Source organism: Schistocerca cancellata, chromosome 9 (genome assembly GCF_023864275.1).
Source record: "Schistocerca cancellata isolate TAMUIC-IGC-003103 chromosome 9, iqSchCanc2.1, whole genome shotgun sequence".
In the NCBI taxonomy this organism is placed as follows: domain Eukaryota; kingdom Metazoa; phylum Arthropoda; class Insecta; order Orthoptera; family Acrididae; genus Schistocerca; species Schistocerca cancellata.
Genome location: NC_064634.1, coordinates 227,303,197 through 227,559,111, shown reverse-complemented (window position 1 = coordinate 227,559,111; position 255,915 = coordinate 227,303,197). Strand labels below are relative to the sequence as shown.

General features: G+C 41.1%; 1 protein-coding gene and 1 long non-coding RNA gene across 2 annotated transcripts; one reads left to right on the top strand and one right to left on the bottom strand.

Moving 5' to 3' along the window:
• Positions 1-30,745: 30,745 nt before the first annotated feature.
• On the top strand, positions 30,746-35,474 carry LOC126100658 (uncharacterized). Its single transcript, XR_007522197.1, has 3 exons — positions 30,746-32,760; positions 33,934-34,189; positions 34,699-35,474. It is a non-coding gene; the product is annotated as an uncharacterized LOC126100658 (long non-coding RNA).
• A 118-nt stretch (positions 35,475-35,592) lies between these two features.
• Positions 35,593-223,871, bottom strand: LOC126101301 (xanthine dehydrogenase/oxidase-like). Its single transcript, XM_049911980.1, has 5 exons — positions 223,627-223,871; positions 83,976-84,022; positions 61,152-61,321; positions 60,238-60,398; positions 35,593-36,108 (listed from the first exon to the last, which is right to left on the bottom strand). Exons 1-5 carry the CDS (start codon positions 223,869-223,871, stop codon positions 35,943-35,945), a joined length of 789 nt encoding a protein of 262 aa, XP_049767937.1. The 3' UTR covers positions 35,593-35,942.
• Positions 223,872-255,915: the final 32,044 nt, after the last annotated feature.

Genomic DNA, 255,915 nt, shown 5'->3' with positions numbered 1-255,915 from the left:
TCCCCGCTATGTCCACTGCTGCCACTAGCACAGCTTCCTGGATGCTGCTGCTATGCACTGCACAATGATCAGCTATCACCGACATCATTAGCTGCCATCTCCTTGAATTGCTCAGGATCTTGATATATCTCAGCAATTCCTAATAGATCTTCTTTGCCTCAATAACCCAGTTCCTCTTTCTACTAACTAGTCTGAAAGGTTATTTTCCCGTTCGTGGGTTTTCCTTTCTCAACTTTTTTACACTTCTGCTTTTAAAGTTCTCATTTGCATGAACTCTTTTTCTTGATATATGCTTGATGCAACAACTGCAGTGGCTTCAGTTTTCGTCATACTATTATTACGTACACACAGTTCAATCCACCTGCCTTGATAGGCTTTCTGTCTGCTCATTGTCCCTTCACTCTGTTGCATTTGGTACTACCTAGGTGGTGTAAAGCAGTTTTAAAGAAATCACCACCTAATACCTACCAGATTTAGGCCACAAAATATTTTCATGTCTGCTTGTGTCTGTGAATGTGCAGATGGATATGTGTGTGTGTGTGTGTGTGTGTGTGTGTGTGCGCGAGTGTATACCTGTCCTTTTTTCCCCCTAAGGTAAGTCTTTCTGCTCCCGGGATTGGAATGACTCCTTACCCTCTCCCTTAAAACCCACATCCTTCCGTCATTCCCTTCCCTTCCATCTTTCCTGATGAAGCAACCATTGGTTGCGAAAGCTTGAATTTTGTGTCTATGTTTGTGTTTGTTTGTGTGTCTATCGACATGTCAGTGCTTTCGTTTTGTAAGTCACATCATCTTTGTTTTTTGAATAATTTAATTGGGTAGATAAGAACTCTACTCACCAAACAGTGGCAGATCACACACATAAAAGAAGGTTGTAATTAGGCATGCTTTTGGAGACAGTGGCTCCTTCTTCAAGCAGTAAGGTTGAAGTGTAAGGAAGAGGGATGAAGGAAAAGGACTGGAGAGGTCTACAAAAAACGGTAAATTTCAGGAAAGTCACGCAGAACTGTTGGTCAGGGGAGACTTCCTGAATGGGATGAAGAGGAAAGACTGATTCTTGAGGACTGCATTGGATGAGATTTGAAAACCTGTAATCTTAAAGGTGGGAGACAGGGCAATATGCAGGACAGAGATTACTGCTTAAACATCATGCATGAATTAATAAGAGTGAAAAGCTAAGTGAATTGTATGTAACAGAGGTGGGATGGAGCAGTGACAAACAGATGGTTATGACAATGAAAGATGTATAAAACTAAAACAGAGTGAAGAAAAGAGTAGTTGCTGTGAAAAAATGCTGAGAAATTAACATAAATTAAGGCCAAGTGGGTGGCAAGAGCCAAGGACATATTGTAGAGCTAGTTCCCATTAGCAGAGTTATGAGGAACTGATGTCCGACGGAAGAATTCAGATGATGCTTGTGGTGAAACAGGTACTAAGGTCACAATTGTCATGCTGTACAACATGCTCTGCAACAGGGTATTCCATCTTGCCAGTATACACCCTCTGCCTATGCCCATTCATCCTAAATGATAATTTGGTGGTTGTCATGCCAATGAAACAAGCCGAACAGTTTTTACATAACAGCTGGTGTATGACATACCATTTCACAGGTGGCTCTTCCTTTGATAGTATAGGTTTTTCCAGTTACAGCACTGGTATAGGTGGTGGATGGAGGGGGAATAGAGCAAAGTCTTACAGTGGCGATGGTCACAGGGGTGGGAGTCATAGGGTAAGAAGACAGGTGCAAAAGGAGCATAATGTCTGACAAGAATATTCAGAGATTTTGAGGGTGATGAAAAGCTATTCTAGGTGTTGTGAGGCGGCAGGTGGTATAATTGTAAATGTTCCTATTATTTATTTAATGTTGTTGTTTGCCGTTCTCAACACTGGCTCTCTAACTACAATATTGGCAACCAGAAAGTTATTAGCAAAACGTGAAGCCTGTAATTAGAATTCCTAGTGCCCACTTCATCTGAGAAATACATTTATAGCTACAGCTTATAGCTCTGAGGAATTAGGAGGTTGTCTGGGATTCATAATCAAAAACTATGCTCTCTAAAATGTTCACTATATTCTGAAAGTCACAGACCAAAAAGCATCCACACAATCCAACTACCAGAGCAGTTCAGAGTCTAATGCGCTGATGCCACTATAACTGTTCAAATTAAATGTTTAAGTGAATGCTTGCCATAATTTGATGATAATATTCATCAAATGCCACACTTATAATGGTAGAATGTCTGTCCTGCGGCAGCACGTGAAAATACGACATATGCAAACTAAAGATAGATAATTAACGTCATCCCAAAATTAACTCTTCACTCGAACATGATTTCATGGTTATGCGTACCCCGAGTAATTTATTACTGCATCCGAGGCTGTTTATATCAATGATACCGACGCGATGCGACTCCCGGCACAGGTGGTGCGCTAATCAGCATCTGGAGAGAACTTGGGCCTTCCTTCTCTCTCACATCATTGTTATATATAAAGCTGCGGTGCGGGCGGCTAAGGGAACGCCTGATCAAATCTGCTCTCCCGACTAGCCGCTGGGCTAGTAATGCACCACTTTAAGTTATCGAATAAATCATTGCTTCCTTTGCTGATGGCCGATGAAGCTCTCAATATAAATGTGCAATCAGCACACAGGTAAGTAATCATAAATAAAAGTCTAACATGGATAAGTCAAATATTTTGGGCGAGATAATTAATTTAATTACACTACACACAGTAGATGAGTTCTGAACTTGCTCTTTGGAGATACGCTATAACTATAGTTTTATAGTTATTCTGTTGAAACTTCTCACATTTTTATGATTATAGCGGATCTCCCTTCTACTTAAATTTAAACATCCTAGCTTTATTTATTCGCCTGCTTAATCTATCTTGCTTCCTTAATTTCTAAGACAAAAACCAGAAAATCATGAATTTCAACTAAAATTTTAATTTGTGAGACCCAGAATATTGTTTCTACTAAATTTTTATGCAAAAGGAATCTAAATATAAATTTTTAAGTTTCTAGCTCTTTTCTGTTGCGCCAATGATTTTTACAGAAAAACATCCAAATTTTGGAAATGGTTAAAGTTATTGAACTGATATCCAACACATACTGATTTTGTATTACTCCTGACATGCTAGAAACGTTTCAGTTTATTTACTTCATTTTAAAGTATTGTGCAATATTTATGACGTCAGAGCTAGTTACAGCGGACTACACTGCCACACAATGGAAAGACTGATGTGAATTTTATAAGGCATGAGTATGCTGCTCCCCTACAGTGTGATAGGCAAAATGGATCTAATTTCAGGGTATGATATTATGAAGCCATGGCCCTGTTGAAATAGCTGTTCGATACACTGCAGACCAGAATAATACTGAGTCACCAGTGGTATGCTCCAGAGCTGTTTTTTGAAGGGATCAGCACAAATGGATGTGGTGCCATGGGAAATTTGCTTTTGAACTAGGCTGATGGGGTAATTATGTGCAGTAAAGGCTGAGGTGAGAATGGTTGGAAATTGGTGTAGAGGGTTTTAATAAGAGATACACTTAATCAAACGGCCTTAGCCCCTTTAACACATATTAGTAAAATCTGAGTTACTCTGTGGACACCTGCCTTTGATGACACAATAATTCCAATTTTAATCTTGACTTAGACATCAGGCACTGCCCGTTCTTAAGAAGACACCTCATACTGTCAGATACATAATAGGTATACCAGAGAAAAATCAGATATACAATTCACCACAGGGCTGTAGTCCTTAAATAAATATCATATAATGTTTGATTATTCCACAGGACCTCTATCGTTCAAAATTCAACCTTGACTCAGATCTATGGCATTCTCCCTTCTTATGATAATTATCTGAGTATTTAAAACACACAAGAAACACAACGGAATACACTGAATTAATGGGCCTTACCTTTTATGTCATTAAAAAACCAATAATCAAAATTTCCAATACTATAAACCACTGTACAATAAGCAACTCAATGAACCCACCACATCCCTTTGCACTTTTGCACTGTGCCCATGGTTAATACCTACCAAATTTTAACAGTTTTCTCCAACAAAGGAAACTTACAGTTAAATGCCATATATCTTTAATGTTGTCCAAGACCACCACAACACATTCAAATTCAGCCACACAAAGAACTGCTTATAATCATTTTGCCATATTCATAAAAAATATACATTCTCTTAACCAAAAGTGTATTTGTTAGGATTTCTGCAGTATCTCGTCTAGACATACAGACTTTCAAAAGTTTGTTTCCATTCCATTTGTACCAAGAGAGGTGGCACAATGATTAGCAGAGTTACATGGTTGCCTATGTAAGTGTTATATGAACCTGACATGACATTATTGATGTATGACAGTATTATACAAATGTGTGATACTGATCTGCTATGAACAAATGGAACGGAAGGAAGGAAGGAAGGAAGGAAGGAAGGAAGGAAGGAAGATTGTGTTTAACAACCTGCCAACATTGAGTTCATTAGAGATGGAGTACAAGCTCAGATTGTGTCAAAGATGGGGAAGGAAATCAGCCATAGCCTTTAAAAGGAACCATTCTGGCATGTGAAGCAATTTACGGAATTCAAGGAGAATATAAATCTAGATGGGTGGACACAGGTTTGAATCACCATCCTTCCAAATGTGAGTCCAGTGTGCAGTCAGTGGGTTTTAAAAAGACACAAGCTAGAATAAGCAATCATGTAGTACCTCAAGGAAGGACAGTTGTTCATCTCCATTCCACAATAACTGCTCAAAATTCCACACTAAAAAGTCATAACCCATTTGAAGCAATGTGTGCATCTGGGAAAAAAATAAAAAAAAAAAACAACAACCTAAATGAATGGAACAACTAGGCTCACCAAATTCAGAATCGAAGTCCAGCACGTTAAGTCGACGGATGCAGCTTGTCACTTCACTTCCCAAGCAGACAGCACTACAGTGACCACTGATCCACAATAACACCCACAAACCATCAACATGTGCAAAAATCCTTCCCTGCAGCATCACAAGGCAGGCCCAGCAATCAAACACCTGGCCTCTCCACTAGTGGAGGTTTGTTGCAGAACTCAAACAAAACAACCGCTGTATACTCCCACTGACTCCTCACTTGTACACTCTCAGCACATTAAGAAATTACCATGTATGTGCACATGCATGCCTACTGGCAGGAGGCTAAAAGCTTTGCATCACTGATGCCTGCTAGTACATATCAATCATACATCCCCCTCCCCCATTAAGGTGACAGCTAGAGAGGGCAAGGCAACAACACCACGAGAATGAAACATGCTATCCACAATTTGCCCCTTCAGCACCTCCAAACTTAATATGGCTGAGGTAACACTGCTCCTTTTATGAGTTTTAAATTCTCTGTGATGATGCTTACCATGGAGAGGTCCCACAAAGCACAAAAACATCTTCCCAGCAACCCCTTCCATGGCTCCACTCTGATCCCAAACATTCTTGATATAAACCACCCCCTCATGGCCACAGCTGCTGCATCTCTTCACGTGTTGTAATTACAGGCTTGCTGTTTATGAGCAAGCAGAATATTCCTCCTAGCAGCCTCCCATCTTGTCCTCAGACTTCTGGGATTAACACACTCTGGCAGAAGATTGTTGAGAGTCCATGTCTTGCCTAGAAGAGGATTAACCCCCTATGAGTGCACCATCTTTGCTGGGGTAGTTTCATGGACATTGTGGCAGCTGGTATTGAAAGACAAACGTAACCAATTCAAAGAATAGTGCCATCTTTTCCGGTCCTCAGAAAGATAAACTGTAAGAATGGTACTATCTTTTCTGGTCCTCAGAGAGATAAATTGTAAGCACACAATTCAAATTTTGATCTATACACTCTGAAAATGTTGGTTGAGAATAGTAAGGCACTGTTGTAATGTGCTGGATCCCAAGGTAAAAAAAAAGCACCTGAAACATTCATGATGTGAACATAACACTTTTACTGGGTTTCTCCAACTTGCATTCCTGGTACATGGCTACTAATCCCTGGATCTCTGAGGCCAATTCCTGCCACATTAAGTGTTCCTTAATCTTCATTTTCATTTTATTTATGCCCTAGTGTCTCTCGCACAAGGACTGGTGGAAGTAGGTGAAGACCACAGGCACTTAACTCTGGGGAAGACAGATCTTTAATTTTGCATTGTACTTAGTACAATGGCACAGCACCTCACTACCAGACAACCTTCCACCAAATATTCATGATCTTGCTGAACTCCTCATCCCTATGCTGCTCACCCTCCAGAAGTGGGTCTCGGTTAGGATGGCAGTGGCCAAGTCAGTCCTTGTCATCTCTACCACAGCCGCAGATGTTGGTGCCATTGGTACAGCCTCACTTTTCTTCTGTACCATTTCCCCACCGACCACCCAACTAATGGCATTCGCCACCTGAAACTGAGATTCTTTAATATGTACAATATCAAACTGAAATGCTGGAATATGGAAAGCCAGGTGTGCCACCATTCTGGTCTTGCATGACCAGGACGGAACCAAATTTAACTCTTTGTTGTCAGTTTCTAAACTAAACTCCCTATGCTCTAAATAAAATTTAAACTGCTCCAATGCACACAGTACTGCCAGTGCCTGAAGTTCATATGTGGAGTAGTGGATTACAGATTCTGATAACACCCGAGATGCCTAAGCCTGTTCTTGTAGCAGGACTGCTGTGATGCCTGAGTTGGATGCATCTGTTTCAACTATAAATGATCAATTGAAATTGAGAATTCCTAATACCCTGGCATTACTGAGTTTCTGTTTCAGGGCCAAAAAAGTCCATTTCAGGGACTCCTCCCACTGCTATTTGGACAAGACTGGGCACAAGTTCCCTAAAAGATTTACGATATCCACAAATCAAACTATATCTCTTTAATTTCAGGGTCTCAGAAATTGGTAAACAGCCTGAATGCTGGATTGATTGATGCTCACCCTTTCCACTGACTCAATGTGCCTCAAAATGATATCTCTTCCAAGGGACAAGCTTTGGTGTTGGCTGTTTGAACAACTCTTGTGTGCTTTCCTACAATCTGTAACTAGATGCTGTGTACACGAGCATTGAGAACACGGAAGCTCCATGAACTCCTTCCCACCTCTCTCCGAGGCCCTTTTCCTACTTTACCTGGTGGTATGACCTGACTTCATTTCCCGTCCCCATGTCAGACATTCGCTATGTGGTCAGCATCTTGTCAACTTCAGAGAATGAGCATGGCTAACCCATGAACATAATGCAGGAATGACCCTGTGGACACATTCCCTCTAAAACATTACTACTGCTTCATGTTCCATATCCTTAGCTGCCTCGTGTTTCCTACTCTCTACACATAGCAAAATTCTTGCCACCTGCATATGCCCAGCATAATCTGCTACGGCTTCAATCAAATCTTATACTCTATAAAAGTATTCATCAATTATGTCCTCCTGTCTACACATGCATAGGCACGTTGACAAGATACTGTCATGAAGAAGACTGAACGGTCCTGCAGCCCACATACACCAGTTATTAACCTGCTCAACTGGCTTCTGTAAGAGGATAAATCACTTGAAATATTACTTTACACTGAGTTAATAGACTTTGACCTGATCTTGCAACTTAGCAGCTAACCGTAATACTTTGGTTATGTGGTTGATATTATTACTGTATGGACAATACCGGATACCTTGGAGGACAGGGAGAAGAGGGTTTGGTAACTTGCTAAACTGATTCCTACTGGCCTCCCTCACACCACTAGGTTGCTGATCTCACTCTCTTCACTTCCTTCAGGTAAGATAAGAAGGGTCATCTGCCATTGCACAGACAGAATTTTCTCCTGCAATTTAGATATGTCTGCCACGTACTTAATGGCCTTGTTAACTGAATGGATATTATTAAGTGGATGTGCAACATGATCCAGCAGAGAATGCAACCAAGTCATATGAGTGCACATGTGGGAGGCGCAATTAAAGCAGAACCTTCCTGAATTAAAGGGAGGCAAGGAAGACGCGCAGTGCATGTGGTACTCACCTGCCCAGCTGTCTGCAAGGCGCTGTTCGCTGAAATTTCCACCATGCCCCCCAGCTGCTGACATGAATTGGCTGCACTGACCTGCTCTGACTTAGCAAGCATTCTTAACTCACGCAGTAAACAGTCCCTCCGTGTATACTTCCTCCCCGGGGTACTTTGTGCATCCATAATTGGAGGACTCTGCAAACATGGAGAAAATACAGTGACAAATAGCACTAAATATACTCAACACACACTTTCGTCTTAGCCTACACATATTATGTGCACTGTACCAAGCTATGCCTTTGTACTGTAAATAACCATGCACTGTGCTAACAGCTCATAAGTCAAGGACAGAGATAGCGAATGGGAGGCAACCTTCGGAGCAGGTGAGCCTCGAGAACAGGTGTTCAGTGGACGGCCTCTGAGCACTTTGATATAAAATTTAGTTAACAAAAATATCTCCTTCACACAGGCATCCTTTGGTACAAATTTGGACAATTTTAATAAGAGATATACTTCATCAGACGGCCTTAGTCCATTTAGCAGGTATTATTAAAACTTGAGTTACTCTATGGATGCCTGCCTTAAACAACATACACAATAGGTACATCAGAGAAAAATCAGATTTACATTCAACCAATGGGCCTTAGGTCATTAACAAACATTATTTAATGGTGGATTACTCCATAAAACCACTATGGTTCCAAATTCAACACTGAGTTAGGCTTCAGGCATTGCCCCCTCTTGAGAAAATCATTTGTATACTTAAAATACACAAGTGGTATGCAAGACATAGATAAGGTTTGCACTTAATCATGGACTGAAACCCTTTTAGCAAAATACTATTAACCATGGAATTATTGTAGGGACACATGCTCCTTTCATCAACCAGTGATCAATCCCACCTCAGAAAAGGCTTTAATTCCAGCAAACAGTACATACCAGGCACTAGCAGTTACTTGGAAAACACTCTAATAATAGCTTCCAATAATTATGTGCCAAAGGAATACGCAGACTAACAGTTAACCAAATTAGTATGCTTTGCTCTTCAAAACACTGCAAATACTAACTTGGAAGATAGATAGTGCCCCTTCTTATGACAATAATCCGAAAAGTTTTTTTGTCAAAAAACAATCTAACAGTCAAAACTGCCAGAACTATAAATCATTGTATAATAAGTTACTCAGCAGTCATCACTATTCGAAGAACATACAGTCAGCATTGAGCTAGGCATTGCACACCACCCCCCTTAAGAAAATAATGAGAGGAATTAGAATAGAAAGGATATGCTAGGCTACCATCAATTAAATTCAGCAACTAATTCACAGGTGAATAGAGGGGGAAGCGGGGGAGGAGAAGGAGGAGGAGGAGGAGAAGATTAATGTTTAACGTCTCATAGACAGCAAGGTCAATAGGGATGGAGCACAAGCTCATATTAGGGAAGGATGGAGAGGGAGGCTATGCCCTTCCAAAGGAATGATCCCAGCATTTTGCTTAAGTAATTCAGAGGCATCAGGGGAAAACCTAAATGGGGATGGCTGCACACAGGTTTGAATCATTTTCCTCCCAAATGTGAGTACAGTGCGCTAATCACTGTTCTTCCATGCTCAGTCATAGGTGAATAGATAGAAAAAGAAATATTATGGGCATAGCCCTGCAGGAAACTTGCTTATTTCTAGACAAGGATACAGAAAACAGTCTAGCACTGAGTGAGTTAGGCAATGCAAGTGTACAGTGATGGACACTCAAGGTGAGCAAAGCATGTCACAGAATTTGCTTTGCCAATCAGTCACTGAGAACATGCACACATATATGTGATTCTGAGCTGTCCTGAAGCTGAACAATGATGCAAAGCAGCTTTAAAGTAAATGTCCATGACACCCAAGCAACTACTGGTGACCCACTGGGTACATAAGACCACAAGATTTGGACCCAGCTCATCCCATCACACCCTTGCACCACACCTACAATATATACCAACCAAATTTTCACAGCTTTCCACAACAGAGGCAACATATAGCTAAACAAAATACATCTTTAATGTTGGCCAAGAGCACCACAACATGGCCTCATTCAGCCACACAAACCACCCTCTTATAATCATTCCACCATAGGCATGAGGTGCTTGTGATTTTTTTAAAAACAACAAAAGCTAGAACAAGAAATTTTGTGGTACCACAAAGAAGGACAGGTGTTTGTCTCAGTTCCACAATAAATTCTTAGAACTGCAAGCAGAACTGTCGTAACCCTTCTGAAGCAGTGCATACATCAGCACAGGAAACTCCCTGTTGATCTGCAAGTAACCCTCCAACAAGCCATTGGGATATACAAGAACCCTTCTGTATAGCATCACAATGTGGGCCCAGTGATCAACCATCTGACATCCTCGACACCAGAGGCTTGCTGCAGGACTCACACTAAGCACCCTCTGTGTGCTCCTACTGACTCCTCATTATTTCACCCATGGCACATTGAGAACTTATTGCATGAACACAAATGCATACCTACTGGCAGAAGGCTAAAACTTTGTATCAGTGATGCACTGCCAATACTGCCAGAAAGTATCAAATCAATGCTATCAATCATGGAGTTATATCACTAAATATTTAACAGCAGGTTGGCTAAATTGTAACACAGATTTATGTAATATGACTGAAGTACTTTAATTTAGGTACTATGAATGTTACTACAAGTAATTTTAAAGGAATTTATTCTAGAAATATATTTCATGTTATTACCCAATGTATTTCACAATAATACAGGTGCAGATCTGAGAGAGGTCATGCCCCCCACCAGCTACAAGAAACATTTTTACCAGGAAATGACCCCAATTCAATGGCTGAGGGCAGGCCTGCCTGATGACATCAACAAATCTGACATATTTCATAAGTCTACTGGTAGAACCTGCTGACCACAGGAATCAGGCTAGGGTGGAAGGAGAAAGACACATTTCCAACAACAAAAGAAATAGGAAGATCACATGAAATATGTAATCATCAAATTTTTTATGAATGCTTTTCAATTGATTTACAATAAAACCAGATTTTTAAATTCCCACATTTTATCTTTTCTCACTTTTTATATTCCTTTTTGTTTTTGGTTCCAACAGAAGTCACATTCTATCAGTATAATGCTTTCCCATTATTAATGATCTCATGTTAGAAGATTTCCCTCATTTTAAGTTTTTTTCATGTTATCAGGACATTTAGCATTGATTTTCAAACAGATTTCTGCAGAAGGTGCATCATATCCCTTCTCAAAGTCGGCCTTGGAACAATGCAGAAAATATAAACTATTCACAAAGTTATTTATCATGTAATGTAGTACTAGTGCAGTGAGCAAGATTTTCATTGCTGCTGTATTGGGTCATGGCCACCTGTATTATAGGTTCATTGTGTTTTATAGGGTGGGAACGTATGCTGAGTCACTGCCATAATCATAATCACAATCTGATGATAGTGACTCTACCAGCAATCTTCCTGCTGCACATTTGCAAGTTTCTTGTTAGCACTCAGTCACTGCCCTGCAGGAAACTTGCTTATTTCTAGACAAGGATTCAGAAAACAGTCTAGCACTGAGTGAGTTAAGCAATGCAAGTGTACAGTGATAGACACTCAAGGTGAGCAAAGCATGTTACAGAATTTGCTTTGCCAATCAGTCACTGGGGACATACACACATATATGTCATTCTGAGCTGTCTTGAAGCTGAGCAATGATGCAAAGCAGCTTTAAAGTAAATGTCCATGACACCCAAGCAACTACTGGTTACCCACTGGGTACATAAGACCACAAGATTTGAACCCAGCTCATCCCTTCACACCCTTTCACCACACCAACAATAAATACCAATCTAATTTTCACAGCTTTCCACAACAGAGGCAACATATAGCTAAACACAATACATCTTTAATGTTGGCCAAGAGCACCACCACATGGCTTCATTCAGCCACACAAACCACTGCTTATAATCATTCCACCATATGCATGAGGCACTTGTGATTTTTTTTAAAACAACAAAAGCTAGAACAAGAAATTTTGTGGTACCACAAAGAAGGACAGATGTTTGTCTCAGTTCCACAATAAAATTCTTAGAACTGCACACAGAACCATTGTAACCCTTCTGAAGCAGAACATACATCAGCACAGGAAACTCCCAGAGAAAATAATCTAACAGCCTATATCATCAAGGCTTCATCCTAAACATACAGAACAACTAGGCTCATCAAAATCAGATTAGAATCCAGCACATAAGTCCATTGATGCATCTTGTCACTTCACTTCCCAAGTGGACAGCAACACAGTGACCTGCTGATCTGCAAGTAACCCTCCCACATGCCATTGGGATATACAAAAACCCGTCTGTATAGCATCACAATGTGGGCCCAGTGATCAACCACCCGACCTCCTCGACTCCAGAGACTGCACGTCTCAGACTAAGCACCCTCTGTGTGCTCCTACTGACCTCTCATTATTTCACCCATGGCATGTTTAGAACTTACTGCATGAACACACATGCATACCTATTGGCAGAAGGCTAAAACTTTGTATCAGTGATGCACTGCCAATACTGCCAGTGTCGATGCAATGCTATCAATCATGGAGTTATATCACTAAATATTTAACAGCAGATTGGCTAAACTGTAACACAGATTTATGTAATATGATTGAAGTACTTTGATTTAGGTACTATGAATGTTACTACAAGTCATTTTAAAGGAATTTATTCTAGAAGTACATTTTATGTTATTAGCCAATGTACTGCATGACCCCCCACCAGCTACAAGAAACATTTTTACCAGGTAATGACCCCAATTCAATGGCTGATGGTAGGCCTGCCTAATGACATCCACAAATCTGACATATTTCATAAGTCTACTGGTATAACCTGCTGACCACAGGAAGCAGGCTAGGGTGGAAAGAGAAAGACACTTTTCCAACAACAAAAGAAATAGGAAGATTACATGAAATATGCAATTATCAATTTTTTTATGAATGCTTTTCAAGTGATTTACAATAAAACCCCATTTTTAAATTCCCATATATTATCTTTTCTCACTTTTTACATTCTATCAGTAGAACAACAGAAATCAACAGAAATCACATTCTATCAGTACAATGCTTTCCCATTATTAAAGACCCCGTGTTAGAAGATTTCCCTCATTTTAAGTTTTCTTTGATGTTCTCAAGACATTTAGCATTGATTTTCAAACTGATTTCTGCAAAAGGTGCATCATATTCCTGCTCAAAGTCAGCTTTGGATCAAAGCAGAAAATATAAACTATTCACAAAGTTATTTATCATGTAATGTAGCATTCGTACAGTGAGCAAGTTTTTCATTGCTGCTGCATTGGGTCTTGGCCACCTGTATTGTAGTTTCACAGTGTTTGGTAGGGTGGGAACGTATGCTGAGTCACTGCCTTAATCACAATCACAATCTGATGATAGTGACTCTAGTAGCAATCTTCCTGCTGCACATTTGCAAGTTTCTTGTTAGCACTCAGTCACTGCCTTCACGATAATCAGAAAGGTAGTGGCTGAGTGCTGACACATCCAAACTGGGTGTAGGTTCCCTCATCACTTTGATTATTCCCAATAGTGTAAATAAAACACATAAGTATATGTCTTTCTAGAAACCACACTAAAAAGACATTCATGTTTTAATGTTTAATGTTCATTGATGACCATTATAAAACTATGATAAATAAAACTTGTAACACAGTATGGTTGAAACACTTATGTTGGCAGTCTTTGTAAACAGAGAACAGTAGGCAAAAAATGTACAGCTTGTTGTCAACAAGGAATTCACTTGGTTCAGGGATTTCCTGGGTGAGAAAGAGGGAAGAGACTGTCATCATATTACAGAGCACCTCGAGGAGGGAAGCTTACATCTGACATCAGGTCATACCAACCTTAAACTGCGCACCTGGTACAGTTTAGTGGATTCCGAGTAGAAGTAACAATGATTCACAAAAGTCTATTACCAAGATAGCTGTCTTCAAAAGTGGTGTTTATTTGCATAAATGACTATGAAATTAGATGAAAGTCATTGTAATACAGTTCAATGAGCAGAATGAAAGTTGCTACTAGAATCATTACCATCATATTGTTTAAGTTACCACAATTAAAAACAGAAGACAGCCGACAGGAGATTTTCTGAGTCATGAGAACTTTTTACAAAAAGAGCTAGGCGAGAAGTCTCGTTGTTCCCAAAAAATAAAAATGATTCCAGCATATTTAATAAATAATTCTGAAACAAAATGCACCATTAGATTAAACTTTCCAAACAGCAGTCTGTAAAATTTATATTCTCCTTTTCCCATACAGTAACTGCTTCTTTGAACGCAAGGATGCTGTAATTGTAACAATGATCTCCAAAAAAAATTGGTACTGTACCAGTAATAATAAGCAAACAAGTAAAAGTCACATTCTGTATTAACTCAAATCAGTGCATATTAGTGAAATGATTAGGAAAGACATGAAATGTATAACTGTGGAAGAACAATTATAATTCTACAACATACACATTTGCATGTTGGTTCGTAAGTTCAGTTAGTGAATTTCCTAAGACTTACTGCTTCCACCCTGAATACAATTGTGAGAAATTGGCCCAACATAAAAACCAACAGGAGACATTCTTATTCCATTGCAAAAAAGACATAAATACATTTGGTATCAGTGTATGATCATTTGGAGAAACTCATTGCAGAATGGTTTGTTACCTTGAGAGCATTGGGAATTACACTTGAATGCAACAAACTGAGAGAAAAGGTGATTCAGTTTGCTACAAAAAAATGGGGTTCACCAACTTCACAGCAATCAATCTAAAAATCATCTTTACGTAATTTTTACAACCACTGGTGTCATGAAGGTGTAAGTGTTCATAAGGGAACTGTGGACAAATGGAAAAAAGAACTGCAAAATATCTTTAAAGCTTATGATCCAAAAAACATGCTTAATCTTGACAAAACTGATCATTTTTTATAACATATTAGCAAGTAAGATATGTTTAAAGGTGTGAAATGCCTTGATGGGAAACTGAGTAAGTTGAAGATAACTGATACTTATGGACAATGATGATGGTCTGGAAAATTACCACCTTTGGTAATTGGTAAATTTGAAAAGCTAAGTTGTTTCAGAACTGTGAGAACTCTGCCTACTAGGTATGATTCCAACAGCACTGCATTGTTGACCAATTCCATCTTCACAGGCACCATGCAGGCACTGGATGCTAAAATGGAGGCAAAAAATAGGAAAATAATGCTGCTAAGTGACAGATGTCGAGCACAACCTGACAATATGCAGCTGAGAAATATCAAGCTAGTGTTCCTGCCTCCTAATTGTATGAGTAAGCTTTAACTGTTAGAGCTGCGAATAATCGATTCATTTACATGGAAACATAGAAAAATTCCTGTCCAGAAGGTGGTATTTGTGTATGATAATGGCATGGACTTAAAATCTATGATCATATCACTTTTGGATGCTATGCATTAGTCCTATGCATCCAAAGCACGGATGGATGTGACTCTTTGAACTATCTTGACCTGTTTCATGAAAGCAGGATTTCAGTTCACAGAAAACACACATGCACCACTGGAAGGAGATTTGTCTAAGCCTACAGTTTTTTCTGTGACTGGCATGTTATCTATGTTTCAAGAATATGTCAGTGTTAATACCTCTGTCATCACTTCAGGGGTGCCAACTGTAGACAGCATAATTACCAAACATTTGAAGAAGGGAAGAGAAATGCGATTGGTGAAGACGGTGATGGAGATGATGACCAAGAACTAATTGTGCCAAGCAGGTAAGAAACTATGGAATGTGTTAATATTTTTAGGCAGTGTACTGGTAGTGCATCGGGTGATGATTATGGGTTTGATGCTTTATATACTGTGGAGAGGCAAGTACAGCTGGTTGCTGTTACTAACAAACAAAAGAAATTAATTATTTCACATCTTTTTAAACAGGCAAAATTTAAATTGTTCTAATTTCATATTTTGAACAATGTAATGAGAATGTCAGTAAGATTAATTTATTCATTTTTGATTATTGTGTTTCCCTTGCTTCCCTATACTTTACACTTTCCTGTGTTTTACACTTTATTGGGTCAGTCCTCTGAAAAGTGAAAAAATATGTTTTACTATACATCTCATACATCTGTGAACAAATTTTTTTTATAATTTATGTCAAAGTAATGCACTAAGCACCGATGCAAAGAAATCTGATTAAAAATATATATCATGGTTAACCAACAAGTGGAAATATTTTCGTAAAATACATTTCAGAAATAAATCTAACAGTCTAAGAAAATAACATAAAATATAAATATGAAAAAATGGTTCAAATGGCTCTGAGCACTATGGGACTTAACTTCTGAGGTCATCAGTCAATAAATATGAACCACATGTTTTCATATAATGTAAACTGAATTATTTTTGAACCTGTTTTTAGTGAATCAGAACAGAAGAAATAACACACAGTTAACTTGCATTTCAGTTCATTTCTGATTGTTGCCTGGATGCCCATTTCTAACATGAGCCAGCAGGCCACAGGAAATAGAAATATTATGATTGACAAAAATGACTGTACATGGTATGTAAAATACATGAGATGTAGGCCATTCTGGGTGTATAGCAAGCATCACTGGTTACCAACCATGATGTCACACGATAGACTGCAGTGGCACTGAGTCCAAATCTCACACACTGCATAAGCAATCATCAAGTTATTTACAAACATACAGCTCAGCTATCAAAACACAAGTTATTTTTCCCATCATTCCTTAAGCACTGAAAGTACATAGCTTTAATTTACCTTTGTCTCATTAATTACAAATGTTGTCTGTTCAAAGAAAATATGTTTTCACAATTACAGTGTGCAGCTGCAAGCTATATTTCACTAAACTGATATTAGAAAACAAAATGTATTGATCATATATCTCTTAGCTTAAAACAGTCATGCTGCAAAATTGTTCTTCTGTGGTGAATTTTTTGGTGTTTTAGATTGCCTTTTCAAAGATTTGGATAAATGTTTCCTTGTGCTCACATACAGATGATATTTTTTTCCATATATTTTGGGAAACTAATGTTTCCATTACCCTGATGCATTTAGACACCCTTATCTTTGAAAACCTGTGAAAACATTATTGCATTCCACCACTGCCACCAGCCATTCAGGTGTTGCGTAAGCAAGGCCTCTTTTAGGTATTATATCAGGACTGGTCCTGATTCATGAATTTTTTTGGATAAAAAGGACAATTTTCTGTTGTCCCTAATGAAATAACAATGTCTTCATGTTAGCGGGCAACACAACCTTTGAAGTACAAGTACCTGAAAGCACTATGTTCAACTCCTCATCTGTAACACTCTCAGTCATCAAGGCCATTGTCCAGAGGCAGATATTCTTTGTTCTGCCACCAGAATCAATAAAATCAATATTTTTGATGTATTTGGCAAATGAACTTAAAAATGACTTGCTTTATCAGTCTCTCCTTCAGCTATGATTATAATGTTAGTAGATGTAAGCTGTCATCTTTTTTGTCAATGATGTTAGAACAACAGGAAAAGATATTTCATTGGCTTTTCTGTTTGTATAGAAGATGCATTCTGTGCTTTACTTCAAAAGCTGTAGACCTACTGTACTATCAGCCTGAAGTCTAGAAAAATAATTTTCTAAGTAGTCTTGTGTCAGCCTGGATGTCAATATGTAGGTTTCCCCAACACTTTATATGTAATTAAAGAAATCAGTTTCAATTTTAATTTGAATACCATATACACAAACAAAACTATACAAAATCAGTTCATTGATGTATGCACAGGAGAATTTTAAGACAGGATTTTATCCACTTGAGAGGAGCAAAGTTTTTTCAGTTTTCTTAAATGAAACCACCAGCAGTTTTCACAATGGAAAGTTTAATTTATCTGCCTCTTACCTTCATGAAGGAATGCACAGGGAATATTTTATTACATTCTGTAATGCTTACGAGAAGTTTCATTCTGAAGATGAAAATGAAGAGTGTCATCTAACTGGATTCACTCTTGCTCATATAGTTAAAGATATTTGCAAGAAATTTAATGTCAGTCTGAGGATATGTGTTGGAATTATCATTCACAGCTGTTCAGTTATGGTTTTTTAGTTAAAGGGTGCCATCCATGAGGTTACTGAAACAATCATTAATGCAAAACACATTGCACATGTAACAATAATTTATTGGGCAATAGTTTCACACATTCTTTCCAGGTCACTGTTTGTCACAATTCATCAGCAACAATGAAAAAAGTTGTAGCATCTGCTAATGCCTCTGCAAATAGACATAGTGTCTTTAAGGAAGTGTTCAGTGGAATAGCAATCAGAGAATCTACAAGATGTGTTGGGTGGAGGGACATGATGGTTGCCTGTAGTTTCAATGTCACTATTTGCTGAGTTATGTGGTGTTCTCTATAAGATTTCAATGTGGCACAAAAGTACAACCGTGTCTGAAGCCCAGTGCCTTTGATAAACTTTACAACAACTGAATTCATTCTCTCAGCTGAGAGATGCATTTGAAATATACTCAAATTTTTTACATTTCCCTTTTCTTACCTATTAGGTCATAAATTATTATATTTGTTATTTTCATCAGTTTGCCGAGCGCAGTGGCTGAGTGGTTCTAGGTGCTTCAGTCTGGAACCACGTGACTGTTATGGTTGCAGGTTTGAATCCTGCCTTGGGCAGTGTGTGATGTCCTTAGGTTAGTTAGGTTTAAGTATTTCTAAGTTCTAGGGGACTGATAACCTCAGATGTTAAGTCCCATAATGCTCATATCCATTTTTCATCAGTTTTGCATGTTTCTTTTTCTCATTCATACTGCATAGAACAACTATGCCCCTCAGCCACTTTATTCAGTCAACAGCTATAGACTTAAAGAGACCAATAGGTACTCAGAAGGACACCATATGCCATCCTAGACAGAAGATACATTATGTGGATTTGATTATTCTTTGAAGCTCAAGAAGTCACTGATCAAGTGAATGTGGAAAAGCAAGCACCACATATGGTTTCTTAACAGGTACACTGAGATAATTGCCTGTCTTGTACATCTCACTGTTAGAGAAGTGGAGTCAGCCATCATCCTTCATCGGTGAAGCACCAGGAGACTAGCAAGTAACATATTTAGCTTTTCTGTTTGTGTTCTCAGTTTAAGTCTTAAACTTTTTCTGTATTTTTGCATGTTTGCAAAGTCATTGCATATTTTTGTATTTGAGAGCTAGAGTAACATGTTTTAGTATGGTAATGTGTACTATGAGCAATCTGTAGCACAGTAGTACTTTGTTTTTGGATGGCCGTAACCTTTAACCACAGCTCAGTCAGCCACCAGCCACCAGTAGTGAAGCACCAGAAGAGTAGAGAATCACGTATTTAGTTTTTTTTGTTTTCATAGTTAAATTCACAATTTAGTAGTAGTAAAATAGATAGTGCGTGTGCAGGCTATGTGCAGACATAGTATGAGCTGGCCATAGTTTGTGTACAGCTGAAAATGTTTATGGCCATGGTCAGTTGCCTGCAGGCTGCTGCCTAAGGGTGTGGTGGCAGCTGAGAAACTGGTACATCATATGGGACACATGAGGTGTCACTTGTTTCACACATGGGCTCTGCTGTTGAGGCACCTTCCAATGTATCAGATGCGGGGATCCAAGCTCACTGCAGGGTGAGCGGCAGGTTGTTACATGCGCATGTCACTCGACGTGGAAAGTCAATGTGGGTGCTGGCCATCTGGCCTCGCTCATTCACTCTCTGACTGGACAGATGGCCACTCCTTCAGCAGGTCTGATCAAGCACATGGGAGGAGGTTTTTATTAGTAGTAGGGAGCTTCATTCGAACCCTTTCAAGAAAAAGTGTCCAGGGCTGCAAATAATCCCAGTGTGGCTCAGTATGTCTGGTTGGGAGGGGAAAGATGGTGGTCAGGGGGGGAGGGGGTGCTCTTCCAAGATGTGGAGCAGGCCCTGCCTTTGGCTATTGAGGGTAAAGGGTGCAGTAGTCTGAAAGTTGTTGCTTATGACAGCACCAACAATGCCTGTCTCTTGGGTTCTGTTGACATCCTCTGTTCCTACAGGTGACTGGTGGAAGTAGTGAAACTGCTAGCCTCACTTGTGGAGTTTAAGTAAATCTCACAACTAGCAGCACCATATTCAGAGTCAGTCAGGGTTCTTTGGTTTGGAGCTGAGTGGAGGGTCTCAAAGAGAGACTTTGTCGATTCTGTGATGGTCATGGCTGCAGATTTCTGGAGTTGTGTTAAAGGGTGCAAAGTTGTGGGACTCCCCTTGGTAGGTCATGGGTGTACTGTACAAGGAAGCAGTTACTTGTGTAGCAGAGAAGAGTGCACAAGGTTTTTTTTTTTAGGCTAGGTGGTAGTTTGGGATCATTTGATGAACACTTGCTAGTTGTTACGCAAAGTGAAATTGGATCATGTACAACGTAGACACACTTCAACTGTCAAAATTTTACTAGTAGACTGCCAAAGTATTCATACCAAAGTACCAATATTTATTGCCCTGCAGGAAATTTCTCAGACTCACATTATTCTTGGGATCAAAAGCTGGCAGTAACCCAAAGCAGAAAGCTGCAAAATATGTAGTGGGTTGTGGAAAGTATATTGGATAAACAGATCAGATGCAATAGAGGGGAGAGTGTTCATTGTAGGTGGTAAAAATATTGTCTCTCATATAGTCAAATCTGAGGGTGACAGTGAGGTTATCTGGATGAATATAACAATTGTAGGTGAAATCAGATTAATAGTGATGTTTTTACAGTCATTCAAGGAAACTCTATGGTCAGTAGCACAGAAATACTCAGATCATGCAATGTTAGTTGGAGGCATCTTTAAACTACCAAGTATAGACTGGGACATCTAAGGATTCACTGAAGATGGTATGGATAGACAGTCTTGTGAAGTATTCTGACCACATTTTCCAAAAACTGCCTTGAACAACTCGCTAGACAACCCAGACAAAATAGAAATATTTTACACCTTACAGCTACAGACAAGTCTGATATTATCCACAGCATCAGGACAGAGACAAGGATTAGTGATCATGACATCACTTTAGTGGTCATGGTTACTAATACGTGCATCAGGAAGGTCAAGAGAGTGTTTATGCTTGAAAAAGCAGCTAAACAGTTGTTAGCCTCTCACTTCAACAATGAATGTACACCATTTAGCTGCAGCATGATGGATATAGAGGGACTATGGGCAAAGTTTAAAGTGACTGTAAATCACACATCAGACTCAGAGTCCCAGGTAAGTGTGTTAAGGATGGAAAGGACTCTCCATGGTTTAATAATCAAATTTGGGAAATGCTGAGGAAACAGAGATTGTTGCAGACTCAATTAAAAAAAAAGAATGCAAAAACACTGACAGGCAAACGATAGTAGAGATTGATGCATCCATAGAAAGATCAATGTTCAAAGCATACAATAACTTCCACCGTCATACCTTAGCAAAAGATCTTGCCAAAAACCCAAGAAAATTCTGGTCATACATAAAATCACTAAGTGGGTTGAAGGCTTCTATCCAGTCACTCATTGACTGGACTTGGATGGCAATAGAATACAGCTAAAGGAAAGCTGAAGTTTTAAATTTCACATATAAAAAACCATTCATGGACGAGGATCATACAAAAAAATAATTGTTTGACTGTCTCTCAGACTTCCTAATGGACAACATAGTAACTGGAATCCATGGCATAGAGAAGCAATTGAAAGAATTGAAAAAGTAAGTCACCAGGTTCAGATAGAATCCCAGTTTGGTTTTACAGAGAGTATGCTGCACCCATCATTGCCCCTTCACTTAGCCCACACTTATTGTGAATCTCTCATCCAGCAAAAAGTCCCAAGTGACTGGAAAAAAAATGCAGGCAACTCCTGTATATAAGAAAGGTAAAAAAGTGACATTTACAGCTACCAACCAATATCTTCAGCATGGATTTAGAAAGCATCTCTTGTGCACAACTCAGCTTGCCCTTTTCTCACTTGACATCCTGCAGAAAATGAATAGAAGGCAACAGGCAGACTCCATGTCCTAGATTTCCGGAAAGCATTTGACTCAGTGCTCCACTGAAGGCTGCTGACAGAGGTCCAAGCATACGTTTTAGGTTTCAGATACATGAGTGGCTCATAGACTTTTGCAGTAACAGAACCCATTACTTTGTCCTCAATGGTGAGTGCTCATCAGAGAGAAAGACATCATCAGGAGCCTCCCAGGGAAGTGTGATAGGGCCATTTTAATTCTCTATATACTGTACATAAATGTCCTTATGGACGAGGTGGGCAGCAATTTACGGCTGTTTGCTGATGACTTTATGATGTGAGGCAAGGTGTCATAATTGAGTGACTATAAGAGGATACAATATGACTTAGACAAAATTTCTAGTTGATGTGATGAATGGCATCTTGCTCCAAATGTAGAAAAATGTAAGTTATGTGGACAAGTAAAGAAAACAATCCTGTAATGTTCAAACACACCATTTGTAGTGTGCTGCTTGACACAATCACAACAATTATATACCTAATTTAATTGGATAGATAAAAAATCTACTTACTAAGTGCAGGCAGAACATGCACATAAAAGAAAGTTATAATTAGATAAGCTTTTGGAGCATATGGCTCCCTCTTTAGGCAGAAGGGTTGAGGGGGAAAGAAGAGGGTTGAGGGAAAAGAACTGGAGAGGTCTAGGAAAAGGAATAGATTTTGGAAAAGTCACTCAGTAGTTCATTGGAGGCTTAGTGGACAGGATTTGAAGGAAAGACTGATTGTAGGGGACTGCATCAGATGAGATTTCAAACCTGAGAGCTTAACGGTGAAAGGCAGATTAATATGCAAAACAGAGACCTTTTTTAACATCGTTCAAGAGTTAAAAAGAGTGGAAAGCTAAGTGCATTGTATGTAACAGATGTGGAAGGTGACCAGTGAAAAATAGATGGCTAAGACAATGAAAGATGTAGAAAACTGAAACAGAGTGAAGAATAGAGTAGTTGCTGTGAAAAAATGCTGAGACAGAAGATGTCAACATCAATTAAAGTCAAGTCAGAGGTGAGAACCAAGAACATGTGGTAGCGCTAGGTCCCACAGACAGAGTTATGAGAAACTGGTGTCTGGGGGAAGAATCCATATGGTGTGTGAGGTGAAACAGGCATAGAGATCATGACTGTCATGCTGTACAGCATGCTCTGTAACAGCATATTGGGTGTTGTCAGTATACAGCCTCCGCTCATGCCCATTCATCCTAATTGATAATTTGATGGTAGTCATGCCAATGTAAGAGACCAAACTTTGTTTATATAATGGCTGGTATATGACATGTTTCACAGGTGGCTCTCCCTTTGATAGTATATGTTTTTACAGTTGCAGTCTTGGTATATGTGGTGGTAGGAGGGTGCACAGGAGAAAGTCTTGCATTGGGGACAGTCAGAGATGTAGGAACCAATGGGTAGGAAGATGGGTGCAGAAGGACCATAGGATCTGATAAGAATATTCTGGAGATTGGGAGGATGATGAAAAGCTATTTTAGGTGTGGTGGGTTAAATTGCTGACAGAATGGATCCCAGTTCATGGCATGATTTTAGGAAGTCATGGCCTTGTCAAAGTAGATGGTTAATACATTCCAGACAAGGATGATACTGAGTAAACAGTGGTGTGATAAAAAGTTGTTTTTTGGAGGGATCAGCAGTACCAGGATTGGATGTGATGGCCCAGGAAATTGGATTTTGAACTAGGCTGGTAGGGTAACTACATCCAGGGAATGCTGAGGTGAGAATGGTGATGTATTGCTATAAAGAGTCTGCATCTGAACAAATAGGTTTGCCTGGAATTCCAAGGCTGTATGGAAGAGAACATTTGACATGGAAAGGATGGCAACTGTCAAAATGTAAGTACTGTTGTTTTCCAGTAGGTTTAATGTGGACAGCAGTGTGTGCCTGGCCTTCGGAGAGGATGAGAATGAAGAAGTTGTTGGTAAGGCTAAGTTTGACTAAGACGAGTAGGAAGGATGTCATATGTTTGGAATCAGGTGGGCACTAACTGAGGAAACGTTCAGCAACAAACAGATCGTGTATGTGGGGGATGTTGGTATAGATGCCACCCCCCTCTATACCAACAGCTCTCATGTACATTCACACATCAAAAAAAGTTTTCCATCACCCCAGTTCCAAGAACTCTTGAAGATAGCTGTTGACTGTGGATATTGTATCACAGACACAGTTCCTTTGACTGTTCAAAGATGTCACTAAAGCCACACAAAGATGTAAACAACCATGCATGAGCAGACCTGTTGGATGGAGGGGGTCCAACAGCCGATCAGTTTCAGTCATTCCACCAGCAAGGAGATACAAAGCTCATGTTGTCTGTAGTTCAACCATGCCTATACAGTCAATACCAAAGTTTTATTGCATCTGAATTGTTATTTTGTGCCAGGAAGGGCTCTCCATGTTATGACTCAAACTGTGCGCAATAGGCAGCATGATGCGCAACTTCACTCCCAACATCCATGGCGAGTTCCATCTTCGCAACCATGACACCATGCAATGCGGTACAGAAGGGTGCGGCAACATACAGAATGGACCGCTTAGGATTGGCATCACGTTCTCTTCAGCAATGAGTGTCGCATATGCCTTCAACCAGACAATCACTGGAGATGTGTTTGGAGACAATGCGGTCAGGCTGAACGCCTTAGACACACTGTCCAGTGAGTGCAGCAAGGTGGAGGTTCTCTGCTGTTTTTGGGTGGCATTATGTGGGGCCGACATACATTGCTGGTGGTCATGGAAGGAGCTGTAATGGCTTTACGATACATGAATGCCATCCTCCGTCTGATAGTGCAATCATATTGGCAGCATATTGGTGAGGCATTCATCTACATGAACAACAATTCACAACTACATCATGCACATCTTGTGAATGACTTCCTTCAGGATAACAACATCATGTGATTAGAGTGGCCAGCATGTTCCCCAGACATGAACCCTATCGAACATGCCTGGGATAGATTGAAAAGAGTTTTTTATGGATGACTTGACCCACCAACCACTCTGAGGGATCTACGCCAAATTGCTGTTGAAGAGTGGGACAATCTGTACCAACAGAGCCTTGATGAACTTGTGGATGGTATGCCACCACGAATGCAGGCATGCATCAATGCAAGAGGATGTGCTAGTGGGTATTAGAGGTACCGGTGTGTACAGCAATCTGGACCACCACCTCTGAAGGTCTTGCTGTATGGTGGTACAACATGCAATGTGTGATTTTCATGAGTGTTAAAAAGGGCAAAAATGATGTTTATGTTGATCTCTATTCCAATTTTCTGTACAGGCTCCAGAACTCTCGGAACCACGGTGATGCAGAACTTTTTTTTTATGTGTGTAGTTTGTCTGCTGCTGAATATTTCCTCAGTCAAAGCCCACCTGATCCCAAACCTATGACATCTTTCCTACTGACTTTAATCAGTTTCATACCTTTCTATGATGTTTTGGGATTGCAGCCTTCCTGGCATAATATTTTGACTGGACAGTTGCCAGTCACAATATTGCAGTGAGTAGTCAAAATGATCTGGCTACAACCCCTAAGCCTCATAGAATATTCAGTACGCCAGAAAAATTTCAAGAATCACATCTTCATACTTACCAACTACTTAACCGTTGAGGGGAAGACATACAAACAGTTCGGGGGTACGGCCATGGGAACCAGGAAGGCTCCCTCCTATGCCAACATTTTCATGGGCCGCTCAGAGTAGGCTTTCCTGGGATCCATAAATCTTCAACCCCTGATTGATTTAGATACATTGATGACATCTTTACTACATGGACTCATGGTGAGGCTGACCTGTTAAAATTCCTGGAACCTCTTAATACATTCTCCCAATCAAATTTCACATGGACCTATTCTGAATCCTGTGCCACTTTCCTTGATGCTGACCTCGTCCATGCCAAAGGCAGCTACACACTTCTGTCCGCACAAATCTACTCACAAACAATAGTACTTACATTTTGGCAGTTGCTATCCTTTCCATTCCAAACATTCCCCGTACAGTCTTGGCATCTGAGGCAAACATATTTGTTCAAATGCAGACTCTTTACAGCAATACATCGCCATTCTCACCTCAGCCTTTCCTGGACGTAATTACCTCACCAGCCTAGTTCAAAAGCAAATTTCCTGGGCCATCACATCCAATCACGGTACTACTAATCCCTCCAAAAAATAACTTTCGAGCACACCACTGATCACTCAGTATTATCCTGGTCTGGAATGTATTAATCAGCTACTTCAAAAAGGTGATGGCTTCCTAAAATCCTGCCCTGAAATGAGATCCATTCTGTCGGCGATTTAACCGACCACACCTAGAATTGCTTTTTGTCACCTCCTCAATCTTCAGAATACTCTTGTCAGATCCTAAGCTCCTTCTACACCCATCTCCCTACCCTATGGTTCCTATACCTATGACTGTCCCCACAGCAAGACTTGCCTTATGCACCCTCCTACCACGATCTGTACCAGCCCTGTAACTGGCAAATTATATACAATCAAACAGAGAGCCACATGTGAAACTACACATCATATATACCAGCTTCTATGTAAACACTGTTCAACATTTTACTTTGGCATGACTACCACAGATTTTAAATTAGGATGAATGGGCATAGGTAGAAGGTGCATACTGGCAACATGCAGTATACTGTTGCAGAGCATGCTCTGCAACATGACAGTTGTGATCCACACCACATGGATTCTTCCCCCAGACACCTGTTTCTTAGAACTCGGCCTGTGGGACCTAGCGCTACCACATGTTCTTGGTTCTCACCTCCGACTTGACTTTAATTGATGTTGACATCTTCTGTCTCAGCATTTCTTCACAGCAACTACTCTATTCTTCACTCTGTTTTAGTTTTCTACACCTTCCATTGTCTTATCCATGTATTTTTCACCACACCCCTTCCCACCTCTGTTACATAAATGCACTTAGCTTTTCACTCTGATAACTCATGAATGATATTTGAGCAGTAATCTCTGTCTTGCATATTACTCTGTCTTCCACCTTTAAGCTCTCAGGTTTGCAAATCTCATCTGATGCAGTCCCCAACAATCAGTCTGTACTTCTCATTCCATCTGGTAAGTCTTCCCTGACCTGTGGTTCTGGGTGACTTTCCCAAAATCTGCCCCTTTTCCTAGACCTCTCCAGTTCCATTCCTTCACACCTCTTCCTTCCCTCAAAACCTTCTGTCTGAAGGAGGAGCCACATGTTCCAAAAGCTTGTCTAATTAGAACTTTCTTTTATGTGTGTGTTCTGCTAGTGATTGATGAGTAGATTTTTTATCAATCCAATTAAATTATTTCGTCGAAAATTGATTGCTTTCACAATTATGTATTTAGACATAATGTTGCAAGGTGATAGGAAATTGAATGAGCACTTCAAGATGGTAGTAGGGAAGACAATGGCTTTACTTTGCTTTAGCGGGAGAATTTTGTAAAAGTGTACCTCATCCAGCAAAGGAGATGTAATATAGAATGCTATTGTAACCAATTCTTCAGTACTGCTTGAGTGTTTGGGACCTCCATCAGGTCAGATTAAAGAAAGACATTGAAGCAATTCAGAGGCGTGCCGATAGATTTGTTACTGGTAGGTTCGATCAGCACCCTAGTATTACAGAGAAGCTTCATGAACTCAACTGAGAATCTATAGAGGGATGGTGACATTCTCTCTACATGGCACTACTCTGCGAATTAACAGAACTGGTATTTTAGGCTGACTGCAGAATGATTGTACTGCCTGCAACGTAAATATCACGTAAGGATCATAAAGAAAATATATCAAAATTAGGTCTCATATGCAGGCTTTTAGACAGTCTCTTTCCCTTGCTCTGTTTGTGAGTGGAACAGGAAAGGAAATGAGCAGGAGTGATACCAGGTACACTCTGCCATGCACATTATAGTAATTTGAGGGTACATGTATAGGTGTAGATGCAGGATGTCATTTCTGATTTAAAGTAGCGGATTTCTCCAGATGTGCTGAATCTTTTCAGTTTAAGTATTTTCCTGCCACAAACAACTCACAGCAAAGAAGGCACTGTAATCATGAAAGAAACAGTGGGGGTGTACAAGTAGCTTTTGGATGCTTCTATTTATTTCTAGTGTAAGAACTGAAGATATGTGTAGTGAGATGGAAGTGACATGTTGAGGTTGCTCTAAAAATTTTGGAGCATCTGCTTGATATCACTGGCATATTGTGACATAGCATGGTGGATTCTTCCCATGTGTTATGTTTTTCTGTTCCCATACATAAGATTCTGGACTAGTCCCCTAGTCAGACCACTTGGAGGGAAGTGCCAAGGGGGAGGTGACCATGAGAAAAAAATTGAACGACCAATGAAGGGCAATATTCTATGATTCATGGTGTGGAATATCAGTAGTGTGAACATGGTAGGGGAGATAGAAAATCTAAAAATGGAAATGCTGAGACTCACTCTAGATACAGTGGAGGTCAGTGAAGTGAAATGGAAAAAAGATAAGAATTTCTAGTCAGAAGAGTATAAAGTAATATGAATAGGAAAGTAGAGCAGAGAGTTTGTTACTGTGTAAAGTTCAGTGAGAGGGTTGTTCTCATCAGACTCAACAGCAAACCAACACTAACAATAATAGTTCAGGTGTACATGCTGATATTGCAAGCTGAAGATGAAGAGATAGAGAAAGTATATGAAGACAATATGTAATGGGAGACAAAACTGTAATAGTCATGGGAGATTAGAATGTGGTTATAGGGAGGGAGTAGAGGAAAGGGTTACAGGAGAATATGAACTTGTTAGTAGCAATGAGAGAGAAGAAAGACTAATTGAATCTTAGAATACTATCATTTAGTAATAGCAAACACCTTGTACAGGAATCAAGAAGAGGAGGTATACTTGGAAAAGGCCGTAAGATACAGGGAGATTTCAGTAACTACATTATGGTCAGACATATATTCTGAATTCAGATATTGGATTGTAAGGCATACCCAGAAGCAGATATAGATACAGATCACAATTTAGCAATTATGAAGAGTAGGTTGAAGTTAAAGAGACTAGCCAGGAAGAATAAGTGTACACAGAAGTGGAATATGGAAGTGCTAAGGAATGAAGAGTCATGCTTGAAGTTCTCTGAGAATATAGATACTGCAACAATAAATAGCTTAGTAGGGATTTCAGGTGAAGAGGAATGGACATTTCCAAAAAGGGCAATTACAGACGTTAGAAAGAAAATTGTGTGTACAGAGGAAGGTAATTATGAAGAAATCGTGGATAACAGATGAAATACTTCAGTTGATCAATGAAAGAAGGAAATACAAAAATATTCAGTGAACATCAGGAATACAGAAATATGAAAAGAATTATTCAATGCAGATGTGATGTACATAGACAGACGAACAAATGATTGCAATTTTAGAAAAATTGGATAATTTATTCAGGAGAAAGAGCTTCACAAATTGAGCAAGTCAATAATGTGTTAGCCCACCTCTGGCCCTTATGCAAGCAGTTATTTGACTTGGCATTGATTGATATGTCATCATGAGGAATTCATGCCAAATTCAATCTAAGTGATGTGTTATGTCATCAAAATCCCAAGTTGGCTGGAGGGCCCTCCCCTTAATTGTCCAAATGTTCTCAGTTTGGGAGAGATCTGATGAACTTGCTGGCCAAGGTAGGTTTTGGCAAGCAAGAACACAAGCAGTACATACTCTCATCATGTACATGTGGGCATTATCAAGCTGAAATGCAACCCCAGGATGGCTTGTCATGAGGGGCAACAAAACAGGACATAGAATATTGTAAACATACCACTTTGTTGTAAGAGTACCATGGATGACAACCAAAGGAGTTTCGCTATGACCTTCACTCTTGGCTGTCTGGCCTATAGTTGGCAACAATCAGGTTGGTATCCCACCACTGTCAAAGGCTCAGTTCAAAGGGTGACTCATCACTGAAAACAGTTCTACTACAGATAATGTGATTCCAGGCAAAGACATCTATGGAGATGCCTGGACTTGGGTGGGATTCTAACTGACTGTTACCCACAATAAAGTCTGAAAACCAGAAGTGATTGTCTGGGGTGCCATTTCATTTCATAGCAGGACCAATTTATTGTCAACCATAGCACATACTGAGTCTGCTGGTGCAAGATTTTGTTTTGTGTGCAATGAAATCTTATTTGGGAAAAATGTGTATAGAAGTAAATGATGATTTGGACTTTCCATTAAGATTCTTAGCCACTGAGAGTGACACAGAGGAATCTGAGGAAGCATATTATTAGAGACAGAAAAGGAAATTGAGGATATAATAGCTAGTCAAAAAATTATCTGGATGGAGTGTTGATTCTAAATAGTAAAGTGTTTTCAGGCATACCTGGTCTAGTGAATGATTTTGTGTGCAAGTTGAAATTTAAGGAACATAAACCATTCTCCAGGAAGCCTTATGTTATCCTGTTTTCTAAGAAGGAAGCAGTGAGAATGAAAAAAAAGAAAATTTTGGTGTGGAGAATTATTAAGTGATCAAACAGTAGGTACAATAAATTATTAATGATCATCAAACAAAAAAGCAGAAATGATGGATCTGTTCTAGATGCTGGAAAGTTTACTGAAAGAGTACTGAGAGAAACAGACTAGCTAATATAGATGAAATTTTACAAATATTCTATGGATCTTAATTTCTGACTTCTTTTTATATAACTTGAGGCTATTGGGATATTAGTTTGGCAAAAAAAATCTAGACCTTTTACAGGTTTTCTTCTTGAAGCTAAATGCTATCAGTGCTGTGTGGTGCATTCTGGTCTAAATTTACCTATTTGTGTTTAGAGCTCTCAATAAAGTTTTAGTGAGAACTTGACTAACAGAGTAACTGTTTATGTTGCTAGTTCTGATTGGTTTAAGCATTGCAAAATTTGGGATGTAGTGTTGAAAGCTGTTTGAAGAGGTGAAAGAAACTGAAATTGTGCAAGCGTAAATTTGTAAAAAGAGAAATTAAATTTTTGGACCATAAAATTAATGAAATAGGAGTACATCCAGGCCTAGAAAAATTATGTTATTTTGCAGATTTTCCAGCACCTAAAACCAGAAAAGATCTTCAAGCAATAGTCAAATGAAACTATATGGTTGCTGAGCCTTTTCACTTCTCAAACATCTACAATATACTTACATGCAGACTGAAGCCAAGTTTCAAATCTGGACATCAGTACAAATTTTCATAGGTCAGTTCAGTCTGAATATTTGCATCATAGACTTTAACCTATGTTTGGTCTACCCTGATTTTGAATTACACTTGTGTATGAGCACAAGCATAATTTTTTGTGGTTTGAAGGTCAAAGTTTTTCAGTACAAACTGATGCAGGGATTGAAAGCAGGAGCACCACATTTGCAAGGTGTGCCTTTGTAAATAATTTTTGTGTTTAAAAAATTTGAATGTTATTTAAGAAAATAGTCCACAGAGACCATAATGATTTAATTGTTTTACAGCATTGTGGGCTGAAACATCCTAGAGGGGGGAGTTGTATCTCAAACACTTTGAGCTTGACATTTGGTACAGTAAGGGAAAATGAAATATTATAGCTGATGATATATCTTGCACCCCATCAGGAAGAAGGAATGATAACAGTAATGAGGACAATGGGCATCAGTTTATTTTATTTACAGGCAACAAAAGATAAGAAATTAATCAAGTGATTTGTAATCAGATGAGGAAAGGACAAAATAAGGATCCATATTTGAGGCTAGTTAGGCAGTATTAAAACTGAAATTCAGAACCAAAGGTAGGACACTAATACACAGTACGTAAAGGACTTCTCTTAAGGAAAATAACTCTACATGAACTGCAGAGGAAATTGTTTTTTCTAGGACAAAATATTGACAAGTTAATTGTCTACCTTTGTGGAAGGTATGGGCACTGTTACAGTAGAAAAATTGTAGCCAAGATTCAAGAAACAGTAAAATTTAACAACTCATAGCAAAGGATTAAACAAAAATTGCATGTATGTGATAAATGTCAAAGGGTGAAAACTACTGGCAACCCATCAAAAGGTCTAATGCATTCAGTTCTTTGTAATGAGTCAAAGGAGTTAATTTCGGTGGATTTATGAGGCTTCCTCACAGTATCTACGGGATGTTGCAGATACATTTTGGACTTTTAGACCCTTTTCCAAACAAGTCAACTTTGCTGATATTTTGTTATGGACATAAGGCCATGATGTACGGCATAATTCTCTGCCTAACATTTCATCTTCCACTGCTGGAGACTTCATCAGAGTTTTTAAAGACTCAGAAAGCTGTTACAGACTCAAAACAAACTCAGTAAACTGAACTGTATATATGTATTCAGACATAAATAATGTGAGGCAACTTATTGACAAACTATTTAAAAGATGACACTACAGTCAGGAACAGTCTGATATTTTATAGGATAAATGATGGTACTAATGAAAGTCTGTGAGAAATTATTTAGTCAAGGTAACTAAAATATTAATTGATGCAATGACTTATTAAATCTAAACTTACACTGTTTGCATCTTATGTAGCGTGACTGTTTTTCTAACATAAATTAAAAACTGCTGAGATCTTCACTAACTACATTTGCATTATCAGGACAATTAATTTGTATATTTCAGAAGAGATCAATTGAGAATTGCTCTTGTACTAAAATACATAATTTGTTTGTCTTTTCATGTCTACAAGTACTAAGCATCACCTTGGCCAGAGACACAAGTGAAAATGTAAGGTATGACTCACATTAAGGACCTGTATAAAAAAGAAAGAATTGTGTTTGGAAAAAGTGATACTAGCAGTGAGTGAAAAATCATATACCGTAATTAACATTATTCAAGATACAAAATTACATGAAATAAAAAATTGCAGCAACCATGTTAAAAGAAAAACACTGAAATATTGTAAGCTCATATCAAGATATGCAACTGTATGTTTTGAAATTTTGTAAAATGATATGTAAAAAAAGACCAATAGAGTTCATTAGGTAAAAATTTCTTTTAAATACTTCTATCTGTAAAATGACTTAAATATTAATGGTGGTTTTATTTTTTTGTTTTGGGAGAAAGGTGGCAAGATCTTACTGGTCACTGACTTATCCAGTCAGTTATTTGTTAATAACTGCTGTTTCATTCTGTGAGGGGGGATGAAATACACTAAGTTGGAATTTAATCCATCTTTCTTGTATTCTGCTCCAAAGAATAACGATTTTTTGCTCTTTCATGTTACCATGTATCTACTACAGATGCACATGTATTGTGTAACATGTACAGGAATACATAACATTGTTATTTATACCAAGTCTCATTTAAACTTGTAGCTCAGCTATTTATATTTATCTTCCTGATTACAGATAAGTTAAAAGTTACAGCTAACTGCAGTAATATATCATATCATATAACAATGAACTATTTTGCTCTAATGAGTGGCAAAGAAGGTAGTGTTACCAATCATTCAGAAGCAGACATTCACAACTTCCTGAGAATATGTTTGGAATTATAATAAGTTAATTAATTTAGTAAGTAAATAACATTAAAAGTATGGATCCTCAGAATTTCAATTACTATTTTCATTTAATGGCTGCAAGACCTTGAGCTTTCGTGACAGATTTGTATTGTTGTGGTTTCTTTTGAATCGCACACCACCTCTCACTAACTAATTCTCTCAAAATTAAGATTTTGAAGAATTTTGGAATATAAAACATTTATTTCAAGATGGATTCCTTAACCGTAGCTGTGGGATTTTAAATGATGCTTAATAATAGATACTAACCTGTCACATTTTTCAAAAACCAAACAATAATAAAGTCTTATGGTCTATGCAGAACAGTAATATCTAATGTAGCCAAATTTCAAAGATTAAATAATTTTAGAAATTACATTATGTTCTTATGCCTGTCTCTACACAGCCAGCCTTTCCCAAATTTGGCAGCCTGCCTCCTGCCAGCACACAGGCTCAAAATGGTTCAAATGGCTCTGATCACTATGGGACTTAACATGTGAGGTCATCAGTCCCCTAGAGTTTGGAACTACTTAAAACTAACTAACCTAAGGACATCACACTCATCCATGCCTGAGGCAGGATGCGAACCTGCGACCATAGTGGTCATGTGGTTTCAAACTGAAGCACCTAGAACTACTTGGCAAGTGGCCAACAGTACACAGGTAAATCATGATAGTCTGATTGGAAATCTGCACCAGACTGCATGATACATGTCAGCGAAACTGAAATTCGTACCTGACATAATAAGCTCAATAACTATATTTGTAAATAATATGAAACTTAGTAATATTTTTATGTCTTAAAATCTCAGTCAACCTGAAATTGCTGATGATCTACAAACTCTAGTTACTAGACCATTAATGCTGTTCATTATACTGCAAATTCATTTCATGTGTACTGTTATTGTCTTATTTTGGTCACTGTACATCATGCCATTGTGAAACTTAACAAATACTGTAACTGTGAAGAACAATTAAGTAAGTTTTCTCCCACAAGTGTTTGCAAAGGAAGATCTGCATGCCACTTTACTTATATAAGCTGCATATTGTAAAGGTGATACTGGCTGTCAGTTACAGTATAGTGAAATTAACATGGGATGAACCACATTTAGAATTAATTTCTTGTTCTGTGTACATCATTTGATACAATCCTTCATATGGCCATTTTTTAGGATATCTTCTCAGTACAGCAAGATACGAGTCATCAAGATTTGTCAAAACTGAGTGCAACATCAAACAACAGGAAAGGAGTCCATCACAAGACCTCTGATTGAACTGACTCCAGGATGTGCTGCCTTCCTGGTGGACAAACACAGATGCTTACACCCTCCATTGACAGTGGCTAACTTCATCACAGGGATCACCAGTCTCCTCACCAGCTATGATTTCATCTCTGTAACTGTCATGAATAAAAGAGTCTCTTAATCACAGATATTTTATCAGTCGACTACAGCCAGCAGCACCACTGCAACCTTTGTCCAGTAGGGGGAATGGCACTCCATCCTGACTTGCCAGCAGCTCAATTAACCCACCACTATAGTAGTCATATGGCAACGGCCTTGTTGCAGTGGATACACCGGTACCCGTGAGACCACCGAAGTTAAGCGCTGTCGGGCGTGGACGGCACTTGTATGGGTGACCATCCAGGCTGCCATGCACTGTTGTCATTTTTCGGGATGCACTCAGCCTTGTGATGCCAATTGAGGAGCTACTCGACCGAATAGTAGCGGCTCCGGTCAAAGAAAACCATCATAACGGCCGGGAGAGCGGTGTGCTGACCACACACCCCTCCTATCCGCATCCTCATCTGACACGGCGGTTGGATGGTCCCAATGGGCCACTTGTGGTCTGAAGACGGAGCGCATAGTAGTCATATGCTAACCTCTACATTATGCAAATTTCATTAGAGAAGTAACAATTTTTCTCAGTATGTAGACCTATTTTTATGACTGACTGTAATATATGAGAACTAAGGAAAATACAACTATCATGATTTTCCACTGATTGCATAATTCATAATTCTAACAACTGTGTTTGCGTACCTTGCTAAGCTCAAAGTCAGAATCAGAATTTTTATTGTCCCATAATAGAGTTAAATCACAAGATTTAATGTAAAGAGGTCTCATCAATAATGCTACTGAATGTACGAGAGCAAAGTATACATTATGAGAGTTGGAGAACTTATTTTACCACATAAAATCCACTCATTTGAAAAGTCTCTTATACCAAGACAGTAAATCTTTCTTAAGACATTATTTAGTGTATGAGATTGATACTTCTTTAACGTCTAATAATACCCACAAAAATTACATTAAGCTGATATCTGGGAGCAATAATACTGTCCTTAAGAAAAGTAATAGTTATAACACAAACCTAAAATAGATTTTAGTATCATCTCAGCTTTAGAAATGTGTTACTATACCTCAATGTCTGGAAATTTGCATTTGAGGTCTGGTGGAGCATCAGATGAAAGAGACTTAAATGCATCAAGTATTGGGCGATATCCAGTGCATCGGCAGATATTTCCACCAAAAGAGTTTTCAACATCTTCCATAGTAATGTTCTTTCTTCTCTGTAACAGACTGTTCAAGTAAAACTATTAAAATATTTGAAGATGACTTTGTTAGTTAACTAGTTATTTGCATGTTGCATGGATCATAATTACAACTTCATCCTGTGATATGGAACAAGTCGGTTTTAAAATTATTGTAGGCCCACATCTTCTTGGGAGAAAAATACAAAGCTGCTAATCACCTACATGATTTCTAAATTATACACTGCCAGAAAAAGTTAGTACACCTGGAAAGGTGGTGTTGATTCTGATCCAATGATGGCATACACCACATTGGGTATAGTAGATATACTGATAATGGTTTCAACATCATCCACCAACAGATAGTGTAGTGACATAGCTACCAGAACACCATCTGTGTCTACTCTTTAATAGAGAATACTCATACTCAGAAGCCTCAGTGTGGTTCAAATGTGTCAAGCAAGCAGGCAACTTCATCACAGAGGCACACACACTTGTGATTTCTATGGCCAAATGAGTGAGTTTGAAAGGTGTCAAATTGTGGCGTTCTACTAGGCCACTAGTGGCATGTAGTACTGCTACCAAAGCATAGACAAGAGGGATGTGAGCCCAGATGTGTCAAGACGAACTGTTGTGGACCAATTATTAACAGTGGGACTATGAGCAAACACAGCTCTGCCCTGTCTTCCACTCATGCCACAGCATCAATACATATCGCTCAACTGGTGCCATCACAGGATGACTTGGAAAATGGAATGGTGCACTGAGTTCTTCAGCAATAACAGTAGATTCTTCCTGCATGCAAGTGATGGTCATTTGTGCATATGTCGTAGACCTGATAAACACTGTCTCGTACAGTGCATTCATCCGAGACATGCTGGTCCCATCCCAGACCTATGGTCTGGGGTGCAATGAGCTATGACCCTTGTTGTCCTTTGGTGCTTCTGGAGGGGACTTTAACTAGCACTTGTTATGTGCAGAATGTTGTTAGACCCATTCTTTTGCTGTTCTTGCAATAGGAAAGTGATGTGTTGTTCCAACAGAATAATGCTTGCCTACACACTGCCTGTGAAACTCAATGTTATCTGCAAGGCGTGTAGAAACTTCCTTGTCCAGCACAGTCTCTGCCTCCAAGTGAGCATGTGTGTAGTATGAGGGGATGGTAAGTGACTCATGCAACTCACCAGCCAACAACTCTTATAGAACTGCATGAACAGGTCACACAGGCTTGGAATGAAGTATCTCAGGACAGTATTCACCATGTGTACAACTGATTGGTTGCCAGATTCAGCACCTGATTTGTCACCCATGCAGGCTACTCCATGTACTAACATGACTGTTTCAGCATGGGTCGATACCCGGGGCCTCAAAACTGCTTGTACAATTGATCTGTAAATGTAATCATTTTATTTACTCCATATGTACTCTTGTATCAATAAATCTTGAGTGAACTGGAAACCTCTAAAAGGATGTACTAAATTTTTTCTGACAGTGTATTATATTTATTTTTCACTATGTTGCTATATTCACTGTCTCTCCCTCTTTCTCTCTCTCTCTCTCTCTCACACACACACACACACACACACACACACACACACACACACACACACACACACACACCATACTACTATACATTCAGAAATTCTTCTATTGGATAGAAGGAGCAATCAAATGGGTAGGGAATTCAGTTTGTGTTTGTTATTAATTTTATTATTCATTAAATTCTCTACGTTCCTGGTGGCTGTTCAAAGATTTTTACAGTTGAATACCTCACTCATTTCTGTGTCATACCAAGTCTAAGAGATGTACAGTGTAAATCATCTCTCCTTCTAGCATTATGTTTATGGATGTTAACTGTCGTTTTTAAACTGTGATTCAAGCTGACAAGAAAGCAAACGTACTGTGAGGATATTGTCACAGAGCACTCTACAAGAGGCTATAGACTTGACACCACATATTATTCTAGAGCAGTCAACAAGAGGCTTTGAAGTGTGTGTCGGTACATGATGAAAGACCACCAGGATATCATAAAGTTAATATTTATTAAAACAAAAAAAATAAAATAAAATAAAAATAAAAAAAATAAAACACCGATCGAACATAAGGATTGGCAAAGACATTAATTATAAATGCATGGTGAGGCTCAGACAGACTAAAAAACATTCATTGAATTTTTTGTACAGGATTTTGTTTTTTTTACACATACTCTCTTGTAAGAAGGACGATGAAGATGCGTGATTTTAAATATGAAGTATTATGAGTTCTATGTATCATATGTGTTCAAGAGTAATAGTATATTGAACAACAGTATCAAGTATTTTTTATTTATTGTTGTCAAGTGAAAACCATATAATGAGAATTTTCTGGATTATGACAAGCGCTGATGTTCTCGGAGTCTGCTGCCTGCAACTACAATTAAAATGTAAGCAAAGTCTGACAGCCAAGAAAAATTCAAATAAGCAGAGAACTATATATATATATATATATATTGTGTGTATGTTTGTGTTTGTTTGTGTGTCTATCGACCTGCCAGCGCTTTTGTTTGGTAAGTCTCATCATCTTTCTTTTTATATATATATATACACACAAACGAACACAAACATACACACAAAATTCAAGCTTTCGCAACAAACTGTTGCCTCATCAGGAAAGAGGAAAGGAGAGGGAAAGACGAAAGGATGTGGGTTTTAAGGGAGAGGGTAAGGAGTCATTCCAGTCCCGGGAGCGGAAAGACTTACCTTATGGGGAAAAAAGGACAGGTATACACTCGCACACACACACATATCCATCCACACATATACAGACACAAGCAGACATATTTAAACAAAGATGATGAGACTTACCAAACAAAAGTGCTGGCAGGTCGATAGACACACAAACAAACACAAACATACACACAAAATTCTAGCTTTTGCAACCAACGGTTGCCTCGTCAGGAAAGAGGGAAGGAGAGGGAAAGACGAAAGGATTTGGGTTTTAAGGGAGAGGGTAAGGAGTCATTCCAATCCCGGTAGTGGAAAGACTTACCTTAGGGGGAAAAAAGGACGGGTATACACTCGCACACACACACATATCCATCCACACATATACAGACACATCTCAGAAGAAATATGGGGTAATATCAACAGCAGCAGAAAATGGTATAATGGAGTAGGATTTGTTGTGAATGGAAAACTGGGCAGAGAGTGAGCTACTGTGAACAGTTCAGTGATAGGACTGTTCTCATCATATTCGACAGCAAACCTATGCTGACAATTGACAATTTAGGTATATACACCAATGTCACAAGCATCAGATGAAGAGATAGAGGAAGTGTATGAGGATATTGAATGAGTAATTCAATATGTAAGAGGACATGAAAATATTATAACCAAGGGGGACAGGAATGAGGTTACAGAGGAAAGAAAAGAAGAAAGGATTATGGGAGAATATGGGCTTGGCAGTAGGAATGAGAGGCGAAAAACTAATTGAGTTCTGCAATAAATTTCAGATAGTAATTTTGAGAATTCTGTTAAAAAATAACAAGAGAGAGAGGTATACTTGGAAAAGACTCAGAGACATAGGAAGATTCCAGCTTGATTACATCATTGTGAGATAGAGATTTTAAAATGAGACTGGAGTGTAAGGTGTACCCAGGTGCAGGTATAGACTCAGATCACAATTCAGACATTGAACACTATGGCACACGTATGAGGAATGTAACTCCAAAGAAACTCTGGGTAACTTCAATTGACCAACTAAAGGAGAAGATACAAAAATTAAATTATAATTTCTATCAAGACCCTAAGTTGTCTACAGATGTAGATAAACATCAATGGGGACAGTTGAAAATGTGTGCCCCGACCGGGACCCAAAAGAACAGATACCATCCTCATATAGTAAAGGCTAACTGGCCATTGACCTTCTTCTTCTGTACTGGATACACACGCATTGCCCGATCTCTTACGGAACGCAGTAAGATTGTCTGCCGCAAGTAATGAGTGTAACAGACAGGGGCATTACAAATGTAGTGTGTGGACATTAAGCTGGGAATGTGGGTCTCCTGGGGAGGGTGCAAGGGATAAATCCCTGCAGTTCCACTATCCTCTGTGCCCTTGGTAGCTCAGATGGACAGAGTGTCTGCCATGTAAGCAGGAAATCCTGGGTTCGGGTCCCAGTTGGGGCACACATTTTCAACTGTCCCCGTTGATGTATATCAACGCCTGTCACCAGCTTAGGGTATTGATTTAATTATCATTTCATTCTAAGAGAGCTGCATGTCCAAAAGAACAGATACCATCTTCAGATAAATACAAAAATGTTGAGGGAGAGACAGGAACACAGCAATACAAATCAAACAATGGAAAATCCAGGATGGAATGTAACAATATTATGAAAAAGAAAGTTGCTATTCACCATATAGCGGAGATGATGAGTGACAGGTATGCACAACAAAAAGACTGTCAGAAATAAATAAAGCTTTTGGCCATTCAGGCCTTCATCAACAATGGATGTAGACATACACAACACACACATGGGCATACACACAATCGCAAACACAACTCACACACATGACTGCAGTCTCAGGCAACTGAAACCACACTGGAAGCAGTAGTACCAGTGCATGATGTGAATGGTGCTTGGGTGGGGCTAAGGAGGAGGCTGGGGTGGGGAGCGGGATGGATAATATGGTGAGGGTGGCAGAGAGTGAAGTGCTGCAGGTTAGATGGAGTGCTGGAATGGGAACAGGGAAGGGGCTGGATGGGTGAGGACAATGACTAAGGAAGGTTGAGACCAAGAGGGTTACGGGAATGTAAGAGAGTTACCACCTGTGCAATTCTGAAAAGCTGGTGTTGGTGGGAGGGATCCATATAGCACAGACTGTGAAACAGTCATTGAAATGAAGGATGTCATGAAACTTCCTGGCAGATTAAAACTGTGTGCCGGACTGAGACTCAAACCGGGGACCTTTGCCTTTCGCGGGTAAGTGCTCTACCAACTGAGCTACCCAAGCACAACTCACGCCTCCTGCGAGCATATGTAAAGTTTGGAAGGTAGGAGATGAGGTACTGGCAGAAGTAAAGCTGTGAGGATGGGGCGTGAGTCATGCTTGGGTAGCTCAGTCGGTATAGCACTTGCCCGTGAAAGGCAAAGATCTTGAGTTCGAGTCTCATTCTGGCACACAATTTTAATCTGCCAGGAAGTTTCATATCAGTGCACACTTTGCTGCAGAGTGAAAATCTCATTCAAGAAGGATGTCATGTTTGGCAGCGTGTTCAGCAACAGGGTGGTTCACTTGTTTGTTGGCCACAGTTTGTCGGTGGCCATTCATGTGGACAGACAGCTTGTTGGGTGTCAAGCCCACATAAGATGCAGCACAGTGATTGCAGCTTAGCTTGTAGATCATATGACTGGTTTCACACATAACCCTGCCTTTGATGGGATAGGTGGTGGTGGGAGGATGTATGGGACAGGTCTTGCAGGTAGGTCTATTACAGGGGTATGGTCCAAGAGGTAAGGGGATGGGAGTAGAGATTGCATAAGGATGGACGGGTATATTGTGTATGCTCGGTGGATGGCAGAATACCACTGTGGGAGGAGTGGGAAGGATAGTGGACAGGACATTTCTCATTTCAGGGCATGACGAAAGGTAGTCGAAATCCGGGGGGAGAATGTAATTCAGTTGCCCCAGTCCTGGGTAATACTGAGTTACGAGGGACATGCTTCTTTGTAGTCGGATGGTGGGACTTTGGGAGGTTGTGGGAGACTGAAAAGATAAGGCACAGGAGCTTTGTTTTTGAACAAGGTTGGGAGGATAATTTGGTCTGTGAAGGTTTCGGTGAGATCTAAGGTATATGGTATATTTCAAGAGGGACCATTTGTCACTGCAGTGCAATGACCATGGGTGGCTAGGCTGTACGGAAGGGACTTCTTGCTATGGAATGGGTGGCAGCTTCGAAGTGGAGGTATTTTTGGTGGTTAGAGGTACTGATGTAGCCATCTTTGAGGTGGAGGTCAACACCAACGAAGATGGCTTGTTGGGTTGAATAGAACCAGGTGAAAAAAATGGGGGAAAAGTTGTTGAGGTTCTGGAGGAATGTGTATAAGGTGTCCTCACCATTCATCCAGATTGCAAAAATGTCATCAATGAATTTGAACCAGGTGACAAGGTTTAGGATCTAAGTTTTTAGGAAGGATTCCTCTAGATGGCCCTTGAATAGGTTGGCATAAGATGGTGCCATGAGGGTACCAATAGCCATACCACAGATTTGTTTGTAGGGATTGCCTTTAAAGGAGAAGTAAATGTCAGTGAGGATGTAGTTGGTCATGGTGACTAGGAAGGAGGTTGATGGTTTGCAATCCATTGGGTACTGGGAAAGGCAGTGTTCAATAGTGATAAGGCATGGGCATTTGGAATGTTAGTGTCAAGGGAGGTGACATCAATAGTGATGAGCAGGGTACCGTGTATTAAAGGGACAGGAAAAGTGGAGAGTCAGTGGAGGAAATGGTTTGTATCTTTTATACAAGAGGTTCCAAAAAAGAAATAATTATCAGAAGGACTGACACAGCATTAAAAAGTCAATAGAACTTCAGTGAAATTGCAAGCAAAGGTGATAACATGAATGCAATGAGAATTCAACTATTAAATGCAGGGGGAAGAGTAGATAGGTGGATAGCATACATTTAAGGATTCCATGGGAGAGGGATTGCTTGATGACTTGATAAAAGCAGAAATTTGAGTCAATACGGAAGAAACAGGGAATCCAGTACTAGAGTCAGGATTTAAAAGAGCTCTACAAGACTTCAGATTAAATACAGGAATGGCAATAGATAACATTCTACTGGAATTTCTAAAGTTTTTATGAGAAGTGAAAACCAAATTACTACTCAAATTCATGTGTAACATACAAAAGACTGGTGATGTGCTATCAGCCTTCCATAAAAATATCGTCCACACAGTTTCAAAGATGAAATTTCCTGGCAGAATAAAACTGTGTACCAGACCAAGACTCAAACTCAGAACCTTCACCTATCGCGGGCAAGTGCTCTACCATTTGAGCTACCCAAGCACAACTCACACCCTGTCCCCACAGCTTCAATTCTGCCAGTACCTCATCTCCTATCTTTCAAACTTTACAGCAGCTCTTCTGCGAACCTTGCAGAACTAGCACTCCTGGAAGAAAGGATAACTGGGAGACATGGCTTAGCTACAGCCTGGGGGATGTTTCCAAAATGAGATTTCCACTCTGCAGCAGAGTGTTTGCTAATGTGAAACTTCCTAACAGATTAAAACTGTGTGCCAGACCGAGACTTGATCTCAGAAACCTTTGACTTTCGTGGGTGAGCAGTCTACCATCTGAGCTACCCAAGGACGACTCACGCCCAGTCCTCAAAGCTTCACTTCTGCCAGTACTTCGTCTTGTATGAAAGTAGGAGATGAGGTACTGGCAGAAATGAAGCTGTGAGGATGGGCTGTGAGTTGTGCTTGGGTAGCTCAGATGGTAGAGCACTTGTCAGGAAAACACAAAGGTGCCAAATTCGAGTCTCGATCTGGCACACAGTTTTAATCTGCCACAAAGTTTCATATCAGCACACACTCCACTGCAGAGTGATAATCTCAGTTTCCATAATAGCAACAGCACATAGGTGCCAGAACTATTGCACAACTAACTTAACATTTCATGCAACTCAGCTACTGCCAAGAATAATATAAAGAAGAAAAGAAAAGAAACTGTAGGATCTGTTAGATAAAACTCAATTTGGCTGTAGGAAAGATAAAGGCATTAGAGAGGCTGTTCTGATGTGACACTTCATAATGCAAGCAAGACTGAAGAAAAATCAAGATACACTCATAAGGTCATTTGATCTACAAAAAGAATTTGACAATGCAAAATGCTGCAAGACATTCAAATTCTGGGAAAAATAGGACTAAGCTACAAGGAAAGACAGGTTAATACAATATGTAAAAGAGTCAAGATGGAACTGTAAGACTGGAGGACCAAGATCAAAGTGCTCAGGTTAAAAAGGGCATAAGACAGGGATATAATCTTTTGCCCCTATATGCAGAAGAAACAATGACAGAAATAAAAGAAAGATTTAAAAGTGAGATTAAAATTTAGGGTGAAAGGATATCAATGATAAAGTTCACTGATGACATTGCTGTCCACAGTGAAGATGGAGACGAATTACAGAATTTGCTGAATTAATGAACAGTCTAATAAATACAGAATATGGACTGAGAGTAAACCAGGAAAAGGGAAAATATTGCGAAATCGTAGAAATGAGAAAAATGAGAAATTTCACATCAAAATTGGTGGTCATGAAGTAGATGAAGTTAAGGAATTCTGCTTCTTTTAAAGCAAAGTAACTCTAGATGGATGGTGCTTGGAGGAAATGCCATGTGGCTAGGGCCTACCGGCGGGTAGACCATTCGCCTGGTGCAAGTCTTTTGAGTTGACGCCACTTTGATGATTTGCTTGTCAATGGGGATGAAAGGAGGATGATAAGGACAACACAACACCCAGTCCCTGAGTGGAGAAAATCTCCGACCCAGCCAGGGATTGAACCCGGGCCGTTTGGTATGACATTCCGTTGCACTGACCACTCAGCTACCAGGGGCGGACATGGAGGAAATAAAAAACAGACTAACAGAGGCAAAGAGGGCATTCATGGTCAAATGAAGCCTACTAATATCAACCATAGGTCTTAATTTGAGGAAGGAACTTTCAAGAATGTATATTTGGATCTCAATGTTGTGGGGTAGTAAATCTGGACCTTGGGAAAACCATAACTGATGTGAATCGAATCGGCAAAGAACAGAACATGTGGAAAACACTGACAAGATGAAGGGACAGGATGACAGATCAAGAAAGGAATACTCGATTCTGAAATGAAGAGGTTGGCCCAGGGAAGGAATTCATGGTGGGCTGCATCAAACCACCCAGAAGGCAGATGGCTAAAAAAAAGCAACAATTATTCATGTCCACACACACACAAACACACACACGCACACACACACACACACACACACACACACACACACACACACATGCAGCTTTTTCCAAGGTTCAATAGTGTCACCTAAAGTGTCAATGTCTGATCTAATAAATGTTACAGTTACTATATATGTTATTTTTGGTATATCAACTTGAGTATGACTTCACTTTGTGATATTGATTGATGTTAATTTTCTGGCCAATATTACAAACACTGTATATGTTTAAGGTACTAAGCAACCATAGATAATGTTTTTAGGAGCTTAATTGGAAAGATTCGAAAGGTGCAGAATGTTAGCATCATAACATCAAAGAGGAGAAGAACAGGTATCCTTGCATAGCAGTAGAATGATAAGCTAATATCAGGATGAAATCTACATTGGGACTTTATAGTACAGCAACATGATACATTTGCAATGAACCAAAGTAACCTTTGGTCATAATGAATGAAACACAGAGGAGTACACATAAAAGACAGCACAAGGGGAAGCTCAGTAATCAGATAAGGATACTAAATAATATAAGAGTGTGTTATCTCAAAGTACAGGAATAGAGAGAAGAGTGATGTATAACATTAAACAAGATACTGTACCCTTACTTGTAAATGATGTAATGAATAGGGTACATGTAACAAAGAACGAGGACCTGCCCCTAAAGGGAAGAGAATGGAGAGATGCAGGAACACTGCCTATGTAAAAATTTGATGCTGGCAAGGAAAAGGCCCTCTGAGGAAGGTCATGTATCAGATAATTTCTACTGAAGTAGAAACTGCAAAATTACAAAAGACAGGGACCTAACTGTCTTGTACTTGCCTAATTCATATATTGATTTAATGAAAGAATGACAGGGACATACGTATCTGATACCTCTGATAGAGGTCATTCATGAAAGGAGTTATGATGTTGATGACTTCCAAAGCCAATGTAGATTCACATAAATCACTTCTAAATTAGGACCAAAAAGATACATACAGTGAGCTAATGGGGTGCATATGGACTTATCATGATCGCCAATGTTTTCTGGATCAGGAAATTCTTCCTGTACTGAAGTGGGACAAATTTGGCACACAAACTCCTTACCTCGAGAGTAGCAACATAAGCGGGTTTATAAAGCTCTAGCTCTAATATCTATGGAAATAAAGACATGTGACATTTTTAAGCCCCTGCTGTATAGGGTGCCATGCATTTCAGGTGTGTAGTACCGACCTGCCCTGCCTTATGAACTTGCTTTGCAGGGCACCCTGCATGTCATGGGATAAAAGAGTTTCCAAGCCCTTGGCATACAGGCTGTGCTGTATGAGAGGTATGTTGTGGGTGAAGTACCAGCCTGCTTTATCAACCTCTTCTGCAACGCTAGGGAAGGGTTGAAATAGATAGGAAGAGATGGAGAGAGATGAGGACAGGAGGGAATGGATAAGGAGGGAGGGGCAGGAGGGGATCGGTAGTGAAAGAGTGAACAGAAGGGAATGTACAGAGAGGGGGCAGGGAGAGACGGACAGCAAGAGAGGAGGTGAAGGAAATGGACAGAGTGAGGGGAGGATGAGATGGGCAGCGGGATAAGAAGAGGAGAGATGGATAGAAAGAGGAAAGGAAAGAGGAGACAGGCTGAGAGATGGGGGGAGTAGATGGACAAATAGGGAGGCAGTGAAGTGATAGTCAGAAAGGGTGGAGGAGGAGATGGACCAAGAGGTGTGTGCATTATGTGACATACATGTACACAGGCAAATCTATAGCAAAAACATCTTGCCCCAAGAGGAGCATCTTTGTCCAAATAGACCCTCATGAATTTGAGTCCTTGAGTTGTATCCTGCACAGTCTTCTTAAAGAGACCTGCACAGGGGAGGTTGGGGCAGCAGGGGATGTACAAAGAAGGTGAGAGGAGTGGATGGGCAAGTGGACGAGAGGAGGAGTTGGGCAGAGAAGGTGAGACGTGGAGCATATGGATGTTCATTTGTTGCAGCAGATAGCCTCAGAGCACAACCTAAAATGCTCAAGCTCTAATGTTTATGAAGATACAGACATGAATGTTACTAAGACCCAGCTCTAAAGACCCTCTACAACAGGTGTGTTGTGTGGGAATAGTGTCGACCTGCCTTATAGACCTCCTCTGTTGGGCAGCCCACATGACAGGTTCCTTAAGGGCAATATGGGCAGTCAGATAGTAGATAGTTAGAATGCATACGTGTATGTATTGCCTCACCCAACGACACCTCCCCCCCCCCCCCCCCCCCCCCCTCCCGGCTTATGGCTTATGACCACTGCTCATCTCATCTATTCCCATCTTTCTGCAGACAACAACCAAGTCTGAGCAGTTGGGTGACTGTGTGCTCAACAACGCATTAATTTCAATTGAAGATATGTGTATAGGCATGTGCAATAAACAACTAGTAGACTTTGGCTTGCTGGCACCTCTGATAGAGGTCATTCATGAAATGAGTTATGATGTCGATGACTTCCAAAGCCAATGTAAATTCACATAAATCACTTCTAAATTACGACCAAAAAGAGATATACAGTGAGCTAATGGGGTGCATATGGACTTATCACGATGGCCAATGTTTTCTGGATGCACCTGATGGTAAAGGGGTAATATTTTTAGTAAGTCTACTACTGTCAGAAGTATGATCACAAGGATATACTGCACTTGCTATTGTTAGCTCTCATATTACTGAAAGACTACTGTATGGAGGAATGTCATCACATTCCACACTACGTATACCATTATATGTACCACATCACGACACACCACGCAATATAAATCAGTCCAGTAGGCGGGTTCATGTGTTAACTGATTGTGTGTTAACAGTCTGGGATGAATCCTCCATGGCACATAGAAACACAGCTGAAACACTCAGAACAATGCTGCAAGACATTCATAGTAACAATATTATCACAGGTCATGCACTAATACTAATGTGTGGGGACTTCCAACAGAAGTTGCCAGTGATCACTTGCTGATGTAATTGCCATCTACTTAAAATATTCACCATTGTGGACACATGTGCACACCCTATCATTGTGGACAAACGTGAGAGTAGGCCAATGAGACAACTCTGCATACACCTTTGCGCAACATCCGTTAGCATCGTAGGAATGTACTTGCAACCATGAGGGATGGGAGATAGCACCACATGAGCTATTAGGAAATACATTCTATAAAATTTATAGCTAATGCATATATAAAGCAGATTGTATGTAGGAATTTCCAGGATCTCCTCTCAGACTCCTGGATAAATATCAAGCATATTTGGCACCCAAACAGCAGACTTCTTGAGTATCAGCACTGAGCTAGCCTAGCTCCAATAGGAGTGAAGATACTGCAAAAATGTGTTTTACAACTCCTGCTGTATAGACCGCCCTACTTGATGGCATGTTGTGCGGGAAGCAAACAGCTCTGGCATAATGACATCTTTTGCAGGGCAGGCTACATGACAGAGGCAAGAAACATTCCTCCAGCAGATAGGCATGGATGGGGGAGGACAAGACTGATAATGGATGGGATGAACAGAGAGAGGGCAGCAAGTGGGGATGGATGGAGAGAGGGGCAGAAAGAAATGAACAAAGAGAGGGTGGGCAGGAAGGGATAAACAGAGAGAGGTGGGAGGAGCAGTTGGAAAAAGGGAGGGGAGCAGGAGGGGGCAAAAGGAGGCAGACAGAGGAGGACAAGATTACTAATAAGGAGAGAAGGAGGAGGGAGGAGTATGCATTGGACGGGGAGAAGATGGATAAGGTGATGTGGGAAGGAAGAGGTGCAGAGAGAGAGGGTAGGAGATGGATAAGGTGGATAGGAGGTGAGAGAGAGGGGAGAAGCAGATGAAAAAAGAGGTGTGTGGGAGGAGGAGTTCAGCAGGGAGAGTAGGAGGACATGATGGATTAACAGAGAATAGGGAGTAGGTGATGGACTGAGAGATGGGAGACAAGTTGTAGATGGACAGAAAGAGGAGAGAGAGGAGATGGACAGAGGAAGTAGGGGAAGGAGCTGCACAGAGGAGGTTGGGGCAGAAGGGGATGTACAAAGAAGGTGAGAGGAGTGGATGGGCAAGTGGGTGAGAGGAGGAGTTGGGCAGAGAAGGTGAGACGTGGAGCATATGGATGTCCATTTGTTGCAGCAGATAGCCTCAGAGCACAACCTAAAATTGTCTTTCAATAAAATTAAAGCAATGATATTTCAGACCATAAAAACATTAAGATGATAATTAATCTTGAATAAGGGATTCTTGGAACAAGTTAAACATTTTAGTTATCCTTGCTGTAACACAACACATATATACAACCATGGCATGAACATAAAAATTAAGAAAATTTACTTCCACATGAGGAATGATTCCAAAAAAAAATTTCACAATAAAGCAAGGCAGGTCCAGTTTAAGGACAAAGTGACACAAATGCTGTTTGTGGCACTGAGATGGGTAGGGTGCCACAATGGTAAGATTTCTATAAAAGATGTATCACAATGATTAGCAGCTGCTACGGTGCAAAGCTGTGAGGGGCACCAGGGGTATGGCAAGATTTGTGCACACTCTGTATCACAATTTGTAGTGAAAACTGACAAAGGTGGAAGGTCTGAGGAAGCAGTTGGGGAGGTGTGTGTACACATGTGTGTGCACCAGAGGGAATTCATTTGTGTTGAAAAGTAATCTCTACCAAACCTTACTTATGTAAGTGAAGCATGGGTAGCAACATCTCTGGGCAGCACTGATTATGTGGATGGAGATGCTTTGAATGAACATGAAGGTTACACTGGCTAATTATCATTTCATTCTAAGAGAGCTGCATGTCCAAAAGAACAGATACCATCTTCAGATAAATACAAAAATGTTGAGGGAGAGACAGGAACACAACATAGCTACTAGCAGCGTCTCCCATTCTGGACAGGTCTCAGTGAATGAACGAGATGAAGCATGATGTCCCATCTCTCCTACATCTACTACCACAGTCCCTCCTCAATTTGCCCTGTACCCAGCCCAAAGTGTAATCCATGCTCTGTGGTGCCTGGGACATGGACGGATGTGTCATGAATGGATCCTCATGCAGGTAACCTTCCTGAGTAATTAGCCATGCACCTCATCTGGGTCCTTGGTATAGGCCTGACATACCCCCAATCTTCATGGGAAAAAACAGAGAACATGAAAAACAAAACAAAAACCAAGAGTATTTATGAGACCAGAGCATCAGGGTTGGAAGCAATGGAAGCTGTTTCCTCAACTGAATCATGACAGCCAAGTCAAAGAAGTGGAAATCATCTGGAAAATTTGGGCCATGTCAAGATCAAATCCCTGTCTGGGCTCAGAGGAGAAAACTTCTCAGAAAACAAAAACAACTGAAAGGCAAGGAATGGCTTCCTAAAGACTGTCTCAGAGTGACAGTGATAGACAGAACTCTTCTGCCTTCAAGCTAGGCAACAAGAAAACAAGGGAGGAGTCTAACACTCACACTTCTCAAGATAATCAGTTACAGAAAAAGTTGAACCAAAAATAGTTAAACAGATTTATAGCATTGCAGTCTCAGTTTCTAGAATGGCTGTTATTCAACCATTATAAAAATCACCTCACAGAGCAAGAGCTAGTTCAGATGGGTCTCTTTAGGAAGACTGTGCAGGATACAAGTCAAGGACTCAAATTCATGAAGGTCTATTTGGACAAAGATGCTCTAATCTAGAGGCGAGAGGACTGGCTGAAGGAAATGATGCCCAATATATCTCCATAGGGGAGATGAAACTGCTGGTCAAGACAGCAGCTGAACTCTTCAGGACCACAAAGATATCAATTTGGATACCAAAAGTTCTTAAGGACACTTCTCCAAAGACACTATTCAAGAAAGTATGGGCATAGAACCAGAAGGCCTCGTCAGAGGACTGGAGGATAATCAATGGGAAAATCATATCTGAGAGCCAAATCCTTGTGAAAGTCAGTGAAGAATCCCTGAGGGCAATGTGAGAATTAGGCCTGAAACTTTATTTAGGGTTCTTGTCAGTTACATCAGGATAATTAAAATGTAGGAAGCGGCCATTGCAGCAAACTGGTGGCTGCAAGTGATGCAGATAAACCTCCAACACAGTAAGGGGGCAACTGCTGCCATGAGCCATCTCCTGGGAAAACATTGTGACACAGCAGATGGATGCCTCCCATCTGTTACATTTTTCTGTTCTCATAAACAACCAATTCTTTTCACTAATTTTTATCTTATTTTCAACACATTTATATGTTGACATATAACACTTACTTAAAAATCTCAAAATCCTATTTAGACACAATTTGACTTAAATTTATTATATGGATTCTCATTTCAAGCGTCTGATTCCATTAATGTAATTAGTTTTTATTAGTGCACTTTTAAGTAAAAGTTACCATTAATTTAAGTTAGCACTACAGTTCACTATTTGCAAAAAATATATAAGCTAAAACTTATATTTGAGAAGGGTGATCTACACCCTTTGAAACTTAAGCAACCTCAGTTACCTGTAAAGTTTTTAAATTATCTAAACCTAATTGTCTTGTGTGGTAATTAACATCAAAGTTTGTAGACAGTACCACTTTCCATTTCAGGTTTCGTTATAACCATTGTTCGATCCGGAACTATGCATATATTTGTTACTTTAATTTTTCTGTACAGTATGACAAATGGCATTAATTGAGTAACTCACTAATTAATAATTTCATATAACTGACTGTAATTTGAAATATGGTGCTCATTCATATATATATAATTTGTGCCTACAAATTTTTCTAAATTTGTAATCATCCAACATTTTCTGTAACCCAGAATTTTTTTATTTCTTTTAGTTAATCAAACACAGCATAAGCCAACCTAGCCATATTTCAAAGTATAATGCAACCTATTCTTAAACTAACAGTTTGTTATTATGTTCACCTGCACGTAGTTGGATGTCACCCAAAATTGCCAGTTTGTGATTTGAAAGCTTACAAGTAACTTTTATGTTGGAGATATTCTCTTTATTGATGCATGCCACCATTACATAGGTACAGTATTCAGAATCATGAATATTAACTCAAGGTTTAGCCAATTTAGCTTTAATACCTGTTATAGTCTTTTGTTTATTTAGAATTCATAAGTGAAGCTAGTTTGCCTGAAAACTGTGCTAATTACAAAACATCAGTAACTTCAGTTTTCATTGTCAGTGATCATTTGTAAACACCCTGATGAAGTAGATGAAAAAGGCAAGTAAATAACAATAGCATTTACACAGCAAATGACAAAATCATGGTAGCTGTTCTTACACCCATTTGGTTTCAGAGTAAACAGTTTACTTAGTAAAAAGATTGTTACTAAAATAGAATCCTTTAATTAGGACAACTAGGCAGCATAATTCAATAGAAATTGCTGCTGTATCTAAAAGTTGTCATTCAAATGAATCTTCTACCACTATTTAGTTACTCAGAAATACAAATCTTTGATTGTAATGTATGGAAATCTAATAAACAAATAACTAACATTAGTTCTAATTATTGTTAAATTTATATAAAGTGTGTTGGAAGCCATTTAAGTCAGTCTTTATGTAAATTACATGTCTAGGAGCTGTACTGTATCTCCTGGGGTGGTCATGAATTTGAAGTTTGTAAATGCCATGTATTGATAATTATTGTATAAATATGTATGCCAAAGAGTAAACAAATGCATTATGTTGCAATGTATGCATTGATGAATATTCCATGGACATTCGAGATTCTGTCTCTGAACTTTTCTGTTCTGGTTGACTTCTTCTGTTCTCGAACTCAAAGAGGAAAGAATGATTATCTGAGGTTCATCTTGCTGTAACGGTCTATGTAAGTCATAAGCAAAACCAAAAATATAGTTGTTCATGACTTCAAACTTGTGTTTGGTACATAATTATTTGTAAACCTAAACCTTGAGTAAACCTAAACTTTGAGTAGACATGGCTTCAACGGAACACTGACCATTGTTAGGCACCATACTAGAAAATAATTAATAAATTTCTTTCACCTAATCTTCAAGACATTCCACCGATTAGGACACTAAACTTTCTTTCACATTCCATGAGCAACATGGTGGTTACGAATAATTCAATATATTTCACTTTCAGATTTCCTCAAGGTTGCGAGATTGAGTACAGAGCTAGTTAGCTGATTGCTGATAAATAATGAGCTAATAGTAATGTTGGGTTATTAATCAGTGAGTGACAGTGTGCATAATTACCTATCATAACTGTAAGCATAGTATTATTAGAGGTATTTCTCTTTTGTTTTGACATCACTTTATTAAAGGCTATCAAAGCATATTCATAGTTTCAAGTCAAAGTGCTTAGGGAGTTAACTCTCATTCACTCTACAAAACTAATTTCAAAGACAATATATAATTAATTGATAATTTGTACACCCAGCCTCTGGCAGAGAAAGAATTACTACTATTAATATTCAAATAATAATTATTACTATATTCTTTTTTATTATTTTTATTAATGGCTATTATATTACACTGGCATCATTAGTAGTGTTCTGCAGTGTGTATAAATGACTTTTCAAAGATAATCCTTATCACTACAGAGTTTCTTTTTGTGGACACAAACATTGTTTATTTTTTCATTTAAATAGCTCAGTTAATATACACCAACAGCTGATTGCACTGAACACCAATTCATGCGGCCGACACCAAAATTAGAATCCTGAGACCTAATTTTATTATTGATTAAATGTATGTATAAAAACACATAATGAATAATGAATAAAATGTTTCCGTTACATGTATTATACACATTGGAATGACAATAAGCTGACTTAGAATCTGGATTAGTGATCACAGACCCACACTGTTCTTTACATCCAAGACAGACTGTGAGGTAAGAACTCGAATGCAAATGACCAGGTTTCTAATTGAAGCTAGTCAGTAGTACCTGGGCGCATACAATTAATAACAAATTTTACACATAGCTACCTTCTACCACTTTGATTGAAACTATTAGTGTAGAAAGTGTTATTTATTTATTGTCTGATTTTTGTGTGTGATGCTATTAACATCAGTTAGCACAATGGTTAGACCGAGTACAAGACATAACCATTTGGAACTCGAAAATTATGAAACTGATGACCAGGTGGAGAACATTCTGGGTTGTTGACAGGAGGAACTATAGTGAGCAAACTGAACAAACTACAATCCCACCTGACAGTGTACAATTGAAGACTGATATTTATCGACAGAGTTTACAATCGCTGAGGGAACAAGACTGTTGGACCCGCAGTTGAAATCAAAGGCAAGAGAGCAGCCAAAAGTGAGCAAACACAGGCAGAGCTAGCAAATTCAAACGATAAGCTCACATTGCTGTTCCAGAAATTGGAAATAATGGAACAACAATGAGAAAGAGAGCATGTGGATGATATCCAATGGCAAAATGAATTTTTTGAAAAGGTTGAGACTAACATAACTGCTAAAGTGGACAAGATGTTAGTCAAATGCAAACAAGCGTTAGTCCAAAAGTTTAATCCTGCTCTAGATGACAGGGATCACTGTATATTAGAACATGTTAATAACAAAGCAGAATAGGTAGAATCAGATGTATCTGAAGTTAAGAAAAGTTTGAAAGATTTACCAAACAAAGTAAATAATTTGGCCAGAGAAGTATCCGGGGTCAAAGAGTTACAGGACTCTTTCAATACCAAAGTCAAACAACTAACCATGGGCACTGAGGAGATTTCTTTAAACATAGAATGAAAGGTAGAAGGTGAAGTGAACTTAGTGATGCTTGACCATGTTGGACATAAGAGTCAAGAAGGTATAAGCATAAAACATGAACCTTTAAAATATGAGATTATCAGAAAACCGTTGGGTTAATCATAGAATCATGATCTGTACTGCACCTACTCCAAGCTGCAGTAGTTCATTTAATGTACAGAAGGATGGAAATAATGTGTCAAATCAGGACACATACAGAAATTCACCAGCAAATAATGTGACTGTTAGTCCATACGCAGTGAATGCATGTAGAAATAATCCGATAGATGTGCGCAATAATGTACCCACTCTTGCTAAAGGAAATACGAACAGTCATTGTTGAAACACAGACACATTCAGGTGTTTTCTGAAGAAAAGTAAGGTTTGTACTTGGAATGTAATGTAATGTAAGTAGTAAAATACCTTAGTGAGTAATGAAGTTTTATGTTATGTGATGAATATCATTGGTAGTTTGTAGTTTTATAACAGGGAATTGCATTAAAAAGACTTTCAGCCTTAAGGGTGACCTGACACAGAAACAAAGTAGAATTAGCAAGAAATAACTGCACTGAAAATATAACTAAGAGAAAGATTTCATTTTTATTTATATATAGTAGGAGAAAAATTTCTTTTTCATTTTTTGTGATTAACTAATTTTAGTAAGTATGGAGAATGGTGTGATTTAATAATACAACCAAGTACTTAGAGGAGTGCATATGATGTATCAAAGCGTAGTCCTGATGGTTGACTGATTTCTTGGAGTGTGATTGTAAACAGGCATGTTTTAATCACTTAAGAACACTGTTGAGATCTAAGTAACAGTTTTGTTCACTCCAGCAGTACCCTTCAGCCATGTAATTGCATGTGTCCAGGCACTATTGAGAATTAAAGGAATATATGTTCTTATATAGAGGAAGTAGCTGCATGGCATAAAATTTAGAGCCATGGTATATAAGGAATGATGCGAGCATAAGCATGAATTGTGCACATGCAATTGAGACCTGGTGTTTGGGCAAATGGTTCCTCACTTAAAATTTTAAATAGTTAAAAGTATGGATCTGTGATAAATGATGAATAACACATGTGTAACTGCCTGAGGATTGGTAGTCCACATGGCCAAAGGTCTACTTCCAGCACGAAAGGTTGAGGGAAGTCTATGACATAAAATGAGTGTTTGATGCCTCTTGTTGATAATTTCTTTAATTTTTCTGATGAGCAGTTTTTTCCCGATGTTGTTAATGTGCAATCCATGAAATGTGTGGAATCAGCTCCCATATTGTTAACATTTATGAGTTCTACATTTCTGAAATGTTTGCAAAGTAATTAAATTTGTTGGTTGGCATTGATTCAAAATGGCTCTGAGCACTATGGGACTTAACTTCTGAGGTCATCAGTCCCCTAGAACTTAGAACTACTGAAATCTAACTAACCTAACGACAACACACACATCCATGCACCCAGGCAGGATTCGAACCTGCGACTGAGCACTATGGGACTTAACTTCTGAGGTCATCAGTCCCCTAGAACTTAGAACTACTGAAATCTAACTAACCTAACGACAACACACACATCCATGCACCCAGGCAGGATTCGAACCTGCGACTGAGCACTATGGGACTTAACTTCTGAGGTCATCAGTCCCCTAGAACTTAGAACTACTGAAATCTAACTAACCTAACGACAACACACACATCCATGCACCCAGGCAGGATTCGAACCTGCGACTGAGCACTATGGGACTTAACTTCTGAGGTCATCAGTCCCCTAGAACTTAGAACTACTGAAATCTAACTAACCTAACGACAACACACACATCCATGCACCCAGGCAGGATTCGAACCTGCGACTGAGCACTATGGGACTTAACTTCTGAGGTCATCAGTCCCCTAGAACTTAGAACTACTGAAATCTAACTAACCTAACGACAACACACACATCCATGCACCCAGGCAGGATTTGAACCTGCAACTGAGCACTATGGGACTTAACTTCTGAGGTCATCAGTCCCCTAGAACTTAGAACTACTGAAACCTAACTAACCTAAGGACATCACACACATTCATGCATGAGGCAGGATTCGAACCTGCGACCATAGCAGTCACGCAGTTCCAGACTGTTGCGCCTAGAACCGCTCGGCCACCCCAGTCGGCATTGGCATTGATCATTTCTTTACTTACAGATGACCAAGATGGTAAGTCATGCCGATGTGGGATGTTCAGCACTACAACATTTTTGTGTGTCAACTGTCCTAAGCAGCTTTTTAGTTCTTGTTTTGCTTTGTGAGTTTCGTTTTTGTACACGTCATTTGACCCACCAAATAGCACAACAAAATCTTCAGAGGATAAGTCAACAACATTTGTGGATCATACATGCTTGCAAACTTCTGACACAGAAGCACCAGGCTTTATGTATGTGATTGTTTGTACACTGGACAGACCATTCAGAAGGCAAGAAAATCGATGATCATGACTGTCTGCCATCACTACTACTTTTCTTCATTTAGGTTTGTCTGCATGTTTAGAAGGGCATCTGGCATTATAGCCAAAAAATTTAGTATCAGTGCTGAACAAATATTTGATATTTAAGTCATGCACATGTTCAGTTCTTTCAGACTCATTTTCTTTCATAGCCATAATTGAGCTGTTAGGCACTCTTTAGGATGTATCACTCCGCGTATTTGTAGTTTCATATTCAGCTCGGAAGTTAGTTTTATCACATGCACAATGTTTCTTATCTTGCACAGTTGATTGCACAATCAATCTGCTTGTAAACATAATATTAGGTTCATATAATAAGCTTTGTTGAGAATGTGGCACTTTGTTTTCCACTTTGCCTGGAATTTCGATGTTATTGTGAGACAAGTTTGCTGTCGGTTCACACTTTCTGGATGTAAATTTTTTTGGTTCACTCATCAGAATATTAATGGTTAGCTGAAGATTACTTACACAATCATTTAACTTCCTGATTTCACCACTACAATTAGTGCACACGATGTCTTTATCAGTATAATTTTCACTTTTTTCTGCATGGACACTATGTATATCAACACTAGCTCCATCTTATGTCTTAATAATGAAAGAAAACAATTCAACATCAAGAAAAAGAGAAATGCAGGAGCATTAATATAGAAGGAGTTGTATCACTAGTGACAGGGATGACTGTGCCAGAATTCAATGAAAACATTTATCAAAGATCTTCAAAAAGTATTCATTCATTCATTCATTTATTAATTGGTCCATTTGATTCATTACATACTTAAACAGTACATTGAATATAGGACAAGTCAAAATTGCGAAAGGAGCAGAAACAGACACACACACACACACACACACACACACACACACACACACACACACACACAGAGAGAGAGAGAGAGAGAGAGAGAGAGAGAGAGAGAGAGAGAGAGCATGACAAAATTAATTACAGATAACAATCATAAATTACAAGTGACAAATATAGCAATTTGAATTTAACCATTATTACATAATCATTGTTCACGAGGCTATTTTTTGTAATTTAAAAATTCTTTCACAGAGTAAAAACATTTTTCCACTAGAAATGACTTAAGATTATGTTTAAAAATAATTTTAAGTTGCTGGGATTGTAAATCACTGGGTAGGCTGTTTTATAGCTGAACTGTTATCTGTGATACATTTTTCTGGTACAGTGCTGTTCTACACTGTGACATGTGGATATTATTTGTGCTTCTTGTGTTGTGACTGTGTATGTGCTTATTTTGTTGAAGATGTCCAGTTTGGTTTAAAAGATATTTGCGAACAGGATACACTCATATATTTAAAGGCTCAGTAGGCTCATTATTTTCATCTGTATGAAATGTGGTCTGCATGTTTCCACTTTTCTTAGGTTGCAGATAGCCCTGATTTCTCTTTTCTGCATTCTAAAGATCTTTATGCTGGTGGCTGAATTTCCCCAGAAGATTATCCTGTATCGAAGCAGTGCATGGAAGTGTGCATAATATACCTAAATAACTATTGACTTGCTCGCACTTTTATTTAACACACACAGAGCATAACAAGCTTTTGAAAGTTTTTTCTCAAGTTATTTTATATGACAGTCCCATTTTAAATTATCTTGTACCCATAGGCCGAGAACCTTAGTGTCAGTAACCGAGTTCAGTTACATATTTTCAAGGTATGGTACTGTAACAAAGTTTTACACATTTGGAGAAGAGTGGAAATTCATAAAAACAGTTTTTTCTTTATTTATTATTATTTTATTTTTTTGAAACCAACTAGTAATTTGGGACATTACAGTATCTATTGCTACTTCCAATGAGATTTTGTCAGCAGCTGTTATTAATATGCTGGTGTCATCAGCAAATAAGATTAGTTTTCCCAATCTAATAAAGTCATTTATATCATCAATATAAAGGAGGAACAGTAGAGATCCTAGGACAGAACCTTGTGGCACTCCGTACTTGATTGTTGATTTACTGGAGACATGTGTTGTTGTGATAATATTTCCTTGTACTGAAATGTCATCATGCCTTAAAACCACCACTTGCTGCTGGTTTTCTAGGTAAGATCTTATCCACTGATTTGGGATTCCTCGGACACCTTTTTGATCTAATTTGTCAATGAGGAAGTCATGGTCAACTATGTTGAAAGCTTTTAATAGGTCCAGAAAGATACCAATAGCATCTTTTCTGTCATCCAGTGCCTTAAGCACAGCTTCTATGTACTCATACATTGCTGTTGTTGTAGACTTTGATTTACTGAATCAATGTTGATTTGCTGAGAGTAATGAATTTTTTGTAATGTAGCTTAGCAGTCTACTGTAGAAAATTTTCTCAAATATTTTGGAGAAAACACTGAGTTGGGATACAGGACAATAATTATTTACATTTTCAGAGTCCCGTTTTTTGAACAGTGGAGTTACTTTAGCTGTTTTTAGGCTATTGGGAAAGATTCCTGTTGATAAGGAGTTGTTTAATATATATATTAGAGGTTTTAATACATTATCTGATGACTTTTTAAAGACATAGTCTGGCACACCATCCAGTCCCCATGAATATTTGTTTTTGAGTGACCTTATTATGTGTTTCACCTCTGTTTCTGTGACTGTTTGAAGGAACATAGACTTAACACTAGCATTTAAATAATTTGGTAGGCATGTAGGTCCATTGTCATATTGATTTTTGATTAACTGCTTTGCTATATTAGTAAAGTACATGTTAAACTTTTCAGCTACCTCTTATGGAAATTTTACTTTCAATTTCATGTTATGCACTGATACAACCATTTGTGTTTTGCTTCTGTGTTTATGTCTTATGTATGAGTGATCAGTTAGCCCTGAAATGATTTTCAACCACTCCTTTTTTTATCTATACCTCATAGATAGGGAACAAGAAACAGTGAACTGCTAAAATCATAATGAGTTTCCATGACAACATTTTGTATGATGAAAGGGGAGAACAAATCAAACAATTTGAAACCATAGTTCTGATGCCTCGGTACATAAAAAATACTTTTACAAACTTTTAAACGCAACTACACATACCTGTACATGTTCATAACCATTCCAGGAGAACAGTACCCACATTGTGTGCCATTGAAAGCAGCAAGTGTCTTCTGAACTGCATTATACCCAATTCTTCTATTACCAATTCCTTCAATTGTTGTTATCTTACAGTTGTGGCATGAAAATACTGGCATCAAACACTGTAAAACAACAATAAAATTAAAAATTTTGGTGACACAAAAGTAATATTTAATTTTTCAACAAAAATACCCAGAAACAAGCTAAAAGATTTCAGAGGGAGGCCCAAGTAAACAATTATTGCCATATAAAGTGTACTCAGGAAATCCATACACACTTGCTAATGGTTGTTACTGGGTATCAAGAAACATTAATCCCTACTACAAGCACTACATTAAGTACTATTACTTCAGTGATGATACTACAAATATCCTTTGTAGGCAAAAAATGAAAATGTATTAGCTGTTTGACATATGATGTGCCTGCTCACTCTTCTGAACGTACTGGAACTCATACAGACTTTTATTATTACAGTGCTGGGCTGGTAAATGTATCCCAGTTCTTTGACCATCAAATTTCCCCACCAATCATAAATGTCTGAAAATGTACCAGGAATGTGTACTGATGATGTGAAGATTGCATGCATGATCATGAGTGCTTGTTTGAACAATTACATGGCAAGAAAATGAAAATAATGTTACGTTAAATGCATTTTGCCTGTGTTTCCCTTTCCCTGTCAATTAAAAATGGTTTTTTTATTTGCAGACCCATGTCAGTGGCAACAGCTGTTGCATGTGGCCTCTTCATTACCTCTTTTATTCTGGCTATATACATTTGGAGCACCATAAACAAACTATAAGATTTTTTTTTTGTTCAGCTAGTGTATTAACATAAGCAGTTGTTAATAGTATGTTCTTTTTATATAGTAGACTTACAGAATTGACTGCAAATGATTCCACTTTCTGGCTGACAGGATGTGTTCTTGTCATCATAACAATACATGAGCCACAGCCTCCTTCATGGCACATTGACTTAGTTCCTTTGAGGTTGACATAATTTCTTATGTAAGCGTTCAGTGAAGTGTCCACAGGAACTGTGTTATCCACTGTAAGATGAAATTATGATTTCAGTTTCTGGTTTCTTCCATATGGATATAGTGTTTAAAAATCAGCAGTTCATACAAAAACATGTTTGGATAATAATAGCAATAATAAATGTTGCAGTAAATCATCTCCTACAGACATAAAAACCCTCGTTGAATTACAAATGGTGGAAGGAAGGCATTAAGGTTACAACCCACCACATAGTTGAGACACTGAGTAGTCATTACAAGATAAATTACACTGAAATTGTTGGTGTGGCCAAGAGTAAAGTTGGTAGAAAATGAAAACAAGCCACTGATCATAATGTGCCAAGTGTCAATGAATGTTACACAAATCATGACATCTTGACCCACTCCCTCTCCAATAACAGCTTATCTGAAGAAAACAAATGTCAGGAATGTAGTGACATGCATAGATCCTCACCTGAGGTATGGACACAGAGTTGTAAGGTGTGCCACAGAAGTAGGTAGATGCAGCTAGAAGTTAAACAACCATCAGATGCCACCATTCACAGATGCGGGTGCAGCCTCTGGTCATGCACTCTGCCAGCTGGTTGACAGCTACAGAAAGGCCTGGCCAGCTGTAACTCAGTTATGTGTTTATCCCTGCATATGTGTTGTTGGACTGTTATTGTGAGTTACTCTCTGGCTAGTGTACCCATTATAATAAATTGTTTTCTAGACTTAAAGTTTGTTGTGTCAGTCATCACATGTGATGTTCTCTTGTGGGATTAGAATGCATTGGCAAGAGGACAGGATAATGTGTAGGAAATAACTTACTATGATTGGTATACTAGCCACAGTGTCTCACAATATTAGGTTGATAACACATATGCAGAGGTAAACATGTAACTGAGTTAGAACTGGCAGAGCCAGATACAAAAAGCTATTGCCTAGTAGGCAGTATGAGTGGATGAGAGGCTGTGAGCACATCTACAAGTGGTGGCCTCTGACAGTTGTCGTACCTCTAGTTGCATTTGCTGACTTCTGTGGCATGCCTTATGATTGTGTGCCTGATTTTTGGGTATGGATCTATGTAAGTCACCACACCCTTCCCCACTTGGGTGGAGGGGTTGGAGGGGGGGGGGGGGGGCGAGAGTTGCTGATCCGTAGGGCGAGTTGGGGATGGCTGTAGTGTGAAGATGGTGTCTTCCTCCATGGAAGCCCCTGAGCAAACTGCAGTTACCAGAGACTGGGGATATGGGCAAAAGTGGTAAGTGCGAGGAGATCCCCACTGCCCCCACCTTCAGAAGATAAGATGACAAATCTGGTCACAGGCAGCATAAATCAGGATCCATGTTAATTTCCAGCTACTGTGTGGAAGGTGGAGGCAACATTGCTGCATGCTAGGGTTGCTCCTGTGATATCAAACTGGTGAGGATTATACACTCTGGTTGGAGCACCACCGGAGCTGCTGCCAGAGGCTGTGAGGTGTAGGTTCTTTGGACAAAGGCACTGTCATAGGTGGAAGAGGAGTCTGGAAACTTCACAGCTAGATGCTGTCCAGTGACTGGGATAGCTGGGAAGATGGTGGTGTGGCCGGGACAGGACGGGCATGCTTACCCATATGTGGAGCTGATTTTGATGGTTCTGGAGCTTGTAGCCCTCTGTCCTAAGGTTGTAGATGTGGTAGCTGTTGTGGGGCATGATGACTGACAGTATACGGTGGGGGGCGCTAACCAAAACCATGTGCCAAAACTGCCATCCCTGGCATAATACCTGGTGCACCAGAAGGCAATGGTTGGTGAGATCCAGGACAGAGGAGACAATGTCCTTGAATGGCACCCATGGGAAGCTCTACTGAGCTATGGGAACCACTAGTATCTGTCTTGTAGGCCATCATAAAAAAATTAATACATATTCGGTGGATAAGTCTTTCCGATATTTTTTTTGTCTGGGTCTAAATGGTGCGAACCATGTGCTCTACTTCCACGTTAGACTGTGAGCAAAAGGAAGGACAACACATATGGCAAATGCCTGGATGCACACAGCAATCACAAAATTCCTTAGGCAGGATTGGGGGTCCATTTCCAGAATTGAAGGAAAACGTAAGACCTTCCACAGAAGAAACTTTGCAGAGAGCTTGAATGCTGATGTTGATAGAGGCTGAGGGATATGGAGGATCCTGAACTGAAAACATGAAAGTGTGTGAATGACAGTCAGTCAGACAACATTCAGAAGTGGACTCACAAAATCAACACAGATGCTTTCCCAGAGCTGGGTTGCTGGAGGCCATAGAGAGAATAACAACCTACGAGCCACTTCTTGACTAACACACTAGGGCATGCAGCAACCAAGAATTCCAGCTCTCAGTCAGTGCCAGACCAGTAAACATTCTGTGAGCCAAGGCTTTGGTGCAGAAATCACCCCAGTGATCCTCACATAACAGCTGAAAAATCTCTCACCTTAAACTCTTGGGAACAAGCACTGAGGGCACTGCACCATCCATGGAGATGAGGTAGACATCATCTAAGAATGAGAGACAAAATAGTCACAAAGTGGATTGGAGGAGCCATCTGGAGGACAAGACCCTTTTGGATGAGGCAGACTATATGCCTGAAGAAGTGGTTGACCACTGTCAGCTTAGTGACTCAGGCACTAGTATCAAAACAACATTGACTGCTTGTTGGATGGAGACATTATAGTGAAAACACACAAGCTCCTCCCAATCAAACTCAGGGTCCAGAGGAAAGGCATTGACATTGGTGTGGTGTCCTGTGGAGTGAAAATGAAAGCCATAGTTATATTTGTAGAGGAACAAGTCCCACAGCTGCAATGTGTGGGCCACCTTATCAGGGACCAGGCAGACAGAGCAAATATGAAATTAAGGGCTGGTGTTCCATAATTAGTTGGAATTAGGTACCTTACAAGGAAATGTGAATTTGATGACCACATATGCAATGGTCAGAGCTTCTTTCTTCTCCTGAAAGTTCTGGACCTAAGTGAACTGAGAGTTTTAAATGGAAATGACAGCAACTGCCTGGAGCTGTCTGCTTTCTGATGGGGAAGGACCACCCTCATACCATACTGCAAGGCATCCACAGCCAAAACCAAATGTAGCTAGATGCAATGTCAACAAGAGACAGTGCTTCAGCACAGTGAAGGCCTCATCACACGTTGGAGACTAGACAAAAGGGACACCTTGTAGAACGAGCTGGTTTGGGTGCAAGATGATGGATGCCCCAGGAATGAAATGGTGGAAATAGATTATTTTACCTAAATAAGCCTGCAGTTGGCACAATGATGAGGTATGCAGCAGGTCCACAATGCCCCTAACAATACTCTCATGGGTTGGACATTCTACCGCAAGATTTTGTAGCCCAAATACTCGAGAGACGGTTGGAAAAATTTGTACTTCTGTAGATTGCAATGTAGAAGCATGGAACAGAGTTTTTCAAAGGGTGCCTGGAGATTGTGCAGGTGGTACCTCATAGTACATCCAGGTAGTTGAAGCTGTGCCAAATATTGGACATGACCTGTTCTCAACAGCGTTGAAAAACTGCAGGGGCTCTTGCAGGCACCAAATCAACCAGTGATATTGATAAAGGACAAATATTGTGTAATGAGCATGAAATGCTTGGACTCATCATACAGGAGTAACTGGCTATATGGTTCAGGAGTTAGGAGAAGAATTGACTTCTTGCTGAGTATGTAAACAGTTTGTTAGCATGAGGCAACGGGTATGTGTCAACCACAGACTGTGAATTCATGGTGGTCTTAAAATTGCCACATAGGAGCAATTTATCAGAGGCTTTCTTAAAGATGGCAAGGGGTGTGCCCCATTCACTGGAGGAAATTGGAACCACAACTCAGAGAGGTGAGCCAGTCCAGCTCCCCCTTGACTTGGGAGCAGAGGACCAGGGGAATCTGCCTAGCATGAAAAAAAAATGTAGAATGAAGTAACTGAAAGGCTGTGGTGCACCCTAGGCTTTCCACAAAGATATCCTGAAATTCCGAGCACAGAGATTTCAAAGACTGATAGGAGACCTCAGCACATACCAACTGTATAGAGTCCATGACTGAAATGTCAAAGGCATGAAAGGCATTGAACCCAAAAGGGTTTCTGAACTAGTGTCATGGAGGACAATGAAAGTAATAGGTGGAGTCACAGATTTATAGGTATCTCCCACTGAGAACTGACCAAGCAAGGGGATTTGCTGTTTACCATATCCCCTGAGGTGCCTGTTTACTGGTGACAACAGTGAATAGCCAAGGTCAGAATATGTTTGGGCATTAGGCAGGGAAACTGCATTGCCAGTGTCTACCCGCAGGCACAGCTGTTGCGAGAGAACCAAAACCTCAATAAAAAGCTTTTTGGAATCATGATCGGGAACTGGCCCTGACAAAAACATTTCTTGAGTATCCATATCCGTAGTCCCTTATGCTGTGTTCTGTGCAGTTGATTGGCAGATTACTGCAATGTGACCCTTTTCCCAGTACTTACGACAGATGGCCCAATGCTGGGGACTTTCTGAGCTGCCATCTTTGGTGTTACATAATGCACATGACGGCAACAGGGAGCAGTGGCAGGAACACTGTATACAAGATGCTATCCAAAATTTTCAGGACTGGTGCTGCCATCTGTTGAAAACGTTATCTTTGGATTAATGGTCACTATCACCCTCGAAGTAGTTCCCATCTGCATGAACACACCGGTCCCAGCACTCCTGCCACTGGTCAAAAGTTTTCTGGAAGTCCTGTCCTTTGAGGGTGTTTACCACTGCCAGCAATGCTTCTTGAATCCTCTCTAGAGTGTCTAACCGATGGCATTTCAACCTGAGATTCAGTTTTGGCAATAGCATGAAGTTGCAAGGTGCCAAACCTGGCGAGTATGGTGGGTGGGGTACAACTGCCATGTTGTTTTTTGCCAAAAAGGTCCTGGCGAGCAAGGACGTGTGAGAGGGCCTGTTGTCGTGATGCAGCAGCCAGTTCCCTTGATGCCAAAGTTCAGGCCGTCATTGCTGCACGTTTTCAAGGGGCCATCACAAAACATCATAGTAGTGCTCAGAATTCACTGTTTAGTTGGGTGAGATGAATTCTTTGTGCACAATTCCCTTGGTATCAAAGACAATGATGATCATGATCTTTACTTTGCCTGTCTCGCTGTTTTGGGTCTTGGAGAGCCTCGGCTCTTCCACTGGGATGATTGTTGCTTTGTCTCTGGGTCATAACCATAAATCCAGCTCTTGTTGCTGGTGTTAGCCCGTGACAAGAAAGTTGGATCATCAGATGCAGCCTGATAAAGGTCCATGTACACATCTATTTGTGGATCCATATGTAAAATCACCACACATCAAACACAGAGTATTACGGAAATCACTGTGAACACACAACACATCCTCACAGCTGAATGCCACTCCACACAATGACCCGTCAGATATGCAGCTCTCACCACCTAGCGGTGCAAAGATCACTCCTACTTTCCAGATGGCAGCACCAGTCCCAAAAATTTTGGATTCCACCTCATATGTACTGTGTGGGTTCTGCCAGATTGGCCAGCTTGCACCACAGTGATGTCCTCCCCAGATGCAATTTATGCATCCAGGTCACACTGTACCACCGCAGCACTGCAAGAAGCTTCCAGTTGCTGACCAGCAGCTTGCGAGACCTCATACAACTGGAAAAAGACAAAATCTCTTTCGGGGAAGGGTTCTATAATTGGAGAGCAAATTACCAGACTTCCTTATCCAAGACAGAGCAGATGATAACACTGTGAATTATAAGATCTGCTTACAATTCTTTTGACTTCTCTGTGGCAAAATGGCCTTTGTGACTAAGCCAGGGAGGGTTACAGCCCAGGCGCAATAAGACTGAAGGGACTGATGAAAAGAAAATTATTCGCAAATGACCATGACATGCACACAGTGATGATAATAGGAAGACAACAGTGAACATAAAGTGTCAAATTACAATGAGGAAGATTTATACAATGGGGCCAACTGTGGCAACACCTGATAGCAGGTTTGATAAATCGATGACAAAAATAGTGCATGACAAACATCTGCATCTGTAATGGGCAAGGCATGAAACTGCTGCGTTGGGCAGTGTTTGGACACCTCTCAATTTCTACCATCTCACTGAATGGTGGAAATTGAGGAGGAAACAGAGCTGGAGATGAATTTTTGGTGAGCAGTGCTGCAAAGCCGCTTACATGACCATGATGAAGCCCTTCTGTTACTGCATAAACATTTCAATCAGAGACTCCAAGCCACAACAAAATGTGAAAAGCAACTGCGCAATGAAAAATATGCAAAGATATGACACTATTCATCACCAATGTGTTCTAATCCCTCAGAAGAACACCACTCGCTGACTGACACAGCAAATTTTATTAAAGCTAGAAAACAGCTTATTATAATGGGTACTCTAGCCATGGAGTGGCTCACAATAACAGTCTGGTAAAACATATGCAGAAATAAACATGTAGCTGTGATAGAGCAAGCCAGGCCCATCTCTACGAGCTGTCGACCGGCTGACGGAGTGCATGGATGAGAGGTTGTGCACATCCATGAATGGTGACCTTTGATGGTTGTTGAACTTCTATCTGTATGTACCAGCTTCTGTTGCATGCCTTATGCTGTACACCTTATCTCGGGTGTGGATTTATGTGTGTCATTAGAATGAATTTTGGATTTCAGATTAAAGAGGTAAAATAACACTGTTATTTTAAATGTAGATTGTACCACAGTAGACTACATAATAAATGCAATATTTCTAGTGCAGAACATGGTTTTCCGTTGGTCATTTGATCACACAAAGATACTTACCAATAGAATGGCAGCAATATTTTTCCCCTTAGTCCTGTCATCATCACAATGTCTTTTAGTTACATTTACTCACATTTACTGTCATTCTTAGCTATGGAATTCCTTTATGCGGCATAAATGCAGAAAATATAATCTATGTTTCCAAATTACAGAAAAGGGCATTAGAATAATAACAAAAATTATTAAGCAGGCTCATTGTAAAGATCTTTTCAAAATTCTGGGGCTTTAACTATGCCATTGAGTACACTTACTGATAATGTTTTGCACATCCATAATAACCTTGATAATTACTTAACACACAATTCAGTTCATGACCATAGGATATGATCTATATTGAACTTACATTTGCAAGAAACAATAAACATAAATATCAAAACATCATTATTTGACAAGGAATAAAATTTTACAGTAGGTTACCAAAGGAGATAAAAAATCTACTCACCAAGATACGGCAGAGGAACATACACACACACAAAAGGATTTAACTTGAAAATCTGATACCTTCAAGGTGGAGGACAGGGTAACATACAAGACAGAGGTTATTACTAAAACAACATTCACGAATTAATAAGAGTGAAAAGCTAAGTGCATTGTTTGTAACAGAGGTGGGAGCCACCTGGCCTTAATTTATGTTAGTTCCTTCAGTCTCAGCATTTATTCACAGTAATTATTCCTTTCTTTGGTCTGTTTTAGTTTCTTCCATCTTTCATTTTCTGATTTGTCTATTTTTCACCATCCACCCTCTGACGTCTCTTACATACAGTGCACTTTCCTTTTCACACTTATTTACTCATGCAGGATGTTTTAGTAGCAATCTCTGTCTTGTATATTACCCTGTATTCCAGCTTTAAGCTCTCATGTTTTCAAATCTCATCCAGTCCAGTCCCAAACAATCAGTCTCTCCTTCTCATCCTGTCCAGCAAGTCTCCCCTGACACAGGATTCTGGGTGACTTTTCTGAAATGTATCCCTTTCCCTAAACCTCTCCAGTCCTTGTCTTTCTCCCCTCTTCCTTTCCCTTTAACTCTTCTGCCAGAAGAAGGAGCCACTGGCTCTGAAAGCTCGCAAAAGTTAAATCTTCTTTTGTGAGTGTGTTCCCCTGCTGCTGCTTGGTGAGTAGATTTTTTATCTATCTGATTATATTATATTATTAATAATTTATTATTTTTGTTGTCAATGTACTTAAAAAGGTCGTTAAAACATAGCTGTTAATCAGTACATTCTATACAACAAATGATTACTTTGACAGCATGGAGCAAAGGTTTTGTAGAAAATATAACATGAGCAAATAATAATAATTTAATATGGTCAATTCACAACAAAGTTTCACACTATAATTTTTATTTCCTTTTCTGGAAAATATCACTATTGAGCTCTACAACCTTATCGTCTTTCCTCAACATTTAACTCATTATGGAAGAATGTTGCCTCAGTTTTTCAGGTAAGTAAGTATGAAGTTGTGGTACACAATGGTTCTGGCGTCTGCTGATCATTTGTCTAAAATTACATTATGAAATAATGTCTGTGTTGTGTGCATGGTGGCAAGTATTGAGAATGGGATGAAGTCTGTAATCAACCAAGATGTAGGCCAATCAGCTAAAATGAATATTTTGGTATAACTTTTACTTACATGTTTGATGCCATTTCAGTCTCAAAACAAACAAGACTGATTTTTATAGAATTTAGTAACTCAGGGGAGTATAAATTAAGAACATTTTCACACATTACAACTTGTAAACATGAATCCCAAAAAGGTAGTCACCCTTTCAGTTTCACTTTTAAAACATAATTTTGAAAAGAAATAGTACCTTAAAATAATTTAGTTTATCATCATTTGAGTCCATCAAGTAATAACAAATACCATGTGTACTTACAAAATTTCCTGTGTTCATTTAAGATGTTTAAAGCAGCAAATTATTATTCATTTGGTAAATTATCACTCCTCTATTAGAAAACAGAGTTAACATCACTAGAAAAAAAATTCATTTCACACAAGAACACAATATCAGCAATCGCAAACAAACCTTTTCACATGTCATATTTTGGAAACATTTACTTTTAATCCACGCTTATTTTACTAATCTTTTAAAACTGTTTTGCCTGTTAGATTTCTTGTATTAATAAAAACATACAATTTTATCTCAGTTTCCACTGTTTGTAAAACAAGGTGTTATTACTATAGTCAATTAGACAATAGAAGTTTCCACAGTATACTGGCAGCAAACTTACATTACAAATATACTCATATGAGTGACAGATTTTCAGTTTGTTGTTTTTTTCTTACAAAGCAGTTTGTAATTTGTATCTGATTTGACACATCATAGGTCAAATGTCTCTGCAAGTGCAACTGCAGTTTACATGTTTTTTTCCTCTGAAGCTCTTTACAAATCAAAGTTCTTGTTCTTTGTTGTGGAATAATGCAGCTAAACACTAACAATATATTTGGAAAATAAACCAAAATATGAGTATATAGGAAGATATAGTGTGCTTAAGTGGTAGTAAAGACCCATAAAACCAACTAGCACAATGAGAGCCACCTTCGAACGAAGAAGACCTGCAGAAGATGAGTACATTGCTCTACTAATAATTAAGTTGACCCACTTCTCTTATCTAAGAACATTTTTAGATTAATGAATTGGCAGGTTATATACTAGAATAATTCCTCACAAATATAACTTTTTATGTGCACTACAGAATAAATAAATATCATTCATATAGGAAATGCATTAGCATTTAAATTATTAATTAACCTCTTTGCAAGACTGACAATGAATACAGCATTATACTTTAGAGATGAACTAAATAAAGATTCTACTGTTTTAAACAGATTAATCTAGTATTCAAATAATGGAAACTCCAGGATAGAATGTAACAATATTATGAAAATGATAGTTGCTACTCACCATATAGCAGAGATGCTGAGTCACAGATAGGTACAATGAAAAAACTGTCAGAAAGTGAGCTTTTGGCTAACAAGGCTTTCATTGAAAATAGACAACATATACACACAGTCTCATGCAAATGCAACACACACATTCATGACCACAGTCTCTGGCTGCTGAAGCCAGACTGAGCAGCAGTGCATGATGACTGATGCAACAAGGTGGTGTGGGTAAGGAGCAGGCTCAGGCAAGGAGGGGGGTGGGATAGCAGAGTGGGGTGGTGGATGGTAAAGTGCTGCTTGTGGGAGCATACAAGAATGAGGTGAAGAGAGGTTAGGGCAGCTAGGTGCAGTCGGGAGGTTAGATGGATTGTGTGTGTGGTGCGTGTGTGTGTGTGGGGGGGGGGGCGGGTTAGGAGGGGGGGGGATAGTGGAAAAGGAGGACGTAAAATGACTGAGGGTGTATGGGTTGAACGGAGGGCTGTGTAGTGCTGGAATGGGAATAGGGAAGGGACTAGATGGGTGAGGACAATGACTAATTAAGGTTGAGGCCATGAGGTTTATGGGAATGTAGGACATATTGCAGGGAGAGTTCCCACCTGAGCAATTCAGAAAAGTAAGTGTTGGTAGGAAGGCTCCAGATGGCACAGGCTGTGAAGCCGACATTGAAATGAAGAATGTCATTTTGGCATGGTCAGCAATGGGGTGGTCCAGCTGATTCCTGGCCACAGTTTGTCAGTGGCCATTCAAGTGGACAGACAGCTGTGTTGTTGGTTGTCACACCCATGTAGAATGCAGCACAGTGGTTGCATCTTAGCTTGTAGATGTCATGACTGGTTTCACAGGTAACCCTGTCTTCGATAAGATAGGTGGTGCTTGTGATGGCCTGGAGTATATGGTGGTGGGAGGATATATGGGACAGGTCTTGCATGTAAGTCTACATGAGCCATGAGGGTTTGGGAGCAGTGGTTGTGTAGGGATGGACAAGGATATTGTGTAGGTTTGGTGGGTGGCGGAATACCAGTGTAGGAGAGGTGGAAAGCAGAATGCATAGAACATTCCTCATTTTAGGGCATGACTAGAGGTAGTTGCAACCCTGGTAGAGAATTTGATACAATTGCTCCTGTCCTGGGTGGTACTGAGTCATGAGGGGAATGCTCCTCTATGGCCAGACAGTTGGACTTTTAAGAGCTGGTGAGTGACTGGACAGATAAAGCATGGGAGATCTAATTTTTTTACAAGGTCAGGAGCATAATTACTGTCTGAAAAGGTTTCAGTGAGAGAACAGGATGGCACAAGATGGTGCCATGTAGGTGCCCATAGCTGTAACATGGCTTTGTTCATAGGAAATGCCTTCAAAGGAGAAGTGATAGTGGGTGAGGGTACAGTTTGATCATTGCGGCTAGGAAGGAGGTTGTTGGTTCAAAATCCATAGGGTGTTCAGAAAAGTAATGTTCGATAGACAGGGGCATTAGGGATATAGTGTAAAGGGAGGTGGCATCAGTAGTGATGAGCAGGGCACGACCTAGTAAAGGAACAGGAACTGTGGAGAGTCAGCGGAGGAAATGGTTGGTATCTTTTATATAGGAGGGTGGGTTGCAACTAAGAGGCTGAAGGTGTTCGTCTATGAAAACAAAGATTCTGTCAGTGGAGCACACTAACCAAACACAATGGGGCATCCTAGTTGGTTGTGTTTATAAACTTTAGGAAGCATGTAGAAGATAGGAGCATGAGGAGTGGTAGGGGAGAGGAGAGAGATGGATGTCGGGAAGAGGTTCTGGGATGGGCCTATGGATTTGAGGAGAGACTTGAGATCCTGCTGAATTTCTGGAATGGTGCCTGTGGCAGGGTTTGTAGGTCAATGAATCTGACAGATGGTGTAGTCCTTCTGCCAGGCAATCCTTGCAGTTGAAAGCAATAGTGGTGGAGCCTTTGTTGGCAGGTAGGATTATGAGGGCAGGATCAGCTTTTAGGTGGTGGATTGAGGTTCTTTCCATGGATGGAAAGTTGATGTGCATGTTAAGGAATTTGGAGAATGATGGTGAAGCAAGGTCCAAGGTTAAGAAATTATGGAAAGGTAACAGGGGTTGACACAGCCTAGCCACCCATGGCCAATGTGCCTGTAGTGATGAGTATAACCTCTCAAAAAATACCGAGGGCCTTTCTGAGGCCTTCATAGATCATAATTACCCAAACTTGAAATTCTAATTAAGTTTTTAACTGGATAATGATGATGCTTACAGTGGGAACCATTCCAACATTTGCTGGGAGTATTTTAGAGTATTTTAGAGTATTTAGAGTATTTTAGAGTAACTTCAGAAAACCTTAATCAGAATGACCAGTTTGAGAATAGAGCCTCAATCCTCCTGAATACTAGATTCAAGACTGTATTTGGTTCATCCCTAAAGTATAATACTGTTTTCATTACATATTCTTGCAAAGAATTTGATTAATAATATAAATCCTAATGCTATACTTCAAACTGCCCTTTTGCCATTTCCTATATGAATGACATAAATTTTATGGTTATAATAGAAGGAAACATTCCATGAAGGAAAAATATATCTAAAAACAAAGATGATGTGACTTACCAAATGAAAGTGCTGGCAGGTCGACAGACACACAAACGAACACAAACATACATACATTGTGTGTATGTTTGTGTTTGTTTGTGTGTCTGTCGACCTACCAGCACTTTCATTTGGTAAGTCACATCATCTTTGTTTTTTGACATAAATTTTAGTTGTGCAAATCAAAAAATGTTTATATTTGTGATGGATTACTCTAGGATTGAACCTGCTAATTTATTACATCTAATATTATTACATAAGATACATGGATCAATTCATTTTCCTCTATTCCTTCTTCCCCTTTCTGTTCTCCTTTTACTTCTTAATAATTTCACTTAACACTTCATTCCAGTCATGCTGTAGTGTTCTGACAAGGTAACCAGTTGAGATACTGCAGCTGTGTCATTCCATTTCTCTTTTTCTTTTATTTAATTCTGAAGAAGATCATTGTCAGAACGTTCAGTGAGAAAATCTCTCTGGGTTAGATGCCTGTCAGCTGCTCATTGGTGAAAAATTACCTTCATTTCTTCCACTGTTAACAAATAATTACAATTAGATAGCTGTTACTCTTCCAATAGTTAGTTAACTTGTCAAATTTTTAATGCAGTAAGGTTATAATGAATTGTCCTCCTCTAACACTACCTTTTACTTTTGTAGAGATAACCAATAGCACATATACTATCAATTCCTGCATAGGTTAAAATTATCTTAGCTGTTTCACTAAAAGAATTCATCTGGTTTTGTATATGATGTATTATATTTCAGCTTAAAATGTGTAAATAAAGAAATTAATGTGTTACAATTGATATGTACTAACATTTAAAATTCTTCTTCTTTTCAAAATAATTGAAATTACAAAATTTCTGGCATACTTCAAATTCAATTTATTAATTATGCAATCAAATGCTAATTATTAATTTTTTTCTGGATTTATTTATGAAATAATGATATAATTTGATAAAGATTCTTCTCCTGTCAAGAAAGTTTGTAAACTGTTTTGGTTTGTAAACACTTTGGAAATTGGGAGTACCAATGAATGAACAGAGTAGTGGACATGCCTCAGATGGAAGTAGACGTTTTTACCAACAATGTAATTATTGGTTTTTTGAATGTGGAAATTATGAAGGCATGGAAACAGGCAAATTTTCAACAGTTATTTTGTCTGCAGGAACCTGTTAAATCAAAATTTTCAGCAGCAAGAATGTACCCCTAGACTTGAAGCCTACAACAACAATACCAAGACAATCAAGATAAGTATAAAGTTCTGCTTTTGTAATCTTACTCCTCTCCAAGTTTTCAAAATGCATGCAAAGAATGAGAACTTTAATGGTGATGTGTGAGAGGGTAGGATTACAAGTGGTGGCATCACCTGATTTACGTTGATTTATAATGAAGTTTTGTCTGTTGCAGAAGAAGAATCGATTTTGGATGTGTATATTTGCAGTTTTTATGTACATGAAGATTTGGAAGTTACAATTAATTGACAAAAGAAGACCAGAGAACTGCCCAACAAAGTCATCAACAGTGATGAGAATTTCATAAGATATCAACAATAACAGATTGTATGAACTGAAAGTGGACTTGACAACTATGATGAAGGACATCAGGAAAGATAAGTACAAACCATTTGTGAAATTTATTTTTCTTGGTGGACTCATGTGACTGCTAGCAAAATGAGTAGAGTTGAGGGTAGTGGTGATGAAGTGAAAGCTGTAGGACATAGCCTAGGCATGTTTGAACCAAATGAAAGTCTAGAAATCAAAGAACAATGAAAACCAATATTATGCTGTTGATTTTGGCAAAATTGAGTGTACTTAATGATCAGTTAATAGAAAAAAAAATAACAATAGCAAATTTAGTGCAGTCCATGGTCAGTTAATGGAAATATGATCTGAATACAATATTAAAATGGACAGGGTACAATACGAAATAGTCCAACTAAGTAATCAGGTTTTGGAGTTAAAAAATGGGTTTCAGGTTGATTAAAAAGTGTGAAAGGAAAAGTCAATGTATTAGAAATTAATTTTATTGTTTTGGGTTGGGTTGGTTGTGTGGGGAAGGAGACCAGACAGCGAGGTCATCGGTCTCATCGGATTAGGAAAGGATGGGGAAGGAAGTCAGCCGTGCCCTTTCAAAGGAACCATCCTGGCATTTGCCTGGAGTGATTTAGGGAAATCACGGAAAACCTAAATCAGGATGGCTGGACGCGGGATTGAACCGTCGTCCTCCCGAATTCGAGTCCAGTGTCTAACCACTGCGCCACCTCGCTCGGTTATTGTTTTGGAAAATCAGCTAGTTGCACAATCTTCACAACAGTAGAAGAATGTTAATGACATGAGACTTCAACAGAAGGTCGTAGAGGATAAATGGAACAGAACTTCATTACTTTAGATCAAAAGATTTTGAATGTAGAAAACTGTATTCTAATTAATGTAAATATTTTAGATCAAAAAATGTCAGTAGTTCAAGAAACTTGCATTGACAATATGTACAGAACCCCCAATTTACACTTACATTTAGCCAATAATAATAGTTTCCAGAATGAAATTTTCACTCTGCAGCAGAGTGTGTACTGAAATGAAACTTGCTGGCAGATTAAAACTGTGTGTTGGACGGTGACTCGAACTCAGGATCTTTGCCTTCCGTGGGCAAGTGCTCTACCACAAGAGCTTCTTTGAAGTTTGGAAGGCAGGAATGAGGTACTGATGCAGTTACAGCTGTGAGGACAGGTCATGTGTCATGCTTGGGTAGCTCAGTTGGTAGAGCACTTGCCCGCGAAAGACAAAGTTCCCGAGTTCGAATATTGGTCTGGCACAAAGTTGTAATCAGTCAGGAAGTTTCCATAATAATAGTATTAATAATGTAGCATAGGAATCCAAAGTTGAACAGAAGAAACATCAGATTTCTCATTTATGTTTTGATTAAAAGTTTTGGAATACTATGTTTAATTATAATGATGTAGATACTAATCACAAACCAGTATGTGAGAGTAATGAGAATTTTGATGTAGTGTGTACTAATGATTTTTCTTTTGGTCAGAAAACAGTGTTATTGATATACAGAAAACAATTGATGACTGAATTGGATCAGAATTAGGTGGTATTTTTTATGTAGGTGTGAATGAGAGCTGTGAATTGATTGAGGTTGATCAGTCTCAGACTGGTAGCTTACTGCAAAAGAATGTAAGTGAGGTGTGTAACTTTGAGAGTGATGAGAATTGTGATGTTAATGATGTTGTTGCAGTAATTTTCAAAGACTATGATGATGAAGCGATGATAATGATGAATATCAGGTTTTTGTGGAGTTTAAAAATAATGAAGTCTCTGAGCTATTTGCAAATACAGGTAACATAAGTGTTGTTTATGATGATGTAACTGAGATTCATGGAATACCAGTCCAGTCAAACCAGTTTTTTATTCATGTCATGCAGAGTAATGATCCAGACAGTAAATGTGGGTTCCTGTAAGCTTAGAGAACAAAGGTGAAAATTTTTGAAATTTCTTTAGGGCCATATTGATGATAACATAGATAAATTTGTATTCTGGAATAAGTTAGCAGTGGTTAGTCAAAATTTGTGTCCAAATTGGTGGAATGAAGTGAAAGAAGATACACGTAGCAAATGTAATTTTGACAGCAATATATTCTGTATTTGTTCTGTAGTAAGTAATGTTAGTTGTGCTATGGAACCCATGCAGTGTGTTCAATCTTTACCTGACAACATGTGTAACCAATGTAATTCCATGATACCAGTGAAGTTGATAAAACCTTGCAAAAACAATGTAGATGTAGCATGTCATGAAATTGAAAGTGATATTTTACATGAGGTGTCTAATAACAGATAAAAGAATTCACATTTTGGGTGCCCTTACATTAAGATTGATCAGTGGGAAGGGAACTGTTTCATTGATACAGGTAGTTCAATTTGTGACATGTCTGAACAATTTAGAGACAAGATCCAGTATAGAAAGAATTTTGTGGAAATGTCGATTGCACATGTAAACATAAGAGGTGTCACTGGTATGCAAAGCAAATATGTGAAAGCCAGGTACTGTTAATGTTTAGTATAGATGACAAGACATATGAATATGGATGCATAATGATACCTAGTCTAGAAGAAAATATTCACTATGTTTGTAGATTTATAATACTATGTGATTGTGTTTTGTTTGCCATGAATGTAGTATGTGCCAGCATATTCAGCAACAAGTGTACCAAGAGTAGAAGCAGTATCAAGTGTAGCGGGCAAATGGAAAACTGTACCTCCATTAAGTCTAAATGATTTTTTAGTAGAAGGCAGCAAGATAAATAGTGCCAGAGATTTAATAGCCTCTCAGCAAAATAGTGCATCTGTAAAGAAAGACAGGTTTGATTTTATAATCTGTTATCTTAACATTGAAGGAGTAAGGGATAAAGAATTTTTTGTCAATGACTTTGGATTAGAAAATAAGTTTGATATCTTTTGTTTAAGTGAACACTGGGCTAGTGAGAGTGAACTTACATTTATTAAATTTGATAATTATAATCTAGCCAGTAGCTACTGCAGAAAATTGGATTTAAGAGGTGCTGTGGCAATATATGTTAACAAGTCACTTAACGGTACAGTCAATAGATTAGATCTAGATTTTCTGTGTGATGAACAAAACTTTGAAGCTGCTGGTATAGTAATAGACAGTTTTAATTTAGTTGTAATTTCCCTGTACTGGACCTGCTGTTACATGTACTTTCAGATACTAGATGGATACATTATGATATTGTGATAGGTGGAGATGTGAATGCTGAATTCAATGTTACAACACAAAAACGTACTGTAACTGAACTCCAAAACCTACTAAGACAGTGCAACTTACATTCAGTCAATAACAAGCCTACGAGAGTACATGCATGTCTTGACAATATTTTTGTAAATTTTAAAACAACAGAAGAATCATGTTTTGTGACAATATTTCCATATTCTGATCATGTTTCAGTATCTTTAAATTATACAAGTAGGTTCCCTCTTGATAAGAGTAATGTAAATAAGCTTGTCCCAGAAGTTGTGGTCACTAGACCAGTCACAGATGAGAAAATTGACAGGTTTCATACGCCCCTTTCTAACAGAGATTGGTTTGGCCTGTGTTATGATGAGACACATTATACTCTAAGCAATTATCTGCCAGGAAAGGTACTATTTGATAGGTTTCTCAAAGCATTTTTGGGACACTTTAATGACTGCATTCCAATAAAGAAATGCAAAGTAACTGACAGAGTCCTAAAGGCAAAAGTTCCAAATAGACAAAATACATGGTATACAAAACTTCTGTCTACTATGCAAAATCAAATTATGTTGTTGTACAATATTTATAAAAATCTGAAAACCAACCGTGCTAAATTAGCCTATGTTAGATCTAGGAATGAGTACAAAAAAGCAACTGTGGAAGCCAAACAAGCACACAATCTCAGAAGTATTGAGAAATCCACCAATAAGTGCAAGCAGCATGGACACTAATAAATAGTGTCAGCAAATATAAAAGAAGTGACAAAATTAGTATCTCTCCCCAGGAATTTAATGACTTTTTAATTAAATCAGTTGAGGAAGTAGGAAGTGCTATAATTAAACCTGAAATCAGCTCATCACAGTTACTGTCAAAAAATATTGCTAGGTCATCAAAAAACACAAGCACCTTCAATTTTTCTGAGGTCTAACCTGGTTTTGTGTTAAGAATAGCGAAGCAGTTAAAATCATCAGACAGTGTAGACATATATGACTTGTAGCATGTGGAAGAAAGTAATAGACTGCATAGTGTACCCCCTAACATATTGTATAAACAAGTGTATACTGGAGGGATTTTTCCCTGATGAGCTTAAACTGTCTAGAGTAGTTCCAGTACATAAAAAAGGAGATAAAAATTCTGTCTCAAGTTACAGGTCAATATCCATAGTCCCAGTTTTTTCAAAAGTTCTAGAATGCATAATTACCAACAATTATCTGTTTACTTTGATAACATAGGATTAATAAGTGGATCACAGTATGGCTTTAGGAAAAACCTGTCAACCATTGATGCCATAGACAATGTTGTTAAATACATCCATCAAGTATTTGAAGATAAATGCTTTGCTCAAGTGACTTTTTGTGACCTAAGCAAAGCCTTTGACTGTTAGAACATACACTACTACTCAAAAAAATGGACTTTTATGGTGTTAAAGGTAACAGCCTTAAGCTATTAAGATCATATTTACAAAACCATAAGCAAGCCGTCTGTGTTGGGAAAGAAATGTCCAGTATAGAACAAGTTAAGGTAGGTGTTCTGCAGGGATCCATGCTGGGCCCTTTTCCTTTTCCTAATAATGATAAATGACCTGTCATCACTTATTAAATCCAGAACAGTACTCTATGCTGATGATACAATGTTTCTGAACAGCATTAATGATCTTAATAGCCTTAAAGCATGTGTTACAGAGACAATTGAGAAAGCTTCACTCTGGTGTAAAGCAAATGGGTTCTTGCTTAATGAAAGCAAAACCCAGCAGATGGTATTTAATTTAACAGACAAGTTTCCATCAGATGATCCTAGTTGTGTTAAATTTTTGGGGGTATATTTGGATGATAAACTTTCTTGGAATCCACATATTAAGTATATTAGTAGTAAATTGTTTAGGGTGATCTATTTGTTAAGGCAATTAATGCACTGTGTACCTAAAAATTATGTTAGAGTATCTTACTACTCATTTTTCCAAAGCATCATATCCTATGGTATCATTTTATGGGGAAACTCCACTTGTGTGCATGATATACTATTGCTGAAAAAGGAAGCTATTAGGATAACTACAGGCTCACCATACAAGGCTCATTGTAAACCTTTGTTTACTCAACAAAAAATCATGACAGTAATAAACCTATATATTTATTATGTTTTAATCTACACAAAAAAGAACTTGCCTAAAGTTAAACGCAGGGCAAATATACATTGTTCCAGCACTAGGACAAACTGCTCTATCTATACGCCCTACCACAGACTGTTAAAATCAGTTAACAGTTACGAACTTATGGGCCACAAATTATTTAACAAACTTCCACAAGCTATACAAAATTTACCAGAGCAACAATACAAACAAACACTTTATGACTGGTTAGTTGTAAACCCATTCTACAATATAAAGGATTTCATGACCTGTGATATTTTAACGTTCTTAACAATTCTGTTCTTTTATAGCATGTACTGTACTGTATTGTATTGTGTGTATGACTTTGTCTATTGCTGTAATGGCTTAAAGACAATAAAATTATTATTACTATTATTATTGTAAGAACATGTAGTTTTTAAAGTCTTATCTTATCCAGTGACTGAGTTTAAATCCATTTGTAGATCCATAAAATTATATAATTGTGTTTTGACCTATCTGAAATATAGTATGTAAGATCATGCAGTTTTAAAGTTCTGTCTTATCTATTGACTTAGGAAGATGATGAAACAACAGGGGCTAGGAGAAAGCAGAAATATGATGATAAAGGTAGATTTTCTAAATTTTGAGTAGGAGATCTTGTGTTGGTGAAAGCCAAAGAGAAATCTAAAGTGTTCATAGACATGATCCATAAGTATGTAATTTTTGCTTGTTAGTTCTTTTTTACATTGTCATGAATTTAGTATGTAAGATGACGTGATTTCTACAGTTTTATTTTATCCATTGACTGAGTTTAAATCTATCTGTAGGTTCATAAGACTATATAACTGTGTTTTGTTTGCCTGGAATTTAGTATGTAAGATTTTGTGATTTTTAAAGTTTTGTCTTTTCTGTTGACTGGATAAAAATCTATGATACAATGTATAATTATGTTCTGTAATAGATTTTTGCTTTAGAATTTAATATATAGATGCCATGACACTAAATGAGTGGAGCATTTTACAGTTTTGAAATTGGACAGTATTCATAATTTGTACTGTAAAGATCATGAATACTGTCTGAGCATATCTGTGTGTATTACCTTGTTAGTCCATCCTTTTCATTGCATTTAACTTTGTTTATTAATGTTTCTTAAGTGAACACTTTTTAATTTCACCTGACATAAATCCCATATAACTGACTGTAAAATATCTAAGGAGAACATATCTTGTGTGATGCGAAGGAGGTATTGAACAACATATTTAGTACTGAAAACAATGTTTCAGGATTTGATGAGAAGTTATTGAGTTTTGTTTGCCATGAATGTAGTATGGATGTCACCTCTCCACTGGAGTGTGTGATGAGAACTCTAAGGAGTAAGTTATCCAAAACTGTTATTAACTGTGTTATCCAGCATAAATGCATCTTTTTCTGCGGGGGGGGGGGGGGGGGGGGGTTGACTCTCCAATCATTATGTGAGTTTAAATCAGTATGTGTTTTTCTATCATTTGTAAATGAATATTCTAGGTCTTTGTATGCTTAGGTTAGTGTGGAAGACATTCACTAGTATGGACAATATAATAAGATGTACACATGGCTGCTTTCATATTCTGAGTTTGGTTAATAAGCTACTGGATTGTGTCATCATTCAAAACTAATTTATGACTATTTTTACCTAAAATTATCCTGAGTATTGCAGTATTGTATCTGATTAGATCTTGAGTTGTGCACAGACTCATGCTTAGCTCTGTTTTGTCATTGTGACTGTGTGTGTGTGTGTGTGTGTGTGTGTGTGTGTGTGTGTGTGTGTGTGTGTGTATGTGTGTGCCTTTGTACCCAAAGAGAATGACCACCCACTGATTGAGGCTGGATGCTTCTAGCAATTGCTCATTGCATATGCCTGAATTCATTGATATTGTTATGAACTTTCTTCATCTTGTCGTGTCTAAACTTTTTCGGTGGTTTGTACCCGGTGTGGTTCAGATTCATGGGTCGGTACCCAAATCATAGTCTCAGGCCCTAATATTTTTCCATTATTTTGTTCTTTCATGAGCCAACATATCCCCAAATACTCTGGTTTATATGGCTGATCGATTCCTACTCATGATTGAGTATACTTTTGCTGGTCTGTACCCCTCACTGTGAGTTTTTCGAGTCAGCTCACTCACCATACTCTTAGGCTCTAAATTTTTGCTGTTCTCTTTTGAAGATTTTGAGGATTTGATTGTATAGATCTTAACTTAAAGTTTATAAACTCTAGTAACTTACATTGTCTCTGTAATTATTTCTGTAGTTTAGTGGTGTAATGTTATAGTTTTGACCTCAAATTATTTGTCTTGTAACAGTATGTTTCACAGATCTGAAAATGTGAATGCCATATCCTAATATATGTATAGATTATAAATTTTTATAGTAAATATTTTTCTTACGGCCATTGTAATATTTTTATATCCGATACTTCTATACATCCATCTACTATCCTGGACTGTCTGGAAAATATTATAGTCTGTCACAAAATATTATAAACACTCTGTTTCCAAATTTTGTGAGGGGGTCATCATAATGAATCATCCTCTTCTAACCTTTTTTTCAGGTTAAAATTATCTCAGCTGTTTTGCTAAAAGAAATCATATGATTTTCTATATGATGTATTTAATGTGTTACAATCGATATGTACTAACAGTTAAAATTACTCTTCTTTTCAAAATAACTGAAATTACAAAATTTATGGCATACTTAAAATTCATATTATTAATTGTTCAGTCAAACACTAATTAATAAATTTGTTTCTGGATTTATTTATGAAATAATGACATAATTTGTAAAGATCCTTTTCCTGTTGTGAAAGTTTGTAAACTGTTTTGCTTTGTAAACTCTTTGGAAACTGGGAGTACCGACAAATGAAAGTAGTAGTGGGCATGCCTTAAACGGAAGCAGACGTTTTTACGAGTTTGTCACCAACATTGTAACTACTGGTTTTTTGAATGTGGAAATTATAAAGTCGGTGTAATTTAGAAGAATGGGATTGTTATAACTTCAAGTTGAACAAATATATTTCAAGGACACTGCAATACATGTAAGTCACAGATCAAGTAAACAAAGTAAGACATGTGTACACTTTAACAGTTAAATCAGAACTGAGTCCAAGTCTAGCGGCCGCTGGCTGGCTGGCCGCTTAGGTGCATAGTTGGCAGACAGCGCCGCATACAGAGGATGCGCACTTTCAAAGATCGGTGAGTCACAACAGGGATAAAATAAAATAAAATCATAGCAAAAAGCATATCTTCATCAGTCATTTCGTGTGCAGGAACCTGTTAAATCAAAATTTTCAGCAGCAAGAGTGTACCCCTAGGCTTGGAGCCTACAACAACAATACCAAGGTAATCAAAATAAGTAAAAAGTTCTTCTTTTGTAATCTTACTCCTCCTGATGCTTTCAAAATATGTGTGAAGGATAAGAACATTAATTGTGATGTGTGGGAGGGTAAGATTACAAGGTTGTATGTAATTTTCTGTTAGTAAAGAACTCTTTTAGAAGATATCTGATAGCTACAAATTTCCTTATATAGACTGGTGAACTCACCTTCATACCTCCTTCCATTGATGTAAAACACAACCACTTTCTGGAACCTGAAATATTCAGACACATTATGTAAATATACTATAACATTAGTAGTACTTGGAATGCACACAATAATAAATACTAACAAATATTTCTTTTCAGAAAGATCATTTAGGTCAGTCATTTAAGTGTCAAATGTCATTAGGCCAACACACCATCCTGCAACATTAAGCAAACTAATATGTATAAATGGTGCTAAAAAAATTTCAAGTGCTTGGAAAAGACAGTTACACAATGAACTGAAAAGTATTATATGTATAGTTTTTATAATACATGCAAAATGGCATAACGCTTTATTTGGGCAGGTGGTGAATGCTGCAAAGGAAATGGCACACAAAAAAATTAACTCTGAACTGTACAAATAAATCCATAAGCAGTACAGTCAGTGATGAGATATGAATTTAGTGTCATAGGTGGCACTCCACATATATTTAAAATTAAGTTGAGTGACACATGCAGTGTAAATCCTTTGGAAATATCAGAGTATTTTGAAGAATATGTTTACAAATACAGCACAATCACATGTTAATGTAAGTGCTTACATAATCTATGTCAATCACTTTGGTTTCAGTTGGGATAATATGCGAAATGTAACAGCTACGACCTTCTCAACTTTTTTAAATTTTACAACCACCAGATTCTCACTCAAATTTGATTGAATGAAAAGCAAATAACTTGTCAACAGTAATCATAGGCATAGCCAAGTATGGGTAATATAAGTAATACTACACTTTGGGAACTGTTATGATGAAATAAGCCTGTACAAAGTATTTCTTATGCCTCAAGTAGACACTGTAACTGATAGGAATGTTCGAAACCATGATAGTTACTTAAAATCACTAAAATAAGGTTACTACCATTGACTGTGAGACATTATTTTCAACTAAAAAAAGAATTAAATTAAATTATGAGTCTTATTATAAAAGTGCAAAGCATTTTCCTGGCTATGTGAAATGTAATAACTGTTATTAACAGGAAAGCTAACTGTAGATATGTAAACAAACTACTCTGAGGAATGTCCAGACTGCTTTTGCAAGATTTCTATAACTGAAATGAAGTACTTTCTAATTGATGCTAGGAAACTTGCTAGGAGGAAACTGTATTCCATATTTTTCATGCAATCCACTAAAATGCAATATGCGTTGCTATGTTTAAATGTCTCACTATTTTAATTGAGAATGAGACTGTTCTGAAATGGGAAACATTTACTGTCTAAATAGATTTTATTTTATGGTTCATTCCATGTAATTTTCTGTTTAGGTATATGTCAAATTTCATTGCATTTCATAAATTTTCTGGTTTTAAAAATCATTGGCATTGTAGCTAAATGTCTATAAGGCCCATGCCAGGACCACTGTTATAGATCAGTTTTGCGCAAACTATAATGGTGACCTCTATGCCAGTCTGATTTGTAAATATATAATAATTCTTCAAGGCACACACTATGCCAGTTTAGCTTAGTTGCACTACTGCCTGCTCATTATATGGATAACTTTGAGATACAATTAAATTACTTCAAAATTGAAAACTGTGTGGCACAAATTAATGCAAGCAATTTTCTCACTGTGGTCAGCTGTTCTTTTACCCAGATTTGAACCTTCTTTTCTACAGCAACAGCAGCAGATCATCTTTTCAACACAGATTCAGAGAGTCAAGTATAAGTTCATTGAATTCACTCACTACTTCACTTTCTGCAGATACTGATATTTAACTGGATAACATTAAAAGTTTTTATTGCCACATTATATGAATTAATTTATCAATATTATTAAGCTCAGTACAGTATTATAAAATTCAGTGCAAATATTTGATCCCAGTTAGTTTCAATTATTTTAAAGACAGCAGGAATGTTATTGTTTTGTTTTTTGTTATGGGAACTTTTCAGAGGGAAGATCTAATAAATTTGAAAGAATTACAGCCAAACACGTAGAAAAAATAGTATTTGTCTTAAGAAATAAAACTTGTACTGGGAGGGATGAAATACCCCAACAGTAATTAAAACAGTTTCTCATATAATATCAGGACATCTGTACTAATTAATCAGTCATTTGAAGTTTCTAGCTGCTCTAAAGTATGTTAGAGTAAACCCATTATTCAAGGAAAGCTTAAAGGGAGATGCAGGAAACTGACAACTTGTAAGTGTTCTCCTGCCTTTTCAAAAGTATTTGAAAACATAATTTCAACTCAGACCAATTACTTCATAGCAAAAACCAGTTATCATCACATTAAACCATTTTTGCTCCCAGAAAGGCAAGAGTACAACAACTTCCATCAATGAATTTGCTGAGAAAATCAGCTTATTTTTCACTGTGGCTAACCGCCCCTTACTGCTCCATAAATTAGAAAGATATGGAATTAATGGTAGTATTTCAAATCAAATTTGACAGAGAGAAAGCAATGGATTTTTGTAATGTCAAGTACAGGACACTGTTCTCCACACTGGAAAATTATTTCTCATGGAGTCCCACAAACATTTTTATATTATATTAATGATGTACCTTTAAATACACTACTGGCAATTAAAATTGCTACACCATGAAGATGATGTGCTACAGACACAAAATTTAACCAACAGGAAGAAGATGCTGTGATATGCAAATGATTAGCTTTTCAGAGCATTCACACAAGGTTGGTGCAGGTGGCGACACCTACAACGTGCTGACATGAGGAAAGTTTCCAACCGATTTCTCATACACAAACAGCAGTTGACCAGCGTTGCCTGGTGAAACATTGTTGTGATGCCTCGTGTAAGGAGGAGAAATGCGTACCATCACGTTTCTGACTTTGATAAAGATTGGATTGTAGCCTATCGCGATTGTGGTTTATCATATTGCGACATTCCTGCTCGTGTTGGTCGCGATCCAATGACTGTTAGCAGAATATGGAATCAGTGGGTTCAGGAGGGTAATATGGAATGCCATGCTGGATCCCAATGGCCTCATATCACTAGCAGTCAAGATGACAGGCATCTTATCCACATGGTTGTAACAGATCATGCAGCCACATCTTGATCCCTGAGTCAACAAATGGGGATGTTTGCAAGACAACAAACATCTGCATGAACAGTTCGACAACATTTGCAGCAACATGGACTATCAGCTCGGAGACCATGACTGCTGTTACCCTTGACGCATCACGCATAACAGACAGGAGGGCCTGCGATGGTGTACTCAACAATGAACCTGGTTGAACGAATGGCAAAACATTTTTTCAGATGAATCCAGGTACTGTTTAAAGCATCATGATCATCGCATCCGTGTTTGGTGACATCGCGGTGAACGCACATTGTAAGCGTGTATTCGCCATACTGGCATATCACCAGGCGTGATGGTACGGGGTGCCATTGGTTAGATGTTTTGGTCACCTCTTGTTTGCACTGACGGCCCTTTGAACAGTGGACGTTGCATTTCATACGTGTTACGACCTGCGGCTCTACCCTTCATTCGATCACTGCGAAACCCTACATTTCAGCAGGATAATGCACAACTGTATGTTGCAGGTCCTGTATGGGCCTTTCTGGATACAGAAAATGTTCGACTGCTGCCCTGGCTAGCATAATCTCCAGATCTCTTACCAATTGAAAATGTCTGGTCAATGGTGGCCGAGCAACTGGCTCGTCACAATATGCCAGTCACTACTCTTGATGAACTGTGGTATCGTGTTAAAGCTGCATTGGCAGCTGTACCTGTACACGCCATTGAAGCTCTGTTTGACTCAATTCCCAGGCATATCAAGGCCGTTATTACAGCCAGAGTTGGTTGTTCTGGGTACTGATTTCTCAGGATCTATGCACCCAAATTGTGTGAAAATGTAATCACATGTCAGTTCTAGTATACTATATTTGTCCAATGAATACCCGTTTATCATCTGTATTTCTTCTTAGTGCAGCAATTTTAATAGCCAGTAGTGTAGAACATCACATCACAGCACATAGAATCTGCTTAGCATGTTCATCTCTTGGTCTCCTACGATTTTTACCCTTCATGTTTCCCTTAGTGCTAAGCTGGCAATCCCTTGATGCCTCAGAACGTGTCCTATGAACCGATCCCTTCTTCTTGTCAAGTTGTGCCACAAATTCCTCTTCTCCCCAATTCTATTCAGTACCTCCTCATTAGCTACATGATCTACCCACATAATCTAAACCATTCTTCTGTAGCACCACATTTTGAAAACTTCTATTCTCTTCTTGTCTAAACTGTTTATCATCCACATTTCACTTCCATACATGGCTACACTCCATACAAATACTTTCAGAAAAGACTTCCTGAGAAATCTATACTCAACGTCAACAAATTTCTCTTCTTCAGAAACACTGCTTCCTCATCAGGGATAGGCTACAACCCTGTCTCACTCCCTCCTCAACCACTGATTCCCTTTCATGCCCCTTGACTCCTATGACTGCCACCTGCTATCTGTGCAAATTGGAAATAGACTTTTGCTTCCTGTATTTTACCCCTGCAACCTTCAGAATTTGAAAGAGAGTATATAAGTCAGCATTGTCAAAAGCTTTTCTAAATCTACATATCTTCTAAGATAGTTGTAGGGTGAGTATTGCCTTGTGTGTTCCAACATTTCTATGGAATCCAAACTTATCTTCCCAGAGGTCAGCTTCTACCAGTTCTTCCGTTTGCCTGTAAAGAATTTGAGTTAGTATTTTGCAACCATGACTTATTAAACTGATGGTTCGGTAATTTTCATACCTGTCAACACCTGCTTTCTTTGGGATTGAAATTATTATATTCATCTTGAACACTGGTGGTATTTTGCCTGTCTCATATGTCTTGCTCACCAGACAGTAGAGTTTTGTCATGACTGGTTCTCACAAGGCTATCAGTAGTTCTAATGTATTGTTGTCTACTCCTACCACCTTGTTTTGACTTAGATCTTTCAGTGATCTGTCAAATTCTTCACGCAGTATCATATCTCCCATTTCATTTTCATCTATGTCTTCTTCCATTTCCGTAATATTGCCTTCAAGTACATCACCCTTGTACACACCCTCTTTATCATCATTCCACCATTCTGTTTTCCCTTCTTTCCCTAGGACAGGTTTTTCCATCTGAGCTCTTGATATTCAAACAGGTGGTTCTCTTTTCACTAAAGGTCTCTTTAATTTTTCTTTATGCAGTATCTGTCTTACCCCTAGTGATACATGCTTCTACATCCTTACATTTGTCCTCTAGCCATCCCTGCTCAGCCATTCTACACTTCCTGTCGATCTCATTTTTGAGACATTTGTATTCCTTTTTGCCAGCTTCATTTACAGCATGTTTATATTTTCTCCTTTCATCAATTAAATTCAATAACTCTTCTGTTACCCAAGGATTTCTACAAGCCTCTCTGTGAAACTCTCTTTAACCTCTGGATCTTACAGTTTATCCAGTTCCCATCTCCTTACATTTTAACCTTTTTGCAGTTTCTTCAGTTTTAATCTACAGTTCATAACCAATAAATTGTGGTAAGAGTCCATATCTGCTGCTCAAAATGTCTCACAATTTATAACTTCATTCCTAAATCTCTGTCTTATGAGCATGTAATCTATCTGAGGCATTCCAGTGCCTCCAAGGCTACATTTCTTGTTATTCAGTCTGTACCTTGAGCAAGCAGTAAGAGAAACAAAAGAAAAATTTGGAGTAGGAATAAAAATACATGGAGAAGAAATAAAAACTTTGAGGTTTGCCAATGACATTGTAATTCTGTCGGAGACAGCAAAGGACATGGAAGAGCAACTGAATGAAATGGACAGTGTCTTGAAAGAAGGCTATAAGATGAACATCAACAAAAGCAAAATGAGGCTAATGGAATGTAGTTGAATTAAATCGGGTGATGCTGAGGGAATTAGATTAGGAAATGAGACACCTGAAGTAGTAGATGAGTTTTGCTATTTGGGGAGCTAAGTAGCTGATGATAGTTGAAGTAGGGAGGATGTAAAATGTAAACTGGCTATGGCAAGAATAGCGTTTTGGAAGAAGAGAAATTTGTTAACATCGAGTATAGATTTAAGTGTCTCGAAGACTTTTCTGAAAGTATTTCTGTGGTGTGTAGCCATATACGGATGTGAAACATGGATGATAAATAGCTTAGACACGAAGAGAATACAACCTTTCGAAATGTGGTGCTACAGAAGAACGCTCAAGATTAGATGGATAGATCATGTAACTAATGAGGAGGTACTGAATAGAGCTGGGAAGAAGAGGAATTTGTGTCACAACTTGTCTAGAAGAAGGGGTTGCTTGGTAGGACATGTTCTGAGGCATCAAGGGATTACCAATTTAGTATTGGGGGGCAGAGTGGAGGGTAAAAATCGTAGAGGGAGAGCAAGAGGTGAATAAACTAAGCATATTCAGAAGGATGTAGGATGCAGTAGTTACTAGGAAATGAAGAACCTTCCACAGGATAGAGCTGCATCAAACCAGTCTCTGGACTAAAGACCACAACAACATAACAATAACAACAACAACATTTCTTCAATCTCTTAATCATTTGCTGAGCTATTTGGCATATAAACTTGTTCTACAGTGGTAGGCGTGGGTTTAGTGCCTATCTTGGCTACAACAATGCATTCACTGTTCATAGTAGCTTATCCATGTTTCTATTTTTTTTTTTTAACCCAGTCTTGCTTTACCGTTATTTGATTTTGTGTTTATAATGCCTTATTCACCTGACCAGAAGTCTAGTTCCTCCTGGCACCAAACTTCACTAATTCCTACTATCTCTAACTTTAAGCTATCTCTTTCCCTTTTTAAGTTTTCTAACCTACTGCCCCATTAAGGGATCTGACATTCCATGCTCTGATCTGCAGAACACCAGTTTTGTTTCTCCTGATGACAACGTCCTCCCGAGTAGTCCCTGACCAGAAATCTAAAAGGGGGGACTATTTTATCCAAGAGATGCCATCATCATTTAACCATACAGTAAAGGTGCATGCCCTCGGGAAAAATTATGGCTGTGGTATCCCCTTGCTTGGAGCCGTTCACAGTACCAACACAGCAAGTCCCTTTTGATTGATGTTACAAGGCCAGATCCGTCAATCATCCAGACCATTGCCCCGATATATTTGTCTGGTCTCTCAACGGATACCCCTCCATTCTGGTTGCACCTATGGTACGGCCATCTATATTGCTGAAGAAAGCAAGCCTCCCCACCAACGGTAAGGTCCATGGTTCATGGGAAATATTAAGACAACAAAAACATCAGATGGTTGGAAATTTTGAAGTAATGCTGAAATATGACGGAAAATAGAAAATATTTAAAATGTAATGAAAAAAAGATGACTCATGTTTATTGGACATTTATTTCGAATAGATGACAGTAGATAACTAACATGACCTGAAAAGTCCACAAAAAAGTGGGTCAATGAAGTACAACAGGATTTAGAAGGAAACAATATAAAAACAGCATATATAAACAACAGAGAAGCCTTTAAAGAAAAAGTATTGAAAATGGAAGAATTCCAAGGTAGGGTAGCTAAAAAGACTGGTTCAAAATAGTCTGAAGACAGAAGGAAAAAAACTTTGTGAGCAGATGAAAGTATACAGGAAGAAAATAACAGGGCAAATAACTAAGAACTGAAATTGAAAATTCTTGCCTGGAATAAAACCGAATGCATTCTTCATGGTGGTCCTAACGAGGTATCCCATGCTGCCCTATCTGGAAATCATGATGTCCTGCATTCAACATATGTCTCAGAAACGATAAACCTTCTCACCACTAAAAGCCTTCATCATGTATGTGCATGCTTGCGCAAACACACCATTAATCATAAAAGTATTCTTGTTGTTTGGAAAGGAAGCACTGTCTAAGCTCAGATGGGAAAATCAGAACAATTGCACAACAGAATTCGAAGCACTGTCCTGCAGAAGAGAAAAATGGCTGGAATTTTTGGTGTCCTACAGCCGCTGGTCTGGAGATGTCATAATGCCGCAATGGCAGATGAGTGACAGCAGCCTGCTGAACATACCTTGCCCTCATTTTGTTAGAACCAGTCTGTAGAGGCTCCTATGTCCCAGCACGAAGGATATCTTGCGAATGAATGGAGCATTGTGATTGGCTCTGTAATATTAGTAATTTTCGCCGCACAAACATTAATATACGCTCAGTAGTAAACGCCTGATCGCCTAAAGTTATCGAACTGTAAAGTAAAAGAAATGAACCATCACATAGCAGCGACAGCATCTATTATTCTTTATCTTTGCCGTTCTTGCGCGGTGCTTGTAAATCTCTATGTGCATGTATCGATTAATAATATAAAAAAGAATTCTGTTGTTTCAAGACAGACGAGGCATTTGGCGCCTTACCTTTTACTGTTTGTATTCCATGAAAGGTGGACGCGGATTTGCTGTGTTCCGCAACGCTATTTTATATTTCACGTGAAAATATTGAGTGAATATGCTAATTGTTATTTCTCCAATCAGAAAACATATAGTTTCTTGTAATTGATTACGAACAGACAGCATCAAGAGGACATTTTTGGCAGTTATGTATAAAGTATTTAACCATAATGGTCATCTATTGTAATTTAATATGTAAAGGTACGTAGCATTAAAAAAAAGATGTGTTAAAGATAAGTGTTCTTATTTTAGTAAATTAACCTTAATGATGGAACTCTTTATTTACTTGAATGATAATTATTTTGTGTTAGTTCATCACCAGAAATTACGATCACACTGATGGGCTGAACGCAGCATGAGGCAGAAGGAACATTATCGTTTTCCTATTATTTCTGAATCAACTCTTTTTTTAACTGTGTAGTGTTGCATTTCTTTCAAAGTCTATAAATCTTCTGGTCCCTTAGTGTTGTTCCGGGTATGACTACATCGCGAGTATAAAAATGCACAGAAATGATAATGTTTCTTCCGAACGATCTCAAATATATCATATGCTGCTCTTATTCAGATATTTAATGCTCAACGTATGTTATTATAATAGTGTAATCAATCCCTGATTCTGTTGCCAAATGGCCCACCAAAATATTCATTTTTTCGAAATTTTTCAAGAAAAAATATAAAATAACAATTCGTTTTCTTTTCGCACCCCAAGAGCAACGCTACAGCTTTTACTGAATCTACCCACCAAATTATTGATGCTGCCACTGTGGGAGCAATGTTCGGCTTCGAAAGTCAACTCTAACTGACCCCAAATGCGTGACCTCCTTATCCCCCACTCCACGCAACCTATAACGTGGTGGGTCTAGCTTCCTTCGTCCCATTATATTCCTAGTAGCCACTGACACTTATGCCCCTGTGTCCAACAAAATCTTATTCTTGCAGATGAGACTTTCAGTGGCAAAACTATTTTGTACAGATCGCCATATTGCAGTGACGGTTAAACCCTGCAAAAGTTGTCTACAAATCGTCAAATACGGGCAGAGACGTCCTCAATTACATTGCTCTGCCACTGACAATGGAAGCTTGAAAATTTCAGCGTGAAACCGATCACTGACCCAGCTATACATCACCACATACTGTAGCAATGTAGAAATTCGTATTCAGCGCCACACAAAATCATCACTTCTACCTCCTGCATATAAATAGAAGACTGATATTTCCACTTGTGAATACTGATGTCGGTGATATAACAGATTCCAAAACATCCTTATAATTTAACAAAGTTAGCTAAGGTGGTTCTCATGTCTAGAGAAGCAGAAAATGCGTCTTCCACTCGTCTTCCACCTGCTAGATGCGCACATCACATATCCCCATCGATGTTCTCCGAACCAAATAAAGACGGGAATGTGCAGAAGTAGTCAACTGGACAATTTATATGGGAGGGAATAATGGTCCAGTGCAAACACACATCCATATTGAATCTTCTCAAATTTCAACAAGGAACACCCATGATCATAAAGGCTGTCTCTCTTTCTAAGACACAGTAGTACCACTCACAGGAAAAAACTTATAAGACATGTCCACCAATCGCTCATTTTCGCCCAGTATTGTTTCGTATCGCCAGAAATCAGTTATTGGCGAAGTATTATACTTAGTAGTAGGGAATGCATGGTAGGTTCACCTTGAGCATCAGGCTTATATAGTATGTGCGAAGAAAATGACGTGCAGTCACAAGGAAGGTATGGATTTGACATGGAATACTGTGATAGTATAGGGAATGGAACACTCTTTTTTTTACTTGGAAATGTATGTCAGGTCACAAAAATGGTACAGACATTTCTGTTTTCAGAGCCACAGCTGTCAGCATGTGGTATTTTCGACACTTCTGTAGTGGCACAACCGTTTAGGATAGGGAAAGTTAGTTTTGTGCAATATTCTCAGCACAAGCTACAGCCAGGTGCAGGCCGGATTGCAGTGAGTTATGCATACCAACAGCTGAAAAGTAGAATAGAGGTCACAGGGCCGTCAAATTGATGAAAGAGTATACATAGAGGTTTTGCATGTCGCAACTCAAAGGCAGAAAGGGCCCACTGGCCAACCTAGCGTGTTATGAGTAAATGACGCAAAGCAGCGTGTATGGCAAAACAGAGGCTAACAGCTGCGTATAAATAGGTGTGGGTTTCTAACGAGATTCATTTCAAGTGTGGCAGCTCTCCTGGATGGCGGGGCGTGTCACACCACCAGCTACACGCAGCAGCAGATGGGACGCCAATGTTCCCGTCCACGGCGGGTTGCTAGTTCGACCCTCTGAGGGCAATGTGGGGTCCGTAGCCAGCCAGCAGTGGGCCACTCCACAGCTCACTACAGCGGGCAGTCGTCCTGGCTTTCAACACCCGCCAGAGGTATCCCGAGGCGAGGGCCGCAGATTCAGACTCCAGATCACGGGTGCTCGTTGCCACCGCAATCTCAGCCACGCTGGCGAGAAGGACGCATCTGGCCGCCTGTGGCTCATACCGAGAGGTGCTGAGTCGGCAGGGATGTAGACCGCCGGGTCAAATGCTGGCATCCTGACAACGCTGCAACTCCGCTGGCGAACAAGGCCGGCTTGACACAGCATTGCATTGCACGGACCGCAGGGGTACTTCCTCAACATTGTGGGTTCCTGTGACGCAGACCAAGGTGAATAAGGGCACTGTAGTTGCAAACAATAAATCACTTGGAAAGCTCGGGCGAGTTTTAATACGGCACCTCCTGGCACCAGCCACTACATTTGGTGTCAAAATAGTGAAGATCATCTGTCCAGTACGGTGTTCGAGCCCAGCGCCTGCATTACAGTCGCAAGATGTGGTGAGTTTTGACCAGTTTTCTTTTGAGTGTTGGATGTTTTCTTTCTTGTTTGTGTTTAGAGTATGGCCTGCCAGGAGCCACAAAAAATTTGTAGATATTTTGCGTGGGCATAGTATTTTTTTTTTTTTTTTTTTTGTCAGAATAAGTGTTGGTGTATTTGGGGCAGTAAGATTTTTTTTCATATCATTTAGTTATTTTTGTATTGGTTTGCGTATGATGTTACCGAGTATGATGATAGTGAGGTGTAGGGAGTCGGGTTATTCTTGTACTTAGACGGCCGGTGTGGCCAAGCGGTTAAAGGCGCTACAGTCTGGAACCACGTGACCGCTACGGTCGCAGGTTCGAATCCTGCCTCGGGCATGGATGTGTGTGATGTCCTTAGGTTAGTTAGGTTTAAGTAGTTCTAAGTTCTAGGGGACTGATGACCTTAGAAGTTAAGTCCCATAGTGCTCAGAGCCATTTTTGAATTCTTGTACTTAAATGTTTTGTTTTGGGACTAACTGGGAACGAAAGCCACACAATGGCAGAGTCAGGGACGAGAGGTGTGTCCGAACCAGAAGCAGTACGGATTTTGTTGGAAAATTGACAGCAGGCAATACACAGTTGAGAAATGAATTAACATCTAGTAGTGAGCGGGAAACCACATCTGAGGGTGCAGGAGATTGATCCAGCTGCCACGAGTTTGATTATTCCGTTTTCTGGGAAGGCATCTGAAGATTTGCGTTCGTTTGTGGAGCACTTGGAGACTTCAGCGTTGATGAATGGCTGGTCTGATGAGCAGTTGTTACATATGGCCAAGATTAGATTAACTTGTGAAGCGAAAACATATTTAAGGTGTTCTGAGGCCTTAAGGAAGGCAGGACAGTTTAAGCAGTTAAAGGAAGGGCTTTTACAAAGGTACAAAAAACAGAGCAGCGCTCGGTGCTTTAGAGAGATGTTAAGTACAATGTCAAAGAGACAGGGGGAGACGATGGAGAAATTTGCGGACCGGATTAGGGAAACTAATGAGTATACTTACGAGTTAGGTCAGAGCGATAAGGTGAATAGTGTTCTGTTGCAGGAGGCCAAGCAAAGGGCACCTAATGTATTTTTGAGAGAGTTGCCGGCGCATATGTCACGGATAGTGCGTGAAGGGACTCTGAAGGATCTGTATTCGGTCATTCAGCTGGCAATTCTATGTGAGGAAATAGACGTGGCAACAGGGGTACAAGGGAGGCAAACAGTGTTTACAATGGGTGTGAAATGTTTTAAGTGTGGTCGTACGGGACATGTGCGGAGGCAGTGTACCCAGTCACCGAGGAATAAAGTAAGGGGTGGAAACCGGCAGCGGGGAGGATGGAGAAGTGGAGATAGGAGAGGTGGAAAAGCGTTAAACGGCAGAGGAGGCCCAAGACGCACCAAGGGAGCTCCCGCTTAATTTCAATGCTATGAATACGTATGCAGAGGTGGAATGTTCAGTGGTAGGATCCACAAGAACTAAAAAGTTTAAGATTTTGTTGGACACAGGGGCGTAAGTGTCAGTGGCTACTAGGAATATAATGGGACGAAGGAAGCTAGACCCACCACGTTATAGGTTGCGTGGAGTGGGGGATAAGGAGGTCACGCATTTGGGGTCGGTTAGAGTTGACTTTCGAATAGAGGAAGTCCGATTTGATTCATGCATGGAGGTAGTACCATAGATAAGCGAGGACTACGACATGATCCTAGGAGTAGATTTCTTGCATCAACATCATGCCAAAATTGACCTGGGACAACGAACTGTGGAACTTGGTGGAATGTTATTTCAGCTATGGGAAACAGTTGTCGATGCATAGCTGTCGTAAGGGGCGTTCAACACAATGAATAAACCAATTGAACCGCGTACATTAGCATTAAGGCTTAATTCCCATGAGTGTGTGTCTGGTGGCACCAGAAAGTCGCTTTGGGTAAGTGTGGAGTCGAATCTACCTGTGGGTACAGTATGTGTTATTGAACTATTTCAGGATAATGAAGTTTTGGGTCTGTTGGGTTGTTTTGTGAAACGTAGCGTTGTACGCGCAGAGGAGGGGAACGACGGGCGAGTAGTTACTATGAACGTGGATAATTTTAGCGCTGTAGATGCGAATTTTAGGAAAGGAGTTTTAGTAGCAAATTTGGATGTGCCAGATGACGAAGACTGGTGTTCGAGAGGTAGGTGAAGCGATCAACTACTAACTGCCGATAGAACTGCATTGCGTGACAAAATTAAGCATTTGAAAGGAGGAGAAAGAGAGCATATGGAAGAATTATTGTGGGAATTTAAGAATTTGTTTTTCCACGAGGGCCGTTACTAGCAACTTCATTAGTTCAACATAGGATACCAACAGGGAATGTAGCAACTCTTTATCGTAAACCATTCAAAATACCGAGGTATTTGCAGCGGATTGTGGAGGATTTCATTGATCAGCAGCTTGCGGACGGTGTTATAGAGCACAGTAATAGTTGCTGCCTGAAAAATCTATGGCTGGAACTAAGAAATACGGGTTATGTTGTGACTACTGATACCTCAATAATGAGACAGTAACGGACGCATACCCCATTCCAAACGTATCGGAGACTTTGGATCACTTAGGACAGTGCCAGTACTTTTTTACGATGGATTTAACAAGTGGTTATCATCAGTTAGAGGTGGCTCCAGAGGATTGTCCAAACACTGCTTTCTCTACACCTGGGCGCCATTACCAGTACATTAGAATGCCATTCGGTTTGAAAAATGCTCCGGCAACGTTTCAGAGGATGCTAGACAGTGTCTTGAGGGGCTTGAAACTACGAGAGTGTCTGGTCTACTTGGATGACATTATAGTGTTTTCAAGTAGTATGAAGCAACATAGACAGCGGTTAAGGGAAGTCTTTACTAGGTTAAGAGCAGCTCGTTTGACGTTGAGCCTGGAGAAGTGTCATTTTGCATTAGAAGAAGAAGTAAAATATTTGGGTCATATTATCAGTGAGGACGGAGTAGGAACAGATCCGGGGTTGGTACAGGTTGTAAGGGATTTTCGGGAACCGAAAACAGTTAAGGAAGTGCAGTCATTTATCGGAATTTGCAATTTCTATGGAAAGTTCGTGAAGGGTTTTGCAGATTTAGCACAGCCGTTGACGCGATTGTTACGGAAGGGTGTGAAATTTGAGTGGACAGAAGAGAGTCAGAAAGCGTTTGACAAACTGAAAGAAGTGTTAACATCAAGTCCGGTTCTTGTGTTTCCAGATTTTGAAACGGAGTTTATACTAGCATGGGATGCATCGAATCAAGCATTAGGATGTGTTATTAGTCAGGAAATTGATGGGAAAGAACATCCTGTAGTCTATGCGTCTAGGCAGTTGAATGCAGCAGAGAGGAATTACTCAACAACTGAGAGAGAGATGCTTAGTGTAATCTATGGAATCACATATTTTAAATGTCATTTATATGGGAGAAGATTTCGGGTAGTGACAGATCATGCTGCATTGAAGTGGTTGTTGGGGTTGAAGGATCCGTCAACTAGATTCGCTAGATGGGCTGTGAGGCTTAGTGAATTCGATTATGTAGTGGTGCAGAAACCTGGGAAGAAGCACCGTAATACGGATGCACTAAGTAGGAAGCTGGCAAAAGTAGAAGTCCTAGGTTATGACCTAGCCTTATGACAAGAATTACAGTATGTGGGCAACGATTGTAAATTGTATTGGACACAGCCACAATTAAATATGCACGACGGTCTTCTGTGCAGGGAAACGAAGTTAGGGCCAAGGGTAGTAGTGCCAGCGAAGTTCAGGGAGATGAGGTTGTAAAGGAAGTGCACGATCACGTGTTATCTGGTCATAGAGGGTGTAGAGCGACGAATAGACGAGTGGTGGAGAGGTAGGAAAGTAGATGTGGATCAGTATGTCAAGAATTCTATACCATGTGCGCAGAGAGCAGATTTGAGTCGGAAACAGATACAGCTACAACGATTACCAGATGCGACATGTCCATTTTCTTTGTTGGGGATTGATGTCTTAGGACCTTTTAGGCGAACGTCATCAGACAACGGATTCGTTCTCGCAATAATAGACCATTTTTCGAGGTATGTGGAGATGGTGGCTATGCCAAATCAACAGGCAGCAATGTCGCACAAGCGTTAGTAAACAACTTGATTTTGGAGTTTGGTGTACCGGAGACAATAATTACTGACCAAGGGACCAACTTCATGTCAGATTTAATGAAGGAACTGTGTAAATTGTTGAACAAAAAGAAGCAGAGGGCGAGCGCGTTGCATCCACAGGCCAACGGAAGGACAGAACGGGTACACAGAACAATCGAGAAGACGCTGAGTTTCATCACCATCAGTGGGACGAGTATTTTAAGCATTTGCATGCGCGTACAATGCAAAAGTCCATACAAATACCGGTTTGTCTACATATGAGGTAGTGTACGGGCGAAAAATGCCGTCACCGTTTGATTTGGTGAGGCTACAGAAAGGAAGGACTGGTGAATCTGTACGTCAATTCGCAAGGACAATTCGGGATGTTTGGAAACGGGTACAAAAGGCGAATACGAAGGCTTTGGAAAGGCAGGAAGACGCAGTAAGGCGGAAAGGAAGTATAGAGTGGGGCAATGGGTAATGATTTCCAGCCCCTATACGCAAAAAGGGAAAACGAAGAAGTTCCTCACGAGGTATCAAGGGCCATACCAAGGTGTTGAAATCACATCCCCCATTAATGTTAAGCTTCAGCTGCCAACTAGAACAACGATAGTACACACTGGGCGGCTACTGCCATTTAAGGGTTGCCCGGATGTGATTCCAGGCACGTCACAGGAAGGAAAGAGAAAGAAAGAGAGAGTGAAGAGATGTGCTAAGCACAGAGACAACCAGGAAGATAGAGTACAGCATGAAGTACCGTATGCTTTGCGATCCAGAAAGTAGTAGAGTATTTGTAGTTTCTTTTGTTTTTTTTGTTTTTTTTTTGTTTTCGTCTCATGTATAATAGGGTTTGCATAGAGTAATGAGGCATTGTATTTTCATATGTTGTATGTATTTTTAGAATATAGCTCGCTGCTGACAGCAGTCCTTTTGAAGAGGGAGGAAGGGTGATGGTGATCACTGTCCTGAGATCAATGAGAAGGAAGTGTAGCGTCTGACGTATGTGGAGTGTTGGTGGAGGAGAAATCAAACGCAGTTCTGGAGAAATAAATGCGTCGGAGTAAAATTTGTGGCAAAGCCGTAATAAATATGTGTTGAACGATGTCAGAGTCGTACGATTTCCTGTTTAAATTTTTTATTATCGTCAGTGCAGGGTCAGGAAAATCGTGTCTATTGCACCAGTTCATGTAATGTAATTTAAGGATGAAAGTAGTCACACAATCGGTGTTGAGTTTGAATCAAAAATAGTGAATGCTGGATCAAAATCTGTGAAGCTACAAATATGGGACACGTGCACGGTGCAGTTAGTTTTAGCCAGGGGGAAAGGAATAGACTGTACAAGCGACATCGTGGAGCCCAAATTGAGCTTGCAACGGGTCGGGATGTATTGGATCTTCTCCAGCTACGAGAATTTGGTAGTAGTAGCAAGTTGTTATGGGCAGGGTATATTTGCCGAAGCGAAACGCATAGAGCTCGAGGGGTGCAGAATTTTAATCAATGGAATTAAGTGTAACATAATTGGACCAACCCTCCACCTGCCAGCGTCAATTTCAGGAGTCACGCAATTGAATGCTACGCAGTCACAGCTGTACTGGCCAGAAGCCACGTTAGAGTTTTTGCAAGGCAGAATCTGACCTTGAATCAAACTCTGGAGCCAGGTCTGTTGAGATCCGTAAACCAGTTCATTTTAGAGCAAGAGGGGCGCCTATCAGCCGAACAGCTTGTGCAACAAGTCGCTCAGTATAGGGAAAGGCAACGGCAACGGCAAATAACGATCATTTTGAGCACCTCTGTGCCAAGTGTCATCGCAGCCTCAACTTTGTTATGTGTTGTTTTCTCTCTGATCAGGCAGTAAGCTAATTCCAGGAGGGAACCAAGGGTAGTCCAAGTCCCAGTGGATTGGATACCGAGGATCTAAGACGAGTAGGAAAGGGGTTGATCGAGCAGTAGTCGTCCAGTAAGGTATTTTTTTACGTTTAGTTTCATGTCACGGTTTTAAGGGCACTAGACCACACTTAAGTTTTCTAATAGTAAGGAAATATGCCATAGGTGCCGACTGAAAGAAGTTAAGATCTAGTTAAGGGTCGACCCGGGGACCGGGTCTTTCTGAAGAGGGGAATAATTTAGCAGTACCACCGTTTAGGATAGGGAAAGTTAGTTTTGTGCATTTTCTGAGCACAAGTTACAGCCAGGTGCTGGCCGGATTGCAGTGAGTTATGCATACCAACAGTTGCGAAGTAGAATAAAGGCCACAGGGATGTCAAATATATGTAGCAGTTTTGCATGTCGCAACTCAGAGGCAGAAGGGGCCCACTGGCCAACCTAGCATGTAATGAGTACGTGACGGGAAGTGGCGCATATGGCAAAACAGAGGCGCACAGGCGCGCGTATAAATGGGTGCAGGTTTCTAACGAGATTCATTTCAAGTGTGGCAGCTCTCCTGGACAACAGGGTGTGTTACACCACCAGCTTCACGCAGCAGCAGATGGGGCGCCAGCGTTCCAGTCCACGGCAGGTCGCTGGTTCGGCCCTCTGACACGGGGTCTGCAGCCAGCCAGCACTGGGCCACTCCACGGCTCACTACCGCGGGCAGTCGTCCTGGCTTCCAACACGGGCTGGAGGCATCCCGAGGCGAGGGCCGCAGATTCGGATGTCAGATCGCGGGCACTCGTTGTCCCCATGATCTCAGCCATGCCGGCGAGAAGGACGCATCTGGCCGCCTGCCGCTCATACCGAGCAGGGACGCAGACTGCCAATTCAACTGCCAGCATCCTGACGATGACGCAACTCCACTGGCATGCAAGGCCAGCCCGACACAGCATTGCATTGCACGGGCTGCTGGAGTGCCACCTCAGCATTGGGGGCCCAGTGATGCAGACTGAGGTGATCGAGGGCACTGTAGTTGGAAACAATAAATCACTTGAAAGCTCGAACTAGTCTTAATACGGTGCCTTCTACCTCTTGTCGCTACATTTGGTCATCCTGATACGTACAGTAGCAGAAGCTGCCACTACACTTCGCTCATTATCGAATGTCGTCCAATTGAGATCTAAATCGTAATATTTAATTGTAAGTATAGTGATCAAACATACATGTAGCCAGTTTTCTAGGATGACTCAATCTGGGGGTGCGTGGCACGCGGAAGTGGTGTCCCGTGGTGGAAACGATTCATGTTTCCGGCTAACGGCGCGAGCTATCTGAATCAAAAGGCCTGTTCAGGTGCAGGAATGTAGCTGACCTAACTGTGTCGTCCTCTAGGCAGCTGAATAGCGAACTAATACACAGTATGTGTGGAACAGCCTTTGTGATCGTATGTGTTCCCTGATGAAATTTGAGAAGATTCAATATGAATGTGTGTTTGCGCTGGAACATTGTAAATTATCTAGCTGACTACTTCTGCACATTCCCGTCTTTATTTGGTTCGGAGAACATCGATTGTGGTGTGTGATGTGTGAATCTAGCAGGTGAAAGACGGGTGGAAGACGCGTTTGCTGTTCCTCTAGACATGAGAAACAGCTTTTTTGACATTGTTATTGTAATACAAATGTCTGTTGTACCACAGACATTGGTATTCGTGAGTGGAAATATCAGTTTCTTCTATTTTTTCGAGTTTTCATATAAAGATATTCGCAGACGAGATTAGTTTCTAGTTGCTCAATGGTTTACAGTAAGCTACACCTCCCTAAAGTTTCGGGTTTATAGAGCAATAATTTCCAGTCTATATCTTCGGAATTATACTGTGCAAGCGCTACTGCTACGCAAGCAGTATTCCTATGTGCTTGATATCGAGAAGTATCGCGAAAATGGTATAATATTCTGGCAAACAAATTGAACATATATATGTTCTTGTAATCCCAGAGTCTGGAGATTGGTGAAGAAAGCAAAGCAAGCAAGCAGGTCGGGGCCAAAAACAGTGGCGCCTTTGTGCCAAGGGGAACCGAGCCAGCCTTTCAAAAAATGGTTCGATTGGCTCAGAGCAGTATGGGACTTAACATCTGAAGTCATCAGTCCCCTAGAACTTAGAACTACTTAAACCTAACTAACCTAAGGACATCACACACATGCATGCCTGAGGCAGGATTCGAACTTGCGACCGTAGCAGTCGCGCACTTCCGGACTGAAGCGCCTAGAACCGCTCGGTCACCACGGCCCACCCAGCCTTTGTACAACAGTCTTTGCAATATATATATGAGTATCTGGTGGTCGCTAGGTATATGCAGGATGCAGAAGTGATGATTTTGTATGGTGCGGGATACGAATTGCTTGTTTACTATATCGATAAGGCGGCGGCTCTGAGCACTATGGGACTCAACATCTTAGGTCATAAGGCCCCTAGAACTTAGAACTACTTAAACCTAACTAACCTAAGGACATCACACACATCCATGCCCGAGGCAGGATTCGAACCTGCGACCGTAGCAGTCCCGCGGTTCCCGACTGCAGCGCCAGAACCGCTAGACCACCGCGGCCGGCTATATCGATAAGGTATGTGGTGATGTATAGCTGGGTCGGTGATCGGTTTCACGCTGAAATATTCAAGTTTCCATCGTCAGTGGCTGAGCAGTGTAACTGAGAAAGTCTCTGCCCGTACTCGACGATCTGTAGACCACTTTTACAGGGTTTAACTGTCACTGCAATATGGAGATCTGTACAAAACAGGCGGCTGGGGTGGCTGAGCGGTTCTAGGCGCTACAGTCTGGAACTGCACGACCGCTATGGTCGCAGGTTCGAATCCTGCCTCGGTTATGGATGTGTGTGATGTCCTTAGGTTAGTTAGGTTTAAGTAGTTCTAAGTTCTAGGAGACTGATGACCTCAGAACGTAAGTCCCATAGTGCTCAGAGCCATTTGAACCATTTGTACAAAATAGTTTTGCCACTGAAAGTCTCATGTGCAAGAAAAGAAAGGCGGAGATTGCTCCCACAGTGGCAGAATCAGTAATTTAGTGGGTAAATTCACTAAGAGCCAATCAGAAAGCTCCATTCATTCGCAAGACATCCTTCGTGGTGGGACATAGGAGCCTCTACATGTTGGTTTTAACAAAATGAGGGCAAGGTATCCACAGCGGGATGCTGTCACTCATCTGCCATTGCGGCATTATGACATCTCCAGACCAGCAGCTGTAGGACACCAAAAATTCCAGCCATTTTTCTCTTCTGCAGGCCAGTGCTTCGAATTCTGTTGTGTAATTGTTCTGATTTTCCCATCTGTGCTTAGACAGTGCTTCCTTTCCAAACAACAAGAGTGCTTTTATGATTAATGGTGTTTTCGCAAGCATGCACATACATGATTAAGGCTTTTAGCATTGAGAAGGTTTATCGTTTTTGAGACGTATGTTGAATGCAGGACGACGTGATTTCCAGGAAGGGTAGCATGGGATGCCTCGTTAGGACCATCAGGAAGAATGTATTCGTTGTTATTCTGTGCTATTTTCGTAAACAGGCCCTGTTAGGGCAAGAATTTCCATGCAGACAAATTGAGACATCACATAAGCTCCTACAACAACAAAAGCGTGCATTAACTATTTCTGCAACACTTTACAATTTGGCTCTTATTTACATAGATATTTGATGTCAGTATAACACTGACAGCCTTTATCAGTGCCTGCAAGGGTGAAACGCTATGCAAACATCTCTCGCTCAGTGCTGGATCCGCAGCTCTGAAAGCTTTGTGTCAGCCATGATAAGCATTTGTGTGGCTAGACGCATCTCGCATGCGGAATGGGCTGTTCCATTTGGATCGCTAGAAAGAATGCATCCAGTCATCATTCCACCTTGAAACACTGAACGGAACCGTTTGCTGGTATGTGGCGGTCGAATTTCTTAGCTATAGGTCAAAAGCTATTTTACATGCAATGAGTGTTGGTGCACTGTATTATTTCGGTTGTTTAAGTTTTGTGAGCTTGTTTGCACAGCATAATATAAGCATTATTTTGACAAATTATAATAAGTGAGTGTGTTTGCATAGCGTTTTACAAGCATTATTTTCATAAGTTATGGGTTGTTTTCGTGTCTGTACATCAGTCTACTGCATTATTTCGGTGGTTTACGAGTAGTTTGCTGGTCTGTAGGTTGTGCAATGCATTATTTCGACAACTTACAATCTCTGAGCGTGTTTGCAGAGAGTTAAATTTACACTGTTTCGATAATTTACTACTTGTTTGCGTGTGTGAACATCAGTGTATTGCATTATTTCGATAATTTACGAGTAGTTTGCAGGTTTTTAGGCTGTTTACTGTGACCCAAAGCATGCCAGCATGAGTGTTTTGTATCAGTGTTATAAATAATCTACATGAAATCCATCCCAAAATAAATTATTCCAACTTCCCACTGAAAATAAATACAGTACACTCCTTCCTCTCTCCAGCAGCTGGACACTGACTGAGTTCTTTTCCCGCCATTTTTCCCTAGACCGCCATGGGCCGACAGTACCCTCCAGAGGCACTAGTGTGGACTAAGTCAGTTGGAGTCCAGATCTCATGGTGAACACACTGGATGGAGCTACTGCCTGTGACAACTCAAACTGTTTCAATAAACGCTGCATACAAAATAATGACTTATGTCCATCGTATCCAGCAGCAGAGCACAGGCTGAGTCCTTTTCCCGCCAATTCCAAGAGATAGCCCAAGTGACATTTTACCTAACAAATTCTGAACTTCCCACCACTTTCTGGGGTAGGGAAAGGGAGAGGAAGAGGGGATTAAGTTAGTCGAGGTAGCCCAATTGATCTACATTATCGCCAAAATTTGATCTTCCCGCCATGACGTCATTGCGATGTTGTCACATTTGTCACCGCCATCTTGGATCTGCCATCTTGAATAAATTTGGCAACATTGCAGAGTGGAGCGATGTTCTTGTTGCCCTACTACTCTTCTAACAAGTTTCAATTTGAAGAAAATCAACACAAAGTTTGAAGCCATGGATTGCTTAGACCATCAACCCCATGGTGAGCTACCAGACGCAAGTGTTATTGCTGTTCGGAAGGTTCAGGAGTATTCATCAGGTTCGCCTCCGCATTGTGAAATCAGCACTCGTAAAGTCACATGTCGCACGGCACTACTAAATGCAAAGCACTAAGACATACACTCCAATGCTATCCATACAAAATGCAGTGTCATCACTAACTGTTAGCCACCGATTTTATGACACAGAGACCATTTGCAGTATGTGCGCTTCAAAAACTGGGGGCAGTTGACGATTGGTTGTCTAACGTGCTGTGGATCGATGAAACCCATCTCACACTCGGATGATATGTCAACACCCGCAACTAAAGTACTTCGGCTACCGAAAATCCTAGAACTATCGTCGAAATCCCATAGTATGCCGCGAAAGTCACGATGTGGTGTGAATTTACCACATCAGTTGTGATAAGACTTTTTTTTTTTCGAGGAAATGCGTGGCACTGCTTTTCGAGTTGTCAACGTAAAAGTTGGGAGGCACGCTGATGTTACAGAATTGCAATATCCATAGCCTGGCTGATAAACACATACTGGAAGGTATGACTTTTATGCAGGATACCGCACCACTCCATATTGCTACATGTGTGAAAGATCTCTTGCGCATACCATTTGGCGAGATTCGTGTGCTTGGCCAATCCGTGTGATTATTGGTTGTGGACTTACCTGAAGTCGCAAGTCAACCGCGATCGTCTTCATTTTCCCTGCACGCTGTTAGAGACTGGAGCGGTAAGAAGTAGCTTAAGGTGGTTTGATGATCCCTCTGCCAGACACTTAATTGTGAAGATGTAGATGCAGATCGTTTGACGTCATTCAGAATGCTAAAAGACAGCAGCCAACGGCAGTTTCTTGCCATACCTACTGATACGCTGTTCAGTGAGTCCTGTTCACAACACTTTCCCGCGACTACAGATACTGTTGATGAATGATGGCCGACATGTCGAGCATTTGTAAAGAAGGACGTATTTGCTTAAAATCAGTTGTTAAGCTAATTATAGTTCTTGTATCATATGAAACGCCACCTTTTGCTCCTTTTGCCCATAATTTTTTTGATTTCAATAAATTTCATGTCATTTCAGTCATATGTATCAATTTTTAGCCGTCTACCTATATTATTCTGTGAAGTGATTAACTTTCAAATGTTATGGACTCATTCGGTTATAATAGAAAAGGCTTGTGATTAGAATGCTATTACAGAATCTGAATCGATTCAGGTTGAACTCCTACACGTTCACAGATTAAAACTGTGAGAAACAGTCATTGATATCTACTATCCTCATAGATCCAGCAGCTGGAGACGTCTCTCGTACCACATATACCAACAATCCCACAACCCACCAGAGACGTTGATGCGAAACATGTCCTTCGTTTAGTTTCCTAAAAAGGAACAAGAGAGCGATATAAAAATTGGACATGGGACGATAGTAAGCATCGAACTCGAGCCAAAGGCAGACCACTCTCGTGCGCTGTCATCTAAGATATGAGAGCAACTGGCACCAATTTTATCCATCGAAGAGTTTGAATTAGCGCACGCAGCGGCCTGGTTTATTAACTTCAAAGCTTATTAAGTCGGAAATAGCGCAACGTATCGAAGTTTTTTTTCTTAACAATGATTATTTCGTAGCACAACTTACCATGCAACACCCTTACAAGCCTTTCAGATCTTTTCTGACCACCCTGTGCTTGGATTACAGTCGTAAATTCATGTTAAAATGCGATTTAGTAGTGTGGTATGCAATAAAATACAAGTAGAATTAAAGAGTGGTCGGCATACAGTGGGGGATAACCTCATGCAGCAAATTATTTCACTACATTACCTGAGCTCAAAATGAACAACATGACACAAAGTTCTTCTTCGATAGCTGTCACTTGTGATTATATAGCATACTGGGTTAAAAACTGCGACACTTCACGGGTGAAAAGTATACACACAGAAAGACAATGTTATTTCGTAGTTGATGACGCTGCAGCTGATGACGAAAGGGTAACGGAAAAAAATATTCCCACATAATTTTACATTGTTCTGCCTTCTGAAGTGGTAGATTGGTAGGCTTACAGGGCGTCGAGGGATAGTACTCCGGTGACGACATGCCAAACGACCTGTTTGTAGCCATTAGGTGACGTGATTAGTGAAACTCAGCTGCGAGATGACAGAATATATGACAGATGGACTCTTGAGAGTAAAATATCTTCGGCACTGCAGTGTGATGGATCTTTAATAAACTTAAAAGACATAGGCAACACGCAACACGCATCATTAAATACGAGTCTTTAGGAACGTTCCATTGGATTTGGCTATAATGCCTGTAGCAGCACGTCATTTCACAACAAGAATCACGTCACTTTAACTCTGCCCAGTCATGCCACTTTCTGTTGTGAAGAGAACGCATACATTTAACGTTAATTTGTTCCAGCGCTATTTCATTACTGTTATTTGTTGCTACTATTGGTCTCTTAGTGTTATTCTGTGCCGGCCCGCAGTGGCCGAGCGGTTCTAGGCGCTTCAGTCCGGAACCGCGCGACTGCTACGGACGTAGAATTCGAATCCTGCCTCGGGCATGGATGTGTGTGATGTCCTTAGGTTAGTTAGGTTTAAGCAGTTCTAAGTGTAGGGGACTGATGACCTCAGATGTTAAGTCCAATAGTGCTTAGAGCCATTTTTGTTAGTCTGTGTACTGTCCCAATGTCTACAATAAACTGTCATGTGAATAGTATTCTCCAAATCAAAGCACTGAATGGACTACGTCAGAACACACGCTGGTAGAGATACTTTTCAGCAAGAAACATACAGAGAGGCCTAGAAAAATGTAGACACTCTTTGATAGTTCATATCATTGGAACAGAGGTCATGTCAGTGGGTTTGCGAGGTAACGTAGTCCACTGTTTTCTCAACAGATCTTGGGGAGCGTTTTCCAGAAGATAGCAGTGCTGCAACGGATGAAGTAAGACTATCGTTTGAGCAACGCGAGGCCGTATTGAAGTGGTGCTGGAAGTATGAAAACGTGATGGAAACACAACGGCAATGGCGTAACGTGTACGGAACTCAGCCACCAACATGTTCGACAACTTATCGTATTCAGAGCAGATTTGAAACCGACGGTAGAGCTCAGGAAGTGCATCAGGAAAGGTCTGGTCGACCACGTCCATCGACAAATCCAGCTTCCAGCGCTGCTGTGTTGCAACAGTGTACAAGCTCACGTCAAAAATCTGTGAAGCAGGATGCACGTGAAAGCGGGGTAAGCCGACCAATCGTACGACGAATTCTGAAGGCTGCAAAGTGGAAAGCATACATTCCAAAATCACTGCGCTCTATGAACGAGGACGACCCGGATAGAAGGATGGAGCGGCTTGAAGGCATGCTTCGCGAGGATGAACAATTTGCAGGGATGATTATCTGGTCTGATAAGGCGCAATTCAAACTGAACCGTACAAGAAACAACCACAACTGCCTGTACTGGGTTCCTGATAATTCTTTTGTTCTCGTGGACAAACATGTTAATCTGCAGGGTATTAACGTGTGGTTTATTATGTCATCACGCGGTTTGACTGGCCCATTTTTCTCTGAAGGTATCGTAAATTCATATGCTGCAAACAGCGATTTTACCTGCCATCCGGGAGGTGTTTGGAAATGAAAGATTTTTACCTACAAGATGGCGTTCCGTCTCACTACCACAGAGATGTCAGAGCCTACATGGATGGAAATCTACCTGGATGATGGATAGATCGAAGAGAAGCCGTTGAGTACTCACTACGATCTCCAGACTTTACAACTCTTGTCTTCTACCTACTGGGACCTTGAAAAATGGAGCTTATCAACAAGTGCCAGCTGCTCTGGACGAGATATCAGAAACCATCGAGACGTGCTGTGCAGCTAACACACCAGTAACACTGACAGCCCTAGTCCGGTCAATAGCCGACGTTGTTTGGCTGCTAATGGGGGTCACTTCGAATTCATAAAATAACCTCCCCCCTCCTCCTGCAGGAATTATAACGGCATTTCTTTTTGTTCCATTAATATTGACTATCAAGGAGCGTGTATATTTTTCTGGAGCCCTCTGTATGTCATGTTTAGGTCCTCACTGCAGATGTGCTTGTCTAGTGGCGTTGTGTAGTGCTACATTTTCTACCACCTCTCTGACAATGCTATTCACCTACGTTTTCACACAAATATCTTGGTTCTCTAATTAGTGGTAGTCAACCTAGTCCCTACCGCCCTCTAGTAGGTTTCCAACTTCCGTGGTGGGCGGCAGGTGGTAAGTATATTAATTTTTTTAAAAAAATTCTTCGGGTTTTCATAAAATTTTGACATAAAGTGTTTGGGAAGTAATTATTAATATGTACTTCGACTTCCCGTAACTCAGATTTATAAATTTTATAAAATACAGCTACTTCCCTACATATAAACCACCATTATTGTGGAAACCGTGGGCGGTTAGAAGATTTTACTGCGACAAAGATACATAAGTGGGCGGTTGGTACAGGTTGTCTACTCCAGTTCTCTAACGTTAATTGGATGTCGGTTAGTTTTTTCGAGGTTTTCGCGATCTAAAAATAGTTGTCATATTAAGAGTTGAAGTATCTACGTACTATCGCTGCCGTCTCTGTTTCATTATAGAATTCAAACTGAATGATGATGTGCATTTGGAGTAGCTGTGTCTCACTTCAACGTCTGATAAATAAAAAATAGGTAAGGAACGGTGTATGCTGTGCTTTCTGATAGCTAGTTTCGGCTTCTTTTTCTAAAACTACACGAAAATTTTCGTAGCAGGTGAAAGGCTGTACGTAGGCATTGAACGTGTGTCCGGGAGGCCTGCACGGGCTGGCTCTCGTGGTCGGACCCGGGCTGGCGTGTTTGCCACTTTCTGCGCCGCTTTCACCGCAGCTCACCACAGCTATTAACAGTACGCCGGCAACGACTGTACGCAGGGTGTCCGGGAGGAAGTATGATCAAATTCACGGATGTGACAGAAACGATCATCTGAAGCAAAAAACCTTACGAAGACATATGCCACGTTCCGAATGGTTTCCGACATAGAACACATTTAATGTACATTTGTTTATGGGCTAGCGGGGAGCACATATGGGTCTTACGTTTCATTCTAGCCCACCCTACTTCATTGCTTTCAACTTCTTTGGTCGAAAGGTCTTTCTGCCATTAAAACAGCCGGTTGAACGAGCAGCTGCACGTCATATGTTGTGAGTGAATGGTGCGAGGGATTGACGCTGTATCAGAGAGAACCGTCGTTAACTAAATCTAAATGCTGACTAAAGTGCCACACATCTGCGCTAATGAAGAACATGCTGATATGATACATGTTATCGGGTGTACAATAGTAGTGCTCTTGCTGTTATCGAAGAACCTAACGGTGTTCCGAAAGGATAGGCTGAACACAGTTGGCGGTAGAATGTTTGTTGCTGTTAGTACTAGTTTATCTTGCAGCGAGATTGAAGCGGATAGTCCTGTGCGTTAGTATGAGCGGAAGTAATTTTTGACAATCTGGATAAAATAATAATTGGATTCTTTTACCGACCTCACAACCACTGAAATGTTCAAAGAAAACTTGAATTTAATTTCAAACACGTACCCGACTGGAACAATTATCGTTGGTGGTTACTGAAATTTACCCTCGATATGTTGGCGAAAATACGTGTGTAAACCTGCAGATCCGAAAATGTGCTAACCGCATGTTCTAAAAATAATTTAGAACAGTTAGTTCATGTATGAAACATCATGCGAAAATGTGGAAACCGCATGTTCTAAAAATAATTTCGAACAGTTAGTTCATTAGTCCACGCGAATAGTAAACGTTTGTGAAAACACACTGGACCCCTCAGCAACAAACAATCCTAAGCTAATAACGAGCATCAAAACGGATGCTGTAGCGAGACTGAATATTGTAAGCCCCAAATCCTCCAAAAATAAACGAAAAATATACCTGTTCAAAAAAGCAGATAAAAAATCACTTGACGCCTCCGTGAGAGACAATCTCCACTCCATCCAAATTTACAATGTAAGTGTACACCAGATGTGGCTTGAATTCAAAGAAATAGTATCGACAGCAATTGAGAGATTTATACCAAATAAATCGACAAACGACGGAGCTGATCCCCTTTGGTGCACAAAACGGGTTAGAACACGGTTACAGAAACAACGAAAAAAGCATGCAAAATTTAAACGTCTGCAAAATATCCATGATTGGCGATTTTTTACGGAAGCTCGAAATTTAGCGCGGCAGAAAATCCAAAGAGATTTTGGTCGTATATAAAGTATGCTAGCGGCAGGACATAGTCAATGCCTTCTCCACGCGATAGCAATGGAAATACTATCGACGACAGCGCTGCGAAAAAAAAAGTTACTAAACAAAGCCTTTCGAAATTCCAGAATTCGGACCAAGAATAGCTCCCAATATAACACGGAAGTAGATATCCTCTGAGTAGTGAAACAAATCGCTAAATAAAAGCAAGTCTTCTGGCCCAGACTGCGTACCAATTAGGTTCCTTTCAGAGTATGCTGATGTAATAGCTCCGTCCTTAACAATCATGTACAACCTCTCGCTTCACGAAAGAATTCCTATCACGATTCCGTAAACATATACTTTGCGTTGTGACAATTGCACGTGTTAATATTTAAATCATTTACAGTGCACGACATTAGTTTCATGGTAATTTAGCGCTCGCGTTAGCCACTCATTTCAATAATTTTGACAGTGTGCGTTTCCATGTGCGTCTCTTCTACAGAGTGTCCCAGGAGGATTGGCCAGTATGCAGGGACTTAGCAGGCACAATCATTTGAAACTTCACATGCCCTATTTGGAATGGTGTACGACACAGATCACATTTAATGTACATTGTTGTTTGTTTTCTGTATTACTCAGTACACTGCCAGATTTATCCATACACAAAAGTTTGTAAATATTGCAAAATGCGTTTTACAAAGTGTCGAATGAAGAATACGTATTGCTAACACATTCACCTCCAAGAATTATCGTACACGTCATATTACGGTTGTTGTGCAGTTCACAATAAGTGCCGAATATCCCACCGTAAAGCATTTGTGCATTCTTGGGAAATCTTATTGTGTTACTTGTCTGAGAGCTTCTTGGGGCAGCAGTGTCCATTATGCGTCCAAACAGTTCTTTTCGGCTGGCCGGTGTGGCCAAGCGGTTCTAGGCACTTCAGTCTGGAACCGCGCGATTGCTCCGGTCACAGGTTCGAATCCTGCCTCGGGCATGGATGTGTGTGATGTCCTTATGTTAGTTAGGTTTAAGTAGTTCTAAGTTCTAGGGGACGGATGACCCCAGATGTTAAGTCCCATAGTGCTCACAAGGGAACCTCCCCATCGCACCCCCCTCAGATTTAGTTATAAGTTGGCATAATGGATAGGCTTTGAAAAACTGAACACAGATCAATCAAGAAAACAGGAAGAAATTGTGTGGAACTATGAAAAAAATAAGCAAAATATACAAACTGAGTAGTCCATGTGCAAGATAGGCAACATCAAGGACACTGTGACCTAAGGAGCGCCGTGGCCCCGTGGTTTGCGTGAGCGGCTGCGGAACGAGAGGTCCTTGGGTCAAGTCCTCCCTCGATTGAAAAGTTTACTTTTTTTATCTTCGCAAAGTTATGATCTGTCCGTTCGTTCATTGACGTTTCTATTCACTGTAATAAGTTTAGTGTCTGTGTTTTGCGACCGCACCGCTAAACGGTGCGATTAGTAGACGAAAGGACGTGCCTCTCCAATGGGACCTGAAAACATTTGATCGCAAGGTCATAGGTAAGCCGATTCCTCCACAGGAAAACACGTCTATATTCTATACGACACTGGTGACGGCATGTGCGTCACATGACAGGAATATGTTGTTGACCCACCTAAGTTGTACACTTGGCGAATGGGTAAAAAGATTCTTCTACCTTGCCCGATTTAGGTTTTCTTGTGGATGTGATAATCACTCCCCAAAAAATGATGAAAACATAACGGACGGACAAATAATAATTGTCTGAGAATAAAAGATTAATTAAAATTTTCACTCGAGGGAAGACTTGAACCAAGGACCTCTCATACCACAGCCGCTCACGCTAACCACGGGGCCACGGCGCTCCCTAGCTCATGCCCTCCTTGATGCTTCCTATCTTGCACATGAACTACTCAGTTTGTATATTTTGCTTATTTTTTTCATAGTTCCACACAACTTCTTCCTGTTTTCTCGATTGATCTGTGTTCAGTGTTTCAAGGCCTATTCACTGTGCCAACTTATAACTACATCTGAGGGGGGTGCGATGGGGAGGTTCCCTTGTCAGAGCCAGTTCTTCTCGCGTGTTCTCCTTTCGTTTGTACACTTTAGGTTATACTTCATTCAACCTACATCAAAAAAATGTAATGGCATAAGATTTGGATATTTTAGTGACTAGTTAATGGTAGTACCAAGACAAACCCAGTGATTAGGGTAAGTGCGGTACAGACATTCCCTCGCGTATGTCCGCCAAACACTTGTTCGTGGCACATTGGTAAGTGCAGAAAGTCGCCGTGTGTTGGTGGCAGTACTACGCTGCACCAGTTCAACAATGTTTTGCTGTTATTGCACAGGTTTTTGAACTACACGTTCAGAAGGAAAAGGGAAAAGTTGGAAGAACAGCTGTTTCATGCACAGTGCTGAAAACTCTGGTAAACATTCTACGATCAGGAATCTGGAAACATGCACTATGTTTATTGTGTCGGAAGTCGCCTTTGTTGGTTTCGTGAGTGTTTTGTCGTCCCTGTACAACAGTGCCTTACATCAGAGAACCACTTAGTGTATTACGCTGCCTTTCAACGACCGTCCTGATAAACTGGTAAATGACTGATGAAAGAGAAATAATGACGTCCGTAGCATGAGGTTACTGAATTAGCTCAATGGCGACAAGTGAAAATTTGTGCCGGATAGGGACTCGAACCCGCATTTCCTGCTTTACGCGAGTAGTCGCCTCCAGGGCTTCGGCTGTCCGAACACGCTTCACGTCCACCCCAAATTCTGAACATGTCGCACACTACTTCTGTAGCATCCCCCCCTCCACTCACACCTCTGTCCATTCTCCTCATAGCTCGTAGCTTGATTTCAGCAAGATGTCAGACCCAGGGAGAATCCACACTTAAGATATATCACAAAATGCTGTCAAGGCATGTAATAGAAATATTTCTAATCCTTGATGGCATTTCATGATATATCTTCAGTGTGGATGTAACCTAGATCCATTTTCTTGCGGAAATCATGCTAAATGTTGCCAGAAATGAGTATGGTGAGCAGTGGGGCGCTACGAAAATAGTGTGCACCAAATTTGGAATTTGGGTCAGACGTGAAGCGTATTCACATAGTCACAGCAGTTAAGGTGACTGCTCGGGTAAAGGGGGAATCTGGATTCGAGTTCCGCTCCGACACAAAATTTCACTGGTCGCCTTTGAATTATTTCCATTTCCTCATGCAGCTGCCGTCGGTATTTCTCTTTCATCATGTTTGTAAATGGATGACGTGTCATGAATGTGTTTGTCTATTCTTTTGCATATGTCACAAAGAACAAACATTACGCATATAAAACTTACAAATAAAGATTTGGAGTAATTGTGTTTATTTGTGACACCTGAAACATTGTCATGTTGTGTCCTTAAAGATGTGATTAATATGAACTATTATGGCAAAAGTTGTCCGAAATACCACCTATCACTAAAAGAGTTGTAAATATGACTTATAAGCACAATAAAAATATATTTTTCTACACTACAGTACCTGCATTTGTGCATACATCGTAAAATCCACCCTAAAGGTCAGGAAAAACTATGACTTGTCATTGAAGTCTGGGCCCCAAGAGGTACAGGACAGCTATTCTAGAAGAGTGTTGGTACTGGCCTATTGAATGATGTTTTATGTGTCAAGATCCCATAGGAACACAATGAAGAATTGAATACTTCACACTGTTTTGTACGTGCAGGCACGCTGAAAGTATAAACGGCTGTCAAATGAAAACGAGGCAGATGGAAACAAAAGTACGAACCCGTTTACATTTATCCACTGTGAGAGAAGATAGTCAATGCCTTAAAGGAAAAATGTTTGCAGTTGTCCACGGACCGTGATGGTACCTAGCCATGGACCGCCTCATCTGAAGTAACTCGACGGCCACGAATGTCTTTCTTCTGGGCACCAAAACTAATGAAATCGCATGGAGACTGAGACTGTATGGAGGATATATAAATGCTTCCCAGTGAAACTACTGCAGTATAATGGAAACAGCCTTGGCAAAACTAACTTTTTTCCATCTGTCTCGTTTTCATTTGACTGCTCCTTATAAATGGGCATTATATGATCCGGTGAATGTGGATAATTATGGCTCACGCAAAGAGGATATTCGAAAGAGAAGACAGATGGCCAATTTGAACTTCCTAGACGAGGATGACTTACACAAGTCTAGTGGAGATCTTTGAAACAGGCAAGCCATTGAAGCATCTGCATTTCGGGAGAATGTACAGCATTCAAAAAGAAACGACAGGATAGTCATGGAAATTCTGTTAATACGACACGCCGATTAGTTCCGTCTCAGTGAACCATTACCAGTGACACCCTTGATACAGCATAAAGTGCCACTGAGAGGTAACCCTCTGGTCTATAAGAAGCCATACATAGTACTTCGGAATTTGCAACTGATAATGGAGGAATTGATCAAACAATAGTTGAAGCATGGCATTATTGAAGAGAGTGTTAGTCCATAGGAAGTACCTGTTGTCATCAAGCCAAAGAATTCATCATATGGGGTGAAGAAATACACAAGTTCTGTTGCAATTACTGCTGGATGAATGCAACAACAATAATGACTGCATATCCTACACAAAGCACAGAAACGTTGGACATCCTAGGTCAGATATTAGCAGTTTGAAATGATCCCAGAAAGCTGAAGGCCACATTCACCATTTCATGGGATGATTTCAGTATCGATGGGTGCCATTTGAGCATAACAATGCACCAATCATATTCCAGTGATTATTGGATGGAGTGCTATCCTCTATTTAGATAATATTATTGTGATTTCTAGAAATCTAGAGGAGCACATGCAACGACTGGCCGAAGTGTTTAAGAGATTGTGTTTGGTACGTTCAATGTTACTGAAATGTGTCATTCTGCATCCACAGGGGTAAACAATCTAGGTCTTTTGATTAGCCAATAAGAAGACTGACTCAAAAGTTAGATGTGGTGTCTGTGGTTTCTTAGTGCTGCAAGCAATGAAACAATTTCAATCATATGTTAGGCCTATGTAATTACACTCCTGGAAATTGAAATAAGAACACCGTGAATTCATTGTCCCAGGAAGGGGAAACTTTATTGACACATTCCTGGGGTCAGATACATCACATGATCACACTGACAGAACCACAGGCACATAAACACAGGCAACAGAGCATGCACAATGTCGGCACTAATACAGTGTATATCCACCTTTCGCAGCAATGCAGGCTGCTATTCTCCCATGGAGACGATCGTAAAGTTGCTGGATGTAGTCCTGTGGAACGGCTTGCCATGCCATTTCCACCTGGCGCCTCAGTTGGACCAGCGTTCGTGCTGGACGTGCAGACCGCGTGAGACGACGCTTCATCCAGTCCCAAACATGCTCAATGGGGGACAGATCCGGAGATCTTGCTGGCCAGGGTAGTTGACTTACACCTTCTAGAGCACGTTGGGTGGCACGGGATACATGCGGACGTGCATTGTCCTGTTGGAACAGCAAGTTCCCTTGCCGGTCTAGGAATGGTAGAACGATGGGTTCGATGACGGTTTGGATGTACCGTGCACTATTCAGTGTCCCCTCGACGATCACCAGTGGTGTACGGCCAGTGTAGGAGACCGCTCCCCACACCATGATGCCGGGTGTTTGCCCTGTGTGCCTCGGTCGTATGCAGTCCTGATTGTGGCGCTCACCTGCATGGCGCCAAACACGCATACGACCATCATTGGCACCAAGGCAGAAGCGACTCTCATCGCTGAAGACGACACGTCTCCATTCGTCCCTCCATTCACGCCTGTCGCGACACCACTGGAGGCGGGCTGCACGGTGTTGGGGCGTGAGCGGAAGACGGCCTAACGGTGTGCGGGACCGTAGCCCAGCTTCATGGAGACGGTTGCGAATGGTCCTCGCCGATACCCCAGGAGCAACAGTGTCCCTAATTTGCTGGGAAGTGGCGGTGCGGTCCCCTACGGCACTGCGTAGGATCCTACGGTCTTGGCGTGCATCCGTGCGTCGCTGCGGTCCGGTCCCAGGTCGACGGGCACGTGCACCTTCCGCCGACCACTGGCGACAACATCGATGTACTGTGGAGACCTCACGCCCCACGTGTTGAGCAATTCGGCGGTACGTCCACCCGGCCTCCCGCATGCCCACTATACGCCCTCGCTCAAAGTCCGTCAACTGCACATATGTTTCACGTCCACGCTGTCGCGGCATGCTACCACTGTTAAAGACTGCGATGGAGCTCCGTTTGCCACGGCAAACTGGCTGACACTGACGGCGGCGGTGCACAAATGCAGCGCAGCTAGCGCCATTCGACGGCCAACACCGCGGTTCCTGGTGTGTCCGCTGTGCCGTGCGTGTGATCATTGCTTGTACAGCCCTCTCGCAGTGTCCGGAGCAAGTATGGTGGGTCTGACACACCGGTGTCAATGTGTTCTTTTTTCCATTTCCAGGAGTGTATTATAGAAAATTTCTGAATGTATTTGCTGAAATCGCTAAAGCATCAAGTCAGTTGTTATAAAAAATGTGAAATTATCATGTACAACATGGACAAATGGTATTTGAGAAATTGAAACAGGCACTGACAGCTATACTAGTATTAATACTTCAAAATTACGAAAATGAATTCACCCCGTCCTACAGTGCAGTTGAGCGAGCAACAGGATGTATTCTGAGACAGGATGCAAATAGCCAGGAACACTCCATAACACGTGCATCAAGGGAGTTGAATGGAGTTACTCAACCAGGGAGTGTCATATATGGCATTTCCGATGTTACACGTATGGTGGGAAATTAAAGTTATTACAGACCATGTGGCATAAATTGGGTTATTAGGACTGAAGGATCCCTTGATCAGACTATCTCATTCGGCATTATGGTTGAGCGAATTCAGCTAAGAAGCAGTATACGAAACTGGTAGGAAACATCGCAATGCTGACGACCTGAGCAGAAATGTTGGTGTCATATGAGCGCTTGGTAGAGATGCAGAAGTGCAGCCTGCTAACTCGAACTACCAGTTATTTAGCACAGAAAAGAGCTTCGTGATCCACAACGGGCTTCTGTGTAAGATGACAAAGTTTAGGCTACATGGCTACATGTTGTGGTACTCGCAGTTTTGAAGGACAAGGTGTAGAAGGAAGCACACAATCATGTGTTAACAGGTTAAAGAGCGTGCAGGACAACTGATTGTCAAAAAGTTAACCTATACTGTTGGATGTCAAGGAGACAGGACATACACTAGTATGTGAGGAATTGTGTACCATGTGCACAAAGTTTCGATCTCAGCCAGCAAAAGTTACTGCTGCAAAGATTAGTGGTGGCATCCGAGATATTTGTAATGGGGGAATGGAAATTTTGGGGACATTCCTTCTACCATTGTGAGGTAACCGCAACATGTTAACTATCGTATAGCAGTTTTGAACTCAATTTCCGTGGTTCCAGACAAATAATAATGAATTACGGATGGGTCTGCCTTTTTGCAAGTACACAAATTATTGTTTCGTTTTATCACTCAAACTTATTTCACCACAGTTGTGGCATCCTCGGTGGGTTTTATATTATCCTCAAATACACAAATATAATTTGAGGAATATGATACATCAGATTTTGTTGTCATTTAAATTGTATGTGTACTTTACCTTTTATTTTACATTGCGTGCGTCCTGTGGCTGCCAACCAAAATCAGCCACAGGTCTAAATTAGTACACCATGTGATCTGCTAACACGAGGCATGTTAAAAATAGTTTGCATTGAAATTTTTTTGTTTATTGTCCAATATTTAAATTGTATGTTTAGGCCTGAGGCAGATTTTGAATGGCACCCATAGGACGCAAACAATGTAAAACAAAAGGTAGATGCAAACATAATGTAAACGACAACAAAATCTGATGGCTCATATTCCTTAACCTAAAATTAACCTGTATGTACGTATTTCAGGAAAATAATAAAAAAAAACACTGAGGATGTCGCAGCTGTGATGAAACATGTTTGCATGATAAAACAATAATTTGTGTAAGTGCAAAAAGGCGGACCCATCGTTAGTTCGTTACGAGTACTACGTATTAACTATCACAGACTCATCTTTTTATGTAATCGAAAACTTTAGAGAAGACCTCAGTTCACTTGTAAGTAAGTTCCCCAGTCATACTTTCATCATTGGTGGAAACTTTATTCATGCAACAAATAATTGGGAAAATTACAGGTTTCTTTTTTTTGTGGTGGGAGTGAAAAGACATCCTAAATGCCTTCTCTGAAACCAACTTAGAACAGAAACCTACCTAGAACTCATGATGGTTCCCGGGTTCGATTCCCGGCGGGGTCAGGGATTTTCTCTGCCTCGTGATGGCTGGGTGTTGTGTGCTGTCTTTAGGTTTAAGTAGTTCTAAGTTCTAGGGGACTTATGACCACAGCAGTTGAGTCCCATAGTGCTCAGAGCCATTTGAACCATTTTTGAACTCATGATAGAAATATATTGGATCAAATGGCAACAAAAGGACTTGACCTCTTTGAGGATATCCACACTCTGAAGCCCTGAGGATATAAACATTAGGCTAACTACGAGCGCTGACAGTCTCAGGAAAGGAAGTCTGTTCCGTCACCAGTACGGAAAAATCACGACAACTGCTACAAAATCCTCGCCTTCCATCTGCTCACTATCACAGTCTGGCACCATCTGCATCACCGACACCGACAGCAGACCAGCTCTACTAGTTGCAGAATGACCTGGTGAATACTACGAAGTGTCAGCAGTCAATGTCAGCTTGGAGTCTACTGCTGTTAGTGATGGTAGTGGGTAGTTCCTATGGGGACTAAACTGCTGAGTTCATCGGTCCCACGACTTACTGACTACTTAATCTAACTTAACCTAACTTGTGCTAAGGACAACACACACACGCATGCCCGAGGGAGGACTCGAACCTCCGACGTGGGGAGTCGCGTGGATGTGACAGAGCGCCCTTAGACCTCCCGGCTACCCCGCGCGGCTTGCTGTGAGTCCGCAGCCATCCATGTCGAGGGAACTTCAACACTGTGACTTGCGTTCCTACCTATCACATCTGTGATTGGATTGGGTCGAATTCCGTGAATGAAGAATTGATCTGCCCGTAAGCAAGCTGTTCAACTTGGCTGTATGCTGTGTTTTGTGTCATTGTTGGGTGTACCGCCTACATATCATTTCGACAACTGGCGACAGGGACATGCAAGTCAGAGTGTAGCTTCACTTGAGAGCACTGAGGCTCTGACAGACGTCCACGGCTACTCCATGCTGCAACGAAGCGCCGGCCGCCGTACCCTCCTACGAAGCGGCCACAGCTCCGATCTCAAACAACGCCAATGCCTACGCCAGCAGAACACTCGCTGGGTGCGACACGCCACCCTGCTTATCTGTGCAATGCAGGCTGAGCACGGCCACAACCACGCCGCACTGAGAAGACAGAGTGATTGTAAAACTCCCGAAAATAGATAACTGTTGACTGAATTCTGTCTCGTTAGCGCCCCGACACTCCACAGGACTCCAGCACTGCACCTCCGCTCAACTATCCCACACTCACATTCGATGCCACATTTTGCAGGCTCCTAGAGCGACTACAATGAGGAACATCCACTTTAAATGCATTTCTATTTCACACTTTCCTATCTATTCTACAAAGTAGTTACAGCACTGGAATGTTGTCGCAAAGACCTGTTACTCCGTTTAAAGTAACGAAGTTTCTACAGGGTGTTTCAAAAATGACCGGTATATTTGAAACGGCAATAAAAACGAAACGAGCAGCGATAGCAATACACCGTTTGTTGCAATATGCTTGGGACAACAGCACATTTTCAGGCGGACAAACTTTCGAAATTAGAGTAGTTACAATTTTCAACAACAGATGGCGCTGCAAGTGATGTGAAAGATGTAGAAGACAACGCAGTCTGTGGGTGCGCCATTCTGTACGTCGTCTTTCTGCTGTAAGCGTGTGCTGTTCACAACGTGCAAGTGTGCTGTGGACAACATGGTTTATTCCTTAGAACAGAGGATTTTTCTGGTGTTGGAATTCCACCGCCTAGAACACAGTGTTGTTGCAACAAGACGAAGTTTTCAACGGGGGTTTAATGTAACCAAAGGACCGAAAAGCGATACAATAAAGGATCTGTTTGAAACATTTCAACGGACTGGGAACGTGACGGATGAACGTGCTGGAAAGGTAGGGCGACCGCGTACGGCAACCACAGAGGGCAACGCGCAGCTAGTGCTGCAGGTGATCCAACAGCGGCCTCGGGTTTCCGTTCGCCGTGTTGCAGCTGCGGTCCAAATGACGCCAACGTCCACGTATCGTCTCATGCGCCAGAGTTTACACCTCTATCCATACAAAATTCAAACGCGGAAACCCCTCAGCGCCGCTACCATTGCTGCACGAGAGACATTCGCTAACGATATAGTGCACAGGATTGATGACGGCGATATGCATGTGGGCAGCATTTGGTTTACTGACGAAGCTTATTTTTACCTGGACGGCTTCGTCAATAAACAGAACTGGCGCAAATGGGGAACCGAAAAGCCCCATGTTGCAGTCCCATCGTCCCTGCATCCTCAAAAAGTACTGGTCTGGGCTGCCATTTCTTCCAAAGGAATCATTGGCCCATTTTTCAGATCCGAAACGATTACTGCATCACGCTATCTGGACATTCTTCGTGAATTTGTGGCGGTACAAACTGCCTTAGACGACACTGCGAACACCTCGTGGTTTATGCAAGATGGTGCCCGGCCACATCGCACGGCCGACGTCTTTAATTTCCTGAATGAATATTTCGATGATCGTGTGATTGCTTTGGGCTATCCGAAACATACAGGAGGCGGCGTGGATTGGCGTCCCTATTCGCCAGACATGAACCCCTGTGACTTCTTTCTGTGGGGACACTTGAAAGACCAGGTGTACCGCCAGAATCCAGAAACAATTGAACAGCTGAAGCAGTACATCTCATCTGCATGTGAAGCCATTCCGCCAGACACGTTGTCAAAGGTTTCGGGTAATTTCATTCAGAGACTACGCCATATTATTGCTACGCATGGTGGATATGTGGAAAATATCGTACTATAGAGTTTCCCAGACCGCAGCGCCATCTGTTGTTGACAGTTGTAACTACTGTAATTTCGAAAGTTTGTCTGCCTGAAAATGTACTGTTGTCCCAAGCATATTGCAACAAACGGTGTATTTCTATCGCTGCTCGTTTAGTTTTTATTACCGTTTCAAATATACCGGTCATTTTTGAAACACCCTGTATCTTCATTTGGATGATTAATGTGATAGGTTACTATGCTTCCGAGTCGAAGTCGCTAGCGCACGACTTTGCGATTGCGCTCGACACAAAGGTAAGGTAGGGAAGAAATGTTCATCGTCAGTATTTGACCGACAAGAAGAGGAGAACTGGAGGCGTAAACTTCCTGAACACCAAAATTTGCGCCAGTGTCTTGGATTACATTAGAAATCTTCCTCTGTACTTTAGAGAAAGGACATATACACTGTTAATGGTAATTCACTCGTCGAATGGCGGCCTTAACCACGGCCGCCAGAAGGTGCTATCCGAACAGAGCAGAACACAAATGCGGTACAACACCATCCATTAGAGTCACCTACACTCAACAGTTCGCTTAGCACACAATTCGCACAGTTGTTGTGACTAGTTGTTGTGACTAGTTGTTGTGACCAATAGATTGTGCTGGTGCTCCACAGCACCGACACTGTATGTTAGGTCACGTTAGTTGCTAGCGAAATGGCGTCGAAGCATGAGAAATCGCAATGTGTGCTTTGGTTTCACGAAACGAAATCGCCCATCAGTGTTCAGCGTAAATTTCGGGCTCCTTATGGACGCAGCACTCCTGACGTTAAATCAGTAAAGCGATGGTATGCAAAGTTCAACGAAACAGGCAGAACTGATGATCGTCCTCGAAGTGGCAGGCCTCGTGTGAGTGATGCAACTGTTGATCGTGTTCGGCAACCGTTTCAACGGAGTCCGTCTAAATCAACTCGTCAGGCATCACGCGAACTTCAAATACCGCAAGCGAGGGTGGTGAAGATTCTTCATGAAAGGCTTAGGCTGCATGCTTACAAAGTGCAAATCGTGCAGGCCTTGCAACCGAATGATTTGCTGACACGTGCTGAATTTGCAACTGAGATTCTCAACAGGACTGATGATGCTAACGATTACTTAAATCGTATATGCTTTGTCAATGAATCCACCTTACATGTCAGTAGAATGGTGAATGTCAGTATACGGGTTTCAGAGTCTTCACATGCTACTGTACAGTTACAGCGAGACAGCGAAACAGTGAATGTTTGGTGCGGCAACATGCATAACAAGGTTTTTGGACCGTTTTTCTTCGCGGAAAAATCGATTAACGCTAACATTTACTTAGACGTTTTGCAACAGTTCATTGCCCCACAGTTAGAAGAATATCAACCGCGGATACTTTTCCAGCAAGATGGAGCACCCCCCCCCCCTTCCTCTCCCCCTCCCCCCCCCCCCCGCCCCTCCATTGCCATTGAGCTTTGATAGTGCGTGATTTACTGGATGAAACATTTCCGGACATTACGTCCCTTGACTTTTTTTTCTGGGGCTATATCAAGGACCGAGTCTTCGTCACACCAGTTGCTGACGTCGACGAACTGGAGGTTTGGATACAAGCTGCTGTGGGTACTATGACAGAACACGTTACGAAACACCTGGCGGTAACCGGAATACCGCCTCGACAGTCTCCGAGCTACCAAAGGAGCACACGTTGAAATTTACTAACGTAAGTGGTCTTAAAAAAACTAGTAACACTAACCTATGTAACGGCATCAAATGTAAATTATCATGTCAAACGGTTATTCTGTAATAAATTGTTATAATCAGGGCAAGACTTTGTGCTCACCCTGTATGTAATTGCTGTACAGCTTTCCCAAATTAAACTATTACGCTATAAAACATTACGGTAGTGGTAATTAATGTTCAAGTAATAATATTGTCCGCCAACGAATACTGCTGAGAATAACTATACTGAGTTGTCCACTGATTACGTGTATAATCACACACACCAGTGGTACGGAGATGGGGTCACCAACCCAATTTTGATATAAAACTGATAAGCAAATAAATTAAATTTATCAATTACTCAACCGATACCCCCTACTATCCCCGCCACCCGATCACGTCCACCCCCACCCCTGGATGACATCACCTGTTTTTCTCAACCTACACGTGGGTCCCAACCCCTCCCACTTGCCCAACCTACCCTATTGGCGGGAATTTCGAATTTTGGCGGGAATTTCGAATTTTGGTGGGAATTTTTTTGTCCCTGGGCTGTGATGACGTCCCATCCCACCCCCACCCAGGAACTGGCAGGAAATTGAAATTGGTGGTACCCTTTGTGGGACTCAAAGCCTGGTCCTCCTGGACGGAAAGCCCAAGTGCCCCCCCCCCCCCCCAACACAATTATTTGTGTTGTGGTTATCAGTCCCCTAGAACTTAGAACTACTTAAACCTAACTAACCTAAGGACATCACACACATCCAAGCCCGAGGCAGGATTCGAACCTGCGACCGTAGCAGTCGCGCGGTTCCGGACTGCGCGCCTAGAACCGCGAGACCACCGCGGCCGGCGCAAAAATTGGCCATTGACCCTAAATAACGAAAAATTTGAGGTCATCCACATGAGTGCTATAAGGAATCCGTTAAACGTCGGTCACCGGTACAAGATAAATCAGTCAAATCAAAACGCCATAAATTCAACTAAATACCTAGGAATTACAGTTACGAACAACTTAAACTGGAAGGAACACATGAAAAATGTTGTGGGGAAGGCTAACCAAAGACTGCGTTTAATTGGTAGGACTCTTAGAAACTGTAACAATCTACTAAGGAGACTGCTTACACTACACTTTCCGTCCTCTTTTATAATATTGCTGCGTCGGGTGGGACCCTTACCAGATAGGATTGACGAAGTACATGGAAAAAGTTCAAAGTAGGGGAACAGGTTTAGTATTATCGCGAAATAGGGGAAAGAGTGTCACTGAAATGATACAGGATGACATCATTAAAACAAAGGCGTTTTTCTTCACGGAGCAATCTTCTCACGAAATTTCAGTCACCTACTTTCTCGTTCTAATACGAAAATATTTTGTTGACGCCGACGTACATAGCGAGAAATGATCACCATGATAAAATAAGGGAAATCAGAGCTCGTGCGGAAACATACAGGTGTTCGTTCTTTCTGCATGCTATATGAGATTGGAATAATAGAGAATTGTGAAGGTGGTTCGATGAACCCTCTGCCAGACACTTAAATGTGATTTGCAGAGTACCCATGTAAATGTAGTGACATACACACTCAAACTCCACCCTTCACCTACAAGTTGGTGAGACAAACGCAGGGGTGTAAGGTACTAACTTATTCGTTTTGGCAGGAAATATGTTCAACTGACGAGATCCTGGTGTTGGACAGGGAGGAGTTTAAAAAGTGTATTACCTGTAAGCATACAGTATCTATCGTTGTTTGACGTCAGAGTTCACTACAGATGCCTGCTCAAAAACAACCCTGCAGCCTAGGTAAGAGAAGCCAACACATACTACCACAACGGACGGAAAAAAATGCATCATAGTTCTAATTACACTTCGAAACTGTCGTGAAAAACCAGCACTCGTAATGAACGGGTCAAAATGCAATACATGTTATCAATGAAGTAAGTAAACTGGCATTAGAAAGGAAGAATTTAGGTGTCTGACTTTTTCCATAAATGTGAAATGAGTAGAGGTAATGGACTTAACACTTATTTGAAGCCCCAGCCTTTCTTAGCATTGCTCCAAGATGTTGCACGTATGTCGGTTGCGCTGGCTTCTCATTATAACTGGACAGGTAATTTAGAAGCAGAAACCAATTATCGAGGAACAACATAACCTGAAGAAGGCTATCATTTACTCTGGTTATTTCTATCCCTATACATTTGTACGGTTATCATGCTCCTCTAAAAACAGTAAGAGTAAGGAGAAAACCTGCACCATCGCTTACAGGCCACCTCAAACACCTCGTGAGTTTAAGAGATGCAGCACACAGGACATACACCCTGCCTCTGATAACCATCTCACTAGAAGCAGCTACACAACTGAGTTAGTCAATCTGTGAGGAATGCAAAACTCAAATATCCTAACTCACTAACTGATAGGGCCTCACATTGCCTTCCATTGCGATAACGACGCCTTGCAAGTATTCCCCAAAGTTTTTCCATGAGGTTCAAATCCGGGCTACATGCAGGTCACGGCCAGATATCGGTATCTTTGTCTGCAAACCATTTTTTGGTTGTAACAGAAATGTGCACGGATGCATTATCTTGTTAAAACATTAGACTTTCGTACCCCAGGCCTTCACACATTCTAACCAATTCTGTCTTTAGCGTCCCAGTGTACACGTCAGAGCTGACTCTAGTGTTCAGCCAAGCAATGCATAATTCACCTTTAACGCAGAAGGCTGCTCAAAACCTAACATTTCCACCATCAAAATTTCTGTTCATTCTTACTCGCTGCTCTGTTCTCAGATCATGCCCATCCAAATTAAACTTCTTATCACTGAAGTCCATGACATATATTTTTCAGAGTTCCAATCTAGCCTCTTTGTTTGGGCGTTAGAGCATACTTGTTCAGCCGTTTCTTGAATGCAAGATATTTGCCATGGGACGAAATTTGTAGTACACTTTTGGCAGTTACAGGCAACTGTAAATCATCAACTAATTGTCAAGAACAACCGTTTGTGGCCTTTGCTTTGCTCAAAAGTAACTGTTTCAAAATGGTTCAAATGGCTCTAAGCACTATGGGACTTAACATCTGATGTCATCAGTCCCCTAGACTAACCTAAGGACACTAGACTAGACTAACCTAAGGACATCACACGCATCCATGCCCGAGGCAGGATTCGAACCTGCGACCGTAGCAGCAGCGCGTTCCCAGGGTGAAGCGCCTAGAACCTATCGGCCACCGCGGCCGGCGTAACTGTTTCGATCCCTCAAATAATTTCCTTCTTCACCCATGTCTTCTTTACTCTTCATATCGTGCGCCAAATCTTCTGAAATTGTCATTAACTGTACAACAACGGTTCAACTTCTTGCCGATTTGATGATTAGAGTGCCACATTTCCGAGTTTTGCTTTCTCATCACGTGATTGTCACATTTGTGGCTTATGTACACAACATACACAGTCACTAATGGTGTCTGTTTCCTATCTGCAGGAAAGGCAGGTAGACACGCATTAACACCGCGCAGAGACGACGGTCTTTATAACGATTTCCACCCTCCAACACACGAACCGTCGGTGTTTTGTTAAATACTTTTGAACTGACATAAAATACGATGCCATTTGACTGCATTTGTCGGTGTACTGGATCACGTAGTACTGCATATACACCGTGCACAACTATTCCGACCCCGAATGCTAATTTTCCTACACTGAATTTTCCTTTACACTGATTTCCACTACTGTAACTTGTATCTTTTCACTTCATTTCGTTTGATACAAGAGTCTAATGAATTTATGGTCTTTCTCACGAACAAAGTAGTACGTTGAATGTTTCAGAACCGGCCGCAGTGGCCGAGCGCTTCTAAGCGCTTCAGTCTGGAACGGCGCGACCGCTACGGGCGCAGGTTCGAATCCTGCCTCGGGTATGGATGTGTGTGATGTCCTTAGGTTAGTTAGGTTTAAGTAGTTCTAAGTTCTTGGGGACTGATGACTCAGATGTTAAGTCCCATAGTGCTCAGAGCCATTTGAACCAAATGCTGTAGAAATTTTCTACTACTCGTATTTCTATTCATTCGACACTTGCGCTGTGGATGTCTTGGATCCCGGAGGCACGTTTGATAGCTATTTTTGTCAGCAACATTACATCCTCTTTGGACCACTCCATCGCTCATGCACCTCATGTCAAAAACAATAAAAGCAGACAAGACACTAAACGAGCGTTTTCTGTGCTGATAGCGCCGAAGATAAGAGGACGCAGTTCTCTGCTGATGGCTTGCTAAGAGACCGACGAAAAGCGGAACACGAGTGAACGCAGGCAAATACTAAATGAACACGACCGAATGCCGTTTGCTCACGCGCGCCTACCGTTTACACCAGAGAACAGTTGGACAATCATTTATGTTAGTTACGGGATAAATGGAGCTATGTACTCACTCAATAGAAGGAGAGGCGCCCATGCTGCGGCCGGTGCGCTGTTGATATCAACAGGTCTACGGCTCCACAAGCTGTGCACGCAGCGCCGCAGTGCTCGCAGGGGCGTCTGCCCCCCACCCCTAACCCCACCACAGTCATTCCAGCAGGATCCCACTCTCCATGTCCGGGAGAAATCAAATATTTTCCTTCGTTGAACCGAGGATTCTTTGACGCAGGTAATAACAGGGCGTTGTTACTATGCGGTAACAAATGAGGGATTATCATGCTATATGGGTTAAGCGACACTTTCGCAAAAACAGTGTTTTCCACTTAGGTGGTAGGTGAACAGAGCTTTGACGGACTAGAAAGGCTGTCTCCTGTTACGGCTGATGTACACTCTTTGACATAAAACTTGACCGGCGGCCGGCCGCTGCAGAGGCTAAGTCCGCGCCGATCGCGATATGGGACAAATAAACTGGCCAACTCGCTAATTCTCTTAAGTCCAGCTATCTGCACAATCTGGCAACACTGTAGACTGCGGCACTTCCTGGAGGAAGTCTTGTCCCATGTTAGAAAAAACATAGACTGTTTACGCCCATGGTCTAGCGGTAGCATTCGTTCTTACTGTCTACAATGTCTGTGGATCGAGACCAGCTAGCGCAAAACATTTTTGTAGCCTCTTCTGTTTGAATGCTAAAGACGTGAATTAAATGGTAGCGCAGATTCAATCTATTTCACTTTCTGACACACCGATAGCAAAATTTTATCCAGTAACCATTTTGCGGCAGATTTCTCGCAGACTGTCCTCTGGACGCCGTATGCGGTGAAGCTCCGGGATCCACTTGCCGTCTACCGGCAGCGGCTGTGGCGACAGCAGCGGCGCTGCACTTCCCCGTTCTTTATTGAAAGCGCCTGCTACCGTTCATCGCTATTGATAATTTAAAATGCTTTATTTTTATTATTAAATGTTGCTCCACAGAAAATTGCTACGATTTCCATTCACGCTCGAAAGCAACGTAGATTACTGTATTACGTTAATCGGCAAGAGCTGAGAATGGCGCGAAATTAATTTTATAGACTGGGACGAAATTAAACCACCTCACTACATTCGATGAATTTACAAATGCTTCATACCTCGTTTCTTTTTCTTTCAATTTCAGTTTTTTGTGCAACTTTAGGCCAATATTCGGATGTTTTCGTCAAGGCAGAGCGAGCGTCTGTGGCGTAAAGTGTAATACAGTTTTTCTCACATTCCTTGTGGTAAGTCTATGCGATAAGCTGTGTGAATACCTTGCAATGCATGCTCTGTAGCAGTGCAGGAACACTGCACATTTGGAGTTCCATGTGTGGATTCATGAAGTATTTAACTTTGATCGGAAGTTATAGTAAAGATCATCAGATTTAAACCAGAAAAAGTTATCGTTCTTGACGTTTCAGAGAACGGAAAGGAATTGCTAACGCCGGTGTCAGAAACCTCTACAGTTAAATGCTATTGCAAAAATTTAGAGGAGAGGAAGTATATTGATCACCATGTTCACTTCATAAGCAACCTCCATAACTTATTAGACCTATATGACGAACAAAGCTCAAATTCGTATCGTTGACGGTCGGTTTGAATCTTTTCAGAAACTAGTTTACAGTGATGCACCTTGGCAGTTGCAAAGCAGTCATCCGTGATATTAACATAATTTACTAATTCGAAATTGCACGAAGATTTGTGAGTAAAGGCATTCTTCAGCTTTCGTATAAGGAATTTTTACAAGCAGTTTGCAACTCCATTAATTAAAATGGAAAATAAAAGGTCGTGTTCTGCAGCTTTCACCGAGATTGGAACTGCCACCTCATACAGCACCAGCATCGCAACACGTAAGGGAACCCCTGAGCTAACGACACGCTAGCGATAAGAGGCGGCCTATAGTCATTGAGATATTGACTGAGCCTCAAAACGCAACATTAAAAACACAAACAGGTGTTACTTATGTGAAGAACGCCGTTCTTGGAGTCCAGAAATTAAATATACTCTCTAAGTGTCTCATCTTATAGTGGATTATATCGTATGAGTCTTCGATGCGAAAAACGAATGCCAAGTGAATTTAGCGAGGTAATACCGGGCTACACCCGGAAGTAAATGCACTATCACAGTGTTGACAAATACTTGCTACGATGCTACCACAATTCTCAGCTCTCTTACGAGGCAGCTCTTGAGCGAAATGCTTGTCGCGATTGTCCGATACGGTTCTTCAGACGGGAGACGCCCGCGAATGTTTGATTTTTATGCGGCATTCACCCCTGATAGTTTCTGACGTCACCTTGTGGGCTATGTATACATTTGACGCATTCAATAATCATTGATCCAGAATGATACAAGTTTCAGCTTCCGGCAGGGAAGAAGACTGTTGACGCCGACATTATATCATTTCAAAGTAGGGAAATCAAAAATGGTTCAAATGGCTCTGAGCACTATGGGACTTAACAGCTCTGGTCATCAGTCCCCTAGAACTTAGAACTACTTAAACCTAACTAACCTAAGGACATCACACACATCCATGCCCGAGGCAGGATTCGAACCTGCGACCGAAGCATTGTCAACTTTATGTATCTCACTTCTCCTGTAGCGTTGATCACGAGGTGCCGAAGTAAAGGAGTGTATTCCGCAAGACGTAACATTCAGTATTCCCTTCTTCCATAGCCACTCTTCATGAGCATCGATACCAAATAGAGATGTGAAAACTCTTGCGAGTGAGAGAATGACAGCAATAATCGCAATAAGAAGAAGCAAATAATGAGTGAAGTTCATTGCAATGCAAACGAGAATGGTTGTGAAAATAAAAATGTATAAAAAATTTGTTGATCGTTGAGTTGGCACAATGCAAATATCTTCTTAGCATTTTATTACTGAATTTAGTTCTGGATGTTTGCAGAGAAAAAGGAAAATTCGGTACTTTGTGAACCAGCAACTACCCTTTCCTTACACCACGACTCAACCAGGTGCCCAAGTAGCTACCAAGACATTGCTGCATTCTGTTCCTGGCATTGCTCTGATGACGTTTAATGCTGATAGTTCCGATTCTGAAATACAAAACGTATTGCAGGTTAGTTCCTAGAATCGTAATATTAAATTTGCGATGTGAAGACTATCCAGATTTCTCGTCAATATAAAAAGACAATATTATGGGAATTTAGCATTGTCCCTCAGCCACTTCCTCTTTTCCACTCGTTATAGCCCCTATGATGGTATTCTTTCCACCAGCGACTAACTGTTCTTGCCGATACTCCACACTTTTCTCCAGCTTCTGATGACGAGTAGTTACCATGCTCAATCATTGCAACCACACGCACCCTACTCCCTCGATTCCAAAGCTACTGCATTGCGACTGTCGCCCTTGTGACGTTGCCATGCGTTTTATAAAGAGCACCAGTGGAGAAACGATGACTGACAAAATATAAGAATATCTTTTTCCAGTTATCTGACACACAAAAATATAAACTCCGTTAAAGTGCTTTGTCAAGAATCACTATTAAGAAAGAAACGACAATCATTAGGCAAGATATTAAACGATGCTGTTGTTCATTTTAGTCAGACCACAAATATGCAAGAAAGGTATATTAAGGTTTCTGTCCCACTTACAATATTCATGTAATTCATTTGACTTATTACTTGAGTAACATGTTGAAAAAACACTGTGCCCTCTTGACACTACCACTCGCAGCATGTGACGTGGTGAACAGTGTGCCCAGTCATGTGGTGTTTGTGTTGATGAAACAGGAACGCTGCGGCAGCCACTGTGATGTAGAAATAGCACTCGGTCTTGACCATCACCACGTCACTCGACTATCCAAAAACTGACTCCCATTCTCAAATACAACGAAACGAGTGAAGTCTGTGTCGCCCAACTTTTTATCATCACGAAAGCACCAGACTCAAAAGCATTCATGAAATGAGTTTTTCGAAAAGCATGTAAATCACTTCTGCATCTTGTGACGTAAAATATGGGCATTGCTGCCAACAGGCCCTTCTTCAGAAGTGGTCTTTTGTATTTTCGAATCACTGCTCAAATGATTTGATGCTCTATATCAAGCCAGAGCTTTATGATTGTCTAACGTACGGTATGACTAACGCACGCTTTAAGAAATGTCTATGGTAGGAATCAATGAGAAAAGTTCGAAAACATTTCAGTGTGTCATCAAGGAATGGACTGAAATTACAATTAGTGATGGCTGCAAGCGAAACGCTACCTAACGTGACCAGATATTCTATCAATTACATGTTGGAAGTAGTTCCCATATGAGTACACTGATGCTTTTGTATTATGATCACATTTTGGTCTATCAGGAACTAAATTCGACGGAAACTGGTCTAACATCACGGCACTACATCAAACCCTCCCCACACTGCCTATGGTCAACTTGCTCGTCTTAGTATTATTTTTATTCATGCGGTCTGGAGTGTGCTGCAAATTGAAAGGCTCGTTCAGCTGTTCTGAGCGCTTTTATAAGCACAATTTCCTGATTGCATCACGGTAAACATTACATGTAGATGTTATTTCTCTTTCCTTGGTGTATAGCCTTTAATAAAAGGGTAATGAGCAGTAGTAAAATTAAGTAAGGGTATGCAGAGGAAATGAGACGATGGTAGTCGTAGGCGTGGTTTCCCATGTGGACAGCAAAATAACTGCTGCAGCAGAAGTAAGAAGGACATGAAATGTTGTCTGGAAATAGAAACAATAGCTTCATTGAAAAAGAAAACCTGCTACATCTGAAAATTAATTCAAATATCAAGGCGTGTACTCCGAAAGTATTTCTCTCCTTTCCTGCTGTTATTTGATGATGTAGGTAACAGTCGGTAAGCATGAACAGTGGTAATTACATCTACATCTACATCTACATCTATACTCCGCGAGCCACCTTACGGTGTGTGGCGGAGGGTACTTATTGTACCACTATCTGATCCCCCCTTCCCTGTTCCATTCACGAATTGTGCGTGGGAAGAACGACTGCTTGTAAGTCTCCGTATTTGCTCTAATTTCTCGGATCTTTTCGTTGTGATCATTACGCGAGATATATGTGGGCGGTAGTAATATGTTGCCCATCTCTTCCCGGAATGTGCTCTCTCGTAATTTCGATAATAAACCTCTCCGTATTGCGTAACGCCTTTCTTGAAGTGTCCGCCACTGGAGCTTGTTCAGCATCTCCGTAACGCTCTCGCGCTGACTAAATGTCCCCATGACGAATCGCGCTGCTTTTCGCTGGATCATGTCTATCTCTTCTATTAATCCAACCTGGTAAGGGTCCCATACTGATGAGCAATACTCAAGAATCGGACGAACAAGCGTTTTGTAAGCTACTTCTTTCGTCGATGAGTCACATTTTCTTAGAATTCTTCCTATGAATCTCAACCTGGCGCCTGCTTTTCCCACTATTTGTTTTATGTGATCATTCCACTTCAGATCGCTCCGGATAGTAACTCCTAAGTATTTTACGGTCGTTACCGCTTCCAATGATCTACCACCTATGGCATAATCGTACTGGAATGGATTTCTGCCCCTATGTATGCGCATTATATTACATTTATCTACGTTTAGGGAAAGCTGCCAGCTGTCGCACCATGCATTAATCCTCTGCAGGTCTTCCTGGAGTACGTACGAGTCTTCTGATGTTGCTACTTTCTTGTAGACAACCGTGTCATCTGCAAATAGCCTCACGGAGCTACCGATGTTGTCAACTAAGTCATGTATGTATATTGTAAACAATAAAGGTCCTATCACGCTTCCTTGCGGTACTCCCGAAATTACCTCTACATCTGCAGATTTTGAACCGTTAAGAATGACATGTTGTGTTCTTTCTTCTAGGAAATCCTGAATCCAATCACAAACCTGGTCCGATATTCCGTAAGCTCGTATTTTTTTCACTAAACGTAAGTGCGGAACCGTATCAAATGCCTTCCTGAAGTCCAGGAATACGGCATCAATCTGCTCGCCAGTGTCTACGGCACTGTGAATTTCTTGGGCAAATAGGGCGAGCTGAGTTTCACATGATCTCTGTTTGCGGAATCCATGTTGGTTATGATGAAGGAGATTTGTATTATCTAAGAACGTCATAATACGAGAACACAAAACATGTTCCATTATTCTACAACATATTGACGTAAGCGAAATAGGCCTATAATTATTCGCATCTGATTTATGACCCTTCTTGAAAATGGGAACGACCTGCGCTTTCTTTCAGTCGCTAGGTACTTTACGTTCTTCCAGCGATCTACGATAAATTGCTGATAGAAAGGGGGCAAGTTCTTTAGCATAATCACTGTAGAATCTTAAGGGTATCTCGTCTGGTCCGGATGCTTTTCCGCTACTAAGTGATAGCAGTTGTTTTTCAATTCCGATATCGTTTATTTCAATATTTTCCATTTTGGCGTCCGTGCGACGGCTGAAGTCAGGGACCGTGTTACGATTTTCCGCAGTGAAACAGTTTCGGAACACTGAATTCAGTATTTCTGCCTTTCTTCGGTCGTCCTCTGTTTCGGTGCCATCGTGGTCAACGAGTGACTGAATAGGGGATTTAGATCCGCTTACCGATTTTACATATGACCAAAACTTTTTAGGGTTCTTGTTTAGATTGTTTGCCAATGTTTTATGTTCGAATTCGTTGAATGCTTCTCTCATTGCTCTCTTTACGCTCTTTTTCGCTTCGTTCAGCTTTTCCTTATCAGCTATGATTCGACTACTCTTAAACCTATGATGAAGCTTTCTTTGTTTCCGTAGTACCTTTCGTGCATGATTGTTATACCACGGTGGATCTTTCCCCTCGCTTTGGACCTTAGTCGGTACGAACTTATCTAAGGCGTACTGGACGATGTTTCTGAATTTTTTCCATTTTTGTTCCACATCCTCTTCCTCAGAAATGAACGTTTGATGGTGGTCACTCAGATATTCTGCGATTTGTGCCCTATCACTCTTGTTAAGCAAATATATTTTCCTTCCTTTCTTGGCATTTCTTATTACACTTGTAGTCATTGATGCAACCACTGACTTATGATCACTGATACCCTCTTCTACATTCACGGAGTCGAAAAGTTCCGGTCTATTTGTTGCTATGAGGTCTAAAACGTTAGCTTCACGAGTTGGTTCTCTAACTATCTGCTCGAAGCAATTCTCGGACAAGGCAGTCAGGATAATGTCACAAGAGTCTCTGTCCCTGGCTCCAGTTCTGATTGTGTGACTATCCCATTCTATACCTGGTAGATTGAAGTCTCCCCCTATTACAATAGTATGATCACGAAACTTCTTCACGACGTTCTGCAGGTTCTCTCTGAGGCGCTCAACTACTACGGTTGCTGATGCAGGTGGTCTATAGAAGCATCTGACTATCATATCTGACCCACCTTTGATACTTAGCTTAACCCAGATTATTTCACATTCGCATTCGCTAATAACTTCACTGGATATTATTGAATTCTTTACTGCTATAAATACTCCTCCACCATTGGCGTTTATCCTATCCTTGCGGTATATATTCCATTCTGTGTCTAGGATTTCGTTACTGTTCACTTCCGGTTTTAACCAACTTTCCGTTCCTAATACTATATGCGCACTATTTCCTTCAATAAGAGATACTAATTCAGGAACCTTGCCCTGGATACTCCTGCAGTTTACCAATATTACGTTAACTTTTCCTGTTTTTGGTCGCTGAGGACGGACGTTCTTTATCAACGATGATAATGTCCTCTCTGGTAAGCCGTCAGGTATTTTATCGTTTCGCCCAAGGGGGGGGGGGGGGGGGTCCCTCTAACCTAAAAAAACCCCGTGTGCACGCCACACGTACTCTGCTACCCTAGTAGCTGCTTCCGGTGTGTAGTGCACGCCTGACCTGTCTAGGGGCGCCCTACAGTTCTCCACCCAATAACGGAGGTCGATGAATTTGCAACCATTATAGTCGCAGAGTCGTCTGAGCCTCTGGTTTAGACCCTCCACACGGCTCCAAACCAGAGGACCGCGATCGACTCTGGGCACTATGCTGCAGATATTAAGCTCAGCTTGCACTCCGCGTGCGATGCTGGTTGTCTTCACCAAATCAGCCAGCCGCCGGAAGGAACCAAGGATGGCCTCAGAACCCAAGCGGCAGGCGTCATTCGTTCCGACATGTGCTACTATCTGCAGCCGGTCACACCCAGTGCGTTCAATAGCTGCCGGAAGGGCCTCCTCCACATTACGGACGAGACCCCCCGGCAAGCACACCGAGTGCACACTGGCATTCTTCCCCGACCTACCCGCTATTTTCCTGAGAGGCTCCATAACCCGCCTAACGTTGGAGCTCCCTATAACTAATAGGCCCGCCCTCTGTGACTGTCGGGACCTTGCCGGAGAATCGGCCACTGGCCCAACAGGCGAGGCATCCTGTGGTGGCTCGGAAACGATGTCATCACCACTAGGAAGCACCCCGTACCTGTTGGAAAGGGGTAAGACAGCTGCCACGCGGCCAGATCCCACCTTCGCCTTTCGGCCAGGCACGCGCGAGCCCACCACTGTCCGCCATTCACCCTGGAGTGATGGCTGACCGGTAAGATGCTCACTGCCGGAAGACGCAGCGACATCAGGGGTTCCATGTGATTCCAAGGCCACCGAAGTAGGCATAGGTCTCACCACAGTTGCCCCAACGCCACTACGAACCGACGCCTGCGCTTCGAGCTCGATGAGCCTAACAGACAAAGCCTCCACCTGCCCCCGAAGAGTGGCCAATTCTCCTTGCGTCCGCTCACAACAACCACAGTCCCTACACATGACTATGTTTACCCTACCCTATACGGTGACAAATTCCCAAGATAATCTTCTGATGAGCTACTCTGATAATCAAGAAACACTCACTGAAATACGAGACGCGAAAACTACGCTAGGTTTTCCCAGAAAAACTATTTAAAAGCTAAGCGCAGCAAATAAGTACAAAAACGCTTTATACAAACAGTACTCGCTGCTGCTGGTGCTTTAACCATGATACGAGTCACAGACGTGGGAATATTACTCAAATGGTTAACAATTAGGTTTTCTGCTATTTTTAGACATGTAGGCATAAAGCCATATCTGTCATTCGGATTGCATTGTATCCCCATCTGTTCGTGAAGAATTCCTGCAAAGAAAACGGAATCTTCTTGCCACTATCGTAGTCAAGGACTCACAACGTCGTACGCCTTATTTGGCAACTGTCTTGGTATGAGAATGATTTGCGGCTGTGAGACTGTGTTTTATGTGCTACATCCATTTCATATTTTCTTGTCACGTCGATCAAATATTGTGAATAATTACCACAGAACGAGTGGTTTTGAGTTAGAAAACGTATTTCAATTCGACATGGTCGCTTCATGCAAGAGGTGGCCATACTCTCATGTTTCACATTGCGAGCTGTATAAGTGAGCTACCAATATGGTAAGGGCAGTATTTACTACTGTGAGAACACGGCACAAGTGTTCAATTTACGTAACTATAGCTGTCTGCGAGAAATCTGCCGCAAAATGGTTACTGGATAAAATTTTGCTATCGGTGTGTCAGAAAGTGAAATAGATTGAATCTACGCTACCATTTAATTCACGTCCTTAGCATTCAAACAGAAGAGGCTATGAAAATATTTTGCGCTAGATGGTCTCGATCCACAGACATTGTAGATAGAAAGAACGAATGCTACCGCTAGACCATGGGCGTAAACAGTCTATGTTTTTTCTAACATGGGACAAGACTTCCTCCAGGAAGTGCCGCAGTCTACAGTGTTGCCAGATTGTGCAGATAGCTGGACTTAGAGAATTAGCGAGTTGGCCAGTTTATTTGTCCCATGTCGCGATCGGCGCGGACTTAGCCTCTGCAGCGGCCGGCCGCCGGTCGAGTTTTATGTCAAAGAGTGTACGTGCTATGAAGGGCAGTAGATGGCATGAGACCAAATTCCTATGACTTGTTCTTGCTACGTAAATGGGTTGAGTGCAGAATGTGTTACACGAGTTGGCTGTACTGGACTTAGGAGATTTTACAGTTCCGCTGGCTCCTGCTGCTTGTACACTGTCTTTTGCGTGACTTCCTTGGCGGTACAGTGGATAGTGAAAACGATAGGAATAATTGGAATAATTCAGCAAAGGTATAAAAGAAAAAGAACTAGTAACTCTAAAAGAAAGCGTGAACATGACTTAAGTTTGACTGGTGAAGCATTTTGTTCCTGACGATGTGAAGAACACCATAGTAACAGCTCGCAGTAAACAACCACTGAAAGTAGTTCAGATGGGAGCCAGGTCGGTTATTTTACTGAACTTTCAGCAAGTAACTGTAGGATCATTAACACAACTAAGGTTAATACAAATTCTGCCTCATGGAGATCACCAAGTGTAGAATAACTCAGAAAAAAATGATATTTGGTTAAACAGTGGAATGGAAATGGATGCGAAGTGCAGATTTCAAATGATCATATTCAGTGAGTTCACTGGTACAAAATGGTTGTCTTAAGGAAAGAGACTTCAAAAGTATGATGGAATACCTACCTGAGATGCACAAACAGTTTTACAGTGAACTGCGACGAGACTGAACAGTAAGATGAGTACTAGACGTAAAAATACCACAGAGCTTGTTTAGCGAACTTACCTCTTTAGAATGTCAGTTCAAATTTATTTACAAAAGTTTGATGTTATTTTAGGTCATATTAAATCAGTGTGGTGTTAGTGCACATTTGTGTTCACGTCATTTGACTGAAGTTTATTCTGAATAACCAAGAAAGTACAGTTTGTTACTAACCCCATTTAACGTGACAACTCTTCACATTGTTACACTGAAATACTCGCAAAACACGAACAAAAATCTATACCTAGTTTCTGCAATTTTCTCCGGAATTTTTCCCTCTTTTTTCTACAAGCAAAGTGTGTATCAGGTATCAGCGACTAGGGAACGCAGAATGTCAAACTAACCGGGCTCAAACAGAGAAAGGCTTGAAATCAGTCCAAATCACAAGTACCACATACCACTATACAAGGGATAGTCATAAATTTTCACCTATCACCTCAAAAATATAAAGGTAGATAATTGTTTTTTTTCTTTTTGTTTGTTGGCAGTTGGACGTCTGCAGTGCTGGTACATATTGAAATACCGCCGCATATTACCGCAGCACGCCACTAGAGGGACGAAAACAAAATTACTAAGCCTACTGCTAAAGGAGGGATGGGCAGTACCGTCAGCCGTACTCGCCTGCCGTTGTGGACACAGTGCCATTAATGTAGGTCTCTGGAAACTGGTGCTAATGAAAATATCACCAGTAGTTAATTTCAGCGTAATTGAGTTAGGGTGCATCGAGTTCAACTGCCAGCTTCTTTGCAGTCCATACGCCAGCCACAAGACTGACTTTTATCTCGTCCTTTATGTGTATGAGCACTTGCGTACTCTGCAGCCAACCAGACAGCAGTATGGTATCATATAAGCGAAATCTGAAACAAGTAAGATCACTGGAAAAAATAAGTCACCGCTTTAAACGGGAATACTGGCCGTGCCTGGTGCACTGTACATGACGTATAGGGTAGTTACGATTAAACTTCCGCTACTGGAGCCAGTGTAGATGGAGAACATTCAACATATGGGTACCCAGTTTTGTAGGAATGATATTCAGACTGAGTGCTGCAGGATTTGCTTTGTTGGTAGTGTTACTGTCATGACACGCCGTTAGGCGCCGGTGCTGGTACGGCAACGTAGGGTTGAAACATAAGCACCAGTGTGTATAGTTGCAGACAGTCAATAAGGGTCTGGATAAGTTGAGAGGCGCTTCACTTGTAAAGCTGTTATATCAAAACAGCAGCAGTAGTGCTTCTGATCTTCGCCGGCGTCGATGCATTAAATAAATACGGAGAGGTCCTCTTTCCGCACCTGATTCGGAAGTTTGAAAAAAATGGCTCAAATGGCTCTGAGCACTATGGGACTTAACATCTCAGGTCATCAGTCCCCTAGAACTTAGAACTACTTAAACCTAACTAACCTAAGGACATCACACACATCCATGCCCGAGGCAGGATTCGAACCTACGAACGTAGCCGTCACGCGGTTCCAGACTGAAGCGCCTAGAACCGCTCGGCCACACCGGCCGGCCGGAAGTTTGAATTAATTGGCAACTTGGGAATTGCCCTATGACAACTGCGCCACAAATTCTTGAAGAGGTTACTGTTGCCATGACTGAGAATGCTGGGCGCAATGTGTGATCTTCAAGCAGTGCACAGTCTGTGTCACGAGAACTGAAAATTTTATGGTCCATCGTTGTTTCGGCCAGCTGTAGAGTAATCTCCTGTGCAGTTTCAGCCTGTTGAGAATGCACACATTACGCAAGATTTGTAATCTGAAACGTAATCATGATACGTAATTAACAAATGCTACTCTCCCATATGGAAATTAATATGTGTTTCTTTCAATAGATTATTCGTTACTTCTCTTCCGCCTGTCCTCACAGATGTTTCCACAAACATTCATTGTCCTACGATCACTCGTTCGTCGTGGAAGCCACCTGAAGAAGCGAAAGTTTAATTATAACAAACCTATATAACTGGTAAGAGGCGACCATGTGACTCAAGTCGGTGCTTAATTTTCAAAATGTTAGATGCCGGAACGCAACCATACAAATCCTCTCCCTCCAACCCCGCTCCTCGCCCCTTCCTCCCTCCCACCTTTCCCTCCCAGTGATAAAAGTCACAATTCTCGATTTATGAAAATTTATAATGAGAAATTACATTTTACAAAATACTGCTCTGAAATTCATGTTTTGAAAACTCAAATTCTTGTAATCACTCACACACACACACAGTGGATCACCCAGTGCCTCCGCCTGTCTAATCTCGTCAGTCACCCTTCGTCAAGTTCACTGGTGGCAGCGCAGCGGCAAATTGTAGTTGCGTTTAGATTCACATTGAAGAACCAAAGAAACTGGTACATCGTGTAGGGTCCCCGCGAGCTCGCAGAAGTCCGGCAACACGACGTCGCATGGACTCGACTAACATCTGAAGTAGTGCTGGAGGGAACTGACACCGTGAATCCTGCAAGACTGTCCACAACTCTGTAAGAGTACGAGGGGGTGGAGAACAGCACGTTGCAAGGCATCCCAGGTATGCACAATGATGTTCATGTCTGGGGAGTTTGGTGGCCTGCGGAAGTGTTTAAACTCAGAAGTGTGTTCCTGGAGCCACTCTGTAGCAATTCTGGATGTGTGGGGTGTTGCATTGTCCTGCTCGAACTGCCCACGTCCGCCTGAATGCACAATGGACATGTGAATGATGCAGGCCATCAGACAGGATGCTTACGTACGTGTCACCTGGCAGAGTCGTATCTAGACGCATCAGGGGTCCCGTATCACTCCAAATGCACATGCACCACACTATTACAGAGCCTCCACTAGCTTGAATAGTCTCATGCTGACATGCAGGATCCACGAATCCATGAAGTTGTCTCCATACCCGTACAAGTTCATTCGCTCGATACGACTTTAAACGAGACTCGTCCGATCAGGCGACATGTTTCCAGTTATCAACGGTACAATTTCGGTGTTGACGGCCCAGGCGCGGCGTAAACCTTTGTGTCGCGCAGTCATCAATGGTACACGACTGGGCCTTCGGCTCCGAAAGTCTATTTCGATGATGTTTCGCTGAATGGTTCGCACGCTGGCACTTGTTGATGGCCCAGCATTGAAATCTGCAGCAATTTGCAGAAAGCCTGCATTTCTGTCACACTGAGTGATTCTCTTCAGTCATCGTTGGTCTCGTTCTTGAAGGACCATTTTCCGGCCGCGGCGATGTCGGAGATTTGATGTTTTACCGGATTCCTGATATTCACGGTACACTCGTGAAATGGTCGTACGAGGAAATCCCCACTTCGTCGCTGCCTCAGAGATGCTGTGTCCCATCGCTCGTGCGCCGACTCTACAACCACGTTCAAACCCACTTGAATCTTGATTACCTGCCATTGTAGCAGCAGTAGCCGATTTAACAACTGCGCCTTTTTTTTTTTTTTTTTTTTTTTTTTAAGAGGTGGAGGCCCTCCACGCCCACACCGGCATGATGGCCAACTCAAAAGGTCTACTGCCATCTCTGCATAAGGGTTAGTATTCACTAAAGTGAGTTGTCGCAGGATGTGGGTACTGGGGTGTTTGCGTACGTCTGGTTAGGATTAATCATTAATACGCGCTCATCTGGAGATAGATTGGTCGAAATCTGACGAAGGGTAGCGGTTTGAAGGGCAGAGGAAAAAAAGTGGCAAGGCAAGAGCCAAGGGAAAAAAACCTCTGCGAAAGTTAGGTCGGGCGGTAAGAGCAGTAGCGGTTGTCTTGCTGCCTGCGATAGGTTGTGCAAGGATAGGCTTTGTTACTAGTGGGTATCATGCATGTCGATACCTTGACGTTGTGCGTTTGTGCTGCTCGGCGGCTGGCGCTGGGTGCTGGTACAGAGTCCTCGTTCAGCGTCAGCAACCTGCAACAGTTAGGTTTGTTATTGATCTTGTGTCCGATAGGTCATATACCGGAGGCACAGTGTGAGGGAATGTTGGCAGATTGCTTGTGCGTCTGTGGGCGAGCTCGTCGGTGTCCCTGCCGTGGCCTGTTGGTCGGCTCTAATAGCAGCTGGTAGTTGCCAGTCAGTGTTGCTGATATGCAGGGGCTTGCCGACTTTTGTCGCTGTTTGCGTATGTTAGTTTACCATAGGTGGCTATGCCCTAGCTAGCAGTGTCTTTGGCCGCTTGTGCCTCCACCTGTGGTTGTGATTTACTGCGCCAGACACTTGTTGTCTTATATAGACGTTGCCGACAGCAACGTCGTGTTCTGCCTGTTTACATATCTCTGAATTTGAATACGTATGGCATGTCTGTACCAGTTTCTTTACTCTTCAGTGTAATACACGTGTATCATTTTAAATCTCCAATGCTGACATGCTCCAGTGAATTTCAAAAAATGCACTGCGAGGTGCCGCAACGCCATTTCGGCGCGAGCCGCCGAATTTACGCCGTGATGGAAGTCACGGTATTGGCGTCGCTTGTATGAAATCACTGCAGTAAGATGGATGGCGTGGGGACGTGACTGAATAGGACAAAGGAGATATCCTGTTTGGGTGTGACCACGACCACATCGTGAATTAAGTAGTAATAAAAAATAATTAAACGAACTGTCTTGTTTGTAGAAACTAAAAAGGCAATCCTTTAGTTCTTTGGCTCATTATTTAGAACATGTAACTGTGTAATCTGTAAGCTGTATAAGATGCAAACTATAAAGAATGTGCACTTTATAATATCGTATGTAAAAATACATATGCAGTATAATACGACTGCCGGTCGGAGTGGCCGAGCGGTTCTAGGCGCTACAGTCTGGAACCGTGCGACCGCTACGGTCGCAGGTTCGAATCCTGCCTCGGTCATGGATGTGTGTGATGTCCTTAGGTTAGTTAGGTTTAAGTAGTTCTAAGTTCTAGGGGACTGATGACCTCAGAAGTTAAGTCCCATAGTGCTCAGAGCCATTTGAACCATTATAATAAGACTCAGTCACACAAGCACGTAAGCTTAACGTAAATAAGAAGTGCCCTTCGAGAAGAAGAGTCTCAAAGTCACCCTTCCGAGGGTCCTCTCCTGCTTATGGCGCGGGCAAATTCAGTAAGTAATTGCAGTACTAAATAGCACTGTCATGCCTCATATACAAACCACGTGGAGCTAATATCACGACTTACATACGTGTAGTAGTAACCATAGTAGGCTGCACTATGCTAATTCAGATGAGATACGGTCGAAATGTTTACCGAAGCCTTCCCACTTGAAACAGCCAGGTAATCCAAAATCTACTTTGTGTACTACATTTGTTTAATTAACAATGTAAATATATAAAAGACAAGAAAAATAACAGCACCGAGAGAAACTGAAGAAAGAGACGAAGAGTCTGTCTCTACAGCTTGTTATTAGTTTTTAGTAGCAAACGACCCACCATGGTAGCCAAGGCGGCGGGTAACACTTTAATGTTAATAAATTAAATAGCCTGATTGGTTCGTGATTCACAGTGGACTGCCCAGCGTATCTACAAGGTATAGTATACTAATCTCAGCCAGGTAGATCGGCGAAAGTATAGTAGACATACAAAAGCTCCTAACCGATACGGAGCGGATGCAAGACGCCTTGTTAATGACAATCTCTCCCCAAAGCGACAGGACTTTTTGCTTACAGTCAATGCAGGCCCATTTCATCCAATTTCCGAGCGTACACGTATATTTGGAGTCGGGTATCTCCAGCAATGAGACTGCCAGCTTCATTGCAAACTGCGGCACATGAAAGCTGCGAATCTTAAATACAGAAACAGGACAACAACTGACTGGAGGTGTGTTGTGTGGTTCAATGAAATCCGATTTTGTCTCTTTTCAAAGGATGCATGGCGACGAGAGCGTTGAGGACTCAATAAAGTGATAACCCGCAGTCTGCAGGGGATGTAGTTCACGACAGAGGGGGGTTCTGAGACGTTTCAGGTGTGTTTTTTCATGGTACGACTTGGGCTCACTTATTCAGATTACAGTGAATATGGCTAGGCAGTTTGTTTCAACTTTCTCGAAATCCAGATATTTACCTTTCTTCTAGGTCTTCATGATGAGTATACTGCGGACACACGCGTCTTCCAACATAACAAAGCCATGTTCACAGGGCAGCCTGCATACATACAAGGCACTATATCGCATCTCGACTAAGCCACTAAAGCAGTCCACCTTAATTATGTAGACAATTATCAGTCATTTGGTTTTGTAGCTCTTACTGGATTTCAGGTCCATATGTTATGCAAACAAGCAGACCTCTTAACACATAGAGAATATCTGAGACTGGAACAGCTGGTGAAACGTAGCAATCAGAATTCTCACAAACTGGAAGCTGTTCGAGGTCCAGTGATCAACGAGTGGCTTCACCTACTGTAGGTATGGCAAACCTGAAAAATTTTGTTTCTTCTTCCCAAATTGAGGTCGTTATCAAGGCTAAAGGCTTTGTTATGCGATGTTACCGTGAAGTCTTCTGGGGCTGATTAATTTCTTGTTCTTCGATATTATTGAAATTTCTTCACACTTTCAGGGGTAACAGAACTGCCGGAACTCACCCAGTAAGGCGTAGCACACTCCCTTAACGAAGGCGGCGACGCATCGTGGCATATACTCCACGAAATGCCAAAACGTTTGGAAGCGGTTTCGATCCAATACACAATTGCTTATGCTTCGTCTACAACTGTTTTTGGTCGGAGCTGCCCGCTGGCGTCTCATTTATGCTTCGTAGGATTCAGACCTGAAGTTCTGCAGGCCGCGCAACACTTTAGGTGGCTGCGGCCACACATATGCTTTTATAGATGAACTGTTGCTCAGTGCTCTTTTAGGCAATTAGGAAGTGATGTGATTGTACACTATTTTGCTGAAGGATGCTGTGGGACAGTGATGGTGAGCCTTTCTACATCTGCGTACTATTTTTTTTCCAAAGAAATGTTTAATACGGCCATTGCGTGCCATAAAACTAACAGACGAACTAAATTTTGATGCCGCATATTACACTTTATTACTTGCTTATTTTGTGCATGTTTAGACGTATGATAGGGCATGAATGCATTATGTATTTTAAGACATGATTACATATACAAATTTGGGCTGCACGGTTTAATGAAAAACACTAATTATTTCTTTACTAATACTCGTTATTTGCCCCCAGATATTGACTTTTCATACAGAAATCATAAAATAAACGTGTTTGGTTTATCTAAATGACAGAAAAATTAATGTTATCTCCGCTGTTGCAATTTCGAAGCCAAATAATTTATATTTGGTGCATATTTTGTAAGTTTTTGGAGAAAGCAAGCTGAACCCGAATCATCTGACAAACGGTTTCGTAGCAACATCTGAATGTCATTGATTTCTGAAAATAATGTCTCACAGTCATAGGTATATGAAAATATTGTCAAAATTGCAAACGCCATCTTCTTTAAACAGTTATTATGTGTCTGGAATCGCACTCCAAGTTTCCATAATTTTAATGTCGACATTTTTGCTCATATTGCCTGATAGTGGATTTAATTAGTCTGCTTCCAATTCTTTTCTCGTTTCGATAAATTTTTAAGACTATATTGAACTACAATCGAAAACAATCAGCTTCATTTCAATTTCTTCTGTTTTCAACCTGTCAAATTTAGGCAATTTCACTTCAGCCAGTGAAGTTACATCTGGATGCATGATAAATTACAGTGTTTCAGTCAACTATTTGAACTGAGAAAATCTCGATGAAAATTCTTCAATAGAAGAGTCCATTACGGAAGAAAATTCCTAAGTGACTTTCCATGGTCTGGCTTTTCGTTTGTATACAAACCTCTGGTAATTTTGTTTTTCAAATTACTTATAGTTTTTGAAAACAATATCGTTATTAAAAACTTGTAATTTAGCGTCAAAAACGTGAATAAAATACATCGTAACAATAACTGTTTTGTTTCTGCCTTGAAGTTTTACGCTCAAATCATTGAATCCGTATTTAGCAGGCTTGCTTGGAATATATACCAAAAAGTGACATTTACCTCTGAAGGACACCAGCTGTTCATCAATTGTTGTATAACTTCCTAAGATGTACGAATTTCTGTCGTTTTCATTGAACGAGGTCAATACCTCTCGTATTGTAGCCATTTTATCCAATTCCTTGCGTTGCGCCCCATCATGAATATTGTCAAATCTCAGACACCTCATGGTCGTGCGGTAGCGTTATCGCTTCCCACGCCCGGGTTCCCGGGTTCGATTCCCGGTGGGGTCAGGGATTTTCTCTGCCTCGTGATGGCTGGGTGTTGTGTGCTGTCCTTAGGTTAGTTAGGTTTAAGTAGTTCTAAGTTCTAGGGGACTGATGACCATAGATGTTAAGTCCCATAGTGCTCAGAGCCATTTTTTTCAGACACCTCAGAAAGAACAAAAATCTGTCCAGTGAGATATCAGTGTGAAATATCTTCTTCATTGAAAACTTACTCCAACAGTCTTGTAAGATGGTTTTGCTGCTCCTCATGTGACATCATGATATACACCGCTCATCACAGAATATCGCACGACTAGGTAGGTAGGATGTTGTCAGCACCCTAGCAATTAAAACTTGTGGTGTACGTTGTTGCGTATCTTTGTAAACACAAACACCAAGAGCAATGCGTGATGCCTTCAATGACTACCGTAGCAGCATATATAATTTGACAAAATGATCTTTCACATAACATTCTGGTCGTATGTAAAGGCTGTTTTTGACACCCAAGTTAGCGTCCACTCTCTAGCGAACGAGATAAGAACTGAAATTGAGGGTAGCAAAGTAAAAGCTGAAATGCTTAACACCGTTTTCAAATGTTCTTTTACAAAAGAATACCCAGGAAAAATGTCCCAATTAAATCCTTGTACGACTGAAAAGGAGATTCTATGCTGAATTTGCGACTGCGTTAGCCCCTCTTCTAACTACTATCTATTGTAGATCCCTTCAATAAAAAACCGTCTCCAGTTCTTGGAAATAGGCAGAGGCCACACTCGTCTACTAAAAAGGTAGTGGAACTGGTCTACAAAAATTACCGTCCAATACCTTGACGTCGATTTATAGTAGAATCTTAGAACATACTCTGAACTCAAGCACAATGAGGTATCTTGAACAGAAAGACTTCCTCAATGCCAACCAGCATCGAAAACAGATCACGTGAAACCCAACTCGCACTTTTCTCACATGACATACTGAAAACTTTGGACCAAGGCAATCAGGTAGATGCTGTATTTCTAGTTTTCCGAAAAGCATTTGGCTCAGTACCACTTTTTTTTTTGGTCATCAGTCTACTGACTGGTTTGATGCGGCCTGCCACGAATTCCTTTCCTGTGCTAACCTCTTCATCTCAGAGTAGCACTTGCAACCTACGTCCTCAATTATTTGCTTGACGTATTCCAATCTCTGTCTTCCTCTACAGTTTTTGCCCTCTACAGCTCCCTCTAGTACCATGGAAGTCATTCCCTCATGTCTTAGCAGATGTCCTATCATCCTGTCCCTTCTCCTTATCAGTGTTTTCCACATATTCCTTTCCTCTCCGATTCTGCGTAGAACCTCATCATTCCTTACCTTATCAGTCCACCTAATTTTCAACATTCGTCTATAGCACCACATCTCAAATGCTTCGATTCTCTTCTGTTCCGGTTTTCTCATAGTCCATGCTTCACTACCATACAATGCTGTACTCCAGACGTACATCCTCAGAAATTTCTTCCTCAAATTAAGGCCGGTATCTGATATTAGTAGACTTCTCTTGGCCAGAAATGCCTTTTTTGCCTTAGCGAGTCTGCTTTTGATGTCCTCCTTGCTCCGTCCGTCATTGGTTATTTTACTGCCTAGGTAGCAGAATTCCTTAACTTCATTGACTTCGTGACCATCAATCCTGATGTTAAGTTTCTCGCTGTTCTCATTTCTGCTATGTCTCATTATCTTCGTCTTTCTCCGATTTACTCTCAAACCATACTGTGTACTCATTAGACTGTTCATTCCGTTCAGCAGATCATTTAATTCTTCTTCACTTTCACTCAGGATAGCAATGTCATCAGCGAATCGTACCATTGATATCCTTTCACCTTGTATTTTAATTCCACTCCTGAACCTTTCTTTTATTTCCATCATTGCTTCCTCGATGTACAGATTGAAGAGTAGGGGCGAAAGGCTACAGCCTTGTCTTTCACCCTTCTTAATACGAGCACTTCGTTCTTGATCGCCCATTCTTATTATTCCCTCTTGGTTGTTGTACATATTGTATATGACCCGTCTCTCCCTATAGCATACCCCTAGTGTTTTCAGAATCTCGAACAGCTTGCACCATTTTACATAGTCGAACGCTTTTTCCAGGTCGACAGATCCTATGAAAGTGTCTTGATTTTTCTTCAGCCTTGCTTCCATTATTAGCCGTAACGTCAGAATTGCCCCTCTCGTCCCTTTACTTTTCCTAAAGCCAAACTGATCGTAACCTAGCGCATTCTCAATTTTCTTTTCCATTCTTCTGTATATTATTCTTGTAAGCAGCTTCGATGCATGAGCTGTTAAGCTGATTGTGCGATAATTCTCGCACTTGTCAGAGCTCTTGCCGTCTTCGGAATTATGTGGATGATGCTTTTCCGAAAGTCAGATGGTATATCGCCAGACTCATATATTCTACACACCAACGTGAATAGTAGTTTTGTTGCCACTTCCCCCAGTGATTTTAGAAATTCTGATGGAATGTTATCTATCCCTTCTGCCTTATTTGACCGTAAGTCCTCCAAAGCTCTTTTAAATTCCGATTCTAATACTGGATCCCCTATCTCTTCTAAATCGACTCCTGTTTCTTCGTCTATCACATCAGACAGACCTTCACCCTCATAGAGACTTTCAATGTATTCTGTCTACCTATCTGCCCTCTCCTCTGCATTTAACAGTGGAATTCCCGTTGCACTCTTAATGTTACCACCGTTGCTTTTAATGTCACCAAAGGTTGTTTTGACTTCCCTGTATGCTGAGCCTGTCTTCCGACAATCATATCTTTTTCGATGTCTTCACATTTTTCCTGCAGCCATTTCGTCTTAGCTTCCTTGCACTTCTTATTTATTTCATTCCTCAGCGATTTGTATTTCTGTATTCCTGATTTTCCCGGAACATGTTTGTACTTCCTCCTTTCATCAATCAACTGAAGCATTTCTTCTGTTACCCATGGTTTCTTCGCAGCTACCTTTTTTGTATCTATGTTTTCCTTCCCAACTTCTGTGATGGCCCTTTTTAGAGATGTCTCAGTACCACATCGACGCTTAATGTCAAAACTACTATCACATGGAATATCAAGTGAAATTTGTTATTTTTGGTAGGGAGAATGCAGCATGTTGTATTGGACAGAGATGTAGAAGTAACTTCGGGTATGCCCATGGAAGTGTGTTTGGACCATTGCTGCTCATGTTGTATGTTAATGACGTTGCAGACAATAATAATAGTACAATCAAGCTTTTGCAGATGTTGCACTTATCTACCATGAAATACTATCTGAAAAAAGCTGCATAAATATTCAATCAGGTCTTGATAAGATTTCAAAGTGGTGCAGAGGGCAACTAGTTCTAAATGTTCAGAAATGTAGAACGGTACACTTTACAAACTGAAAAAATGATCTATCCCATGACTGTAATATCACTGAGTCACAGTTTGGATTGGTTAATTCATAAACAAATTTAGGTGCAATATTATACAGGGTTATGAATTGGAATGAGCGCATAGGCTCAGTCGTGGTAAAGCACATGGTAGACTTTGGTTTATTGGTAGAGTACTGGGGAAGTGTAATCAGTCTACAAAGGAGATTGCATGCAAATCACTCATGCGACCGATTTTATAATATTACTCAAGTGTGTGGGACCCGTGCCGGATCCTAACAGGGGATATGGAACGCATATGGAGAAGGGCAGCACGAATGGTCACGGTTTTGTTTTATATATATATAACAGGAATATGAAAATACAAAGCTACATGTAAAACTAACTAAATGCCAATATCTATGTTCCTAATCCATATAAGAGCCGAATCATAGGCTTTCATGAGGTCGCTCCAGTTCCCCTGGTAGGAAAGCAAGGGGCATTCACCTCCAATGTGCTTGATTATCTATTTCGCCGTTTCGGAGCCCCACATCACAAGCCGGAGACTCTGTAACACCCCATTTGTAAAGAGAGTCTGCGCATCGTCCATGCCCAGTGCGAGCTCTGTTCAATTTGACCCACAGTTTCCTGTCGAGTTCTGTGCCACCAGTATCACAATTATACTTTCGGAACCACTCACGCTCTTCAGGATTTTCAATACGTTGACAGCTTTGTTTTCACAGGTCTCTCACACCAGTATTACTGGTATCTAGCTCTTCTGCTTGCCGCAATGGTGGGTTTCTTGAATGGAGTTTATTTCATCGTAAACTTGGTATGTGTTCCTGCATGAGTAATTCCAGGTTCTCCTGTACCTTGCGGTATTCCCTAAGCAGGGCTACGCTTCTGCAGATTGCGGGTGGATAGAGGTTACTCAACAGAGGAAGCCATGAAATCGGTGTTGGTCGAATTGCCCCAGTTCTTAACCGCATAGTGTGGTTCAACTGGACGTCGACCAAGTTAGTGTGGCAGCTGTTTAGCCACACCGGGGTACAATACTCGGTTTCTGAGAAGACCGGCGCAATGAATGATGTACGCAAGGTCTACTGTGTAAGTACATGATGAAAGACCCCCCAGGACGCCGCAAAGTTAATATTTACTAATGAACAAAACAAAAATGAAAACACCGATCGACCAGAAGCATTAACAACGACGTTAATTAGGAATGCGCGGTAAGGCGCAGACAAACGAAAATATTTTTTTCATTCGGTTTTTTTTTTTTTTTTTTTTTTTACCGTTACACTCAGACTCTCTCGTATGTGGAAGGACGATGAGGATGTGCGATTTTAGATATGAAGTATTGCGAGCTCTATGTATTATATGTGTGCGTGAATAATATGATGTTAAAAAACAGTATCAAGCATTTTATTTACTGAAGTGAAGAGGAAAACTATAGGAAGAGGATTTTCGTGATTACGACAAGCGTCGTTGATTTTCGGAGTCCGCCGCCTGCAGCTTCTAAAAAATGGTTCAAATGGCTCTGAGCACTATGCGACTTAACTTCTGAGGTCATCAGTCGCCTAGAACTTAGAACTTATTAAACCTAACTAAACGAAGGATATCACACACATCCATGCCCGAGGCAGGATTCGAACCTGCGACCGTAGCGGTCACGCGGTTCCAGATTGAAGTGCCTAGAACCGCAGAGCCACACCGGCCGCCCTGCAGCTTCATCAGAAATGTAAGCGAAGTCCGATGCCCAAAAGAACCAATAAGCACAGAACATTTTAACAACGTAATCATATTCAATTATATTTATTTAAGAATTTATTTACATTATACTGCTGAAGCTGCCCACGTCATTCCACACAATTTTTTAATAATATTGTTACGAGTTCTTATCTTAGCAGCAATATTTTCAAGACTTTTCTATATGAAACGACGCGGTCAAGGTTTGTAGAGAAAAGATGTAGATGTGAAACCGTTTAACAACAATGTGCATCCATTTGAACGAAGGTAAAAAGTCGCTCAACAGTGTGACCCACATACTTTCCTAAATACCAGTCAACGTTTACATCTGCGTTGTCGTTAACATCCCACATTATCAAATGGTTCAAATGGCTCTGAGTACTATGGGACTTAACATCTGAGGTCATCAGTCCCCTAGAACTTAGAACTACTTAAACGTAACTAACCTAAGGACATCACACACATCCATGCCCGAAGCAGGATCCGAACGTGCGACCGTAGCAGTCGCGCGGTTCCGGACTGAGCGCCTAGAACCGCTAGACCACCACGGCCGGCCCACATTTTCAGTGGAAGGTTTACACAACATAAGCCATCGTACACCGCGATGACTTTATTTAAGAAAAGTTCTACCTTTGTTTTATTATAAGCTTGCGACGATATAAGTTTCACCGTTTTTATGAATACAGCCGTTATATTATCAAGTGAAATGAGACCACCTTTTGGCAACAAGGCTTGTTGATGTATGATGCAGTGGAATTCAAGGACAGAACGTCCCACGTGTGCATGAAACAAACTAATGAAACCATTAATTTTTTCTCCATTTTGTTTGGAGTACCATCAGTAGTTATAGAAACTGTTTTGCTTAAACCTATATCTTTTTCATTAATTTTTGATTTATTTTTTTGATTTTTAATTTTTAACAGCCGTACAAATATCTGTGCCTCAGTAATAGCTGACAACGATATTATCGGTTTCAATTCTGTAATGCCTTTTACTACGCAACATCGCCCAACAGTTAAACGGACAAATTTAGTTACATCTGAACTTTCGTCAAGACACAGTACGATATAAGGAGAACTTGATGCCTGTTTTTTGGTTGTTCTTTTATGTTTTCCGCCAGTTTCAGGATTAAGTTTCTAGATAAAAGGGTATCTTTTATGCCCTCAATTATCTTACTTTTATTTTCAAAATCTTCAAAAAGTGTTGGGTACATGCTAACCACGCATCCTTAAAAAGTTCCCTTCGCCAACAGGTTCACTACGCCACGCGATGACACTTGCTGTCGAGAAATCTGCGGCACTGTTGTGGCAATCTTTGTTAACATACTTAATCATAGATGTCGATTGTCTGTTCCTCCCCTTAATAGGGCATGTAATGAATTCCTTTTGCTCTGATTCGGTTTTTTGACAAAGAGATTTGTGATTTGTTTCATAGTGACGTTTTACAGACGATTTTCTACATACCAATGACCCGGAACATTAAACACACACCACTTTATTCCCTTTATTAATACTATATTCCCTCTATTAATCGTGCCATATTATTCAATCCACTAAGTCTTAAGTTCTCTGTTGAGCTTATCTTGCACCTTTTTATTTCTTTGTCAAACTGGCCACGCTGAATAACACTGACAAGTTTAAAAGTGATACTACACGTAATTGCAGCATAATACGTAAGCTAGCAACGAACAAAAACAAACAGGTAAACACTGTTTCGAGCGACAGTTGGGCAATACGGTATTTGTCGCAGAACCGTATTTACCAGCAGAGCTCTGAACTCGTAGTTGTCTGCCAACCCATACGATCTAACAATGGATGACGGAATAGTATTACTAATACATTTGAGGACACCATGACACACAGTAACAGTGAGCAAAGATCTTGTCATCTATAACTTCTATGACGCCTCAGCAACGTTAGTCCGTTCACGATGAACTTTGCCATGGGCGGTGGGGAGGGGGCATGCGAGCTACAGCCCCCCCCCCCCCCCCTATGGAGTATCATATTACACTGGATAAAATGACTTCAGAAATCAGCGAATACATTGGTCCAACTGATTCAATCATTTTTTTATAATTATGTAGCAATATAGGTTGCAATGTATTCCAAACATATTTTAACTAAAGAATAAGAGCGGCTAATAGCTTACTTCCTAAACCAATAAATAACATTTAACTTAAAATAGGCGTTTTATTATTTATTAATACACTTTTTTACCCTGAACTCCAAAACAAATACCAAAAACTACTTTAAGCAACAACAGATTTTACCAATTTGTCGGTAGAGGACCCCCAATTCTCCTTTTGTTAAGCCATATTCCACCCCCACCCCCCCAACCCCCCCACCCCCACCCCCCCTTGACCGACTTCTAGAATCGCCCCTGAACTTTGGTGCTATGACTTCAAATGTATGTGAACAAATGAATTATTTCGATTAGGTATGCCTACCTAAATTCCTCATTTAATGTCGTACACAAATTCTTTGGTCGCGTGCAAATAATGACACGCGTGGCATTGGTTTTCCGTCACTGCTGTAAGTGAACAACCAGATGCGCATAACCTGTCAGTAAGTTACTACATCGCGTTGGTGACTGATGATGAAAGACGAAAGAAGGATCCTACTTCAAGCCACGTAAACATGCCCCGAACGAGAATATCTTGACCACCAGACTGAAGCGCGCTCTGTTGGCAAGCAGGATACATCGTTTCGTGTGGTTTTCAGCGTACTCGCAACCTGCCATCGTCGTGTGCTAGTAGGTATTGCGTAGGGATGAGTTACACTACTAACTGCGAGTAATAAGTTACAACATTGACCTACTGTTACTGTAGGTGCAAATTGAGACGTGTATAGCGAGTGTGGCGCAGCGCGCTTTTTGTAACTTCGTAGATTCAAGTGGGACCGCGCAAATTGCGACGTGACGCGACTGGCACACGATACGTGCCTGCTCCAGGTCGCGGCGTGGTGGCTGTAGCACAGTTTCTCGCGCCACGCGAGCGCTGCGGGAGGGGTGAGGCAGGGAGCGGGATGGCAGTGCTGCCACATGCTCACTTCGGCATGGCGCATACGGGCAGTGAAAGTATTGCCCATCCGAAAAATACCGCCTTGCAGTATACTGAATTTTATTATCACTGAGTATTGTTCCATCTCTCTTAGTTAATACATAATAGTTTTTAGTTACATGCACTACTGGCCATTAAAATTGCTACACCAAGAAGAAATGAACCCACCGATTCCATATTCTGCTAACAGTCATTGGATCTCGACCAACGCGAGAAGCAATGTCGCGATACGATAAACCGCAATCGCGGTAGGCTACAATCCGACCTTTATCAAAGTCGGAAACGTGATGGTACGTATTTCACCTCCTTACACGAAGCATCACGACGTTTCACCAGGCAACGCCAGTCAACTGCAGTTTGTGTATGAGAAATGGGTTGTAAACTTTCAAATGGTGCAAATGGCTCTGAGCACTATGGGACTTAACATCTGTGGTCATCAGTCCCCTAGAACTTAGACCTACTTAAACCTAACTAACCTAAGGACATCACACACATCCATGCCCGAGGCAGGATTCGAACTTGCGACCGTAACAGTCGCGCGGTTTGGAAACTTTCCTCATGTCAGCACGTTGTAGGTGTCGCCACCGGCGTCAACCTTGTGTGAATGCTCTGAAAAGCTAATCATTTGCATATCACAGCATCTTCTTCCTGTCGGTTAAATTTCGCGCCTGTAGCACGTCATCTTCGTGGTGTAGCAATTTTAATGGCCAGTAGTGTATATCTGTGTACGTTTTTCTTTTGTTAATTATTTTGTCATGAACGATGCATAGTTCAATAAGTGGTGAGCCATTAGCCACTGGGATTATATGTTCTCTCTCTGCAATGCTTTCAGATTGTAAAATGGTTCAAATGGCTCTAAGCACTATGGGACCTAACATCGGTCGTCATCAGTCCCCTAGAACTACTGAAACTTAACTAACCTAAGGGCATCACACGCATCTATGCCCGAGGCAGGATTCGAAGCTGCGACCGTAGCAGCAACACGGTTTCGGACTGAAGCGTCTAGAACCGCTCTGCCACAGCGGCCGGCTCAGATCGTAAGGGACAGACGGTTATCGTGAGGGTATTGTATAAGGAAGTACGGAATATTATAAAATCACGTGATCGAGAAGCAAGGCAGGAAAGTAAAACAATGTTATCTACTTGCTGCCTGTTATGCTGACGTATCTCTCTACCTGTTACAAAAAGTCGAAAACACGTAATTTCCATAGGTATGACCTCTTTGTGCTCCTGGCAAAAAGCGACCAAGATATGCAGAACATAAGTTTCACTATCATTACTTGGATTTGGGTGTAATAAGAGAGATTATACTACGTACATGTGGACATCACATTTTCACTGCAATCTAGAAACAGTCGAGAAGCAGTCACGAATAACAATGATTTAATCGGATCGCCGTGACGAGAAGAAGCAGTTCAGTGGTTGCAAACACACATCAACATTAATAAGCTGATTATACAACAGGTTACACAAATGAAGTAGTGGTCGGTATTATTCCGAAATTATGAGTATCCTCAAAGAGTGTGGTAATTTGATTATTTAATTTGTTGAAATGTATTGCTGACAAAGGCAGATCTACTTTCATGATAATGATTTTCGAATGACGTGACATCTTCCTCTCACGAAGCACACATGGCTAGCTTCCTCATTCCTGTCGCGCGCACTATTGTCAGCTGTTGTCTACTTTTCTCAATAACAACTATTTTACTCGCGAATCACACATTGTCAGTTTGGCAAGCCGTAGGTGAGTAACCAGCATCTGAGATGTGCGTGCCATTCAGCCTGAAGAGTACGCTCGTCATTGCCGGCCTGAGTGGCCGAGCGGTTTGCCACAACACAGTATAATTTGCACAAATTAATTTTTGCAGCATCTATTGCGACAGAATTCTGAAATAGTGTGTCGCATTAATCAAGTAATTAGCGACCAGAGAGCTCAATAGATTACGGAAGACCTCATTGTGTCGGTTTGCTGTAACGTGAAAGAAGAAGTTTTATGTTTATTTTCATACTAGGATACCACTGTATCACTAGCTTTCGATAACTCTTAACAAATTAGCCACTGGAGTGGAAAAAATAAAATAGAAAGTACAACTTCTGATATATCGCCATAGATAAGAAAGTTCTGTGTGTTTACGAACTGGCATAATACTCTCCTCCTTGTGTGACATCATTCGCCAAAAACTTGTTTCGATGTCTCAAGCGGTTTAGGAGACGTGAGGGATGTTGTGAATACACTCCTGGAAATTGAAATAAGAACACCGTGAATTCATTGTCCCAGGAAGGGGAAACTTTATTGACACATTCCTGGGGTCAGATACATCACATGATCACACTGACAGAACCACAGGCACATAGACACAGGCAACAGAGCACGCACAATGTCGGCACTAGTACAGTGTATATCCACCTTTCGCAGCAATGCAGGCTGCTATTCTCCCATGGAGACGATCGTAGAGATGCTGGATGTAGTCCTGTGGAACGGCTTGCCATGCCATTTCCACCTGGCGCCTCAGTTGGACCAGCGTTCGTGCTGGACGTGCAGACCGCGTGAGACGACGCTTCATCCAGTCCCAAACATGCTCAATGGGGGACAGATCCGGAGATCTTGCTGGCCAGAGTAGTTGACTTACACCTTCTAGAGCACGTTGGGTGGCACGGGATACATGCGGACGTGCATTGTCCTGTTGGAACAGCAAGTTCCCTTGCCGGTCTAGGAATGGTAGAACGATGGGTTCGATGACGGTTTGGATGTACCGTGCACTATTCAGTGTCCCCTCGACGATCACCAGTGGTGTACGGCCAGTGTAGGAGATCGCTCCCCACACCATGATGCCGGGTGTTGGCCCTGTGTGCCTCGGTCGTATGCAGTCCTGATTGTGGCGCTCACCTGCACGGCGCCAAACACGCATACGACCATCATTGGCACCAAGGCAGAAGCGACCCTCATCGCTGAAGACGACACGTCTCCATTCGTCCCTCCATTCACGCCTGTCGCGACACCACTGGAGGCGGGCTGCACGATGTTGGGGCGTGAGCGGAAGACGGCCTAACGGTGTGCGGGACCGTAGCCCAGCTTCATGGATACGGTTGCGAATGGTCCTCGCCGATACCCCAGGAGCAACAGTGTCCCTAATTTGCTGGGAAGTGGCGGTGCGGTCCCCTACGGCACTGCGTAGGATCCTACGGTCTTGGCGTGCATCCGTGCGTCGCTGCGGTCCGGTCCCAGGTCGACGGGCACGTGCACCTTCCGCCGACCACTGGCGACAACATCGATGTACTGTGGAGACCTCACACCCCACGTGTTGAGCAATTCGGCGGTACGTCCACCCGGCCTCCCGCATGCCCACTATACGCCCTCGCTCAAAGTCCGTCAACTGCACATACGGTTCACGTCCACGCTGTCGCGGCATGCTACCAGTGTTAAAAACTGCGATGGAGCTCCGTATGCCACGGCAAACTGGCTGACGCTGACGGCGGCGGTGCACAAATGCTGCGCAGCTAGCGCCATTCGACGGCCAACGCCGCGGTTCCTGGTGTGCCCGCTGTGCCGTGCGTGTGATCATTGCTTGTACAGCCCTCTCGCAGTGTCCGGAGCAAGTATGGTGGGTCTGACACACCGGTGTCAATGTGTTCTTTTTTCCATTTCCAGGAGTGTATTTCATTCTCGCGGATGTGAGATCGGGAGTGAACGCTCTAGATCGGATCCATTTTCTCGAGATCGGAGACAGATGGAGACCTTCTCCCAAGTCTAAAGCGGATTAACGACCTTGAGCTGGTACAACAATGACATGCACTTAAAAAAAATCTTTGTCTTCGAACTCCAGATAACATAATAAATAACACGACGTTTGAATCACTTTAACTTGAAAGAAAATTGTGTATCAACATAACTACTATCCATACTTCTCTGACTCATTCCAACGAGTAACAGTTCTGTCCTACCTAAACGATTTATGTTCTACACAATAATGCCTTTATAGCTATAAAAATGAGAAACACAGTAACTGAAGTTGGCTTTCTTAACAAATGACGCCATTAAAATTTTATATTCATAAACTATTTAACGTTTATTATATTCCTTTTCAAACTTATGCCGGCTAATGAGACGTTGTTACCTTATTCGATCACAAAAACCTAGCAGTAATGTTATCTCTTAATTTATAGGTCTCAACAACAATTTATTGGGGTGAAAATGGAATTTATTCGCGCGTCTATGTATGAAAAATAAACAACCGAATCAGTAGACAAGCTAGACGGAACTTGGGCTTCGTAAAACTATACGAACAAATAAGTTATCCATAGTACTATTGGGTTGCTGCCTAAATTCGTACCATTTTTCCATAAGTTAATAAATACGACAGATATACATAACAGAGACTATAGACATCAATGATATATGCTCTTGCCTTGTTTGCGACAGTCTTCCAAAGCCTGGGTAACTTTTCGACTACACGACTGTTGAAATCACGTGGTTTTGAGGCGAAGAAATCGACGATCCATTTCCGGAGAGCATTTTCATCCGGAAAGAAAGTTCCTTGAAGGATGTTAGAGAACGGAAAATGTGAAAATCTGAGCAGGCAAGATCAGGCGAATAATGTGGACACGAAATGACTTTTCAGCCAACTCCTGTATAGTACTTTTTGTCAGCCTAGCAGTATGCCGTCGGGGATTATCGTGGAACCGCATCACTTCAGTCTTCCTGGGCGTCTTCAAGACGTCTCAATTGTTGACAATAATTGTCAGCAGTGATGGGTACATCCCGGGGAAGCAATTCGTAGAACACTGCGCCATCGCTGTTCCACCCGATGCACATCATTATCTTTTGTGGTGCGATCAGGTCTGTACGGGGAGTTGGTTCTTTGTTAGTAATTTCTTTTCCTTGTGTTTGGATAAAGACACCATCTCTCGTCACCAGTAACGACACACGACAGGAGCTGTCTGTGTGGTTCTCGATGCAATTGATGACGAGCAAGCAGAGATACACATATGGCTACCTACTGATTTTTGTGATTTTGATTTAGAGCACAGACCAAAATTGTACTCAGTGTTTAGAGGATGCAGTACCCGTACATCCGATTTTTGCAACTACTCCACTAAATGCAAATATCGTGCGATGGTAGAATGATCACAGTTCATTACATCTGCCAATTCTCGAGTACACTGACATGGATTATTGTGGATTAATGCGTGTGAACGATCTTCATCAATTTCCGAAGGTCTTCCTGAACGTGGCGAGTCACTAATGTCAAAACGATCCTCCTTAAAACGAGAAAATCATTTCCTTGCCTTGCTCTGTCCAGTCGCATTACCCACATAAACGGTGCAAATGGTTCTGGATGCCTCCGCTGCTGTCACAATTCCTCTGAACTCAAATAGGAGGATATGTCAGAAATGGCCCAATTTCTCCACTTGACACTTTGGTTTGTAACGTCCACAGCTCCACTCACTATCTCCGAATGACGAAATAACAGTATGAAAACTCAATTATAGTTGGAGTCACAAACGATGGCGGTCGAGTTTCGGCTTGTTCTGCGCATCTACGTCACGCGTTCACCGACAGCCAACGAGCATTCAGCGGCATTCTGAGGGATCTGCTGTGAAAGTTCTATGCAGTGCGACCATTAAAAGTGATCGTAGCGAGATATTTAGTGCATGTTTCCACTACTTGCTGCGCACTGTCATGACTGAAGGTGTTGATGAAGGACATTTCTACACCAACAGACGAGAGACATAATTTGCGGGATACACGTCTTCAACAAACGCACAGCACGTGTATGCGCGAACCGCAACCGTCGTTTGGAACCGGCAACCCTGTCCTTGTCTCGACCTGCACGAACCGCCACAGTTCGCGGCTCAGCAACAGTGAATTATAAATAAAAAGCGACAATCTATAAATAAACCCAAAGCAACCGAAATGCAACATGTACAACAAAAACGCTACGAACTTCACGCTAAACCTAATACAATTTTCCCTAATTAAAAATTGTAATCTGAGGACAGAAGCACGTTGAGTCTCAGGAAAAGGTTTTAGATATGAGACCCGCCTCCGATTACTCATAAGAAAAATTTTAATAAAGAAGTGGTCTGCAGGAGTCTGTTAGAATATTATAACGCAGGGGCATCCAATAACTTTTTCCTTGCTCAACAACAACATTAAATTTCTTATGTAATGGAGGGACATGATCGCCTCGAAAGCTAAATTTTTGTGGACTGGCCAGTTCTAGCATACGGAGAACAACAGGCCTGTGGTTTATCTAGATGAAACTTGGGTTTCGCAAAATCACACGAATAAATACATTTGTCACGACTCAAAGTGAAGTAGTAGCCTGAAAGTAGCTCCCACCTGTACAGTCCAAATCGGTGTTTTGGGTGTGGATGCAGTGATAAAAGAGCCCGTAACAGCAGGTAATCTGTTCGACAGTTAGGAAACACTCTTCGTCCTATTAACGTGGGCTGTCAACAACTTCTGGCTGAAATTTTCTACAAGGTCAAACAGAAATGAGATTTGTCAACTACTTTATTTATCGCTTAGCAGTTTCACAACTGTTTTGTATTTTATGTCGAATTAGCTTTACGTTTACGCTACAAAACGTGTACTGCATGCATCTACAAACTTTGAGAATGTTCATACGTATTTAATTCCAAAAGTATTAGTTTCTGTCCCTATCCACGCGCTGAAGTAAAAATAAAATATATTCCTCAAAATTTCGTGTAAAATTAGTTTTTACTTTATTTCGCGACGACTGGCAAGATTTTTTTTTGGAAAGTACTCCATCATATTCTACACTTAAAATAGAGGTGGCTCATATTTTTTTAACATTTACAATTATAACGAACTGGTAATGCTGTAAGTATCAGAGATAATCTTGACCCGGCTAATTAAAAAAAAAAAAGCAAATTGGCAGCTGCGAGTAGGAATCGCCCTCTGAGGGTTCTATACCTAATTAATTATTTATACAGACAATTCATTCACCCTAGAAATCGATCTCGATTGTTTTTGCTTCTTATCAACATTAATAATGGTAAGATATCGGCTAGAGGAATTACAAGACTTTCGAGAATGTTTTAATTATAAGTTTGAAGTCGGATAATTTCACTGTACTGCGAATCCTTGCTTTTTTGCCATTTTAATGATTCTAGGTCAACGGGAAGCACTTCATGGGTTTTAATGAGCGAATATGCGATCATCAATATATGTGACATATGCAGCAGTAATTTTTGATTGCACTGACTTAGAAGCTCACACGTATTATACTGCCAAGGAATCATAGACCTACGTATATGACAAAAAATGCTTTCACTTAGAAGCTCAAGTTATTTACCCCACTTGACACATCTACCCGTTTCTGAGGAAAGGGGGTCATAACAGACGGACGGGTAAGACAGATGTTTGTGTAACAAACGACAATTTTTTTCATATGATATAGTTGCTAATTCACAGTTTCCGAATTTTTTTCTTTACTTACTGTGAAACCTTGTTTCTTGCCAAATTTCGTGATTCTAAGTCGACGGCATGTACCCTAAAGCGTTTTGGTGAGTGAGTTTTAAAGTATCTTTTCGTTACATTCACTTATAAGCTTAAATTTTTACACAGCGACCCTTAGTATGTGACATAAATTTCAGCTTGATACTAACAGTTCGTGAGAAAAAGGTTTTTTAGTAGAGGGACAGACAGACAGAGAGACTGACAACAGAGTTATCCTATAATGGTTTTTTTATTACTGACTGAAGTACGGATCCCTAAAAATGATATCTTTATTGTAATCGCAGCTCCCAATCCTTCGATAACTGCAGCCACACCTCGTTGTCATTGCCTTTTTGTTCTTCATTTCATATTTCTTTTTCTGGCTGTCTGTTCTTTCTTACTGTCACTAATATGATTAACCTTCTCTGAAGTCACTTTGCTACATTGTTCAGTCTAGTTTTCGTTGCGAACACCTTTTCTCACCTTATCTACTTGTCAGTCCTTTTGTTCCACGGCAAGACATTTGTATCTCAACCGTTCATTTGCTTCTATATTTTTTCTAACTTCATCCTTTCCATTCCACATTTCTGCAGCAAGATATTACACTCGTCTTGAAGTTTTAAAACTCCTTCTGGATCGCTGTACAATCTCATTCCATTTTCGCATCCTCTACCTATTCTGCTTCCACATCCTACCAATTACATGCAGCTAACAATCATTCTTCAGCGCTACTGTTCATCGCCAATAGCTATTCTCGTCCTTGCAGAACTATTTTATCGTGAACCAATGGACTAAGCATATCCACTCTTAAATTTTCCAGGTTTACCCCAAAAACTCGAAAACATGCCGACGCTATTTTCCTCTTCCGATTTTCTTTCATCGTAATACTCTTTACCAATTGTCTCTCCCTAACTTCACACTTTCGTACTCAAATCTACTACTCTCTTATTCTTCTTCAAATATTCAATGCCCAATATGGCGTCCACATCACGACTTTAGACTCCAGCAACCTTAACATCAAGCCTATCCCTTGACATTTCACAGCTTTATCGACCAGTTCAGATTCTCCAACACATTTCTTACAAAATACATCATAGTTTCATTTTCGGAATGTGTGGTATCTTGCACGACTTAACAGCTACACATTTCTTTCAAGCATCCTTCAAAATTACGCCGCGCGGGGTAGCGTGCGGTCTTGGGGGGTCTTGTAACGGTTCGCGCGGCTCCCCCCGTCGAAGGTCCGAGTCCTCCCTCGGGCATGGATGGGTGTGTTGTCCTGTTGTCCTTAGCGTAAGTTAGATTAAGTAGTGCGTAAGCCTAGGGACCGATGATCTCAGCAGTTTGGTCCCTTAGTCCTTACCACAATTTTTTTCAAAATTACGCTAACCTTCCTCGCTATGTCTATGACCGTCACCAGTCCAATATTGCATAAATTTACCCCAGTTTCAGGACAGAGAACAGATTTCTTCAAAGAATGCTTCTCTTCCAACAAATCTTCTAGAATACCTACCTAGTGCATTTATAAAAAAGACGTTCTTATCTTTCTGCTAAGTTGTTTAGACTCAAAGAATGCTACTTGAACTCTTCCCCTTTAATTCAATCCCTTCTCGTTTTCTATCGTCTTTATAAGTAATGTTTCCATTACTCATTCAATCATGACGTAAAATGTCATCGTCAGTGTCTCCAAGTCTGTGTGAATTTGCAGCCGCTTTCTGCAATTTCTTCTCTACTTCAGCCATACCTTTTTAAATGTACCACCGGCCATACAATCAGGTGAACTGAAAAATTTAGCCTTCTCCTTGGACTAAGAAGTTTGTCACCAGAATCTTTCAAAATTTCATTTGGAATTCTTCTGCAGTAAGGCAGTTCTGAGAAATAGACATTGTTTGGAGCTTTGTATATCCATCATACAGTTCCTAACGAAGTCCATTTCCATATCTTCCCTTCAGTTTGATGCGAGTACACTAGTGGATCGATTCACTCATATAACTTGATGAATCTTCCATCGCTGCTGTACGTGAGGAAGCTCTGATGTTTCCAAAATATGTACCCTTCAGCTTCTCTCTCCTCACATCCATTCACTGCGTTTAAATTGTATTCAGTGGTAGTTTTCGAATGATAACTTTCTCTGCCTATAACATGATCTTAACTCACATGTTGTGGTTTCTTCGGATCTTCAATAGTATTTGCAACCACTATAGACTCATTAGGGGCATGTGCTAAATTGCATCCTCGAACCTACTCACCCATTTCTTGTCTTGTGTTTCGTTCAATTTCTCCGTGCACCCGCTCATCTAAGTAAACTACTTGTTTACGAAACTCTCATGTTTGTGACATCGTAAGACAAGATTCTGGATTTGGTTGTTCATTTGAGTCGAATTTTGACTGTGCTGTACTAACATCAGGGAACACCTGATGAAGACGTCAAGTAATGACGTCGAACTATCGTGTTTGGAAGACGCTGATATCCGGCAGAAAACCCGATTTCCGCGAGATGTGCTGTACTAGTTGTGTAGCTGAATCGCTTCTATATCGTTTTTTGCAATTTAGGAATCCTTACATCAAGATTATCAAGTCGTTTGAGATGCTCTTCCGTCGTGACATTCACATCTTCTTCTTAATTTTCGACGTTGCTGATCAATGCATTTTGCTCGGGAAGTCTCTCTTCTATCGTTTGCTGTAATTGGGTTAAAGTGTAACTTTATTTTTTAATCGCTTCGCCTTGCTTTTGTGCGACTTCACTTTGTTTATTACCCTTTATCTTAATTGTTTTATTGCTTCGTCTTGCTTTCGTGCATGTTGTTCATCTGCTTCGCCTTTTTTTGCGATTGACGTTCATCGCCCAGTTTTTTGATTATTTGTAAAACTAATATGAATTATTCGGATGCAGATCTTCCACTTTACGTATCGCGATCCTGTATTGTCTTTATCAATTTTTATTGCTTCGCCTTGCTTTCGTGCATGTTGTTCATCTGCTTCGCCGTTTTTGTGATTGACGTTCATCGCCCAGTTTTTTGATTATTTGTAAAACTAATACGAATTATTCGGATGCAGATCCTCCGCTTTACGTGTGGCGCTCCTGTATTGTCTTTATCAATGGTCGTGTGTCTTCAGGTGGCGCGGCTGACCGTCCTTTCGTGTGGTGAGTGAGGGACTACATTTTCTGTATTGTCGTCCGAAAGTTCACCTCGGGCAGTCCTCTCCAGTATTAAGAGAAAGTAAACAGGGGTGTGCTGGCAAGTAACGGTTTGTGACGTCGTATCGCCTCCATCAACGGTGCCTTGTACCTGGCATGGATACCGAAGCTTTCTCCCCAGGATCAGACTGCCACATCATTTCTGCTACGCCCCACTCCTTAACACTTTGTTAATCTGTTTCCGTCGCTCGAAACTGCTATCTGCAAATTATTTTCTAACGTGTCCTTCTTTGTCTCTCAGTTTTGTATTTTCTGTGTTATTTCTGTCGCGTGATCGGCTCTGCCTACTAACTCGACCAGCAAAATGTATTCAAGTATAAAAACATTTAAAAGTGATAAATGTGCAGTTTATCTCAATGACAAAAGTAATTCCTCTGCACTTAATGTATGTACGAGAGGGGTCCAATAAGTAACGCAGCACAATTCTTTCTCGGCTAATTACGGTTAAAAAATACGCACTTTGTTGGGAGACATCGTGGAATATTTCCGCTTCAGCCCCTATAGTTTCATGAAGTTCCGACTGATGGCCGCGCTATACGATAGCCTGGAAAATGGCGTATATAACGGAGGTGCATTCCAAAAGGAGAGCTGTCATTGAGTTTCTTTTGGTGGAAAACCAGAATATCGGAGATACTCAAAGGTGCTTACAGAATATCTATGGAGACCTGTCAGTGAACAAAAGAATGGTGAGTCGTTGGGCGAGGCATCTCTCAAAAAAATGTTTCAAATGGCTCTGAGCAGTATGGGACTTAGCTGCTGAGGTCATCAGTCCCCTAGAACTTAGAACTACTTAAACCTAACTAACGTAAGGACATCACACACATCCATACCCGAGGCAGGATTAGAAACCTGCGATCGTAGATGTCGCGCGGTTCCAGACTGTAGCGCCTAGAACCGCTCGGCCACTCCGCCCTGCGGCATCTCTCATCATCGCAACAAGGTCGCGCTATCCTGTCCGATCCCGTGCGTCCCGTATGACCGCACACAGCTGTGACTCCTGCAATGTTGGAACGTGCGGACTCTGTCGCCCGAGGTGATCGACGGATCGCAATCAGGCACCTCGCTGCATCACTGGAAGACTCAGTAGGTAGTGCTGACACCCTCGTCCACCAGTTCACTACTCAAAGGTGTGTGCTTGGCCGCCTATCACAACACCATAAAGAGCAACGAAGGACCATCTGCACGGAATTGCTTGTGTACTGCGAGACTGATTGTGACCATTTATTGTCGAACATTGCCACAGACGATGAAACGGGGGTTCATACTTCGAATTGGAAACAAAACGGCAGTCCATGAAGTGACGCTATACGCCGACTTCTCCGAAGAACAAGATCATAGCCGCACCATCAGCCGGTAAATTCATGGCGACAGCCTCTGGGACTCTGAAGGGCTTATTCTGTTTGATGCCCCACCTCAGAGTGCAACGATCAACTCGAAAGTGTAGTGTGCTACCCTCAGGGTCATCATATATAAAATTCCCTTTCATTATAACTGTTTATAATGTTTATTTTTGTTACGATCCTGGAATAGATAGCCAAGTGCAATATGTCTATTTTTGTCCTCTTACTTTCTCGAACTTTCAAGTGTTACTTTTTAAATATTTGTGTGTGTAACAGATTTTTATATCTGTTCAAATGATGTAATCTAAGTGCAATGAAATGTTGAGAGAGGCTTGGCGACTTGCAAAGTTTAACCTCGACCACTGAAATACTTCAGTCTTTATCCTGAAACATTATCCTGATGTACTTTCTACTTTGAAGAGCTTCTCTGGTACATACATAATTTGCTCTTTGTTATACAGGGTGTTACAAAAAGGTACGGCCAAACTTTCAGGAAACATTCCAAACACACAAAGAAAGAAAATATGTTATGTAGACATGTGTACGGAAACGCTTACTTTCCATGTTAGAGCTCATTTTATTACTCCTCTTCAAATCACATTAATCATGGAATGGAAACACACAGCAACAGAACGTACCAGCGTGACTTCAAACACTTTGTTACAGGAAATGTTCAAAATGTCGTCCGTTAGCGAGGATACATGCATCCACCCTCCGTCGCATGGAATCCCTGATGCGCTGATGCAGCCCTGGAGAATGGCGTATTGTATCACAGCCGTCCACAATACGAGCACGAAGAGTCTCTACATTTGGCACCGTGGTTGCGTAGACAAGAGCTTTCAGATGCCCCCATAAATGAAAGTCAAGAGGGTTGAGGTCAGGAGAGCGTGGAGACCATGGAATTGGTCAGCCTCTAACAATCCATCGGTCACCGAATGTGTTGTTGAGAAGCGTACGAACACTTCGACTGAAATGTGCAGGAGCTCCATCGTGCATGAACCACATGTTGTGTCGTACTTGTAAAGGCACATGTTCTAGCAGCACAGGTAGAGTATCCCGTATGAAATCATGATAACGTGCTCCATTGAGCGTAGGTGGAAGAACACTGGGCCCAATCAAGACGTCACCAACAATGCCTGCCCAAACGTTCACAGAAAATCTGTGTTCATGACGTGATTGTACAATTGCGTGCGGATTCTCGTCAGCCCACACATGTTGATTGTGAAAATTTACGATTTGATCACGTTCGAATGAAGCCTCATCCGTAAAGAGAACATTTGCACTGAAATGAGGATTGACACATTGTTGGATGAACCATTCGCAGAAGTGTAGCCGTGGAGGCCAATCGGCTGCTGATAGTGCCTGCACACGCTGTACATGGTACGGAAACAACTGGTTCTCCCGTAGCACTCTCCATACAGTGACGTGGTCAACGTTACCTTGTACAGCAGCAACTTCTCTGACGCTGACATTAGGGTTATCGTCAACTGCACGAAGAATTGCCTCGTCCATTGCAGGTGTCCTCGTCGGTCTAGGTCTTCCCCAGTCGCGAGCCATAGGCTGGAATGTTCCGAGCTCCCTAAGACGCCGATCAATTGCTTCGTACGTCTTCCTGTCGGGACACCTTCGTTCTGGAAATCTGTCTCGATACAAACGTACCGCGCCACGGCTATTGCCCCGTGCTAATCCATACATCAAATGGGCATCTGTCAACTCCGAATTTGTAAACATTGCACTGACTGCAAAACCACGTTCGTGATGAACACTAAACTGTTGATGCTACGTACTGATTTGCTTGATGCTAGTACTGTAGAGCAATGAGTCGCATGTCAACCCAAGCACCGAAGTCAACATTACCTTCCTTCAATTGGGCAAACTGGCAGTGAATCGAGGAAGTACAGTACATACTGACGAAACTAAAATGAGCTCTAACATGGAAATTAAGCGTTCCCGGACACATGTCCACATAACATATTTTCTTTATTTGTGTGTGAGGAATGTTTCCTGAAAGTTTGGCCGTACCTTTTTGTAACACCCTGTAGATAAGATGATTGTGAGCTCAACTCGAGAGTATCAGTCTTTTCTTGATTCGTCTGTAAGTGATTAAATGAAATAATAGACCTACAATTATTCCTTCTGAGTTCTGACATTATTTCCTGTTTGTTATCGGTACCGTTGTCATAGAACCTTACCGTTGATTCCAACACGTTATTTCACTCTTTTCACCACTTCGTTAAAACAAAACTGTTTCGATAATTTTCTCGCTCAATAGAGACGCCGATCTTATGTCTCCTGTAGTCTGTCTAAAACTGTTAATCGTCTCAATATTTGTACAACCTTCGCATACCTTTTCCCATCATTCACTGTCACGTGCATTACTCTCGACTTCATAAGCTTCTCCTTTCACTCTCACTGACGCCGCTGCTCCCTCCAGCAATTTTAACATCTCTACGTCGCAAGTTACGCTTTTCGCCGATTGCACCACATGGCTTAACATAGTTTTCCGATGAATATGATTTTCGTCCAAACTCTTTCCTTTTATTACCGTACTTTTTCTAAACAAATTGCGACATAAAATTGAGGCAGACTTCAGAGTGGATTTAAATATTCACTTATCTACACAGAAATTTTAATTACGTATCCATAAATAAAATTGTAAGGTGACATCGAAGGTTTCCAAAGTTACGTTTCACAAGGAGCAGCCTGAGTGTAGTTTTTGGGCCATTTCGCAAGCTCGTTTAGGCAGTTGATGGGCTAGTCCCCAATCTCCTCCGCAGAAAATACGACATACAAACAGTTTAAGTTCTATGACACGCAGAACAAAGTTAACACGATTCACAGACATACACGTCTTCCCTCCCTTCTACTAGCTTGACAACAGTGGCTTTAGGAAGGGCACCCGATCACAAAGTTAAAAAAAAAAATCCTGAAAATCTAGTAACTGTTATCTTTGGCTTCGCTCCTACGTGCTCATTTGTACCAAAAGTTAAGTAGTATGTTTGTATATGTTTATACACCAGTAAAGGTGCTTTAACTTTACTTGCAGTACCGAAGTGCTTCACCTCACCTGCTCCTACTCGCTTCGTTCATTCAGCCTAATTTGCAGATCTCAGGAGCTGACCCACGCGCCGCCATCCAGGCAGGATACAAAAGTAACTTTAAATAATTATTTTCAATTTATCTTATTTTTTATTTAAGAAAACAATGTGTTCATGCTTCCTTCAATAAACAGCAAGTTGTTTTACATGTTTCGTGATAAAAGGAGTATGATGATAACTGTGAATTGGTAAATTTACTGTAAGAGCCTATTCTCTATTATTTTTCATGTTCTTCACAGTCATTTTGAACATGTTTAACTCCAAATACTGTAGTGTGTAATTTTGTTGGTTTTGTGCCTTATATACACTCCTGGAAATTGAAATAAGAACACCGTGAATTCATTGTCCCAGGAAGGGGAAACTTTATTGACACATTCCTGGGGTCAGATACATCACATGATCACACTGACAGAACCACAGGTACATAGACACAGGCAACAGAGCATGCACAATGTCGGCACTAGTACAGTGTATATCCACCTTTCGCAGCAATGCAGGCTGCTATTCTCCCATGGAGACGATCGTAGAGATGCTTGATGTAGTCCTGTGGAACGGCTTGCCATGCCATTTCCACCTGGCGCCTCAGTTGGACCAGCGTTCGTGCTGGACGTGCAGACCGCGTGAGACGACGCTTCATCCAGTCCCAAACATGCTCAATGGGGGACAGATCCGGAGATCTTGCTGGCCAGGGTAGTTGACTTACACCTTCTAGAGCACGTTGGGTGGCACGGGATACATGCGGACATGCATTGTCCTGTTGGAACAGCAAGTTCCCTTGCCGGTCTAGGAATGGTAGAACGATGGGTTCGATGACGGTTTGGACACTATTCAGTGTCCCCTCGACGATCACCAGTGGTGTACGGCCAGTGTAGGAGATCGCTCCCCACACCATGATGCCGGGTGTTGGCCCTGTGTGCCTCGGTCGTATGCAGTCCTGATTGTGGCGCTCACCTGCACGGCCCCAAACACGCATACGACCATCATTGGCACCAAGGCAGAAGCGACTCTCATCGCTGAAGACGACACGTCTCCATTCGTCCCTCCATTCACGCCTGTCGCGACACCACTGGAGGCGGGCTGCACGATGTTGGGGCGTGAGCGGAAGACGGCCTAACGGTGTGCGGGACCGTAGCCCAGCTTCATGGAGACGGTTGCGAATGGTCCTCGCCGATACCCCAGGAGCAACAGTGTCCCTAATTTGCTGGGAAGTGGCGGTGCGGTCCCCTACGGCACTGCGTAGGATCCTACGGTCTTGGCGTGCATCCGTGCGTCGCTGCGGTCCGGTCCCAGGTCGACGGGCACGTGCACCTTCCGCCGACCACTGGCGACAACATCGATGTACTGTGGAGACCTCACGCCCCACGTGTTGAGCAATTCGGCGGTACGTCCACCCGGCCTCCCGCATGCCCACTATACGCCCTCGCTCAAAGTCCGTCAACTGCACATACGGTTCACGTCCACGCTGTCGCGGCATGCTACCAGTGTTAAAGACTGCGATGGAGCTCCGTATGCCACGGCAAACTGGCTGACACTGACGGCGGCGGTGCACAAATGCTGCGCAGCTAGCGCCATTCGACGGCCAACACCGCGGTTCCTGGTGTGTCCTCTGTGCCGTGCGTGTGATCATTGCTTGTACAGCCCTCTCGCAGTGTCCGGAGCAAGTATGGTGGGCCTGACACACCGGTGTCAATGTGTTCTTTTTTCCATTTCCAGGAGTGTAGAAGTATATCCACAAATATCTAGATGGTTATTCATTGCTGACAGCCACAGGCAACGATACACAAAAATGAATGCAAAATTTCTGGACTTCATTTTTCTATAGTAAAAGGCGTCCCATGCAGAATGTAACTTTGGAAATCCTACCCCACACCAAACCCAGGGTTACTGTGTGGTTCGCTCCCCCCCCCCCCCACCCCACCCCCACCCCGCCCTTCCACCCCTAGGGAACGTCTCATACCAGACGAGTGCAGCCCCAAATGTTTGCGTGGTAGAATAATTATGGTGTACGCGTGTTTGCGCAGCAATAGCCGATACAGTATAACTGAGGCAGAATAAGGGGAACCATCCCGCATTCGCCGAGGCAGATGGAAAACCGCCCAAAAGCCGTCCACAGGCTGGCCGGCACACCGGACCTCGACACTAATTCCCCGGGCGGACTCCTGCCGGGGGCCGGGCACTCCTTCACGCTTGGGAAGCAGCGCGTTAGATCGCGCGGCTAGCCGGGCGGACTAGCGGTCCGGGGGGTGGGGGGGAAGTGTCTTCAGGCGTGTTTCCACTAGAAAGTAAACAACCAAGTCGCTTGCAGAAGCTAGTTCTGCGATTTATTTGATCTGGATACATCCCTAGCAGGTTGACGTCCGCAAGTTTCGTCAGTTGCCAGAGGTAGCTTCTGCGAATTACGAAAAAAGTTTATTGCAACTTGCTGGAAATTTGACAGTTGCTGAAAATTTTCATCAAAATTGCATAAGTTTTGTTTGTTCAATACCGATACGAACATCGTGAACGTCAACGAATAGATTCCAGTGGGTTTACAATAACATTATCATTCACGATACCGATGTTTTCCACAGACCGGTGGAAGGTTTAATGTCCACATTCTTTCTTATACTTAACCATCAGTTTCATCATATTCAACTTGTTCAGTGCATTATGTTGACCAAACGTTGAAGCATAGTCTGTGGGGTGGGTGGACGGCAGTGGCCTGTTGTGGGGTTGTGTTGTGAACCACTGAGGGCTACGGCGGGACGAAGCTTCTCCGTCATTTCTAGGTCCCCGGTTTAATACATACATACATATATGCCCCTGACCTAGCGGGGCTGTTTATAAGCCAAGGATTCCGCTCGGAACGGCTGCAGTGCAGACGGTAGGAAGGAACGAGTGCGTTACGGAGCTATCTGTGCGTCAAACAATTGGTGCGTTTAATGTTAATCTTAATTTCGGATGCATCACTTCCTTCTCTTGTGTACGGACGTTGATGTTGATCGCTTAGAACTGCTGTATTATCATTGTGGATTTTGATGTTGTCACATTGTTCGCGTCTAAAATTTTTTCAACTTAGTATTTTTGTGTGAATGATTTGTACATCGTATACTGTCTTGCGATACAAATTTTTGTATTACGAATTAGTATGGATTACTTTTGTGCTTATAATTTTTTGTGGGATCATGTTTTGATGGGCAAGTCGTAACGCAACAAAGAAGTTAGACCACTGTCCTGTGACTGTTATTAGCGATCTATCAGCATTGGTTGGAATTTTTATAATTATCTCTCCTCAACTAGAGCAACCAATGACCGTGTTATTGCTCCTGCTGTCTGTGTGCAAAGAGACTTGCTGTGAGTACAGGTTGGGCTGAGGGCTTTTGTATCCCATAGCGAGGACATATTTTCAGATGGTACAATTGTTCGACTGTTGTTGCTGTCCAATGCTGAACAACAAATTATGTTCTGGCATGATGGTTTGTCCATCCTCCGTTATCCGCAAGAGTTGATGACGACCTCTGTTGTCAAAACTTACGAATACGCTGGTTGAGTTTGGTCGCAGCGGTTTCTTCTTTTATCAAGGTACTTATGATATATCCTCTCCACAGTGCCACATAGTGGAAACTGTGCCTGTTGGAAATGTCCAATGCGTGGAGAATCTTGGTTGATCTAATGATTGAATTATTATTAAAAGAGGAAAGTCATGAAACCGACAATAGGCTGTACCGATACGAAACGGCATAGAGGTACACAAGATCGTCACTTGCCAGAAATTAGTCAACAGAAAGCAGAACAAACGTTAATAACAGTCAGTACCATGTAACGTTCATCGGACAAAAACTTTTATGAGGAATATCGTATCTTCAGTAAGAATTCCGTCACTTTTTTTCTTCTGTTTACTTCATTTAATGGCTTCATAGAAATACAGCAGCATGATTACGTATTTGAATTTTCTAAATGGCAGCATTAATCCACAATTGGTTGAATTCTTGTTACAACAATTTCGGCTGTTTGACCATTTTGAAGCGCTTGAACCGAAGCAAGTTTCGTCAGCAGGTAGGTTTGTGCAAATTACATGGCGTGAAAAAAGTAATCATTTTGAGAAACCGTAATTGCTCAAGGAATAATCAAGCGCCAATCTTTTTCAAAAGACAGTCATAGAACGACATAATACAATGGTTATGTACTGAGTCATCTCAACACGAGACGAATTACTGCAGTAACGCAAGTAAAGGTAACAAATTCAGGAAATATGGAACATTTTGTCATTTAGAAGATGGTTAATTTAGTTAAGTAGTGGTAAGTGTGTATGATTTCTTGCTAGCAATGTGTAAATGCCAACTTGGCGGGTAACCTTGACTTCATGGCGTTCTTTCCATGTACGAATTCAGTGCCCACTGACATTTGTCGATAACGGGGACAGTTCCAGATGCCGAAAAATGGCGCTGAGTACTATGGGACTTAACATACGAGGTCATTAGTCCCCTAGAACTTAGAACTACTTAAACCTAACTAACCTAAGGACATCACACACAACCATGCCCGAGGCAGGATTCGAACCTGCGACCGTAGCGGTCGCGTGGTTCCAGACTGAAGCGCCTAGAACCGATCGGCCACATTGGCCGGCCCAGATGGAGAAGTGTAACTGCTGAAGGACCCGTCTCCTGGAGTGAGGACTATCCACATGAAAGCAACAGTGAAACGACTTGCATATTCCTGGGTGCACGGCATGCTGCTTTTGATAATTGACCAATGTTACTGGCTATACACTGATCAGAAAGAACATTATGACCAGTTACCTAATAGCAGATACGTAAAATTTGCCACGCATTACAGCGGCGACACGTCGTGCCACGGAAGCAATGAGGCCTAGGTAGGTCGCTAGAGGAAGTTGGGGTGATGGGCTCTGACGCCACGTTCCATCACATCCGATATGTTTTTGACCTGGTTCAGATCTGACGAGGAGGCGGACCAGCATATCAACTGGCATTCGCCACTGTGTTCCTCGAACCACTGTCTCACACTCCTGGCCTTGCGACACGGCGCATTGTCTTAATGAAAAATGCCACTGCGTAGAGAAACACGATCGTCATGGAGGAGTGTACATGGTCTGCAACCAGTCTAAGATACTCCTTGACCATCATGGTGCGCTGCACGATTTCCACTGGACTCATGGATGCCCACGTGAATGTTCCCCAGAGCATAATGGAGCCGCCGCCGACTTGTCTCCGTCCCGCAGTACAGGTATCGAAGGGCTGCTCCCCTGGAAGACGACAGATTCGTGCCCTCCCCTCGGCATGATGAAGACGATATCGGGGTTCAGCAGACCCTACAACGCTCTGCCACAGCGCCAACGTCCAGTGCCCGTGGTCAGGTGCCACTTCATCGTAGTTGCCGATGTTCAAAACGGTTCAAATGGCTCTGAGCACTATGGGACTTAACTTCTGAGGTCATCAGTCCCCTAGAGCTTAGAACTACTTAAACCTAACTAACCTAAGGACATCACACACATCCATGCCCGAGGCAGGACTCGAACCTGCGACCGTAGCACCAGCGTGGTTCCGGACTGAAGCGCCTGGAACCGGTCGGCTACAACGACCGGCAGTTGCTGATGTCGTGGTGTTGACATTGGCACATGCATGGGTCGTCGGTTGCGGAAGCCCATCATTAGGAGTGTTCAGGCACACTTGTACTCTGCCCAGCATTAAAGCCTGACGTTATTTCCGCCACGGTTCGCCGCCTGTCCCGTTTTACCGATCTGCCCAGCCTACAACGTCCGACATACACTCCTGGAAATGGAAAAAAGAACACATTGACACCGGTGTGTCAGACCCACCATACTTGCTCCGGACACTGCGAGAGGGCTGTACAAGCAATGATCACACGCACGGCACAGCGGACACACCAGGAACCGCGGTGTTGGCCGTCGAATGGCGCTAGCTGCGCAGCATTTGTGCACCGCCGCCGTCAGTGTCAGCCAGTTTGCCGTGGCATACGGAGCTCCATCGCAGTCTTTAACACTGGTAGCATGCCGCGACAGCGTGGACGTGAACCGTATGTGCAGTTGACGGACTCTGAGCGAGGGCGTATAGTGGGCATGCGGGAGGCCGGGTGGACGTACCGCCGAATTGCTCAACACGTGGGGCGTGAGGTCTCCACAGTACATCGATGTTGTCGCCAGTGGTCGGCGGAAGGTGCACGTGCCCGTCGACCTGGGACCGGACCGCAGCGACGCACGGATGCACGCCAAGACCGTAGGATCCTACGCAGTGCCGTAGGGGACCGCACCGCCACTTCCCAGCAAATTAGGGACACTGTTGCTCCTGGGGTATCGGCGAGGACCATTCGCAACCGTCTCCATGAAGCTGGGCTACGGTCCCGCACACCGTTAGGCCGTCTTCCGCTCACGCCCCAACATCGTGCAGCCCGCCTCCAGTGGTGTCGCGACAGGCGTGAATGGAGGGACGAATGGAGACGTGTCGTCTTCAGCGATGAGAGTCGCTTCTGCCTTGGTGCCAATGATGGTCGTATGCGTGTTTGGCGCCGTGCAGGTGAGCGCCACAATCAGGACTGCATACGACCGAGGCACACAGGGCCAACACCCGGCATCATGGTGTGGGGAGCGATCTCCTACACTGGCCGTACACCACTGGTGATCGTCGAGGGGACACTGAATAGTGCACGGTACATCCAAACCGACATCGAACCCATCGTTCTACCATTCCTACACCGGCAAGGGAACTTGCTGTTCCAACAGGACAATGCACGTCCGCATGTATCCCGTGCCACCCAACGTGCTCTAGAAGGTGTAAGTCAACTACCCTGGCCAGCAAGATCTCCGGATCTGTCCCCCATTGAGCATGTTTGGGACTGGATGAAGCGTCGTCTCACGCGGTCTGCACGTCCAGCACGAACGCTGGTCCAACTGAGGCGCCAGGTGGAAATGGCATGGCAAGCCGTTCCACAGGGCTACATCCAGCATCTCTACGATCGTCTCCATGGGAGAATAGCAGCCTGCATTGCTGCGAAAGGTGGATATACACTGTACTAGTGCCGACATTGTGCATGCTCTGTTGCCTGTGTCTATGTGCCTGTGGTTCTGTCAGTGTGATCATGTGATGTAGCCGACACCAGGAATGTGTCAATAAAGTTTCCCCTTCCTGGGACAATGAATTCACAGTGTTCTTATTTCAATTTCCAGGAGTGTATATAATGAGGTGTGGCCGTCCAAAACCACGACATCTGGACATGGTATCACCTTGGATTCACCTCGTGTTGAAAACACTCACCACAGCACTCCTCGAACGGCTGACAAGTGATGCAGTTTCCGAAACGCTCGTGCCAAGCCTCCAGGCCATCAAAATCTGCCCCTAGTCAAACTCAGACAGATCGCGTATATTCTCCATTCTACACACGGCCAATACGCTTACTGATACTCCACGCACCGTGCGTGTGTCTAACTAGTAGTCGTTCCTCGCCAAATGACGCTGCTATAACCTGGACGGGTTTATATCCATAATAGGTCGGTGGTCGTAATGTTCTGGCTGATTCGTGTAGTCTCCACAGTAATTCAACGAAGCATTCCGCAGTAATTCGTATCTCTCCTTAAATTACGGAGTAACAAATGTTGATACAAGAACTCATCGGAGGGACATTTACCGTTAGGCACAGCCGGCCGATGTGGCCGAGCGGTTCTAGGCGCTTCAGTCTGGAACCGCGTGTTCGAATCCTGCCTTGGGCATGGATGTGTGTGATGTCATTAAGTTAGTTAGGTTTAGGTAGTTCTAAGTTCTAGGGGACTGATGACCTCAGATGTTAAGTCCCATAGGGCTCAGAGCCATTTTTTGAACTGTTAGGCATGCAGACTACAACATTCACGAACGATTACCGGAGCAGTCCAAACTGTTACTCGGTAGTATCAATACTTCGAGAATTATAAAGAGAAAGAGAGGGGGAGAGAGAGAGAGAGAGAGAGAGAGAGCCCTTGTGCGCCCAAATTCAAGTGGACCGCAATATACAGTTAGTGTTAATTGTTCTCATAACGTAGATGATAGCACACGAGACTGTTCAGCCTTTGGCTGGGATTCGATCCCAGGACCAGTTTTTGTATCGCTCTTTTGTTCGGTTTTAGGAAAGGAAACGAACACCGGCGACACCGTATTATGGCTGGCCGCTTGAATTTGCATACTCAACAGACTGATTGGCTAATTTAAACGCTAGTTAACTTGGAAACGACACAACGTTCGAATTTTTTTTCTTAAGAATTGTTTCGCAGCATAACCTACTCTGCAACACCTTTACAAGCTTTTCGGTATGTTTCTGATCACCCTGCGTATTGAACGCCGCCGACATGTTTTCGTAGGAGATAGCTGTGATCTTGTTTTATGATTTTATGGAAAAATCAGTCTATACACATATTTTTTTTACTTTAATTGCTGGTTTCACTAGATCAAAAATAGAGGACGCTGGCTATCTTCGCGTCACATGGTGCGCATCGTTACAACTGCAAGAAAACAATCTATATGTGTGACTTACATAGTTCTCGTACACATCTTGTGTAACACTGTGGGGTGCTGTTGAGGCAGAATGTAGGAACTTGTAGTGTGACAAGTGAGACACAAACAGAACATTGCGGCCACTTTGCACCGAAGACACCGGAGGATGATAATTCATTCTCAACAAAGTAAACCTGTTTTCCAACATAAAATTGGTGCAAGTTTCTTCTACTCTTCACGCATGTACAGTATTTAATTGTTGCGGAAGTTCACACCAAAATAAACAACGTTTTCTGTCACTAGTAACAACGTATTTCTCAAGCAACCATTTGTGCTATCCTCAAGGTAGCCAGTAACTGACAAGTTCCTACCTAGAACTAACTGCAACGAGAGCGACACTTGTATTTTGTAAGAATCTCTGCTTTGGCGCCCCAACAACTATCACAAGAACGACATTATGTAGGCGTTCCAGAATGAAAGTGTGATGGATGTTCGAAAACATTTATTCATCACTCATTCAAGAAGCAATCGAATAGCATGGAAGTGTGACCATTCATTATTTTACATATTTTCTGCAAGCAAGATGGTACAGGTAACAGAAAGGAAGATATTCGTTCCAGACAGTTTTGGTTTACAACGAAGAATCATTGGACCAAACACGGTTGATGTACTTCACGACCTTGCGGACTGGGTCATTAGCTGCGGCCTGTGCGACAAGCGTATCTGTGATAGGAAAAACCTAGAGAGCAGGTAAACACTTCCAGTCTGCAAACAGATCAGTTTCTGGGAATCAACGTCCGGACTGAGGTCGGTGGGGGAAGTAGCCCTGTTGTCTTGTCTTCGCACAATAATCAACAACATGTTTCACTTATTATTTAAAGGTTGCTTGAGATATACGTCCTATATCCTATTAAGATAATATTTGCAATCATACGTCAACACAAAGAATTTATCCGGCTTTGGAATAGGATAAGAGTATATTTCTGACTGCTCATTAGTAGTACGTCAATAACAATCAGATAGAGGCCGATAGTGTCCGATTACGAGATTAGTAGTGAATATCTGGAGCACGACGCACCGTATGAGTATTTAAGGGTAATCGACATCGATATGAAACGGTGGCAGTAGTAAAGAAGGAGAATGAAGATTTAAAATTGTAGTTCAAAGAGATCTATCAAAAGTGCGCTGCACCTGTATATTAGACGCTAGTGCAGTGGTCGTCAAACGTTTTTGCAGAAGAGCCAATATTGACATTGTAGGCCAACACCTCGGGCTACGTAGATAGCGGGGTCCCGATGGGGAGTAGGGGTGACAGAAATGTGGGTGAAGGGGTGACAACTCAAAGGGGAACTGAATTCACCAAATCACCGTTATTGATAGAAACTTACCAATTACACGTTTTTAATTTACTTATTATAAGGTATGGTACCTTCTTGGGGGTATTTTCGTTCCGGCGTTACAGCTACAAGAAAATTTGTGTTTTTCTCGCCAGACGCGTTTCGCTTTCTTGTAAAGCACCATCAGTGGCTGTAATGAAAGATATTCACCATCTGATTTGTTTTTTAGATCGAGAAACAGATCAGTAACAATTTGCTGATTTTTCCTTTTTCTGCTTGGTTTCCGCCGCCATCAGTAAATGCTGTCTGCTAACACGTCTTTGGTGTTTTTCTTCATTAGACACTGATACTTACAGTCCAACTTTTCGGTGCTCTGCAGAACTATGCATTCCTTGCGTTTTACACAACACACATTTTCGTATAGCTGTTTATTTTTAAACTTTCAAGCGTGTATCACAGTCTAACATAACAGTCGCGACACATCGCCTCGATTTTGTTGCTTACTGCACTAGCAATGCGCTAAGCAGCCAACAAGCAAAACTGTTGAGCTCAGCGAGATTGTGAAAGTGAAAGCGAATAGCAGTTTTTTTTTTGGTTTGTGGAATGATTTTTACAAACGGGAGCGTCTGCAGCGCAGTAAATTGCAGCAACAACAAGGAGACACCGCATATGTCTTATTTTTCGTTCCCTAAGGACCCTGAAAGATATGTAAAATCAGGTCCCTAAACTGTATCGTCAGGATTCGCTTGCAGACTACATGTGTATTAATGATTAATGTTTCCTTTTAGGAGCAGAAAATGGCTAGTGAATAGCAGACAATGGGACCTTATGAGAAAAGACCCTGTTTACCTTTATAATAATGTTACGTTTTGTTCAATACAGTTCGAAGAAAAGCAGTTCATGAACGCAGGCAATAATAAACTCGTGAGGAACGCAGTACCCACACTGTTTGACATCACAAACAAGCCACCTCAACTGTCGATGAAGAGCAAACTGCCACGAAGGTCCGACAATACGTCTAAAGCTGTAAAACAGTCCTATCGCACAGAAGCAGCCAGTTCAACTCTCCATGTGTCAGTGCCAGATTCATCTGAATCGTAAATGCAGACCTGCTTTGAGGATGAAGTGGTTAGATTGAGTACAATTATTCTTGTCTTGCAAAAGCGTGTGAAGGAGGACAAACAAATTTTGAAGACCATAGGACATCAAAATTAAAAAAAAAGATGCTTTCACTTCTTGTTAAGTCAGATCAGCACCCCATCGAAAGAAAAACGTGCAGCAAGATTGAAAGACGAAAATAAGCTGCTTGCTCTAAATTTATTATACTACAGCACTCAGGCATACACGTTTTTTTTTTCACAATGTTTTATGCTTCTGTCAGTGTTTACATTACAGAGGTATGTGGAAGGCATACAAATAAAATGTTGGATAAGTAACAATATCTTCCACCTTCTAAAGCAGAAGGTACAGCGTTTGTCTGATACTGATAAGCTAGTGAATGTGTCATTGGATGAAATGTCGCTAATGACAAATTTAACATACAGTATAACAGTACTTCTGACAGTATTAGCTTTGGGGACTTGCGGTTAAAATGCACAGCTAAAATTGCCAATATGTGTTGGTGATAATGATTAACGGTATTTTTCATGTTTCAAGCAACCATTACTATACCATTTTTGTAAAGGAACACTGGGAGCTAGCCATTTGACTGCTATATTTTATGAAGTAGTCAAAGGACTTCAAGAAATTGGGTTCGTTGTGAAGACTTGTGTGACTGATCAGGGTTCTAATTTTGCTGAATTGAGAAATAGACTAGGAATTACACAAGACAGTCCAAGTTTGAAATATGAGGAGCAGAAGATTAATTTTTTTCTATGACACTCCACATTTGTTAAAGAACATCAGGAACAATCTGTATAGATATGACTTAGTTTATACATCGAATGATGGTTTCATTGGTACGGCTTCTTGGAAGGTCATTTCCCGGTTCTTTTCAAATAACTTGCACAGAAAATACAAGTTAGCTATTAAGCTCACTAAAAAACTGTAGAGCTGCCAGCTTTTTCAAAAATGAACGTGGTATTACAGTTCGAGTGTGAAGCAACACAGTGGCCACTGGTATTCGAACACTTGTTTTTTTGTGATAGTATGCCTTTATCAGCAATTGGTACTCCAGAATTTTGTCATAAAGTTAATGGCATTTTTGATATCTTTAACGCATACATTGTCAAAGGGCTTCTGCCTTTAAGAAATTGTAGCAGAACTGATTCAGAGCATCTGATGTTGTACTTATGATGAAGCCATGGATTCACTCTTGGAAATTTGTAGACTGTGATGGGAGAGATTGCTCCATGAGGATAAAATATGTGAAGAGGCTTCTAAGTAATATATGTGCATTGGAAATGCTTGCTGATGTGGTATTGAGTGGAATCAAGTTGTACTTATTCTCACATAAAGTTAACCAAGACACATTAGAAAACTTTTTGTCGACTGTAATGCAGAAATATGGTTTTTACAGCAACCCATTTCCAAAGCAGTTTTTTGCTGCATTTAACAACTGTACATTAACTTGATAAACTTTTTCAGTGCGACAAGCAGTAATTGTGAAGGAACTGACTGAGGTCAGGTAATACTGGGGATGAAATCTGCTCACACATTACAGGTTTCACCGCTGTTATGCAGAAGAAAGCTACCAAATAAGGAAGTTCCAGGGGACCTCGGAGAACAAAATAGGATGAGATACGTGTTTGGCTACATTTTGAAGAAACTTTTGTCTTTACGTGATTGTGTCAAATGCAGGACTCTACTTGTAGACAACAGCCAGGACACAGATGCAAATGACAAATTTTATTGCCATTAAGAAGTTGTGAAGATAATTTTGGAAGTTTGGTTATTTGCAGTGGAAAATGTTAGTTTATTTTTGAGGGATTGTGTAGATCGGATGGCTTCGGTTTTCGATGCAAATGCTCACAAAAAAAACTGTGGTGCATTATTTGTGGACCTGTTGATGGGTATCCCAAATTTTGCTCTTGAATGTAGTGAAGAAACTAAGCTGCTGTTAACCAGGTTATTTGTCCAAGTGAGACTCTTTTACCTCCTCAAATATTGGAAGCAAGACTTACTTTCTAACGAGACCAAATAATAAACTAAAGAAGTCAGCTCATTTGGGTTGATGATTTCTTTGGTATGTATTTCATTCATTTCTGTTGCTAGTCACTTAATTTTCCTTCTTTCCTTCGTATTGTGACATTGTTTTGTTTAGAATATTGCTCACTGACAGAGTGCTTGAACATTATTCAAATATTTGCTTGTGTGAAATGCAGTGTAATCAGCTCACTACAATATTTTCATCATGTTTATACCATTACTTGACATTCCCTTGTCACACTTATAATAATATAAAGATAGAGGTCGTAGTTGTGGCAACAGGCTCCAGAGACTATAACACAGTAGATCTACAGAACGACAAGTCAGGCATCGGTATGTGCTTTTAGGTATGAATATGGGTGTTTATATTCTTTTCATACCAACGTGATAAGCTGCAGTTCTACACAACGTCACAAGTGTTCCATCACGAACACGTTGTAGCTTGCCAGAGGATTCCTTATTTTTTATCCCTATTCGCGATTATTTTAGAATCATCCATGTCTTCTAATATTACACAAACTGCTGGAAGCAAAAAAAAAAACTTAAATATTTTGTAAATCACGCTGAAAAATGGTTCAAATGGCTCTGAGCACTATGGGACTTAACATCTATGGTCATCAGTGCCCTAGAACTACTTAAACCTAACTAACCTAAGGACATCACACAACACCCAGTCGTCACGAGGCAGAGAAAATCCCTGACCCCGCCGGGAATCGAACCCGGGAACCCGGGCGTGAGAAGTGAGAACGCTACCGCACGACCACGAGCTGCGGACACGCTGAAAAAGGAAGTAAAACATTATGCTTACGACACATCTGATGTTCCGCTCCGCTCCTGTCGCTCCAGGTGTCAAACGGTAACAACTTCTACAGCAGTGCGTCCCGACTGTTATGTTAGACTGTGGCGTGTACTGCGTTTTGTAGTGTTGCCAACATAGCATTGTCACTAGTCTGCCTTTCCCCTATATTTTTATTAGTCAATTATATGTGTGTTACTCCATTTAATTACATTTCTGTGTATTTACGTAATGTGTAAGAACAATGAAGGGTTAGTGACATAGTGTTTTTTTAATGAGTGGACATAAGTACATAGCAGTGTGATTGATGGATAGTGAGTTGGAGGGAAATGTGAGGAGCAAGAAGTGAAATGAAACTGGGTGGCAGAGGGCGAGGGGGTGGAGAGAAGAGCGAAATATAGGGTGTTGGGTTGGAGAGGGTGAAGGATGGAAGAGCCTCTTTTCTTTTTCATTTAATTTTTTCAATTATTTTATACAGTGTCTGGTTTTCAATATTTATTTTATCATTGAGCAACTGTTTATTTTCTGTTAATTCTCCACATATGTGGAAATTTTCTTGGAAAGGGAGGAAGTATCTGTCTTTGCTGATTCTTATGATGTTCATATCTTTTTCAATATTGTTATTTTAGTTGATTTGCAAATGTTGAATGGTTTGGATTTCATTGCTCTTATGTATTCTTGCATAAAATGTCCTGCTAGTCATTGCAATGCATATTTTTTTACAATACCTGCAACTGAGCTGATGGATACTAGATTATTGGTAAGTGCTTGGTTTTGACTTCAGTTTAGGGGTGTGCTTTTGTACCGAATTATTAATTTTGTAAGCAATATTTGTGCTTTGCTTTTTGAATATTTTTATGTGTGAATTTTTCATGGTAGCTTATTGTATGCCAATTCTGGTGGCAATGTAAGTTGTATGTGTTGGTGTGGTATGGCTAGGTTTTTGATTATTTCCATCTTTATTTTTCTGTTCATTTTGTCTACCACTGTTTGTTTGTGTCCATTTCCTAATGCTATTTGTTTTATAATGGTCAGCTCTTTTTGGTAATCAGAGGGAGATACTGTTCAGTCTGTTTAACATTTATCCAATTGCAGCCTGTTTCTGATTCTGTGGGTTGTCTGAGGCTGCATTTAAGATAGTGTTACATGTTGTGGGTTTTATGTTTATGTCAATTTGTGTTTGTGATTGTCTTGTTCTTCTTCTGTTGTGAATTTATAGTCTTTGTGTAGAGTATTTATGTCTTCGGGTAGTTGCTGTGTACTATTATTAGGTTAATCTACCATGCGCATTACATCATCCATGTGCCTGTATCAGTAGATGACAGGGGAGGCTTCTGAGCTAGTGCTGGTGTGCTTTGGCACCACTTGTATAAAAAAAAAAGAAAGAAAGAGAAACCTTTGCGAACTGCGCTTAAAACATTGTTTTGGAGTATATATTTTCTGAATATTAGAGGCGCGTTTCCCCAAACGCGCTCTCGCGGTAATTATCTGAAGCTTGGAGTCAACTGCACACTGGGCACCGTCTGCCCTCATAAGTGCAGTGAGAAACGCTCGGCTGTTGGTTTCTACACGCCTCTGACTCAGAGCTTCACATTCCTTCCGCTAGAGAGCAGTAAAGTGCATGACCTATAGAAGCACGATCTGTCATCTAGCGATCCGGATTTCTTGTAATCCAGTTTTACAATTTTTCTGCAAGTGAATGCTTATTGCATCCCTAAACGCTAATTAATGCTTAATTAAATCGAATACAGAAATAAATATCGTTATAAATAGCTGTATGTAATCTGAATATAATTATGCCCTTAGATTTCGTAACTAAGAGCAATTATTTCAATATTGGTATTTTCACAATAGCAGGTTTATTGCTACGGAACAAAAAGTCTAACGTATTCACCACCAGTTGAGCATCTATTTTCCAAACAAAGGCGTAGTATTTCTGTTTATACTCGTTACGTTCGTGTAATACAATTCTGTACAACACGTTTTTGTTATTGCGAGATCAGGTAATTGATCGTATATAGCTGTATGCAGAGCGTCATTTGCAAGGGAAAGCCGGCCGCGGTGGTCTAGCGGTTCTGGCGCTGCAGTCCGGAACCGCGGGACTGCTACGGTCGCAGGTTCGAATCCTGCCTCGGGCATGGGTGTGTGTGATGTCCTTAGGTTAGTTAGGTTTAAGTAGTTCTAAGTTCTAGGGGACTGATGACCTAAGATGTTGAGTCCCATAGTGCTCAGAGCCATTTTGAGAGCATTTTTTTGCAAGGGAAAATTCAGTTGACTGTGAAAATAGCAAACATGAACAAAGTAAAAGCTAGGTAGTTCACTCCCAAATCTGAATCTGTATGCCGTATGTTTAATCCAGGAATTTTCCAAAAGAACAAATGGATTTGTGGTTGTGAAGAAAGCAAGAATGTTTATTGTTTTCCTTGTGTGTTATTTGGAAGAGATGACCATTTGCGTTAAGACCGGAATAACTGATATTGGGCATATATGGTCGAAAATGAAAGTACATGAAATGTCAAAACGACACATGAATAATGTGCTTAGTCTTTCATTTCTACACAAAACCAACATTCAGCAGAAATTAGATTCGCAATATAGACAAAAAATGACAGCCACAACAACCATGTAGAAAAGAATAGATATATATTGAATTTAACTGTAAACTGTATACGGTTCCGTGGTGCTTTGGAACTGGCTCTCAAGGACAAGACAAATCTGATGTCTCTCAAAATACGGGGGTTTTTCGCGAGCTAATTCAGTTCAGTGTGGAACTGGTTAAAGTTCTTCCAGTTCATCCCATTCAAGCACCAGTGTGCAAAGGCATCTCTAAGACTGTTCAGAACTATTGCAATGCACGTTGGAAGTGTACTATGATGAAGTTCGTAAATAAATAAATTGCGCCGATTAGGTTGCAATAATCGCGGATAAAAGTGCAGATGTGTCTTGTGAATTTCAATTGGTTTTTGTTTTGTTTTGTGTTGTTGAGAGAAAAGCCTGTTGAAAGATTTTGGAACTTTGTTAACCCAGAAAGTTAGAATGCTCACACTATAGCTGAGAGTAGCCTATTCAGAAGGAAATTGGGCCGTTAATTGGCGATGACTGAGCAAAACCAACAGCTCAGAGATGCAAACGGTATAAGCGGCAAGTCGAACGAGGTTCAGAAACGATTTAAAGACAAATATCCAAATGCAAACTACATCCACTGTTACGCGCTTGAGTTCAACCTTATGTCTACGGCAGCCTCTGTTAATCGCAAAGCCCGCATCTTTTTTGCACACATTTCACGCAATTCTTCTTTATTTTCTAACTCGCCAACGAGATCAAAAGTGTTGCATACCGTAATTCAAAAAAGCTTGCCCCGTGTGTGACGAGATGGAATTACCATTCGCGAGTAGTAAAAGATGTTTTTGAAAACAGGAAAAAATCTTATTGATGTTATGGAATTCACTAAAACAAGTGAAAAAGCTGTTTCAAACAAACAAATACTGCAAGATAACGAATTCATCTTCTGGACATCATTTTTCTATAAGATAATGCCTCATGCAGAAGTACTTTTTAATCAGCTACAGAAGAAGATAACCGAACCGATCACAACAACGCAAGACAACCAGAACTTTGAAGCGGTCATGCAAAACATCGGAGATGACATTGGCTCCATCGTTACAGAGATTAGTTTCTAAAATAACGAAACGATACCTGCCAAGACACGGATTTTTGATGGGCATAAAAAAAATATGCTTTGGAAGTGTGCGATGCCGCCCTTTCTGAAATAAAATTACGTTTTCAGTACACTGGATACCTCACTGCAACCAACTTATTTGATGTAAATCAGTTTGACAAATACATCACAGATTTTACTGACAAATACCTTGACATTAAAGGCACAGATAAAAGTCTGGAAAAAAGAAAGTTTAAAGGGTAAGCTTCAAGTCTTCTATGCTAGGCCAGAGTTGAGAGCAGTTGTTGACACAGAGCCGGTCGTGGTGGCCAAGCGGTTCTAGGCGCTTCAGTCCGGAACCGCGGGACTGCTACGGTCGCAGGTTCGAATCCTGCCTCGGGCAGGGATGTGTGTGATGTCTTTAGGTTAGTTAGGTTTAAGTAGTTCTAAGTTCTAGGGGACTGATGATCTAAGATGTTAAGTCCCATAGTGCTCAGAGCCATTTGAACCATTTTTTGTTGACACAGTTCCGTTTCTTTCATTTATTCTAGATTCTAGAAGATTAACTTCGTGACACATTCGACGAGACTGTTAAAGTCTCGACATCAGAGGCTGAGCGGTGCTTTTAGTGCTCAAGGGAATGAAAACGTCCCTACGAACCACCATGAAAGAAGGACTGAGTGCCTTAGGGATGCTGCCCTATGAAGAGTCATTCGCGTGTGAAATTCAACATTTCAGTCTGAGAAGATAAATTTACTTGCCAACAAGAAGGAGCGATGAATCGATTTACAATATCGTTCCTACTAATTGTTTTGAAGCTGTCTTCCTAAAGACATGGAGTTGCTGCTTTTGGTGAGTACAATGCTTTTAGTTTTAAATGTTGGTAATTTGATTAAATTTGCTTCACATAATCCAGATTACAAGTTCGAATAATTTATACATGCTTTATTATTTCTCGTACTGACACTCCTATTGTAGCGGACACTTTTCTGGCAGTCGTCCACGAACGTACAACAAACTAGGAGTTTTGGCTGACGAGGGAAGAAGAGTGGAGCGGCGAAAGGGGCGGGGGGGGGGGGGGGGAGGCAAGCCACGCCTCCCTCTCACACGGCTGGCAGCCCTCGTCCATGTCCCGTGCTCTTGGGAGTTCAGAACCGATGTAATAATGGGCACATGGACCACTGATTCCATCTGGAGTTGTGAAAGTCATATTCGAACCCTGTAGCAGAGCGAGATTTCCCTCGGCACACATTTCAAAATAAGAAAAGGAAACAACCAGCAAGCACAACTCAAAGCAAAGCGGAGCACATAAATCATGTCGTAACGGCTAGAGCGCAGTTGTTAAATGAGGCTGGATGTGTCGTTACGTGATGATTCAGCCACGATCTCCACTGGTATCTTAAACAACTATACATCAAAACACCCCCTGCTTACGACTGCCACGTAAAAGTGACCGAACATAACCTGTGAGGAGTGGAGAATTGTGCTGTTGTTGTATGTGCGCGTGGGCATTTGTGTGTGCAAGAGAGGTTTTCAGTTGGCGTTACGTGTTATATCTCACGCAGACATGCGGAAAGTATAGCTAAAGCAGCAACTCTCTCTCTCTCTCTCTCTCTCTCTCTCTCTCTCTCTCTTATACAAACACTTGCTATCATGTTCTCCAGGAGGAATATATCAATCTCTTACTGTGCGTAAGAACGGCGCTGTTGTAATAAGAGTTTATTTCTGCTTCTCTATAAGTTTTGTTTTATGTAATATCTTATGAAATATATGAATTATCAACAAAATTCCGAAAGACTAAGTTTTTTTTGGCACCACCAATGGAAAGCCTCAGAGGCCGCCACTGGTAGATGATGTTCTTTGTTACTATGTCTTCAAATATTAATTATCTATATGATACATGAAAATGTTGGGAAATGTTCCCTAAATATATGGACCCATGTGTAAACCTTTCTCTTGTGTGTAGTTTTCTTGATTGAATTCAAAATAATTTTGTCGTCTTACTAACTGTTAACAATTTTACTGTTTCATCTGTGTGTTCATGAGGTAGCTGGTTGCGTGTTTTCAGGTTTTCTTCAATTAGTTTTAGGGTTTCGTTAACAAGGATGCTCCTGTACATACTTTCTACTCAAAGGAGAGTAGTTTTACTGTGTCAGGGATTTGCATGTCTCTTACATGTTCTACTAGCTGGCAGGTTTCTGTTATTTTTCTACCATTTTCAAGTTTATGGTATTGAGTGAGCTGTGCCTGCATTTCTTTTAAAATTAGGTATATGGGAGCTGCTGTGAAGTTTACATCAGCAAGACAGAGCTACTTTTTTTATGGACTTCTGGTTGACATCTCATGTTATGGGCTAAAGGATTTTTTTCTACGTCTCTGCTTTTCTTTGTCTGCAAATGAATTTATACTCTATGTTTTGAATGTGTTTTTAACATTTTTTGGAAATCTATTAGTTGAGTTTGATTTTAACTTTTCATGTTGCTTATGCTGAGAACTTTTTCTGTTTTTTCTTTGTATTTTTCTGTTTTCATGAGGACAACATTATTAACTTTGTCAGATTTTGTTGTAATGATGATTTCTGCTTGTAGTTTTTTCTTGAGATTTTTAAGTTTTGTAGATGACCCTGAAAACAGAAGCTCGATTGAAGAGATTGTGAAAAAATATACATTGGAATGACTGGCAGGACATCTGACAGAAGATAAAAAGAATACAGTAGAGCACTGCAAAACGGTACAAACCATTAAACATTTGCAGATCAGCTAAATCAGCAATATTGAAACATCATAAGAATCAGCAAAGACAGATACGTCCTCCATTTCCAAGAAAATTTCCACATGCACCATGCATTAACACAAACTGCACAGTTGCTCAATGACAAAATAAATATTGAAAAGCAGACACTATATCAAATAATTGAAGAAATCGCATGAAAAAGAAAAGAGCTTTTACAATCCTTTATCCTCTCCCACCCAACGCACCCCTTACCTCCGCCGCCCCCACCGCACCCCAATTTCATTTCATTTCACTTCTCGCCCTCACCTTTTTCTTCAACTTACTCTCCATCAATCATACTGCTATGCACTTTTGTCCACTCAGCAGTTACGTCCACTCATAAAAAACACTCCATCACTAATCCTTCATTACTCTCACACAGTATGTAAATACACAGGAACGTAATTAAAATGGAATAACACAGAAATGAATAGTTCTGCGGAGCAGCGAAAAATTAGGCTACAAGTATCAGTCTCTAATGAACACACCGTCAGATGGCTTGGGAGTATGGATGTAGATGTAGACGTACTAGCAGACGAAATTTCCTGGTGTAGGCGAGCAACCAAGCAGAATTCACCTTAAGTAAAAACCAACAAATTTTTAACGAACTGTTTTTCAATCTTAAAAACAAATCAAATTGTAAATATCTTTAATTACAGACCACTGATGATACTTTACCTCAACAAAGCGAAACGCTTCTGGTGAGAGAAAGACAAATTTTCTTGCATGTTTTTAAGAGATAAATAGCTTTTATTGGGGCAAACACGTTGGCCACATTTCTCGATGAGCAGCTTGGTCGCTTATCCCGGTAGGAAGCCAAGTAGAAATTCGTGATCCTCAGAAGAAACTATCAAACTGAAAGAAATATCAGGGAACTACATTTGTATGACGAAAGATGCCTTTTGAATATCGATATTGCAAAAAACCACTAGTCTCCATACAAGTAAGGCGATAAGATTATTGTAAATCAGTTACCCTACATCAGACAACTCAAAATCAAAAAAGTTTTTGCGACAAAATCACCTAACAGGCTTCCTCAGTCAATTCTACTGACTAAAATGGTGATGTGTATTACAACTAGAGCCACCAATTCTCAACAGGCAGCAGCAGTGTTCAGGGCAGAAGCCATGCAGTGACCACAGTTCCCTTCCAGGCGTCCGCAGCTCGTGGTCGTGCGGTAGCGTTCTCGCTTCCCGCGCCCGGGTTCCCGGGTTCGATTCCCGGCGTGGTCAGGGATTTTCTCTGCCTCGTGATGACTGGGTGTTGTGTGATGTCCTTAGGTCAGTTAGGTTTAAGTAGTTCTAAGTTCTAGGGGACTGATGACCGTAGATGTTAAGTCCCATAAATCTCAGAGCCATTTGAACCTTCCAGGCGACTTTACAATATCTTTCCGTACCTTGGTTATTTTTAACTGGTAACCTACAGAAATTAGTACATTTTATTAATTAACTTTTGAATGTCTTTTTGTTTTACTCATTGCATGGTATTACAACCCTACCCCCATGAACCATGGACCTTGCCGTTGGTGGGGAGGCTTGCGTGCCTCAGTGATACAGATAGCCGTACCGTAGGTGCAACCACAACGGAGGGGTATCTGGTGAGAGGCCAGACAAACGTGTGGTTCCTGAAGAGGGGCAGCAACCTTTTCAGTAGTTGCAGGGGCAACAGTCTGGATGATTGACTGATCTGGCTTGTAACACTAACCAAAACGGCCTTGCTGTGCTGGTACTGCGAACGGCTGAAAGCAAGGGAAAACTACGACCGTAATTTTTCCCGAGGGCATGCAGCTTTACTGTATGGTTAAATGATGATGGCGTCCTCTTGGGTAAAATATTCCGGAGGTAAAATAGTCCCCCATTCGGATCTCCGGGCGGGGACTGCTCGACAGGATGTCGTTATCAGGAGAAAGAAAACTGGCGTTCTGCGGATCGGAGCGTGGAATGTCAGATCCCTTAATCGGGCAGGTAGGTTAGAAAATTTAAAAAGGAAAATGGATAGGTTGAAGTTAGATATAGTGGGAATTAGTGAAGTTCAGTGGCAGGAGGAACAAGACTTCTGGTCAGGTGATTACAGGGTTATAAACACAAAAACAAATAGGGGTAATGCAGGAGTAGGTTTAATAATGAATAGGAAAATAGGAATGCGGGTAAGCTACTACAAACAGCATAGTGAACGCATTATTGTGGCCAAGATAGAAACGAAGCCCACGCCTGCCACAGTGGTACAAGTTTATAAGCCAACTAGCTCTGCAGATGAGGGTATGTATGATGAAATAAAAGAAATTATTCAGATAGTGAAGGGAGATGAAAATTTAATAGTCATGGGAGACTGGAATTCGTCAGTAGGAAAATGGAGAGAAGGAAACGTAGTAGGTGAATATGGATTGGGGGTAAGAAACGAAAGAGGAAGCCGCCTGGTAGAATTTTGCACAGAGCACAACTTAATCATAGCTAACACTTGGTTCAAGAATCATAAAAGAAGGTTGTATACATGGAAGAAGCCGGGAGATACTGACAGGTTTCAGATAGATTATTTAACGGTAAGACAGAGATTTAGGAACCAGGTTTTAAATTGTAAGGCATTTCCAGGGGCAGATGTGGACTCTGACCACAATCTATTGGTTATGAACTGTAGATTAAAACTGAAGAAACTGCAAAAAGGTGGGAATTTAAGGAGATGGGACCTGGATAAACTGAAAGAACCAGAGGTTGTACAGAGTTTCAGGGAGAGCATAAGGGAACAATTGACAAGAATGGGGGAAAGAAATACAGTAGAAGAAGAATGGGTAGCTTTGAGGGATGAAGTGGTGATGGCAGCAGAGGATCAAGTAGGTAAAAAAACGAGGGCTAGTAGAAATCCTTGGGTAACAGAAGAAATATTGAATTTAATTGATGAAAGGAGAAAATATAAAAATGCAGTAAATGAAGCAGGCAAAAAGGAATACAAACGTCTCAAAAAATGAGATCGACAGGAAGCGCAAAATGGCTAGAGGGCAAATGTAAGGTTTTAGAGGCTTATCTCACTAGGGGTAAGATAGATACTGCCTACAGGAAAATTAAAGAGACCTTTGGAGAAAAAAGAGCCACTTGTATGAATATCAAGAGCTCAGGTGGAAACCCAGTTCTAAACAAAGAAGGGAAAGCAGAAAGGTGGAAGGAGTATATAGAGGGTCTATACAAGGGCGATGCTCTTCAGGACAATATTATGGAAATGGAAGAGGATGTAGATGAAGATGAAATGGGAGATATGATACTGCGTGAAGAGTTTGACAGAGCACTGAAAGACCTGAGTCGCAACAAAGCTCCGGGAATAGACTACATTCCATTAGAACTACTGACAGCCTTGGGAGAGCCAGTCCTGACAAAACTCTACCATCAGGTGAGCAATATGTATGGGACAGGCGAAATACCCTCAGACTTCAAGAAGAATATAATAATTCCAATCCCAAAGAAAGCAGGTGTTGACAGATGTGAAAATTACCGAACTATCAGTTTAAAAAGTCACGGCTGCAAAATACTAACACGAATTCTTTACAGACGAATGGAAAAACTAGTAGAAGCCGACCTCGGGGAAGATCAGTTTGGATTCCGTAGAAATATTGGAACACGTGAGGCAATACTGATCCTACGACTTATCTTAGAAGCTAGATTAAGGAAAGGCAAACCTACGTTCCTAGCGTTTGTAGACTTAGAGAAAGCTTTTGACAATGTTGACTGGAATACTCTCTTTCAAATTCTGAAGGTGGCAGGGGTAAAATACAGGGAGCGAAAGGCTATTTACAATTTGTACAGAAACCATATGGCAGTTATAAGAGTCGAGGGGTATGAAAGGGAAGCAGTGGTTGGGAAGGGAGTGAGACAGGGTTGTAGCCTATCCCCGATGTTATTCAATCTGTATATTGAGTAAGAAATAAAGGAAACAAAAGAAAGCCGGCCGATGTGGCCGTGCGGTTAAAGGCGCTTCAGTCTGGAACCGCGTGACCGCTAAGGTCGCAGGTTTGAATCCTGCCTCGGGCATGGATGTGTGTGATGTCCTTAGGTTAGTTAGGTTTAAGTAGTTCTAAGTTCTAGGGGACTTATGACCACAGATGTTGAGTCCCATAGTGCTCAGAGCCATTTGAACCATTTTTGAAACAAAAGAAAGTTCGGTGTAGGTATTAAAATGCATGGAGAAGGTTCGCCGATGACATTGTAATTCTGTCAGAGACAGCAAAGGACTTGGAAGAGCAGTTGAACGGAATGGATAGTGTCTTGAAAGGAGGATATAAGATGAACATCAACAAAAGCAAAACAAGGATAATGGAATGTAGTCGCATTAAGTCGGGTGATGCTGAGGGAATTAGATTAGGAAATGAGACACTTAAAGTAGTAAAGGAGTTCTGCTATTTGGGGGGCAAAATAACTGATGATGGTCGAAGTAGAGAGGATATAAAATGTAGACTGGAATGGCAAGGAAAGCATTTCAGAAGAAGAGAAATTTGTTAACATCGAGTATAGATTTAAGTGTCAGGAAGTCGTTTCTGAAAGTATTTGTATGGAGTGTGGCCATGTATGGAAGTGAAACATGGACGATAAATAGTTTGGACAAGAAGAGAATAGAAGCTTTTGAAATGTGGTGCTACAGAAGAATGCTGAACATTAGATGGGTAGATCACATAACTAATGAGGAAGTATTGAATAGGATTGGGGAGAAGAGAAGCTTGTGGCACAACTTGAGTAGAAGATGGGATCGGTTGGTAGGACATGTTCTGAGGCATCAAGGGATTACCAGTTTAGTATTGGATGGCAGCGTGAAGGGTAAAAATCGTAGAGGGAGACCAAGAGATGAATACACTAAGCAGATTCAGAAGGATGTAGGTTGCAGTATGTACTGGGAGATGAAGAAGCTTGCACAGGGTAGAGTAGCATGGAGAGCTGCATCAAACTAGTCTCAGGACTGAAGACCACAACAACAACAACGGTATTACAACAGCCTTAATCAGTGGCGCACCACCTATTTCTTCAGAGAGGGGGCAAGTAAATCCATTTACTGATTTCTTCGTTCAGCAAAACTGTTAAGAATACGTGCATATCGATAGTGTGGTAAGGTGTATTAGATAATAAGCACTATGTTGTTCTACAGAGAGAAACAATTCGTTAATAGTAATATGGACCCAATTTTATAGGTCGTGCTCTTGAAAACAGTTTCATTGAGTTAATTTTTAAAAAGACATCATTTATCTGGGAAGACATTGGTCTACTTTGTTTTTAGACCATTTGCGAAAAGGGATTTACATTTACTGTAGTGCAATATCAATCGGCCAGATGGAAACCTTTTGCTATTATTATTTTTTTACGAACAATGTGCATCACATCTTAATGAAAAACATAATTTGTTTGAAAGCACAAGGCATATATTTTGTTTTTAGTTAGACTGAAAAATTTTACGCAAAATTTCCAAATGTAGTTTTCGTTTCACAAGTTCGGGAAATAGAATCATTCACGACATCAATAAAATTAATTTTTCCAATCCTGTCTTGATTAACATGGAGGAGGAATAGATGGGTGAGTCTCGACTGAGTCAATGTTGATCTGAGGCAAGTTCTGAGTCGTCCCAAGGCGCTGAATGTCCTCTCAGAGGACGCCGACGATACTGGAAGTGTCAGAATGATGAGGCGAATAACTTCCTGAAAGAGTTCTTTAACCCTACCAGGTTCAGGAATAAGTTTTCTTGGAATAGAGGATATATTGCATGGTTGTATACCAGTCGTAATGGTTCGCAGCATTTTTGAACTGTGCACGAATCTTGTCCTGGTTAAAGTCTGTTGTACGTACTCCAAGCAATTCTTCCAATCGCCGTGTAGATGGAGGATGTGTTTGGGAGGCCGTAACAAGTATCTCTTCAAAAAGGGATAGTCGCTTTAGATCCTCTTGGTTGAACCTTCGTTCAGTCTCAGTCAGATGGAGATCAAGAATTTCAAACAAATCTTTCCTAAATTTTCGTTATTGTGACAATTCTTTGGGAACAGACGATGTTTCTGTGTTTTGCAATTTTGCTAGTATTTTTCATATCCGTGAGATATTTGGGTCTTTCATATTTGATGATGATGATGTTTGGTTTGTGGGTCGGTCAACTGCGCGGTTATCAGCGCCCATAAAATTCCCAATCTTTGCACAATCTTGCCACTTTCACGAATTATGATGAAATGAGGAGGAAACACACTCAGTCTCTGGGAGGACAAAATCCTCAACCCGGTCGGGAATTGAACCCGGGACTCCCGAGATCCAGAGGCAGCAACGCTAGCCACTAGACTACGAGCTGCGGATCTTTCATATTAACGTTTTTAGAACAATCTTTGGGAATGTCTTTATTGGTAGTTGCCAGCGTCTGCACCTTGGAGTCCGGCTGGCTATATCCCAGAAAGACTTCTTTTACTTCCAACGTCTCAGGGTCAACACAACGTAGACAAGGAGTGAAATGCTCCCGGCTAATCACGTCCGTCATTGAATCTGTCATAATTCCTTAAAATGGGGAATTTTTTATTTGCTACGCAATGTCTCGCTGGATCATGTAACCCATAATTTCCGGACATCGTTTTGTATCGCTGGCGCCAAACAAGTGTCAAGCAAGTGTCACGGCGTTTCAGCCATATCTTCAGTTGTGGCACATCATTCTTAGACAATTTAATGACCTCTCAGTGCGTTTTCTGTTCGACCAGGGACCTGAGTGAACTGATAATTACTAGTAAAACGGTTCTAGCTTTCTCCTGATCGGTCAGCAGATGTCGCTCAACTTGGGCAGTCACAGGTGAGAGAGTCTCGCTTTTCTCCAGTTACAGAAAACTTTTTTTAAAGGAAAGCCATCTCCTTCTGCGACCTTCCATTTTTCACCAAGTGGATGGACCGAATGCAGTCATAGCAGAAAACACTGCCACTCTTTTCTTCATATGGGTGAAATTTTGTTTCAGACAGGTACACTGGAAGTAGAGCCCATTGTGCTATTTTGTGAGAATGGTGTATCTGCATGCTCTGTCAGTGCTGTGCCACAACTTTTATGTCCGTCGCCTCTACCTGTAATAGTTAAGGATAAAAACGTGCAACGTGACGCATCTTACACACATGATATCATCATCATCTTCGTTTCCCCTCTATCCAACATTTGGTCGGGTTGGGGTATCAATTGTACTTCGCCACTTTACTCGGTCTTTCCACCATTCTTCTTCCACAATTTGGTTCCGTAGCACCTTTCTCCTCCTTAAAAACATCCTTATTGTATTAATCCATCTTGTTCTCGGCCTTCCTCTTGGCCTCTTGCCCTCAATCTTGAACTCCATCATTCTGCTTGGTATTTTTCCCTCTCCCATCCTCTTCACATGCCCAAACCATTTTAATAAGTCTTTTCAATTTTCTCAGTCAACTTCTCCACTCCAGTTTCTTTCCTAACATCTCCATTTTTCACTCTGTCTCTCTTCGACTTCCCTAGCATACTTCTCAGAAACTTCATTTCACTGGCTTGTATCCTACTCTCCTCTTTTCTAGTCATAGTCCAAGTCTCTGAGCCGTAAATTAGCATGAGTGTGAAGTAAGTCTTGTATAGCACCAGCTTGCACCTCATTGGCACTTTCCTTCCCCAGACCAAGCCACTCCACACTGGTAAAATGTACTACTCTGTTGTATTCTTTTGCTAATTTCTGTCTCCAAACGAGCATTCCCCGTTAACACACTTCCCAAATATTTAAAGTTGTCCACTGTTTCAATATCCCGTCCCTTAATATGAATTTGTACCTTGCCCTCTCTATTCCCTCCGGTTACCACCATGGTCTTGCTTTTCTCCACACTAAATTTCATTCCGTATTTCTCGACCTTACATTTAGGATGTCTATTTGTTTTTGTACCTCCTTACTGTTTGTTCCACACACCACAATATCATCAGCATATAGTAGCAGCTTCATGCCCTTTCCTCTATGGGGAGTAGCTTTGTGTATGTTTTTTCCTTCCTCATACTCTTTGACTATTTCATCCGCTATAAGCAGTCGTGGTGATATCACACTTCCTTGTCTTGGTCACGTAACATTCTTAAACCATTCAGTTCTTCCAATTGGTGTCTGCACACAACAAGAGCTTTCTTCACACACTGCCTGGATGACTTCAGGTGCTTGCTTTCCAACTCCCTTTCTCTTCAAGGTTGGCCATACCTTTTCCCTGGCAACACTGTCATATGATTTCACTAGGTCGAGAAATGTCTTCACCATATCTTTACCATACTCCCTATGGCCTTCCATCAACTGTCTCATACTAAAGATTGGGTCCACTGTTGATCTACCTTGACGAAAGCCATACTGCTGCGCTTCTAACTGCCCTTTCACTTTTTCTCTCACTCTTTTTTCCAGTATCCTCTCCATTATTTTTGCTACTTCGGATTTGAGTGTGACCCCTCGATAGTCGTCACGTACTTTTCTGTCACCCTTCTTGAAAACTGCGATTATTATTCCCTTTCCCCTTTCTTCAGGTACACATTTTTGGGACTTATTAGTAGCCCAACTGGTCCAGCTGCCTTTATCACCTCCACAGTAATTTCATCTATCCCAGGTGCCTTTCCTGTTTTCATTTTTCTCAGAGATAGTTCCACTTCCAACATCGTTAAATCCTCCTCTTCTTCCAGACCCCTGCCCCCCTGCCGTACTTCTATTCCATTTCCATTGCCGTTCTTCACATTTAGTAATTATCAAAGTACTCTTTCCATCTTTTCCTTATCTCCTCTGGTTACTTTAATAGCACTCTGCTTTCCCCTTTCACTAGCTTTGTGTATGTTTTTTCCTTCCTCATACTCTTTGTGAATCCATATATCATCCTCTTACCACAAGTAACATCTTTTTCCAACTCTCGGGTGAACTTCTCCCAGATTTTCCTCTTTTCTTCTGCTGCCATTTTCTTACACTTATTTTTACTATCCTGGTATTTAATTTTACTTTCAGCTGTTCGGTCTCTGTTCCATTCATGCCAGGCTTTCTCCTTTTCTTTTACTGCCTCCTTCACCCTCTCATTCCACCATTGTGTCTCCTTTTCCTTTACCCTTCCGGACACTCTGTCTCAGGTCTTCTAAGCAGAGCTTACAAACGCTTCTTTGAATTTACCCCATTCCTCTTCCACATTGCCATTCTCGGTGTTAGGGATTTTACACTTAAGTAACTTCTTAAACTTTTCTTGTGTCATGCCATCCTTTAGCTTCCACACTTTTATTTTCCTTTCCCTTTCTTCCTTTGTGTCTTTCAATTCATCGAATCTCATCGTTGCCACCACCACTCGATGGTCTCCATCAAAAGCCTCTCCTGGGAGTGCAGTTACATCTGTCAATTCTCTCCGATTTTTCTTTTCCACCAGAAAGTAATCGATGACTTTTTTCGTCTGTCTATCACCCCATTCATATCTCGTTATCTTTTGGCTATTCTTTTTACGGAACCATGTGTTGACCACAATTAGCCCGTTTCTTTCACAGAAGTCAACCAGTTTCTCTCCTTATTTTTCTTCCCATATCCATATGGGCCAATTATCTCCTCCTTCCCTAAACTTTCTTTGCCTACCTGCGTATTTAGGTCACCCATTGCTATTGCTTCCACATCTCTAAGTATACTCTCTAATACCTCTAGAAAAACCTCTATGTTCTCTTCTATATTTCCTGCACACATCACACTAACAAAAAATAGTTTTCAGCAAGCAAAATATGTTAATGGTGAGCACATAGTATAATAGCACAAGCACAGGAAGAAGCACTCATAGATGACCATAAAATGTTTAGCTTACCAGTATCAATGCTTCTGCTGTCTTGTAAGTATATTCGACTATTATTAGTACTATCAGATTGGGACTGGCTGCTGTTAAGGGGAAATGCTAATAAGAACGATCAGAGACTTTTCGGTGCTACTACGACCTTCAGAAAATTCCTTGATAGATTTTTGGGACATTGTGTAGTACAATAGCTAAAACAACAAAATAGTACTAATCATATACAAATATCAACCATGACCCATGGATCGATGTAGACATAAAAAGAGAACAAAAAGTTAGATACTGAAATTTAAAAATGACGCTATAGCTTGCTAATTGTAAGTGTCGCACATAAGAGAAATCACTGTAAACATTACTGAACTTATATATAGTGAATTACAAAAGAGGTTGCAAATCACACCTTAAAGCAACACTGAAGTGTAAATAGATGAACGTTAACATCAGACATAACAAAGGAACTTGCACAATTAACAGATCGATAGAGACTGATGATTTATTAGAAGGAAACTCACATGGTAAATAAAAAATTTTCAGCTGTAAAGATGATGTGTACTACCATATTTGTTCAATGATGAGCTACCGTGTAAGGCACTGTGTTTTTATGTTTATTTGACATTTAATTTTCAGTTGTTAAATCAATTTAAGTCAATTGAACTGTGTTTCTACCGTTACATATAACATTTGTGGGAAACTGGTATGAAATAAAGAGAATTCAAATGTGGTTTTCTGTGTATGGACGCTTTTTCAGTGGCTGTGTAACAGGCAAGAATGAAACATCACTCGCAGTATATTAAAACTTCTTGCCAGAAGTGACTGTATATTTTTACTTTCTGCTGTTTTTGCTACTAGTTTTATTGTAAACATTGACTTGCATTATATCACTACACTTTTCCTTTCATAAGTTAACGAATGGCATTAATATAATTCAGTGTTATGATAGATAAAAACATCTCAGTATTCGTTGTACAGAGAGCTACCCATCTCTTTGTGTACTATTATTTGCTCCCTGCCGCCGTTGGATAAGCAGCTGAGCAGCAAGTCGTATACTCCTAGCTCACTCATTTGTTACATAGTTTAATTCTTAATTTCTTTGCGTGTTTTTGGTACTTGCATTGTTTAATTCATAAATTTCGAGCGTATTATAGTATTTGAGAGTTGTAGCATCGCGTTTTAGTACCTGAATAGTGTAAATTCGCGTAGTCGTTTGTCTACTGTTTTGTTTTGAACGGCCAGTGTCGGTTGGTCGCAGTCAGTGTGCTCCCTGCCGCCGTTGGATAAGCAGCTGAGCAGCAAGTCGTATACTCCTAGCTCACTCATTTGTTACATAGTTTAATTCTTAATTTCTTTGCGTGTTTTTGGTACTTGCATTGTTTAATTCATAAATTTCGAGCGTATTATAGTATTTGAGAGTTGTAGCATCGCGTTTTAGTACCTGAATAGTGTAAATTCGCGTAGTCGTTTGTCTACTGTTTTGTTTTGAACGGCCAGTGTCGGTTGGTCGCAGTCAGTGTGCTCCCTGCCGCCGTTGGATAAGCAGCTGAGCAGCAAGTCGTATACTCCTAGCTCACTCATTTGTTACATAGTTTAATTCTTAATTTCTTTGCGTGTTTTTGGTACTTGCATTGTTTAATTCATAAATTTCGAGCGTATTATAGTATTTGAGAGTTGTAGCATCGCGTTTTAGTACCTGAATAGTGTAAATTCGCGTAGTCGTTTGTCTACTGTTTTGTTTTGAACGGCCAGTGTCGGTTGGTCGCAGTCAGTGTGCTCCCTGCCGCCGTTGGATAAGCAGCTGAGCAGCAAGTCGTATACTCCTAGCTCACTCATTTGTTACATAGTTTAATTCTTAATTTCTTTGCGTGTTTTTGGTTCTTGCATTGTTTAATTCATAAATTTCGGGCGTATTATAGTATTTGAGAGTTGTAGCATCGTGTTTTAATACCTGAATAGTGTAATTTCGCTTAGTCTCCTTCCGCCGCCGAGCAGTGTCAGCAGTGCGCATTACTGCATTTACTAGGCAATCTTGTATTTTAATAACCGTTTAAATTTTGTCGATTTGTTTACGCTCTCTGTAGATTAGTTCAGACGTTCTTAGCAAAACAGTTTTTAGCATGGATAGGGACTGCAACTGCTGTGTTCGGATGCAGGCTGAGTTGGCATCCCTTCGCTCCCAGCTTCAGGCAGTGTTGGCTTCGGTCACACAGCTTGAGGCTGTTGCCAATGGGCATCACTGTGGGGGTCGGGATGGGGGTTTGTCGGGGACGGCCAGCTCGTCCCACGCATCCCCTGATCGGACTACGACTGTGGTTGCCCGGGATACTGCCCGCATTGAGGCTGATCCCTCACCTGTGGTAGAGTGGGAGGTCGTTTCAAGGTGTGGCAGGGGGCGAAAGACATTCCGGAGGGCTGAACGGAAGGCCTCTCCAGTTTGTCTGACGAACCGGTTTCAGGCTCTGTCTCAGGCTGATACTGATCTTCGGCCTGACATGGCTGCTTGTCCTGTTCCAGAGGTTGCCCCTCAGTCTGCAAGATCCGGGCAGTCGCAGAGGGTGGGCTTACTGGTAGTTGGGAGCTCCAACGTCAGGCGCGTAATGGGGCCCCTTAGGGAAATGGCAGCAAGAGAGGGGAAGAAAACCAATGTGCACTCCGTGTGCATACCGGGGGGAGTCATTCCAGATGTGGAAAGGGTCCTTCCGGATGCCATGAAGGGTACAGGGTGCACCCATCTGCAGGTGGTCGCTCATGTCGGCACCAATGATGTGTGTCGCTATGGATCGGAGGAAATCCTCTCTGGCTTCCGGCGGCTATCTGATTTGGTGAAGACTGCCAGTCTCGATAGCGGGATGAAAGCAGAGCTCACCATCTGCAGCATCGTCGACAGGACTGACTGCGGACCTTTGGTACAGAGCAGAGTGGAGGGTCTGAATCAGAGGCTGAGACGGTTCTGCGACCGTGTGGGCTGCAGATTCCTCGACTTGCGCCATAGGGTGGTGGGGTTTCGGGTTCCGCTGGATAGGTCAGGAGTCCACTACACGCAACAAGCGGCTACACGGGTAGCAGGGGTTGTGTGGCGTGGGCTGGGCGGTTTTTTAGGTTAGATGGCCTTGGGCAAGTACAGAAAGGGCAACAGCCTCAACGGGTGCGGGGCAAAGTCAGGACATGCGGGGACCAAGCAGCAATCGGTATTGTAATTGTCAACTGTCGAAGCTGCGTTGGTAAAGTACCGGAACTTCAAGCGCTGATAGAAAGCACCGAAGCTGAAATCGTTATAGGTACAGAAAGCTGGCTTAAGCCAGAGATAAATTCTGCCGAAATTTTTACAAAGGTACAGACGGTGTTTAGAAAGGATAGATTGCATGCAACCGGTGGTGGAGTGTTCATCGCTGTTAGTAGTAGTTTATCCTGTAGTGAAGTAGAAGTGGATAGTTCCTGTGAATTATTATGGGTGGAGGTTACACTAAACAACCGAACTAGGTTAATAATTGGCTCCTTTTACCGACCTCCCGACTCAGCAGCATTAGTGGCAGAACAACTGAGAGGAAATTTGGAATACATTTCACATAAATTTTCTCAGCATGTTATAGTCTTAGGTGGAGATTTCAATTTACCAGATATAGACTGGGACACTCAGATGTTTAGGACGGGTGGTAGGGACAGAGCATCGAGTGACATTATACTGAGTGCACTATCCGAAAATTACCTCGAGCAATTAAACAGAGAACCGACTCGTGGAGATAACATATTGGACCTACTGATAACAAACAGACCCGAACTTTTCGAATCTGTATGTACAGAACAGGGAATCAGTGATCATAAGGCCGTTGCAGCATCCCTGAATATGGAAGTTAATAGGAATATAAAAAAAGGGAGGAAGGTTTATCTGTTTAGCAAGAGTAATAGAAGGCAGATTTCAGACTACCTAACAGATCAAAACGAAAATTTCTGTTCCGACACTGACAGTGTTGAGTGTTTATGGAAAAAGTTCAAGGCAATCGTAAAATGCGTTTTAGACAGGTACGTGCCGAGTAAAACTGTGAGGGACGGGAAAAACCCACCGTGGTACAACAACAATGTTAGGAAACTACTGCGAAAGCAAAGAGAGCTCCACTCCAAGTTTAAACGCAGCCAAAACCTCTCAGACAAACAGAAGTTAAACGATGTCAAAGTTAGCGTAAGGAGGGCTATGCGTGAAGCGTTCAGTGAATTCGAAAGTAAAATTCTATGTACCGACTTGACAGAAAATCCTAGGAAGTTCTGGTCGTACGTTAAATCAGTAAGTGGCTCGAAACAGCATATCCAGACACTACGGGATGATGATGGCATTGAAACAGAGGATGACACGCGTAAAGCTGAAATACTAAACACCTTTTTCCAAAGCTGTTTCACAGAGGAAGACCGCACTGCAGTTCCTTCTCTAAATCCTCGCACAAACGAAAAAATGGCTGACATCGAAATAAGTGTCCAAGGAATAGAAAAGCAACTGGAATCACTCAATAGAGGAAAGTCCACTGGACCTGACGGGATACCAATTCGATTCTACACAGAGTACGCGAAAGAACTTGCCCCCCTTCTAACAGCCGTGTACCGCAAGTCTCTAGAGGAACGGAGGGTTCCAAATGATTGGAAAAGAGCACAAATAGTCCCAGTCTTCAAGAAGGGTCGTCGAGCAGATGCGCAAAACTATAGACCTATATCTCTTACGTCGATCTCTTGTAGAATTTTAGAACATGTTTTTTGCTCGCGTATCATGTCATTTCTGGAAACCCAGAATCTACTATGTAGGAATCAACATGGATTCCGGAAACAGCGATCGTGTGAGACCCAACTCGCCTTATTTGTTCATGAGACCCAGAAAATATTAGATACAGGCTCCCAGGTAGATGCTATTTTTCTTGACTTCCGGAAGGCGTTCGATACAGTTCCGCACTGTCGCCTGATAAACAAAGTAAGAGCCTACGGAATATCAGACCAGCTGTGTGGCTGGATTGAAGAGTTTTTAGCAAACAGAACACAGCATGTTGTTATCAATGGAGAGACGTCTACAGACGTTAAAGTAACCTCTGGCGTGCCACAGGGGAGTGTTATGGGACCATTGCTTTTCACAATATATATAAATGACTTAGTAGATAGTGTCGGAAGTTCCATGCGGCTTTTCGCGGATGATGCTGTAGTATACAGAGAAGTTGCTGCTTTAGAAAATTGTAGCGAAATACAGGAAGATCTGCAGCGGATAGGCACTTGGTGCAGGGAGTGGCAACTGACCCTTAACATAGACAAATGTAATGTATTGCGAATACATAGAAAGAAGGATCCTTTATTGTATGATTATATGATAGCGGAACAAACACTGGTAGCAGTTACTTCTGTAAAATATCTGGGAGTATGCGTACGGAACGATTTGAAGTGGAATGATCATATAAAACTAATCGTTGGTAAGGCGGGTACCAGGTTGAGATTCATTGGGAGAGTGCTTAGAAAATGTAGTCCATCAACAAAGGAGGTGGCTTACAAAACACTCGTTCGACCTATACTTGAGTATTGCTCATCAGTGTGGGATCCGTACCAGGTCGGGTTGACGGAGGAGATAGAGAAGATCCAAAGAAGAGCGGCGCGTTTCGTCACAGGGTTATTTGGTAACCGTGATAGCGTTACGGAGATGTTTAATAAGCTCAAGTGGCAGACTCTGCAAGAGAGGCGCTCTGCATCGCGGTGTAGCTTGCTGTCCAGGTTTCGAGAGGGTGCGTTTCTGGATGAGGTATCGAATATATTGCTTCCCCCTACTTATACTTCCCGAGGAGATCACGAATGTAAAATTAGAGAGATTAGAGCGCGCACGGAGGCTTTCAGACAGTCGTTCTTCCCGCGAACCATACGCGACTGGAACAGGAAAGGGAGGTAATGACAGTGGCACGTAAAGTGCCCTCCGCCACACACCGTTGGGTGGCTTGCGGAGTATCAATGTAGATGTAGATGTAAAATGCCTCTGAGCACTATGGGACTTAACTTCTAAGGTTATCAGCCCCCTAGAACTTAGAACTAATTAAACCTAACCAAGCCAAGGACATCACACACATCCATGCCCGAGGCATGATTCGAACCTGCGACCGTAACGATCGCGCGTTTCCAGACTGTAGCTCCTAGAACCGCTCGGTCACCCCGGCCGGCATTTGCTGAAAACCTTGTTTCAGTATCTTGATCTGTTTATGTGTAGTGACTTGTCACGCTGCACTCTGCATAGCGTTCAGAAAATTATCATATCCGGCGTATCACCAACACACAGAATCCACCTACTCGTAACTGGAAAGATACAATTTTCCTGTCAAGACACAAAATTGTTTCAGTGCGTTAGCTTCAGTTGGTACGCTGCAGTACATGACGGAAGTGCACAAAACGTGGAATATCCAGTAAGGTCATTCTTCACTGAAAATTCTTCAAATTACATTCAATGTGTTATGGTACTTCATTTATAAACATCGTATAAATTATGACTCATAACGAAAAGGTAGCCACTTCACTGCCAAGCACGAATGTTCGGCTACAATATATCATTTTTTTATGAAATAACATGAGACACGTTGCACAGCGAAAAGAAAAACCCCACGCAAATCAAAAAATTCTATTTTCTTAATTTTTGTGTGCTAATAGTAAAACGTTTCCCGCACAAACTAATTCCAGAAAAGGATGTAGCTTTGCTCATTTATATAAGCGGTGTTCAGAAAGTCGCTCCGCGTGCCGTATGATTGTTCGCCTGCCTGGGTTTTTCAACGAAACAATAAACGCACAACGATACTGCAGTGATATTCTGAACCCATTCATAGGAGAACTTGTGTTAAGTGAAATACTGAACGGTTATTTTCAACAAGATGGTGCAACCGCGCATACAGCTCGCGTTCCAATGTCACTGCTTGGTGATGCTTTTGGTGATCGCATAATTTCACGGGGACTTTGACCTCCACGATCGCCTGACCTAACACCACCTGACTCCTTCTTCTGGGGTGCAGCGAAGGCAACTGTCTATAAAAAGCGTCCAAAATCCATCGATGAATTGAAAACTGCAATATCCACGTTCACTGCTTCTGTTACAGAAGAAATGTTACAGCTTGTGTTTGAAAACATGATTAGACGAATTTAATTGTGTATTCAACAACAGGGGGGGACACTTTCAACATTTAATGTGAAAATTTGTAAGTAAAAATGAATATTCAATAAATCAAAAACTTGTATTTCACTGAGTTTCAATTCGGTATATTCACTGCGGCATACGGCACGTGCGGCGTGACTTTGTGAACACCCCTATAACAATGATCCATATGACTGAAAATTCGGTTTCCGTTTCGGTTCTTTCGTGTTGCAGGGCGAGAAAGAGTTTTCCGCACAAAGTCCGCAACAGTAACACCGAGTCTATGAGCCAGTGATAACGAATTGCGATAATGAGTCTGGATAATACATCAGTGCGTACTAGGCCTTGGGGTAAAATTATCTATAATGCCTTACTAAAATGAAGGCTGTTTTTGGCATGAAAGACATTATCTAAGCAATAATTGTCACGACTGATTGAGTGCATTGCTTACCCACTACCTCTGTGTTGATTATGGAAAATGTGGCCGCTAAACAAAGCAGCGTGTGTCAAATCATGAATGTATTATGTATTTCTATGAGAAATAAATGAGGGATATTTGTAACTAGTAATATTAATAAAAATTTTCATTCTAAAATGGGAATATAGTGTGTGTCATGAACAATAAACTATATAACAACTTGCTATATAGTAGTGTTTGGGCACATACGCCTCACTTTTCTGATCCTGCAAAGGCAGTGGATTTTCTCGTGCTGTGGAACAAAACGATGATCTGAGTAAACTGTCATGATGCCTAATTTCAGGACGCGCTGAACTAGGCTATGGAGGAAGTTTCTTGCAACATTATACATAGCTCAAACGCACGCATCCAAATACTAGTTTTCTTGCAACTGACAAGAATTACTCCATCTTAGTTCTCGGTACGATTTTATATGTTCGTAGTAGACTTGGCCACTGTTTCTATGTTTCGATACAGTGTATCGATACGTGGAACTGTTTCAGTGTTTGGGAACGGCTGTGGTTCACTGTTTCGAAACAGTGGTGTTTCATTCCGCCCCTGTCTCGGATATCCGGACCAGATTCGATCTCGAGCCAGACACAGAAACTGTATCGTTGTTTCAAAATAAGGCTGTTTCAGTTCACCTGTGCTTGGAACGGACTGATTGTATCGAAACAGTGATGTTTCATTCCGCTCTGTGTCGGACGAGATTCGGGCTCGGCACAGGTACTGAAACACAACATACCACTTCGTGAAACACTTTCAAGAGTGTCGAAATCGTTTTGACAAGCAATAGCATGAAGCTTAAGATATCCGAAAATAAAGCTTCGTTTCTAGATGACTGTCCTATTCCGAAGTGGCGTAACATTTGCTTTATAAACATTAACCAAACAATAAAACAACGCATACTATTCACATTCAAAATAATAAATATGTGAAAATCATTCAGTTAAATTACACTTTTTTTATAGCATACGTTTCTCTGTTCAAGTACAGTAATCATATTAAGAAACGCAAGTAAGCCTAGAACATTTTGAATAAAAAAAAGGCGTAGAGTGACAGTTATTATACATATACATAAATTTAATGTAGGTATGATTGCAAGTAATCTGTTTGACATATCACTGATAGTGTAATGGTGAACGGGAAGGGCTGGGAAGCATGGTGAATTTATAGTAACGGTTCGAAACACCTTGAAAGACAAAATTTTTCTGTTGTATTTTGTTATTTATTCGAATTATTTGGCATTATTTGTGAGTCTATAGTCACTGTGCCTATTATCCACAATGATTCCCTTTGTGTGCATGGGAATTAGCAGGACGGGGTTTATTCCCATACTAGCAGAATGTGGGAATCCCAGTACCATATCCGTTGTTTCTGCAGTTCGCTCCCACCTCCAGTTCCGTTCGTGGTGGTTCTTCTGTCTTCAGTTATGGCTGTCCTCAGCCAATTGAAAAGTATGAAAGTCACACGACACGAAAGCAGCGCATTTGCTGCATGAAATACGAAACTGCCAAGACGCCTAAGTGATAGTTTCATACTTTCTGCGATATGATTAGCGCTCTCGCACCTCATTTGTGTTTATATGGACATACCTATACAGTAGACATTCAAGATGATAAAATGTCTAGGTTTATTAGATTACAAAACACAAAGTGTTTCACTGTTTCGAAACAGCGTATCGAAACATGACATTGTACTGTTTCATTTGTTTCGAAACAGTTACGTGTTTCAGTTTGCCTATCTCTAGTTCGTAGTTTGCACCTTCTCCTGTACGAGTTTAACTTATATTGTTACATAATGATTATCGACACCTTTGTTGGTTTGAACCTCAACTTGAATTGTTGTAGTGGTAGGGAATGCTTACTCACCGACCGTTGTTAATTATTTCTGGAAATTTCTTCGCTTTCCCTGCTTGAATCCTTGGGGCTCACCTGTTTACCACTGACACGGATCATGAAGAGAGTTCTGACTATTCCAGTGTGGATCCAAACACTGTTTTGTCGCATTTACATTGAGATTTGGTGCCTCCTTCAACTCATAATCATTTCCACTGTATCGGAAATAACTGACATCTTTTTTGCAAATACTTTCGGGGACCCCATAGCCCCTCCCCTTTCCCAGTGTGAAGTGTGAGAATATAATTTCATTTACGTTCTTCAATGAACTACTGAGAACAATCAATATTGAGCTAGCAGATTTATAACAAACAAATGTCATAAATTAATTACATACCTTTCACCACGAAGGTTCACTCATATCAGCTCTAAACTGCAAATCAAATGTGTGTGTCTTTGTCTCTGTATAGATAACTGCAGAAAAACCGCTGGATACACTGTACACATTTCACGTTCGTTACAAGAGCAACAATGCATAGCGATGTAGCTACGGCGCGAAGACATGGTGGTCTTGAAGGGTGGCAAAAGACCAGATTGTTAGAATATTGCCTCTCCTCACATTTAGGTTATCACGTTGTACTTGTTTTCTTAAATGTTGGATTGTCGTAGAGTGCGACGAACATTGTCGTAACGGCGAACCAGGACAAGCATACTGACACAGGAGACTGAAAAATGGGACGAAGGGAGAGGACAGAATGTAGAAGGTGTTACAAGCTGCTTCAGTCAAAAGCAAATATCGCTGCCAACAAAAATATTGATTCCATATTTCTTTCATAGTTGACATTTTTGGATTCTGCAATTGCTAGAACAATATTACAATAAAATACGGGTGATCCACGGGCCGCACGAATACTTTACTCGGGCCTCACGCGCCGAGTGATGTGACACAATGTTTAGCACACTGGACTCGCATTCAGGAGGACGACGGTTCAAACCTGCGTCCAGTCATCCTCATTTAGGTTTTCCTAAATCGCTTAATGCAAGTGCCGGAATGATTCCTTTGCAAGGGCATGGCCGATTTCCTTCCCCATCCTTTCCTACTCCAAGCTTGGACTGCGTTTCTAGCAACCTGTGGTCGACGGGATGTTAAACACCAACATCCTCCTTCTCAGGTCTCATGAGGACTGCAGACCGCAATTTGACAACCACTGCGCTAGTGCAATCACCTCTAGGGTACTTCTTCAGTGTTTGGAGTCCTTGTCGAGTAGTCATGAAAGCATAGGTTGAAAGAATTCGGAGGTACGCTGCTAGAGTTGGTATAGCCCACAAAAAAATGTAAAATAAATGCTCGACAAACTTAAATGGGAATGTTTGGAGGAAATGACTCGCTTTCGCGAAACACTGTTGGGTAAATTTAGAAACCCGGTATTCGAAAAAGAGACAATTCAGCTCTCATTCAATACTCGAGTAGAAAACAACAGATGTTTGCTGATAATTGTACAAAGTGCCCTCCATCACATACATTATACCGTCTTTGAATTCAGAGGAGCATTTACACATTCCGGGCTAACTTCCTAATAACAGAAGAATGGGCTGATCAACCAACAAGAGATCTGAACGAGCAGGTGTATCATCAACTGGCAAGAACAAGTTCGACGATCGTCAACAGAAAGAAGGAAACAAAGTTAAACTGGACATTTCACAGACAGTGGTCATTTTCTCCAATCAAAATGATTCGACCAAGGAACTACCCCCTAGCTTTGGCAACGAAATGCGCCCTGAAAATCTATTGTAATAGGCTTTTGCTGCAGGGTAGGAGTGGACAAGTGTTCCTCTGGTGGAGGACGGAGATGAAGTGCGTGAAGAAGGCAGCCAATCAATTGAAGGAACACTTTATTATGACAACGATCAGACATAGTTCAGCATATTTGATACAGACAGACTGCAGGCGACCGGCGGTGATTCTCGGACTCGAGCACACTCTTACGGGTGTGCCGACGTAGGCGCTTTCCGTGAGCGGTGGTGGTATCCGGCTACCACAGCTGACAGCTGTGGTCGTGCGGCAGCACGGCGACCTGCTTGTGCCGGCACTCAGGCAGTGGTCGTTGGTTCACGGCCCGGTCGAGACAGTTTCTTAGTTGCGGAGACGACCGACACAGGCTCTGTGTCATCAGATGGCCCGTCTTGCTGACGGGTTGGTCCTGCGGGTTTAATTCATGTTGCCACATGCTAACAGTTGCGAACGCCTCCTGTGTCGAAACATCTGGAGTGGGGTCAATGGCTTGGTGTGGCGTAATCGACAGGCCGGTCACTCATGCGACAGGAGTCCGCGTGGCGTCCGTCAGGTGCAAGCACTGGTTGCAGAAACTGTGTCTGCTGATGCTGCTCAGCTGCCAAGGTACTGTTCGGTAACTGCGCCCTGATTTCTGTTGCGGGAATGTGGTCCCATCTGTCGGTGCTTGAGCTGTGGCAATATCGTTGAATCCGTGGAAGCTTCACTAGCACATCTAACACCCAGTTAGCTGATGAAAACATACGTGCCCAGTAAAAAACGACGAGTCATTGTAGAGTGAGAAACAACCACGACATCATTGCCAACCAACCAAACAAGCGCACGGCCTCTGTGTTGTGTAAACGGTGGACTGTGTCAGCGAAATTCAGTGTGTAATGAGGGTTCCTATAGAAGTTGCTGTTGTGTGCTTCAGTCCAAAGACAGCCAAGCTAGTCTGCCACGTGGTGCAAGCCTCCTCATTCACGTGTAACTACTGCAACCTATATCCATTTGACCCTTTCCGTCTATTGCAATCCTTCTACAATCCCCTCCTTCTTCCACAAACAAACACACACTCCTCTATATTACCAAATTAATGATTCCTTGTTGTCGCAGATAGCGTCCTGTTAATTGTCTCGTTGATTTCCTAAGATTGTGCCATAAATATCGTTTTTCTCCAACTTTTTTTCAGTACGTCTTCGTTAGTTACATGTTCTGCCCATCTAATCTTCCGCATTGTTTTGCAGCATCACATTTCAAAGGCATCTATTCTTCTCTTGTCTGAATTCTTTCTTGTCCATTTTTTGATTATGTAAAAGGCTATTGCCTTGCCGTCAGAAAATATTTCCTAACATTTAAATTTATTCTTTATTTACATACTTATTTATTTATTGCTTATTTAGGCAGACCAGACTAGCGTCTAAAGGCCCTCTCTTACATCTGACCACGAACAATACAAACTGGAGATATTAAAAAAACATACACAATAATAATAATAATAATAATAATAATAATAATAATAATAATAATAATAGTAATTATAACCATAGTGATAATAATAGCTGACACTAACAATAATAATAATAATAGTAATAATAATAATAGTAAAGGGCGGAACTGGCGGAAGAGGCAACCTTGCTTTTTGGGATACTATAAAAGCTATCGTCCAAGGTTATTTGGACAAAGGGCACGACGGCTCCACAGGTTAGTGGCGGTACCCCTACAGCGTATGTTCCACATGTTAGTGGCGGCTGATCTATAAAACTGAGAAATGGAACACTGAGCTTAACCAGACTGAAATCTCAATTTCAGTCACAAACCTAGTCCAAATAAATCAACATTGATACAGCACCTTCAAAGACAAATTACCCCAGTGGGTCAAATCCCACGGTTGGAAAACCGCAAGTGGTCTATTCGGATTCTCGAGATACCACAGAAGTGTGCATGGAGGTAAGGCCGGCAGGTGTGGCCGAGAAGTTCTAGGCGCTACAGTCTGGAACCGCGCGATCGCTGCGGACGCAGGTTCGAATTCTGCCTCGGGCGTGGACGTGTGTGATGTCGTTAGGTTTAGTAGTTCTAAGTTCTAGGGGACTGATGACCTCAGATGTTAAGTCCCATAGTGCTCAGAGCCATTTGAACCATGGAGGTAAATCGGAATGCCTCAAAACCCCGTAATAACAAAATCAAACCAAAATCGAGAATTTGGCTAATGACATTTAATGTAAATTCTCTCTTAAAAATGGAAGAACTAAAAAACGTCCTGGACAAATCCGGAGAACGTAAAATCAAAATTATCGCATTTCAGGAATCACGATATACAGATGAAAATCCTTTTGATTCAGGAGACAGGACATACAAAGGACAAACTCGAAAACGAGCAATGGCAAATTATCCACAGTTTGGAACTGGATTTATAGTAGAGACATCAATACTTGATTCAGTCACGACTTATAAAATCTTACTCGAATCGGCTCTCCACAACAAAGATATACACTCCAATCAACGGGCATGCACCAACTAACATCACTAACAAAAACAAAGTAGAAGAATTCTGGAATCAATTAGATAATATTCTCCCAAAAATCCCTAATAACCATGTCAAAATCCTTATGGGCGATTTCAGTGCACAAATTGGTAAAGAAAAGAAATATCGATATTGGGTAGGTAAATGGTCAGGGCATACACAGACCAACCGGAAGGGCATTGAAATCTGCAAAAACCAGGACCTAATTTTCAAGAAAAGAACCTCGAAAACCAAAACTTGGATCTCACCTAATCCATTACTAGGTGAATATCAGTTGGATGATTTAATAATCTCCCCCGTAAATGCAGTAGAAATCATGAAACTTAAAAGTCCTTAACGGACTAGACCCAGATTCCGACCATTATCCAACAAAATTCTTCCTATATGTCATTCTAGAGAAAAGAAAACTCACTAAGAAATCTCCATACCGTAAATATGATGTTCAAAAGATAAATGGTAGTGAACAATTTATAAAATAAACACAAAATTTAAAACCACAAAATTGGCAACAACTGCAAGCAGGACTTTTAAAAGCAGCTGAAACTGTAGCAACGCAAACAAGAACACATAAACACCCATGGTGGACAGATGAGTATGACCAAATGATAAATCTCAGACAACAGGCGTGGCAAAATTGGTTGTGCAACAAAAATCAAAAGACCCTGGAAGATCTCAAAGATACCAGGAAAACAGTCACAAAAGCAATACAAACAGTCTGTAAACAACACGAAGACAAAAAATTGCAAGACGTAGAAAATGATTTCAAGAAATATAATTCCCGAAATTTCTACAGAGTATTCAAACTAAAATTAACAAAGTACTCTCCTCCAGCACTCCAATTCGGAAATGAATATGGGGAAATTGCCCATACCATCACCGAAAACAGTGAAATTCTTGCAAAATACTTTTCTAAATTATTGAATTGTGGAAAGCCTGCAGAAAAATTTGAGTTCTGTCATACACACCGAAACCCAGACTCAAAGCCACCAAGTTTACAGGAGATTAGAGATAATTCAGTCACTGAAAAATAACAAAGCATCAGGAGAAGACCAAATCATCGCAGAATTATGGAAAAATGCAGGAGTAAATCTTATAGCAAAACTCAAAGAAATTGTAGATGAAATCTGGAAAACTGAAAAAATCCTCACAGATTGGAAGACAGCAATCATACATCAAAAAAAAAAAATCGTGCAGAACCTCAGCTGGATTCAAAACTAGGTGAATACCAAGGTGGATTCAGGAAGGGTCGATCATGAGTAGAACAAATCCTTAACTTGAAAAACTCGATGAAATATTTGCGTAGCACTTCAAACAAAAGTTATGTCATCACGTTTTTCGACTTTAAAAAAAGTATATGACAGTATAGACCAAGAATACCTGTTTGAGGTGTTAGCAGAATTTGGACTAGATCAAAAGACAACAAACATCATAAAAGAAACACTCAAGGAGACCAAATCCAAAGTAAAATTTATGGGATAATTGAGCACAGAATTTGAAATAGACAGAGGAGTGCGACAAGGGGATGGACTGTCCCCAGTGCTCTTCACTTGTGCTCTTGAAAAAGTTGTTCGAGAATGGAGAAAAGCAGGAGCGCCAGCACAGAGACTGGGACCAAAACGTAAGGGCATAAAATTAGACTGTTTAGCGTTTGTTGACGACATGGCACTGATCGCCCAAGACATTACCGATGCACAGAAACAACTAGAATTATTACAAGAGCAGGCAGCAAAAATAGGATTAGAAATTTCCTTTGAAAAAACAAAATTTATGACTGACATCAGAGATGCACCTTCTGATCTCAAAATTGGTAATAACTATATCTCTCGAGTAAAAAAATTTAAATATTTAGGTGAATGGATTGGTGTAAAATTGTAATGAAAAGAAATCTGTCAGATCAAGAGCGCAGAAAATATAGACGGCGTTTCAGTAAACAGGAAACGTTTACAACAAAAAGAGTCCCTCGTGGAACTGCAAAATACGACATTACACAACAGTAATTAAACCCGAAGCTCTCTACGTATCAGAGACACTAAATCCTCAACACAGAACACTAAAAGGGGAATTGGAAGTGAAAGAACGTAAAATAATGAGGAAAATCCTAGGACCAAGAACTAAAGATGGTGTGCATTGTCTAAAACCCAATGCAGAAATATAAAAAAAATCTCCAAAACAACAGACACAATGCTCATAAGAAGAATCCAATTCATGGTGGATTTAGAAAGTTTGGACTTAAACACGTAACGCACAAAATCCATACATTTTTAAAGAACAAAACTACAAGACCGAACTGGTACAAACAGACGGAAAAAGACCTGTGAGAATTAGGGTCTCCAAATCTACATAACAGAAATGAGCCAGCCGGAGTGGCCCAGCGGTTCTAGGCGCTACAGTCTGGAACCGCGCAACCGCTACGGTCGCAGGTTCGAATCCTGCCTCGGGCATGGACGTGTGTGATGTCCGTAGGTTAGTTAGGTTTAAGTAGTTCTAAGTTGTAGAGGACTGATGACCTCAGATGTTAAGTCCCATACTGCTCAGAGCCATTTGAACCATCTGAACAGAAATGAAATCAGAAAAATCACAAACACATGGGGTTTTGAGGAAGAAGACAGAAAAACTAACCGACATATGTGATATACACAACGAAAGCTAGCCTATTCGTTGCGTATGATGGAATACTGGGCGAAAAGGAAGGCCAACAAATGTTGATTACGCGTGGTCCTAAGTGATCCATCCGCTAAGAAGAAGAAGAAGAAGAAGAAGAAGAAGAAGAAGTAAAGGGCATTTAGAAAGATATAGATTGGATTTGCACCTTTGAAGGAATGTCTAGTATTATCAGAGGTAAAATGTAAAAAGAAACAGGTGAAGGTAGAAATAACTGTGACGGTGGCTGTCAGGAAAGAACAGAATATGAATAGAGGACTCTACTGACAAGAGGTAGGGAAAAGTTGTGGGGGAAGGAGAATGACGAGAGTGAGCTGCACAGAATCTGGGAGAGATGGTTATTTTCATGAGAAGAGGACCATTAGCTGTCTTTTGAAATTTGGAAGGAATTTAATTACTCTGATATTTTGTGGAAGATTGTTTCAAAGTCGGGTTCCTGTTACAGAAAATGATTTGTAGAACGTGACAGTGTTATGTCACGACACAAAGAGAGTTTTGCTTTGTTGAGAATAAATTTTGCTGCTATACTGTTCAGACAATAGTGTAAGGGGACGTTGAGAAAACGATAGAGCAAACATAGATTTGATAATCTCAACACTTATTGGCATTTAACCATAATAATTGTTCGTAGGCTTTATTGTGAATAGCAGAGTAATCACGTAGATGATGTAGAACATAATTCCTATAGGTGTAACAACTATACGAACATTGTGAGAGTGACTGGCCAGTGTCTACGTACAGTCTAGTCATAGTGAAGTAGCGATACAGGAATGCCACGAAAGTATACAAATATAGCAACACGGATACATACATAACAAAATGCAGTTAACAAATCATTCAGTCCCACAATTTAGTGAATGCAATTGACAGAAAGGTTTAACAACGCTTTCAAGATAATCACTGCACACATCAAATTGTTCCCTGAGACAATTGCTAATCGGCTCTTGCTTCACTAAAAAGTTGAGGGTCACGTAAATTGGGTAAATCAGACGGTCACACTAGTATGGAGACTAGACACCTCACTCTTTACATCACCGAGGAATAAAACTTTGAAAAACTTGTAAGCAGTGGCGGATTAAAAAATTTTGCGCCTCTAGGCACACCATATTATATGCGCCCCTGCCCCCCACCAAAAAAATGTTTTAAATAATAACTATTACCCGATCACTTCACAATTGCCGTTTTGGGTGGGAGCGCTGTAAGCTATTCGTTATTCTGAAAGACGCGTCAGCGGTCTAGTGGCGCTATATCAAAATGTAATATGGTTCCTGAACTGTATTTGGTGTACGGCAGCGGATAAAACAATCTTAAAACTACATTGTGTTAACGCATTCTTGTGTTGAAAGAGAACAGAAACGAACACAAGGAAAACAACTTTTCTTGCATGGCTTAAGAAATCAGCAGAGCATGTAGGAGACAACGGATTCTTGTTATACATTCACTTTTATACGTTCTTTCAAACGAAACCGTTGAAAACAAAAAAGTTGTGTTACGATCTAAAAATTGAAGCGAACGTGTCATACATTAGAAATTAATACATACTTTTGCAGAGATGCATTCAAAATTAAAATTAAACTGTCGTGTTACGATCTACTAATTTGAATGTGTAGCAGATAAAAAGCCACGTTCGGTATTAATACGTGAATCTATAAGAAAGCTTAAGAAATGAATATGGAATAGATTTCTGTGCACGAATTAATAAATAAATACAGACAAACAAACACAGAGCTGGAATAGCTATTACATAATTTTTCAGACTACTGTGAAAATATCAAATTTGTTTTATAATCTAATAGTGAACGTGTAAAGCATTAGGAACTGTGTAGCTAAATGCTGCACAATAAGTGTACACAACACCATTAATCCGTGTAAGTTATATATATATATATATATATATATATATATATATATATATATATATATATATATATATATATATATATATAGACGGAGCAGAAGCTCGGATGATGGAAGGACGAGGAAGGAAATCGGCCATGCCCTTTCAAAGGAGCAATCCCGGAATTTGCCTGAAGTGTTCTAGGGAAATCACGGAAAACCTAAATCACTATAGCCGGACGTGGTATTGAACCGTCGTCCTCCCGAATGCGAGTCCAGTGTGCTAACCGCTGCGCCACCTCGCTCGGTTTTATCGACAGAACTGAACTACGTTATTTATTAACACTTTTTCATGTGAGCGTACTCTCCGATAACGTATGTTTTCTCGATAACTGCACATTTTAGCCGACTCCAAGAATACGCATCAGTTGCAATATACTACAGTATCAGTATCAGTTGACTGTACAGCGCTGAGCGGCTTGGGTCATTCGGGTATTGTTTAGTATAGTCAGGCGCCGTCGGTCACATCTGCACGTAAACGAGGTTTAGTTCCGCGTTCTGTCATCGGCAATTGTAAAATAAACAGGTAATGCGTAGTTTGTAAGTCCAATGAATGTGCTCTAAGTTCTAATAAAAATCACATTATAATCTGAAATTTTTAAAACTATTATGAGTAAATAAAAAAACTCACCAGTCAGCAACGTTTGCATCTGGCTCTGACGCCAGAACAATTGTTGGTCATATCTTAATAGTTCCGAGTTATCCGTTTGGAGGTCGGCTTCGATGTGAAGAATGGACAAGGCGTTCAATCTCTCCTCAGACAACGTAGAACGTAGGTACGATTTCAGTCTTTTAAGAGCCGAAAACGAGCTTTCTGCTGAACAATTTGTAAGTACCATCATCATCATCATCATCATTTAAGACTGATTATGCCTTTCAGCGTTCAGTCTGGATCATAGTCCCCCTTACAAAATTCCTCCATGGTCCTCTATTCAGTGCTAACATTGGTGCCTCTTCTGGTGTTAAGCCTATTACTTCAAAATCACCCTTAACCGAATCCAGTTACCTTCTCCTTGGTCTATCCCGACTCCTCCTACTCTCTACTGCCGAACCCATGAGTCTCATGGGCAATCTTGCTTCTCCCATGCGTGTAACATGACCCCATCATCTAAGCCTGTTCGCCCTGACTGCTACATCTATAGAGTTCATTCCCAGTTTTTCTTTGATTTCCTCATTGTGGACTCCCTCCTGCCATTGTTCGCATCTACTAGTACCTGCAATCATCCTAGCTACTTTCATATCCGTAACCTCAACCTTATTGATAAGGTAACCTGACTCCACCCAGCCTTCGCTCCCATGCAACAAAGTCGGTCGAAAGATTGAATGGTGCACAGATAACTTAAAGTCTTGGTACTGACTTCCTTCTTGCAGAAGAGAGTAGATCGTAGCTGAGCGCTCACTGCATTAGCTTTGCTACACCTCGCTTCCAGTTCTTTCACTATGTTGCCATCCTGTGAGAATATGCATCCTAAGTGCTTGAAACCGTCCACCTGTTCTAACTTTGTTCCTCCTATTTGGCACTCAATCCGTTTATATCTCTTTCCCACTGACATTACTTTCGTTTATGTTCATACCATAGTCCTTACATTTCTGATCTAGCTTTGAAATATTAGTTTGCAAACTTTAAATCGAATCTGCCCTCACAACTAAGTCATCCGCATATGCGGGACTGCTTATTTTGTGTTCACATATCTTAATCTCACCCAGCCAGTCTATCGTTTTCAACATATGATCCATAAATAATATGAACAACAGTGGAGACAGGTTGCAGCCTTGTCTTACCCTTGAAACTACTCTGAACCATGAACTCAATTTACCGTCAACCCTAACTGCTGCTTGACTTTCTATGTAAAGACCTTTAATCGCTTGCAAAAGTTTGCCTCCTATTCCATAATATCGTAGAACAGACAATAGCTTCCTCCTAGGAACACGGCCATATGCCTTTTCTAGATCTATAAAGCATAGATACAATTCCCTGTTCCACTCGTAACACTTCTCCATTATTTGCCGTAAGCTAAAGATCTGGTCCTGACAACCTCTAAGAGACCTAAACCCACATTGGTTTTCATTTTTCATCCAATTTGTCCTCAACTAATACTCGCACATTCCTTTCAACAATCCTGAGAAGATTTTACCCACAATGCTGATTAAAGAGATACCTCTGTAGTTGTTACAATCTTTTCTGTTTCCATGTTTAAAGATTGGTGTGATTACTGCTTTCGTCCAGTCTGATGGAACCTGTCCCGACTCCCATGCCATTTCAATTATGCTGTGTAGCCATTTAAGACCTGACATTCCACTGTATTTGATGAGTTCCGACTTAATTTCATCCACCCCAGCCGCTTTATTGCACTGCAATCTATTGACCATTTTCTCCACTTCCTCAAATGTGATCCCATTTCCATCATCATTCCTATCCCATTGTACATCGAAATCTGAAACATTACTGGTCGTATTTTCACCTACATTGAGCAACTCTTCAAAATATTCCTTCCATCTGCCCAAGGTGTCAACAGGATTCACCAGCAGTTTTCCTGACATGTCCCAAATACTTGTCATTTCCTTCTTACCTCCCTTTCGAAGACTGCTAATTACACTCCAGAATGGTTTTCCAGTAGCTTCACCCAAAGTTTCCAACCTGTTTCCAAAGTCTTCCCAAGATTTCTTCTTGGATGCTGCAATTATCTGTTTGGCTTTGTTTCTTTCTTCAACATAACTTTCTCTGTCTACCAGAGTTCTAGTATGTAGCTATTTTTGATACGCCTTCATTTTCCTTTTACAAGCTGCCTTGACTGTGTCATTCCACCTAGCTGTTTGCATCATCCTACCTTTACACACTACTGTTCCAGGACATTTTTTGCCACTTCTAGTACTGTGTCCGTGTACCTTGTCCATTCCTTTTCCAATGACTGTAATTGGTTAAATTCAACTAACTGATACCTTTCTGAGATCACTGTTATGTACTTGTGCCTGATTTCCTTATCCTGAAGTTTCTCCACTCTTAACCTCAAAAATGGTTCAAATGGCTCTGAGCATATGGGACTTAACAGCTGAGGTCATCAGTCCCCTAGAACTTAGAACTACTTAAACCTAACTAACCTAAGACATCACATACATCCATGCCCGAGGCAGGATTCGAACCTGCGACCGTAGTGGTCGCGCGGTTCCAGACTGTAGCGCCTAGAACCGCTCGGCCACTCCGGCCGGCTTCTTATCCTCCTACATATGGACCTGACCTCCTGCACTTTCGGCCTCACAATACCAATTTCACTGCAGATTAAATAATGATCAGTGGCATCAAAGAATCCCCTGAATACACGTGTGTCCCTCACAGCCTTTCTGAATTCCTGATCTGTTATTATATAGTCAATGACAGATCTGGTTCCCCCGCCTTCCCAAGTATACCGGTGAATGTTCTTATGTTTAAAAAAGGAGTTTGTGATTACTAAGCCCATACTGGCACAGAAATCCAAGAGTTGTTTCCCGTTCCTGTTGGCCTCCATATCCTCTCCAAATTTACCCATAATCTTTTCATACCCTTCTGTTCGATTTCCTATACTGGCATTTAAATCACCCATGAGCAGAACACTGTCCTTGTCCTTTACTCTAACAACTACATCACTGTGTGTGTCATAAAAACTATCGATCTTATCTTGATCTGTCCCTTCACAATGCGAATATACTGACACAATCCCAATTTTCTTGCTAGACACTGTCAAATCTATCCACATCAGTCGTTCGTTTACATACCTTATTGCAACTACACTGGGTTCCATTTCTTTGTTGATGTAAAGCCCTACACCCCAATGTGCTATTCCTGCTTTGACTCCTGACAGGTAGACCTTGTTTTCTCCCACTTCCTCTTTCTCACCCCTTACCTGAATGTCACTAACAGCTAAAACGTCCAACCCCATCTTACTTGCAGCCTCTGCCAGCTCTACCTTCTTCCCAGAGTAGCCCCCATTGATATTAATAGCTCCCCATCTCGTTACCATTCGTTTGCCGAGTCGTATCTTAGGAGTCCCTGTTTGTCAATTAGAGGTGGGACTCCGTCACCTCCAAAGGTCCGAGGCATTTTGCTCTGATTGTTGCCAGCATCATATTTAAAGTACCTGGGAAGCAGGTTGTTAGCCTTACTTGCCCCGGGTCCCATTGAGTTTTACCCCTAACGGTTGAGGGACTAACCGGTGGATTTGTTAGTCTTTGCCGTCTGAACACAAAGGTGACCACGACTCAGAATAGGTCCGAGATGCCCAGCCTTATTCCAAAGTAACTGGTATCCCAACTGTCAGGACCACTTACTTGGCCACTCATGCGTTGCCCGTGGTTCATGAACTAGGACATGACAACAGGAACCCACACCATGAACCATGCCATGCATAGAAATATTCTAAGAGCAATGTCAACATTCGGAAACACGGACTGTAACCTTTCTTTTCGCAAAAATTTACTCATTTCGACTAGTATATCGCTAATTTCAGAAAATTTCAAAAGTTCCTCTAATCTCAGAAATTTTCAAAAGTCTTGCGGAATGTACACATTCACTAGGGAAGGAAGGCTCCAAATCTGTCATATGACGCTTGAAGTTTTGCTGCATTTTCGCAGTATCGTCAGGCGAACTGTTCTTAAGGTTACCGAAAACTGTGAAGGAGTCCAACAGTGTTCCATAGTTTTCCTTCCTCCTCACTAATTCGGCGTACTAGTTGTCGAGTACTGGGAGAAATGTTCCGACTCTAAATGTTTCCCTTCCAGTCAGGAAAACTTCTTCAGAGTCCGCTTCTTCGTCATCATGAAGTTCGCGGTTTCGTGATCTTTTATAGGTGCATTCATAGTCTATATCAGTCACAATCTCCATGGATTTATTTCCATAATAATCGCACATGCCACGAATAGATGCAATAAATCCTGCAAGTGATTCATATAATTCATGCACTATTTTAGTATCAATATTTACACTTTGCAATTTCAGATTTACACTATTAAATCTCTGGAGTATGTCCTTCCAAACTGTCGCCATGAATACTGTTTCAAGTCTGCTGATTTACACTATTAAATCTCTGGAGTATGTCCTTCCAAACTGTCGCCATGAATACTGTTTCAAGTCTGTTGACTTGATTCAATAAAACTGAAGTCTCATTTCACACTAGTGGTTTTTCAAATGTATTATTGGTATTGAAAACGCCCTCTCAGTTTTCATATAGACTTACACACGCTTCCTCTCTTACTGACCAACGTGTTTTTGATAAACTTTTTACCGTTCTGCTTCCTGGTTTCATGAAAGAAAGATGTTTATCCCAGGGCTGTACAGAAGCAGGTTTTGCGCTACATTGAAAAATGAACATGCTTCCGACAACAGCTTGCAGCACTATTGCCGACAGAATTCAAAGAATGTGCTGCACAAGGCACACGATACGCTTTCCGATTTCGTCCTTTAATGCGTGCCTGCAAACTATTGTAGGTACCTGACATATTGCTTGCATTGTCATATGACTGGCTTCTACTGTCAGTAATATCAATAGAATTTGTAGACAGAACTTTTAGTACGGCCTCAGCTCAGTTTTCGGACTTGTCTCCCGGGTTCGATAAAAACAGAAAGAAACGTTCAACAGGTTCACCATTCTCGCCCACTTATCTTTATATGAAAGGTAACTGATCAATATGTGAAACGTCCCCAGTAGAATCTACTATTACACAGAGATATTTGGCCTGTTTTATTTCACTTATGATAATTCTTTTTATTCGTTCAGAAAGAAGCTCTATTATCTCATCACAGACTGTTGAAGAAAGATAACTTGTATGTCCCTGCCCTGGATTTCCATATCGTTCAACGTGCTCTGCGAGAAAAGGATCAAACTCGGCTATAAGTTCAAGAGTCATCATAAATTGATCATTATCTAATGAATGTAATCTTTCAATGTGTCAACATAGGGGAAGTCCACAACTTGTTAGTTTCCTCACTATTGCAAACACCCTTTTCAACACACTGCCTTACTACATGTGACTTTTTTCTTGTTAAGAGTGATAACATAGAATTTTTGTATTCAAGTGAATTCTCATGATGAGATAAAATATTAGAAATATATTTCCAATCTGCAATACCATTAGCAGCAATCGCAACCTTATCTCCGAACAATTTACATGATACCAGAAAATCACGGAAAGTTCATTCACCATTTAAAAGTTTACAGTAAAATACATTTTTGGTCAAATATCTAGTTTTATCGCCTATTGATCTTACTGCATTAGAAAAATAACCATTACAATTTTAATTAATGCCACGTTGTAAGAGAATGTCGATTGTTGATACATTGACACACCGTTCTGCAGGATCATCACTAACGAGATTATTTCTTTTTGTAATTTCTGACTCGACACTTAGTTTTTCGTGAACTCGGAATCAGGAACAACATGCTTTTCTTCATTTTTAACTTTTGTTTCGTCTGTATTTACTTCTTTTACAACTGCATTGCCAGAAATATCATCCATACTACTTGAACTCGAAGTTGAACCAGCAACATTTTTGCGAAAAATTTATTTACTCTGCCAAGCGTTTTTAGAACATTGGCTTCTCGTTCGCCTTTCCTTCGATAATTTCCAAAATGCCACCCCACATACTTTTGCACGTTTGATTTTTTCACTGTTATTCATGTTAAGGCACTTACAAAATTGTCAACCAAAAGTCAAAACAAAAGAAAAAAATGTAAAAGGAAAGAAAGAAAGAAAGAAAGACTGTACTCAGTTCCAATCGTACTACACCGCACATGACCACAAAGCTTTTTACTTTTAACGCGGTACACGAGCATAAAGTTTTTTCCTTTAAACACGGAGCGATGAACTGACCAACTCGAATTATGACGTAACTGTGCTATGAAAGAACGACAATGTGGAATAATTTAATTTCATTGTCACCTCTTTCTCTATTGTCAATGAACGGTAGAAGCACACCTGCCGGCTGGAATTCGTCTCATAAAGAAAACGGGATAGTCCCTTTTTTTTTAGCTTCTGTTTCCCGCGTCGCCGGAATTTTAGCTGGGAATCAAACGTGTTCTGAATATTCTTGACACTGTATTTCTAATTTAAAAAGCAAATAATTTTTGCAATTTTTTGCAATGAGGTGGATCGACTCTTATCCCACTTATTCTTATACCATTTTAGCGGTTTCTGTGGGCAGTTGATGTGGTGTGTTGTCATTTGCGTGAACACTGCTGTTATGTCTGCACACAAATGCACCTTTTGCTCCAACATAAAATAAAAATACCCTTCCTCGAGGAAAAAAGCTTAGTGAAGAATTTTACTATAAAATTCTCAATGCCACGTACTATTAGATTGCAGAGTGTGGGAACTTTGATATCGTGCAGGCTACAGCACAATAAATGAGACTAACGAAAGTTGGTTTCTTCTAAGTAAATAAATAAATGTTTTAAAGGGTTTTGAAGCATATTTCACACACTATTAGATATTGTGCTTATGTTCTTTTCGTAGAAGCATGTGTTTAAAAATGTAAAACATGCCCAGTATCAACATGTTTTGTTTAACGGGTGTCATTAAATCGAAGCTCAGATATTGAAGACAACAGAGTTTTCACATTAATTACACTAATGGAGGGTTGGCATGACACTTCCCTGTAATTTCTACAAGAAATTTAATTAGCGGGATTTACATACTGAGGCCCACACACGTTACAGTATTTAATAAACGATTTATTGCAGCCAAATAGCCATTATAGTTATACATTAGATTACAATCATTTGAGAGTGAATTACAAGGATGTATTGAGTGTCTGCATAATTCTTAGTAGTAGATTACATTCAGTGCAGGTATTATAACAGATATCATTTGAACTATTTATTGCATAGTCTCTAATTGATCTGGTCCTCTTGTTGCATATTTCTATATGGTATCTCTCTCAAGACTGTCCACATAGTGTACACTTGCAAAGGTTTGACGGTTCGTGGTATGTTGTATTTGCACAAATTTCATGGTGGAATCCGTGTACTGCGAGTCTTGTAATTACGTGTCTGATCTCAAAATTTGCTGCTGTCCAAGTGCGCTCGATCATGGCACCGGATCCATAGAATTCCGTTGGTACTTCCTCTCTTTTCTTGAGCAGTGATCTTAGTAGGTTCTCCGATGCTGATGTGTTGGGAAGTAAGAACCTTGTCCTTAGATCCTCTATGAGGAAATATTCTCGGGCGAGAAGGTAGACTAATCGTGATCTTGTGGTTTTTGCTACCCCTAATGCTCTTTTGGTATAGGTTGCTTTTACTCTTTCCAATGTTTCTAAGCTCTTTTCATTTAGGTGTATCCATATGATTTCTATCCCATAAGCCAGTATCGGTATTATTTTTTATTTGAAGAGTGCCATAGCTGTGTCTAGATGGAACTTATGGAACTTATTTCGTTTATCGCTCTGATGGCTTGTGTCGCTTTCTCTGTTGTGTGTTTAGTGAAGCACTTTGCGGACGGCTGGAGTGTTATCCCTTGATATTTGTAATCTTTTGTGATAGATATTTGCTTTCCTTGTAGTGCAATTCTTGTCATTTTTGGGATTTGCCCGGCTGGTCTGAATACCATCATTTCCGTCTTGTCGGTGGTGGCTCTGAGCACTATGAAACTTCACTTCTGTGGTCATCAGTCCCCTAGAACTTAGAACTACTTAAACCTAACTAACCTAAGGACATCACACACATCCATGCCCGAAGCAGGATTCGAACCTGCGACCGTAGCGGTCACGCGGTTCCAGACTGAAGCGCCTTTAACCGCACGGCCACACCGGCCGGCTCGTCTTGTCGGTGTTGATTACGAACTTGTGTTTTGTGCACCATTTTTGCACGTCTTCTATAGTCTCCTGTAGTTTCTTTAAGTTTTTTGAGCCTATCACAATGTCGTCCGCGTAGGCATATGCTTCGACATCTTCGTCTTGAGCGATTTCCATAATGTCCTTTGCTGCCAGAATGAACAGGAGCGGGCTTAGTAGGTCTCCTAGGAGTACTCCGTTTGTTTGCCTTATTGGTTCAGGTTGTCCGAGATCCTTATCTCGTTCCATTCATTTATGGAGTTTATGATCCTCGACCAGACGCTGTCTCTTCCCAGGGTTTCTTCGAGCATCTCTTTTACTAATGATCGATCGAGGAGGTCGAAGGCCTTTGTGAAGTCTATGAATACATCTTAATATTTTTGCTTCTTATCGATGGTTTCCCGTATGTTTTTTAAAAGCAGCTCCACTGTTGTGATAGTGGATCTTTTTTCCCTGAACCCGAATTGAGATTCTGGGAGGTGGTCTTCCAAAGTGTGCTCCCTGCCGCCGTTGGATAAGCAGGTGCAGCAGCAAGTCGTATACCCCTAGCTTACTTATTTGTTACATAGTTTAATTCTTAATTTCTTTGCGTGTTTTTGGGTACTTGCATTGTTTAATTCATAAATTTCGGGCATATTATAGTATTTGAGAGTTGTAGCATCGCGCTTTAGTACCTGAATAGTGAAAATTCGCGTAGTCGTTTGTCTTCTGTTTTTGTTTTGAACGGCCAGTGTCGGTTGGTCACAGCCAGTGTGCTCCCTGCCGCCGTTGCATAAGCAACTGCAGCAACAAGTCGTATACCCCTAGCTTACTTATTTGTTACATAGTTTAATTCTTAATTTCTTTGCGTGTTTTTAGGTACTTGCATTGTTTAATTCATAAATTTCGGGCTTATTACAGTATTTGAGAGTTGTAGCATCGCGCTTTAGTGTTTACTTCGTAGATTCTTACTTAAATTGCGTGTGAGTTTCGTATAGGAGGTGTAATTTCGAGTTTTAGTTGCTGTAATCGTAAATTCAGGCAGATTGTAGCGCAGTCGTTAGACATTTGTACAGGTTAGTTAATACATTCTTTGCGTGTTTCCCTTGCGTTATCTAGGCACGGACTCGTGTTTCAGTAACTGTTGTTCAACATCGATTAGAATGGACAGGGACAGTGATTGCTGTGTTCGGATGAGGGCTGAGTTGGCATCCCTTCGCTCACAGCTGCAAGCGGCGCTGACTTCGGTCGCTCAGCTTGAGGCTGTTGCCAATGGGCACCACTGTGGGGAGCCGGACTTGGGTATCACGGGGATGTCAACCTCGTCCCGTCTGTCCCCAGATCGGTCTGCCGCTGTGGTTGCCCCGGTTGCTGCCCGCAGTGAGGCTGAGCCCTCGCCTGTGGTTGATTGGGAGGTCGTTCCAAGGCGTGGCAGGCAGCGAAAGACGTCCCCGGAGGCTGATCAGAAAACCTCCCTTGTGCGTCTGACAAACAGGTTTCAGGCACTGTCTCTGGCTGAGCCAGATGCAGCTGCCTGCCCTGTTTCAGAGGATGATTCTCAGCCTTCAAGGTCTGGGCAATCACAGAGGGTGGGCTTATTGGTAGTTGGGAGCTCCAATGTTAGGCGTGTAATGGGGCCGCTTAGGGATATGGCGGCTAAGGAGGGGAAGAAATCCAGTGTGCACTCCGTGTGCATTCCGGGTGGAGTCATTCCTGATGTGGAAAGGGTCCTTCCGGATGCCATGAAGAGCACAGGGTGCAGCCAGCTGCAGGTGGTGGCACATGTCGGCACTAATGACGTGTGTCGCTTTGGATCTGAGGAAATTCTCTCTGAATTCCAGCGGCTATCTCATTTGGTAAAGGCTGCCAGTCTTGCTTACGAGATGAAGGCAGAGCTCACCATCTGCAGCATCGTTGACAGAACCGACTGCGGACCTTTGGTGCAGAGCCGGGTGGAGGGTCTGAATCAGAGGCTCAGACGGTTTTGCGACCGTGTTGGCTGCAGATTCCTTGACTTGCGCCATACGGTGGTGGGGTTTCGGGTTCCGCTGAATAGGTCGGGAGTTCACTACACTCAGCTGGCGGCTACACGGGTAGCGAAGGCTGTGTGGCGTGGACTGGGCGGTTTTTTAGGTTAGAAGGCCTCGGGAAAGTACGGGATGGGCTGCAATCTCAAAGGGTGCATGGCAAATACAGGACGTGCTTGGATCAAGTAACAGTCGGAATTGTAGTTGTAAATTGTTGTAGTTGTGCTGGGAAAGTCCCTGAGCTTCAAGCGCTAATAGAAAGCACAGAAACTGAAATCGTTATAGGTACAGAAAGCTGGCTAAAGTCTGAAATAAGTTCTGCAGAAATTTTTACGAAGTCTCAAACGGTGTTCAGGAAAGATAGATTAGGCAGAATTGGTGGTGGAGTGTTTGTGTCTGTCAGTAGTGGTTTATCTTGTAGTGAAGTCGAAGTAGATACTCCGTGCGAATTGGTATGGGTGGAGGTTATACTTAACAGCCGAACTAAGTTAATAATTGGCTCCTTCTACCGACCCCCAGACTCCGATGATATAGTTGCTGAAGAGTTCAGAGAAAATTTGAGTCTCGTAACAAATAAATACCCCACTCATACGGTTATAGTTGGTGGGGACTTCAACCTTCCCTCGATGTGTTGGCAAAAATACTTGTTCAAAACCGGTGGTCGACAGAAAATATCTTCCGAGATTGTCCTAAATGCTTTCTCCGAAAATTATTTCGAGCAGTTAGTCCACGAACCCACGCGAATTGTAAATGGTTGCGAAAACACACTTGACCTCTTAGCCACAAACAATCCAGAGCTGATAGAGAGCATCATGACTGATACAGGGATTAGTGATCACAAGGTCGTTGTAGCTAGGCTCAATACCGTTTCTTCCAAATCCACCAGAAACAAACGCAAAATAATTTTATTTAAAAAAGCGGATAAAGTGTCACTAGAAGCCTTCCTAAGAGACAATCTCCATTCCTTCCGAACTGACTATGCAAATGTAGACGAGATGTGGCTCAAATTCAAAGATATAGTAGCAACAGCAATTGAGAGATTCATACGTCATAAATTGGTAAGAGATGGAACTGATTCCCCGTGCAACACAAAACAGGTCCGAACGCTGTTGCAGAGGCAACGGAAAAAGCATGCGAAGTTCAGAAGAACGCGAAATCCCGAAGACTGGCTAAAATTTACAGACGCGCGAAATTTGGCACGGACTTCAATGCGAGATGCCTTTAATAGGTTCCACAACGAAACATTGTCTCGAAATTTGGTAGAAAATCCGAAGAAATTCTGGTCGTATGTAAAGTACACAAGCGGCAAGACGCCGTCAATACCTTCGCTGCGCAGTGCCGATGGTACTGTTGCAGACGAGTGTGCCGCTAAAGCGGAGTTATTGAACGCAGTTTTCCGAAATTCCTTCACCAGGGAAGACGAATGGAATATTCCAGAATTTGAAACACAAACAGCTGCTAGCATGAGTTTCTTAGAAGTAGATACCTTAGGGGTTGCGAAGCAACTCAAATCGCTTGATATGGCGATTAGGTTCCTTTCATATTACGCTGATACAATAGCTCCCTACCGATAGATCTGTACCTACAGATTGGAAAATTGCGCAGGTCGCACCAGTGTTTAAGAAAGGTAGTAGGAGTAATCCATCGAACTACAGACCTATATCATTGACGTCGGTTTGCAGTAGGGTTTTGGAACATATACTGTATTCAAACATTATGAATCACCTCGAAGGGAACGATCTATTGATACGTAATCAGCATGGTTTCAGAAAACATCGTTCTTGTGCAACGCAGCTAGCTCTTTATTCGCGCGAAGTAATGGCCGCTATCGACAGGGGATCTCAAGTTGATTCCATATTTCTATATTTCCGGAAAGCTTTTGAGACCGTTCCTCACAAGCGAATTCTAATCAAGCTGCGGGCCTATGGGGTATCGTCTCAGTTGTGCGACTGGATTCGTGATTTCCTGTCAGGAAGGTCGCAGTTCGTAGTAATAGACGGCAAATCATCGACTAAAACTGAAGTGATATCAGGGGAAGCGTCCTGGGACCTCTGCTGTTCCTGATCTATATAAATGACCTGGGTGACAATCTGAGCAGTTCTCTTAGGTTGTTCGCAGATGATGCTGTAATTTACCGTCTAGTAAGGTCATCCGAAGACCAGTATCAGTTGCAAAGCGATTTAGAAAAGGTTGCTGTATGGTGTGGCAGGTGGCAGTTGACGCTAAATAACGAAAAGTGTGAGGTGATCCACATGAATTCCAAAATAAATCCGTTGGAATTCGATTACTCGATAAATAGTACAATTCTCAAGGCTGTCAATTCAACTAAGTACCTGGGTGTTAAAATTACGAACAACTTCAGTTGGAAAGACCACATAGATAATATTGTGGGGAAGGCGAGCCAAAGGTTGCGTTTCATTGGCAGGACACTTAGAAGATGCAACAAGTCCACTAAAAAGACAGCTTACACTACACTCATTCGTCCTCTGTTAGAATATTGCTGCGCGGTGTGTGATCCTTACCAGGTGGGATTGACGGAGGACATCGAAAGGGTGCAAAAAAGGGCAGCTCGTTTTGTATTGTCACGTAATAGGGGAGAGTGTGGCAGATATGATACGCGAATTGGGATGGAAGTCATTAAAGCAAAGACGTTTTTCGTCGCGGCGAGATCTATTTACGAAATTTCAGTCACGAACTTTCTCTTCCGAATGCGAAAATATGTTGTTGAGCCCAACCTACATAGGTAGGAATGATCATCAAAATAAAATAAGAGAAATCAGAGCTCGAACATAAAGGTTTAGATGTTCGTTTTTCCCACGCGCTGTTCGGGAGTGGAATGGTAGAGAGATAGTATGATTGTGGTTCGATGAACCCTCTGCCAAGCACTTAAATGTGAATTGCAGAGTAGTCATGTAGATGTAGATGTGTGTCTTATTCTTCCTGTGATTAGTTTTGTGAATACCTTAAAAGGGTTGTTTTCTAAGGCTATTCCTCTGTATTTGTTTGTGTCCTTTGGGTCGCCCTTCCCTTTGTACTTTGCCCTTACTATTGATTTTCTCCACTGGCCTGGGATTTTTGCTGTTTCAGTGCATTTGTTATAAAGTTTTGTCCAGGTTGGTGCTAGCAGATGGGCTGTGTCTTTAAGGTATTCGTTGTAAATTATGTCCGGTCCGGCTGCTTTCTTCCTTTTTGTTGATTCAATTATGTTTCGGACCTCATTTGGAGTGAGTGGGGACCAGGCTGGCATCTCTTGCGGTGTGAGCTCTTGACTTGCTACCTGTGCTCCTTCTCTACCATCTTTGTTAAGAATGTCTTTGAAATGTCTCGTCCATTCTTCCATGCTTATATACTGTGACTGTGCCTGCTTTCGGAGGCGGATTGAAATGAATGGGTCTCTCCTGGCTTCTTCGGCTAGTCTTCTTCCCTGTGTGCCATTCTCCCTTGTTAGTGTTTTGTAGAATCTTCTCTCAGATTATGTTTGTAGTAGTGAGTGATTACCTGTGTCCGTTTTTAGTCGGTGTAAAGCTTGGAGTACTTCTTTTCTTTGCTGATAACACTCTTGATCGAACCATGGTTTAGCTCTTCTCACTTTCCTGGGGTAGTTGCTTGTTTTAAGAGTTTCTCCAGTTCAAGCGCTGCCTCCTCTACATTTGAGTTGTCGATTAAGGACTCAATTTGTTCTATCTGGTCGTGGTATTCTTCCACTTTCCTTGGATCCAGTCTCCTCGAGAGCGGTCTCTTCTCTTGGTTCTCTCTTGCCTTCCAACCACTTTGTATGGCTAAGTTCATCGGGATGTGTTTTCTTATAGGCGTGTGGTTTGCATTCCAAAGAGGGCTGATGTCCCCTTTTATGTTTCCTCATGAGGGCGATATCAATAGTACTTTTGCCATTACGGCAGAAGTACGTAGGACGCTTGTGTCGTTTAACAGGATGAGGCCTTCTTCTTGTAGTGATTTGATTATTAATTTTGTTTTGTGATTCCGTACATCCAACTGACAGTTTAGATCCCCTGCGATAAGTAAAGGAATGTCTTTCCTGCTCTGTCTTATTTGTTGGCCCAGTTCATCAATTATGTCTATGGCCGATTCGCTTGGCTGGAAGTAGGTTGCTAATATTGTGATGCGTTTTACTTCTATTAGAATCGAGTGATTTAGTTCTGTTGTCGCTATAATTAGTGTTATCCACGGTTTCAGTAGGACTGTTATTCGCCCTTGGGGTCGCCCCCTTTCTCCTTGCTTTGCCAGCATATTTATGCTATAGAATTTCGGGTGTTGCCAATGATCTGTGAGAAAAGTTTCTGTGAATATTGCTACGTCATAACCTCCGAGAAAGTCTGTTGGAGCTATGCATGCTGCGTTTTTCAATCCTTCTATATTCCATAACATTATCTTCATGTTTATTCTCCCTTCGTTTTCTACTGGTTTTGTCGTCTCTGGGTACATCTGGTTTTGACACTCTAGTACCGGTGTGCATGTTATGGCATCGCTGGTCTTGGGCCAGTGAAAATCCTGAGTTTCCTTCGATGACAGCCTCTTGTAGGTTGGCCGGTTTCCGGCTTCGTTATATAGGAAGTCCTGGTACCTGATAGGTTTCTTTTTTCTTTCTCCTCTCCCATATCTTATCTGTCGGGTCTCTGATGACCTTACTTCTTTTCCTGTTGTTTGCGTTATCTGTTCCTCTTTTGGGGGTGGGGGTGGTGGGTCCTCTTCTGTTGGTGATGATGTTGCTTCTTTTTCCTCTATCGGGCATGGTGAGGTTTGTGGGTCTGCTTCTGTTGGTGATGAGGTTGTTTCTTTTTCTTTTATATGGCACAGTGGAGACTTTCCTGCCTCTTCCTTCATTAGTAGTATTATGGGTGTCTGTGTCTGCCCTTGTAGTTTGTCAAATTTTTCCAAAATTCCTTTGCACAGAATAGTTTTTCCGCGGTTGTTTCTGTGCAAACCATGCCTTGTGAAATGATCTCTTTGTGAGCTTGTTGCATTTATGAAAGTCATATTTGGGAAGCTGCAACATATCTTCCTAAATATCCTATTTGTTCTGGTGATTTCTTTATTTACGCAGGACTCGACCATCAAGTCGTGTCTTTGAGGAATGCTTAGCACATATACTTCAGAATGAGTAGCTTTCCCTAGAGTTTCCCTCAGTACTCTTCTTGCCTTGATACTTTCGTTTCTATAAATGTCGTTTCCTCCACCTATAATGACATATTTCGCACCTTTTGTTACGGATGTTTCCCAGGATTTCAACACTTCACTTAATGGCGCGCCTGGCTTGGTGATTCCGCTTACTTTTAGTTTGTTTTTCATATTGGCCATTTTTTCTGCTAGCCTCTTTCGTGGCTGTCTGAGAAGATGTATACGTCACTCTTTTTATTTCTCTCACTTGTCTTAGATGTATGTTCCTTTCTCTTGTTTCCCTGTTCGTTCGTATCTTCACTAGTGTCTGGCAGGTCATATTTTTTTCTATTATTCTCACTTGTCTCATATATATGATCCTTACTTTTAGTTCCCTGTTTGATCGAGTCTTCCCTAGTGTCAGAAAGCTCAACTTTATTCGTTGTTTTCAGATCGTAATGATTTTTGCACTGTTTCACACGCCACGTTATTTTATCCCTAGCACTCTGCTCGATTTCCACTTTTTGTTTTTGTTTACGATCCCAATTTATCCCTTGTTTCACACGCCAGCTTATTATAGGACTAGCAAATGACTCATTTTCCACTTTTTGTTTTTGTTTTAGTTGCCTGATCGATTTTTCTAGGTTGATTGTATACTCTTTAGCTTGCAGTAGGTCCTGATCTAGAGTTTGTACGACGTTTTCTTCCTGCATATTTGCTTGTTCTAATAAACACATTAATCGTAAACAACAACTGATTACTCCACAGTCACAAATTGTGCTTATCTTTTGAACTACGTCCTGTTCTTGTGTATAGCCAGCGTTTCCTTCCTGTGCGTTGTCTTGTTTTGATAAATACGTCGGTTGAAAACAACAGTAGCTAATTTCCCCCTTGACACTTTTCATGTTTACTGCGACGAAGCGTTTGGCACATTTTGTATGAATCCATTTTTGATGCGCTGTACATAGTCTTAATCCCTTTAGAAGACTTTCACTGCATAGAGTACATTTTATATCGGTGAAATATACGTTTAGACGAGACAGATTGCGAAATGAGTATGTGAGGGAAAGACTAAAGGAGGAACCAGTACAGGACAGGATAGAAAAATCAAGACTGCAGTGGTATGGACACATGAAGAGAATGGATGAGGGAAGAATTCCTAAGAGGATGTTTGATCTGCAACTGGAGGGGAAGAGGCCCAGAGGAAGACCAAGAGATAGATGGGTGAAGGGAGTGAAGGAATGTGTGACGAGAAGAGGAGAGAACTGGACGAAGGTGGAAGAGGGGGAATGGTGGAAAGACAGAACACGATGGAGAGGCTTGTGTTCCCGACAGACCCAGCCAGTGGCTGGAAACTGTCCAAGATGATGATGAAATATACGTTTTTCCCGGAGCCCCTTACTACTGCTTCTCTACTCGCCGCCATGTTCACAGATCGGTATTTAAGAAACTGCTGATTAGTGTATCACAGCTTCTCAGGGGTCCCGGTATTTTCACTGGGATAATATGTTAGAGGAAGTAGAAGCCGACAACATTCTCAGAATATTGTTTCAAACTTTGTATTGAAGATTGCCTTCGCGAGAGGCGTGTGCGAGATAGTCCTTGCAGTCGCACTATCCTCTGTGCCCTCGGTGGCTCAGATGGATAGAGCCTCTGTCATGTAATCAGGAGATCCCGGGTTTGAGTCCCGGTCAGGGCACACATTTTCACCTGTCCTCATTGATATGTATCAGCGCCATTCAGCAGCTGAAGGTATTAATATATAATTCTAATTTATTCCAATATCGGTCTTGCCCTACAGTTGTCGTCCTCTGCAGCTCCCTCAAGTACCATGGAAGTTATTCCTTGGTGTCTTAACACATTACTGTCATCCTGTCCCTTCTTCTCATCAGTGTTTTCTACATGTGCCTTGCCTCACTAATTCTTATCTTACAGCTCCACCTATTTTTTAGCACTGGTCTATAACACCACATCTCAAATGCTTCTAATCTCTTCTTTTCCAGTTTACCAACTTTGCATGGTTCACTTCTATACAATCTTCTGCTCAAAGCATACATTCTCAGAATTTTTCCACCAATAAATACTGATGTTTGATATTAGGAGACTTCTATTTGCCAGAAATGCTCTCTTTATCTGTGCTAACCTGCTTTCTATGCCCTCCATTCATCATCTGTCATATGTTTTATTGCTTCCATGGTAGCAGAATTCCTTCATCCCATCTACTTTGTGTTTTCGAATTTTGATGTTAAGTATATAATTAATTTCATATCTGCAACTCCTTGTTACTTTTGTCTTTCTCCTGTTTGTTCTCATTCCACAATGTTTATTCAGTAGAGTGGCCATTGCATTCAATTACATTCTACAAACAACCTTGTATAGTCATTTTGTTGGCACATCCCCCTAGGGTCTTGGAGATTCTGAAGGAAGAGCAAGCCTTCCAGTGCTCTCTAATAGTGGATCACTTATGTCTACCATATCAACTCCCATTTCTTCTTCTATCATGTCGTCAGACAGTTCCTCTCTCTCAAAAAAGCCTCAAATGTACCATACTTTTTCCATATCCTTTCAACTACCTCTTTTCTCTCTGTGTTTCACAGCCGAATTCCCCTTACATTTTTAATGTTGACACATCTGTGTAAATTTCACGACAGACAGTTTTGTCATTTCTGTGTGCTGAGTTAGTCCTTATGATGACCATTTCTTTCACAGTTTCTTCATATTTTTTCCTGCAGCCGTTTGATATTGGCTTACCCACACTTCCTATTTATTTTATTCCTAAGAGACTTACATGCCATAGTCCGCTTTTTGGGAACACTTTTGTATTCCCTTCTTTCATATGTCAGTTGATCTATTTCTTCTGTTTCTTCACAGTTATCTTCCTTGTAGCTATATTTGTATGTCCAACTTCTGTGACTGTCATTTTGTACATTTCCAATCCTCTTCAACTTAACTGCCTATTGTGGTATTCACTGTCACAGTATGTACAGCCTTAGAGAACATAAAATATACTTTCTCGCTGCAGGGTACTTCAGTATCTCACTTCTTTCCACACTGATACTTTTGGACAGTTCTCTAAAACTTCAGCCTACTCTTCACCTTTACTAAATTGTGATCTAGGTTTATAACTGCTCCAGGGCCTGCATTACAATCCAGTATCTGATTCTAGAATCTCTGACTCATCATGAGATAGTCCACTTTGTGTTTCAGGGCTTTTTCTAAGTATACCTCCTCCTTTTGTGAATTCTGAAGAGTGTATGTGCTATTACTAAATGAAACTGATTGCGGAACTTAATTAGCCTTTCTTCCCTCACAGTGTTAATCACCAAGTCCAGGTTTTCCCATAAATATGTCTTCTGTTCTTTCCCATACTACAGTCTTACAATCACCCATGAATATTAGATTTACATCTCCTTTTCCATGCTGAATTACACATTCAATATCCTCATACACTTTTCCTATGAATTTATGGTACATTATTTCCCTTCTATTTTTTTAGGCTATTTACGACACCTGAGGATAGCACCTTGGGACAAATATTGCATCTAATGGCTATATTGAAGTGAAACAATATGTTTTTATTTTTTGTTGATTCTTATATGTGACAGAGCAGTTTAGGAACTATATTGTACTGATCGATACCATCGCTCTCAGTTCTTTACGGGCAAGTGATCATACAGATTCCAGTTGACAAGCTAATTACAATGTCAATACCAAAAATCTCTATCTAGTTGATGATATAAAATATAAATTATTATGAAACAAGGCACACGAAACCTACAGAACTCAGTTAATTGATAGGAATGTCTGAAATATTGCATTCTGTTCTAATTACCATAACATGAAGCCGTGTAGTGCAATGCCACTCATTTTCATCTGTTAGCCAAAACACCTGAAACAGAGTTTGGAATGAACTGTGAACTGCTATTATTTGTCTGTATAACAAATGTATGTAGTGAAAGTCACTAATTCTCAAAGCAGTTAAGACAGTTTGCAGAATTATGCAAACCAAAACATAACAGATCATCAAAAGATACTTTCTATGCAAAAGACAGAAATACTGATAATAAAATGATAATGATAATAATAATAATAATAATAATAATAATAATAATAATAATATCAAGCGAAAACTAAACAAAGGTCCCTACACTACGCATACATTGATTACCAAAAAGCCTTTGATAGTGTACCCCACTCATGGTTACTACAGATATTGGAAATATACAAAGTAGATCCTAAATTGATACAATTTCTAAACACAGTAATGAAAAACTGGAAAACCACACTTAATATCCAAACAAATTCAGATAACATCACATCACAGCCAATACAGATTAAGCGTGGAATATACCAAGGAGACTCATTAAGTCCTTTCTGGTTCTGTCTTGCTCTGAACCCACTATCCAACATGCTAAATAATACAAATTATGGATACAATATTACTGGAACATACCCACACAAAATCACACATTTGCTATACATGGATGATCTAAAACTACTGGCAGCAACAAATCAACAACTCAACCAATTACTAAAGATAACAGAAGTATTCAGCAATGATATAAATATGGCTTTTGGAACAGACAAATGTAAGAAAAATAGCATAGTCAAGGGCAAACACACTAAACAAGAAGATTACATATTGGAGAACCACAGCGACTGCATAGAAGCGATGGAAAAAACAGATGCCTATAAATACCTAGGATACAGACAAAAAATAGGAATAGATAATACAAATATTAAAGAAGAACTAAAAGAAAAATATAGACAAAGACTAACAAAAATACTGAAAACAGAATTGACAGCAAGAAACAAGACAAAAGCTATAAATACTTATGCTATACCAGTATTGACCTACTCATTTGGAGTAGTGAAATGGAGTGACACAGACCTAGAAGCACTCAATACACTTACACGATCACAATGCCACAAATATAGAATACATCACATACATTCAGCAACAGAAAGATTCACATTAAGCAGAAAGGAAGGTGGAAGGGGATTTATAGATATAACAAACCTACATTATGGACAGGTAGACAATTTAAGAAAATTCTTTCTAGAACGAGCAGAAACTAGCAAAATACACAAAGCAATCACTCATATAAATACATCAGCTACACCATTGCAATTTCATAACCACTGCTACAACCCTTTAGATCACATAACATCAACAGATACAAAGAAAGTAAATTGGAAAAAGAAAACACTACACGGCAAGCACCCGTATCATCTAACACAGCCACACATAGATCAAGACGCATCCAACACATGGCTAAGAAACGGCAATATATACAGTGAGACGGAAGGATTCATGATTGCAATACAGGATCAAACAATAAACACCAGATATTACAGCAAGCATATTATTAAAGATCCCAATACCACAACAGATAAATGCAGACTTTGCAAACAACAAATAGAAACAGTAGATCACATCACAAGCGGATGTACAATACTAGCAAATACAGAATACCCCAGAAGACATGACAATGTAGCAAAAATAATACATCAACAACTTGCCATAAAACATAAACTAATAAAACAACACGTTCCCACATACAAGTACACACCACAAAATGTACTGGAGAATGATGAATACAAATTATACTGGAACAGAACGATTATAACAGATAAAACAACACCACATAACAAACCTGACATCATACTCACCAATAAAAAGAAGAAATTAACACAACTAATTGAAATATCCATACCCAACACAACAAATATACAGAAGAAAACAGGAGAAAAAATTGAAAAATACATCCAACTGGCTGAGGAAGTCAAGGACATGTGGCATCAGGATAAAGTCGACATTATCCCAATTATACTATCAACTACAGGAGTCATACCTCACAATATTCACCAGTACATCAATGCAATACAGCTACATCCAAACTTATATATACAATTACAGAAATCCGTAATTATTGATACATGTTCAATTACCCGAAAGTTCCTAAATGCAATATAACATATACCATACAGTTACAAGGAAGTCACGCTTGACCGAGGTCCGCGTCACGTTCCATTTTTAACCAGACTTAAGTCTGAGAAAAAAAAGTCGATAATAATAATAATAAGTATTCAGCAATAATATAAATATGGCTTTTGGAACAGACAAATGTAAGAAAAATAGCATAGTCAAGGGAAAACACACTAAACCAGAAGATTACATATTGGATAACCATAGCGACTGCATAGAAGTGATGGAAAAAAACAGATACCTATAAATATCTAGGATACAGACAAAAAATAGTAATAGATAATACAAATATTAAAGAAGAACTAAAAGGAAAATATAGACAAAGACTAACAAAAATACTGAAAACAGAATTGACTGCAAGAAACAAGACAAAAGCTATAAATACTTATGCTATACCAATATTGACCTACTCATTTGGAGTAGTGAAATGGAGTAACACAGACCTAGAAACACTCAATACACTTACATGATCACAATGCCACAAATACAGAATACATCACATACATTCAGCAACAGAAAGATTCACATTAAGCAGAAAGGAAGGAGGAAGGGGATTTATCGAAATAAAAAACCTACATTATGGACAGGTAGACAATTTAAGAAAATTCTTTCTAGAACGAGCAGAAACTAGCAAAATACACAAAGCAATCACTCATATAAATACATCGGCTACACCACTGCAATTTCATAACCACTTCTACAACCATTTAGATCACATAACATCGACAGATATGAAGAAAGTAAATTGGAAAAAGAAAACACTACATGTCAAGCACCTGTATCATCTAACACAGCCACACAACGATCAAGACGCATCCAACACATGGCTACAAAAAGGCAATATATACAGTGAGACGGAAGGATTCATGATTGCAATACAGGATCAAACAATAAACACCAGATATTACAGCAAGCATATTATTAAAGATCCCAATACCACAACAGATAAATGCAGACTTTGCAAACAACAAATAGAAACAGTAGATCACATCACAAGCGGATGTACAATACTAGCAATTACAGAATACCCCAGAAGACATGACAATTTAGCAAAAATAATACGTCAACAGCTTGCCTTACAACATAAACCTATAAAACAACACGTTCCCACATACAAGTATGCACCACAAAATGTACTGGAGAATGACGAATACAAATTATACTGGAACAGAACCATTATAACAGATAAAACAACACCACATAACAAACCTGACATCATACTCACCAATAAAAAGAAGAAATTAACACAAATAATCGAAATATCCATATCCAATACAAAAAAAGGAGAAATAATTGAAAAATATATCCAACTGACTGAGGAAGTCAAGGACATGTGGCATCAGGATAAAGTTGACACTATACCAATTATACTATCAACTACAGGAGTCATACCACACAATATCCACCAGTACATCAACACAATACAGCTACATACAAACTTATATATACAACTACAGAAATCTGTAATTATTGATACATGTTCAGTTACCCGAAAGTTCCTAAATGCAATTTAACATATACCGTACAGTTAAAAGGAAGTCATGCTTGATCAAGGTCCACGTCACTTTCCATTTTTGACCAGACATAACGTCTGAGAAAAGAAAGAATAATAATAATAATAATAATAATAATAATAATAATAATAATAACATATATTCAAATACATATTGAAAACATGGCAAGAAAGTTGCATTTAATTTCATCTTCATGTAATGAAGAAAATTATGAAATTCATTGTTGGTTCTGCATATTTGATGTATACTTTTTGTGAGTGATAACACTGTTTTTTGACTAAATCGTATTTCTGAAATTGATAAGAGTAGCTGAAACAATTTTGTATATGCATGTAATAATTTTTAATTGTAAAGTCTAAAAATTGTACTGTTTAACAATCCGGCACTTGCTCAAAACCTATGTAAGAGTGGGAGTAGGCTGACTAGAGTGCTGTTCATCAGTGGTTTTGTGATGCACCACCTCTGAAAAATACAATGAAAACTATAAAGGCATTAAGATGTATGAAGACCATAGTAATCCAAACAATCTGCCTGCAGTAATTTGAGATCTTTGTTGGTTACTATTTATAATAATGAATGAAGACTCTTCTCCCTTTGCATCTTGTGTTTCCATGTATTGTCTTAAAATAGAAATAAAAGACAATCCTGAGAATTTTCTGAGTGCTGGAAATCTGGTGAAGTAAAGAGTCGTAATTTGTAAGTGTAAGATGACTGTACTTTTTCATAGAAGAAGATCTGTGTATCATGTGTCGACGTATGCTTTCATCAGCAGAAAATATAGCACTAAACAGTTTGGTGAAATTTAAAGACACTGCAAGTTTTCCAGAATGGGATCTGGAAACAAATGTTATGTTCAGAGCAAAAGGCCTCAGTGGGTATGATACTGGCAGTACCAAGAATCCTGGAGATGGAGAAAAGTCTAAAAGGGAACAAAAAGATGCACTTACAAAATACTATACTTTGAGAACAAAAGATATCAATCCTAAAATTCACAAAATCTGGATTTGATGTCCAATATTGCTAAAGTGCAAATCCAAGAATTCAAACTAAACCATCCGGGGCAGAATAGTGACGAAATTGCACCAGTCACAAGAATAACAATGAAACTGCCTAATAAATATAAAAATTTAGGATGTGCATGGGATGGTACTACTAAGGAGGACATCATAAAAGCTGAAATCAAGACTTCAGTCTAAAGAACACAAAATGAAGAAAAATAAAGACGAAATATGTGTTGTGTTCACAGACATAGGTTACAAGATGAAAGATCAGAATAAGAAAAATGAGATGTTGATGAAGTGTTTTGGATGTGGAGGTTCAGCTCACTATGTAAGTGAGGATAAAAAGAAATTTAGTGATAAGAAGAACAAAACACAGTGCTCTACATGTGGTAAATGTTATCTGGGTAAGTGTTTGACAATAAAAGAACTGTCTCCTTATCAATACTACAAAAACGGAAATCACCCAAGTGAAAAATGGTATTGCAAATAGGAGCATGAGAAGATGAAGAAAGCATCAAAGACAGTTTTTTTTCAGAAGAATTAGTGACATGAGAGCAAGAGAAGAAGACTGATAAAGTAGATACCAAGTTTGTTGTAGACAGTGGAATTAACAAGTACACGTCGCATGAAATGAAAATTATGTCAAATGTGAAGAAGTGATGCAAACATACTTAAATTAGGATTTCAGATGGAGATTTCATGTGTTCTAATTTTGTTAGTGAAGTTGAAGCACAACAGTGACAAATGTGTCCCATCAGTTGTCAAGAATTTACTGTCAGTAAATACCATTATTAAAAGAGGGGGAGTGGCAATATTTCTGGGGAAGAAACAATGAAAATTGTGAAAAATGGTGATGCTATTTTTTCAGATTTAAATTAAAAGTCTTACCTGAAGAAAATACCAGAACTGCATAATAGAGTGTACATAAATGTGTTGTAGAGGACATACCTTCGTGGGAAACACGTATCATGGCAAAGCAAGTAAGAAAAATAATTTAGCACACTGCAGTACAGAGCAATGAGACTTATCTCAATGAAGAATATTTTAAATGTATCTTGATGATTACACACTTTTCTTGAAAGTGTGTTTTTTACACACACAAGATGAAACAGAAGATCATTTCAAGGAATTTGTAAGTGAAAGTGAAGCTCTTTCAATCTGAAGACAGAAAAAATAAGACTTGACATAGGAGAAGAGCACGAAAGTGCTGACTCCAAGGAATTGTGTAAAGTGAAAGGTATAGTGATTGCCTGCTCTATTAAAAAATCTCCTCAAATCAATGGCTAGGCAGAAATAATAAATCTTACTATAATGAACAAAGTAAGTTTCATGTTGTTTAATTAAAAATGGGTAAAAGTCTAGAATAGGAGCAGTGGTGTACTTACATGTTTCATGGAGGAATGTTGTCAGTGCTTTCTGTCAGGTATGTTGGGAACAAAAGAAAGTGTGTCAAGTGTTTGTGTCATGCAGCTGTGGCATCGATAGGTCATTCTGACCATGATTAACACCACCTTTGGACTCTTATTTGCTCTGCCAAGCCTCCATGTTACTTTTTAGTTCTGTTCTGTATCTCAAGCTGTGTACACGTTTATGACTAACTACAAAATATATCTCTATATGGAATTTAATGGGGGTAGTTATTGCATTCTACTGATAATCATATCCCATTCACATAGGTATTGAGAAAACAGCAGGCAGATGGCATACACTCAGAAGAACATATGAGACATTGAAGCAAATGAAGATTACAAATTTAATTACTCCTTGTTTGAGCCACAGCTATTCAAACTCTGCAAATGGAACTGCATCACAACCCCTGATGTATTCGTAAAAACAGAGAAATATATCTCTGCTCTGTGTTGCTACACAGTCGGTACCCATGAGCACACTAAATAAGTTGATTGATGTTCTTTAATTAAATCAAGGGAGGAGGTAGATGGATCAAAGTTTTTAATTAACTCGTGGGAGAAGGTAGGTGAATCAATGTTTTCTGCATTAAATGATGGAGATGGTAGGTGGATCAATGTTTGTTAATATAGCAAATGTGCAACTGTGTAATTAATAAGCATGATCTATGTACCTCCTCCCAAGACCTAATTAAAAAACATTGACCCACTTACTCAGTGTGCTCACTCTGATTGATTGCATAGTCATTGCACCATATACATATTGTCTCTGCAATATATCCATGAGATATGCACCAATGGACAATGTTGCTGTTCAGAACTAAATTACCTTATACCATTTGATGCTATAATCACAAAATATTTATTTAAAAATTCGCTAACACACTTAAAAACAGCAAATGAGACAATGCTTTCAATTTTAGCATTAGAAGTACATTGCCTCTCTTATTGCCTCCCATTGGTTATGTTAAAGAATCATTATAATGTCTACGTGAAGTGGTGGCACGTTGCCAATCTATGAGTGGTAGATAAGCACCACTGAGAGTGTCCTGACCTAGACTTTAGCCAATAAAATGTAGGGTTAACTGTTTTGACTCTGCTTATTGCATGAACAGAAGTTCTACTACAGCTGTTGATGTGGCTCCAGATCAAATGTGATATGGTAAAAAACTGAATTTGTCAAGACTGGATATTTTTAGATCTGGGTGTTCGCAAAACGACTTGGTACTAAAAAAAATCTAAGTGTGAAAAGTGAAAGAGGTGTCCTTGTAGGATGTACAGACAATGGTTATATCACATTGAATTTCCTTGACCTATCTAAATTTTTTGTTTGTGTATGCCATGGTATCGTATTAGAAAAGCTTCATTGATTTGATATAATGGGGAAAGCAATAGACATCATTAAATCATGTTTGGAAGATAGGAAGCCGTGTGTAGCAATAAATCAAAAAGTGAAAAATAATATTACAAGTGTCTTTGTGAATTTTGAAATTGTAAAATATGAAGTTCCTCAAGGATCTGTCCTTGGTCCACTACTTTTTCATTCTGTATGTCAATGATACGATCAAAACAGTATCTGACAGTATAGTCATGTATACAGATGACACTTCATTTTTTGTTACAGGTTCTACAACAATTGACTTGCAAGAGAAGTCTTCATTAAATATGAAAAGTGGAAACAATTATTTCAGGGAATACAATCTCTTTATAAACGGAAACAAAACAACATGTCTGCAGACTCATGCAAACAAAACACACTTTGGACAAAATAATTGTCAGTTTTGGAGATCTAGAACTAAAGGGTGAGAAGCAGGTCCACTTTGTAGTCAGTCACCCACCATGGCTGGATGAGACAGCGGCCGGCTCGGGAGTAAGCGGGCAGGGTGGTCGACGACGTGGTGGAGGCGTGTGTGGTCCTTAAGTGGATCGAGCCCTCCATAGAAATGAAAGGACGTAGAGATGCTTGGTCACACTCGCGTGGGTGTGTGCAGGATGAAACAGGGGGCGAGGTCGGGAAACCAGCGAATGGTGGTGAACAGTCTTCAGTGGAAGAGGTGTGCGGTGAAGTTGATGGGAGCACGTCTTCATTCTCAATCAAGGATGGACCGTCTGCAGAAACTGACTGCGGTGGTGTTAGATCATGTGAGTCGACAAAAGCCGGTTTCAGGTGATTCAGAGAAACTGTCTGAGTGGTCTTTAATCATTATATCAGAAGTCGCGTCCCCCCATGACAGGACCTGGTAGGGGCCAAGATAAGGAGGTTGAAGAGGCTGCCTAACCACATCATCATGCAGCATGACGTGGGAGCAGTCGGAGAGTGCTGTGGGAACATAAGTCTTGGGCGGTGAGTGACTGGTGGGTGGGTGCAAATGCGTTCGTTAAAAATGCGTGCGCATCTGGCTACTGAAATCTGGGAAGGGGGGAAGATCCTTGCTAACCTGGGGAAGAATAAGTTCCCCCGGTAGGACTGGATTCTTGCCAAAAACAAATTCAGATATAGTCCCCTGTAGATCAGGTTTACAGATTGAGCGTAGACCAAGTAGCACCCACGGGAGAGCTTCCGACCAGAGGCAATCATGGAATCGAAGGGCCATATTGAGGGTGTGGTGCCATCTCTCCACCAACCCATTACTTTGTGGATGATAGGTGGTAGTGTGTATTTTTTTAATACTGCAGATATTGCAGAGGATGGTGAAAAGGGAGGATTTGAACTGTCGACCCTGATCCCCTGATCGGTGGTGATAGTGGTCGGGCACCCAAAACGAGCGATCCATGAGCCAATGAAAGCCTTGGCTACCATCGCGGCAGTAATGTTAGGGAGAGGGACAGCCTCGACTCAGCGAGACAAACAGTCGATAGTTGATAAGATATATCTATGGCCATCTGAAGAAGGAAGAGACCCGATCTGATAAATATGTATGTGACGGAATCGCCCTGCAGGAATGTCGAACTTGCCCAGAGGTGTGTCGGCTGATCTTGTTGCACTGGCAAGTGACACAGCTGAGTGCCCAAGATTGACAGTTCCGTTTGATATTCTTCCAAACAAAACGTTATGAGGTGAGACATTTGGTGGCTCGAACGCCTGGGTGAGCTAGGTTATGCAGGGCGTTGAAAATCTGTTGGTGCAGCCCAGGTGGGAGCAAAGGGCGTGGTGTGCTGGTAGGAGAATCACACCACACCTTGTCAGAAATGCCAGGAAATTTAGTCTTTTTAAAAACAAGTGATATTTGTGGGTATCGTAGGAGAGCCAGAGAATCTCCGTCAGAAGCTTGGACGGAGGCCAGATTGCAAATATCAACGATGCAGGAAACAGCAATGATCCCTGAGAAGAAATCCGCAGTGACATTATCTCCACCTTTGATGTAATGAACGTCTGTTGTGAATTGAGAAACCAGGTCAAAGTGGCAGTAACGTTGCGGGGGTGGGATGCAGAATGCTTCTGCCAGTGGTTTGTGATGGGTGAGGACGAAAAACGAACCTCCCTCGACGTTGGGGTGGAAATATTTAATTGCCTCATAAACAGCAAGGAGCTCTCTATCGAATGCAGAATATTTTCCCCAAGACATTGATAGTTTCTTGTAGAAGAAATGAAGGAGAGAAACCGTGTCACCCTTGCATTGTTCCATCACTGCCCCACTGAATAACTCGTCCAAGGGGATGGGGTGGGCGAGTGTCACAGCATAAGCTAAAGAAGTCTTCAGAGCCTTGAAGGCCTCCAGCACTGGAGCAGTCCAAGAGATGGGTTTTATACCGGAAGTTTGTTTGTCTGATAATGCGTCCATCAGGGGTTCCTGAATAGCAGCAGCGGAAGGCAGATGGCGATGATAGTAATTGATGGTGCCGAGGAAATGGCATAGCTCTTTGTAAGTAGCCAGCAGTGGCAGAGACGCGATAGCCTGCACACAAGATTTGGGAGTTTTTATTCTGCCAGCGGAGATAGCGTAACCTAGGAAGGAGACTGATGCCTGGTGCAACTGAAACTTGTCTTTGTAGATCTCAACACTGTTGGAGTTCAAGGTCTGGGCGACCGTAGACAGATGATTTTCATGTTCCTCTGCTGAGCTGATGAAAATGAGAATGTCGTACAGGTAAGCAAAGCAAAACTCGAACTGTTGCAGGATAGAGTCAATGAAACATTGCCACATTTGTGCCGCATTCTTTAGGCTGAATGGCATGAAGTTGTATTGGAATAAACCGAGCGGTGTGATAATAGCCATCTTAGGAATCTGGTGGTAGGTGCGTTTACAGTCAATAACACTGAAAATTGTGGCACCCGATAACATATGAGAGAAGTCATTGATGTTCGGCACTGGGTAGTTGTCCATGATGGTACGAGCATTTAAGTGTCTGTAGTCGCTACACATTTGAAAAGATCCATTGTGTTTGGGGATGAGGTGGATTGGTGAAGGCTAGTTGCTGTCTGAAGGTTGCAGAACACCTGCCGCCAAAAGCTCATTAATCTGCTGCCGGGCCAGGTGCAACTTGATAAGGTTGAGGTGTCGGACCTTATGCCTAATAGGAGGGCCATCAGTTGTAACTATCTCATGTGTCGTTCCATCAGTGATGGAAGAAACTGACAACTGCACATGAGATTGGTTAATGCCCTGGTGCCAAGTCTTCAGACAAGTAGAGCACAACGAGGCATAGCTGTTAGCACGAGTGGGGAAATGTAGCATGAAAGTCACATGTCTCTTAATGGAGCATGGCGTGTGCTTGTGTGGAGGGGGTGGGTGTGCGCGCAGTGCCGAGTGACTGTCTGCTGTCAACCTTGCACTGGACAACCGGTGCAGGCAAGAGCAGCACCAGCGTTGCACATGGGGCCAAAATGGCTGGCTGCTGGGTCATGTGGCTGGTAAGTGAGAGAGGGGGAATGTTTATCAACAGGCATGGTAGCTGTCTGAGAGATGGGCGTGGTCGCAACGCACCTGTGACTGTCATTAGTAGCACTGTTTGAAACACACGGCTCTGGATGAGGTGAGCACGATGGTGGGTTGGAACGTCACATGCAAGTAAAGTTTGTGGACTAACCTGGTGAGAGTTCAAGTTAGGCTTGGGCGGGCAATCTTGTTTAGGTGGCGGCACCATGGACTGCAGTTGCAGAAGTGAGGTACGAGCTGCGACGAGCTCGCTGGAAGTGGATGCGATGCATTGTTTCAGCTTTTTGTTGTTCTGGTGGAGTTGCATCGCCGAGTCGTATTCTGACAGTAGGTCAGTAATGCAGGTTACAATGTTGCCCACGAGGGCAGAGCACTTGCGTATGATATCGTATGTTGTGGTGGAAACAGAGTGTTGGACATAGGTGCGGGTGCATGGTATGTGAGTGTTTGTAGGATGGTGGAGCACTAAACCCTGTACCATGTTCGGAGATAGTTTGTAATGAGATAAAAAATCCATACCGAGGATCGGTTCATCAATGTTGGCAATGTAGAATGTCCACAGAAAATGTAGAGAAGGAGATAGGGTCACCGTAACCTTTACTGAGCCTGAGGTAGGTAACATCAACATGTTGACAGCTTGTAGATGTGACTTAGTCAGTGAAGAAGTGGGTGGAGCCATCGAAGTAGGTATGAAACATGCATCAGCACCAGTGTTGACCAGAAAAGCTAGACCCGACGCAATGTCAGTCACATAGAGATGACTACTCGGCTGGGCGGATGAGTGACGAGTGTAATGTAAGAGGACACCTGTTAGGTTCCCCACAGGACTTGGCAATGCTTAGTTCCTGTGGTCGGCATGTGGGTGTTGGCATGGCAACCTGCACTTCTTGGCATCGTCGCTGTGACAGAGGGGGCAGCTTGTCCTTGTTGATTTATTCTGATAAATAGACCGGTACGTAAGGTGCATGGGTGATCCTGGAGTGCTTGGACAGTGGAGAGAGTGAGCCGATGCTGCCAGGAGAAGTAGACGTGGTGACGGCAGAGCGAGCCCTGCCTCTGCCGGCCGAAGGTTGGTATGTGGGGGCAGCTGTGCTGACAAATGGTGTGGAATGAACTGGCTGATGTTGCCACAGCAGTGAATACAACTGGTCAGCAATGCATAGGCAGGAGCCGGTGGACTCGAATGAATATGGTAACAGGTCGATCTGTAGATCGGTAGGTAGTTTGGCAAACCACACAGTCCATAGCGTGGCATCAGGCATAGCAGTTGAAGGCGGCGCCAGAGTTGTGAGGGGGTGTGTTCTCCCAGGTGCTCCTCATAGAGAATCTTGATTATTAACTCTTGTGGCAAGTAGGCTAGTTGTTTCATTATAGTCTTCTTTGCAAACTCGTATTTTGCTGCAGGAAGTGGCGAAAGGAGCAGGTCACTAATCAAATCACAGTGGTCATGGAGGTGCGTGATGGGGCAGAGAAACCTTGAGTTGTCATCAGACACATGAGTAACTCGAACAGATGCTCGACGAGCGCAAACCATGATGCCGGGTTGTCCTCATCTAAGGATGGTAGCTTCGGCAGGTGGATAGGAGGGCGTGACAAAGGCGGCTTGGGTGTATCTTGGGGTTGCGGCTGAACTGAGGTTAAGTCAGAGGTCAGCGTGGTAGGCCTGGATTTAAACCAGGCGAGCGAATCTGTAGTAGTGGCAGCTGGCATAGCTGACTGTGTGTCACGAAAACATGGTACAGGAGGCATGGACGGTACCGTGGAAACAAGCGGATGGACGGCACATGAGGGGGGTCCAGAAACTGGACCGTGAGTGACAAATCTCTACCATCTAGTGAGCAACATGTATGAGACAGGCGAAATACCCTCAGACTTCAGGAAGAATATAATAATTCCAATCCCAGAGAAAGCAGGTGTTCACAGATGTGAAAATTACTGAACTATCAGTTTAATAAGCCACGGCTGCAAAATACTAACATGAATTCTTTACAGACGAATGGAAAAACTGGTAGAAACCAACCCCGGGGAAGATCAGTTTGGATTCCGTAGAAATGTTGGAACAAGTGAGACAATACTGACCCTACGTCTTATCTTAGAAGAAAGATTAAGGAAAGGCAAACCTATGTTTCTAGCATTTGTAGACTTAGAGAAAGCTTTTGGCAACGTTGATTGGTATACTCTCTTTCAAATTCTGAAGGTGGCAGGGGTCAAATACACGGAGCAAAAGGCTATTTACAATTTTTACACAAACCAGTTGGCAGTTATAAGAGTTGAGGGGCACAAAAGGGAAGCAGTGGTTGGGAAAGGAGTGAGAGAGGGTTGTAGCCTATCCCCAATGTTATTCAATGTGTATATTGAGCAAGCAGTGAAGGAAACAAACGAAAAATTTGGAGTAGGAATAAAATCCATGGAGAAGAAACAAAAACTTTGAGGTTCGCCGATGACATTGTAATTCTGTCAGACAGCAAAGGACCTGGAAGAGCAGCTGAACGGAATGGACAGTGTCTTGAAAGGAGGATATAAGATGAACATCAACATAAGCATAACGAGAACAATGGAATGTAGTCAAATTAAATTGGGTGATGCTGTGGGAATTAGATTAGGAAACGAGAGGCTTAAAGTAGTAAATGAGATTTGCTATTTGGGGAGCAAAATAACTAATGATGGTCGAAGTAGAGAGGATATAAAATGTAGATTGGCAATTGCAAGGAAAGTGTTTCTGAAGAAGAGAAATTTGTTAACATCGAGTATAGATTTAAGTATCAGGAAGTTGTTTCTGAAAGTATTTGTATGGAGTGTAGCCATGTATGGAAGTGAAACATTGACGATAAATAGTTTAGACAAGAAGAGAATAGAAGCTTTTGAAATGTGGTGCTACAGAAGAATGCTGAAGATTATATGGGTAGATCACATAACTAATGAGGAGGTATTGAATAGGATTGGGGAGAAGAGGAGTTTGTGGCACAACTTGACTAGAGGAAGGGATCGGTTGGTAGGACATGTTCTGAGGCATCAAGGGGTCACCAATTTAGTATTGGAGGGCAATGTGGAGGGTAATAATCATAGAGGGAGACCAAGAGATGAATACACTAAACAGATTCAGAAGGATGTAGGTTGCAGTAGGTACTGGGAGATGAAGCAGATTGCACAGGATAGATTAGCGTGGAGAGCTGCATCAAACCAGTCTCTGGACTGAAGACCACAACAACAACAACAACAACATTCTGAGAGAAGAATTTGTAACTCATCAAGTTTGTAGCTTAGGCTGCTGGAAGATTTAGAATTTAAGCCAATTATATTCCAGGCATCAAATAAGAATTTTTGTTTGTTTTAATGGTATTAAGCATAAATTTTTATAGACACTCTTCAGCAGTTTTCTTTTCAGCTAACAGGCATTTTTCTTTTACATCCCCTCCAGTAAATATTAGTTTCCCATAGTTTTAATGATTTTACAAACATTTGTAATGATTTTAAAATAGTTACTGAGTGGATGGAACCTAATTCCTGGGCAGACTTCAACTTCACAAGTTGGAACTATGACATTCTTCAACATGGAATTGCCAATTATGAGAAATTCATTTTCAGCTGCACTTTTCTTACTATGACGTCTTTTGTTCTCGAACTTTTCACTTGTCCATTTATATGTAGTATTTATGCCTACTATCTGCACTTTGTTTTAATTCAAGTGACGTGTAGCGCTTGTCCTGCAGGGAGCTCATATTTGTATACCTCCGCAAATGGCATACTTATTTGTTTGCATCGATCATTTTCTGGGATTTGTTTGAGTCACAGTTTTCTTCATGAATAAGATCCACATATTCATTTCTACATCTCAATACTTCTGATTGTCATTTTATTGCTTCACAGGATGCCTCATTACCATTTTTTTAAACACGGCTTTTATCACTCCTCATCTGCGGAAATTCATCATTTCTGGCGATGTAGTCCCCACAGTCACATTTTTTTTGCCGCATAAGTTTGCTGTTTTCATTTTGTAACACTAACGAGTCATCCTTGAGGGATTCATTTCCTTTCTGCAGCATTTGAATAAGTTTCTTTTGCAGTCACTTCACTTTGGAGGTCAACCTTTTCTTCACTTAAACAGGTCCGTAAACAATCCTGGCATCGCCACAAGAAATTATCATTTATGAATTTTAGGTTCACTTTTGCACACTTTTCATGTATCCAGAAGTGACACTTGACACACAAAATTCCTTTTACAACACGTTTTATACATTCCTTTCACACTGCACTGCTTAATGGTTTCTTTTTTTATAGAGCTGCACTATTACACTGACCTATTGGCACCATCTTTCCTTTGGGAATGGAGACCAACTACTGTGTCTGATACTAACCTATTCCAAACTGTCAGTGGAATAAGCAACTACTAGAGTGTAACTGTGTCTCAGTAAAATAATGTAGACGAAGCAATAACTAATTGTTACACATGTACAACAATACTGACAGCTTGTATCAAAATTTAGATGGACAGCTGTTGTGAGAAGTAACCACATTCGGAAACACCCTGGTGTTATTCTGATTCAGAGAAATGGGAGCAATCCATTTTTTGGATTTCCCTAAATACCAGCACTATTGTAATACTACATAAATTTTATTTGCGTGCATGCCAAATTAATAACATCTAATTACATACATAGTTATAATGAACTACATGAGGTTCACCACAAAATTATATTAACAGATTTCTTCTTATTGGCCAGAACAGGCTCAACAAATTCAAAGGAAGAAATAAATATTTCTGCGCAGAATAGCTGGAAGACATAAAGACTTTACTAGGAAAAACTGGCACAGTTTCAACCTTAGGCCAATATCAAGTGCACACATGAATGTGTACACAATCTGATAACATTTGGCAGAGATGAGGTCGAAAATAGCCAGTAGTGCTAGACAAAGCATTTATTTCAGCTGAATAGCCTGCATGGAAACATTTATGACTTTGTGACATTTGAAAGTATTGGAAGCAAACTATCCAAAAACTACAGCCTATGTGGACCAAATGACTATTAGTGTGCATTCAGTTGAAGGTACTACACCAATATGATCATAGAAATTTCCTGTGACATCTGATAAATGTCCTGGGATGTAAACTGTATGAAAATTAAAATGTGCTAAGCTTCCATTTCTTAAAAGAAGCATTAAAGGTGTCATTCTTTTTCTTAATGTAGTTGTTTAATAATGCATTGGTGGATGCTTTGACTAACAAATTCAGTATTTTGTCTGCTGAATGACCGTTACTGCAAACCAAGTCTGTTAAGAAGAAACTTTTCTCCTGAACAGCATGTACAGTTACATTTTGACCATTGAATGACAAAA

What these genes read in the sequence shown, in the direction of transcription:
- LOC126101301 (XM_049911980.1), bottom strand. Translation starts at nt 223,871, where the DNA reads ATGGTAACGAGATGGGGAGCTATTAATATCAATGGGGGCTACTCTGGG. An exon ending in CCCAGTGTAGTTGCAATAAG is followed by an intron (nt 84,023 to 223,626) that starts GTATGTAAACGA and finishes TGAATATTTCAG; the next exon opens with GTTCCAGAAAGTGGTTGTGT. An exon ending in AATCATTTGCAGTCAATTCT is followed by an intron (nt 60,399 to 61,151) that starts GTAAGTCTACTA and finishes GTTGTTTTACAG; the next exon opens with TGTTTGATGCCAGTATTTTC.